This window comes from Cryptomeria japonica, chromosome 10, assembly GCF_030272615.1.
Source record: "Cryptomeria japonica chromosome 10, Sugi_1.0, whole genome shotgun sequence".
NCBI classification, from domain to species: domain Eukaryota; kingdom Viridiplantae; phylum Streptophyta; class Pinopsida; order Cupressales; family Cupressaceae; genus Cryptomeria; species Cryptomeria japonica.
In genome coordinates this window covers 922850687-923139044 of record NC_081414.1, presented here as the reverse complement: position 1 = coordinate 923139044, position 288358 = coordinate 922850687, and the positions used below count along the sequence as shown (strand labels likewise).

General features: G+C 37.2%; 1 protein-coding gene across 1 annotated transcript; it reads right to left on the bottom strand.

The window, feature by feature from the left end:
- Positions 1-143492: 143492 nt before the first annotated feature.
- On the bottom strand, positions 143493-144772 carry LOC131038347 (uncharacterized). Its single transcript, XM_057970732.2, has one exon. It carries the CDS (start codon positions 144560-144562, stop codon positions 143684-143686), a length of 879 nt encoding a protein of 292 aa, XP_057826715.1. The 5' UTR covers positions 144563-144772; the 3' UTR covers positions 143493-143683.
- Between the last annotated feature and the right edge of the window lie 143586 nt (positions 144773-288358).

The window sequence follows — 288358 nt, the reverse complement described above, 5'->3', positions numbered from 1 at the left end:
ATGCAGATCTGAATGTCTCCTTCATGTGGCTCCATTGTCCTTCTTTCTCCTTCAAATAGCTTTGTTTTGTAGATCTCACCTTCAAGTGCATGAGTATAATGTGAAAGCAAGATTGTCAAGACGATAGCGCAAGAATACTAGAAGCGTGATTGATTCGACCAGGGATCAAGGACCTTGATTGAAGAAATTCATCCAATTTATAGATAAATTGGAGAAAAAACAAGATTAGCATGAATTAGATTCAAATGGAAATTGCAAATCAAGAATGACAAACATGACAAATTATGACAAATTTGCACTTTCTATGCAAAATTGATTGATTGATAATTTTGACAAAATTATGACAAATTTCTATGTCAAAATTGATTGATTGTCAATTATGACAAATTATGACAAATTTGCTATGTCATTCCCATGAAATTAGGAGAAAATTAGGAGAGAATTGAAATTAGATGAATTAGAAATCAGGAGAAATTAGTAAATTGGAAAATTAGGTAAATTAATTAATAATTTTTCATTCTTTAATTAATTCACAAAAAGAGAGAAGAATTAGTTAGCCAATTAAATAAATATTTAATTGTGACAAGAAGACTTAGGATAAATAAATAAATTATTTAACCTAGAGGGAAAATGACAAACAAGGTTAAATGAATAAATCATCAAACCTTAGAAGATGAATTAGAAATGCATGGATGACAATTAGGTCTTGACAAAAGATAATTGATGTCGATTCAATTTGATCATGACTAACAAAGGACCAATGCTGATAAATGATTTGATTGATAAATGTGCCAATTGATGAGGAACAATGACAAATTGATCCAAATTGACATGATTGAGAAGGACAACGATCAATGACAAATCGATTGCCAAAATGACAAGATTGAAAAGAGAACAATGATCGATGACAAATCGATCGCAAAACGACAAGATTGAAAATGACAACGATCGATGAGAAATCTATCGCAAAATGATAAGATTGATAAGAGACAAAACCCTAATTCCATCATCGATTAGGATTGATGATGTCCAAAATCAAATTGAATTGACGATGTCAAAATATGCCAAATGAGCACGCACATTGATGCGACAGGATAAGATCGACCAAAGTCATGACTGAAGATTGTTATCGATAAGACCAAATTTGAAAGTGAGACAAATGAAGAATGCAGAAGAAGGACTCGATGCTCGCAAATGATAAAGACCAAGTGCGCAACATAGGAGAAATGTTAATGCGATGCAAAAACCCTAAAATAAGGAAATGCACAAATGTTAAAGTATGACTCCGCAAGCGTTGGCCATTTTTAGACGTCTACATTTTGTCCCTCTTTGAGACAATGCGATTTTAAGCGTTGTTTCAAAGAACAATAATGAAAATGCCCCAAACAATAACAATGACATATGCATGCCCCCTCGAGGAATTGGTCGGAAATATCCAGAAAAGAGGCCAATTGATCAATAAGAATGATAGAAAATGATAGGATCAAACGGACTACCAAGACTGACGGAAGAAATGTTAGTAAGTAGAAATTAGATAGAGGACAGTTAGAGATGAAGGAAAAATTGTTTTCACATATTCACATAAGTGAGAACCTTTATTTATTGTAGCAAAGCGGATGCAGAGCATCATGGCATTGAAGGCCAGAGCTGGAATGCAACCCCTTTTGCAAAAGACAGACACATCGTACACAATGAATGAGTGAAGCATCCTAGGGTGCCTACATCAAGGGTCGAGGTATGTGCGGCGCTCACAAAGAGAACGTACTTATCTCAGACACCCAATGATACAGTTGCCCTAGTTTGTAACAAACATTCCACAAACAGCAAACATAACAAAAAAGAGACCATGAACCATCCCGGTCACTCTAAATCACTTAGTGACATCATCAAGCAACATAGGAACATGATCGAAGATAAATCAATAAATGATAAGACTCGCTAATTTCAACAAGTCAAACAAACATCTTGATCTTCATTGTCAAAAGTTGAAAGTGTTGATAGGACGATCATGCTGTCTGGTTTCAGGACATGCGGTACCCCGTCTAAGACAGGACACAGTCCAGTTTCGAGCATACCACACCCTATATAAGACCCATGCTAGTAGTGACAATGACAAATCATATTGATGCTGACGTTCGATTGAGAAGACAATTGTGATCAGTTTGAATGTCTGGTTTGATTGAAAAAGTTCATTTGTTAAGGCGTGATTTGTAGTAAAGTGTAGTGTTGGATTGTGTGTCGTTGGAGGGATGCTCAGTGATTTGTCTATGCACAGGGGGGATATTTTTGTTTTGTTTTTCGAGTTTTACAATTTTTTTTGTGTTCATTTTTTCAGGACTTTATATGATTTTTAGGGATTTTTTTTTCAGGATAGTATTTGATTTTTAGAGATTTTTTAAGGACATTATTTGATTTTTTTGGATTATTTCAAGACATTTTTCAATTTTTTTGAATTTTTTCAGGGCATTTTTCAATTTTTTTTTTTTGAATTATTTCAAGACATTTTTCAATTTTTTTGAATTATTTTAGGAAGTTTTTCAATTTTTTTGAATTATTTCAGGACAAGGGGAACGCACCCAATGCGCATTTGAAAGACATATGTACAAGAAACCGAAGTATGCAAGACAATGATGTTGACCAATCCCAAGCCTGGAACAGAACATTGGGTCAAGACAAAGATAGACATGATAAATCGGCCGAGAGAAAAGATAGCTAGAGGTCATGATAGATGACGGAGCAATGATCTCATTACGCATAGCGCCTGTTTGCCAAGTTTTCACTAGAGGGTGAATCATTTTTCTTTACTTTTTTTCTCTTTTTCTCTTTTTTTTTTTTTTTTTTTTGGTTTTATCTTTTTGTGTGGTGGAAAAAGCGAGACTAGGTTAATCATGCCCTAATCCTACCTTTTGACACACATTACGGAATACGAAAGAGCCTAGAGATATTGCACAATTGGCTACTTCTTTTGGTGAAAGAGAGAGCCACGGGATATCTATTAGGATTTCTATTCCCTTGTTGAAATTGTAAGATCAAGTAATGCAAGTTCAAACCCTAATCCCAAAATGCAAGTATGAACTAATAACAAGATTGCAGAATTGAGATTAAACAATGAACAGCTGTAAATACAAGGATGAAATAAGAATGCAGATGTGTATCCGGAGTCAAAATCGGACTGAAAATGTTCGGGACGGGGGCGCGGGCGCCACTGTCCTGAAAACTGCACTGGAAACTGTTGTTCTGCACTCTGGAACACTGTCGGAAAGCTGTCTGCAAACTGTCTGTCCGGAGGACCAGGGCGCCCAGTGCCTCTGTCCCAGGGACCAAGGCGCCCAGTGCCCCTGTCCTGGCAGGACCAGGGCGCCCAGCGCTCCTGTCCCAGTCTTCTGCTCTGCAATTTGATACAGAGTGCTGTCTCGACCTTCTTTCTCCGGATCTGTATCCCGCGGCGTCGTCTGAATCCCGAAACCTGCAGTGATATCTGGAAAAGGGTGTATGGGCGGCTATATAGGGTTTTACCTTAGTCAAACCCCCGTTTCGGTGATTTCCACCTCCACGAATAGCCAAGTTGTTTTGTAAAATGTATTGTGTGTGCAGACCTAGTGTGTGTGCAAGGTCCTAAAATGCAAGAAAGCAAACTAGAGCAACCTCGAAAGTAAACCCTAATTGCTTGTAAATGATAACGTAAATGCTCTAAATCAAGATGCAAAGTGATATAAAGCATGAATAAATGATGTATTCAAGCTTATGTAAAGACATGAAAACAACATGAAATCATACCCAACCCTCAAGGGAGGAGTACAAGCCAATCTTCAATCGGTAATCTCCTATTGTTCTTCAATGTCTTCCAAGCCCTAAGTGGATTAATGAATTTGATAGATGCTTGATAGAAAGATGTTGTAAGGTGTTGAAGTCTTCAAAGATTTTCCCTTTCGCTGCATATGAAGTTCCTGGAAACAAAAAATCTGATCCCCTCAAATGAGGAAAGAGAGCTTTTATGTATGAAACCCTAGGTCGTAAATTCGTATTTTGACCGACCTAGAGATTGAATATCCCGCCAATTTCTTGGGGTTAAGCTTTATTTTATGATTGGATCGTGCTCCTAAAATTTCAGGAAAAATGTCCGGGACCATGTTGCACTCCGGGCGCCATGGTCCTGACAACTTTTCACCAAATTTTCAGGGCCGTCGGATATGATGATTTTAGAGAGAATCCCGAAGTTACAGGTGATTTTGAGATGTTTTGACCCCGAAACCAAGCCCCCAAGTTTGAAATAGGACTTAATTAGGGTTTTTGATTAAGTGGTGTATTGGAGGAATAAAATGTGAAGGGCGCGCTTTAGTGAAAAGGGCCCAATTTTATGATGTAGGGAATGATGAAATAGGACCTTAGACCTAATTAATTTGATTAATTAAGTGCTTAAGGAGAAATGCAATGCAGAATGTAAAATGCACTAAGGCGGATGCTAAACTAGGTGTGAAATTGTACCACCCTAGCAAGTGCGTACAATTTACGATGCTACATTTAGCCCCCACTTTAGCGGTCATATGAGTACTACGTGCATATGCAAGCTAAAGTACAGAAAAGTAAACATTATTTGAAAAAGGATATATCCATAAGTTGTCAGACGAAGCCCCCAGCGGTATCTGCAGTACACAGTTAGGAACCGCACCCTACAAAACACACGTTAGATCACAAAATCACCTAATGCTTACTAGGGAAAGTGATGAAATCTGTGAGTAGCTATATGCCCCCCCTTGTTTCGACTTGCTTATTAGGGAGGTGAAACAGGGTAGCATGTTTACTTGCGACAAATTGTGTAAGAGAGTATTGATGAGGGGTGTTCACTAAATAGGCTTCATCAAAGCACTTTTTGGAACATCCCGAGAGTAGGGGAAGGAAAATATGATTCCAACGCAACAAACGGTTCAAAAATCGCATCTCCCAAACTCAAGTTATGATAAAATGAATGACAGAGGAGAATTAGGGTTTCAAAAAGTAAGAATAAGCAAACGAGAGTATATACCTCGAAAGTGACACTTGTATTCATCACTTTGTTGATTTCAGAATACTATTCAGTGCAGCGGAGCCCACATAGCCATCATCATGCCTTCACGACGACCGGAGCATCCCACGAGGATCGAGATCCTGCGCCAGGCCGTGATCGACGACGAGCCACTGGACGAGGTGAGTTGACTGAATGTTTGACTTTTGATTCTTTCACATTTTGACTTTTTTGTGATCTTATGTGGGCCTTGAAGGTTGACCGGGGCCCACCCAGGGCGCCATGGTCCCTGTGGGGCGCCCTGGTCCCCCCAGGGCGCCATGGTCCCTGACAGGGCGCCATGGTCCCCAATCAGGGCCTGGCAAGGGGTTACAAGGCTAGCATACAATGTATGATAGTTTGCATTAGCGTTCTTGATGATCGAGTACTGATTACAGTCATGTTTTGATGTTGCAGGGTCTCCCGTACATGAGAGAGCATACAGCGGGACATATTCTTCGCACTTTGCGAGATCAGATTCCGCGGTTGACTCAGTCAGAGAGAGACACACTATCGATTGTGGGATTGTGGTCTGTGATTCTCATGCCAGCCATTCGATTTCATCCTGCGATGCTGATGGCCTTGATGGAGTGATGGGATCCTGACACATGCACTTTTCACCTTCCAGTAGGAGAGCTGACAGTCACACTCAAGGATGTATACCGTATACTTCATCTTCCTATCAGAGGAGCGACAGTTACATACGCGACCGATCGATCAGCGGAGGATCATCAGAGAGAGCAGATGTATTGCATAGGGAGAGTCATGTCGAGCGAGACGAGAGGTCGCATCATGGTCAGCTGGCTCTTACATCCTATAGGGGAGGTACCCCTTCTGAGATGCCTTATGATAGCCATCATAGCACTAGCAGTCTGCCCTAATGGGCGAGGCACGCACATGCATGGGGGTCTCACATGGTGTATCAGAGCGATGGAGAGACACAGGAGAGTGTATGCTTGGGGTCGGAGTATGCTTGCGCATCTCTATCACGACCTTGAGGAGTATGTATTCGGACAGGGGTTCAGTTTGATGACATGCACACTTCTGCAGGTGTGGATTTTAGAGCACTTCACATGCACCAGGCCTGTCGGCTTTCCGCTGAGTACAGCGAGCGAGTGACCTAGGGTGTTCGCTTATCCACTTACCAGCGAGTGGAGATTTGGAGATTTGTTATATTGGAGAGTGATTTTTGACAGACTGACATCCGAGGTGATAGTGTGGAGACCTTACCTACAGATGCACAGATGGGATGGTATGGAGAGACAGTTAGCATGCCTACAGAGGAACCGCCTACTGTGAGGATGATATGCACACATCATAGTCCCTTTCTACTTCGACCGAGTACGGAGGCAGTTCAGGCTAGAGCAATGTGTTCCAGCCGATGTGCCCATCTATACTCGACACTCACGGGTCCTTCCCAGACCTAGAGCAGTAGCGAGACCGACGGTAGATGACATTGAGACTACAGACTTAGAGGGATCTGATCAGGATGTATTCACTGACTACTCTGCAGAGCCTGGAGCACGGTGCAGGTACGTCTCATGGTTTATGAGATCATATCCAGGTCCTATCTTTTCACCAGATCATCCGACAGGCTATCCAGGCCCATGGAGACATGGAGACATGGAGACCAAGACGAGGACCAGGGATCCAGGTCAGAGGAGCCAAAGGAGGGAGAGGATCATGAGGAGGTGGGAGATCCTGATCCACCTACAGGCAATCTGTCTAGTGCCGAGGAGGAGGAGGAGGAGGATACAGATAGAGAGGAGGATGAGGGAGATGCAGGTGATGATGCGAATGAGGATGAGGATGACGAGGAGGAGGATAGAGATGATGAGGAGGAATCGGATGCAGCTTCCCACCATTCAGGAGACAATACCATAGCTCTGGATCCACCTCTTATTCCCCAACAGGGGGAACATGACGTGATACAGAGACCTGTTCCTAGTACCGTCCAGCCTACACCCATTGTGCACAGATTATTCGAGCGAGGGGAGCCTAGCGGTGCCCAGGCATAGATGGTACCATATCATGATCCCTATTGGCGTGAGGGAGATCCATGTATAGTAGTTTTATATTGATTGATTAATGTTTTGATGATATAGAATGGTACTAACAAAAAAAAATCTATTCTACTGCCATAGCTAATGTGCAGGAGTGGCATTCCCTGATTCAGCAGGCAATGACAGACATTTCCATGATAGCACAGATCCCCAGTTCCTCACAGATTGCCTATAGGCCTCAGGGGAATGCGGGTCGGCATGAGGACTTGTTTTCCCCATTCCGAGTACAGGTAGATATATGGAGGGAGAGAGAGAGAGTCTTATCAGAGGACGTCCAGCGGGCACAGCAGAGAGAGAGAGTCCTATCAGAGGACCTCCAGCAGGCGCGGCGAGATCTAGCAGCAGCTCAGGCCGAGGCTACCACCTATCGTGCGATCCTTATGGATAGGGATCGCAGGAGTTCCTCTCGGAGTCACTCACGATCTGTATCGCGCTACACACCCATGGGTCCACCTTCACGGCCAGATCAGGAGGGAACGTCCAGTCAACACTCTCCAGCCACTAGCCCTAGGGATAGGAGATGATTTTATGATGTAAAAGAGAGGTCACATTTTGGATATACAGTGACCTGTTTTTGTATACGATCCACATATATATATATACATGCTTCTCTTTGTCTCAAATGTGTTATCTTTAATGCTTAAAACAATGTATATTTTGTTTTGATTAAATCTAATTCATTTGGTAAATGTACATGTATGTTCAGAATTTAATTTCTATGTGATTGATTTCTCAATGCTCCATGATTAAATTGATACATGTGTGACTTAATTAAATATTTAATCAAGTACTACATTGATGATAAGGAAGACATATGCATTAAGTCTAAGAATCATATAACTAATGTGATTTAATTCTGAATTTAAACACAACATGATACGATTCTACTTAACACATAAAGACACTGTATAATATGCTAGCATAATAGGAATGTAAATCTTTTACAATTTACATAAATGAATTCAAGACAAACTATAAAGTAAGAAGACACGCTTGTCAGGAACGAAGCAATATAGATTAAACAACATAATATTTAATTCTATTTTGCTTTAATTAAGAGATACTAACATATTATCCAATGTTGAAGAATTGAAAAGGAAGATAGATGAAGAATGAAGAATTAAGCATAATATCTACGCAAGTGCATAGCATTAATAGGTTCTTTAAGAGGCGTACCATCTACATCCGCTATTTTGTAAGCACCTGATCCATAATTCTCAATAACGATATATGGTCCAAGCCAATTAGGACTAAATTTTCCCTTTTCTGCAGGTAAGGCATTCACATTGCGCTGATTCTCATAAAGGACTAAGTCGCCTACTAAAAAGGAACGTTGAATGACCTTATCATTATAGCTTCGTTGTAGAGTTTTGTGATACACTTGAATATGCTCAAGAGCGTTTATACGTTGTTCATCAAGCATCTCAAGCTGTTGAAGTCGTTGTTCTCTATAAGAGTCATCATCTACTATACCTTTGAGAGAAACCCTAAGTGATGGAATCTCTAATTCTAAGGGCATAATAGCGTCAGCACCATAAACAAGATTATAAGGAGTAGTTCCCATAGCAATTCGTACACTCATTCGGTAAGCCCAAAGAGCATAGATCAGCTGGTTACTCCAATCCTTACCATGCTTATTCACGGTTTTGCGAAGAATTTGTTCAATTATCTTATTGGATGATTCAGCTTGGCCATTTGATTGAGGATAGTAAGGTGTAGAAAATCGATGTTTGATATGATACTTCTCAAGGAATTTCTTCACGTCCTTGTTCTTAAATGATGTCCCATTATCTGAGATTATAGTGGAAGGTATCCCGAATCGAGAAATAATGTTTTCTAGAAGAAATTGACAAATCACTTCAGTAGTAGTAGAGCGAAGGGGAATAGCTTCTACCCACTTTGTAAAGTAATCTGTTGCGGTTATAATGAAGGTGTGTCCTTGAGATGAAGGAGGAGAGATTTTTCCAATAAGATCCAAACCCCATGCGGAGAAAGGCCAAGAAGCTACTTGAGAACGGAGTTCTTGGGCAGGAGCATGAATCAGATTATTGTGTTGTTGACATTGATGACATTTTTTAACAAATGAAAAGGAATCCTTCTGCATAGTTTGCCAATAGTATCCCATACGAAGCAATCTATGAACCAAGGATTTGCCCCCAAAATGCCCCCCACAGGCACCTGAATGTGCCTCTTCAAGAGCAACAGGGATTTCTGACTTGTTAAGACAACAAAGGAGAAGACCATCATAACCCCTTCGGTATAGGACATTAGAAAGAATGATATACCTAGCAGACAGCTTGTGGATTCTAGCCCTAGTATTTCTATTAGCGGAATCAAGAAAGGTACCATCAGTCAAATATCTTACGATATGCGAGTACCATTCGTCTGAGTCTACAAAGTCACAACATGTTACCTGGCTAGAATCATCTACAATAGCTGGAGAAATAAGGTTGTGAATAATGAATTTAAGATCAACCACAGGGTCCTCTAAAGATACCAGAGAAGCCACACATGCCATTGCATCCGCATGTCGATTATCTTTTCGAGGAACGGGTTCCATAGTATAAGAATCAAAATTTTGTAATAAAGAGACAGCAAGGTCTTTATATTGTGATAATTTGTCTTGTTTTGCTTGATATATTCTTGTTACTTGTCTTATAATCAATTGCGAATCTCCATAGATATGTATGTGTTTTATATTCAGAGCTAAGGCTGCTTTTATTCCCACTATAAGAGCCTCATACTCAGCAATGTTCTTGGTACACAGGAAATTTAGACAATATGATAAAGGAATGGACTTCTTTGTAGGAGAAATCAGAACAACACCTGCCCCCGATCCCATACGACACTTAGAGCCATCAAAGTATAACTCCCAAGTTTCATCTTTCTCTATAGAAAGAATGAAGTCGTCAGGAAAGGACTCAGGGTTAGGGAAGGAGAAAGGTGAAGGGGCCTCAACTAAGTGATCGGTCAACGCTTGTCCTTTAATTGCTCTTTGTGAAACAAATTTAAGGTCAAATTCAGTTAACATCATAACCCACTTAGCTAGACGTCCTGATAAATCAGTTTTAGAGAAAAGATGCTTCAAAGGATCAAACTTTACCATGACATGGACTTCTGAATTCAAAAGATAATGTCTCAATTTCTGAGTCACAAATACCAAGGCCAAGCATTGTCTTTCTATCATAGAATATCGGGTCTCATAATCGAGTAAGGTACGACTTATGTAATAAACCAGACATTCCTTACCATCTTTATCATGTTGTGCCAACAAGGCTGCGAGAGCATGAGAGGAAGCAGCTGTATACAGAAGGAAGGGTTTAGAAGGTTCAGCAGGTTGAAGAATAGGAGGACTAGCCAAATACACTTTTAAATCTTCAAATGCTTGCTGACAATCCTCATTCCATTGAAAAGTGATATCCTTTTTAAGAAGTTGAGTAAAAGGAAAGGTACGATCCGCAAGCTGAGACACGAACCTACGAATAGCTTGAATCTTTCCTTGTAAGCTTTTAAGTTGAGACACATTTCTAGGAGGTGGCATGTTGACAATAGCATCTATTTTCTTAGTATCCACCTCAATCCCACGATGCGAAACTATGAACCCTAATAGTTTTCCACTATCCACACCAAAAACGCATTTTCGGGGATTCAAGTGCATGTGATATTTACGAATTCTTTCAAAGATTTGACGAAGGATTTTAACATGATCCATGCGAAGAAAGGATTTGGCCAAAATATCATCAACATAATCCTCTAAAATCTTATGCATATAATCATGAAAGATAAGGGTCATCGCTCGTTGATAAGTCGCACCGGCGTTTTTAAGTCCAAAAGGCATCATTATCCAACAAAACGTACCCCAAGGAGTGGTGAAAGCATTTTTGAATTGATCTTGAGGGTTAATAAAAATTTGATTGTAGCCCGAAAAACCATCCATGAAGGATAACAAGGCATGTCCTGCCGTAGAATCAACTATCATGTCAATGTTTGGAAGAGGGAAATCATCTTTTAAAGAAGCTTTATTCAAATCTCGAAAGTCAGTACACATTCTTATTTTGTTATCTGGTTTAGCCACAGCGACAATATTTGAAATCCATGGGGAATAGTCAATAGGGCAGATAAATCCAGCCTCCAATAATTTTTCAATCTCAGCCTTAACAAGCAGAGCCACCTTAGGATTCATTTTTCGAATCTTTTGTTTCACGAGCTTAGCATCAGGAACTAAGACAATATTATGAGTAACAATCTTAGGATCTATACCAGGCATGTCAGAATATGTCCAAGCAAAGATCTCAGGGAATTCATGCAATAGTTCTTCATATTGTTTCTGTTCCTCTGCATCCAAACATTTTCCAATTTTAATAACTTTCTCTTTATTGCAAAGATCTATCTTAACATCAGTGGTATCACTTATGAGAAGATTACTTTATTGAGGAGTGTCCTTTAACTAAGGGAATTCTTTCACAATCTCATCATTATCAATCTCTTTTCCAAAATAGGCTTCGGTGTTCAAACAATAAGGGAGTCCCCTATTGTGATGATAACGAGGAAGAGTGTCATAGGCTCCCAAGAACTCAGCTAAAGCATCATCGGTAGGGAAGATATCCAAAGCACAGTCACCCAAAGGATCCCCATCAATATACTCAGGGTGCTGCATTGATAGAGATGTAGAAATAGCATTAACACTAATGCATGGTCTTTTAGAAGCTTTAGTACGTCTGCAAGGATTATAGCCAAGTCCAAAGGCATAATTGTGAAAATTAGTCTCTAGAGGAACTCTTATCCCTTGTTCATGAGCACCAAAACCTTTTCCATGATACCCATGCTTAGCAAAAATGCGAAAACCACGACCATAATGATCAGCCATTTCAGGAAGAGAAGGTGGTTTTTCATAAGACAAAGAATCAAACTCTTCATAATTATAGATGTGAGGAGAAGAAGTTTGAGAAGCGGCCACAAAATTATTACTCATAGATTCAGGTAAGGTTGATTGATTTTTAGCTTCTTCTTTCTTTTCAACTTTATGATTTTCAGCTTCTTCCTTCTTTTCAATTTTAATTTCTCTAGAAGGAACCTTATATTCACCTACAAAAGTAGGGTTAAAATCAAGAGATCCCCAATCATCCTCTACGAGAACCTTCTCAAGATCAAAATCCTTTTTATGTGTAGTTTCAAGTCGAGAAGGATCCTCTTCAGGAGCTCCAGACTCATCCAAAGAATTCCGATCATCGGAAAGTGAGGATTCATCGATAGGTTTCTTGTTTAAAGAGTCATCACTAGACGAGGATGGCTTAGAAGAACTCCCTTTGGAAGTAGATGTTTGTAGACAAGCTTGAAAATTAGTATCACCCATCAAAGTGTATGTCTTATTGTTATAAATGAATTTAACTTGTCTATGCAATGTAGAGGGGACAGCTTGCATGCTGTGAATCCAAGGCCTCCCTAATAACAAGTTATATGTTAAATTTCCCGGCATAACATGGATAGGAGTAGGCAAAGTAATAGGTCCCACTATGAGAGGTAAGATGATGATACCTAATGAAGTCTTAGCTACATTGTCAAAGCCACGAATGGGACGAGAGTCAGGCTCAATAACCACAATCATCAAAACTCATCTTGGGTAAACACAATTTGAGCTTTAGGATTCATCACAGAGTTAACAAAAGATGCTATATTACTAGATGTATTCAGTGGAGGAACATTCAAATCTTTCAAGGCATCTTGTAACATTCCATGATAAGCGGAAGAAGTTTGAATCAAATCCCAAAGGGATATCTTAGCAGGGGTAGCTTTAAGTTGTTCTATGAGATCATATTCCTTACCCATAACTTGCGAAATACGGGGAGCTTGAGGAAGAATTGGTTGAGGATTAGGAAGGGAAACTGGAATAACAGGAGGAGGATTAGGTTGCCTATTATTTCTAGTATGATAAGTATGGGCAACCGCATGATAACTCTCTCTAGTTATTTGTTTAGCATAACTGTAAGGACTTATAGGTTTTCTTCCTTGCACGGTGATGATTGGTTTATTCGGGGTACGAAAGGAATCATGATCACACCTTCCTTGGACAGTAAGGAGAGGTGATTTAAGAACTTGAAAGGTGGGAGAAGGATAAGCACCTTGGACTTCAAAGAGAGGCTTATTATGTTCATTCAAGTTTATCATGTTAACCAATTTAGAGGCCTTGTTCTTGTTTAAAGATTTCGATAAAGCCACAAAGTCATCAAGAGCATCATCCAACAAAGCATGATCATATCGGTTAAAAGGTTTGTCTTTTGATTCAAAAGGAGACATCTCCTCATAGAGGGGATTATTGAAAACAACCATGTTACTAGATTCAGGGGAAGAGTTGATAGGAATGTATCCTTGAGAGGAATCATTCGACTTATTTTTCTCATCACACCTAAATGGCATAGTAACAAGGTTTATGAGTTTTTGGTAAAATGAAGGTTTGGCATCTTTAGGGTTTAAAAACTCATCTAAAGCTTCATCTAATTCGTCTTGGCTATACTCATAATAATCATCAAAAGCATGAACATTTTGCAAATAAAAATCTGACATTTTGAAAAGATTGCATAAAATTTAAACACACAATGCAAAGAAACACACTTTTTTTTTTTTCTCTTTAATGAAAATGAAATGAAAACACACTAAATCTAGATCTAGATCTAACAAATGTAATGCAAGAGGAAGCAATGATAGATTCACGTCAGGTTCACCAAAATGTGTGGTGGAAAAAGTGAGACTAGGTTAATCATGCCCTAATCCTACCTTTTGACACACATTACGGAATACGAAAGAGCCTAGAGATATCGCACAATTGGCTACTTCTTTTGGTGAAAGAGAGAGCCATGGGATATCTATTAGGATTTCTATTCCCTTGTTGAAATTGTAAGATCAAGTAATGCAAGTTCAAACCCTAATCCCAAAATGCAAGTATGAACTAATAACAAGATTGCAGAATTGAGATTAAACAATGAACACCTGTAAATACAAGGATGAAATAAGAATGCAGATGTGTACCCAGAGTCAAAATCGGACTGAAAATGTTCGGGACGGGGGCGCGGGCGCCACTGTCCTGAAAACTGCACCGGAAACTGTTGTTCTGCACTCTGGAACACTGTCGAAAAGCTGTCTACAAAGTATCTGTCTGGAGGACCAGGGCGCCCAGCGCCTCTGTCCCAGGGACCAGGGTGCCCAGCGCCCCTGTCCTGGCAGGACCAGGGCACCCAGCGCTCCTGTCCCAGTCTTCTACTCTGCAATTTGATACAGAGTGCTGTCTTGACCTTCTTTCTCCGGATCTGTATCCCGCGGCGTCGTCTGAATCCCGAAACCTGCAGTGATATCTGGAAAAGGGTGTATGGGCGGCTATATAGGGTTTTGCCTTAGTCAAACCCCCGCTTCGGTGATTTCCACCTCCACGAATAGCCAAGTTGTTTTGTAAAATGTATTGTGTGTGCAGACCTAGTGTGTGTGCAAGGTCCTAAAATGCAAGAAAGCAAACTAGAGCAACCTCGAAAGTAAACCCTAATTGCTTGTAAATGATAACGTAAATGCTCTAAATCAAGATGCAAAGTGATCTAAAGCATGAATAAATGATGTATTGAAGCTTATGTAAAGACATGAAAACAACATGAAATCATACCCAATCCTCAAGGGAGGAGTACAAGCCAATCTTTAGTCGGTAATCTCCTATTGTTCTTCAATGTCTTCCAAGCCCTAAGTGGATGAATGAATTTGATAGATGCTTGATAGAAAGATGTTGTAAGGTGTTGAAGTCTTCAAAGATCTTCCCTTTCGCTGCATATGAAGTTCCTGGAAACAAAAAATCTGATCCCCTCAAATGAGGAAAGAGAGCTTTTATGTATGAAACCCTAGGTCGTAAATTCGTATTTTGGCCGACCTAGAGATTGAATATCCCGCCAATTTCTTGGGGTTAAGCTTTATTTTATGATTGGATCGCGCTCCTAAAATTTTGGGGAAAATGTCCGGGACCATGTTGCACTCCGGGCGCCATGGTCCCGACAACTTTTCACCAAATTTTCAGGGCCATTGGATATGATGATTTTAGAGAGAATCCCGAAGTTACAGGTGATTTCGAGATGTTTTGACCCCGAAACCAAGCCCCCAAGTTTGAAATAGGACTTAATTAGGGTTTTTGATTAAGTGGTGTATTGGAGGAATAAAATGCGAAGGGGGCGCTTTAGTGAAAAGGGCCCAATTTTATGATGTAGGGAATGATGAAATAGGACCTTAGACCTAATTAATTTGATTAATTAAGTGCTTAAGGAGAAATGCAATGCAGAATGTAAAATGCACTAAGGCGGGTGCTAAACTAGGTGTGAAATTGTACCACCCTATCAAGTGCGTACAATTTACGACGCTACACTTTTTTGCTTTTTATTTTATTTTTTTGTATTTTGCGTTTTTTTTATTTTTTTGTATTTTTTTCAGGATCATACTTGAAGAAGTGTTGATAGAAAATTATGCCCAGTACTTGCGAAGGTGCATGTTATTGACAGGATCAGACAAAGGTTCACCTTCTGGAGTGGCGAGCTGATATGCCCCCGAGCCATAGGCTGCATTCACTATGAAAGGCCCAACCCAATTAGGTTCAAACTTGCCTTTGATGATGTCAGTAGACTGTGCATTCTTAGGATTTTCCTTTAAAACTAGATCTCCCACTTCGAAGTGTCGCCCTTTGACCTTCTTATTATAAGAGCGACAGAGATGGTTTTGATATGCTTGCAAATGTGTCAGGGCTGTCTGATGTTTCTCATCTAACATCTCAAGCTGATGCAACCGAGAGACTCTGTGCATCTCATCATCAATCAGATGTTGCAAGGAAACATGCAAGGAAGGAATCTCCACTTCCAAGGGTGAAATGGCTTCCACACCATACACCAAGGAATAAGGTGTTGCGCCAATAGGTGTGTGGATAGAAGTGCGATAGGCCCATAGTGTTGGATTCAACTGTACATGCCAATATCGACCAGCGTCATTGACAACCTTTTTCAGGATCTTGATAATGGTTTTATTTGATGCTTCGGCTTGACCATTACCCTGTGGATAGTATGGACTGGAGAAATGGTGTTGGATATGAAAATTTTCACAAAGTTCCTTGACATCTTTATTCTTGAAGGGATGACCATTATTTGTGACTATGGCAAGGGGAACCCCATATCTGCATATGATATAATTCAATAGGAATTTTGAAATTTGCACACCAATGATATAGGTCATGGGGATAGCCTCGATCCATTTTGTAAAATACTTTGTGGCTGTAATGATAAACTTGTGTCCATTTGCAGATGTCGGGTGAATCTTGCCAATAAGATCCAATCCCCATTGAGAAAAGGGCCACGGAGATATGATAGAATGAAGCTCTTGGGCTAGTGCATGAATGTAATTTCCATGGATCTGGCATTTGTAGCACTTCTTAACAAAATCGTGAACATCTTTTTCCAGAGTGGGCCAATAATACCCAGCACGAATCAACTTTTTAGCTAAGCTCAGACCATTGAAATGGCCCCCACATATACCATCGTGAACCTCATGTAAAGCCATTTGTGTTTCATTAGAATCCAAACACCTAAGAAGGGTATGGTCAAAGGAATGATGGTAAAGGGTGTCGGCAATGATGACATATTTGGCTGTCTGTCGGATGAAGGCTCGGCGTTGGTTAGCGGAAAGGTTAGGTGATAAGGTTTGGGATTTAAAATATTGATATAAATCATTGTACCATGGGGAGTTAGGACCAACAAGAATGTACTTCACATCTGCTGTCGAAATGTCAAAAGAAGGGACTAGCAACTGTTCAACCAAAAATTCACATTTGTCCATATTGTGGGGCATATTCAACATGGAAGCAATTGTAGCCATCGCATCTACCGACTTGTTTTACATTCTTGGAACTTGACTGAAATGGATAGCCGTGAATTTTGTCTTGAAGAAATCTACCATATGCTTATAGGGAATAAGCTTTTCATCTTTTGTTTCGTAGTCATCATTCACTTGTCGGATGACTAATTGAGAATCTCCATAGACTTGTAAATGCGTGATGTTCCAGTGGATCGCTACTCGGAGTCCTGTGACCAGTGCTTCATACTCTGCAATGTTATTGGTACAATGAAAAGTGATTCTATAGGACTTGGGAATAGCATCACCTTGAGGGGTGACAAACAAGATGCCTGCTCCGGACCTGAACTTAGTATGGGATCCATCAAAGTATAACTTCCATTCATTAGAAGATGTGAGAGCAAAGACTGATTCATCTGGAAAATTGGTCAACATGGGATGATCATCATAAATTGGAGCCTCTGCAAGTTGATCTGCTATGACTTCTCCTTTTATCGCCTTTCGCTCCATATACTCAATATCAAATTCACTGAGGATCATAACCCACTTTGCTAGGTGACCCATCAAAGCTGCTCTGCTAAGCAAGTATTTTAGGGGATCAATTTTTGCAACCAGCAATGTTTGGTGATTTAACATATAGTGTCGGATTTTCTATGTTGCAAAGACCACTACTAAGCATGTCCATTCAATAGTTGAATAATTCAACTCATAGCCTACTAGTGTCCGGCTGATATAATAAATAGCTCGCTCTTTGCCATTCTCATCCTGTTGGGCCAAGAGAACTCCTAGTGCCGTTTCAGTTGCAGAAATATACAATATAAATGGCTTTCCTTCTATAGGAGGCATTAGAATAGGCGGCGACAACAAATAGTCTTTGAGAGCTTGAAAGGCTGATTGACATTGCGCAGTCCATTTAAAAGCGACACCTTTATCCAATAGATGCTGGAATGGATGACATTTGTTGGCCAACTGAGCTATAAACCGACGGATTGACTGGAGCTTTCCTTGCAGACTACGTAGTTGATGGAGATTAGAAGGAGGAGGCATGTCCATTATTTCTTTAACCTTGGCTGGGTCAACTTCAATGCCTCTATGAGAAACAATGTACCCTAGTAATTTTCTAGTTGTGACACCAAAGACACACTTCTTTGGATTGAGTCTGAGCTTGTAGGTCTCCATTCGGTCAAAGATTGGGCCCAAGATGGCTAAATGACTATCTCTTGTGACAAATTTGCATAATAAGTCATCAACATAGTCCTCCATCAAAGTATGCATGAAATCATGGAAAATTGTCGTCATCGCTCTTTGATATGTTGCGCCTGCATTTTTAAGACCGAAGGGCATCACATTCCAATAGTAGGTACCCCAAGCACACATGAATGCAGTCTTATGTTGGTCTTCATGAGCAATGCAAATTTGGTTATAGCCGGAGAAACCATCCATCAATGAGAGCATCTCATATCCAGCAGTCATGTCAACTATGATGTCGATATTTGGCAGTGGAAAATCATCTTTAGGGCATGCTTTATTGAGATCCCTAAAATCTGTATAGATTATGATGCCCTTAGTTACTTTGCTAACTGGTACCAAATTTGAAATCCAGTCTGCATAATCGATGGGTCTAATAAAGCCCACATCCAGTAATTTTTTCAGTTCTACCTTGACCAAAAGAGCCACCTGGGGATGCATCTTTCTGAGTTTTTGTTTGACAGGCTTGGCATCTGCTTTTAATGGCAAGTGATGAAGAACTAATTCTGGATCGAGGCCAGGCATATCTGCATAGGACCATGCAAAGCTGATCTTCTTCTCAAGAAAGAAATTAACAAAATCTATCTTTTCCTATTTTGATAGAGAAGCAGCAAAATGAATGACCTTAGGGTTGTCAGGTGTACCCAAATTGATTTCTTTGGTCATTTCCACAAGCAATGTTGATTTATCTTGACTTGATAGGGGTATGTCCACTCTTCCACCTTTGGGCGCCTCAGAGAGGTTTTCACCGGCAGGTACGTCTTTTATTTTTACTTTTGTATGATCAAAGAGTGCCTTACGGTTTTCACTCAAAGACCTATTCTTTTGATTTTGTATTTTTTCTTTTCTTTTTTCATTTTGATGACTGGAAGATGGAGTTGACTCCCCAAAATATGTTGTGGAATCCAGATCAATAGCAAATCCTGCCTTATGATCACCTTGTGGTATGCCTTCCCGTAGTCCAAGGAACTCTGCAATTGCTTCGTCATTTTGAAAATAGTCCAATGTGAGTGGTTCTTGTTGGTCATATTGGATAAGCTAGGGATAGACAAGGGGCATGTCATCATTGGTTTTAAGGAGAGAGAGGACTGAGATGGTAAAGATGTAAACATCTGTGGTATCACTGTCTGAACTACTTGTATCTGATTCGGAGCTTGGATCCCAGAATGACTCTATCCAAGCATTAGGACATGTTTTAGGAAGAAGAGTTATTTCATGTTTGTCTTCCATAAGCAAATTATCAAGGTCAAGGAAAATATTGTCAAGGGCGTAGGAGCTAGAAGAAAAAGAACTCCACTCCCATTCATTGGAATCAGTTTCGGGTCAGGTATCCTCAGGTGTTATTTCATCATCAGAGTTACACCCTTTTCCACATGTGGTCACTTTGTTAGATGAGGATCCAATTTGCAATGATACAAAACCTAACCCTAAAGTTGGAGGTCGCATCTTGGGTATAACAGGTTCTAGCCTTCCGTTCTTGTTCAAGCCTAAGCCACTGCAGCCGTCATATCCTTTCTTTTGCAGCATAGTAAATCCTTTGCCGTACTGTTCCACTGGCAACTTGACAGGTGGGATCTTAGTTGGATCCTTATAAAGCCAATCTATGACATCATCATCTAAAGTTTCTTTGTCAAGTTCACCCCATCGTCTAAATGTAGTGGGGTGCTGATACTGAATGACTACCTTAGGTTCCTTTTGCAACAAATATGGTTTGCCATATGATTTTGGAGATATTGGTAAATTCTCGATGAGGAATGTTTGATCCATTGAATATTCTCCACATCCTTGGTCCTGTATCTTCAATTTTCCTTTGACAGCATCTAACAATTCATTAGGATCCACATAACTATGTGATTTGGCCTCTCTATTAACAGGGACTTGCTGTTGAGGGGTATCCTTTAAAGTAGCACAAAATTGAAATGGATTAGGATCTCCTGGAATTGTTATCTCAGTTCCATTGTAAGGATATTTTAAACATTGATGATAGGTGGATGGAACTGCTTTCATTGCATGGATCCATGGACAGCCAAGAATCATATTGTAAGGGAGATCAAGGTCTAAGACCTGCAAGAAAGTGTTTTCTGTCATTGGACTGACTCTGATAGGTAAGGTAATTATCCCTTTAGATGGGCACTCAGCATCATCATATGCTTTGATTGTTATTCTTCTAGAAGCATCAATGTCATTTTCTGTATAACCAAGGCCAATGACCACTCTCAAGGTACAAATATTAAGACCCGCTCCGCCATCTATCAAGACTCGTCGGATTTTGCAATTATGGACAAAGACTTCAAGGTGTAAAGGATCATTATGAGGGAGCTTATTAGGTGAGATATCATTATCAGAAAATGTGACATTTTGGGAAATAGCTAGATGTCCAATTTGGGCTTGAAACTGGTCAACATCAATGTCTGTCGGGATAGTGGACTCAATTAAAGCTTTATCTAGGACTGCACGATGCATGGGGGACATTTTCAACAACTCAAGGATTGATATTTGTGCAAGTGTCTTTCCTAGATGATCCAAGAGATTATACTGACTTGCAGGAGTTGGTTTGGGGGGAGCTGCAGGAGCTCCTTTCAGGACTATTTTGGATCGACGAGTGGTGAGTGCGCAAGAAGGATCTTGTCCCTTTATTCTTAGGGTGGAAACATACTCATTTGACATTTGAAAACAATTGATGACATTATTATAACCAGTATTTGCATATTTTGTTGTTTGGGTAGAGTTTGAAGAAGATGCTTTACCCTTGTCATGATCAAGTAAAGGAGTTTTGAAAATGGTATGATCAGTGTTAGAGGTCACGTTGGGTGGATCTACCTCAATTACTCCTTTCTCTAAAAAGTCTTGAATCATATGTTTCAATTGAAAACATGACGCTATTTTATGTCCTTTTGACCGATGGTACTCATAGTATGCATTATCATTCCACCAATGCAGTTTTACCACTGGTTCTGCCTTGATATCTGGTAGCTTAATAAATTTTGCTTGTATTGATTGTTTCATTACTGACTCAATAGGCTCTCCCAATGGCGTAAAATGTCGAGGAGGCCCATCCCTCGATTGGAAAGGTTTGTGTTGCTGGTTTTGTTGCTAGCCTTGTTGTTGATTATATTGTTGAGTGTATTATTGAGTATGTTGTTGGTATTGCGGTTGTTGAGTAACATTGCTCACTGGTGTTTGATTTTGTTCCATAGTTGACATATTAGGAACACTCAATTTTTTTATTGTGAATGGGGGCTGATTTGCATTCACCGCTCTTCCATCAACAACTCCATCATTAGTGACATTCTTGTTTTTATACCAAAATCTATTTCTGTCCCCTGAATTGTTTGTGTTGTCACTGTCTTTGTTAAGCTTAATGATTCCCTTGGCTACAAGAGCAGTTTCAATGTTCATCCCTTTCTTAATGAGTTTCTCTATAGTACTGGGACTTTTCAATTTTAGTTCATACATCATTTCTAGGACCAAATTTTGGATAAACAGATTCCCTTGTTGTTCTTCAGGTATATCTAGGGAAGAACGACTATACAAGCTTCGCCATCATTGCAAGAAAGTCACTAACGGCTCACCTTGCTTTTGCTTGGTGCTGCATAAATCTGACATGGTCACGTCACTGTTGATGTTGAATGTGAAGTGAGATATAAACTTTTGAGCCAATTCAGACCAAGTCTTTATATTTCCTGGCAAATGCGAATACCAATCCATGGCTTGTCCTGTGAGACTTCGTGCAAATAAGTGCATTAAATATGTTTCCTCATAACTTACTTCAGTACATGCCGCAAAAAATGCTCGAATGTGATCTTTTGGATTGCCATTCCCTTTATATTTCTCAAAATTAGGTGCCTCAAAATGTTTAGGGAATGGAGGCATGTATAAGCTCTTGTCAAATGGATTAGGACATAAATCTTGATCTGTATACAACTTCTTTGTTCCTTTAGTTTCTAATGCGTCAACTTGTCATTGCAATTTCTCAAGTTGTTGCGCAATTGTATCAGATTTTGGAGGTCCATCATTAATCCCGGTGGGTACTCTTTGTCGATACATCATGTTTCCGATCAGTTGTTGATGCTCTGAAATGGCCATTTTTGGTGTCTCCAGCATATAATGTTCTTGGTACATCTCTTGTTGTTGTGGTTGTGTCATGCCTTGATATTGACTTTGTTGTTGTGCATCCTGTAGCCTAGGTTGATATTGCAATTGAGGGTGTTGTTGATATTTCACAGGCGCCAATTGCGGTTGTGAAGTATGATAGCTTGTTTGTCTTGGCACATATTGAGGCACATGTTGTTGTTGATGCTGACGAATCGGAATTTGCTGACTTTGTGCCAATTGTTGTCGCGGTGTAAATCCCATCATTTGCAAAAAAATTTGTTTGGGTGGTTTTTGTTGTTTCTCCTTAAGATGGGGTATGGCACTTGCATTAACTTGCTATGTTGTTTGTCCAATCCATTGTGATGATTGCAAGTTGCATTAACTTGTAATGGGGCAGAAGGCGCTGCAATTGGTTGTTGAATGCAATATTGTTGTTGATTATTGCTTGGTTGCACATTCGATTGTACCTTTTGTGTATTACTCAATTGTTGCAACAATTGTTGTTGATGCAAACCACTATTCGTAGCTCTTTGTGTCGCCATTATCGAAGGATCTGTCGCAATAGTGTTTGGCAAATATATTGAGCTTAACGGGACATAAGAACTTTGTTGCCTCGTGGAATTGTTTTGGACATTGGTGATATCAGGCATTCTAGTCGTGAAGCTTTCTTGCATCTTAGATTTGGATCCAATTTTATGCATGTAAGGAACCACTTCTTGTTGAGGGATAGTTGTCAATATTTGTGTGGTCTTCATTTGATCTTGTGTTATATGTGTTGTGTTGAATAATGGATTATTTATTGTCTCAAATGATGACTTTTGAGGAATAGTCACTGTCAATGCCTTTGAAGCATGTTTACTCATCAAGGTAGGTTGAGTTTCTTGTTGCATATTTTCTTCATTTGGATGCAAAGAGAAACTTAACAGCTCACTGCCTTGTTGTTTTTGCACATTGATTTGCTCACTTGAGGAGGTCACATTACTCATCATGTTAAGATATTTTTGTGGGAACATCTTAAAGACCTTGTTCAAGAATTTATCCATCTTTTTTGTCAACTTTGGATCTTGAAGGAACATATCAACATCATCAGAAGCATCAGAATCTGATGAAGAATCTAGTTGGACATTTGGATTCATTTCTTATTGAATGCCTTGATCTGAACCAAATCCTTGTGAAAGGGTTTGTTCCTCATGTAATGTTTGAATTTCATGTTGCAGGTTTGGTTGATTCCAATCGAAAGGTGCATTTCCTCTTGGAGTTGTTGGAACACTCCCATGTCTTGGTTTCATAGGTACAAACACTGGTTCATATAATGGAGGTGGTCCAAGTTGAACCATTCCATATGGTGGTAATGATGTGTTTGATGAACCTTCAATTTGTACTATTTGACTAGTTTGAAATTGTGAATTTGATATGTTGTCAATGGGTTGATATGTTGGTTTGCCCATCTTCTTAGATTTTGACCTTGTTTCAACAGGCATGTCACTATGCAAATGCAATATTTTTGGAATTTTTCAAAAATAATCTATGATATGCAACTAAATGCAAACTAAATAGATGAAAATGCAATCTATGGCAAGAATGCAATCTATGTTTTTGGTTGTTTTTAAATATTTTGACAAACTTTTTGGAATACAAATCTAAAAGAGACCCTTAGGAAATTGAAATGATGTCTAGACCTCAAAGGACAAAGGACCAAGTGACAAAAGGGCAAAATGACAATGTCTCCCCTATATGCTTGGATACTAAGCTAGGTTTGACCAAATGACAATAATTACATAAAGAGAAAAGGTTCGATAAGGTCTAGGCTTCCTAACAATGACTTAGGGTTTATCAAAGATTTGGATTACTCAAGTATGACAAAACCTAGTTTTGACACTATATGCAAAGGGACAATTACTATGCAAATAACCCCAATATGATATGATAATGACCTAAACTTAATGAAGAGACCTAGGGTATGCAAATGTGAATGTATGAAAATGGTATTACTCTAATGCAAGAGGACACATGCAAATGGGTGACCCTTATTGATATGCAAAGGAGTATGACCTAGATGAAACCTAACCTTGGTACTTGACAATGACTTTGCAAAATGCAAACCTAGGATGAACCTAAATCTAAGTGACATGAATGTTGAGACAAGATTTTGAAAAATATTTGACAACCATGTTTGAAGATGTTTTGAACTTTGTTGAATGAAATACTCTTGGGTTTAACCTTTTTTTGAATCAATTTGTCTTGTTTTTGAAATGAGATGCAATTCAACTTTTGACAAGCAAAGAAGACAAGATATTTCAACTTAGAATCAAGACAATCATGCTCATTCACACATTTCTTATGGTAGGCAAGGAAATTAGGTACTTGAGAGGTAGACTCGTTATGGGATTCAAGGAGAATACATAGATGCTTGACCCCACGGGCTCCCCTCCACGACACTCACTTCTCAGGGTAGCCAAGCATTAGTCCCCAGGGCGAACTCAGTATCTCTTCCAAGTATCCGAACTTGTCCTTCTCAAGCAACTAGAAGGATTTTTGGCCTCTAAATACAAGGTGTTTAGTAAGGATTTTTGTTAAGCATTACTCCTTGGTGTCACACAAGCATGATTGAGACATTAAGCCCACCAAGATACCAAACAAATGTAGTCGCGTAAGCACGATTTAGACCTTGAGGTCCTACTTAGATGTTGATATGAGAAAGAGTTCAAGGGTCATCACTTCCCAAGTAACTGCAATTCCCATGTAACCCTTCCTTCAAAGCTTTCGCCCATCAGGTATTTGTTTATAGTGAGTTAGAATGTCAAGGTATTCTAGCCGTACTCACTTTGGGTCATTCCCTTCTCACGATTGTCACTTGCTTGCAAAAGCAAATGGTCAGGAAGGCAGGCCCTCTAAAGGTGACACACAATCAAAAACATCAGCATGGTATCAAAGATCTAGATTTCTGATCACCCTAAGAAGGATGAGAGCATACTCTCCTACTCCAATGTCAAAACTCAACAATCAAAGCAAACATACATTCATTCCATCCTATTTAGAAATAATGCTAGGTGCCTAAATATTAATTACAAACACAAAGTTTAGTTGTAGTCCAAGGCAACCTCCAAAACTATCGAACCTACATAAAATGTGTTAGTAGTTTCATTTGTTGTCTTTGTCATGTGTATGCCAAGGTGTTGCACAAAGAATCAGTACCAAAAAACCAAAAAGCAGAAACAGCATGCAAAACAGAACAATTTGCAAGTAAAAAACACTGCTTTTTACCACTGTTTCTGTCCCTACACAGGCGCAGAATGTCTCACACAGGTGCAAAATGCTTGACACAGGCATAGATTGTCCTTGACACAGGCGTAGAATGCTTGACACAGGCACAGAAGTTCCCAGAAAACCCTGCATTACCCTGTTTCTTGGGTTTTTAACCTGCAAATCAACTCAAAAGCACTCAAAAACATAGTTAAGTGGTTAGTTCACGTCAGGTTCACCAATTAATGTAGCTAGAAAATCGGAAATCATCAAAGCAAATATTATTAGTCATAGCTCAATCACGAAAGCTCAAATGCAATGATCAATCCTAATTACATCCAATAAAGACATGAAAACAAAACATTCAAGATTAAAAACTTAAGCAAACCAAATGCAGATCTGAATGTCTCCTTCATGTGGCTCCATTGTCCTTCTTTCTCCTTCAAATAGCTTTGTTTTGTAGATCTCACCTTCAAGTGCATGAGTATAATGTGAAAGCAAGATTGTCAAGACGATAGCACAAGAATACTAGAAGCGTGATTGATTCGACCAGGGATCAAGGACCTTGATTGAAGAAATTCATCCAATTTATAGACAAATTGGAGAAAAGACAAGATTAGCATGAATTAGATTCAAATGGAAATTGCAAACCAAGAATGACAAACATGACAAATTTGCACTTTCTATGCAAAATTGATTGATTGATAATTTTGACAAAATTATGACAAATTTCTATGTCAAAATTGATTGATTGTCAATTATGACAAATTATGACAAATTTGCTATGTCATTCCCATGAAATTAGGAGAAAATTAGGAGAGAATTGAAATTAGATGAATTAGAAATCAGGAGAAATTAGTAAATTGGAAAATTAGGTAAATTAATTAATAATTTTTCATTCTTTAATTAATTCACAAAAAGAGAGAAGAATTAGTTAGCCAATTAAATGAATATTTAATTGTGACAAGAAGACTTAGGATAAATAAATAAATTATTTAACCTAGAGGGAAAATGACAAACAAGGTTAAATGAATAAATCATCAAACCTTAGAAGATGAATTAGAAATGCATGGATGACAATTAGGTCTTGACAAAAGATAATTGATGTCGATTCGATTTGATCATGACTAACAAAGGACCAATGCTGATAAATGATTTGATTGATAAATGTGCCAATTGATGATGAACAATGACAAATTGATCCAAATTGACATGATTGAGAAGGACGACGATCGATGACAAATCGATTGCCAAAATGACAAGATTGAAAAGAGAACAATGATCGATGACAAATCGATCGCAAAATGACAAGATTGAAAATGACAATGATCGACGAGAAATCTATCGCAAAATGATAAGATTGATAAGAGGACAAAACCCTAATTCCATCATCGATTAGGATTGATGATGTCAAAATATGCCAAATGAGCACGCACATTGATGCGACAGGATAAGATCGACCAAAGTCATGACTGAAGATTGTTATCGATAAGACCAAATTTGAAAGCGAGACAAATGAAGAATGCAGAAGAAGGACTCGATGCTTGCAAATGATAAAGACCAAGTGCGCAACATAGGAGAAATGTTAATGCGACGCAAAAACCCTAAAATAAGGCAATGCACAAATGTTAAAGTATGACTCCACAAGCGTTGGCCATTTTTAGACATCTGCAGGGGCATAATATTTTTTTTGTTTTCTACTTGTAGGAATGATCCCAATGATCTGGAAACATCTAAATTAGTTGGGTGTCTATGATAAGAGCCTTCACAACAAGGTGAAATCGCCTCACATACCTCGACTCCGCTTATTTGTATGCTACAGGGAGGTCCATATCATTTCTGATCACCCTAAGAAGGATGAGAGCATCAAACAAATATTTAATTGTGACAAGAAGACTTAGGATAAATAAATAAATTATTTAACCTAGAGGGAAAATGACAAACAAGGTTAAATGAATAAATCATCAAACCTTAGAAGATGAATTAGAAATGCAAGGATGACAATTAGGTCTTGACAAAAGATAATTGATGTCGATTCAATTTGATCATGACTAACAAAGGACCAATGCTGATAAATGATTTGATTGATAAATGTGCCAATTGATGAGGAACAATGACAAATTGATCCAAATTGACATGATTGAGAAGGACGATGATCGATGACAAATCGATTGCCAAAATGACAAGATTGAAAAGAGAACAACGATCGATGACAAATCGATCGCAAAACGACAAGATTGAAAATGACAACAATCAACGAGAAATCTATCGCAAAATGATAAGATTGATAAGAGGACAAAACCCTAATTCCATCATTGATTAGGATTGACGATGTCCAAAATGAAATCGAATTGACGATGTCAAAATATGCCAAATGAGCATGCACATTGATGCGATAGGATAAGATCGACCAAAATCATGACTAAAGATTGTTATCGATAAGACCAAATTCGAAAGCGAGACAAATGAAGAATGCAGAAGAAGGACTCGATGCTCACAAATGATAAAGACCAAGTGTGCAACATAGGAGAAATGTTAATGCAACGCAAAAACCCTAAAATAAGGCAATGCGCAAATGTTAAAGTATGACTCCGCAAGCGTTGACCATTTTTAGATGTCTACAGGGGCATAATATTTTTTTTGTTTTCTGCTTGTAGGAATGATCCCAATGATCTGGAAACATCTAAATTAGTTGGGTGTCTATGATAAGAGCCTTCACAACAAGGTGAAATCGCCTCACATACCTCGACTCCGCTTATTTGTATGCTACAGGGAGGTCCATATCATTTCTTTGTTTGTTTTGAGAGAATTTCTTTATGATGCAATTCAGGTCCCTGCGAAATCTATCCAAGGATATGAATGAAAAAATGGTCATTGCGGACAAGATAATACATATTACACATTGAAAAAGAAAGGAACTCTAACTTTCTTGTTGTGTTCGTTATGCTCGGTGATGAATCTTAAGCATTTTAAATTCAGTGACTAGGTTTAGGTTGCATTTTGCATATCATTCTACATTTTTGTGAATTTAGAGTGATTTTGGTATGGTAATAATCTCTTTATCTTCTGAATGAGAGCTGAAAGCGTCATCATTTCTTACGCTAAGTGGTCTATTTATCATCATTTATTCGATCGATTACTTGTGTTTTGAGATGTTTTAGCTGCATACATAACATTTAATCATACATTTCATTATTCACTCATCTGCATTCATCTTATTGCATAGAAAAATGAAAAAATTGCATTATTCATTACTTAGTTGCACATTCATTTATTTGCATATGGAAAGAAACAAAAATAGACATCTATAATCATTTGCATTACATTCATTCATATTGAAAAGAAATGCATACATATAGAATAAAGCATATAAAAGACATCTCATAAACAAATCAGCACAAGTACGATGAAGTCAAATCAGATCTCGTATATATATCATGTCAAGTCTAAGAGTACAAAATGATGTCGAATGACATATACAAACTCCCATCAGAGCAAGAATCATATAGGCTACAAAAAAATGGGTGTGTCTACAAAAAAATATCTGAGACAACAAAAAGAATATCTAGCTCTGGGTCTCTCCCTCATCACCTGGTGGAGGAGGAGCCTAGTGACCGTGATCCTGTCGAGGTGCCCGAGCTCCCTCTGAGCATGCCATATACTGTGAATAGGGGATCACCTGTTGTGCTACTGGAACTGCCACGCTATATGCTGCAACATAGTAGGCTACCCTATTGTTCTGATGCAAAACCTCCTACTGGAGGGTGTCTCGCTCTGCTCTCATCGCCTCGACCTGATGATCACGCTCTTCTCTCAGCTTCGTAAGCTGACGATCTCACTCTGCCAGCTGAGTCTAAGCCACTATCAACTGTGACTGCAGCTCTACAAGACGTGCTCTCATCGATCACCCTACGTCTGTCCCCTGCTCTCTCGCAGGCTTTCCACCTCCAGTACCACCCTGCTCATCCCTCCACTACCGGACTTGTCTCAAATCTTCTTGCTCCTCCTCAGCTCTACCCAATCTCACTCTTACTCTCCCAAGGGATCTGCCCTCACCCCTCTGTTGTCCACCCTCAACTGGAACCCTGCTGCTACTAGCACCAGGATCACTACCTGTCCGCCTCGGAGCCTTGACTCTCTGTCCCTATCCCTATCTCTGGCCCTACCTCTGACTGTGTCCTGGCACGGGAGCATCATCCTCAATATCCTCTATGTGAGGCGCCTACTCACCTGGATCTGTAAACCTAGGAAAAGGATGCTACTGGAACCACTCTTTGTATTGGGGTAATACCCCCGCATCCGCAACATCGTCCATATAGTCCCATCTGAGGCATTGTAGACCATTCAGCTCCTGCATGGCCAAGGCATAAGACAACCGTGGAGACCATCCTTGTCTCTCCTCATCCACATAACGTGCATAAGTTGTATACTCCTGGGATATCCCTTGAGGCTGGCCATACTGCCTCATCACTCGAGAAACAACAAATCGCTCAACAATAGTTTGTGATCTCCCAATAAGTGGGTGCGTGACAAAAATGTCCCTGTGAACCAACCACCAGTCGTCCCATGGCTCTAAGCCCATGCATAGTCTCCATACTATGGCTATCAAATCATCTAACTATCGCTGCCAAAAATTTGTCTTGCCCAGATGGGGTTGTGTAATATAACCAACATACCTATATATAATTGGTTGCCCAAGCTCTCTACTATCATCTACTATCGGCTGACAAACGGGAAGATGCTCCCAAGCCCAAACCTATAAAATATATACAGTTGTGGCCATGCTCCTACCATCTCTATATAGAATCTCATGCATCTCGTGATACATGTGAGCCAACAAGCAAGAACCTCAGCCAAGCCTCTGAGGGGTCTCCATCAATATAATCAGCATCCTACCCCAACCACACTGGAAACCCTGCTGCCCTCTATCTGGCATCAGAAAATAGCCGAAGAAGCCTGCTAGAACACATGCCAGAGGAAACTCCTCGCTATATTTTCTCATCAATAGGTCCCAACTAATGGAACGAGTCAAAATGTCAAGATCCCTGAAGACATGCCTCACTGCCTGTAATCCTGGGAGGTGTCCTGAATCATAATCCACCTTATCCCCGGCAAAAGCGATACGGATGATCCTGTATACATCCTCAGGAGTGATAGTCAACTCCCCCATCGACAAATGAAACATGTTATGCTCTGAATGGAAACGCTCTACCAATGTCATGAGCATACCGTAATTCACACGGATATCTGGTAAACCAAGAAGATGAGTCAAACCACATAAATCAACCTGAGCCTGCTCAACCTCAGATAAATGTTGTACTAATGCCATGGTAGGAGGATAAACGCATCTGAAAAGCACAGGAGATAATCGAACCTGCAAAAACCCAACAACGAAGCATCAGAAAAATTTCCAAATAAGTCTACAGAAGAAGTAAAACATCATGACAATCCAACTAAGTCAAATGCAAAATCAAAATTTCATGTTTAGACCTTCAAAAATGCTCACTATTTCCTGAATGACAAAACACAAAAGGGTGGAATCTCGTACGAGTCAGGATTGACCATCGTACGATAAAACAACCCCAGATGACAATTTATTGGACTCCGCATGACAAAATGGTCTTTTATAGACCTGTTGTACGAAACAAGGGTAGGGCTCAAAAGATGATTCTAATGGCCTTAAACGACAAAAGAAAATTTAACAGTTACTCGTATGAGACAAGATCCTTCCTCCCACGATAAAATGTGAAACCCAACCCCAAACATGCCAAAAACTTGAAAAATGAACCAAAAAATTCAAAATTGAAAAAATAAAGAGGCTTTAGATCGATCACTTACCGTTGGCTCATAGTTTCGAGGTCAATTATAACATCTCTAGCGCTTGAATCAATGCTAACGAGTAGGGACCACCATTTTCTTCGTAGAAGGCTTTTTGAATTTTTAAACTTGGAGGGTTAAAATGATTTGAAAATGACACTTGTCCCATATATAGCCAAAACCCTAATTTTTCAACTTGCTCCGATGGACATGAAAATTGTACCCGTAGCTAATTTGACCATCTTGATTCCATTTTCGAGATCGAAATCAAAATTCAACATCATTTTGTTAGTCAATTTCACAATTTGGACCACTTAGCACTCTTTTTATCAAATGCTCATTCTTTCTTCAAATTGCGCTCAATTTCAACGCTGAATATCAATTTCAATTCTACACAACAACTTTGCGCTCAATTTATTATCAATCAATGCCAAATATTCAAAAAAAAATCCTTAGGATCAATTTGTGCTCAAATAACTTATTATCGCCAACAATTGTCTATCATGTACCCTCGTTATCTTTCAATTTCTCTCCCAAGGGGGCATACTCACGACCTTATGACTTCATATCTCACAAGTTGAGAAAAATTTTCAAATATTCATCAAAAGTCGAGCAAAAATATTTTCAACTAAAGAAAATCAATTCTTATTTGCTAAGGGGCATCTCAGCTTCATCGCTTCACATCAAGTTGAGATCTCTCGATCATCTGAATCGAATCAATCGCTAGGGGCATATCAGTTTCAACACTTCAAATCAAGATGATATTTGTCTTTTTCTGAATCAGTCTCTTAACGTTAATCAGTTTCATCACTTTACATCAAGCTAATTATTTTTTTTAACTCAATCAAAAGTTTAAAGAGTATCTTTGATCATACGCTCAATCTAAGCAGGTGTTCAGTATTCGTTTCTTGATCAAGCTGGATAGTTTATCTTCATCATGTCTTGATCAATCAAGTTCAAGATCGATTTTTATCATCACTCACTGTGTCTAGATCAATCAAGTTCTAGATCAGTAAGATCTGCTTCTTGATCAATCAAGTTCAAGTTCGGTATCTTTTGTTTTCTATCGTTCCTAAGTTCAATCAAGTTCGGGAACAATATCACTTTAATTAGACATCATTCAGCTTTGTTTCTACGAATCAAGCTAAAAACCTTGCTCTTCATCTAGTTCATGATCAATCAAGTTCAGAACTGGCATCTCCTAGACATCACACATTCTTTGAACCAACGCGTTGCTCACACATTAATTCAAAGAGGGGCAAATGTAATACTCTAAAAATGGTCATCTAAACCATGAGCCCCTAATCTTGACAACATCACCAAGGTCCTAACCAAAGGCAATTAAATCAACCTTGAGCACATTATTAATTCTTCAATTATCAAATATCACATGGCAATCAATTACTCAATATTAATTAAATATTCATAAAATTAATTGAATCATTTCCAAGAATATCATTTTGATCAATTATCCTATTTTAATTTATTAAATATCTTTTCATATTTAATTAATTAATAAATTTGTCATTTAATCATGCAAAAGGAATTAATTTATTACAAAAGAGGAATTAATTACAAAAGCAAGAGTTGAATCGAAATTAAACAAAAAGAACTGAATTGAGAGAGAAATCAAACTTGAGATATTATTTCTTTTTCTAAATTTAGAGCTTAAAATCAGAAAAGCAATTAAATTGAATTATTGAATTATTCTCTAAAATTAGAACTCAAAGCTTTTCAGAAAAAGAAGTTCAATTGCATTGAAAAGACTCTTTTTTGAATAAATAAAAGAATTATCTATTTTTATCACAAATGCATGGAATTAATTTATTATTATTTCCAATGCAACTTGGACTTCTTATTTGAATGCATTTCAATTAAACTATAATTGGAATCTATCTCAAGGTTAACTGAACCTTATTTCTCAATTATTTTCAATTATTCCTAAATTGAGCTTTTTCTCTTGTAATTCTCTATAAATTCAGCTTTCAGATCTCATTCCAATTTACCCCAGAGATTTTTAAGAACAAACTTGGAGATTATTATCACGCTAATTTTGCTCTGGAGTCATTGAAGATAATTGTTCTTTTTAGATTATTTGCATCCATTATTGCTTAAATCCATATTGGTTGAATCTGTTATTTCTTTGAATTATTCATCCATCTTGCATCCATATAATTAATATCATATAGATTAAATCCTTCGTCTTGGTGTAGTCTAGTCATTAATCTGAGAGCAATCTTATACTCGCATCTTTTAGAAGGCAATTAGTCGCTTTGTTATGGTTTATTATTGATTGATTATTATTTACTAACCATACATGTAATGACTTAATTGAAGTGTTGTGCTTGCAACTACAAACCCTTTTTCACACACAAGCACACTCATCACCTGAGAGAAAGAAAGAGAGGCTCATTTCCACAATGAAGAAGAAAAAAAAGAGATAATTTTCCACAAATGCACTTTTGCAACTACAAGATCTATAGATACCTTTGACTCAATGCTTATGGTGGTTAACACATGAAAGCTCACTTTACTCAATACTTTTCACCAACTCAACATCAACCATCAAAAATTCAAGAAGATAGATCCTATTTCATACACCTTCAACACATTTTACTTTCTTTCACACACACATAATCTCTCATATCATCCTCACCTATGCAAAATCTCCCAAGGTCGGTTAAGCGACTTAACAGAATACAATTAAAATTAGGTCAGTATTAAACACTCTTATGATGGAAAAGAATGTAAAGTGGATCACAAATCATCTTAATTAGGACCAAAATAATAATCAAACACTTTATACAATAGTCAATAATCATCAAAGAAACAATATGAAGTGTAAACACCTAAGGTTGGCCAAACCTAGAGTAAAACACCATCAAACTTGAAAATCATGCTTCTAAAGCCCAAGAACACATTCCAACTAAATAGAATGAAGCTAAGAACATTAATAACGTAACTCTAAAAATGCAATGCCAGAAACCATAACGTGGAGAAATGAAGATGATGTATTTCATACGAAAACACTATCAAACACCCTCAAGCATACTGGTAAACACTACCTCCTCATGACATCAATCTTAATCACCAAATCTAGAATATATCATCTCCAAACATAGCTTAACAACTACACAAAGAACTCAACATCACTTAAATACCAATCAGTCACTAATGACAACAAAAGCTTGTTGACATCAATAACAAAATATAAATAGCTCGTTCTGATCAACCTTACAACAAGATGAAACCCTAGAATTAGAATATGGAAGTACACAAGGATGGGAATATGCTTGACCAATTCTTGTAAAGAGGCTCAAGAAAAACATTAGGGTTTATATTCTTTTATTGTTATTAGAAATTAACTTGAGTTGACTTGTGAATGCAAGGTGACTATGATCTTAAATAAGGAGGTCTAAACAGGTGAACTAGTGGAATGACTTGATATAGTTATAGAATCTACAAGATATTTACAGAAATAGAGAAGAAATTTAGAGGTGCACTTGTGCCTGTAATTTGACTTGAATTTGACAAACAAGATCATCCTGAATACCCTTGTCCTATGATGAATTTCTACATAAAAACCTAGATCCAAAATTCTGAGACATGGAATTGGGACCTTGCTAGGTATGAGGCTATTCTAGGAGGATAATGGTACCTAGAATTCCCTTTGTTGTTCCCCAAAAGTGATAACCCAAGTATACCTGCAATCCTTCTATGAAATGGCCAATTTCAGTCTATGAAACACATCAGGGCTTGGACAACATAACATAGGACCCTAATTGATCCTCCTGCACTTCAGGTTCTGCTAGACCTAGGGGGGGACACCCTTTGATGCTTTGAATACAACAATTACAAACACATAACTGCATCAACACTAAGCAAATAGATCATTTCACAAGCTCACCAAATCTAGAAACACACTGTAGATTGGCTAGATCTGTATAAATCAAAAATGAAAATAGGGCTTCAAATGAGAAGAACACACCCCTAAACATAAAGGGAAATAGATTTGTCTTTGATTTGTTTGATCTGAAAACATCCCCAAACTTGCAAGACCAGTGCCTTATCCAAGGGCAACAGAGTCATATATCAAACTGTAAATGAAAGCATGTACTGCAAATCCACCTTCATCATTAAATATCCCTGCATTAATGCCTTACAAAATTGCATTACTCAGCTCCCTCACAAAATCATTAGATCCGAAAATATATATCCCATTATCTATGATCTATTACAGAATTTAAATTCTTCCTTGAAGAATGCCTCCAAACAACCACAACAATTTCCTTGAAATTGACAAACTTCAGCCTCCTTGAGGCTTCAATTTATAACAAAGAGATACACATTCAGAGACAAATTATGTGTGAATTTGTGCATGCCTTACATACACAAGAACCTGCAGCAAAACATCCACAGCAAGAATCAAACTCTATTCTCTAGAAAAGGACATTGCCCTATACAATTTTGAAAAGAGCTCAGAATTGGAAGCCATGAAAATATGGAGCCCTTCTCCAAATTTCTAGAACCCCTACAAAATGAGAAGAATTGGGAATAAGAAGGAGATGAAAGAAAATCAAATCTGCAACTGAAATTGCCAAGTATCTCCTCTCTAACTGAATTTCACTCCCGTAGAAATTTCTCCTAAAATATCCCACATTTGTCAAAATTAACTATTTGACCGGATTCCTCATTCCGAGAGCTTTTCGGCGATATATAACACTTCATATTTTGAGCAAAAATGGAGCCCTGAGCGAAATAATTCCTCAACATGTGCACATCATTTAAATTTTTGAATTTTTAATATAGTCTGCACTATATAATAAACATGATTTTAATTTTAATTTTTTGTTCCCATTTGGCCTGACGCCTTGCCACATGGTGGGACCTGATTGGTCGATGGGGTCCACTGGGCGCCACCTGGGATGACACCTCATCACTCCGCCACGTGTCCGCTTGCTTATCGTCCACCTAGGTGCACCTCTGTGCCACATCATCGCCACCTCACTGGGGCCCGCCTGCTGGACTGCTGACTGGACCTGCCACTTGTGCGCCACCTGGCTTTTGCCATTTCATGGCATTTATCTGGCGTGCATCTCCACTCCACGAAACCGCACAGGCCGTCGATCTGCTCCAAACCTACTCGACCTTTACCATGCTGTATTTTTGCCATTTCGTGTTTCGCTATTTCACTGACTTTAACTCACGAGCAAATTTCCTTCGTGAAACAGCATGGATTGTCCAATCTCCTAAAACATGCACGATCTTTACCTTTTTCATCATTTTGCAGGGTGTAACTCAGGTGCATCTTCGGCCCACGAAATCACACGCTTCCTCAAATTCTCTGCAACCTGCTCACTGGTTAAGCCGACCCTTCTCTGCAAAATTTGCCTGTTTGCCTTGGGAAACATGCCTGCATGGGGTCCACTTGGTCGCCACTCAGTCACCTCCTCTGTGGCCTCGGGATCCATGCCTGCATGTGGGCCCACCTTGGGCACCCATAGGCACCATCCGTCAAAAGCCCAGAGGCTTTGACATTATAGTTGGGTGTGAATTTGCTTATAAACATTAAAATAGACCATTTCCCAGTCAATGTGGGATATTATGTTTTGCCTATAGCTGCATTTTGAAGCTTTCCTCCTGGGTTTTAATGGCAATAAATGCATGTGTTGAAACTTAATTTTGTTGCCTCCTACACTACACCACATAGGGAACTTGGATCAATACCTGTTGTTGCACTCGCTTGAAACTTCCAATACCTTTTTCATCCAACACAAGTGTTGTTGCTTGCATTCGCTGCAGGTTATAACACCTTCTACTTGCCAATTGACAATGCTAAAAGCCATTAAAAATTGAATTGACTTTATACCTCACGGCAGGACATGGAGGACGCTGGAATTGAAACTGGAAGTCTACGAACTTTTCTATTTGCCATTGCCCAAAGTCAAAAACCATACAGGAGCTCACGGCAGAGAGGATTAAAGCAATAGTCATAGTTTTCCTTTAAAAAAAAAAAAAAAACCATTGCATTTGTTTGAATGCTTCTACTGTTGTCTACAAACTCCAATGTCTAACCTGCACCAGAGAAGATCACAGCCAAGAGGATGAAAAGGAATGTGAGAGGAGGAGGACATTGTTGCTCTAGTTTTGCTGCCTCTAAAACTCCACGCAAGGAGTCAACTGTTGTTTGCATTCCTTTCCCCTTTCTTAGCCATGCCACGTGAGGGAGAATGCTGGGGTTTTCAACCATCTGCTAGAGCTTCATGTGGGGGGATGCTATGCTGGCATTTACCTCAAAGTTTATGCAGCTCCAAACATGCCCACGCTGCCTCTTCTGTTGCTTGAGAAAATTTTTGCATCCTACAAACTTCCAACGCCTGGACATCACCACAGAAAATCACAGCCAAGGGAGGAGAGGATAGCATTGTTACATTTGCAAGTTTCATTATGTTTCATTCGATGATGCCCTCTCTAGCTTCAACGCAAGGGAGTCTTTGGCTGTGGAATTTGGTTATACACCATTTGCATTTTACAAAATTCAATGTGCCCAATCTGCCACGTGAGTGAATTGGGATGTTTGGTAATTACCACTATTTTCCCCTTTGTCAGCATCCTCCCTTCACAATCATCACTGCCTTTATGGCCATCCAAACAAAAGGGGAAAGATGCTTGATCAAATTGCATTTAGTCCATGTTTCAATTACCTTCACACTACTCTGTCAATGACATTAATGGCCATGAGGCTACAACAACTTCATCCAATGTTTGTGATGCCAAAGATGTTGCTCCTCTCTTGGCTACTCTGGAAATATTGACATCCTTTTACCCAATTTTCAAAACCATAAAGCTTCATAAAATCCTCTCAATTATATTCCCACATAATGAAACAAAATCGTCTCTTAATAAAACAATTGCCAACAAAACAATGCACGAGCATGAGCCAGGTTGGGCCCCAAAGTGGGTCCGACTAAAAAAAAATTCGTTTTCATGCAACTGACTTCTGAAAAGCTTCAGGAACCTTACCCATACCTCTGGAAATGATCAACATCATTTTTGGATCATCAGACTACATTTTGCAACTTTCTGGCACTTACGCCACATTTTCGCATTTAATCGCAAAGACGTATTTTTCAAACCTGTCAAAACACCTTTCTGGAGCTCGCCATCTAACACGCGTGTACTCTAATATACAAGCATGAAATCTACCAAACGGTTTCTCAATATGAGTCCCGAGTGAAGAGATATTAATTGGCGAAAATGGCCAACTGGCTTTGTCGACACTACGGACCTGACGAAGTCAATGTTCTGGCAACACATGATGCCTTTCTCAAAAATATCAAACGACCTCCGTAGGCCCTCAAATTTGAAACATAGGTACCTTAAAGTACATATTGAAACTTAGAATTCTCAGTTAGATCACCAGACTGACAGGATGCAAATGGTGCACTCATGAAAATGGCTACATTAACTGATATAACACTGAAAGTACGAAAGATTGAAAATGATGGCTAAATGAACCCTTTTGAAAACTGATCAAACGGATTGATCGAGGCTTGAAATTTGAAACGTAGCTCCTCATTTATACTAACATTATCTCGGAACAAACATTATGGCATGACGCTTACTAAGGAAACTTTTACACTTATGCGAAACAGGGCTCCGACTAGCTATCAAAACAGGGACTTGCCAAAACACACAAACTGGAAATGGATTTGACTTCAAAAATTGAGCAAATGGATTCGTCAAGACTTGAAATTTTGTAGGATGACTCACATTTATGCATACAATTGAATCCATTTTTAATTTCTCCATGACGATCAACAGGGAAAAAGATGTAATTGCTCAAAGTAGGCTACTCAATAAAAGCTGCATTTGTGCCTAAAATGCACTTTCAGCTCACCCCTCAAACTGGGTACCTCATAAACTTATCCAAATTGAATTCTGAAAGTTGCACATCACTTAATAGGCCAAATGAAAGGTGTGGGACATGAATCCTAAGCCTTACCCTCTGAAAATCAACCGGCTCCATTTTGCCCTCTCGCAAACTAGGCCCTTCAAATTGACTCATTTAGGTGCCTTTCTGACATACAGAGCAAAATTTTGAAATAGGCCTATAAAATTGACTCAGTTTTAAATAGTCCCAATAGTGGCTTTGACTGGGGATGGTTGATTGCAAGATCAACACAAGAATCCAGATATCTTTGGTTAAGCAGACCACCCGAAAATGGATCATTCTTCTCTTCTCATCTCACTTCAAAAAATAGGGCTTCCTTATTTTACCCAAACAGCAGGGCATTTTATTGAAAACCACACAACTGAAGCAAAGCAACTATAAAAAAGATACAAACAAACTGACAACTGATTACAAACTGCTCAAACAATCTTCAGTATTTACCCATGTCAAAAATTTGATTCTCATCACTTAATACCATGATCCAAACAAAGGCACCTTTCAATAACAATTGAGCATAACTTTTAAAATCCACCTCTTTTGTCTCATCACTGTAGCAACCAGTGTGCTTACCTTTGGTCTGATTCTGAACTTTGTAATCACAAGTAAAATCATGAGATAAATCACAATAGAGGCCTTCCCACAAGCTGCAATACACTTCACTATCCCAATCAATTCTACCATTTGCAAATACATCATGTTGAATCTCAAAAATAAAACATTCATTCTCAACATTGCAATTCCTATCAACACTCACCTTGTTATCATTTAAATTCATAGAATGAGGGGCATTACTAATCAACTGATGCAAACAAGGAACATAAATGTTACAACCCGGATGTGATACTTCACTATGTTGATCACACTCTATACTCTCCTTGTTTATCAAACTCAAAACTTTTGCATTCTCAATATCCCATTCATGGAAAAGAATGCATACCTCCGGCTGAAGCAAATCCTCAACTAAGTCTTCCTCATTCAGGCTTACATCTACCTGAAACACTTCCATTTGTGGTCTTAAATAATCATCACACAACCCATGCCTCTTGTCTTCATCATGAAGTAATTTTTTACAACACATGCTACTGTTGTTCGGAATGACATCAGCATTACAAATTTGTTCCGCACAAGGGGAAACTTCATCATTCTCATCAATGAAATTAGCACCATGGATATTTGTATCAAAAGCAAAGAACTCCAAATCTGGTTCAAGCATACTATCAACATTCACATCCTCATCATGGTACTTGAAATTCTGAAAGCATTCAAATGTGGGTTCATTTAAATCTGAAAATAGAACATTATCAGCACTGTCACATACATTCTTATCTTCAAAAACACTTTCGTTTTCAGATTCATAACTAAGGTACATAACTTGGTCTTCCATTATATCATCTTCACAAGATGAATAATAAGAATTCTCATAACCACTTTCAGCTGCATGACTGGTATTCATTTGCTGATCAAAAGAAAGTGAAACACTTGTGCCAAGATCATTCTCATTCTGAAATTGATCTTCATTGTTCATTTGCATACCTTCAAGGTGCTGTGAATAGAACTCATTGTCCTCATAATCAGCAACACCACTCCATTCTGAAACACATTCATCACTGGGTATACTTGCACTGAACACATTATCAGCATCATTCACATTTTCATTTTCAGATTTATCACTTAACCAAAATCTGATTTTCATCATATTGCACAACTTCACTTACATAATCAACAACATTTGGTGATCCTTTAGTATTTGGTATTTGAACATCAAATACATCAGTAACATTTGAAGATCGATGGCCATCATTACCATAATTTTCATTATTGTTAACCTTAGGAGATGCATGGTTAACTTGATAATTTGCAGTCACATTAACCGGCATACAAATCAAATGGTACATATCCCTTGTATATATCAATCTCCATATCAGCATTATCACAACATTGCACACTAATCATTCCATCATCACTGTGAGAGGAGACCGGCATTAACAGCAGAGGTTCTTGACTCTCATTTAAATCTGAAACACATGCATCAACAAAACTTTTCAGAACTGCAAAGCTTGATGCACCTAGACAAGGAATGATTGGTTGAGCTTCACATGGTATTTCACCATTGAAGGCATTTTGATAAGAAACTACAGCAGACACAGATCTCTTGGCTATCCCAAATTTCAAATTATTTTCGATGTCCCTAGCTGTGTTAAAAGCATCATACAAGGTTTTAGGTTCTTTGTTTCTCAATAGGAAACCCATCTTCTTACCAAAAGCACTCATATAAATATCCAGACATACCATATCATCAAACTTATACTTTCTGGAATTTTAGTCAATGCTTGTGAAAATCTGATGTTAAATGTGGGTACCAATTCATCTTCCCTGATTTGTATATAAGTGAATTCTTTCAACAAGTCATAATCACTCACCTTCTCATCGAATTGATCCATGAAATCTGAAATCAATTCTTCCCATGAGGTAATAGAATTCACTGGCAAAAAAGAAAACCAATCTCTTGCATCTTCTTTCAATGACTGAACAAACAATTTCATGCATATATCTTCCTGATAAATTTCAAATTCTCCTATCAAATCTGAAACTCTTTTCACGTGTTGACATGCTAATTCTGATTTTTTCCCACTGAATATAGGAAAATACTTTCTGATTTCTGTAGGTATGGGATTTGGGTAACCCAGAATACCTTCAAAGTTTAGAGCAGCATAATACTTCATAATGAAACTTTTCCTATTATACGGTTGTGACACTTCACCAGGCATGGCTCTATGTGGAAATACACGAGGTTGAAAAACTTCACTGCTCATTTTTTCCTACTCCCACAAATGATTATATAACTTTGGATAAAAACTTCAAGCAAGTATCCTTATTCTAATCTATTCATAACATTGCTTGACATAAGGTTTTCCAAATTTGCATACTACGGAAGATAACATACACTGAATATTTAGCAGCACAAATATACAAATCAATTTTGTGATTCCTCTTTCCCTCTAGACTAGTGTTGTTCACTTAATGGAAAAACTACATTACACATTCAGAATTTCAGAACAAACATCTTTGCATTTGAAACCTCTGAAAATACCTAGAGATTTTTAGTTGTAAGACTTGTAGATCTGGAGATTTACTACACACTTTAGAACTGTCTTTTACATCAGAGTCGCCACCTCTTGCATAGAGGATATTTTGAACAGCAGAATGCCATCCAACACTTATTTAATTCTTTGTTTATCTTTCAATCTTGCTGCAATCAACACTCTTCCAAGCTATTTAACACTGGTATAAACCACAGAGTCGCCACCCAATAAGGAATTGGGGAGAAGTTCGTATCCAACTGCAAGAGCTTCTTACAACTTTGAACAAATACAATTTACTGTTACCTTTCATAAAAAATAGCATGAAACTTATGGATACTTGCAGATCCAAAACAAGGAACATTGTCTTCGCCATAAAATCAATTTACACTTTGTGCATACACAATGGACAGACTGGTTGGATATGAAATTGACAAGACTAGGAACACATTCAACCTCTAACCATATCAATCAAACATTTATATCCATTTGATTCCCCAGCAGAGTCACCATTTTTGTTGCTCACCAAAAGTGATAACCCAAGTATACCTGCAATCCTTCTATGAAATGGCCAATTTCAGTCTATGAAACACATCAAGGCTTGGACAACATAACATAGGACCCTAATTGATCCTCCTGCACTTCAGGTTCTACTAGACCTAGGGGGGGACACCCTTTGATGCTTTGAATACAACAATTACAAACACATAACTGCATCAACACTAAGCAAATAGATCATTTCACAAGCTCACCAAATCTAGAAACACACTGTAGATTGGCTAGATCTGTATAAATCATAAATGAAAATAGAGCTTGGAATGAGAAGAACACACCCCTAAACATAAAGGGAAATAGATTTGTCTTTGATTTGTTTGATCTGAAAACGTCCCCAAACTTGCAAGACCAGTGCCTTATCCAAGGGCAACAGAGTCATATATCAAACTGTAAATGAAAGCATGTACTGCAAATCCACCTTCATCATTAAATATCCCTGCATTAATGCCTTACAAAATTGCATTACTCAGCTCCCTCACAAAATCATCAGATCTGAAAATATATATCCCATTATCTATGATCTATTACAGAATTTAAATTCTTCCTTGAAGAATGCCTGCAAACAACCACAACAATTTCCTCGAAATTGACAAACTTCAGCCTCCTTGAGGCTTCAACTTATAACAAAGAGATACACATTCAGAGACAAATTTTGTGTGAATTTGTGCATGCCTTACATACACAAGAACCTGTAGCAAAACATCTACAGCAAGAATCAAACTCTATTCTCTGGAAAATGACATTGCCCTGTACAATTTTGAAAAGAACTCAAAATTGGAAGCCATGAAAATATGGAGCCCTTCTCCAAATTTCTGGAACCCCTACAAAATGAGATGAAATGGGAATAAGAAGGAGAGGGAAGAAAATCAAATCTGCAACTGAAATTGCCAAGTATCTCCTCTCTAACTGAATTTCACTCCCATAGAAACTACTCCCAAACTATCCCACATTTGTCAAAATTAATTGCTTGACCGAATTCCTCATTCCGAGAGCTTTTCGACAATATATAACACTTCATATTTTGAGCAAAAATGGAGCCCTGAGCGAATTAATTCCTCAACATGTGCACATCACTTAAATTTTTGAATTTTCAATATAGTCTACACTATATAATAAACATGATTTTAATTTTAATTATTTGCTCCCATTTGGCCTGATGCCTTGCCACGTCGTGGGACCTGATTGGTCGATGGGGTCCACTAGGTGCCACCTGAGATGACACCTCGTCACTCCACCACGTGTCCGCTTCTTGTCATCCACCTAGGTGCCACCTCTACACCACATCATCACCACCTCATCGAGGCCCACCTGCTGGACCGCTGACTGCACCTGCCACTTGTGTACCACCTGGCTTTCGCCATTTCGCGGCCTTTATCCGGCATGCATCTCCACTCCATGAAACCGCACAGGCCATCGATCTACTCCAAACTTGTTCGACCTTTACCATGCTGCATTTTCGCCATTTCACGTTTCGCTGTTTTGCGGACCTTAACTCGCGAACAACTTTCCTTTGCGAAACAGCGTGGATCATCCGATCTCGCGAAACATGCACGATCTTTACCTTTTTTGCCATTTCACAGGGTGTAACTCGCGTGCATCTTCGGCCCGCGAAATCACGTGCTTCGTCGAATCCTCTGCAACCTACTCACTGGTTAAGCTGACCCTTCTCTACAAAATTTGCCGGTTTGACTCGAGAAGTGTGTCTGTGTGGGGTCCACCTAGCCACCGCTCAGTCACCTCCTCCATGGCCTCGGGATCCATGCCAGCGCATGGACCCACCTTGGGCGCCCATAGGCACCGTCCGTCAAAAGCCCAGAGGCTTTCACATTATAGTTGGGTGTGAATTTTCTTATAAACATTAAAATAGACCATTTCCCAGTCAATGTGGGATATTATGTTTTGCCTGTAGCTGCATTTTGAAGCTTTCCTCCTGGGTTTTAATGGTGATAAATGCTTGTGCTGAAACTTAATTTTGTTGCCTCCTACACTACGCCACAGAGGGAACTTGGATCTATACCTGTTGTTGCACTCACTTGAAACTTCCAATACCTTTTTCACCCAACACAGGGGCTGCTTCTTGCATTCGCTGGAGGTTATAACACCTTCTACTTGCCAATTGACAATGCTAAAAGCCACTAATAATTGAATACTTTATACCTCACAGTAGGACATGGAGGATGCTGGAATTGAAATTGGAAGTCTGCGAACTTTTCTATTTGTCATTGCCCATAGTCAAAGACCATACAAGAGCTCACGGTAGAGAGGATTAAAGCAATAGTCATAGTTTCCCTTTTTTTTTAAAAAAAAAACCATTGCATTTGTTTGAATGCTTCTACTGTTGTCTACAAACTCCAATGCCTAACCTGCACCAAAGAAGATCATAGCCAAGAGGATGAAAAGGCACGTGAGAGGAGGAGGACACTGTTGTTCTGGTTTTTCTGCCTCTAAAACTCCACGCAAGGAGTCAACTGTTGTTTGCATTCCATTACCCTTTCTTAGCCATGCCACATGAGGGAGAATGCTGGGGTTTTCAACCATCTGCTAGAGCTTCACGTGGGGGGATGCTATGCTAGCATTTACCTCAAAGTTTATGCAGCTCCAAACATGCCCACGCTACCTCTTCTGTTGCTTGAGAAAATTTCTGCATCCTACAAACTTCCAACACCTGGCCATCACCACAGAAAATCACAGCCAAGGGAGGAGAGGATAGCATTGTTACATTTGCAAGTTTCATTATGTTTCATTCGATGATGCCCTCTCTAACTTCAACACAGGGGAGTCTTTGGCCATGGGATTTGGTTATACACCATTTGCATTTCACAAAATTCAATGTGCCCAATCTGCCACATGAGGGAATTGGGATGTTTGGTACTTACCATTGTTTTCCCCTTTGTCAGCATCCTCCCTTCACAATCATCACTGCCTTTATGGCCATCCACACAAAAGGGGAAAGATGCTTGATCAAATTTCATTTATTCCATGTTTCAATTACCTTCACACTACTCTGTCAATGACATTAATGGCCATGAGGCTACAAGGACTTCATCCAATGTTTGTGATGCCAAAGATGTTGCTCCTCTCTTGGTTGCTCTGGATATATTGACATCCTTTTACCCAATTTTCAAAACCATAAAGCTTCATAAAAGCCTCTCAATTATATTTCCACATAACGAAACAAAATCGCCTCTTAATAAAACAATTGCCAACAAAACAATGCACGAGCATGAGCCAGGTCGGACCCCAAAGTGGGTCCGACTAAAAAAAATTTTGTTTTCATGCAACTGACTTCTGAAAAGCTTCAGGAACCTTACCCATACCTCTGGAAATGATCGACATCATTTTTGGATCATCAGATTGCATTTTGCAACTTTCTGGCACTTACGCCATGTTTTTGCGTTTAATCGCGAAGACGTATTTTTCAAACCTATCAAAACACCTTTCTGGAGCTCGCCATCTGACACGCGTGTACTCTGATATACAAGCATGAAATCTACCAAACAGTTTCTCAATACGAGTCCTGAGTGAAGAGATATTAATCGGCGAAAATGGCCAACTGGTTTTGTCGACACTACAGACCTGACGAAGTCAATGTTCTGGCAACACATGACGCCTTTCTCAAAAATATCAAACGACCTCCGTAGGCCCTCAAATTTGAAACATAGGTACCTTAAATTACATATTGAAACTTAGAATTCTCATTTCAATCACCAGACTGATAGGATGCAAATGGTGTGCTCATGAAAATGGCTACATTAACTGATATTACATTGAAAGTACGGAAGACTGAAAATGATGGCTAAATGAACCCTTTTGAAAACTGATCAAACGGATTGACAGAGGCTTGAAGTTTGAAACGTAGCTCCTCATTTATATTGATATTAGCCTGGAACAAACATTATGGCATGACACTTACTGAGGCAAATTTTACACTTATGCGAAACAGGGCTCTGACTAGCTGTCGAAATAGGGACTTGCCAAAACACACAAACTGCAAATGGATTTGACTTCAAAAACTGAGCAAATGGATTCGTCAAGACTTGAAATTTTGTAGGCTAACTCACATTTATGCATACAATTGAATCCATTTTGAATTTCTCCATGACGATCAATAGGGCAAAAGATGTAATCGCTCAAAGTAGGCTACTCAATAAAAACTGCATTTGTGCCTAAAATGCACTTTTAGCTCACCCTGGGTACCTCATAAACTTATCCAAATTGAATTATGAAAGTTGCACATCACTGAATAGGCCAAGTTAAAGGTGTGGGACATGAATCCTGAGCCTTACCCTCTGAAAATCAACTGGCTCCATTTTGCCCTCTCGCAAACTAGGCCCTTCAAACTGACTCATTTAGGTGCCTTTCTGACATACAGAGCAAAATTTTGAAATAGGCCTATAAACTTGACTTAGTTTTAAATAGTTGCAACACCCTTGTCTAGGGTTTTCTAGTTTAAAATTGTAGTGATGACGTATCTTTGTATGCTAAGTGTCTTTTGAATTTTCCATCGCTGTCAAAAACTTATAGCTGCACCTGTAAGATATAAAAGGGATATGGTTATGGCTATATGGGGTTTTTCCTTAGTAAAACCCCTATTTTGGTGTTTTCTATCTCCACTGCATTGTGTTGGATATTGCTCCTACTAGGATATGTTATTGTAATTGATGTCAACATATTCCTATGTTTCGGTGTTGTAGATAATTTTTTTGGTGATATGGTGATTGCAGAGAGTTGATCTGGTTGTTTTATCTGTTTGATATGCTAAATCAACTAGAGATACTTGACAAAATTTTATTCCATGATGCTATGTGATGAATTGGCCGAGTTAAGGATTCTGGTATGGATACTGGTTTTTAGTGTTAAGTGTTGCAATGTTCTGGTGTTTGATCCGTTGTGCTCCAGTATGATCATATCTTGTATTGCAGATTTGAGAGTGTTTGGGATGCTAGTGTGTATCTTCATTTCAAATGGTTCATGATTTGGTGCTCCCAAATCTATCTTTCTTATCCAATTAGATGTTGTTAAGTGTTCTTGAGTGTTAGCATACTGATTGATGAAGATTTGAATAAGTGTGTTGGAAACAACAAGAAGGAAAACTGAGAGGGGGGTGAATCAGTTTTCACCAGTTTAGATCAATTAAGCATAATCTCAGATCTAATCAACTGCAGCAAAAAGAAAGATAACAGTAATATCAACAACACACTGTTACAAGTGTGGTTGTCGTTGCACAAAAAGATAGACCTATAAATTCTCGATACAACCACTAGATTTATAGAATCCACAAGAAGTAGTTAAGCCATGTCACAAACCTGAGCGTTGTGTTGCACATTACAAGGACACACACCTTGCAACAATCCCCCCCCCCCACAATGCAAGTGAGGGGTTTCAACCTGTGACCAAGCTCTGATACCACTTGTTAAAAGTTTGGTTGTCATTGCACCAAAAGATCGACCTATCAATGCCCGAGCATTGTGTTGCACATTACAAGGAGACAAAGTATGCACACCTTGCAAAACACACATAAAACCAATATTTTTTACACTGAAAATATAGTTAAGGGAAAAACCATAGTGGGAACCTACCCACAATATGATAATTCTTTGCAGTAGTATGTGTAAATATTGCAATGGAGAATTAACATGCATTCAGGCAAACTGCCTAGAGCTCACTGCTAGAATTACAATAACCCATAAGGCTCCAACCCTTAGGTAAGGTTAACTACCTTACAAAAAGATTCAAACTACAATTCAAAAAGAATGAACTACAAAGATAGCATCTGCTAATGCCTGATGATAGTTTCAATTAAGCTCAAATGTTTGTACTTCACCAATCTCTGCTCAACACACCACACCAAAAGATGAATTCACTTATTCTTGCATAAAAATCTTTGATAATGCAAATTTAACACCTATCACCTAAATTACATTAATATTACACCTATTTATATATATCACCAACCTTGACTACAAGGTCAGCCAAACCCATAACACTTAATTACAAAATTATATCACACAATACATAAATCAACCATCGGACCAATTTAATGCCATAGAAAACATAGCATGGACCCAAATCAACTCATCAAACATGCATCATCACTGGAAATCTCACAAAGATCAATTGCAACACGTTACACCACCAAGAATACTACATAATATGAATAATGTCACCAGACCATGAAGATCATCAATAACTCACACAATAATCAATGCAGACCACCAGAACAAATAGGAGATGATTAGGAAACACCAACAAGCACATTAGAACCATCCACAATAGCTGCACCAATACCACTTATGCAAATCTTCATCGATCAACATGCTAACATTCAACAACACTCAACAACAGCAACTCACATAGGAAAAATAGATTCTAGAGCATCAAATCACAAGCCATTTGAAACGAAGATACACACGAACATCCAAAAAATTCTCCCAAATCTGCAACACAAGATATGATCATACCAGAGCTAACCAGATAAAAAACTAGACTCTACCAGCCACTGAGCAGAAAGACCAAAACCACAAATGCAATCACCGTATCACTGAAACAATTCTCTACAAAACATAGGAATATGTTGAAATCAATGACAATAATATATCCTAGTAGCAACAATGTCCAAAAATCTCCCCCTTTAGCATTGATTGAAATATATAAATGTGAAAAACAATCAATGCAAAGGAATATATCAACATCAGCAAAATCCAACAGGATCACCATAAGATCATGCACACGAATCTCCAAAGATAAAATAGCTTTTCACATGATTCTTTCCCCCTTTGACAACAATGCCAAAGATATAAAAAATTTAAGCTTCTCTCCCCACTAGAAAGAAAAATATCTCCCTTAGAATAAATTCACTGCTCTGAAATAACTCACTAACTACTCCAGCTAAGTAGCAGTATCAACTCATCAACCTAAATAAAGAGATACGACTGTAAAGTTCATTGAATTTATGTATCTCAATGGACCTAGTTCTCATCAGGAGGGGCAAAGACCCCTAATTTATCTCTCAAATAATCAAATGTATCTGTAGGCAAAGTCTTAGTAAAAATATCAGCAATCTGATCTTTTGTAGATACATACTCTAGTTTTACTTATTCATCACTAACTTTCTCCCTCAAAAAATGATACTTAATTGATATATGCTTAGTTTTAGAATACAGTAATGGATTCTTGGAAATATTTATAACACTTAAATTATCACAGTAAATAACAATAGGTTCATCATACACAACTCTAATTTATTTCAGTATCTATTTCATCCAAACTACTTGAGTACAATTTGTAGCAACTGCAATGTATTCAACATCAATAGTAGATAAAGATATAGAATCTTGTTTCAAGCTTTCCCATGACACCAATTTCTTCCCCAAAAATATATCTCCACCGGTAGTGCTCTTCTGGTCATCTAAAACACCTCCCCAATGAACATCAGTATAGGCACAAGGTATAAAATCATCATTCTTCAGATGCCACAACCCATAATCAATAGTTCCCTTCAAGTATTTGAAAACTCTTTTAATAGCAACAACATGAGTCTATTTAGGATCAGCTTGAAATCTGACACAAAGACACACAATATGCATAAAATCTGGTCTAGTCTGAGTCAGGTACAATAGTCCACTAGCCATATATATATACAAGGTTTGATTCAAAGATTCACTATTCTTAGATAACTTGCATCCAGTCACCATCGGAGTTCCAACAGGTTTAGTACCAGCTAACCCAAATTTCTTCAACAATTGCTTCATATACTTAGATTGAGAAATGAAAATACCTTTACCGGTCTAAGTAATTTGCAATGTTAAGAAGAATATCATCTCACCTATCATAGACATCTCAAATTCTTTTTCCATATCATCAACAAACTTCATACTCAAATCATCATTTCCTCCAAAAATAATGTCATCCACAAATACTTCAACAATCAAAATATTATCATTCTCAACCTTAAAGTATAAGTTACTATCAGTAGTACCTTTACAAAATCCCAACTTCATCAAATACGTATCTAATCTTGCATACCAAGCTCTAGGTGCTTGCTTCAGTCCATACAATGCTTTCTTCAATCTGCATACCATGTATCCATCTAATAAAGAAAATCCTTCTAGTTTCTCAATGTAGACTTCCTCCTCAAGATCACCATTCAAAAAGGTTGACTTGACATCCATCTGATAAACCTTGAAATTCTTATAAGAAGCATATGCAAGCAAGAATCTAACAAATTCAATTCTAGAAACAGGAGAAAAAGTTTCTTCATAATCAATACCTTCCATTTGAGAGTATCCCTTACATACCAACCTTGCTTTGTTTTTTACCACTTCATAGGCTTCATTATGTTTATTCCAAAACACCCATTTAGTTCCCATCACATTTTTGTCTTTAGGTCTCAGAACAAGCTCCCAAGTGTTATTCTTTTCAATTTGATTCAACTCCTCCTCCATAGCTTTTATCCAATTCTCATCCTTACATGCTTCAACAACATCTTTAGGCTCAATCTTAGAAATTAGACATATCTCCTCAGCAGCAAGTCTTCTCCTAGTCATCACACCCATGTTCTTATTACCAATAATTTGATTCTCAAAGTGATTCATTTTTACATACCTCAGAGTCTTCGAATTATTCTGATTCTCAGGCTCTTGAAGTCCTTCATTGACAACACCAATATACTTGGCTACGGGTAAGTATGCAAACCGGTACAAGAGAAAAGAGGCTAAGTGATGTGCTCCTACCTGATGAAGATGAGCATATGGTGGATTGATATGTTTGGTGACCGATAAAGGTGTTCCATGGGCAGAGCTACCAAGTACAAGCTTGAAGGTTGACCGGTTAGGGTATAACCGACAGGGTTAGTGAACCGGTAGATGAATTCGGTCGTGTGTTGGTCAATGATAGAGTCTAAACCAACATGGTGACCAAGCCAAGGTGCATGCTGACAATGATGACTCGTAGGACATAGGTGTCATGCATGTTATGGTCGATGAAGTGTGAGTTGGTGAGGTAGTTTCTGACTAAGTTTGCATTTATGGTAGACCCCGAAAATCATGGGTGAGTTGCAGAGGTTTGCGGCTTGATGCAGACTGAAGAACTAAGTGATTCACTGATTGATGCAGGTGGTGCAGGTGTTGATCGGATTTGGTGAAGAGGACCACGAACTCATTCTTCATGGTTGACAAGTGCAGGATGAAAAAGTTGTTGTATTTGCTAAAAATAGCAAAAGTGTTTAGGAAGTAGTGTGATTGGAGGTGATAGATGATTGGTGGTAGGTTGACTATCTCAAAGAAGAGATCTGATCCGATTTGATATTCCTCATAGTTGATGAAGGAACCCTAGTGCACCAAAGGTTTGAATGTTGGTCATGGTGGTAAAACTCAAGTATAAATATGTCGACTAAAGACCGAAGAATATTGATGTTGCAGGTTGGATATTTGAGATCAAAGAGTGAAAGTGCAGTAGAGAGCCAACCAGTCAAAGAGTTCATCAAAGATCAAGGTGACTGAGTGCTTGAGAAAGAATCAGTAAGAAGAGATAAATTGGCAATGGTAAGGAAACTGATAGACTATCATTGAGCTTGACAGTGGGGTGATCTGGTAGTGTTCCAACTAGTAAGAAGGTTGCAAAGAGGGAAGTAGTGAAGTATGAGTGGTTGAGGAGATCCAGCAAGACAAGATCAAAGCAGTTCTTTATTGGTAAGCTAAGAACTAGTAAAGATCAGAGTGAAGAGGACTGGTGGTGGTTAGCAATAGTGTGTTCGAGTGAGCAAAGAACTGATAGAGAGAAGAGTTCTGGTAGAGAAGAGGTAGAGGATGAACCGGTAAGGTTGCAACAGACAAAAGAGATTGCAGAGGTTACAAAACTCATTTGTAACAGAGAGATTACCTTTGTTTTAAAATATGTTATTGTAATCACTGCGTTGGAGCTCAGTGCAAGGGTTGGTGCCCTAAATCAGGGGTTGGTGCTCCTTGGGTTGGTGCACTAAAGTAGGGGTGGTGCTCCTTGGGTTGGTGCCTTAAATTTTGTAACCATTGTTTTATTGTGAGGCTGGATTGGAGTAGTAGAATCCAGTAGCATTTCTCACTGAGGTTTTTCCCATGTTGATTTTTCCTCGTACATCCAATGCTATGTGATATTCCTTTTGTGTGTGGTTGCATTTGTGTTATCATCCCCTTTCTCACCAATATGTTTACTTTGTGATTAGATCTTCCAACCGATACACATACTTAGGATTAAAAGGTTAAAGTTTGGAAACCATTGATTCACCCCCCTATCAGTGGTATCTTGTGTTCAACAATTGGTTTTTGGCATTTTAGAGGAATTGATTATGTGTTGCATTGATGTTTGTCATTGATTTCAACACTGGCTGCTTTGGTTGTTTACTGGTATCTAGTTGCACCCAATAGGATGATTGGTTTCTTGTTGGTAATATCATATTGATCCGGTATGCTCTAGTATGCTTTGGTCTATGGAATTGGTTTGGATTGGCTATTCATGTTTTCTTGATGTGTATCACATTTAGTTGGTTCGGTATTTGATGATCTGGAAGCTATCACTTCTTCTAGTAAGCCTTTTGGTTACCGGTGAGGGTTTCACCGACAGAGCTTTGTTGAAGATCTTTTGATATTATGCATAAGTGGTGTTGGTGTGGCTTCTAGTAGGGATTCAGGATGCTGATGGTTATCATGTTCGTGTTCCAGTTGTTCGTGGTGTTTCATTTGGTTTATGGTGACCTATTATAGGTGCAGTGGTTATTCTTCTAGATTATGGACCAGTTTTTGTAACATGTTCGAGGATGTTCCTGATGCGTTACCAACGGGATTTAAGGACTGGTTTACATTGTTTTTGGCCTAAGTCGACTTGGTTGATCATTTAATTATGGGCTTAAGTTATGAATTTATTGTAATATCTTTTAGGTGGTCGACCTAATTGTGTAGGTCTTAGGTTGGTATAAATATGTGTAAGATCTCTTTGTAGACCATAGGAGATCATGTAAGGTGTGGGATTATGCGAATAATGTTGTAATCATTCATGTAGAGGATTTGGTCAATCATAGGTGATCGAGGTGGGTTTGTGGAAGAGGTTTTAGACCTTCGATATTGAACTTAACTGGAACTATACTCGAGCATGAGAGATGCTATACTTGAAGTTCAATCTTCATTATGGATTGTTGTCTGATGTTTTATGTACTCAGTGAGACTCCTTTTATGATGAGCAGTGTGCTCTAGGTTGTTCACCTTCCTGCATGTGCAGGCCCCTTATTGTAATATTTATTCATCTAATCAGTGGATAGATATTGTGTTTCTCCAATCCCATCGTGTTTTTTCCTCTTTGAGGTTTTCCACATATAAATCTATGGTGTTATGGTGTTTATCTTTGTGGTTGTGTTATTGCTTATTGTTATCTGCTGTTATATTTACCGGTTTCTGAGTTGTTGTATTAATAAGGTTAAATTTCTTCATTCCAGTAGAATATCGATTCACCCCACCCCCCTCTGTGTTCTTGAATCCCAACAATTGGTATCAGAGTCTGGTGCCTTGGAGTAAGTCTAACAACTTGAGGAAGATCATGTATCCAGAATCTATGGAGATAAGTTTAAGGAAGGAACTTCAAGTAGCTCTTGAAGAATATGATGTTGAAAGATTGAGGAACATGAAGATGCAAGATGAGTTGAGATCTACGAAGGAATTCATTTTTACTCTACAGGAGAGGTTGTCATCTACCCAAGATAAAAGGAAGGAACTTTTACAAAATCTGGATGATGAAGAGAAGGATGCCCTTAAGGAACAATGTCAGAAGCTGAGTAAGGAGACTATTGTCATGAGGAATGAAATGTAAGCCCTAACTATGAGGATGTATAAGGAGATTGAAGACCAGAAGAAGAATGAATAAAATCTTTCTATATCTCTGAAAGACAAATTTGAGGAATGCATTAGGTTGGTTCATGAGAATGATGTGTTGAGAACTAAATTGGTGTTGTCACAGAACAATGAGAAAGAATTGGAAAGAATGGTAACAATCCTAAGAGATGATATGATTATTGCAAATGAATACAAATATAAGTTCAAGGTTATTTCTACTAAGCTTGATGAATTATTGAAGGATTAGAGGGACATTGGAGATACTAGAGGTCGTGGATTTGAGCACGAAGAAAGCTCTGGTACTGCAAATGAAGATCAGAAGGTCAACCGGAATCTGAGGTCACCGGTAAGGCAGCTCAATGCACATAAATTTAATGGTAGATTCTTTGTTTGTAATAAATTTGGTCATATGGCTAGGCATTGTAGAAATAGAGCAAATCAAAATAATAATGCAGTTCCTAGTCAATGTTCAAATTGTAAGAAGTATGGTCACAGGATAGAAGATTGTAGAATGAATGTGAAATACCATGCATGTGGAAATTTTGGACACATGGCTATTCAATTCAGGTCAAGGAATGGTCAAGGTTACAGTAAAGCAATTTAGAAGAAAAATGTCACTTGTTATGCATGCAAAAAAGTGGGACATATTGCTAAATTTTGTAGAAGCAAGAACCCACCATCAGGAAGTTATAAAGCTAATGAGAAGGGAAATCATAAGGTTGATAACACTCAGAAGGAGCATAAGAAGAAGTGGGTTATGAAGTCTAAGGCTCAACCAAAAGAATCAATTGCCTTATATGTTCATTTGGTTGAAGGATATAACCCGATTACTCAACCGACAGAGAAGAATGTTCCTGCACCAGTAGGAAACTCATCTAGCAACCAAGGCATTCACCTTAGGGGGAGGCAAATTGATGACAGATCTTGCGATGCCCCTGGTAGTGGTCTAAAAGCCTATTTCAGATCTTTGGAAGTTAGTTTGAAGGTTAACCAACAAAGATTTGTTGGATCTTGGATCTTGGATATAGTTTGGTTTACTGATTGCATATAATTCTAGAGAGTGCTAATGTCAAGGTGGATGAGAAGAATGGAAGTCAAATCAGAATTTATGAGCAAGAATGGGTAGTGTAAATGATCACAATTGAACTGGTAACACCTTTTACCAGAATAGAATGTTGAACCACTTACTCCGACAATATCAGAAAATTCTACAGTAACTGAATATCAAGAAAGAGGAACAAAGAATCATAAGACCCTGTTGTTCTCAAATTCTGATTTCCCAAATCCCTTCTATAAGAAAATTCAAAGCCTCTGTCACATATGGAGAAGAAAACAAGAAAATAGAACTACAGAATAACATATAACAAGGTTTCTACAAAACCTTCTACACTTTAAGCTTATCCTAAGCTTAGGTGGGTATACCTCTTGTGAATACCTTCACAATTCAACACAAGATCCACAGTAAAACCAGTGCTTAAAAACCTATGAACCTCATCACCTCAATAAAACTAAAACATTTAAGAAAACTTGTGCTCATTTTATTCTTGATCCCAAGAAAGATAGAAAGAATTCCACAACTGATATCAATGCCTTATCCAGGCTACAAAGTCACCCAAATCAAACAAGAGTTCCAAATTTGAACATTCTCATACATTTCATCACTTCGGCTATCTTTAACCCTATACATTCCTAACATATATATAAGTTCTTTCCCTTTAAACTAAAACCATTTATCAAATTCAAAGCAACAAACAATTGATTTACTGACAGAGATATTTCACGCATATTTAATTCCTCTCATGAAGAGAAAAGCCAGAAACGTATCTATAAGATTGCCTTACAATCCATATTCAATCGAATAACCCTAAATTATTCAAATGAAACTAGGAAACTAATGAATGCACACCAGAAGACAACAAAGATTTAGGCCCGAAAAGCTTTGATCTGTATATTCATATTCATTTTGAAAATCTTACATAACTCAAGGTAATTTCTGAAAGAACCAGAAAACCCTAGATATATTTCAGAAGAGTTTCTTTACAAATTCTTGTGATGATCTATCCTTAAGTCCTAGTATCCATTTATAATAATATGGATGCAAAAAAATCTTTGAACTTTCCTAAGAATAGTTTGTTACAATTGCAATTTTCTTCAAAAAGAAGTTACAAGTTGTTTTCAATCCTAGTGGCTTTTAAGTTTGTTATTCCGCTGGAGGATCTTCTTGAACCTCCACTTCTTGCACCGTGTATTTTATTTTCCACCCTTGGAACACATCATCACTAGGCCAAGAGAAATTAAGAATTTTCTTCTTCAATTTATCCAACCTTTTCCATGTGTTTCTTATTTTCTTAACCTCTAACTCCAAAAAAACATAATGTGACTTTATCTTCTCAATTTCTTCAATTGTTCAGATAAATAAAGATGTGTCATCTGTATTGATGACTTCATTTATCCTCTGGGACAAGTTATCTCCTATATCATCAAGCCACACCTATTTATCCTTCAACTGATTTGGACTAACAAAACCCCCAGGAAATAGTTCAAACTTTTGTTCAGTATATTCCTTCCTGTACAAGTTAGCCTTTCTCTCTACACCATCTCTTCCTTATGCTAACTTAGTCATTCCTTTTACTAACTCACAAGTGGATTTGATGTTTCCATTAGCCTCTGCCTCTTCATAAGATGAACACATAAGTTCCAACTCCACTTCCCTAGGCATCCACTTATTCAAAATTGTCTCCAGAGTAGCCTTATCTTCTTTCAAATCAGTCAATATGCTCACAATTCTTTTCATAAAAATGTACACAATGAAAGCTCGATTGTGTCAGCAAACTTCAAAATTGTGCCTCTGACCTTTTCTTCATATTTACTTGCAAACAAGGCCTGAGCCTGTTTTAAATTTTCCATTTCATCTTGTATGGTTTCAGTTGCTTAAAAACTAGAGGACATAGGAGAAGGGGGAAATTCAATGATGGGACTGGTGGGTGGAGGTCTTGCTGGAGAAGAGGCAATCATTAGGGTAGAAGATTCACCTCTCTGGTATTGCCCTACCAATTGACTCTTTAATTTGGATATTATACTATCCCTGGTGCCTATCTCCCATTTGGCCTCATTATAAGCCTTTAAAATTGTCTCTAGTTTCACCTAGAGATCAACCTTCTCCTTAGCTTCCTTCTCAGCTACTGCCACACTGAATTTTGTTGTTTCTATAACTGTGCTAGCAGCTTCTACCACCCCTGTGTCCTACACTCTCTTCACAATCATACCTCCAAGGTAGATGGACTCTAAAGTGTCCTTCCTTCTTCTACTCTCATCCCTCCTTGGGGACCACATGACCAAAGCAGCATTGTCCTTGTTGAATGTCACTCCTTCCAAGGGCTTGGTTTCTTTCCTTACTACTTCAAGCACTAAGGTATCTACTATCTCCCACTTAGGAAGAATTAGCACACCAAATTTTGCTACCATTTCTCTCCCCTGCTTAGGAGTAATGGTTTTGAACTCTGCCATCATTTCTTGTTTCACTTCCTCCTCCACTGTATTTGCATCTTTGTGGGGCTACTCATTCTTCCTCTTCTCACATATTGCTTTGAATTGTTCAATATATTGCCTCCAAACAAATTGCATAAAAGATCCCATTGTAACAAAATTATTATCAGCCAGAAACTCTTCACTTGCATGTTTGATGGCAGGGTCTAACTCTTTTCATTTAAACTCATATGTAGACAAGTTCATTTCAGCACTTGGTGGCTCTTCAGGAATTCCTTCTTGTGTTTCCTCATAAGTGTAGGAAATCTCCCCAAGACTTCCTAACTGTAATAATTTCTCATCCATTGCATGTTCATCTCCCACATGGATTGGGGATTGGGATGGAGAATATAAAGGTTCACCTGTTTGCACCTCTTTTCCCACCCTTTTCCTTTTAGGGGAATCTTGGATGTTAATGACATCTTCTATTGCTATTCTCCCTTTTGAAGTAGAGGGCTAACTATTTACTGGCACTAACACACTATATTTTGGCCTCTTGTGCATCACATACTCACCATGAGGGATGGCCTTAGCAAAGGCAGGCTTTGCTAGAACTAGCTTAGCCTTTTCAGGATCATTTCTCATTATAACTTCCCTCTTCTCCTTCAAGGTTTGCATTAAATCTTCAAAATATAGTATCAAGAATTTAGCCTTCTCCTCAAAGGGAGTAAAACTAGACAAAGGGTCATAACTGCTATCAAATTGGTGGATAAAATTAGGAGCCCTTTTGTATGCTATCCATTTCTCTTTTCTCAAATCCTGTTCACCTAGATTGAATTCATTTTTTATCATATCCTCAGGAAAATGGAACTGATGTGCTCTACCTTTACATACAGTTTTTTCCTGAACATGCCATTAAAGAAATCTTCAGGGTCAGCAAACCTTGACACTGCAGTAGACAACCTGTAGGGTTGAAAGAAATCATCAAAATGTTTCCAACCACCTTTGGTGATTACAAATTGATGTGCCATGGTGACAATTGGGAAAATGGTCCCTTTCTCCCTATTTGTTAATTATGCCTCTTGCACACCCCCGATTTGCCTCAGGACCTCCACAATTCCTATCTTCAATGGGACTTGATAGGGGAGCAAATATGGAGTTCCTCTAAAACCATAAACTCCAAACACAATAGATACAGGGTACAAGTATATATCACCCCAATTATGAACAACCTTGATATCTTCAGTGAATTCCTTAGGCCTAAGGAACTCTAAGAGAGCTTTGGGGATCCTAGGGTTTTGTGAGCACAAGAGGATCCTAATCCTGGATGCAAAACATCTATCAAACTTTAAGTAACTTGCATCCTCTCTGTCCCAAGACAAAATTGTGCTCCACAATTGAATAGGCGTCTCCTCACCATCCTTCTCCTTAACCAGGTCCTTTTTCTTAGCAAAATAATCAACACCTTTGAATAAAAACATATGCATAAGAAAATAATACCACCCAAAAGGTCTGTCTACCTTAGCATTTTTTATCCCTATCAGCCCTACATGAATTGCATCAGTGAGATTGTTGGCATTTTTTATGTTTATGTTGTGATTGTCATTGATGAACACACACTTGCTTTGAGATCACTTTTTGTATGTATAAGTTATTCTCAATCGGTATTTGTTCCAAACCGGTATTGCATTATAGTCTATAGGCTATCGGTGTTTTGCAGAAAGTGTTTACCAATCTCAAGCAGTATGGAGACCTCAAGCGGTTCGAGGATCTCAAGCGGAGTGAAGAAATTGAAGCAACAGTTATCATTTTCTCAGTCTTCATTTTTGGACAACCGGTAATCAGTTTAATGTTTGAACCGGTATTAGTCTGTGATGAGGTACCAACCGGTAATCGGTAAAATTGTATGAATCGATAATACTCTGTGATGAGTTACCATCCACTGACACTTTGACGGTGATTTGTGTCATGTTATCAAATGTGTCTAGATGCAATGAACCTAGGAACTTGCAATATAATCCTATTGGACCAACATGAAATTAGATTCCTTTTTTAAGGACATCATGTCTAGGGTTTTAAGTGTGGTGGTTGTTAGGGTTTTTGGTGGTTAATGAGTTTTTGTATGTGTGATCTTAGGAGAGAAGATCAAGTTTGTGTGTTGTAACAGAGTGTGGATTTACTGAAGACTGAAGTAATGCTGAAATGCATTAGCAATGAGCTATCATGGATCTAACCAAGTAGACTGTGCTATTTGCTAGATCATTCACTTGCTGATTACTCACATCTTTGACAAGTCGAAAACCCTTAACAGGGTAGGCCCAGAAAATCCTTTGTAAATCCTCTAACAAGGTGGTTCACATCTGTGGATCTGAAATCCTCTCACAAGGTAGTCTTTAATCGGACTTATCTCCTAACAGAGATTGAGATTCCTAACAGGATCTATTCTGGTGAAGAACATTGTATGACCTTAACCGGTCTAGTTACTATTCTACAGATAGTTACTTGTGATTTTCATCTCACCGTGGTTTTTCCCATTTGGGTTTCCATGTCAAAATCTCTTGTGTTATGGTGATTGTGCTTCTGTGGGTGAATGCCTTATTTGTTGTTTGGTTTGCATTTGTGTTAACTGGTTTGTTAGTAAAACTGTTATACCGATTTTCTGTTAAACTGTTTAAGTGTTTAAGTTCAGTATTTTTTGGTATACTAATTCACCCCCCCCCCCCCCCCCGTCTTAGTATTCATCAATTGGTATCAGAGCAAGATTTTCTATAAGTTTAACCACTTGGAAAGAGATATGGGGGAGTACATTCTGAGGGAACTTACTCATCAGCTCACTCAGTCTGAGAAAGCCTATGATGAACTCAAAGTCAAGTATAAGGCCTCTGTGGAAAAAAGGAGCGAGCATGCTGAGAAACTGATGGAGCTAACTGAAAACAGTTCCTCTGATGAAGTGGACATGGATGCCCTAGTTGAAGAAGTTGAAAAACTAAATGAGTCTAATGCCAACCTAAGAAGGGAATTGGAAGGACTAACTATCAATATGTGTCAAGAGCTTGAGAACCGGAGGAAAGCTGAAGATCTAATAAAAGACAAAGATCATGAGATCTCCAAGCTGAAGCAAGAAATCAGTGCACTTACCGCTCATCTCCAAGAAAGAAAAGTGGAAAAAGAGGAAATGCAAGGTGAACTAAACTTGGCTATTTCTGAGAATACAACCTTGAGGGAGTCCAATGCTGCTATTACCAAAGAACTCACTGAGTCAAAGGAAATACTTGCCAAATTCAATAAGAGCATTGTTAAGTTAGAACAAAAGCTTGAATTAGCAAAAATGGTAAAGAATACCACTGGACTTGGTTTCTCTAAGTATGAAGAAGGTGAGACCTCTAGAGAAAAAGATGTAGCATCAAAGAAACAACCGACATCAAAGTATAAAGGTAAGAAAAAGTTCAAACCTGTTTTCTTTAATTGTCTCAAGGAAGGACACACTGCAAATGTATGGAGAAACAAGGCTTACAACATTTTTCCTTACTTACACCATATGGTGTCCTAATGGGTCATAGTGTGTCATAAGGTGGCAAGATGAACCATTATTACAATATAAAAAGAAATGTCAATATTGCTTACAAAAATTTGACACCTAAGGGGTCATAGGACACAATATGACCCATTCCCCCTCCCTCTCTCTCTCCCCCCTCCCTCCCTCCCTCTCCCCTAATATCTCTCTCTCCCCCCCCCTCTCTCTCTCCCCCACTCCCCCCTCTCCCCCTTCCTCTCCCTAATATCATATACTGATATATTTATAAATTAATATATTGTCTATTAATATATTATATATTAATATATTAATAAATAATAGATTAATTATGTGCAAATTTAGTTATTGAATTTTATTATTAAAATCGGATATCCGATTTCTGTTGTACAAATTTGAAATTTGAAATTTGGCTCGAGTTTGCTTTTGGATTTGGCTTGGAAGTGACCAGCCTAGAAAGTCAACTGAAAAAACATTTTTTTTCAGTATTCCTTTATTTTCCAGACTTTACATTGGTGGCTAACTGTTTTTATAGCCAAAATTGATAAAAATGAAAAGGGTTTTTTAAGGACATTTTCATCTTTCCAACAATATAAGGCATGTCGTATTTTGATTTTAATAAATTATTATTATTTATCTTCTAATTGAATTCTAACAAAAGTCCTAATTGATAGACTAATTGAAAAACACTCATAACTTTCAAACAGTATAGGGAAAAAAAAAATTAATTGAATTTCATAAGGTTTTGACCAAGTTAAGGTGGTCGGACGTAGGAGTTTCTGAATTTCTGAAAAGTTGTAGTAAAAAATTCATAAATAATTATTTACTTTATAAAAAATTATAAAAAAATATGTGTCACATCCGGACATGAGTCTAATACTTATATTATAAATCCTATAAAAAAATATTATGATTTTATTGTGATTAGGGTGGTCAGACATACGCCTACTTCTTATCTTTTTCCTAAAATTTTAGTACCACTGCATTGAAATTTGAAATTTTCATCAAATAGGATTTTTTTTAATCCAAAAAACAACTAGTGGCTTAGAAACTACATTCAATTTTCTATAGAAACTCTTCTTATTTTAAAAATAATGTACATAACTTATTCAAATTTTCATGTCAAGTTGCATAACTCTAATTTTCTGAAATTTCATTGCCACTTAAGGGCCTCTTTTGACAAACCATGATCCTGCACATACCCATATAATAAAATATTTCCATTCACTAATATATAATAACGTATTATGGAGTACAATGATTGACATGTTGATTGATTATTCTATAATGCCCTCTCTACCAACCTTCTTAGCCTTTGCCATCCCCCTGTTCATCCCATAGAGAATGTTGCGTTAACTACCAAGATTAATGTTCCTTACATAAGAAATTAATACCCTAAGTCTTGGAACATCTATTCTGAGCTCCTTGGTTCAGTATTCTCTCTCAATCGCAATCGGGTAGAATGCACCATCAAGATAGTTGTGGGAGATGAGATTCTTTAGACCTCATCCCCAAGGCTCCTCTTTCTCTCATGGCTCATGTCATGCTTTCTTTCAAATATCATGGACCTGCTTCAATCGTATGGAATGTATGTTAGCTGGCGGTGGAGTATGTGAAGGATTCCCTCATCCTAGCTACTACATTCCATAATTCAATTAAAGATTATAATCTTCATTCTATTTTTGTTGAGGTTGGTGGTCTTTTCAAACACTCTGATCTAAACAAGAAGATAGGCTTTCTTAGGTCCTACATTGCCATGAAATGAGCTCTCTTTGAACATGATGAGAGGGTGCTCCTCAAGACACTAAGAGCTCACAAAGCAAAATTGGGTGATGCTTTATGAAACAAATGCATCCATGTCTACTAGGTTGTCATCCTTCTCCTCAACCATAGAAACCACTCACTCTATCGTTGTCAATTCTCTACCACAATGGAGATTGAAGATGGTGCTTCTAATGTGCAAGATTAACTTCTCCAACTATGTCTTCAATTGGTTTTAGGCTCTACTAGTTCAACATTATGTTTTATATGGCTTACTAGTTCGGTCTCTATAATTTTGCTCATATTTTATTCAGATAGTGTATCTTTGTGTTCATACTCAGCAAAAATCGCTATCACATACTTGTATCTATTTGTGTCCCTTAGCAGAAATTTTTTTCTCTACCCTCTCCATATACTATGATTATGGGTTTTGTATAGTTGTAACTTATCCTTTTTTGTTAATATAATTATAGGCCTAAGACCTTTTTTTTTTTTTTAAAAAGACTTGTTGATTGATACTCTATGTTGTGGTTGTGTGTGTTCCTTTGATCATATATGCTTTTGTGATAGTTTTCGACTAGAATTCTTTTGATCATATATATTTCTACTAGAATTCAAGAATGGAATGTGCAAAATCTATGGGAGAAAAGGTGAACTGATTGTAACCGACAAACAGACAAAAGGTAACTTGTTTCACCTAAATCCTAAAGTCAACAATTGTTTAATTGCTATAGTAGAAGATAGTTGGCTTTGGCATCAGAGATTTTGTCATGTAAATTTTGATAACATTGTTAAAGTCAGTAAGTCCGAATCGGTAAGAGGTTTGCCTCAGTTGGACAAGCCAATGAATGCTCTGTGTAAGGAATGTCAGTTAGGGAAGATGACATCCTCAACTTTTAAGAGCAAATATTTCTCAGCAGAACATTTGCTAGATTTGGTTCATACAGACCTTTGTGGACCAATAAGGACTGGGAGTATTCAAGGTGATTGGTATTTTATGATATTCACTAATGATTGCTCAAGAATGATGTGGGTCACATTCTTGAAGGAAAAAACAAAATCCTTTAGTAAGTTTAAGGCATTTAGGGCCTTAGCTGAAAAGGAGAGTGGTAAGAAGATAAAGTGCTTAAGAACTTATCAAGGTGGTCAATTTACTTCAGAGGAATTCACTAGATACTGTGAAGACAATGGAATTAAGATGCAGCTTTATGCACCTAGAACACCATAGAAGAATGGTATTGCAGAGAGGAAAAATCGGTCAATTGTTGAAGCTGCTAGAACTATGCTAATACAAGGAGGTGTTGCTAAGACTTTCTGGAGAGAATTTGTCAGCACAGCTGTCTACACAATGAACCGGATATTGGTTAAAAGAGGTAAGGATAAAACTCCTTATGAATACCGGTATGGTAGGTTGCCTAATGGATGATAAAGGGGATAAATATTTGATATACCTTATACATTATCTAATCATCACCTTATCCAAATCTCCTTGGGTCTCTCTAAATGTGACCATACTCTGCCACCTATAGTTGAAACTTTCATTCTAAATACAAGACTTTTGGAGGATGAGGACCTTAGATGTGCCATAGGATTTATCAGAGTCTTCAATAAGGTTTGTAATTTCTCTCTCTCATGTTGTGAGAGATGGAATCTAAATATTAGGAGTTGGAAGAATCTATGCCAAACTGTGGGTAAGAAGAAGGCTAAGGATTACAGGAAATCTGAATTACACTGGCAAGAGGCTCTATCCAAGGCAGAATCTTAACTTCAAGCTAACCTTGAGGATGAGAAGCTCAGCCATAACTTAGTCTGCACCAAGGATAAGCTGAGAAAGATTCAAAATGTCAAGGTAATGGGGTGGAAAACTAGGGCCAAAGTCAAATGGCTTGATGCAGGTGATAAGGGCTCTAGGTTCTTTTTTCGGTTGCTTAAAATAAAGGATGCCAAAGACAGAATATACGGCATATGGGAGGATAATAGAAGTGTCACAGACCCTCAAGATATTCTTAACTAGGGGAAAGGACCCAGTAGTTGAGCATGTTCCAATTGTTGTGAGGGTTGTTGATACCTTTTGTTCCAAAAATTGAACAAATAAAACCTATTGTTTGAAACAAAAAATATCAATTTTTGTTAGGAAATGTACCCACAGTTGTTAAGAAATGTACCAATAGTTGTTAAGAAATGTACTAATATTGTAAAAAGTAACCAATCAGGTGATGCCACATCGGCTGCACAACTATTGGGGTCTCTAATGCACGCCTATTGGTCTCACTTTTTTTTGGGGCTGTTTTGGACACCTTGGCAAAAAGCATGCTGATGTGGCATCATATTTGATGATGTGGCCCTGAAACCTTAGTTATAAGCAGGGGACTTGCCAAGTAAGCTGCTGTAAAAAAATCGGAGTGATTCGAAATTTCCAAGTAGGATTTTGAGAAGCGTGAAGTTAGGGTGCACGACTACTGGGTCCTTTCCCCTATTTTGCCTAGTTTTATAAATCTCTTTTTATGTCTAAAACTTTGGGGGAAGATCAAGTTAAAGCTAGAGACATTATTAAGAATTTGGTCCTAAGGAAATTGGGGGAAGATGATTGTTTTCACCTAGGGAAACCTATATCCAAGGAAGAAATAGAATGGGATATCTCCTCCCTAAGTAATGACAAGTACCCAAGACCGGATGGCTTTCCAATGTCATTTTATAAGGCCAATGTTAATGATGGTCCTGAAAAGCACTGAGAGGGGGGGGGGGTTGAATCAGTGACACCAAAATTCTCACAACTTTAAACACTAACCGGTAGATGAACTTAACCAAGTATTTGAACAAAATACATGTAATCCAAAATGAAATAACAGCATCCACATAAAGTAGAACATCCACCATAACACAAGTGTTTATACGTGGAAAACCCAAACAGGTAAAAACCATGGTGAGATGGAACTCACAAGTTAACTATCTGCAATAATAGATAACTGACCGGTTAAGGTCTTACAAAGTGCTCTGCTAGGAGCAAATCTTATTAGATATCCCAAGCTTGATTAGAATCTTATACCCTATTAAGAGTAACCTTGCTGGAGGATTTTAGAATCCAAACTAATGGATCACCTTGTTAGAGGATTTGTAGAATGAATCTTGTTAGAGCTTACCCAGTTAGGGGATTTGATATTGTTGTAATAATTAGAAAACAACAAGAAGGGTTTGATCTATTCTAAGTAGCACAAGACTTTCTTGATCAGATCATTCTAAGTACATTCAACACTGCTCTTCATCTAAACACTTATATCTCTTCAACAAAAGATTTCACTTTTTATGCATATCAGTATTCGCATAAATCTCCTCTTCTATATCATCTCTCTCTTTTGTTAAATGATTCACTAAGATGTCTTTAAATAGACATACAAATCTTATGTCATCCATAGGAACATGATTTCCTAGGTGCAGTGTATCTAAACAATTAAACATAACTCATCACAAAAATGACTGCCAAACAAACGGTGTTGGTAACTCATCACAAAAATGGATACCGGTTAGAACAATCAATACCGGTTGGAACAAAATATGTGATTCATTGTCCTCGAATCTTCCACTTGATCTTCATCTTCATCTTTATCTTCATTTTGATGCCGACTTAATATAACCATAGGTTATCTCTTAGGCACATACCAGTTGACACAGAGTACCGGTTAGAGATAGACCTTAAACATACCGGTTAACAGTGTAAATCAATGAAGTTACACCGGTAGTCAATGTAATCATATGTGTGTGAGAGTGTTTCATCAATGACAACAAGTGATGAATACATAATAATCATCATCAAGCCAACAATCTCCCCCTTTGGCATTGATGGCAACACTTAGAAAAATTTGAGTAATACAATACCGCTAAGTGTGCATACACAACGTATATACATATGTACTCATACTCCCCTTTTGTTTAATGCAATGCTCCCCCTTAATGCATGCATAAATACAGAATTTTCAAAAACACACATACATATTATTACTCCCCCTTTGACAACAATGCCAAAATGATAAAGTAAAATATATACATATATATAGAAAATCTGTATCAAAGTGTTCAGCATATATTACAATTTAAAAAAAGTTCATGCATTGGCTAGTCTCATAAAAATATTATTTAAATTCTACTTCATCTGGGATAAAGCATTTTCCCATGATTCTAATATGTTAGTAGTAAACTCAAATGTAGACATCAGTTGGGAATGGAATTCTTCCATTGAGTCTAGCATGCAGGTTTCAAGAGTAGCAAGAATAGCTTCTGCATTGGAGTAGGCTCTCTAAAGAATGTCGACCTGTGAGGTGAGCTGACATTTGAGATCTCTTAGAGATCGAAATCTCTTAGCCTTCTCATTATCATTCATGTTCAATCTGTCATGCAAATCATCTATAGACCGGTTAAAGGCGTGAATGGAGTCCTATAGTGGGACATATGCCTTGCATAACCTTTCTATTTCCTACTTGGTTTCAACTTGATTCTTAGAAATATTAGAATAAAAGAAAGTAACATTGGAGGTAGAGGCAAGATACTTCCCTCCATATTCAATAGCTTTCTTCGATAGACTTCCATTATGAGATAAAGCCATTTTACCACTTTCAATATTCTTAGCCAGTTTATCTCCATATGCCTTTGTGTGGCTCTTCTCAGCAGACATTTGAGCAGCATCTTCAAGTGATTTGATTTGATTAGATGCATCTGCAACTAACTGACCAAGTTTGCTGATAGGGGTAGGAAGATGTGCAACAGATGTTTCCAGTAGTAAACCAAACAAAATTTCTACTGCATTCTGGATTGTCTCTGCTTCAATCCTTTGCTCTTTCAGTCGCTTCTTGTGTGCTCAAGATTGCATAACATTAGCAACCTTCATCATTTCTGATGCACTCAAGGTATTCATATCAGTAGGTCCTGAGATACTTAGAGAGTCTTCATCATCATCATCAAGAAGTTCTTGCTTCGCTAGTTCAGGGAGTACACTCTTAACGATGGCTCTTTCTGTGTTCTTCTTTGTTGTATCTTCAGTTTGCTGAGTGATAGCTTCCTTAGTAGACTCCTTTTGAGTAGTCTCAATGACCGATGGAGATTGGGGTTTCTCCAGTTGTTCAGTTGTTGGTTCATTGTCCACTTTTAGTTGATTACCCGGTTGATCAACTGATGTAACCTGTACTTCAGTGATTGTAGGAGGATCCATATCTGGTGCAGTAATGTCTCCAGATAGGTCTATTGTGTCCTAAACATCTTCATCAACAAGAATAATGGAATCATCCTTCTTCTTGGTTGGATAGACTTCGTCAGCTTGAACAATTCCTCTTCATCCATTTCCGGTCGAGGAACATCGTCTGTAGTATCATCCTTATTGCTAGAGTGGATGACTTCTTCCCTTTTTTTGATTATACGGGCTAGCTGATGTGTCTCAGACTCAACAACTGGCCTTTTTGCATTAAGAAGCTTCAGTCCTCATATTTTAGAATCAAAATATGATTTGTATTCCTCAGTTAAAGCACTAATTCCATCCGATGATAGATTGGGAAAATACTGTACAAATATGTCATCAATAATCTTCTTTTCTAATTGAATTGCTTCCTCCCATTTATCTAACAAAGTATTATACAAAGAGATTGAAATATATTTCTCCAAATCATGTGGAAATATATTGTAGTGACCCAAATAAGTTAATACATGCTGGATTACTTGCTTATGCTCATCTTCAGTAAAAGAATCATAATGTTCTTTGACATTGTCAAACCTATTTCTTCCTAATGACTTCATTGTCCTCTCAAAGACTGTGTCAAGTTTGTAGGTAGAAATATCTATAGGTGTAGTTGCCTTTGGCGCTACCTTTACCTTCTTAGGTGTTCTGTTGGTTTCTTTTTCCTTCTTTGGTTCTTCTTCAAAATTTGTACCCTCAGACTCTGGTTACAAAATCAGTTTCCTATTTCTCTTCTTTGGTGCACTCTCCTTCTTTTCATATACTTTAGGTGTTGGTGCATTCTTGGTTAGGACACTCTGAGTCACCCTTGTGGTCTTTTTCACAGGAGACTTTTCATTAGATTTCTTTTGCTTTCCTTTCACTTTAGCTACTGGTGTAGTACCGGTTTCAGTTGGTGTAACTTGGACTGCCATAATGTCCAATTTTGCCTTCTTTTTATCTTTAGGCAATGCTAACAGGGTATTAGCATAGTTGACCAAGAAATCATGATTGACCTCGTAGCTCATATCTTCCATCTCTTCTTCTCTAGGTTTAATTGCTTGCATCAAGCAAAAATCAGTGGTAACCATGAAGATTGTGTCTTTTGCAAAGTGTTTTACCACATCTTCTGGTAGCCTCATTCTCATGCTCATCTTTTTCTAGAATTCATTAAAATACATGTTCGTGGCATCTGAAAAGGTATTCTTCATAGCCTTAATGTTGTTCTTGATCTATGCATTGACCGGTTGTTCCTTGGAGCATTCAATATCTCCAATACCCGGTAGGAAGTTCTGAAAATAGAAAAATAACCCGGCTAACAGCTGACCATATTTGAACTTTTGTGTATTGTCCTTCTTAATAGATTTCAAATTTTAAAATAATTGGTCTCTGATAGCTTCACAAATATCATATTTTGCATTATCAAAAATCGTTCTATGTGTTGTGTGAATTGCTGCAGATGGAACATTGTTAAGTCTACTGGAGTAGAATACACGGTAGCCTATCACCATTGCTGCAAGTTTCACCACAGGGTCTCTAATAGTGTTGATAGAGAAAGCATGCTTATCAGATGTAGCGGTTAGCTTGAAGACAATGTCCTTTGAAATTCTTCTTAGCATAGGAATTTCACTGGTTGAGCAATAACTCGTTACAGCCCTAATAGCCTCCTTAGTTATTGTATGGATCCTTTTTTAATACATATCCTCTCTATGGACTCAACTCAAGATGATTCTTATGTGTTCATCCTCAAAATATTTGAGAAAATATGCGGCATTATGAAACCCTTTTTCAAAAACCCTAGCATATTTTGCTTCAATTTTTCCATTCTTATCACAAAGTGATTTCAGATGAGTATAGATGTGTAGAGTTCCTAAATCTTCTATTTTTCAATCTATATAGCTGGATAAGTCACCTTTGACCACAACACCACTCGGGACTTGTGATAATGCATTATAAGACATAATTTCATCTGCCTTTAGAGCTTCCTCAGGCTCAGCAGTGATCATCAACCTCTCTACAGACTTAGAAATAGATGCCATTCTTGATAAACAAGTTTCGAAGCGATATACATGAAATACCTTGTATCTTGCACGTCGCTTTGTTTCTCGGTTGAAATATTCAAATGCACACCCATTCGCCTCTCTGCAACTTTCGATTCAACTTCATTTCTCTAATCACAAAGCAATTCACCAATTTACACCAAGACAATCTTGTTCTACTCTGCAATCGCTTCAAATTTCTTTTTCGAAAGAGTTAGGGTAAAAATGATAAAGTAAAACTTGTTTTTATCCATTTACCAACCGCAATAAATGCTCACACTTTTAGGTTACAAACCCTAATTTTTATTTACCACTTAAGTGAAATACCGGTTGATAACACGTCAACAAAATGTCACCAAAATTCAAAATTCAAAAATTCTTTCTCGCTCATTTTACAAAGGGGTTCGGAAATGTTTTGTCATTAAGCTCCCCTTAGCCATGTTAGACAGGCTTAAGTCAACCGTGTTGGATTCTCTTTACTGAGTGAAGGAATAGTTTCTTCTTGAGGCGAGTCATCGCCTTTCTTTTTCCAAATCTGATTCATATCTTCTCTGGTTTCCTCAACATCAACTTTCTATTTGCCTTTCTGATCCTTAAAGGAGTTGACCAGTCTATTATTTCTTGATCTGCAAAACTTTGCCAAGTGCCCTGGTTTGTTGCAGTGGTAACAGACCATACCAGATGATCTCCAAGGTCCTGCATTTCCTCTTCATGTACTTCTTCTACAGTCCATGGCAACATGACCAAGGTTATTACAAAAGGTGCAAACAACATTTGTTTCCTTTTCCATTTCTAATGGACTAAACTAGTTGCCATAGGATCTTTGCCAGTTCCGGTTTACCCTAGTTATCAAAATTCTTTATCCAGTCACCATTTGGTCTAGGATGCATGTGTGGTACAAGATTGTTTCATCCATATCTACACTCAATATGTCTATGCCCATACATTCCACATGTGTAGCAATGACCTTCAAACTTTCTAGACACATGCCTAGCATTAGTATTGTAATTTGCATTTCTGTTAGGTTTATTTCTACAAACATTTGCAGTATGACCAGGCTTGTGACAAACAAAATAGACAGGTTTTAAACCTTCTTACCGGTAGTCTTATTGACTTTAGAAGCAGTTTTGTTCTTTGTACCATAGGATTCACCCTTTTCAGTTGTATGAAAACCAAGTCCAAAGATATCGCCCTTCATTCTCTATGATTGAATTTGTTCTTCTAGCATGGTAGAACTTTTGATGAACTTCTCCAATTTTTCATTGGCTTCAATAAGCTTTTTGAAAAGATCTTCATTATGCTTAGATAGGTTCTCTTTCAGAGACAATGCCAACTCAAGATCTAGCTTTAGGTTCTCCTTTTGTTTTGTTTCAGCAATCAAGTCTTCATGTATAGTATCTTTTTCCTCTTTCATCTTTATGATTTCTTGATCTCTTACCTTGATTAGATCTTCAGCAGCTCTTCTGGCTTCCAGTTCCTGACTCATGCAAATAGTGAGACCTTCTAGTTCTCTTCTTAGATTCAGTTTCTCACCATTCACCTTTTCAACTTCATCAGCTAAAGCTTCAATATTGGCTTCATCTGAAGAACTATTATCAGATATTTCTGGTAGTTTTTCAGATAGCTCTCTACTTTTGGCTTGAGAGACTTTCAGTTTGCCCCTAAGGGATTCAATTTCATTTCTGCTAGCTTCTAGTTCTCTAACCATCTCTAAGTAGCTTTTGTCCCCCGTGGTAGTTTCAAGATTCCCTTCTAAGTGGTTAGACTTCAAATAAGTTAGGCTCTGATACCAATTGATGGTCTTGAAAAGAACTGAGAGGGGGGGTGAATCAGTGACACGAAAATTCTCACAACTTTAAACACTAACCGGTAGATGAACTTAACCAAGTATTTGAACAAAATACATGCAATCCAAAATGAAATAACAGCATCCACATAAAGTAGAACATCCACCATAACACAAGTGTTTATACGTGGAAAACCCAAATAGGTAAGAACCACGGTGAGATGGAACTCACAAGTTAACTATCTACAGTAATAGATAACTGATCAGTTAAGGTCTTACAAAGTGCCTTGCTAGGAGTGAATCTTATTAGAGATTCCGAGCTTGATTAGAAGCTTATACCCTGTTAAGAGTACTACCCTGATAAGAGTAACCTTGCTGGAGGATTTTAGAATCCAAACTAATGGATCACCTTGTTAGAGGATTTGTACAATGAAGCTTGTTAGAGCTTACCCGGTTAGGGGATTTGATTTTGTTGTAATGATTAGAAAACAACAAGAAGGGTTTGATCTGTTCTAAGTAGCACAAGACTTGCTTGATAAGATCATTCTAAGTACATTCAACATTGCTCTTCATCTAAACACTTATATCTCTTCAACAAAAGATTTCACTTTTTATGCATATCAGTATTCGCATAAATCTCCTCTTCCATATTAGTTCTCTCTTTTGTAAAATGATTCACTAAGATCTCTTTAAATAGACATACAAATCTTATGTTGGCCATAGGAACATGATTTCCTAGGTGCAGTGTATCTAGACAATTAAACATAACTCATCACAAAAATGACTGCCAAACAAATGGTGTTGGTAACTCATCACAAAAATGGATACCGGTTAGAACAGTCAATACCAGTTGGAACAAAATATGTGAACCGTTGTCCTGGAATCTTTCACTTGATCTTCATCTTCATCTTTATCTTCATTTTGATGCTGACTTAATATAGCCACAAGTTATCTCTTAGGCACATACCGGTTGACATAGAGTATCGGTTAGAGATAGACCTTAAACATACTAATTAACAATGTAAATCAATGAAGTTACACCAGTAGTCAATGTAATCATATGTGTGTGAGAGTGTTTCATCAATGACAACAAGTGATGAATACATGATAATCATCATCAAGCCAACAATTAATTGGATTGTTAATGATCTGCTAGAACTATATATGGTAGTCATTGATCTAGAGGTACCCTTGGTAGGGATATCAATCAAGGCCTCATCAAGCTCATTCCAAAGGATGGTGATAGAACACTTATCAGGAATTGGCACCCAATTTCCCTCCTAAATGTCTCATATAAGATTTTGGCCAAGGTTGTGGCTGGAAGATTGGAGGAGATTCTTCCTAAAATAATCAGCCCTGCCCAAACAGAATTTGTGAAGGGCAGATACATCTTAGAAAATCTTGTCACCTATTGGGAATCATTTCACTACGCAAATTCTTGAGGGCAAAATAGTGCTATGCTATTAATTGATTTTGAGAAGGCATTTGATAGGATTGAGTGGGATTTTATACTACAAATGCTTCACAATTTGGGCTTCCCAAAGTCATATTACAGATTGGTTCATACTTTACTGTGTGATGCTAATGTAAAGATTGCGGTGAATGGCATGAGGTTAGACAGTTTCTCACTATCTAGGTCTATCAGGCAAGGTTGTCCTCTTGCCCTTGCTCTGTATGTTATTTTTGTTGATGCTCTACATTATCTAGTTAAAAATAATAATCTCACCCCCAAGGTCAAAGGAATATGTCTACCCAATAAGGAAGAAGTGAGCAATGTGCAATTCGCTGATAATACTACAATTTTGATGTCCCTAGAAGAGAATAACTTGACTGCTTTGTTGGAAAACATCAGTATTTTTTGCATGGCTTCTGGTAGTAAGGTGGCTCTCCAAAAATCTTGTTTGTTGGGTTGGAACCATTCCCCCCCAACATGGTTGTCTAGGTTCTCAATGAAATGAGGCAGCCCAAATTAAATAGTTAGATTCTTGGGTATCCCCTTTTCAGTATCCCCTAATTTAAAAGAAATGTGGGAGTGGATTAGAAATAAAATTGATAAGAAACTCTCTAAATGGAATAGGAACTTCCTCTCATTGGTCAGTAGGTATCAAGCCTGCCAGAAGATTCTCTCCTCATATAATATATACTTCTCCTCTATGTGGCTCTAATGCAACTATCAATTCAATCACATCCAGAAGAAAATTAGATTTTTTTTGTGGTCTAATGGAAAGAGAAATCAGAAACAACATCCTATTAAATGGGGATGGTTTGTCTTAAACAAAGAGATTGGAGGGATGGGCCTAAAAGACCTCAGAACCCAAGGGATTGTCTTGGCCTCCATGTGGATTTGTAGGGCAGTTTGTGGAAATGAACCTTGGAAAGTACTATTAAGGTAGAACATCTTGATGTCGGCCCCGAAGAGGGCTAAGAAGTGGAAAAATCTCCCCTTTTGTGATTTAATTGGAGGTAAGTTTGAATTCTCCCCTAGTGGCTCTATGATCTTCAAATCCTTATGGAAAGCTTGGGAAATGGTGACTCAATTCATTAGAAACAATGATTGTTTTAAAGATAATAATCGTATCAGTGCCAATAGATCCATCTGGTGGAATTTGTTTCATAAGGACAAGCCTCTTGCCCTACTTCAAGGCTTCTCTTCTCTAAAATGGCATAGCAGTGGTATAAGAACCTTTTTTGATGTGTTCCATAATGGTTCCTTGATCTCTTGGGATGATTTATCTTGCAAGTTTAATGAGCCTCCCTCCCAATTCAGAACTTATGTACTTTTGAAAGATGTTCTCTCCCCTTGGACCTCCTTGCCTCCTTTCTCCCTAAACCCCTCTTGCCCCTCCTCCTTTGGTTGTCTTGATAGTACCCCCCTTCTTTGCATCAAGGCTAAAACTATCTATAATTCCCTTATGGACTCTTCCTCTATTGTTGAACATCTTAATGTTGTGTGGAACTTGGAATGGAATAAGGTGTAGTGGGACAATGCTCTCAATAGGAGGTGGGTTGGGCCCTCTAAACCCAAAAAGAAGTTTTTTGCTTGGAGGTTGTTAAATAGGCTCCCCCTAAAAGATTCTAATGGAAATGTGACCCTTTGCCAAACTTTTCACCTTCCTGAATCTGGCTAGCATGTTTTCTTTGACTGTCTATTTGCCAAAGAAGTTTGGAATCTGTTTGGCTTTAATTTTGAGAGGGTTAATGTAGCCTGCATTAATGGTGTCCTAGGTTTCATTAAGGGATGTAAGAAATCTGCTAACTCCTTTTGGTCTTTTTTTTCTTTGGAAATTTTATGGTTGATGTGGAAGTTTTGAAATGATGAAGTTTTTAATGGTAGGAGTAAAAATCTTACTGAGTCTCTGAGGAGACTCATTTTGCATCTTGTTTCTTTGCGGATTTCGGTGGTTATAAAATTGGATGAAGGAAAATATGATAAATGGTTGGATGATGTTACCATTTTTGTTCACATCAAAGAGATATCTCATAGGTTCACATGGGAGCGAGGTGATCACCAGAAGACCTCGTTTGAGCAGATCCTGATGAAGTTCATCCACCATCTTGAGGCACCGCAGGCTAGAGAGGATTTGATCAATCGAGAGGAGGAACAGTTTCAGGGGAGGGTCTCTCACCCTCACAAGGAGCATATTTTTGGATGGTATGGTGGAAGTCTGGATGGAGGGAGACCGAGGTTGTACTGCTTGGATTCCGCCTGTAGGAGTCAACTGTCATCCTGAGGGTGACATTATTTTCAGCTAGCTAGTGGATGATCCTTTTTTTTGTCCTTTTTTGCCATTAGTATTTTGGTTAGCAGTGATGTAATACTTGCCTATATTGACTATCTTGTTTGTAGTTGGTTATATCTCTTGTTTTATCTAACTCTAGACATGCCCGACCTCTTTGGGCTTGATATGTAACTCTTTGTTTGGACTCCTTTATATTTAATTAAAAAAATGATGTTTACAATACAATCTCACAGCACAACTCTTTGTAGGATTCTTCACACAACAATGGAATTTTGGAATGATTTCAATATCATAATGATACATACAAAAAAAATCACTAAAATGTCATACAATCACACCCCAAAATGGTTTATGTTTATAAAGAACCAAGATGGATGCCTAAGACTATTACATGTCATCATTCTTTTGATTGCATGCATTAAAATATAAAGATGAACATCCAAGGCACCTATCTTATCTTACATTTACAAACTACAACTAATATTAACATGCAAGGCATTTACATTCATGCAGGAGGTCCCACTTGACATGCAATGCACCTACGACTTGCAAGATAATAGTTATGACTCTTACACTATCATATAAGTTGTCATAGTGTTTTTGATTAAGGGAAAACAGGTTTTGATGGCCCCTGAAACCCATTACAACATTAGATCAAAAGATAGCCATTAAAGCACAATGAAAAAGCAAGAGACAGCAAACATAGAAAAGATAGTTGACCAGCAAACAAAAATGAGTTGCCATAGTGTTGTTATAATTTGTCATAGCAATTTTCATAGTTCAACTCTTACAACTTATGGCATATATTAGCGATTTAGCCTACATTGGGGTCCACAAAGTGGGACACCTATTTCCAAAAAATTAGGATGCACGTCATCCTAATCAACTACCCTATAAGTTTCCACCTCACAAAAGTAGGTTCCACAATCTAACATCATAGATTTGACATAAAATAAATACATAGACATAAATTAAATCAATACACTGAAGTGTAGGACTTGTGAAGGTTGATATCACTAGCATAAGGTACTCTAGTCATGTCCTCCATCTCATTAAGAGATTGTGAGCAATCCTCCATAGATAATTTCATCCTTTCTAAAATAGGAATGACCAAGGATCTCCAAGCCACCACAATGAATCTCCCCAACAATTTCACATACTTACTCTATCGCATTTTATCTATATTCCCAAAATGTACCTAGTAGCCTCTATGTCTTTCATTTTGAACTATGTTGAAAGTTGCGACTTCAAATCAAAAATTGTACTTCTACCATTTTCAAAAAAAAATCATATCATCAACATGTATTGCAACAATGAGAATGTGATTAGCATTAGTCTTATAATAAATACAATGACTAGATTTTGATCTCAAAAATACCAAGCTCAACACAAATGCGTCAAACTATTGGTACCACATTATAGGAGGTTGTTGTAAACCATACAGAGACTCCTTCAACTTGCAAATCAAATGGTATTTACCTTTTACAATGTAATTCTCTAGGTGTGACGTAGATTTCTTCATCTAAGTCATTATGAAGTAATTTTTCTTTCACATCCATCTACTCAACTTCTAAATCAAAAGCTACAACAAGTGATAATATAAATTGAATGGATGTTAGCTTGGCCATATAAGAGAATATCTCACCATAATCAATTCCCCCCATTTGTAAATACCCTTTCAAAACTTACCATGTTTAATGCCAAAAATTTTATTAAACACCAATTTAAAACTAATGGGTTTACGTCTTTCAAGAAAAGGTACCATATCCAATGTATTATTATTATTTAATACAACCATCTCTTCATCCATGGATTTCATCTAGAGATCTTAAACACTCATACATGTAGCCTCCTTTACAATCATTGGCTCATCAATGTTAACAATCAAAACAAAAATACAATTAGAATCCAACAATGAATAACCAAATCTTTCAAGTTGTCTCCTAACTCACATGGACCTCCTCAAGGGTTGAGGTTGAGGTTGAGGTTGAGGTTCTTCTTCTTATTCTAAAATTTCAAAGCTATTAGAGCTTTCCTTATCATCAAATCCAACAAGTGTTCTCAATTTATTTTCAATCAAAGTGGGTAGAACATGAACCACATCCTTTTATTTCAATTTTTTCTCTATTTGCAATTTAATAGAGGAAGGTTTCATCTCTTTATAAATGACACTTTTTGATATAAAAAACCCATCTCAACCACTAAATCCCAAAGCTTGTACCCTTTAACACCAACACAATGACTGATGAGGATACACTTAACTACCTTATTCTCTAAATTTAAACTCTTCTTATTGAGCACATGTGCATATAACTGACAACCAAATACTCAGATGTATTCATAAGAGATTTTTTCCCAACCACACCTCCATGGGTGTCTTCTCAACAAGAACTAATGATAAAAATCTATTAACTAGACAACAAGCAATGTCAATAGTTTTAGTCCAAAACTTATGTTCAATGTCGCCTCCACTTAGCATACACATAGCCCTCTCCCTCAATGTCTTGCTCATCCTCTCCATAGATTCATTCTACTAAAGGGTGTATGGAATTGTCTTATGCCTCTCAATTTACTACTCTTTGCAAAACTTGTCAAAATCTACCAAACAAAACACACCACCATTATTTGTCCTCAAACATTTAATCTTCTTGTCACTTTGTTTTTCAACAAAGACTTTAAACTCCTTAAACCAACTAAAAACGTCATATTTACTCTTGAGGAAAAAAACAAATGTCATTCTATTGTAGTCATCAGAAGTTATATAAATCATATATATCTAGAAACCAAAAGAACATCAACTAGATCAAACACATCAGAATGAATTAAATCTAACAACCCAAAAGATTTGTGAGAATTAGAGTAAATTTTAACATGATTTTTCTTTCTATAAACACAACGTTCACAAAATTCAAACTCGACATTACAATCATCAAGCCCCTCAATGACGCATTTACTTTTCATATCTCTAAAACCATTCTCACCAATATGGCTATGTCATTGGTTCCATAAAATTGTCTTTTTAGCTAGAAGTTTCATCTCCAAAGAATGAGCACTCTTAGGTACCCAAAAAGAAAGACTATGGGAAGTAGATGCAATAGATTTATTCATTGGTTGTTCTAACAATGAGGATGAAGAATCTAAAGCTCTTTTCTTTGGCTTGTCAAAAAAACTATTACATTAAATAGTGCATGCACCTAAATTAAATTGAGTTCTTACCCAAACACCATAGCTCTTATTGTCATCTTGTGTCCCCCATTTTATAAAATTACTTGCACACCTACATCATTCAACTTGCTCATTGAATAAACGTTCTACATCAAACTAAAGATATATAGTTCACCATCAATCCCCTTCATCCTACTATCAGAGAATCAAATCTTGACTCTTCCACAGCCAACAATACTAAGACAAGAGTCGTCACCCAAGTACACCTTCCCACTATCAAATTCCTCATACTTGGAGAACAAAATCCTATGCAAGGTTATGAGAAAAGATGGAACAAATTTATTAAGCCATTCATCTTTAGATGCATCGGTTGACAAGGTTGTGACAAAGGCTTCATTTTCATATTGAGAGGATTTGTTTGAATCAGAAATTAGGGCATTCTTCTTGTTTTCCTTCTTTTTCTCCTCCTTACATTCTTTGTGAAAATGACAAGTTTTGTCATAGTTTCAACACTTCACCTTGGACTTTGCAAGAGACTTAATCACTCACAAGATTTGGATCTTGACTTTTTTTGCTTCTTTTCCCTACCTTTCTCCTTCAATATACCATGAAGAAAAAGGGACTCATTAGCCATTTTGAAATATATTTTTTTTCTCTTCAAAATTTAACAATGTAATCAGTTCATCCATCTTGAATGTGGTACCGATACTTTCAATGCCCATAACAAGGTGATCCCATGAATATAGAAACAAACAAAAAAATTCATGCAACAATCTGCATCCTCCATTTTCACACCAATAAAACACAACTAGACAACGATCATATTATCAGTTGCAAGTCCTCCTTCCATCCTCAAAGAATACATTTTTTTTTCTTAGGAATAACTATTTACCACAGATTTAACCTAATAAATTTTACCAAGCTTCTTCCATATGTTTGTCACAGTCTTTTGTTCATGAACAGTCAACACAAATGAGTCTACCAAATATAGTCTTATCAAATCCTTGGCTTTCAATCCATCAACTCCCATTCTTCTTGACTTATTATGGTAGGTTTAACACTAGAAATTGCAACACATAGATCATTTTCTATAAGCATATCATCCACTTTAATCTTACACAACTCAAAATTACCACCACTAAATTTTTCCATCTCGGTCCTTTTGGATGTGCTTGCCATCTTTTTTCCGCAACAAGGTTACAAAATACTCTGCAACAAGTTCCCACTCAAAATAAGATCAGTGCAAAGAATCCTTAAACCAAAAATGGGACCAAAATTGGCTTGGCTCTTATACCAATTGGAAGGAAGTAAAGTAAGCAAAAACTTTTTACACCAGTCTAATGAGGGAATGCAATTTTTTTCTTCGAACCCTTAATAGTTACACTATCAGATGCACATCCAGATAACTTATTAAACATGAAAATAAGAAATAAAACTATAACACAAGATTTATGTGGGAAAAAATATTTCCAAAGAAAAAACTTACACTCCAAAAGTACAACTTAATGTATTATATGTAAAATCATGTTTACAATACAATCGCAAAGCAGGACTATTTATAGGATTCTTCAAAAAATGACAAGATTCTAGACTGATTCAAATAGCATAATGATACTTGGCAAAAATATTTAAAATCTCATACAATTACTCTTATTTGGTTCATATTTATAGAATACCAAGATGGATACCTTGTTGAGACATGGACCAGCTAGGAGACAAAACCAGGACCTTCCATACATTGTTGGAGTTCTCTACCACTGAGCTATTGGCCCCTCTTGGACCAGTCCATCGTCGGTCTGGGTGTGGCTTATTTCCAACACCAACACCCCCCCTTAATCCACACCTCTCGTGTGCTTGGGGTTGTTGGCTTGATGATGATTGAAATGATTAAACTTCATCATATGTTGTCATTGAGGAAACACATACACACACATATGTTCATATTGTCTACTGGTATGACTTCAAAGTTGTTCATATTACAACTGATATACTAGAAGTTTATATCTAATTGGTACATGGTGACAACCGGTATATGCATGGAGACAACCAGTGATTATACTTACCTCGGCATCAACATGAAGATCCAACAGAGATTATCAAAGGAGCATCAAAGGATAAATGATTTATATGTTTAACTCCAACCGGTGTTGATTGTTCCAACCGGTATTCATTGATATGTGATGAGTTATCACTAGTCATGATGAGTTATCCTTACCGACAAGTTTTGGCGGTATTTTTGTGATGAGTTATGATTGTTTGACCAGATACACTGCACCTAGGTAATTGTGATATGATTTCTAGAAGCCGACATGAAATCTAAATGTCTATATATTGACATCTCAATGAATTATTTTGTATAAGTGAAGGAGATATGTTATGTGCAAAGGCAAAAGTGTTAAGTTGTAGAGTGTGTTGGTAATGAAGTGTTGAGTGCGCAAGAGAGGATCTATCCAAGCAAGTTGTGTTATTACTAGATCACACTACCTGTTGTTTTCTAATCATTGCAATAGTCAAATCCCCTAACCAGGTAAGCTCTAACAAGCTTCAATGTACTAATCCTCTAACCAGGTGATCCATTAGTTTGTATTCAGAAATCCTCCACTGAGGTTACTCCTTACAGGGTACTACCTTTTACAAGTGTATGTGGGAAAAGCGGTTCAGTGAAACTCAATATGTGAAAATATTTCAAAGGACTTTTCCACACACCCATGGGACTTCTTGGTGCAAGTTATGGAGTCATGAGGAATGAATCAACTTCCCAAGGTGAGTTTCATGGTTCTCTATCTCACAAGGTCCCTCAAGCCAATGTCTTTGCTCTCAGATCACTGAGCAAAGTGACTTAGGGATGACAAATGCAAGAACGAGGGATGCTTTAGATTGATTTTAACATGAATGCATCCTATTTATGCATGATTCTACAAATGAGTTAAACTAGATTATAAGATGACAAGGTTAGTAGCAATACTATCCTAACATGATATACTAGTTATATGATTTAAGCTAATGATGATAGAAATACTCTAAAATGCTTATTAGATTAATTCCTATTAAAAAGAGAGGCTAGATGTATGCTAAAATTGAGTATAAGTGTGATACTAAAAGCTTGGATTCTCAAAATGGGGGAATGAGGGCTCTATTTATAGAGGAAACAGGGCAATGGATGGTCAGGATTGAAGGATCTAATCAAGGGTCGGGATTGAAAGTTATCAATCTATGTTTAAAATTTCCACCAATGAAATGGTGACAATTGTCAACATAATTTTTCTTGAGAGGAGAGGTAAGAAGCATTAAATACTTGAGAAGACCTCATGGTTACCTTAGAAGGTAAGGGTTAAGGTTAGGTTAGGGTTATCCAATGGATAAAGCTTTTACCCAAGGGGCAAACTCTTGTGCAAAGATTAAAGGGATAACCATGGTCAAAGAAATGAATGCTTGATGAGACCCATGGGTTAGATGAGGGTTAAGTTAGGCAAAAAGTCTCTAACCATGCCACTAAGGGTTAGTTAACCATTAATGGTTTGAGGACTTTGGGTACAAATTTGTAAGAGTCCTTCCAAATTTGGGGGTATTCAACAAGTTAGCTTGTTGAAGGCATAAAGGCTTTAATGCCTTTTGAAGACTTTACTCCAAATTTGAGAAGTGACCTCCTCAAATTTAGGGAAAAGGGATAATTGATGGGTTTAGGTTAATTGATTAGGATTAGATGGGTTCTAGAAGAATTTAGGAAGATGGTTAGGATGCAAGTGGGAGATGTAAGAAAATGCAAGTGGGTGAGGAATAATAGGACTTAATTAAAATAAATTGCTTTATTTCAATTTGGTTGCAAGTTGGGGATTTAAATAACTTAGATTTATTTAATTGGGGTAGACTATTTAATTAAATGTAAATTTAATTAAAAAGTAGAGAGAAGGGATTTAATTAAATAAAATGATTTATTCAATTAAAACATATAAAAGGGGTTGAGTGAATTTAAATAAATAAATTGAATAATTTATTTAATTAAATAGAAGAATGTGGGTGATTTAATTAAATTAGATCTAACTAAATAGAGGAATGAGAATAAAATGAACATCAAATATTCATTTAGGAATATGGTCATTTTTATACGTCTACATTTTGCCCCTCTTTGAAGTGACATGTGTGCACATGTTGATTCAAAGAAAAATGATGCGTTGTCCAAATTTGATTATGATCAGTGTGATGTCGTGTCGAGATGTTCATGTCGTGCCCCAGATTTGATAAATGATGTTGATAATGCCCCCTCAGGAGATGAATCAAAAATTTGAAAATTTGGTTTGAGTTGATAATTTTGATTGCATTTTAAAATTTTGTTTATGTTGAATCCGTTAATTTGATTCATCTCCCGATAATGATGTTTGTTAGGGTTAGAATAGAGATCACGAGCAATTTATGTGCTTTCCCACGCAACCCTAATGTTCATTTACCCTATAAAAAGGTAAAAAGTGATTTATTTTATCTCATTTGTGCTTGACTGGCTTAGCTCCTGGAGTAATGGACAAGTGATGCATGATTAACTGTGGATCAATCTCGGCTGCATATGACCAAGCAAAGTTGATTTGCTTTTCTTTGAAAATTTTGACAAACTCTAATCTTTCTTCCTCTTTCAGAGATTCTGCTAGATGTATGTTTTTGGTTGCTTCTGTTGTACCAATGTTGATTGATTTAGTAGGCTCAATCAATATGGGTGATCGCTCCTAATAATGTTTGGGAAGAGTGTCAAGTCTCCCATCTTTAGGTGCCTTAAAAAGGTTTTCACCCTCATATGTGTCCTTTATTTTTACTTTTTTGTGATCTATTGCTGTCATTGACTGGTTTTCAGCAGTAGATCCTTTATTTTGTTCATTTTTGCGACTAAGAGACTTGGCACTCCCCTAATTGCAGATGTTGTTACTTTGTTCACTGGTAGAGTTTTTTTCTCGGTTGATGGTACACAAGTAATGGATAATGGATTCATCATTTGGGAAAATTGGTATTTCATGATTTTTAGGTCCGTCCTAGTCTATGAGGACAGGAAAGATAAGTGGTAAAGATTCATTAGGTGGATCCAGTTCAGCTGTTGTAAGTGTCAGGATGGAGGTATCATCGTGGTTGGTCAGGATTTTAAATAAGTTAATGATTTTGTTGAGGTCTTCGATGGAATCATCTTCCATGTAGACTTGCTTGTAATGTCGTTGCTCGTTTTCCTTGGCGCCATAGATATTATGTTGACCAAATTCAAGTAGTCTAGGCTCTGTGCCTTGTTCTTCTTGAGAAATGGGTGTATTTCAGCAATATCTTCAGTAACATTGGAACAAATTCCCCATTCATATTCATTTGAATCAGTCTCAGAGGTATTATCCCAGATTCTTGCAGTGTTGTGGACTGGTATGTATAGGGTGAAAACAAATCTTTGATGATTGATATGAGCCTGATAGTTTTCTCTGATTCTATATCAGATCCTGCTTCTACTCTTTGCATTTTATCATTTACTGTCTCTCCTCAGGGAGTAATGATGTTATGAGGAGGTGATTCTTCTTTCTTTGAAACTGGTTCTTGAATATGATGTACTTCTGCACAAGGTGCTTCTGCCTTTTGATTGACTGACTTCTCTTGATGTTTCTTTTTTTCTTGGTATTCACGTTCCTTGCGTATTGTTTCTGTTGATGCAAATAGTGCCTCCTGCCATGAGTCCTCCTTGTATTTCTTCTTTGCCTTCCACTAAGGTTTTTGGTATGTGTTTGGTGTCTTTCTTGGTGGTAGAATGTGTTCATAGCCCAATCCTGTTTTGTTTTTACAAAATTGTGAAGGATGATCTAATGGTTCTGTGACGCCTTCCTGATGCTTGTCGATAGGTCCTTTGCCATTGTATCCCATTTGTTGTATGATCAAGTAGCCTTTTCCATACATGTGTGTTGGTATAGCTACTTCCATGGTAGATGCTTTGTCTTCTTCCTCATCCTTGTATAGCCAACTAAGGATGTTTTTTTCCTCTGATTCACGTGCTAGAGTGCCTAGTTGGATAAATTTGCCATCAAACTTGGTGATGGGTTGTGTTGCTTGATGTGTTGATGCAGTAGGTAATCCATGAGATTTAGGTGATGCTGGTAAGTTGGCTAAACACAAGGGTTCTAAAGAGTATTCTCCCATGCCTTACTCTTTGATTTTCATTTTCTGCTTGAAATCCATAGATAGTGGTTTAGACTTTTCTTGCTGGAGATTTGGTGTTGAGGAACTTTGTTTTTCTCTATTATGTGGAGCCAAGTTGTCTTGGGCTGCCCCCATAGCATTACAGTGTTGAAAAGGGTTATGATCTATTGATATAGAAATCTCATGTCCATTGTAGGGGAACTTAACACACTGGTGATAAGTAGAAGGTATTGCTTGCATTTCATGTATCCAAGGTCGACTCAATAAGATATTATATGTGAGGTCTATGTCTAAGACTTGGCACATAGTGTCCTTTTGTATTGGTCTGACTTGACTTGGCAACATCAATGTTCCTTTGGATTATCTTTCTTCATCATCATATGCTTTGATAGTGATCTTTTTGCGTGGATCAATAGATTGCTCAGAGAAGCCTAATGCACAGATAAGTTTCAATGTACAGATATTGAGTCTAGCTCCTCCATCTATTAATACTCTTTTGACTCAATGCTTGTAAACAAAGACTTCGATGTGGAGTGGAGTATTGTGAGGATGGCTTAATGAGATATTATCATGCTCAGAAACGGTAAGGTTATGAGGCCCTGTCATGTGAGCTACCATGGCTTGGAATTTATTAGCATCTAGATCTTGAGGTACATTTGTTTCCAATAGTGCTTGTTCCAAGATGTCTTTGTGCTTTGGGGAAAGTTTTAGCAACTCCAATATGGATATTTAAGCAAGAGTTTTGCGCAATTGACTAACTAGATCATATTTCATTTTGGGTAGGGTGTTGGTTGTTAACGTATGTCCCTTCAAGACATATTTTTGAGCTATGGCGGTTACATTAATGGATCCATGTTCACGCTTGTCTTTGATTGTAATGACGTTTACGTGATTGTCCTCAGCTGATATATGATTGATGGTGTTATTGTATATGTGATTGATACGAGCTCCGCATGTATCGTTTAAGGTTGAAGCTCCATCCTTGTTGTAGTTTGGAAGAGGATTCTTAAAGGATCCATGGTCACCATTTGTCTTGAGACCATCGATTGTTAAATCGCCTCTATCAATCATGTCTTGAACAACGTTTTTTAGTCTCATGCAATCATTTGTTTGATGACCTTTGTTTCGATGAAAATCACAAAAGTGTGAGTCATTCCACCAGGGTGGTTTGATTTGTGGTTCAAAGTTGTTGATTGTTGGTAAGGAGATAATTTTGTTTGCCAGGAGTTCTCTAAATGTTGACTCCAATGATTGCCCTAATAGTGTGTAGATGCATTTTGGAAAGTTGTTGGTGTTACCTCATGAGTTCGTATTAGTTCCGCAATTGGTGTTATTGCTTTGGGTATTGTTCGTGTTGGTTGTGTTGAGATGATCTTGATTGGTATTTGGTGCGTAAGCGTTAGTACCTTGGTTAGCACCTATTGGATTCTTTGTAGCTCGAGGATTTCCTAATAAAGCCAACACTGGTTGATTGGATTTCATATCATTAGGATCGTTTCCTCCTTCATTTCCGGTGTTTTTGTTTCAGTTCCAGAACCTAGATTTGTCTAAGTTGTTGTTGTTTTGGTTATTGTAATTAGAGTTGGATGAATTTGTCCCTTCTTTGAAGAATTTCAATGTTCCTTTCTTGACACATGCCTCCTCTACTTGGATGCCATTTTCAATCATTTTGGCAAAAGATGGTATGTGTAGACACCTAAAATTGTCCAATCTAATTAAATAAATATTTTATTTATTTAATTATCTAAGCTTAATTCTTCTATTAATTAAATAAATCTTTATTTATTTAATTAATTCATTTATCCTCTTCTAGCCTTATTTCTCATTTAAATAAATACATTTATTTATTTAAATTATCATTTTCCTAAATTAAATAAATATTTATTTATTTAATTATCCTACTTCTTCTATTAATTAAATAAATCTTTATTTATTTAATTAATTCATTAACCTTTTCTACCCATGACACATGTCATTCATCTCTTAATTCATACACTACCTACCCCTTTTATTATTTTATTATTTCTTTTACCTACCCTCTAATCCTAGCCGACCTCCTTTTTACACCTCTCAATCTTATCCCTCCATTTCATATTGTGTCTTCTATTTAAGGAGATGCCTTCTTCATTATCAAACCCTAATCACTCATCCTAATGATCTTTCATGCAACTTGCTACACTACGATCCTACTTGCAACCACATTCCGTTCTTTGTTGAGCTCTTGTGCATATAAAAATCTGAGAGCAAATATATATCAAGCAAGATCAATGGAGATAGGAAGAATGGAGATCCAAACCCTATTGGACATGTGATGGTATAATCTTTGTGATTTCATTTGATTTGCATTGTCTTAGGTAATCTTCATATGTTATGGTGGATCTTTGTTGTTGTTAGGCTAGGGTTTGGTGGTTGAATTCATTTAGCCTTTCAATATTGTTATTATTGTTATCCATTTTCACCATAAACATTTTGGTACGCCCCGTGGGACATGGATTTTTCTTAGATCTATGTCTTTTGCAGATTTTTCTAACCCTATATTGCTATTTTGTAAAACAATTTGGAGAATAACCTTGTGCAGCTAGGGTTTTGGACACAAAATCAAGATCTTGGAGAGATTCAATCATATCTCACAAACGGCTAGGAAATTTTGTACCAAATTTTTTTTGCAAGTTGAAGAAAGTATCAGGAGCTCTCAAGCCAAAATTCAGAATTTTTGGAGCACATTTTCATTTTCTATGAATTTTTTATGATTTTTCATAAAAAATTAATTTTGAGAGCAAATGAGAGAATTTTTTGGATTTTCTTATATTTTTGGAAATCTCTCATAATTATACATAGGATCTATTCTTTGTGATTTTAATTTTGATGCAAAATATTTCCCTAAAAATCGGATCTTTAAAACTTAAGGTTTTTCATTATTTTAATCAGATCTCACAAACCGTTTTGAATTTTGACATAAAATTTTTTGTGCAGGTCAGGAAACATATCAGAAAGATCTAGTAAAAATTTCATATTTTTTGGATCTATTTTGCAATTTTGTATGAATTTTTTATGATTTTTCATAAAAAATTAATTTTGAGAGAAAATTAGCGAATTTTTTAGATTTTCTTACATTTTTGGAAATCTCTCTGATTATACACAGGATCTATTCTTTTTTATTTTAAATTTGATGCAAAATCATTCCTCAAAAATTAGATCTTTGAAAATTAGGGTTTTGCATTATTTTACTCATATCTCACAAACTGCTTGGATTTGTTCCAGAAAATTTTTTGTGCAAGTTTGGAAGACTATCAAGACTCTACAGTAAAAATTTCAGATTTTTTGGATCAATTTTGCATTTTATATGAATTTTTTATGATTTTTCATTAAAAAATTAATTTTTGGAGCAAATTAGCAAATTTTTTGGATTTTCTTACATTTCTGGAAATCTCTTGAAATTTTATAGGTGGTCTTTTTTTATGATGAATCAGATCTTTGAATTGGTCAACAAAACGCATTATTGAAGGCCCCTATTTCACAAAGTCTTTGGATCTAAAATTTACCTAACTTGTGTGCTTGCAGGAAGGGGTGATTATTTCAAACAATCCAAACTACTAATAAATCTTTGTTGCAGATCCTTGGCAAGGGTTTTTGGATTTTTATTGTGTGCCTTGTTTTCATAGACTAGCAAACACTTCAATTGGTGCACTAAAATTGAATCATTGTCTTTTGTGTCTTGAGCAATAGGCTCTTTTTGTTCAATCTTTAGAGGGTCTGTCTTCCCGTGTGGTCATTAGGACTACTAGTGAGAAGAGAATGACCCAAGTGGTAGCGAGGAAAACCCACCTCTTCTGAACCACTATAATCAAATGTATTCATGGTGAAAACTATGGATAACGTGTGCTGATTAGTTCATACCGACACTATGTCTCCCCATAAACCCGTTTGATCAAATTTATTTGATCATTTGTAGGGCGTAACCCCTACCGGCTGGGAGCCTTCTGTATTTACAGAGCTGAAAGTGCCGCATGTATGGCCACACGAGCGGATGCCCTTACTAGCACCTTTTTGTTTTAGAAGCCCAAATCCTTCTAGTTGTTGGGGCAGGAGGTCGGACCTCTGGTAGCGGCGCACACACATATGGTTCTTAGTAGAGATCCAAAGTTCGCCATGGGGAGTTTTCATGGGGACTGATGCTTGGTTGACTCGAGAAGTGAGTGCCGAGGGTGGAGCCAGTGAGGTCAAGCATCTAAGTATCCGCTCTGAATAGCATAGCCTCGGGGGTAAAACCTCATGTGGGATCAACAACTATTGTCTTGGCCAGCCATAAGAATTGTGCTTGACTTATTTTAAACATTCAAAACATTCAAAACCAAACAACAAAACATTGTGTCTTTTGTGTTTTCAAGTGTATGCAAAACATTTTTACATCAAACAACACACTTTTCTTGGAGAGTCTAAACACTTGCAAACATTGAGTCCTCATCAACATTGTGTCCTCTTGTCACGAAAAACAGTCAAACATTCAGATTTGGTCACAACTTCACAAATTGGAAAAATTTTACAGTCAAGCAAACAAGAACAATCAGTTTCAGAATTCTTGAGCTTCCTAGGTTGTTTCTCCATGTTTTCATCTAGCATTCAACCTGTCTTTGGGTCTCACACAGCCCATCATTGCTTTACATCTCTCATTACATTCACAATTGTCTAAACTTGAGTCAAAAGGTCACTTGCTTGTCCTCATCATACTTTGTCAACACACTACATACAACTACACTTTGCTAAGTGGTCTCTCATCAAGGTTTCTTACCTTTGGGTCTCATTTGGTCTTACTTAGAGTCAAGGTCAACTTACCTCATCAAGAGAAACTATCCTCTCTTTGGAAGTCACACCTACTCTACTACATACATACTTGGTCTTACACTTTGAACATTACAAGTACACTTCAGACTCATTTACATTTCATCCAACTCTTGGTCTTTCATACTTTTTCCATTTTTCATCTAGTCTCACACATCTTGGTCAATACCTAGTTCATGGTTGAAACCCGTCTTCAAAAATCTAGGAGAGAAACTAAAGAGGCTCAAGAGTCCGCAAACATGAGTTCTTATTAGTATGACAATGAGATCTTTTTCAATTCTGATCATACTACATTACCTGACATGGATGCCTATAGAAACAATCCAAATGTTGAGAACATGGACACTATAAACAACAATGCTACACAAAATGACAATGTGGACAACTTTTCAGTACATTCAGCAGATGTGGAAGAATCCATTATGAATCCCCATTTCAATCGATTTTTTGAAGAAATAATGAGGAGAGATAGACAATACTTCTTACACATGATGGCACAAAGTGGAGCCAAGATACCTCATGATTTTGACATGTCTCAAATAATGGAACATAGACCTTTGCAACAACCGCACTCCAATATGGATCAAAGGAGACCTAATAGTGGAGGAAATAGAGGACCACATATGGTACCTGAATCACCATCAGATTTGCTTCAAAAACCAGAGGTCCCACATACACATGGTCAAACATATGATACTTACCTTCGCAGACCATTATGGAAGTCTTATGCAGACAAATATGCTCAATCACATATCAATGCTAAGGATCAACCACCAAAGCAATGGGATATTCCAAGGCATGCTCAAAATTTGGACACAAGGAAACCTCATGTCAAATTTGGGGGCAACACAATGGAATATGACATGCCTGTAGAATATGGTATACATGCACAAAATAGATATGGTGTTCCTCAACATGAATCTATACCAAGTGGTCCATATATGCAACATCATTACAGACCTCCTCCATATGAACATGTGTATGATCAATATCATCCATATATGCAACATGCACCTCCTCCAATGGGTACCTCAAACATAGGATATGGTCCAAGAAGTCGATCTCCACCTAAGAGCAATTTGGAGCAACAAATCAGGGACTTACAAAAGAAAATGGAGGACATAAATACACCGAAGCCAACATACACAATGAGAGACATATGTCCTTATCCATTTGACAAGAGCATTCCAATGCCTCCTTTTCCTACACACTTTGTGACGCCTAAATTTGATAAGTATAGAGGAAAAGGGGATCCTAAGGCACACATAAGACAATTTTTCACAGCTTGCATTGAGGTAGCAGCAGAAGAGACATATTTGATGAGATTATTCCCACAAAGCTTAGGTGATCAAGCTATGGAATGGTTCTCCCAACTTCCACCTGGTATTAAGTCATGGGGTGACCTAGCAGAAGCATTTATTCAACATTTCTCCTACAATATAGAGACAGACATATCAGTCACTACTTTGTGCAACACCAAGCAAAAAGAGGGAGAATCTTTTGCATCATTTTTACAAAGATGGAGAAATCTAGCCAGCAGATGCTCTTGTGAGATTCCACAAAAACAAATGGTAGAGATGTTCACCCAAAATGTTAACAAAGAGATTGGTTATGACTTAAGGAAAGCTTGTTTGTCTACCTTCAAGGACGTTATCGAAAAAGGCTTAGCAACAGAAAAGGTCCTAATTGAACAAGGAGTCGTTAAAATATTCAAGGAAAACAAAGATGACTTTAAAGGAAAAGACAAGCCAAGATTTTGGAATAAAAACAAGAACACAATCAATGATGGTGTTGTTGATGCCAACACAGTGCGACCCAAATTCATTTTTTCTGGACCAAGTTCTACAAACAATCAAGTGAATACTCAAACAACTTCTAGATCACGAAGGAAGTATACCCCATTGGGAGAACCACTTGAGTCAGTTTTCAAGAAGCTTGTGGCAAACAAGGTAATCACAGTTCCAGATTTTCCTCCATATGAACCAAAGGTTAAGCCGAATTGGTGGAATGATGATGAGTATTGTGAATTTCATAAGAGCAAGGGTCACAAGATGAGAAATTTTCATCGACTGAAGAACATCGTACAAGATCTCATTGATAGAGGTGACATTGAGATTAAGGGACACTCATCCAATCAAGAACATGAGATGTTTAAGGAACCATTCCCAAAACATGACAAGGGAAAAGCTAAAGCCACAGATGACCAAGCCAACTATACTAGAGCACCTTACAACTATGATTCAACTATCAATAATATCTCGATGGACAATTACGTCTCTACTATTATCATCAAGGACAAAGCATCTGAGAATTCTACTCAGAGACCCAGGATTGTCCTAAAAGGTGTTGGATCTTCTTTCGAACCTACCTCTGAATGTCATGTCACAACTCGTCGAGGTAAAATCACTTTGCAAGGTTCTCCAGCTAAAAACACCACCACTTCATCAACCAAACCTGAGTATGACCTTGTAGAACAGTTAGGGAAGACACCCGCGCTCATTTCAATCCTTGAACTATTACGCATATCTCCCGCACATAAAGCCATTCTTGATAAAATCTTGAGAGATACTGTTGTTCCTACTGATCTAAACATGGACCAATTTCAAGCCATGGTGGGATACCTTTCCATTCCACACTCCCTTACATTCACGGAAGCCAATGACGCCTCTGTAAGTCAGCCACATAATGCACCACTACACATTGAAGCCTTCATACACAAACATCGAATAAAACGAGTCCTGATAGATGGAGGAGCAGGTCTGAACATTTGTACATTGAGCACTATTAAACAATTGGGATATTCCGACAAAGCTGTGAATTCTACAAACAAAATCACCATCAAGGCATATGATGATGAAGAGCGTTCATCCAAGGGCACAGTCACCTTACCTCTCAGAGTTGGGCCAGTTACAAAGGATGTGGTTTGTCAAATCCTTGATCTAGATCTCACATACAACATACTCTTGGGACGTCCATGGATTCATGAGATGAGCGCAGTCCCATCTACATATCATCGATGTATCAAGTTTCCACACAATGGAGTTGAAGTGACCATCAAAGCAGATCCAAATCCATTCATATATTGCAACAATCTGCAACCTCAATCAGAAATAACAATCCCAGTCAATCGCGAAGCTGTTCCTTCATCAGCGTATGTGGATCCTGAATCCTTAAAAGCTTCTACATCCAAACAAGCAGAGCTCAAAGACAAGTTCAAGAATAAAGACATGGGATGTGGTGAGTATATCTTTCATGTTGATCAACTCCCACTGTCTCCTAAGACATTCAGTCAACATGAACAATCTACAAACAATTTGCAATGCCAAGGAATTGGGTATGAACCACCTAGTGTTGTGGCTACTAAGTCTGAATGCAAATCTCCTCTAGTGGTGCAAGCACCTCTTGATATCAATAGTCCTAAGAGTGGTTCCAGCGAAGAATCTATTGAGCATATCTCTAGCCCTCTTGATAACTCACATAGCTTTACCATGTCATCTACTCATTCCATTTCCACTCCACTTCCAGACTTGGATCAACAAGAATTACAAAAGCCCTTACTCATTGGGGATGAAAAATCAAGCTTTGAAAAGAAAAATCTAAAAGTCAAAACTAAAGAAAAGTCCTTTAGTCCAAATCAAAATCAAAAGCTATTGGACTCTCCAAAAATTAAAGTCAAGGATAAGAATCCTATGAAGCAAAAAGAGCAAGAGTTGATCTCCCCTAATATCAAAATAACTGGGGGAAAAAGTTCTAAAATTTTACGTCAAAAAGCATACTTGTTGATCCTAAGTCTCCATTATGCTATCCTACTTTCACTTCTTTTCACAATCATAGGCCTTCATAACTCTTCCACTTGTTCCACACATCCATCCCCTTCTAGGGATACATCATGGACCTTTAATGGAGCTTACTCAAAGGACTTTGTTATTAGGGATGCCCAAACTTCTTCAGGTGACACACATATGGGCCTACGTAGTCCACACACTAGTAATTATATCTCAGTTCCTTCATCAAGGAAGACAAACACTCAAGCTACACATCATTCAATCAAGGAACAATTCAGTTACAATCACAAGGTTAAGCCTCATACATTTGAGGTGGGTGACTTAGTTCTCAGAGAAAATCCTAAAAATCAACAAGACAGAGAGAAGAAGGGCAAGTTCGAACCAAACTGGCTTGGTCCCTACATTATTACAGCAGCATATGGATCGGGTGCATATCAACTCTCAACTTCAAAAGGTGAACCTTTGGAGGATCCTATCAATAGCATGCACCTTCGCAGGTTCTACACATAGCTCTTCAGAATATCCAAAAAATTCAAAAATACAAAAAAAATTATAAAACAAAAAAATCGTTACTTGGTGAAAACCTGGCAAACAGGCGCCTTGTGACACAAAAAACATTGAAAAATTGAAAAAAGTAAAGAGAAATAATTTCGTCCAATGGTGAAAACCACTTTGGTGGCGCCCTGGGCAAGTACCATGGTGAAAACTGGGTCACCAGCGCCATGTGTAGAGACATTGCTCCTCCCTCCTTCAGGATTCTCTTCATCATTTCACTTTGCACACACTCACAACCTATTCGTTCATAATAAACTTACCCATTCCCATCATGGCTTGTTATTGATCTACCCAAGATTGGTTAGCCATTCATAATAAACCTCCCTTTTCACATCCCTTTCCATCCATAATAAATCAGATTCTATCTATGGCTAAGGCAAAATCCTACGTCTAGTAATGGGTGTGGAACTGAGAACATCACATGTTTTGAGGAGTACAGTTTCTTCTAGCTTTCTTCAGTCTATTCGCGCACAATCCGCAATAAAGCAACATCTGCATCACAGATCCGCAATAAAGTTTCATCTTCTCCACAATAAAGTATCAGTTTCATGGATTCAGTTAGTTTTAGATGAGACACAGCAGCAACAATGGGCTTCAACAAATCAAATATTTCAACAGACTCAGACAACATTATGGTTCAATGCTATCTATCCTTTCTGTGAAAGTGAACATCTTGACCACAATCAAATAAGACTTATACAAGTGACAAGAGACACTAAACTTGAGGACTACAGTGGATGTTGGTGTCGAGTCTTGGTTTTCTTTTGATTTCATCTTTTTTGGTGACATGTCTTTTAGCTTTTCCAGGATGTCTCTGACTAGAGATTCTATCTCCAGGATGTCTTTGACTAGAAAGGCGAGGATGGGGTATCGTCACCTATTTTGTTTGTTGTTTGTGGATTGTCTCTTAGTAATGCTATGGCTTGTCCAAGGATATGAGGACACTGTGCGTCTAGTCTGAACTGGGGCATTCCTTGTTTGTGACTGTCTTATCTCCATGCAAATGGGTACAATGACTTTCTGGGTCAAACATATGCCTCGATTGTCATAACCTACTTGCCATAATAAAGCTCAATGATGATAACGCACAAGAAGCTCTTTCACTTTCATATCTTCTGTCTTCCATCCCCCTTTCTTGATTGACTTCCATCATCCTTCTCGAGTCCGCGTAGCCTGCTATCACATGACTGAGTATAATGACACACCAAAAACATTTGCATTTCATGTAGTTGCACCTATATTACCACATATAAGCATTTCATACATACATATAGATATCACAACTGCATCACATCCTGCACACAACACCTATTAGCACAATTTACATTTGCATTATCATATTCATCTGCATTACTTACATTCACATTTGCATCATGCATACACATATAAAACATAAACGAACAAAAAAAAAAAATATTGCATTGCATCATATACATATTTGCATCCATATCATAAGCATCACATAAGAACATCTCATCACATAGGTACACATGCATATAGCTGCCACAAAGATGAATCATCTCATATATATATAAAGTGTCATGATACAATGATGTCAAAATCATATGGCTACAATCACCTGCAAGTGTCTACATCATTATACAAAATGGTACAAAACTGATACAGAGGAACTCACTGATCACTCCTGCCAACACTATTGGTAGTGCTAATCCTATCCATGTCATGGTATCCCATGCCATGTGTCCCACCCTCATCTCCAATCTTGGATCCTAGAACACTCATCTAATGGCATCCCTGTCTTCGTCTCGATCGTACGGAATCAGCTCCCCATCAATCAGTATCCACATAATCCTATATACATCCTCCAGGGTGACTGTCATCTCACCCATCGGTAAATGGAACATGCACGTCTCAGAGTGCCATCTCTCAGCAAGCGCAGTCAGCAAACCCATGTTTGCCCGAAACTTAGGCACATATAGTACATGTCTCAAGCCCATCTCCTTGATGGCAGCTCGGTCCCCAAGTGTCAACTCAGGTCACAACCTCTGCGTTGACAGGAATCTCTCCCGTGACTCCAGCATTAGCAAATACTCCTGCAGTCAAACAAATCAATCATGTCAGTCATAGTGGCATTCACTGTTTATCACAAAATGCTACTCGCTATCTAAATGCATATGGCTATCTACCCTAGTGACACTCATTGTTCATCACAAAGTGTTGTTATTTATCCTAGTGGTACTCACTATTCATCACAAAGTACTACGTGTGTGACACTCCCTGTTCATCACAAAGTGTTACTCACATTTGCACTCCCTGTTCATCACAAAGTGCTGCTCATATTTCAGTACTCCCTGTTCATCACAAAGTACTCTATCTTGGTACTCACTGTTCATCACAAAGTGCCTTGATCTATCCTAGTCTTCCTAGAGGACCTGCTTGAGTGTATCCTCTCAGCAAGCTTATCCAATCGACAGCGTATGTTCATCACAGAACTGCCGATTTGACCTAGAAGATGCAAATTCATACTTTTCAAATGCAAACGCGCTTTCCTGACATAAATGTGCATTTATTACATTACCTAGTATGCATTAATGACAACAATAAATGCATCAAAGTACAAGGAGGTTTTGTGGTACTCACTGGCTCTCCTACCTCTACTGGCCTCTGGAATCGGCGAATGCGGTCAAATCTATGAACCAAAGCCATCGCTGCTGACTGTTGCTGCTCTATTTTCGCTCTACACTCTGCTCTCGTGGATGTGTAGATGGCAATGAGGATGTATTTTCCCCCGTGGTCTATCTTATAGACTACCCCTAGCCTTCATTTCCCGAGACAGTCTTCTTTATCCCATGACTTTGTCACTTTATCCGGTTAGTCCATTCTAGCCTCTCTTTCTTATCAAGAGATTGTCTGCAATCTTTTCAGACATTTTCATCCAATCTCTCGAGGGGGCATATCATTCCCATTCTGGGGCAACTCTGTATCAGTTCATCTTATCTTCTTTGAAACAACGCGACAAGCCGCATTGTCTCAAAGAGGGGCAAAATGTAGACACCTAAAATTGTCCAGTCTAATTAAATAAATATTTTATTTATTTAATTATCTAAGCTTAATTCTTCTATTAATTAAATAAATCTTTATTTATTTAATTAATTCATTTATCCTCTTCTAGCCTTATTTCTCATTTAAATAAATACATTTATTTATTTAAATTATCATTTTCCTAAATTAAATAAATATTTATTTATTTAATTATCCTACTTCTTCTATTAATTAAATAAATCTTTATTTATTTAATTAATTCATTAACCTTTTCTACCCATGACACATGTCATTCATCTCTTAATTCATACACTACCTACCCCTTTCATTATTTTATTATTTCCTTTACCTACCCTCTAATCCTAGCCGACCTCCTTTTTACACCTCTTAATCTTATCCCTCCATTTCATATTGTGTCTTCTATTTAAGGAGATGCCTTCTTCATTATCAAACCCTAATCACTCATGCTAATGATCTTTCATGCAACTTGCTACACTACGATCCTACTTGCAACCACAATCCGTTCTTTGTTGAGCTCTTGTGCATATAAAAATCTGAGAGCAAATATATATCAAGCAAGATCAATGGAGATAGGAAGAATGAAGATCCAAACCCTATTGGACATGTGATGGTATAATCTTTGTGATTTTGTTTTATTTACATTGTCTTAGGTAATCTTCATATGTTATGGTGGATCTTTATTGATTGTTAGGCTAGGGTTTTGTGGTTGGATTCATTTAGCCTTTCAATATTATTATTATTGTTATCCATTTTCACCATACACAGTATGCATTGGAGTTTGAGTCTGTAAATCATCTTGCTATTTAAATTGTCGATGAAAATTTCCATCTTTTCCTTTTCAGGCACATCTCGAGGATATCTAAGACCATCTATCGCCAACGTTGAAGGAACGCCATGAATGTTTCATTGCTCTTTTGTTTGGTATTGCAGACATCTAGCATGGTAATGGCATGTTGAATGTTGTAGGAATATTGAGTTATGAATTTGTTGACTAACTCATCAAAGGATCTGACAAGAGGTGTGATTTTGGATAACCATTCCATCGTTTGTCCTCCCAATCTTCTTGGGAATAATCTCATTAAATAGGTGTCATCATGAGCAAATCCTAGGCTCATGGTGCAGAATTCTCGGACATGATCATGGGGATCACTTTTCCCATCATATTTGTCAAATTTGGGAACGTCTGAATTTGGGGGAAAAGGTACCATGTTTAACCACCTGTCAAAAGGATAAGGACAAATTTCATTCAAGGTATACCGTACTATTGTCCCTTGTTGCATGCCTTGCATTTGTCTTTGCAACATTTGCATTTGTTGAGTAAGAGCAATCAAAGGCACATTATTTTTTCGAGGGAAGAGTTCTTCCCTTGCATTGTTTCTAGTTTGGAATGGTGTGTGTAGTGGTATGTTTTTCTCAGGGATGTTTTGCTCGGGTAAATTCTGCTCAGGTAAGTTTTGCTCAAGTATGTTTTTCTCACAGTCACGTAATTCCTCCTCTAATTCCTCCTCTCTTTGTCGTTCTTGATAAGCATAATGTTGAGACCTTGTTCTAAATATGTTAGTATCGAAGTCTTCAGGGAGTTTAATTCCTTTGCTTGTGAGCATGAGTAGGTATTTTTCCTTGTCATTTTCCATGAGTCTTTCCACAAATTTTTAAAATGAAGCGCTTTCTTGACACTCTTGGAGGAGTTCTTCAGAAATTTCAGTGTCTTCTAGATTTGGACATTCGAAAGGATTAGATAATCTTCAATCCATGTTGGACTCTGGTTGTGTTTCGTTTTGTTTGTTTCATTGAGAGCGAGTAACAACTGGCATCTAGTAGAAACTTTTTGTGACAAAGGGAACGAACTCCTCTTCGATGTTTTACTCAAGGGTTGGTAGTTCAAATCGAGGTATATTGTAAGTGATGCACACTTCAGGGAAGAAAGTTGGATTGATTTTTCCTTCTTGATTCAGGCATTGACTGAATACTGATTTTTGACAAAATGCTCTACTCCTCAATGGTTCCTTGTCAAAATCATTTGTTTTGTCTTGAAGATACAAGCACATATGATGGAGGAATGTTCGATGAGATTTAAAGAGTTAGCGATTGATGTATAAAAAACTATTCCGTTTGGCAAGTTTCAAAGAACTAGGTTGGTGTTTCCTTAACTTAGTGTTATGATAAATACTCTTTCTTCTCAGAATATGAGGATTAGTCATGCACAAGTTATCAATGGTTTCCTTCGATTTGTTTTGGATTGAAGATATCTTGTTTGGGAACTTAACTTTTACTTTATCAAAAGAAGGTTTAGATGCCCCCTCATGACAGAGCGCGTCAAATGATATGGAATAAGAGCTTTCCCGATATGGAAACTCAATTTGATAACTTGGAGTTTAAAACAAGTATGTTTTTGGATAAAAATCCGTTTGATTGAAGGACCTTTTGATACGTGTGATGATGTTTCCCGATTTTGATAGGAGAGATGTGCTTTATCTCTTGACTAGTTTTTGGATTTGGACAACTTTGTTTTACGGAGAACTTGCTTTTTGGAGTAGTTTTGATACTTTGATTTGGATTTTTTGTTTGATGAAGTTCAAGCCGAGGAAAGAAGGCTTCCTAAACTATTTTTAGATTTTTGAAAAATAGCTTTTGTTTTGCCCCCTGTTTTCTCAGTTTCTACTATGCACTAAGCCAGAAACCCAATGCGCTACTAAATTTCCTCAAAGCGCTAGAGAACAGACTCCACGCGCTAAGCTGCCCTTTGTGACACGCTAACTGGATGGTTTAAATTTGCTTTGATCTGAAAGGTTAGGTGCTAATATGGTCTTCTAATGCGCTAACTTTTGGTCTCAATGCGCTAATTCTAGATCTCTAAGCGCTATGTTGTTGCTTCAACGCGCCAGAATGTTTCCAGAAAGCGCTAAGTTTAAACTGCTAATTTTGGATTTGATGATGCGCTAAAGTTCAGAATGAATGCGCTAAGTTGAAGCTTTTAAGCACTAAAATATGGTTTCCAAGCGCTAAGATGTTGTTCTTACGTGCTAAATTGCCCTGGTAGTTTGACTTGGTGGTTTTCTGTAAATTTTGAAGTTTGTTTTCAATGATGGTGGATGATTTTTTATGAAAGCAAGACACAAAAGAGATAACCATTTTCTATGTTCAAATCCCCAGTGTTTTAACAGATTGCGATACAACAAAATACACTTCAACTAGACTCTTTATTCAAGGGTCATAAGTAATACCATAGCCCACTAGTCTCGATACTCTATCAGCTCAAACAACCTTGTCACCCCTAGGGGATGCTCATTTTTTTGCCTTTTGCTAGAAATTAACCCAAAGTGAATTGCTTCACAATTGAGTAGTTATCTTGGGAGATATATGGTGAGCGATCTTGGGGGCGGATTCTTCCCCACCCTTGCACTATGATATTACAAATATTTGGATACTGACTCGACTCAAAGTTTCTAATGCTAAAGTTTGTAATCAGGCTTCCCGTTTGACCGTCAGTGATAAACTCCCTTAGGAGGCTTCCCAACCTTTAAAACAAAGGCTTTACGTATCTCAAGGATACTGGGGGAAAGCTAATCGTTGTGTGCAACCATTGAAAAGGACTTTCGTCACTTTCCACTTTTGATTATAGTGGGTTGGAACAATTAGCGTCAAAGTCGTTTCCCACTTAGGTCGTTCCCCTCACACCGGCCAAAAATGGCTTTAAGATTTTTTCAACTACTCGAGAGGGCAAGCCTGCTAAAGGATTTAATGCAATAAACACTGAAAGCGTAAGAATGGTTTGGCTTTTTGATCACCCAGTTAAGGGGAGAGCATATTCTTTCCACTTTCATAGCAAAGAAAACAAGTGTTCTTTTTAACCTTTTATTGCAATGATTTGGTAAAATCTATATGGAGATGTTCCTCCACAAAAACATGGTGTTCCTTTTATTTCCTCGAATCAATGATTATCTAATCTAGGAAAAGAACCTGATCAACAAAGCAAAACTTCGATGTTTGGTCAACAAAAGAAATCGATTAAAGGGAAAGAATTTCCTTCTTTAACTTGAAAAATTTAAACAAGTGTGGTTCTTTTTCCTTGCAAAAATTGAAATTTGATCCTTTTAAACACCAAAGGATGGTGAGTTTGTTTTTAACGCCTTTTGCAAAATGAAAGATTGTCTTGTTCTTTTTAGCAACCCAAAAGGAATTTTTTTCTCCTATGAAAGCAAGAAAGATTTTGATTGTGGTTCTTTTTAGGTACCCAAATGAGGTGTGAGTTCAATTTTACCTTTAAACAAGAATTAAAATACTTCAAATTTTTAACTAACTTGGCTAAGTTAGTAAAAAAATTCAAACTATTGTAACTCTTAAAATAAAAATGAGATCCACCCTACAAGAAACTGTTAAAAATCCTGCAAAATATCAATTAAAACAGTTAGAAAAACATTGGCTTTGTGGACTTATATAAGTCTAAATTTAATCTCAGTTACAAATTAATTTTTTTTTTGCCTTACGTCTGTGATGCGCTATAGAAAAGATTGTATGCGCTACAGGATAACTGGGATGCGCTATCACAAAGACCGGAAGCGATGTATTGTTTTCTGAATACGTTGTTCTGTTAAGTTCTCGCACCGAGACCTACAAGAAAAATGTTAAAAATTCTATGCGCTAAGAGATGGTTTTAACGTGCTAGGAAATGAGTCCCACGCGCTGAACAGTGTACTCGATGCGCTAGAATGTTAACCAGATGCGCTAAGGGATGTTCCCAATGCATTGATTTGTCTTTCTCACATACCTACAAAGATGGTTAGATTCAAAAACCGATATGATTTATGGGGTTATGCCCCACAGTGGGCGCCAGAAATGTATGCGAGAAAAGCGGTTCAGTGAAACTCAATATGTGAAAATATTTCAAAGGAATTTTCCACACACCCATGGGACTTCTTGGTGTAAGTTATGGAGTCATGAGAAATGACTCAACTTCCCAAGGTGGGTTCCATGGTTCTCTATCTCACAAGGTCCCTCAAGCCAATGCCTTTGCTCTCAGATCACTGAGCAAAGTGACTTCGGGATGATGAATGCAAGAATGAGGGATACTTTAGATTGATTTTAACATGAATGCATCTTATTTACGCATGATTCTACAAATGAGCTAAACTATATTATAAGATGACAAGGTTAGTAGAAATACTATCTGTAGTCACACAAATCTGTCCAGCTTAATTAAATAAATATTCGCTATTTATTTGATTAAAAATCCACTAGCCATGAGTTAATTAAATTAATATTTAAATTAATTTATTCCCAAACATTCTTCTATTAATTAAATAAATTATTCAATTTATCTTAATTAATTCATTAAATCAAATTCCAATCAATTAAATAAATAAAATCTATTTATTTAATTAAAATCCCCTATTCCTCTTTTAAATAAATTAAATAAAAATATTTATTTAAATCATTATCCCCCCCCACTTGCATTCCTAAATCCCCTTCTAGATTCTTCTAACCCCTTCCTAATTAGCCTAATCCATCCCCTAATTATTGTCACATTCCTAAGCAAAATGGAGTCACTTCTCAAAGACTTCAAAAAGTCTTTGAAAAGCATTTAATGCTTTGTGTGTTCAACAAATTAACCCCCAAAGTCTTCCAAGACCACTAATGGCTCTTACATGACCATTTATGGCTCTTACATAACCATTTATGGTTATTTCAAACTTGTCTCCCTAAACATTTATTGTTTTGACCATATTTATCCTTTTCACATTTGCACAAGAGTTTATCCATTGGATAAAAGTTTTATTCTTTGAATAAAGAGTTTATTCATTCAACTAACCTTGACTTTAACTCCCAAGGTCATATCAAGCATTTAATGTTTATTCCCTCCCCTCTCAACCTATCTCACATTGACACTTGTCATCCTAGGATTGGGTTGAAAGCCCTCACATGGATTTGAAATCATTCAATCCTGACCCTTGTTGAGATTACTCAATCTCAACCATCCATTGCTCCATTTTCCCTATAAATAGAGCCCATTTCTTCATAATCCAAATCCTGAAAACTTGTATGCATTTAACCTATAGGCATTTTAGACAGCATTTAATATAGCAAACTCATGTATTGTCATTTTGGTTAAAATAAATCATTTTAGCATCAATAGCTTAATATTAGCTTTTCATTTTACATTTGAAGCACAATACTAAAATCTCAACCCTCCATAAGCATCCATAGTGCAAAAAGCTGCTGAGAGCTACCCTATTTTGGAACTTGGAGAGGAGAGGAACAAGGGAGAAGGAGCTAAGAGCATGTTAGGAGGTATTTGGAGATGTCTCATCATATTTGTCTCTTTAGTTAAATATGCTTTCATGTTTTTATTATCTCTCTTGATATGCCTGTTTAGATTAGTTTTTGATTGACTAACACTAACGATTTTCTGGTTTCTTGTGTTGTTTGTCATTTGCTAACCTTGTCCATTTCGCAGTGCATCATTTGGTGAACTTGATGGGCATATCGAACTAGCATTCGAACCCCTACAGGTGCAACTCCTTATTCATTGGTCTATGGTGCAGAAAATATCTTACCTATTGAGGTTGAGATACCATCATTATGGGTTTCCTTGCATAATCTCATCGATGACGAAGCCTACAGAGTCTCACGTCTTCAGGACTTAGAGTTACTTGATGAGAAGCGACAAGCTGCATACAACCATCTCAAAGCCTATCAACAGCGCATGAGCAGAAGCTACAATCACCGAGTTAGACCTCGTACATTTGAGGTAGGTGATCTTGTTCTACGACAGAATCCTCGCAACCAACCAAACAGAGAACATCAGGGCAAGTTTGAATCAAACTGGTTGGGCCCATATGTTGTCACTGCCGTCTTCAGGTCCGGGGCATATCAGTTGGCTACATCAGAAGGAGAACTGCTCGCAGATCCAATCAACAGCATGCACCTCAAATGGTTTTATACCTGAGCTATACAAAGCATCAGGCTCCCCTACATACCAGAAAATATCAAAAACATTCAGAAAAATGTCCTGAAGAAATACAAAAACATTCAAAAAAAAATACAGAACAATCATGCATCCAAACGGTGAACAACCACTCCGGTGGCACCTTGGGTAAGTGCGATGGTGAAAACCTGGCAAATAGGCGCCACTCGTAAAAACATCCATCCATCCAAACCATGGCTTGTTATTTAATCTGCAATACAGAGATAGTACTTCATGCGTCTTGCATCCCACTTTTTCATAGTCATGTCTAAACTTGGGGGCAATACCTTTAAATCTAGTTGATGGAAGTGGATTCTACATTACTGGTGATTCATTGGCAAAAACATTCAAAACTGTCTCACAAAATCCAAAAACATTCAAAAATGTCTCACAAAATCCAAAAACATTCAAAAATGACTCACAAAAATCCAAAAACATTCAAAAACAATACAAAGTCCAAAAACATCGAAAAACCATCGAAAATCAAACAAAAACATGGCAACACCTTGTACATACTCATCCGCACATATACAAAACAAACATTGACATAATACTCACACGATGACCATTTACCAATCAAACCACACAATCAACATCAACAAATCGGAAATTGTCTTTCAAACAAGGATGCATCCTTCCTTACCAAAACAAAGACAAAAAGTAACATTTTCTTTGACAAGAAAATTATGTTAAGCTATCAAATACTTGGTTGATTTGTGAGTACAATCGTTCGTTTATCTGTATCGGGATCTTTCAGCATTGTTTTGTATCGTTTGCGCATTATTTCCGATGAAGTTCTGGGGCATGTACTAATGGTGTCTACATGGGAAGTTCACCAAGCTACGTGATCTTATGCCAAATGCAGTCATAGATCGTTACGGCTTGCTGACTACAGCATATACCTCGACCATATGGGCATGAACCATTACCAAAGATCCTTATTCTTTATTCTTTATGTATATACTATTTGTTTGCAGAAACATTGCTCTTCCTCTGGTTCCTCCCCCCCTCATCCAATTTGGATAAAGGTTTTATCTCTTAAGTACGGTATGCACTTGTCTCAGGATATGATCAACCTAAGATCAAGGAGGACGATCCAAGTCATGCATGAACGGAGATAATCCTTGTCTGTTCCGCAAGCAATACTCTGGTCGACTTGACCCTTATATCAAGTCGTTTGTATTAACTTGCTATATAAAATCCATGTAAGGAATACTCAGGTCATCTTGAATCATTATGTCAAGATGCTTGTATTCTCTTCCAACATTTCAAAGCTCAATGATGAAAATAGAGCACTATGGATCGTCATTTCCATCTCATCTGTTTATATCTTGGATTCCATTACATATCACCCATCCATTCATTCATTCATATGTAGGCTTTATATGCAAAAGTGACCATTAAAGCTGGTATTGGATACAATCACAACCGAGTACTCTGATACATCATCAATGCATCATGCAAAGTCTCAAAAACCTTGCATTCCTCATGGTCATATCATCATTGCATTTAGTTGCATCTTGCATTAAGTACATTCATGTCATTTTTTTTTAACTTAACATTGCATATAGTTCATTTTTGACATTAGTTTTCATTAATCATTTGCATCATTGCATCAATCATAAATAATTAGATTCATTCGTGGGATCAAATTGTCTTCGATTGTATTAAGCCATTTACTATGCATTCATTTAGTGTCAGTTATCCATTATCATTTTATTATCCTTTATCATTTATCGTTTCATACATTCATTTATCCATTCATTAGTGAAAAAGTGCATTCATTCACCCATTTATTTAAGTATCTTATTATGCTCATTTTAGGATTCATTCACATTGCATTCATTATCCTCTTTTTAATTGCATTAAAGTACAATTATTCAAACCATAAGTTATAGTATCATCACATTATCATTCTTACTTAAATCATATTTAAGCGTTTAGAATCATAAATCCATTTGTTTCCAAACATTGGTGCATACCATTTTATATATATCCATTATACATATGCATTCATTTAAACATTATCATATAAATATTTGTACTCCACATTTTGTTTATCCATATTACATTCATCTAAAAACATCTAGATGCATATCCATACATAAACATCATTCATTCAACCATTGCATTAACATCATCACATCAATCATCTCATCATTATATTGCAATAGGAAACACCAAAATCCTGTTCATAAATCATCATAAGCATACATCATCATCATGGCATTACATACATAAAGCATTACATCAAAAATCAAAAACAAATCATACATATATAAGCATGCATTCATATGTCAATATCCCACATCATAAATCATCATAAAAATACATGCATAAAAGAAACATCTCATCAAATGCATACTTATACACAAATCCATCTAAGCAATAACTCATCATCCTGCATAAACATCCATACATAATCAACTGCATATCATCAAAATATGGGATCTCATATATATCATCTCATATATCAGAGTACAATGAAGTCTACAAAATCGGCTACCAAGAGCCATCCAAGATACAGTCCAAAAAATAAACAATGATACGATACATATATGCAAAAATGCTCTCTCAAATGCCACTCTGGTCAGATGTTGTACCACCACCACCATCGCCACCTACTCCACCACTGGTGCCTGCACCACCTGATCCATCTCTCTGTGGAGGCCTCATCGAACCCCCACTCACTCCTGCATCCCCTGATCTCTCCCTCCGCAAAGGACCCATCACACCCCCACTACTCTGCACCCTCTGCGATCGCTCTGATCTAGCCTGCCGCATCTGAGAATAGCTAAGAGCTCGCTGACTAACTGGCACCACCTGCTCATATAAACCCCATCAGTAGTCTATCTCCGCCTGTGCTCCTACTCCGACCCGGACTCTCTCCTGCAGCTCTGCCAATCTCTCCACTGCACTATCCCTCTCCTGCAACACCACCGCCAGCTCTGATTCCCATGCAAATAGTTGCACATCCCTAGCTACCACCTCCGCCTCCAAATCCTCTATTCGGGTCTGCAAACGTACTATCATGTGATCTCGCAGATCTCCAGTGGCCCATATCGGCCTCACCTATACCACCCTCTCCCGTAGCTCCCTCCCCTCTGTCCATCGGGATCTCCCTCTCCATCCCCCTCCCACTCAGCCGAACTCCTCCCTGTATCAATGGTCCCTGTGATATCTGTAGAGGCAGTCCACCTCTCCCTCTCCGCTGACTCCGCATCCCCAATCCACCACCTCCTCCTCCTCCACCACCTCCTCCTCCATCTCCTCCTCCCCCTGCCCTCGGTCCTCGACCTCCTGCCCTCCGTCCTCGACCTCCTGCCCTCCTCCGTCTCCGTCCCCTCTCATCCTCAAAATCCGGGATCGGCTCTGCTAGATCAGATATCCGTAAGATCGAGTGTGTTGCCCGGTACTGCGTGTACTCATCTGACACTCCTACATCCACGACCCTCGATCGTATGTCCCACAGCCTCGCCTGCAGTGTCCAGAACTCTGCCAATGCCTGATCATACGGTAGCACTGGCCCTCATGTGTACCTCTCCCGAATAACCCGAGCATACTCTCCTGATCCACTGAACAGTCCCTACTGCCGTCCAAACTGCCTCATCACTCTCCCAGGCACATGTCTCTCCACATGGTACGAGGTCCTCCCAATGAGGAATCGAGTCATAAACACATATGGCAGTGCCTCTGCATCATCATCCCATGGCTCACACTCCAGGTATGGACGCCATATAACTGCATCCAGATCGTCCAAAGCCCGCCACCACTACTCTAACTTCCCCAGGTGGGGCTGACTCATCATGCCGCTATACATGAACATATACGACTGGTCTACTATGCGGAATCTCAGACTCACTGGTCAAGTCACTGGTAGGTGCTCCCAGGCCCAAATATGCAGCAGCGTCATGCCCACTACTAAGGAACCCCTCTCTCGACAAACCACCTCATGGAGCTCCTGGTACAGGTGCGCCAGCATGCACGGCCCCCACGCAAATCGGGTCCCCTCAGTCATCATCATCTCGATCACCTACCCCCACCCCACGGCCAAACCATGTGATCGCCTGTCTGGACAAAGAAGTCCTCCCACGATACCTGATAAAACTGCTAGAAGAGGCTCATATAACGCCGCTATCTCCTCCCAGGCAATGGAGCCATCATCAATGAACATGTCCTCATCAAAAATCCTCTGAACTGCAAGGGTCCCCCAGAATCTGTCATATCTAACCAGCTCCCCCTGAATCAGAATCCGCAGGATGCGCCACACATCCTCTAGGGTCACTGTCATCTCCCCCTGTGCTAGATGGAAGGTGCATGTCTCGCTGTGCCACCGCTCTGCTAATGTTGTGATCAATCCGTGATTCATACGAATCACGGGCATGTGCATCACCTCATATAGTCCAGTCTCGGCAATGCAATCAATCTCCGCCTCTGTCAATCGATCCCGCAACCCCTGTGTCGCAGGATGTCGCTCGCGTAACTGCAACACGCCTAGCTCCTCCTGCACATGGATATTCATCAATCACCATCAGTTGTTTTGTTTTCAAACTTTCTTAAGTTTAAATCTAGACTATCAACATATACTTTGATCAAGTATCTTCGGGTCTCAACAGGTAAGCAATCATGGCAACCTAGACTTCGACGGGCATTTATCCTACAAATGACTTAAGTCTCATCAGGCTGCTATGGTTCAAAACAACTCCCACTTCACATCGCCATCCATCCATCATTGGCATCGGGAGATTTTCTTCATCCAAACTGGGGCATCTCTTTATCCTAAAGCAAAAGCACTATTTTACCAGCAAAAGTGTTAGTTTCCCAACAATAGCGCTACAACCCTAACAAAAGTGCTCAATAAGCTATCCCATAGTGCTCAAACTACAAATGCGCTAAAACAAATACACAGTAGCGCTACTTAAAAGCAATAGCACTCAATAGCGCTTATTAATCAATAGCGCCTAAACTTGCATGTAATAGCGCTAAAACATTGCAAAAGCGCTCAAACAAAGGGGCAATAGCGCCATTGCGGCACCATAGCGCTAGTTAATTGAACAAAAGCGTCAAAACCATAGTTCCAGCGCTCTTGCTCTGACTCAACTTGGACTCAACTAAAAACGTATCAACAATGCATAAAAATTAAAATTTCAAATTTGCATACCACTGGTCCATAGTCGTCTGGGCACTGGAACCGTCAGACTTGCTCAAATCTGTGCTCTACAATGGGTATCAGCATCCTGACTGCTGCTCGCTCCTCCAAAATGTCCCTATCAGAGCTCTGGTTTCACACTGGTCGCGGTCACAAATGATCCTGTTTTCACCCCTTTCACCCCATTTATACCCTTCGCCGTCACCGTAACTTCCCCCTGCTCACCGCCGTGGTCCCCGTGAACTTCTCGAGCCCCCCATTTCTCCCTTTTTCCCTCGATTTCTTCTATTTTTCACTCGTATGGCTAACTTTTTCTCTTCTAACACCCTGCCAATTTTCATTCTTTTTCGAGAGATCGCCCGATTTTTCAAAAAAATTGGGCCCATCTCTCGAAGGGGCATACCACCCATTAAATTTACATTTTATGGGGCATTTCTTCACACCAGTTTTTCTTTGAAACGACGCGATAAACCACACCGTCTCAAAGAGGGGCAAATGTAGTCACACAAATCTGTCCAACTTAATTAAATAAATATTCGCTATTTATTTGATTAAAAATCTACTAGCATTCAGTTAATTAAATTAATATTTAAATTAATTTATTCCCAAACATTCTTCTATTAATTAAATAAATTATTCAATTTATTTTAATTTATTTATTAAATCAAATTCCAATCAATTAAATAAATAAAATCTATTTATTTAATTAAAATCCCATATTCCTCTTTTAAATAAATTAAATAAAAATATTTATTTAAATCATTATCCCCCCCCACTTGCATTTTCCTACAAATGCAACTTGCACACATTTATTGGAATAAATGAATTTTTAGTTTAATAAAATCCTATTATCCCTCACCCACCAAATCCAATTGCATTCCTAAATCCCCTTCTAGATTTTTCTAACCCCTTCCTAATTAACCTAATCCATCCCCTAATTATTGTCACATTCCTAAGCAAAATGGAGTCACTTCTCAAAGACTTCAAAAAGTCTTTGAAAAGCATTTAATGCTTTGTGTGTTCAACAAATTAACCTCCAAAGTCTTCCAAGACCACTAATGGCTCTTACATGACCATTTATGGCTCTTACATAACCATTTATGGTTATTTCAAACTTGTCTCCCCAAACATTTATTGTTTTGACCATATTTATCCTTTTCACATTTGCACAAGAGTTTATCCATTGGATAAAAGCTTTATTCTTTGAATAAAGAGTTTATTCATTCAACTAACCTTGACTTTAACTCTCAAGGTCATATCAAGCATTTAATGTTTATTCCCTCCCTTCTCAACCTATCTCACATTGACACTTGTCATCTTGGGATTGGATTGAAAGCCCTCACATGGATTTGAAATCATTCAATCCTGACCCTTGTTGAGATTACTCAATCTCAACCATCCATTGCTCCATTTTCCCTATAAATAGAGCTCATTTCTTCATAATCCAAATCCTGAAAACTTGTATGCATTTAACCTATAGGCATTTTAGAGAGCATTTAATATAGCAAACTCATGTATTGTCATTTTGGTTAAAATAAATCATTTTAGCGTCAATAGCTTAATATTAGCTTTTCATTTTACATTTGAAGCACAATACTAAAATCTCAATCCTCCATAAGCATCCATAGTGCAAAAAGCTGCTGAGAGCTACACTATTTTGGAACTTGGAGAGGAGAGGAACAAGGGAGAAGGAGCTAAGAGCATGTTAGGAGGTATTTGGAGATACCTCATCATATTTGCCTCTTTAGTTAAATATGCTTTCATGTTTTTAGTATCTCTCTTGATATGCCTGTTTAGATTAGTTTTTGATTGACTAACACTAACGATTTTCTAGTTTCTTGTGTTGTTTGTCATTTGCTAACCTTGTCCATTTCGTAATGCATCACTATCCTAACATGATATACTAGTTATATGATTTAAGCTAATGATGATAGAAATACTCTAAAATGCTTATTAGATTAATTCCTATTACAAAGAGAGGCTAGATGTATGCTAAAATTGAGTATAAGTATGATACTAAAAGCTTGGATTCTCAAAATGGAGGAATGAGGGCTCTATTTATAGAAGAAACAGGGCAATGGATGGCAGGATTGAAGAATCTAATCAAGGGTCAGGATTGAAAGTTATCAATCCATGTTTACAATTTCCACCAGTGAAATTGTGACAATTGTCAACATAAGATTGCTTGAGAGGAGAGGTAAGAAGCATTAAATGTTTGAGAAGACCTCATGGTTACCTTAGAAAGTAAGAGTTAAGGTTAGGTTAGCGTTATCCAATGGATAAAGCTTTTACCCAAGGGGTAAACTCTTGTGCAAAGGTTAAAGGGATAACCATGGTCAAAGCAATGAATGCTTGATGAGACCCCTGGGTTAAATGAGAGTTAAGTTAGGCAAAAAGTCTCTAACCATCCCACTAAGGGTTAGTTAACAATTAATGGTTTGAAGACTTTGGGGACAAATTTGTAAGAGTCCTTCCAAATTTGGGGGTATTCAATAAGTTAGCTTGTTGAAGGCATAAAGGCTTTAATGCCTTTTGAAGATTTTACTCCAAATTTGAGAAGTGACCTCAAATTTAGGGAAAGGGGATAATTGATGGGTTTAGGTTAATTGATTAGGATTAGATGGGTTCTAGAAGAATTTAGGAAGATGGTTAGGATGCAAGTGGGAGATGTAGGAAAATGCAAGTGGGTGAGGAATAATAGGATTTAATTAAAATAAATTGTTTTATTTCAATTTCGTTGCAAGTTGGGGATTTAAATAATTTAGATTTATTTAATTGGGGTAGACTATTTAATTAAATGTAAACTTAATTAAAAAGTAGAGAGAAGGGATTTAATTAAATAGAATGATTTATTCAATTAAATGATATAAAAGGGGTTGAGTGAATTTAAATAAATAAATTGAATAATTTATTTAATTAAATAGAAGAATGTGGGTGATTTAATTAAATTAGATTTAACTAAATAGAAGAATGAGAATAAAATGAACATTAAATATTCATTTAGGAATATGGTCATTTTTATACGTCTACAACAGGGTATAGCTTTTAACTAAGCTTTGGGATCTTTAACAAGATTCGTTCCTAGCAGAGCACTTTGTAGACCTTTTCCAGTCAGTTATCTATTACTGCAGATAGTTAACTTGTGAGTCCCATCTCACCGTGGTTTTTACCTATTTGGGTTTTTCACATATAAGCACTTATGTTATGGTGAATGTTATACAAGTCCATCAATTGGTATCAAAGTCTAACTTCTTTAAAGCCTAATCGCCTGAAAGGAAACCCTAAAGCTACCATGGGGGATATGAGCTACTTTGAAATGGCTAGAGAGCTTGAGGCTAGTAGGAATGAGCTTGAAACCCTAAGGGTCAAACTGAAAGCTTCTCAAGTCAAAAGAAGAGGGCTAACTGAACAACTGTTAGAAATATCTGATAATAGTTCTTCAGATGAATCCAATTATGATGCTTTAGCTGAGGAAATTGATAAACTAAACAGTGAAAAGATGAATTTGAAGAGAGAACTAGAAGGTCTTACTATCCGCATGAGTCGGAAACTGGAAGCCAGGAGAACTGTTGAAGATCTCATCAAGGAAAGAGATCATGAGATTGCCAAGATCAAGCGGGAGAATGTTACCTTGCATGAGCATTTGAATGCAGAGAGAGAAGAAAAAGAGAACTTACAGCTAGATCTTGAATTAGCATCATCTCTGAGAGAGAACCTGTCAAAACACAATGAAGATCTCACCAAACAGCTCACAAAAGCAAATGGGAATTTTGAAAAGTTCAACAGAAGTTCTACCTTGCTTGAAGAACAAATTCAATCACAAAGAATGAATGGCGATACCTCTGGACTTGGTTTTCACACATCTGTAAAAGGAGAATCCTCCAGTACCAAGAGCAACACTCAAAAGAATAACTTGGCTCCTAAGGACAAAAAGACTACCGGTAAGGTCTTTAAACCTGTTTGTTTTGTTTGCCATAAACCTGGTCACACTACAAATATTTGTAGAAACAAACCTAATGAAAATGCAAGCTACAATACAAATTCTAGGTATGTGTCCAAGAAATTTGAAGGTCATTGCTTCACATGCAAAATATATGGACATAGATCAGTTGAATGCAGATATGGAGCAAACAATCTAGTACCGCATATGCATCCAAGACCAAATGACAACTAGATGAGAAACTATGATAACTGGGTCTACATGAACTGGCAAAGACCCTACGGCAACCGGTTCAGTCCATTTGAGATGGAAAAGGTAAGAAATGTCATTTGCACCATCTGTAACAACTTTGGTCATGTGGCTATGAATTGCAGAAGAAGAACTGGGAGAGGCGATGCAGGACCTTGGAGAACATCTGGTATGGCCTGCTATCACTGTCATAAACCGGAACACTTGGCAAAATTTTGTAGATCCAAAAAGAGCAAACCGGTCAATCCTTCTAAAGATCGGAAAGGCAAGCAGAAGGTCAATATTGAAGAAACCATAGAAAAAATGAATCGAATATGGAAGAAGAAAAGTGATGATTCACCTGGAGAAGAAATTATTCCTTCACCCAGTGAAGAGAATCCTGCACCGGTGAACTAAACCTTTTCAATATGGCTAAGGGGAACTTAACAGTAAATCCACTTCCAGACCCCTTGACATGAATGATTGGTAAGAAAAATTGAATGCATGAAAATTTGATAACTTTCTAACAATCGGTTATCAACCGGTTTTACATCTGTCCAAATTGTATGTAGTATTAAGCGGTGTAATTAGGGTTTGTAACCCTAACGGACGAGCATTTAATGCAGTAGGTGAAAAGGATAAAAGCGAGTTTTCACTTTGTTATTTTTACCCTAACGCATACGAGAAAGATTTTTGAGCACTTGCAAAGCTAAGAAAGGATTGTTAGCTAATTTTAGTCGAACTTGCATCATGATTTGAGTGATCAAGCCGATTTGGAGGTTGGTGAAGACTAAACTGGTGTGTACTTGAGTATTCAACCAGTAAACGAGGCAGAGTGCGTGAAATAAGGTATTTATTTGAAAAATCCTGCTTCGAATCCGGTTTAACTAAAATGGCATCATCTTCTAAACCAGTAGAGAATTTGATGATTACATCTGAACCTATGGAAGCTGTAAAAGCAGAACGAATTGTGTCATATAATGCCTTATCACAAATTCCTAGTGGTGTCATAGTGAGAGGAGATTTGTCCAACTACATTGATTGCAAAATTGAGGATTTAGGATCATTGTCTATATATTCTCAGTTGAAATCCCTTCGCAATGAAAACAGAAAGATTCAACCAGAATATATTAGGGTTTACGAGAAAGGTTTTCATAATGCAGCATACTTTCTTGAAGATTTTGAAGAACACATTTGAATTCTTCTGAGTCGTGTTCATGGGGAAAACATGTATTTAGAAAGGACTCATACTATAACCAAGGAAGCTATTCAAGTTGTAACTGGTTTTTACTCAACCGATGAAGTACCTAAGCTGAGGTGTATTTCAAAAGAGACAGTAAACACTCTAATCGGATCAACACCTGATAGGTGTGTTTTTTCTATCAATAACATCAGGCACCCAGTGGTAAAGTTGGCAGCTATGGTTATAGGCTACTAGGTATTCTATTCTAGCAGATTAAATAGTGTTCCATTAGCAGTGGTGCATACTGCTTACAAGATGATATCTGAAAATGCTAATTATGACCTATGTGAGGCCATAAGGAGCCAATTATTGTTGAATCTTCGGTCTATCAAGAAGGATAGCAGTCTAAAGTTTAAATTTGGACAGTTGTTGATTGGTCTATTTTTTTATTTTCATAATTTCCTATCGGGAATAGGTGATCTTGAATGGTCTAAGGATCTATCGGTATCTGCCCAGATTAAGAACAGCATCAAAGCTATGAAAAACACCTTCTCTGCTGCCATGAATAAATATTTCAATGAATTCCATAAGAAAATGAGTATGAGAGTAAGACTGCCTGAGAATGTGGTAAAACACTTCGCTAAGGACATTATTTTCATAGTTACCACTGATTTGTGTTTAATGGAGGCTATTGAGCCTAGAGAAGAAGAAATGGAAGATATGAGTTATGAGGTCAACTATGACTTATTGATCGGTTATGCCAATAACCTGTTGGCATCTCCAGTAGACAAAAAGAAGGATAGATTGGATATTGTTCAAGTACATACTGCAACAACTGAAACCAGTATTGTTCCATCCATAAGTGGTAAAGGTAAAGGTAAGGAGAAGAAAGCTAAGCAATCACCTCCGGTAATAAAAAGTACAAGAGTCACACGAAGTGTCCAAACCAAAAAGGAATCGATACCTAAAGTATATGCAAAGAAGGAGACTGCATCAAAGAAAAGAGGTTGGAAATCAATTCTCCAAGCAGAATCTAAAGGAACTGATACTAAAGAGCAACCCAAGAAAATGAAAGCAACCGGTAGAGCAGCTAAGCAAGTAAAGGAAGTGCCAAAGGCAATTGTGCCTTTTGATATCTCAACTTACAAGCCTGAGACTACCTTTGATTGGACAATGAAGACATTAGCAAGAAACAGATTTGATAATGTCAAAGATCATTTTGATTCATTCAACGAAGATGAAAAGGAACAAATTATTCAACAGGTAATCAATTATTTGTGCCATTATAATAGATTACCTCATGATCTTGAAAAGGATATCTCTAATTCCTTGTATACTATTATTTTGAATAAATGGGAGGAAGCAATAAAGAAAGAAAAAAAAATCATAGATGATGTATTTGTACAATATTTTCTTGAGTTGTCAAAGGATGAGCTGAATGAATTGGTTGATAAGTACAAAGTTCGTTTTGCTTATAAAACCAGAAGATTGAAGTTGATTAGTGGGAAGGTGCAACGTGTTGAGACTGACACTCATCAGATTGCTCGTAATATCAAACACATGGAAGATCTTATACATTCCTCTACAGATGGGCAAGATACTATTGATCGACCTGAAATGGATGAGGAAGAAATTGTACAAATTGATGTTGTCTATCCTATCAAGAAGAAGGATGACACTATTGTCCAACGAGTCATACTTGTTGATGAGATTGAGGATGCTATAGATCTATCTGGAGACATTACTGCACTAGATATGCAGCAACCTGAAATCACTGAATCACAGGTTATTTCATTTGAGAAACTGGCATCTCAACCAAGAGTGGATATTCCACCAGTCAAGGAACCACCAGTGAAACCCTAACTGCCATCGGTTTCACGGGACGTTCAAAAAGAATCCATTGAAAAAGTCGATACACAGATTTCTGAGCAGCAAACAGAGAAAGAACAAGAGAAAGAGGAGATTGTTAAGGTAACATCTTCTGAACCGATAACATCATTAGTTTTATAGCAGACTATTGAAGATGATGATGACTCATTAGGCATCTCAAGGCCTATAATTTTTGATAATATGAGTACATCTGAAATGTTGAAGATTGCAATTGTCATGCAATCTAGGGCACATAAGAAGAGACTTAAAGAACAGAGAATGGAAGTTGAAACCATTCAGAATGCAGTAGATATTCTGAGAAGTCTACTACCGGAAACTGCTACAGGGCATTTGACAACACCTATTAGCAAACTTGGTCAATTAGTTGTTGATGCATCTAACCAAATTAAGTCCCTATAAGAAGCAGTGCAATCATATGTTGAGAAGAGTTATAGGAAGAAGCGTGGAGAGCACCTTATGAAAGAGATTGATATAGGAAAAATTGCTCTCTCTTAATAAAGATTTATTAAGGAAAGTTATTGAACAAGGAGGGAAATATCTTGCCTCTACTTCTAATGTTTCATTCTTTTATTCTGATATCAATACCAGGCAAACTGAAACAGAGCAAGAGATAGAGAAGATATGCAATGCATATGTACCACTTCAAGACTCTATTTTTGCTTTTAGCAAAGCTATGGATGATTTGCAAAATAGGTTAGATACCTATGATCTTGAAAAAGCAAAAAGACTTTGGTCACTTAAGGAATTGAAAAGTCTACTCACATCCCAAGTGGACATACTGCAAAGAGCCTACAAGAATGCAAAAGCTATTTTGGCTACTCCAGAAACCTGTACACTTGATTCAATGGAAGAGTTTCATACTCAGATTATGTCTACACTTGAGTTCACTGAGAACGTGTGAACATGCTTTATCTCAGATGAAAAGAAACTTTAATGCTATTTTTATGAGACTAGCAATGCATGAATTTTGATTCAATTTTTCAAGTTTTTGTATATGTAAAACATTTTGATACAAACAAAGAAACTTTAATGCTATTTTTATGAGACTAGCAATGCATGAATCTTGATTCAGTTTTTTCAAGTTTTTGTATATGTAAAACATTTTGATACAAACAAATATATATATATATATATATATATATATATATATATATATATATATATATTGTTTTTCAATTTGGCATTGTTGTCAAAGGGGGAGTAGAAATATGTATGTGTGTTGAAAATTTTGTATGATGTATGTTGTAAGGGGGAGTATATGTATATGTGTATAAAAAAAATTTGTAAGCACACTTAGTGGTATTACTGTAAAAAAAAATTAAGTGTTGCCATCAATGACAAAGGGGGAGATTGTTGGCTTGATGATGATTGTAATGATTAAACTTCATCATATGTTGTCATTGATGAAACACATACACACACATATGTTCATAATGTCTACCGGTGTGGCTTCATTTTTTTTATATTACAACTGGTATATTAGAAGTTTATATCTAACTGGTACATGGTGACAACCGGTATATGCATGGAGACAACCAGTGATTATACTTACCTCGGCATCAACATGAAGATCCAGTGGAAATTATCAAAGGAGCATCAAAGGATAAATGGTTTATATGTTTAACTCCAACTGGTGTTGATTGTTCCAACTGGTATTCATTGATTATGTGATGAGTTATCACTAGTCCTGATGAGTTATCCTTACCGACAAGTTTTGGCGATATTTTAGTGATGAGTTATGATTGTTTGACCAGATACACTGCACCTAGTTAATTGTGGTATGATTTCTAGAGGCCGACATGAAATCTAATGTCTATATATTGACATCACAATGAATTATTTTGTATGAGTGAAGGAGATATGTTATGTGCAAAGGCAGAAGTGTTAAGTTGCAAAGTATGTTGGTAATGAAGTGTTGAGTGCGCAAAAGAGGATCTATCCAAGCAAGTTGTGATATTACTAGATCACACTACCTGTTGTTTTCTAATCATTGCAACAGTCATATCCCCTAACTAGGTGATCCATTAGTTTGGATTCAGAAATCCTCCACTGAGGTTACTCCTTACAGGCTACTACCTTTTACAGGGTATAGCTTTTAACTAAGCTTTGGGATCTATAACAGGATTCGCTCCTAGCAGAGCACTTTGTAGACCTTAACCGGTCAATTATCTATTACTGCATATAGTTAACTTGTGAGTCCCATCTCACCGTGGTTTTTACCTATTTAGGTTTTCCATGTATAAACACTTGTGTTATAGTGAAATCAGGGGCTCCTAGCCTGGACCTAGCTTTGATACCATGTTTAGACGTGGACCAACTAGGACACAAACCTAGGACCTTCCATACGTTGTTGGAGTGCTCTACCACTGAGCTATTGGCCTCTCTTGGACCAGTCCATCTTCGGTCCAGGTGTGACTTATTTCCAACATCAACACACCTAAAACTATCACATGTCATCATTCTCTTCACTACATGCATGAAAAATTGAAGATGAACATGCAAGGCACCTATCCAATCCTACATATGCAAAATGTAACCAATCTTAACATGCAAGGCATCTACATGCATGCAAGACATCCCACTTGACATGCAATGTGCCTACCAGATGCAAGACTATCACCCGCCTCATTTCCACTATTCATGAATCTCATGTTGTCATAAAAGTTGTTATAGTGCTAGAATAATACATCATAGTAGCTATCATAGTTCAACTCTTACAACTTATGACACATACCACCAATTTATTCTACAATGGGGTCCACAAAGTTGGATGCTTATTTCCACCAAATTAAAATACATATCATCCTAGTTATCTACTATATAGATTGCTACCTCACTAAAGTGGGTCCCACAAAGTGACATTATAGGTTGACAATAAAATAATAGACCAAGTAATAGACCAATGATAAATCATAATTCTATAATCTACATAATACATATCCCTTGTTGCAAACTTTTTGCATCTTCACAATCAAAGCCACAAACAAGGATTATCTTGTTGCATACATGGACTTGTTTAGTATACAAGGATTGCCATAGATAAAGTTGGCATGTTATAGTCAGTGTACTGTTGAATACAATTTAAGTCATAGTAGCCATGAAATGTCATTTTCATAATACAAAAATGTGTTCGTCATGCACAAACAATTCATAGAACAATCATAACTATTAGTATTCTAACTATGAACAAATTGGAACATAACCATTTATCTTTTTACTTTATAATTCCTCTGTGTTCATGAGCTTGACAACAAAACATGCAATCTTGAAAGCTTCAAGAAAACTTTGATAAAAAATCCCTCACTTGAAAATACACAATAGTTACCGAGAAACAAGCAAATATCATGACTACTTCATCACCCAAGACCTATCTTAAATCATGTTTACAATAGAATCTCAAAGAACAACTTTTTATAGGATTCTTCAAAAAATGACAAAATTCTAGAGTGATTCCAACACCATAATGATACTTGAAAAAAATATTTAAAATGTCATACAATTATTCCAAAATGGTTCATATTTATAGAGCACTAAGGTGAACACTTAAAAATATCAAATAATATCACATGTCATCATCCTCTTCATTGCATGCATGAAAAGTTGAAGATGGATATGCAAGGCACCTATCTTATCCTACATATGCAAAATGCAACCAATCTTAACATGCAAGGCATTTGGATGCATGCAAGAGGTCCCACTTGACATGTAATGCACATATCACATGCAAGATAGTCACTTGCCTCATTTCCACTACTTGTGACTCTTATTCTCTCATACAAGTTGTCATAGTGCTAAAATAATTCATCATAGTAGTTGTCATAATTTAACTCTTACAACTTATGACACGTCACCAATTTATTCAACAATGATGTCCAAAAAATGGGATGCCTATTTCCACCAAATTAGAATACATGTCATCCTAATCACCTACCATATAAGTTGCCACCTCACTAAAGTAGGTCCCACAAAGTGATATCATTGGTTTGACAATAAAATAATAGACTAGTGATGAATCATAATCATAAAATCTACAAAATATATATCCTCTATAACAAATTTTTGCATCTTCACAATATAACAAATTTTTGCATCTTCACAATCAAAGCCACAAGCGAGGATTATCTTGTTTCATACATGGAGAATTTGTTTAGTATATAACAATTGCCATAGACGAAGTTGGCATGATATAGTCATTATATTGTTGAGTACAATTTAAGTCATAGTTTGCCATGAAAGGCCATTTTCATAATGCAAAAATATATCAATCATGCCCTGCACACATCTATTAATATTCTAACTATGGTCAAACTAGAACATAACCATTTATCTTTTTACTTAATAGATCATCTTTGTTAATGAGCTTGACAACAAAACATGCAATCTTAAAAGCTTCAAGAAAACTTTAATAACGAATCCCCCACTTGAAAATACACACTAGTCATTCAGACAAGCAAATATCATGACTGCATCATTATCCAAGACCTATTTTAGATGCCAGTACATGACTTGTGATGTTTGGATGAGTGATTCAAGCTCCTCTAAGCTATAAACTTATATTTTTAGTTTTGATATTTGTTTTGATGCCAAGAATTTCACAATCCATGAAATTTTTATACATTTGACAATATTTTAAATATTAAATTTGCATATTTAAAAATGTGGTTTCCTTCAACAAAAAATTAAAATTCATTTTTATACTCGTGATCAATGTATACATGTGTACATGCTCAAAGTAGCTTTCTATTTGAATAGTTTATTGTCTTTAAAGGTGCATGAAACAAGTTTTGATTCCTTAAAAATGTCTATATTTCAAATCCCAAACACATCTAAGTCTTGTAACACTAACTTTTAATGTAAGTTAACTTTGATAAACAATCATGATTTATATGAGTTACACTTATAGTTTTCTATTATTTGTTTAAAATAAGAATGTTGTGGTGAAATTTAATTTTTAGAAATCTTGTTCATCGTATCATTTTAAAATTTGTGTAACTAGGCCCATGGGCCTAGTTGGGTTCAAACCAACCAATTTGAGGACCCTGTGAAATGGGAAAGACCGTTGGAGGGTTGGTTGAAAGCAAATTTTGGCGGGGCCTCTAAAGGCAACACAAGACCTTCGAGGGCAAGAGTTATAGTTTGGAATTGGAAAGGGGATACTTTGGCCATTGGAGCCAAGAGGTTGGGAAATGGCGCTAGGAAAGTGCACCTAGAAGGTGACTCTTTAATTATCATCCTTGCTTTAATGAAGAAAGGTTTATATGCATGGCACTTACAAAGGTGGATCCATAATATCCTAGAGGAGTTGGAAAATTTTGAAGAAGTCCAATTAAGCCACATTAAACGTGTTGGCAATGCTGAAGCAGATGCTCTTTCCAAGTGGGCTCTCCTATTTACGGAAGTGGGTGATTTCAGGTGGGAGGATTTTCGTAATGTCAAACTGGAGGTGGAAGCAGACATTCTTATTAATAGCATCGCGAACGAAGTGTACGATGTTAGAAGTTAGGGAAAGGATGGCAATACTTGAGTGTTACGCGGAGTCTTGGTTGTGATGCCTTTATCATTGAGTAAGCATTTATTTAATTTTCATTATCTTTGAAGTATTGGTATGAAGGCTTTTTATCAAAAATCAGTTCTCTGTGAAGTTCGTGTACGCCATTTCGCTTTGTAGGGTTACAGTCCTGAAGCACATATGGAGGCCAATTTCTCTCTGAGAAGTAGGAGACGGATTTTTGCTTTTTTTTGGAGACATTAACTTTGGCTAGCTTCAAAAGTTGTTCAAATTTCATGATGAATTGCTTGCACAGAGCATAGCATATGTGGTTGAGAGGGCTTTTAGCCAGCTCAAATTTCGTTTTAAAACCAGAATGGATATTTATGCCCTTATTATGGCTTAGGGGTTGGAATTGGGGGAGGAAATGGTAATGGTGAAAAAAGTTATGCAAACGATCATTCACGAGGACTACCTAATAGGTCTGGATTCCTTTTTGGAATTGGGCGGAACCGGGAGTGGGTTTTGATGCCCACGAGGGTGTAGAGGACGAAGTGCAGGGTGGCAATGTGGATTTATTCCCATTTCTGAGGTGGGTGAAAGGCATGTGCAGATATCACCACTCTCAAGAGGCCAGAAGGGGTGGGAACGCCCTCAAACTGTATGTGGAAATCAAAGACATGGAAGATGTCATTGCGCAAGTGAAGGCGGAAGCGAAGCAGGAGCCGACATGAATACTACGGCCAAGGTCGGTAAGGTCGTCAAAGAGCAATGGAGCCAGGGTGGTGAGAGGCAATCGTCGAAGGAAAGCTCAGTGAGTTGTTGTTTTCTACTTTTACGGGCAAGGTGCCCTGTTTTGTATGGTGGTTTTCTAGTCCGATTTTAATATCTATAGATGTTACTAGTTGGTTGTTTCAGGCCATTTTGGTGGGGTGGTTTTTTTATTACAGTTTTAGATTTTTGGATTCCATGTTTGGACAAACTTTACTATGTGAACATTATTTTGAATTTCAATAAAATATAAATTATTACCGAGCAAAAAAAAAGAAAATTGTGTAACTAATTTCTAGATTAATCAAATCACATATTTATGATTAAAACTGAATTTAATAGCAAATGTTATATAGAATATTTAAAAATAGAATAAAATATCCTATGTTTTTTATTAAGGAAAAACAAGTTTTTAAGGGACCAGAAACCCTTTACAAGATAGGTTTTAGAAGGAACTGCAACCCGAACCGAAAAATAAACTTGAAAGACCACTCAAAGAAACAGAACACAAAAGAGATTTGACCCAACTAATCAAAAGAAGGGGAACAACATTAACCCCCACCAAAAATCTACAGGCTGCAAAAAACCAGCAGCCCTAACCCAACCAGGAAGGATCAAGAATTTGACCTACCCTTATGGTATCAAAGGGTCATATCAAAAGAGGACTGGGACAATTTAGATTTTTTACTTTTAACAGTAATCCATCCCTCCTCAACCCTAGCAGCAGCCTTTTGCCAAGAGAATGGGTCCAGAATAGAGGACCTACCCTCATCAGGAGGAACAGAGCCAGCACCCAGAGAGGCAGAGACAGCAACAACAATCTGAGATGCATGAGGGTCATCCATCGAAGAGGAAGATCCATCATTTTTCAAACGATCACTCGGGATGCCATCGTAGGCATCCACACATTCTTGAGGCTAGGCAACACCAGAAACAAGAGGCGTACCCTCAATCTAAGGAACCTGTGCCACCACCTGGGAGAAGCTTTTTTTTTTAACAAAATAGTGTTCAGAGGATGCACCCTTCCACCAAGAAGCAGATCTTTTTTTCTTTTTATCTGTTTCACACCCTGCAGCAACATGTCCAGTCTGAAGCACTTTCGACATCTAAAGGGGATACCTTCAAAGTCGAATGGTTGGACCCAAGATCCCAAGGAAGATTCAATCTCTAACTCAGCTGGAAGCCCTTTAGAGACATCAATGTTAACCAAAATACGAGCATAAGTAGAATGATAAATTTGGTAAGATTCCTTATCAATCATTAGGAATTTGCCTAAAGCCTCCCCCACTTCCTCTAGTAGAGAGTCCGTCCATAGATGAAGGGAAAGGTTAGGGAGCCTAACCCAAATAGGAATCTCGTTAAATAAATCAATAGATGGGTTAAAGCCTGAGAACCAAGGTTTAACCATCAAAACATATTTGTCCTCCCAGCTGAAAGGATTAATCCCTAAGATTTTCGATCTGTCCTCTGCATATTCAAATTTAGCAATGAAAAAAACGCTTAGTTGAAGGAAAAATGTTAACTGAACCTTTTATGATCGGTTCCCAGCTTTGGGAAATCCAAGTGTGCAGCTAAGGCTTGGCCAAAAACCCCGAAACCTGCATATCAGATCATGAGCTTCGAACACAGAGGAAGTGTGGATGATCTCCATATCAATATCAACAGACACCTTGAAAACCAAAGGTTTGCAAACAGAAACAGCCACAGGCCCCAAGCCACGGATACCCCGGTCAGCAGCAGAGGGCGCTGGATGCACCATATCACCATCCATAGAGGAAACCCCCGCAAAGCTCCCATTCATAGCACCAAGCAAAGTCTCACCAGCCGCACCAGGGGACTGGACGGAATCACCAGCCGACCTAAGGGTAGATGGCTTCGCTGCAACGAACGTCCTTAGGGCAGCGGCGGCGGCGGCTGAAGACGCAGACGACCTTAGGGCGACAGACGGCATTGCGACACGCAGGTAATTTGCATGCACTATCAAGATAGTGTGTTGTTAATTATAAAATATCCTATGTTATTATAGGATTTGGATTAAATATCTTTAATTATGATTCAATGTGATTTAAATAGATCTAGGATTATGGTTTAACATTATTTCTTCAAAAAAACTTACGAAGTAAAAGACATTAAGAATGATCTAGCATTTGAAAACAAACTTGTTAATCCAATTTTGTTTATAATTAGACATTTATTTTTGTATAGCATATATTATATACTCGTACTCATTATTGTGTGTGAGTGTAACTTTTTAAAAAGGGCTTAATGTCGAAAATGGTGTAGCTCGAAATAGGTCGCAACCTTTATAAACAAACAATCAGAATTTTATTTTATTTTTAAAAAATCAACTTTACAAAAGATTAAATTCTTAACATTATTTTTTTCTTTTTCATAATCAGCTCGTGTTTATGAATAATTTTATATAATTTGATAGTATATGAAATTTATGGATATAGATGTCTTTTAGAGAAAAACAAATTATTATTTTTTATTTATAAAATTATAAATGTTATTTCAAATGTGTATAGTTGTTTGGATATAATGAATTTTTTTAAAACGTTATTGCATGCTCTACTATCATCACATTCTATAATCCATCATCAAAACATAAAAAAATACAACATGAAGAAGAAAAATGAACTTTCTCAATTTCTATTATTTAATGTATTTTAGAATTATTGTTGACAGATTTAATTCTAGTATTTTTATTTTTAACTTTGCGATGCTTTATTAAATGGCAAACCTACCAACAAGCTATCTTTCTTCTAGAATAACTTTCCAACAAGCTATTTTCCTTCTAGAATAGGGGAAAGGACCCAGTAGTCGTGCACCCTAACTTCACGCTTCTCAAAATCCTACTTGGAAATTTCGAATCACTCCGATTTTTTTACAGCAGCTTACTTGGCAAGTCCCCTGCTTATAACTAAGGTTTCAGGGCCACATCATCAAATATGATGCCACATCAGCATGCTTTTTGCCAAGGTGTCCAAAACAGCCCCAAAAAAAAGTGAGACCAATAGGCGTGCAAAAGAGACCCCAATAGTTGTGCAGCCGATGTGGCATCACCTGATTGGTTACTTTTTACAATATTAGTACATTTCTTAACAACTATTGGTACATTTCCTAACAACTGTTGGTACATTTCCTAACAAAAATTGATATTTTTTGTTTCAAACAATAGGTTTTATTTGTTCAATTTTTGGAACAAAAGGTATCAACAACCCTCACAACAATTGGAACATGCTCAACTACTGGGTCCTTTCCCCTAACTTTCCTCAGAATTTTTTAAGGTAAAGCTCCCTCGTGTAATCAATCTTTAATCTTTTATTAAGATATTCTTTTAATCATAAAGCAAGAAAAGTAAGAATGACATAATAATATAAATTGAGAAAGATGGAATTCAACAAATAGCATACGGTCACTTTTTAGAATAATAATAACACGAAAATAGGCATGGATTCGATTCAAAATAATAAATTGGCACACAAACCAGTTTACTATATTAAAATTAATTTAAAAAATAAAAGATTGTATGATAATAACTAATTCAGGAACATTTAACATTGCAGAATAGTTATCACTCACATGAGAATGATACACAAAATGTGTTGGTTTACGTTTTATCATCTATCAAACATTAGAATAAGATACCCGAAGGTATTATATCCTCTCCTGAAAAATCATAGTTGATTCCAATGTCTATATGTGCCAACAAGCGAATTTAGTGGGATAGCTACTTGGGTAGTGTAAAATGAAAATCTCAAGGGGGACTTATGTTTACGAATGTCTTTCAATCTTCTCGACTTAGATGGATTTATCAATTTTAGGCTCTTTCTCTTTTTTCGGATTTTTCGGGATTTAGACTTTCAAAAAGGGAAAAAAGAGATAGGGTTAAGAAAGCTGATCTAAACCTACAAATTCTAGAGACAATATTAACTAGGTGTTCTCGGGAAACCGCACTTTGCTTCGCCACACTAAGGACAACTACACAAAGCGGGTGCAATCTTCAACAGGTTGTGCTTGTGATCGAAGTTTTGGCATACACAAGGGATAGGCTCAGACTAACTTTGCACAGTGATATGGAAATCATCCATTCACCAAAAGTATGAGCAGAGATACACCGTTAATCAATACTCATCAAATCCTTCATTCAATTCTAACAACTTTGAAAGCAAATCTAAATTAACTTCTAACTAATGTGTTGAGGAAATTGAAACCAAGCTAATCACTCAAATAACAGAGATTACAAAGCCTTAAGAGAAAGCGCACATGCAATGTATTATTTGAAAAAATGACCTTCACGCAACAATATATCAAAAACCTCACGCTCGCCAAATGAGAGGAGGTAACCTTATATAGTTTTCCAGAAAATAATGAACGGTCGAGATCAAACAGTGATCAAGGGCCTAGATTGAAAGCTACAAACCCTATTTAGGGTTTCCCAAAACTAACTACCATTCAGCCAATGAGAAAATTACATTTGGAGACACTTGTCCTTCTTGCTAAATATGAACCATCAATGAAAATAGAAGGTTGTTGCATTGTGAAGTGTGCCCTCCTAGAAGCTTCTGGATAAGTCGAGTTCATTGAACCTGGACATGCTGACTTGGAACAATCTGATTGGTTGGAAGATGACGAGGCGCCACCTCAACGTGTTGGATATCTTCCTTGAATTCTCCAATTTGTATCAAGAAATTGTCCAAGTATGGAAATTTGATTCTTCTTGTCACCATCTGGTTCTAATTGGGAGCTTGTCTTTAATTCTTCAGAAGATAAAATCCTTCAAGTTAGAAATTCTTTTGAATATTTACACCAAGTCTAAGAACTTTTCTTTCTTGATGCCTTGAGATTCTTTCAGGTGCCTTAATTCGGAGAAGAATTCCTCTAGGCCTTCATCATAATAGCTCTTCCCAAACTTAGCCAAATTTTGGCCATCTTTATGCTCAAACGAACCTCGCTTGTGGACTTGTCTTCAACTCTGAATTTGGCCTAAAACTCCATTTGTGTTTTCTACGATGATCCCGCCTTCAACTGCCAATTTATGTTGCACGGGAGGAGGGTAAAAGGCTCTGGATAACTCCTCACAAATATGAATTGATATGATCGAAAGTTTCGCTATCCAGACATTCATCGCGTTCAACCATCATCCAAAACCTACAAAACCAAAAGCAAATAAATTAGAATCCTCATTTTGAGCATAAACTTTGAAGGTTTGATGGCAAAGTGTGTTCTGATTCTCCACTTCCTCAACACTTTTAGCTTTCAACAAGCTACAAACACTTGGGAATTTTAGAAACCCTTGAAAACCCATTCTGATTTGAAGGTTTGGGGGTGAAATTTGTCTTTGACTACTCTAAAAATGAACAACTTAGTCCCAAAATATGTGAAAAGAATGTTGAAATGAGATTCAAATCCTGGAAAATGTGTGAAAATCAGACCAAGTCCCTGAAAACTCAATCCAAAATTTGAAAATCAGGTTGAAAACTCAATAAATCTTCCTTGAATACCCCTGTCACCTTCAGAATCTCAAAATAAATATGTGAATTTTCTCTTCAAAAGAGTCAAGAATCTCCTTCAATCTGCGTGCAAACTAGTGGTAAATGGTTGAAAATCTCAAACTTATACTTGGAATCACCCTTAAAATCTTCTTTCAACCTGCAAAACTCTTAAAACTTCTCTCAAAATGTTCTTTACCTGCAGAAAACATCTCTTAATTGCTCTCAACTTGATCAAGAAATTCGAACCTCGTGTAAAAATGAGAGAGTGAATGAAATATTTGTACGAGGGTTCAAATTTATAATTAGAAACTCAAAAAATCTCTTCAAAACTTGTTTCTAATCCTTCCCTAGTCTTTTGAATCTGCAGAGAATGTTTCTAATTTTGTCTTTAGTTTGCAAATTGAACTCAATCTTCCATATTCTTCTTTTCAAAACTTTCCAAATTTGCACTCAGTTCAAACTTGGATGATAGATTCTACTGACATCATCTTCTTGTCTTCCATTTTAGCAAATATCTTACTTGGGCGAACTTATTTCAAGTTAGGGAACTAAACAATGCACCACACTCCAGCATAGGGTGGACTTTAGAAGATTGGTGGAACAAGACAAGGTACCATACTTCATATTCATTCATACTTAACCAAAATCTGATCATTTCATCTTGAACTTGAACTCCTCTTCAGCTTAACATCTCATCTTCAAACCTGGTCTTACCATGATCTGATCATTTTCAAGGCATACTTTGGAGTTTGTTTGATCTTTCATCAGTGGGGTGGACTTCAACCAACTCATGACACCACACTTGTTCATCTTTTAGGGCAGAGTTTAAAGAATTTAAGGCACTACACAATCATCTTCATTAATACTTCCAAGGGCGAACTTTGAGAAGGTTTTAGAAACCTTGGAGAGCAGACTTCATCAGGTTCATGCCACATTGCTTGGGCGGACTTTGGAGGGCGGACTTTACTGATATTGAGCTCCATGAAGGCGGACTTTATGATGTTTAGGAACTTTATGCAGGTTAGGCAGACTTCCTTAACTCCAAGAACCAAGGAGGGCAGACTTTGTTCATCTCTATTGCCATCACCTTCAAGGCAGACTTTGTTCCTCTTATGCACCATATTCCTTGACCAAGGGCGGACTTGAATGGCTTTTCTCCTTCTTGCACATGGCAGACTTTGTGAGTCTTGTTCTCCATCATGGGGCAGACTTTCCTTGCCTTATGCACTTGGTCTTTGTAGGAGGGCGGACTTTCTCACACCACTTACCATCTCCTTAGGCGGACTTTGTGAGACTTATGCACTTTTTACTTGCTTCTTATCTCACCTAGGGTGAACTTTGGAGGGGTTGATGACACTTTGCCTCAAGATTACTTCCTTGCACCATGGCTATGACCTCCAAACACTTAGAAACTTCCTTCAACTTTGACAAGGCAGACCTTTTGGAGTTAGGCACCCTCACTCATCACCTTGGAGGGCGGACTTTTTCATGTTCACACACCACTTTGCTTGGGCGGACTTTCTCAAACATGTGCACTTTGGATGGCTTGAGATACCATTGCACTTGCACCTTGGGCGAACTTTGTGAGTCTCCCTCTTGCATATGGCGGACTTTGAGAGTGTCATTTTCATCATGGGCGGACTTTTTCATGCTTACACACCACTTTGCTTGGGCGGACTTTTTCAAACATGTTCACTTTGGAGGGCGGACTTTTTGGCTCATGCTCTTGACCTTCAAACCTTCCTCGAGGCGAACTTTTTGTGAGTCTCCATCATGGGCGGACATTGTAGGAACCATGGATGGCAGACTTTATTGGCCTCCTTGCACCATCTCTATCATCCATAGGGCAAACTTTTGTCTCTTCTCCATGGCGGACTTTTGAGACTTCCTTGCACCTTCTCCATCATGGGGCAGACTTTGTGAGACTTATGCACCTTCACCTTGGTCGAACTTTTTCAAAAATGTTCTAATATGCTTGGGCAGACTTTGCTCTCTTTATGGAACCAAGGGGAGCGGACTTCATGAAGATCATGGCCATGCTTCCCTTCCATGAGGGCGGACTTTGAGAAGCCCCTGTCATTTATTCACCACCAAACATGCTTAGCAAGACTTAGAGAAATACTCAAAATTTAATAACTTCTTCAATTTTAGCCAGATTAACACGATATTTGAAAACCACACTCAGGTAACCCATCCAAATCATCATGACCCCTAAAAAGTAGGAACTTAGCTTTTTGAGTCAAAACTTGAAAGTTTTCAATCATGATCGATGCAGATCAGTGGTGCTAGTGCAAACCCTAGGTCCCCACTCCAAAAAAAAGCAGAAAGCAAACATCCCTAAAAAATAGGGAAAACTTTCTAAAAATAGCCATCCCAGGGATTGAGCTAAAAATGCCAAAAATGAAACTTCCTAAAAAATAGGAAAAAACAAAAAAAGCAAACTTTTCAAAAATAGAAAGTTGTCTGAATTCGCTCAAATCAATTGCGTTCTTCATCCTTTGACCTTTTTGGGCACTTTGACGGTGTCTAGACAATGTTATCACTTAGCTAGCAAAAACTGACTTTCCATCCTTAAGACTCAAACCGTTCAAAACTAACAAACTTGGCAATACTAAAGCAGAAGGCCACGGGACACTAACAAAAACCCTAGAAAGCAGGAAAAAGGGAGGATCCCCATTTGCAATGGGGTGATGTGTGAAATAGGTCACAACAAGTAGTAGACATACTTCCAACATTCTTTTTATTCAAAATGTTAAATGATTGTAGAGTTTAGAGATTCCCAACTACTCCCATAACAGAAAGCTACCAAAACATTTTTTCCCCTAACAAATTTAACTCTCCAAAAAAATATCTTTTTTTGTCCATCTGTTTACATATATAATGTTTTGGAAAGTAACTAAAACTGTTCAAAAACAAATGCTCAAGAAACTTAACAAAATTTCCCACAAAATTTAGGGGACTATAATAGTTCAACAAAGCCTTTTTTTAAAACAATTAAAGAAGCTTAAACATCTTGTTGGTGTGGCACAATATCATAATCAGTGTGATCTTTGCTTTTTGAAGGTGATTGAGGTGTTTGTGCAACATTCTTTGTTTTGAACGCTCTATATGCTTTGATAACATGTCCCAACACATTATGCTTCGGAATGATGGTATCGTCAGTACATAATCTCCATAATGCTCTATTATCACCAATGTATTCTAACTCAGTCCAATGAGTAGGGTAACGACTGCTACCTTGGGTGAGCAAGGCACTAATAACACTTAATTTCTCCATATTTTCTACACAAAATGTTTGCTTGCTAAACAATTCCTCAACCTTCACTTTAAAACTATCAATGCTATTTTGAACGTCTGTGGTCTGCAAGCACACTAGATCACTTAAGTAGATAGACAAAAGGTCATTTTGAACATTAATCTTCCTTTGATTACGCTTCTTTAATAGATTTTCAATTTTCGTACATATTTTATCTAAGAGCAGATATCTTCCACTTTGTACTCCTTTTCCATACAATGCACATGTTATCATTCACATAAGCTAAAATTTGTTCATTAACCAATTTGTCCATGCCCAAGTCAATCATCACTTTAAGATGCTTATCTATTCTTAAACAGTTTGCTTCTTGCTTTGAAGCCTCGATGTCATCATCAATCTCTTTCCATGTGACTTAAATGCCATCATGTATTTTCTTGATCTCTATTATGAATTTTAATGCTTTACTTACAGCTCCACCAATCCAATCTTCAACCGTTTGGCCATAAGATTTATATTTTTGAATTCTTTCAATAACTTCCTTGCCCTTGACTAAACTTGGGTCAATAGATTTTAAACAATTTGTCAAAGAGTAACCAATTTCTTAAGTCTAATATTTGACTTCTTGAACTTTCCATTTCTTTCTACTAACCTTGTAGCTGACACTTGGAAATTATAAACATCACTGTCTCTAGAAGGAGATCCCAAATTCACCTTAGTAATATTGAAATCATTTGCAATGGCCTCATTGACACCCTTTTGTGCGGAGGGATGGGCAATTTCCACCTACAAACTTCTTGAGACGATGTCTAACTTAACCTTGAAGTAGTTTTCAATTTTTTGGGTTGGGGAGTCCATTGCAACAAATCAGTAACATCTTTCTCTGGGATACTCAAGTCCATAACCTTTCTCTTCTTTGAGAGTGCTTGTTGCAACCATGAAAGTGGAGTGGCAAGAGGGGCGTTTTAAGGATTTTCAGAAGTTCCAAGAGTAAAACAAAGAGATTTGTCAACGAGAGGAGTGTAGAAAGGTTCAAATATCAAGAGCTGATGGAGGGGAAGTATGGGATGCATAAGGAGGTGATGGATTCTGAGTGAAATGAAAGGATAAATATGAGTCGCTCTCTTGTGAAGAGGATGACGATACATCAACTACTTTCCCTTCCACAACCTCTTCTTGAACCACTTCTAAGGTGTTTTCTTTCCCTTTCCTTTTTCTTGCACAATATCCCTGCCACAAGTCCTTTCTTGATTTTTCTTGGTGTTTCTTCATATCCATCTCCACCACCTGAAGCTTGTAAAATTGAAACAAAAGATGTTGCACTAGAAGGGGAAGAGTGCACCTAACTTGTTTCTCCTTGTTCTATGATACTTGCCGTTTTGTCACTTGTGGATCAGATTTCCCTGCAGTCCTTTTTATTCACTCCTTTGTTCTTTTAAAAACCACCATTGTTCGTCCTTGTATATTTTCAATTTCTTTGTTATTCCAATCAAACAGCTAGTGGGCAACATTTGTATTTGATTTGAATATATAGGATCTATGATGTCTGATTCATCATCTTTTAAAATCTGGATATTCCAATCCAAACAAAACATCACAACCTGTCTTTAGTGAGAATCTCATCCAATTTCTTCTCCTTACCTAAAATTTATCACTGCAGTTGGCCCAATAATCTTCCAATTCAGGCACATGATCAAAATCAAGTCCTAGTTGCAAATTATTTTTAACAAAATCTTTACTGTCAAAAAAGGACTGAAATTCAAAGAATTGTTAAGTATATTTTGCAACATCCCTTTCAATGTTCAAGGCATCAATAGATGATCTACATTTATGAAACGACAAACCAATGGAAAACTAACTCCAGATTTCATCCTCTCCTTACATTTTAAATTCTGGATGTTACAATCCAAACAAAACATTACAACCTATCTTAATGACAATTTCATTAAATTTCTTCCCCTTTCCTCGAAATTCATCACTGCAGTTGGCCCTATAATCTTCCAATTCAGGTACATGATAAAAATCAAGTCCTCGTTGCAAATTATTTTTGACAAAATCTTTACTGTCAAAAGAGGATTGAATTCAAAGAACTGGAAAGCATATTTTGCAACATCCCTTTCTATGTTCAAGGCATCAAAAGATGATCCACATTTATGAAAAGACAAACCAATTGGAAAACTAACTCCAGATTTCTTCCTCTCCTTGCATCTCTTGTTCAGTTCACTTATCTGACTACAAACTTCAATCAAGACAAATCCATCATTGGCATACTTGGGTAATTTGCATGGAAAGCCATCGTACCCCCTAATCCTGATGTTAAGTAAATCTTTGGAACTGAATGAAGTAACTTCCATGAGTATTGACTAATTGAGTTGCCTCTGGAGATAACCTGATGTCGGCCTATAATTCTTGAGTAACTAACATAGTGAATGCATCATTTACCTTTCAAAATGTCTTGTAACTATTTTCCGATTGAAGATAAGGGTAAATTCATAAATCTGAGCCTTTGCATCTAAATTCCCAACAAGATGCAATCCTAGCCAAACTCTCATGCTAGCGATAGCATAGAAAAGATAAGATGACATTACAAGCTTTCATAATACGGGAAAGTGGTCAGCTGCCTATTAAGTTTTTCGCTGATAACATTAGCCCAGTCTATGTATTGATTTCTATGATAGATGGTAAGAATGAAAAATTACCTCCACACTTCAAAGTTACATTCATCTTCGTTACCAAATAATCTATGTAAGAGCACTATAATGTTAACTATCTTGTTTACGAAATGCAACTCGTGTAAGTTTTTAGGCAAGTGGGATTTTCCCTTCTTTGGGACCATCAAACCCCTGTTTTGCTAGTCTTTTGACAATGACCTTTTTTCCTGCAAAATGTTTTGATTAGTAAGCACGGGAAGGGCCCCAACCCATTACAGAGCTGTCATCAAGGCAAAAAAAGTGAGTCTTACAAGAGGTGAGATTGAGCAAATGAAAGGGATTTTTTCTGCAAAATGTTGATAAGAACTAGTGACATCCAGATCTGCAAATTCCTCCCTTTCAAGCAATTTGTGTAATTTGTGCAAGGAAACTCTGTCTACCTTAGTGATGGTTCGGTTATCATTGGTCTTCACCTCTTCAGATTAATGATCATAATGATTTATGCATTAGGGGCACTACACTGCCACAGGAAATCCAACCAATTGTAACAGACCACTTTCAACTAATTTTTGCGTGATTGGGGATCCATCTTCTTTATTCATTCTTTCCCATAAATTCCTTAAATCTATGTGAGCTAATATTGAGTCTACAATCTCCAATTATTCACTTTCCAAGCCCAACAAACTCATGTCCCAAATATTTGTATATCATTGTTGCCAAGATGAAATTACAAAAAATTGAATGTGTATCTTCAAACACTATCCCAAATATATCCGAAGAAATTTTGACTTGCAGAAAGCAATACTGAATTTTACAATTGTTTGTTAGCAGATTTGTCTTCCCACAATAATTGTAAGAATGACTCAATTTACCCAGCATGAAAAACAAATGAGAAATTAACAGTTGGAGAGATTGCTAATTGAATCAACAATCTTCCTCTGAATTTTAGAGGTACAGATCCCTCGTATGATAAGTTTGGGTTCTTGGTGGGTATGCTTTTAACCAGAACGCAAGAAAGGTGACTAACATCTAGGCATCACTACGCTGCAGATGTGATTATGAATTTAGAATCAAAGGGAAACAAAGATAAATAACACAAAGTTCACCAACTCAATACCCACAAAAGAAGATTAATAAAATAAGCAGCAGTTCTTTTTAGATGATACGAATATTTCAAGAAAGTTCTTAAAACACACTCGTGATCTGATATAACAGATGAAAATACTTGGGAGTAATCAAAAATCACAAAGGATAATGATGATAGAAAAGAAATACAAATGAACACAAAGTTTCAAAAGATTTCTTTTATTCCTTCGACAAAATCAACGAGTTGAAAGACTTTATGTTTCTGTACAAAAGATCATGCTTCCAAAAAGAACAGCACTGCTATCTCCCTCTTTCACAGAAAACTAAATAACAGAACCCGTTCCAAAAATTACTTCTGATGAAGTCTCACTCATGTATCAAAGTACAAGGGGGATCAAAAAATTTGGACCCTTCCATACTCTGTTAATTACATATTTAAAGACTATCCAATAAGCCTTTTCATTTTCTGCAACTGCGTCTTTCTTTTAAAAGACAAAAAAAAAATAGCCCTTTCACTTTCACGTAAAATTGCTGCTCTAAAAATGATTTAAAACCATAGAAACGAGACTCAAACTCGGCGCGGACTTGGCAAGGCTGACCCAACTCGGGACTCGGCAAAAAATCAAGAGGACTCGGCAAAAAAAACAATTTCTAGTGACTTCTGCCTAGAGTGAGTCCTGGAGAGTCACAAGTCCCTGAGACTCGACTAGGTTCACTCGGCTCGGGACTCGCCAAGACTCGGAGTCCTGGAACTATGCTTAAAACATTTCAAAATATTTTAAATTATTGCACACAAACTATAGAGAAATTGATTAACTTTAATTTCTCCTGTGGCTATTTTAGAGTGATTTCGTTGCGGGTTAACCGGGCATCCTGGGGCCACGAAAATTTGTGAACAGTTACGATAATTAAAATAAAACATGGGTTTATTATCCAAATTTTACCAGCTCACAAAATTAAAGTTCTTCCTTTGTAAACTGGCCCTGCCAACCATATCGCTCCATAGAGAAAGTATTAAAATAACATATCATATGAGCTCATACGATCGCCAAATTAAAACTAGAGGCATTTGAGGCCAAAATATCAAGTGGGTGCCTTCAAATTTATATAATTCGCAATTTTTTCGAGACGCATTTTCTGACCTTGGAACCATTGAAGTCGGCAAATCGAGAATTTTTGGAACTCAGGAACACTTGAACCACTGAAGTCAGCAAATCGGGAATTTTTGGAACTCAAGAACACTGGAACCATTGAAGTCGGTAAATCGGGAATTTTTGGAACTCAAGAACACTGGAACCATTGAAGTCGGCAAATAAAGAATTTTTGGAACTCAGGAACACTGGAACCATTGAAGTCGGCAAATCGGGAATTTTTGGAACTCTAGAACACTGGAACCATTGAAGTTGGCAAATCGGGAATTTTTGGAACTTTGGAACCCGAAAACTTAACAAAGGCCGACTTTGAGCTTAAGACTTAGTAAAAATTATGGGAAGGATTTTGCAAATAAAGGACATAATGTGGAAAAGGCCTAAACTCAAAATAGAAGACAAAAATTTCAAATTTTGAGGTAACAACAATTACTCATGAAATTGCCTAATCCTCAAATGAAAACCACCCACAAGCTGCAATAGAAAAAATTTATGTACCTTTTTGTACTTGACTGACTATTCCTTCCATGAAAGCTTGAAATTCTCCTGGAAATACCTTCTGATGGCATGCTAACCCTGCACTTCGCTCTCGCCTATTCTCCAAAGATTGTTGGCAAAAATTGCTTAATTTGGTCAATAAATTTCACTTTATAGGCAAACAACTAATGTCCTCGAGAATATCTTGATGGTGAATTAAATGCTATAGGCATGAGCTTTTGTTTCTTTCTAACATGTGTCATTTGATTTTCCCTTGTCAACAATTCAAATGGCTCTGAGAACCTGGTCAACACCCAACATAGGTTTAAAAACTTAATTTTAAAGTTGTTCCTATTGTTTTTCAATCAACACTTGTTGGATTCATCAATCGACACTTAGATTATAAGAACTCACTCACTTCTCACCATGAGTTTTGAAACCACCTACTCTTTTCAATAGTATCTTACAACACCTTCACTCTTCAAAATGGTCCATCATTTGTCTTCACGCCTCAATTTCAACAATCTTCGAGCTCAAGATGGTTCGTCAAACTTTGCCAACTTCTGATGGATTTATGTAAAACCTCTTTGACATTCGAACTTCTTTTGAAAACTTTTACTTTCTCCAAAAGCAACTTTACTCTAACCAAATGATGGACAACAACTTTCCAATATTCAAGTTATTACAAGGGTCCTTGAAATTTTAGGGGATTGAAACAAACTTGCAACTTGGACAAAAACTAACCTAGACTTAGATATAACTTTGAATGAGACACGTCACAACAAGAATTCAAAAGTTTTGACAAAATTTGTCAGCTTCCAACAAGATTAGGAAAATCTGTGCGAGAGCCAAGACAGTTATGACAACTTCTCAAACGACTGAAACAAATTAAAACTTGAAAGTTTCTCAAGCAATAGAAACAATTGATTGCTAATGAGTAAATTTAAGACCGGATAACTTGCATTGGGAATTAAAAACTCAGAAACAAAAACCTAAGGCAATAAGAATTAAATCAAAATAAACCATAGACCAACAGATTTTTTAATATAAAGATCTAAGTTTAATTTGTACGACAAATTGAAATTAAACTTGAACATTTAGATTCAAATTTTGCATTTCATTTTGTTTGTTTTCAATTATAGAATTATACAAATTAAAGCAGAAAATTCATATCTATTAACAAAATTTTTAGGAAAAAAATTTTAAAATCTAAAATTGAAAATTCATACACAATTGGTAATTTAATTTTAAGATTTAAAAACGCGTAGATTCTAATTTAAATTTTCATTTCCTTGTTCATTAAAGAAACTTTTTTTTAAAATTAATAAGGTCGGGAGCATATCTATCCTTTTCTTCAGAAATGAAGGTAACAGCAAAACCCTTGAGACCTGCTCTTTCAGTTTTCCCTAGCTTGTAGATATAATCTTCAAAGTAATCGGATGCATCAAATATTACAAGCTTGAGTTTTTTAACATCTAAACCCTCTTGCTGCAACATTAGTAGCAATTAGCAAATTACACACATTTCTCTTAACTTCTGAAATAGTAGATTCACAGTCTGTCTGGTCCTTAGCTCCATGAAGAGAAAGGCCTAAATAGCCATGTCTGAGCAATTCCTTTTAACCTTTTTATACCACTCACTGAGGAGTTCCAAAGTCTCAGAAACCTCTCACCTTCAGGATGCACCTCAATGGACTGTGCAATACCCTTGTTAATAACGATATGGTCACCAATAGATGTTCCACCAAGTTTCCGGGATGATGACAAGGGATGGATGAGCCGTTTCTGCTATAGATCCAACCCATTTGGGGTGTACTTCCTAGACCAAGCAGGAACTAATAGAAGCCAGCAGCTATATGCAGTCATCCGATGTAAAACAGTTCTTCCCAAATCATGCATTATTTCCACTGTGTCATAATCTGCATTTTTTATTTCAATATGTGTGTGGACAGAATATATTTCAACATTTCTTTGAAGTCTGAATGCATTATGGTAAACAATAATAAAATTTTGACAAGGATTATAATTTAAATCAATAGGAATTTAATTAAGGATTTATTCTTTGACTATTATGTAATTGATGATAGGTTTTTATCAAGGAAACAACTTTTATGGTTTACTATTTAAATATAGATGTTTTGAGGATATAATGGGAAATAAATAAATATGTTTTATCTGGACAAACCCAACTCCAAATTTTGTCCAGACTCCAAATTTATTTATTTTTGCAAGATTCAGCAAACTGACTATGTATGCTGTCTCTGACAAATTGGAGGATGTTTGGAGATGTAGCATATGTGAGAAAAATGATGAAAGCCAAAAATGTTACCAAGGGTTTGGAAGCAGTTGGATCCAGATAAAGATCAGAACACATTGGTTTTTCACAGATGATAAATCTGAAGCAGAGACTGACAAGATCCCATGTCAAGTTGGAGGAAATGACTAGACAGCTGGGCAATTTCAGTTATGTGCCCCATACGAGCTTTGTGCTTCATGATGCTCACAAGGAACAAAAGGAAAGCTCCCTCCTTCTCATAGTCAGAAGTTGGCAATTGCTTTCGGTCTTACCAGTACACTGCTTGGTAAGCCTCTTAGATTAATGAGAAACATTTACATATGTAGTGATTGCCATACAGCTACAAAGTTAAATAATGAAGTTCCTGTCTGAGAAATTATTTTGAGGGATGCCAATTGTTTCCATCATTTGAATTTTTAAGGATGGATTTTCCTCCCTTGTGGAGTAATGGTGACTAAACAAAACAATAGTGTATGTAGGCTTCAATAATGTCAACCATAAGAAAATGCTAACTGTGTCAACAGGTGTCTATGCAATGGAAGTTTTGGATGACAAGCTATGGGAATGGCATAGTCAATGGTGACATGACATCATAATCAGCCTGATGACAAAAGAGCTTCCACACACAACTATTTCAAACTGTTTGTATCTCTGGCACCTGATCACAATCTTTTGAACATATGTCCTGTTTGTCATGTTTTGTGTATGTTTGCATTCAATTGATGTAAATGGGCTGCGGAGAGATCACACACGTGTGCTATGAATATGAGTAGAATGGGGACTTCATATAAATTCCCAAAGATCTTTAGATATTGAAGGAATGCGTAATACTAATTATAAGAAGTAATTTATCAATCACATTGGTGGGCAGGGATTGTAAATTTAGGCAATTAGACATATGTTATAACATAACTTTATTTGGCAAGTAACAATTTGGTCATGTGGTTGGAAATTGAGGATTACAAAATTTGAATGGTATTTATAAACGCTAAAGTGAAAAAGTTCTGTAGTTCCCTTATGCTTAAAGTCGTACTTGTTACCTTTCACCTTTTAAACCTGAACCATATTGTTGGAATAGGTGTAGTTATGTGTCCTCTCTTCGCTTCTCAAATCAGAGCTCCATGGTTTCTATAACTGTACAGAAATTAATGTTCCAACTAAAGTAGCACTTGAAATCTGATGTAGAAGCATCAGATGCTTACTATTGAATTAACAAGAATCATTTGACATTTGAATTAAGCGGTTATAATGTCTACGGGGTTCACACACCTAGCTGGCAGCAATATAAATGATTTCATGAATTGGAGCAGCTGGTTAGTGATTCCTATTCATTTTTCTGGTATTGACTGTGTGTAATAAATTCTCTGGTATCTCTTTTAAAGGAGTTGTGGTAACTATCTTTGGCAATGGTTATTTTGATCTTGATCATTGGCAACACCTGTCCATGGTGGCTTGTAATGGAGGCAAATTTTCTTATCATAGAGTCCTCCACCTTATTTAGAGGAGGCAAAAAATCTATTCTCTGGGCAGCAAAAGAAGAAGGAGAAAAGCCAAACGGTAATGAAGAGTAAAATGAGAGTGTTTTAGGGAAGATAAGGAAAGCAACTCGTGGGAAGATTGCAATTTTTTGAGCAGTCACAGCTATATTCTGGTAAAGCCGTGGTTCTGTAGGAAGCAGTTTGAAGTTCCAGTTTCGCTGTTTGAAGCCATGGGTTTGTAATACGGCATTTTAGTTTTATGTTAATCATTTATAATCTTATGTCCTGGTAGGAGTTGAAAAGTAAGGAAAGTTTTCTGGTGTAGGATTGTTGGAAGAGATAATGCAATAACAGAGTAGTGTCAAATCTTTCTCTGTAAAGTAGCAGTTAGTGATAAGCTACGACTGTTTTCAGCCTGAGAGTTTTGTTTTGGGAACTCTTGAATTTCAGTTTGAGTCATACATATAATGTTATCCTGTAGTGTTTTGTTCTATAAATGCTGTCAAACATTGTTGTTTCTTGTAATATCAGAATATTGGGGAGGATTTAATCATTTAAACTATTCAGGTTGTTTATATTGGTTACAGAGATATGTAATAAAGTCGTGGTTCTTTCCTTCTATCTAATTATCAAACATTCACTTATGCCCTGTTATGCTGCTTGGATCATCAGCCCTTTATTGGGTCCATGATCACGGTCTGCATCAAAATCATCCTTACAACAACATATAACAATTTCAAAAAAATATTAAGACTTTTAAAATTTTAAACATTCATGTACTTAAGGTAAAGTGGAGCAAAACACCTATCAAAAATGTGTTTACTTGTTTAAAGATCATTTCTATGATACTTGATGCAGGGCTATAACCGTTTCTTTTCAGTCTTATTTTTGGGATTCATCCTTTATTTTGGGACGGCAGCTTCCTTCAAACATTACATTCTTTGTGTCCCTAGTCTTCACTGTTTTTGGAAGGCGACTCCTACCTTGAAGACGTGTCAGGAAATTTAAATTTTCCTTTATCCATTTTTTATTTTGGCAGAGGTGGGGAATTAAGAGCTAGAAAACGTTCTATAGAGTTGTCAATCCTTTTCCTTGAAAGGCACACAAATTTTTGGGTGAAAAAGGGGGTGATCGCTGAGTTTTGGGGATAGAATGTGAAAGAGAATTCTGCTATATGTAGAAGCATTAGGTGGTTAAGCTTAATTAAGAGTGGCATGTAAGATTTCTTGGTTCTGAGTTGTCAAAATTAAGTTTTTGTTTGTTGCTGAAAGTGTTTGAGTCTGTAGAAGAGTCGTTCTTATCAGTTTTAGGCTTGTAGTTGTGCGGTTGTTGCTGATGAACTTTTCATGTCTTGAGTAGCAGTCAGTATGTAAGCCAAAAACAGGCCAGGGCAAGTGAATATGTAATGGTGATATCTGGTAATAAAAATCAATTATTTTATTCAGAAATTAATATACTCGGTTGAAATTTATCAGTTGAATTCTTGTTTGTAGGCTGCCTGAGCCAATCGCCCTTCTTGAGTCTGGTCTACATCATACTTTAGGATTAGAATAAATTTTCCAAGGCTTGTTTGATTGCATGGGCTAAAGTTTATTAGAACTAGGTAATGCTTGTTGACACATAGTTTGGGCTTCAATGTAGCATCCTTGCATACAAAGCTAATGAATGAGGCAATAAATTTCATCAAAAAGTAACGTTCAAAAAACTGCAAATCTGATAGAAATGTGTTTCAAATCCATTTCCTTTGGCTTTAGATTCAAAATATCTTTTTTTTAACCAATGAAAACTTGGATTTGGCGAGATAAAGACGAGCTCTTGAGAAATAGAATTTCAAAGATGCATTAAAGCTGAGAAAATCCATTCATGAATTGAAATAAGACAAACCGTTCACAAAATAAATTTCTAAGTTACATTGGAAACTAAAACAGACATCTAGATAGAAATGAATGTGTTTATTGTTAACACTAATGAGTAGCAAACATCTAAGCTATGGAACAATGTCGATTTGTTTTTTTGGAATGAGTAACGAACATTTTATGTCCCTATTTCAATTACGCTTTGCAAGTTTTTATGTTAAGTGCAAAATTTAACTAAAAAGAATTAAAAAATTCAACAGTTATAAAACCTAGTATTTAATGTTGAGGTATACTCAATAAAAAAACTCCTTAGTATTACATATTAATGGAAAAATAATTTAGTCTAACAATATTAGGATTTAATTAGAGATGTAAATGACCCTATCAGATGGCCAATGATAAAAACATCAAGCAAAACTGAGTGTCCAACAATTCAAAAAGGGTGTGAGCAACTAAGAAAATACTCTTAACAAAGCAGATGCTGCTACTGTTGACCAGGAGGTTGCTGCTGCTGCTGCTGCTGACCTGGAGGAGGAGGAGGCGGCATTCCGGGGCGAGGCGGCATAGGCCCGCCATACATTGGTGGGGCGCCCGGCGGAGGCGGCATGCCGGGTCTGGGAGGGGCAGCTCCAGGAGGTGGAGGCATACCAGGCCTGGGAGGGCCACTGCCCATTGGCGGAGGCGGTCCTCTCATCATCTGAGGCGGAGGACCCATCGGCCGCTGTCCAAACTGTGGCGGTGGCATCATGGGCGGGGGACCGCCGGGGCGCGGAGGGCCTCCATACTGCGGAGGAGGGCCACCTGGAGGAGGGCGCATCATGGGAGGAGGTCCCCCCGGCTGCGAAGAGAACGGCGGCGGGGGTCGCATCTGCCCGGTCGGATAGGTCATGGGCGGGGCGGAGACCTGGGGCATAGGCGGCCTGGAGATTTGGGGCTGCATCATCCCGGGTGCCGGCCCACCCACGCCGCGCACTGGCCCTGAAAGTCCCGGCTGGGCTTGAATCAAAGGGGCAGTAGGTATTCCCCGTCCGGCAGCCCGTCCTATACCCGGACCGGCCGGTGCTCCCGCCGTTGGCTTTGCTCGCGATTCGTCAGGCGGAGGAGGGCCCTCGACGGTCATCGATACGACCTCCTCGCCGCGCAGAAGAATGAGGCCCAGTGTTCGCCTCTCCTCCCTTTCTTCCTTTTTCTCTGCACCTTTCTTGGGCGGGAGCTTCCTGAACTCCTCGCAGTCACCGAGTACGAGATTCATGTGGCGATCGAAGGCCATGAATTTGCCCACCAGCTGACGGCCGTCTTGTATCGTCACCCGCATTCTGTAGTTAATGAACTGAAGCATTTTCGAACTTCTAGACATCGACATTGTGGCTCCTCTGCTGTGAAACGTTCCAGAGAATGGAAATGCGATCCCTGCAACCAAAACTTGATACGCCTTAAACCCTTCGTGGGCCGGATTTGTAGGGTCCGAAACAATAGATTATGAGAGGTGGATGTATTGCTTTTTATTCGCTGCGTCGGGCGAAAGCTCTATGGGGAGTAAAGTAGCAGAGTTTAAGTTGCGGGTATGTTGTGTTTGAGATAAATAGTTGGGTGGGTCTTGACTTGGTTTTTATTTAGTTGAGCGTTGGCTAGTTCTTTTAGTTAGGATTTGAATAAAGGTGGGTGTGGTAACTTTTTTATTGTAATGGGGACTGAGATAATTGATTATATAAGTGTAGTTAATTGTGGATTATGAGTTGGAGGGAGTATATTGCCATGTGAAAATGTCTTTCAAATATTTATTTCATTTAGATCTTAGATGCATTAGTCAATCAGCCAATACCCTTTTGGGCAGAGCAAAAGGGGTTAAAGGCAGGAAAAGTCATAAACAGATCAGAGAAGAAAAAGCCTCAGAGAAAGGTATCGTTAGCATTCTGGAATACATGAAGAACTCCAAGGGAGGCAGCGCCTCCCTTGGACAGAAATGAGGATCTCATCTTGGAATGTCAGGGGCTTAACAGCCCCTGACAAAAGACGCTTGGTCAAAAGATCTTTGGCCAAGCTAGAGTCTGAAATGATCTTACTTCAGGAAACCAAATTGAATGGTCATAAGATGGCCGAATTCATAAAATTTTGCAATAAGTGGGAAGGAATATTTCAAGACGCTAGAGGATCTGCTAGAGGACTTGGAATTATGTGGAACTCTAAGGTTTTTGAGGTGATCCCATTAGAGTCCAACGAGTTTTGGATGGCATGCAACATTATATACAAACCAGGAGGTTTTGGATTTCCCCTGTTTAATATATATGGGCCAATTAAGACAGATGAAAAGCTAAGAGTATGGATAGAGATATATGAGCAATTGCAGCTCTTAGAAATGCATAAGGTAGTCTTGGTTGGGGACTTCAATGCAATTTTAGATATTGACGACAAGGAAGGAGGGCTGAGGAAGAGCACTAGAGTAATGGAAGACTTCAGAGAGTTCATTTCGAACTATCAAGTGGTGGATGTTATTCCAAAGAATGGTAAGTTCACCTGGACCAATAGAAGGCTTAACTTTTCAAAAATCTCTCAAAGATTAGATCTCTTTTTTGTGGGGGAATGGTGGATTAATGGTAGCTTCTCCATTGACACTAAAATCATCCCGCAAGCTGGATCAGATCATCTCCCGGTTACTTTGTCAATTAATCATGAGGCACATAAGAACATAAATTACTTCAAACTTCAGAGCATGTGGTGGAGTGACCCTAAATTCATTGATCTACTCAAAACATGGTGGCTAGAAAGCAACTCTTTTTCGGGCTCCCCTAACTTCTGTTTTGTAAAGAGAATTCAATATATCAAAAACAACATTAAACTCTGGAACAAATCCTCATTCAAGAATATATTCTCTGAAAAAATTAGAATTGAGGAAGAATTGGAAAAAATCAACAACCAAGTCATGCTAGTTGGGATGGTCAGGGAAGACTACTTGAAAGAAAAATTCCTCAAGGAATAGTATGCGAAACTGCTAAGAAGAGAAGAAGTATATTGGCGAGATAAGTCAAGAGCATTATGGGTTGCTGAGGGAGACCGTAACACTAACTTTTTCCATGCAACTTCAAAAGTCAAAAGAAACAAAAATAAAATTACTGCTATCTTAGATGGTGGAGGCATTTTGAGAAGCACTAAGGCTGAGTTAGAGCATGTCACACTCGACCATTTTGTTAAATTATTGGGCAATTTCCGTCAGGTAGGCGATATGTCAGATAACAGGGTCCCTGAATTTATGCACAAGTTGGTAAGTGTGGAGGACGCTAAACTGCTCTGTGAACCATACTCCCTAGAAGAAGTCAAAAGGGCCACTTTCGAACTTCATCCTCACAAGGCACCAGGCCCGGACGGTATGACTACTGAGTTTTATCAGAAGTGTTGGGACTTTCTAGGATATGATATCTGGTTGGTTGTAGAAGAATTCGAGAACAAAGGGAAATTTGTAAGAGAGATGAACAATACAGTCATTGCTTTAATTCCCAAAAAACAGGAATGCACTTCAATGCACGATTTTAGGCCCATATCGTTATGCAATATCATATACAAAATCATCTCGAAAGCAATGGCCAACAGACTGAAGAAACTCTTACCTCACCTCATCTCAGAAAATCAGAATGCGTTCAGCCCCGGAAGAGAGCTAGCGGACAGCATTATTTTAGTGTCTGAAATCATGCACTCCATCCATAAAGAGAAATCAAAAGGTATGATCATTAAACTTGATGTTGCAAAAGCTTACAATAAGGTAGTTTGGCAATTCTTGATTAAGGTTCTTAGTTGTTATGGTTTTCCAAAGGAATGGATAGACTGTGTTAGTTTTTGCATCTCCACGGTTAGCTTTTCAGTGCTTGTCAATGGTGCGGTTTGTGGCTTCTTCAAAGCTACCAATGGATTGAGGCGATGGGACCCTTTATCTCCGGCCCTCTTTGTTCTCATGGCAGAAGTCCTTAGCAATCTAATCAAAACCAAGCAATATGTCTATCATTGGAAAGGTATACAAGTTCATAGATTGATAGAGCCCATTACCCATTGGCGGATGACACTATTTTGTTTGGTGAAGCAACAATGAAAGAAGCCAAAGGAATTAGAGAGGTATTAGAGGAATACTCGAAGTTGTCAGGCCAGGTAATGAATATGGATAAGTCACAGATTTTCTTTTTTAACGCAGAAAGATTGTTACAGAACCGCATTTCGCAATTGCTTGGATTAAAAACTACTAATCTGCCCCTCAAATATCTTGGGATCAGAATTAACATGGGTTGTAGGCAATCACATATTTGGGAGGATGTACTTAATTCTTGTAAGACTAAATCGGAGCAATGGAAGAATAGATGGCTTACTCAAGTCGGATGGCTTTTAATGATTAAATCAGTGCTATCAGCGGTTCCAATCTATAGTATGCAATGCTTTCAAATGCTCAGTTTGGTGGGAGCGAAATTAGATGGGTTTCTAAAAAAGTTTGTTTGGGATAGGGCCAAGGATCATAAGAAGATACCTTTGATTAACTGGGATACAATGTGCATGCGGAAAGAGGATGGAGGTGTAGGGTTGAGAAAAATGAGTATGCAAAATTTGGCACTTGGAGCGAAGTTGTCTTGGAAAATGTACAAATGCCCCAATAAATTATGGTGTAGGATCTTTCAGAAAAAGTATTTGGACTCAGACGACTCAGAACGTATCTTCACAATTGCAAACACAGCCAGGGGCTCTCCCACTTGGAATTTTCTTTGGGACAACGGGGCATATTAACGAATCACATTTCTTGGAAGATTGGCAATGGTAATAGGGCCAAGTTCTGGCGAGATTCATGGGAGGGGGAGTTGCCGCTATCAAAGTGCTTCGAAGATCAGGATTGGGTCAACACCATCGAAGCCATTTTTGGAACGCAAGTTGGCAACTATTTTGAGAGTACTGAGCCTCATGGTATGAGAACTTGGAAAAGGGTAAATATTGGCAGTACGCAATTGTGCCAAAAACTCAAAGAATTACTTAACAGCAGATCAATATTAGCGTTAGATGAAGAGGACAGCTTATTCTGGTGTGCAGCAAAGTCAGGGGAGTACAGTGTTAGGCTGGGCTATGAAATCCAAAGGCATAAAATCCTCAATCCGGACTGGCCCAGTAAGTTATGCTGGAACAAATGGGTACTGCCCAAAGCAGGGGCATTCTTATGGGTTGCGTTGAATGGGAGGATACTCACTGGTGATAGGCTAAAAATAATAGGTATACAAGGGCCAAGCTGGTGTGTGTTATGTAACAATGGGGAAGAAACAGTGGACCATCTACCTTTCAATTGCAGATTTGCTTAGAGATGTTGGGATTGGTTCCTTGGAACGGTTAGCCTATTTACAGCCAAAAGCATGACTCTAAAAGACTTCCTTGTTGCATGGCCTAGATCTAGTCAGTCACAATGGGGCATCCTATGGCAGATTGGTCCAGCAATGATTGTTTGCTATATCTGGAAAGAGAGAAATAAACGAATATTCAAAGAATTGGCCAAGCCAATAGAAATAGTCATGGACAATCTTAAGACAAGCATAGAAGAAGTCATTTGTGGTAAGTCAAGAAATGTCAGAAAATTCAAATTCAATGATTGGGACATGGAAATGGAAAGGAATTGGTCTTTCAAAAATGCTTTATTCCATCATCCCAAGAAAAGAATCAATAGGAAAGAGGTCAGATGGGAGAAGCCGCATAGAAATTGGGTTAAACTTAACTTTGATGGGGCCTGCAGAGGTAATCTGAGACAGGCTGGTTTTGGAGTAGTCATTCGAAATGAGGAAGGGAATATGGTGAGTGATACGTATGGCCATATTAGTTGCGCTACCAACAATGAAGCAGAAATAAGAACCCTTGAGGCTGGGCTTGTTCTCTACAAAGAGAAAGGTTTAACTAATGTTCAGATTGAAGGAGATTCTCAGATAATTATAAATGGGGTGACTACCAGTAGGTTACTTAATTGGAAACTCGCTAAATGGTTGCCTCGGATTCAATTATTACTCCAAGCAATTGAGCCATATGAAATATCACATATTCACGGGGAGGAAAATCGAGTAGCAGACCTATTAGCAAATTTAGGAGTCAATTCACAGGCTGCAGAAGTGACAGTTGATTCCAAGACACTAAGTTCAGAGATTATGGACCTGTGCAAAAAAGACCTATCGATAAAGAAATGCGACAAAGTGGGATGATGACCCTTGAACTAGGCCTACGGTTGAAGGACAGATGATAGAATTATTGCACCGAGAACAGGCCAACCCCTCGAAAGATGTAGCGACAACAGCCTGATTTACAAAGGATAGGCAGATGTGATGGATTGGCAGATTCTTGCAGACTGTGGGATCTAGATTAGGTTGGAAGAATATTCTAGAGTTTGTAAGTCTTTTTATTGGCCTTTGCAAGAGCCAGATGCATGGTTAAGTAAGGCACTTTAAAGGTATCCACATCTTGGATAGTGCCCGGGCAGGACTGAGACTTAACCATGGCCTACTTTGGTAACATTGGATGCATGAATTGTGAAGAAACATTAGATATGCAGCTTCACAGCTTATCTGTCACCGAGGCCTATGTTTATGATACGATCAAAGGACTAGTGGGGATCACACTTAACTTTGATCGGCACTAGTGCGATGCCATGGTTTATGAAGCTGTGCTCATGCCATTGGTCGACATCATTGAGTGCAGGGAAAGAGCAATGGAGATCTTAAGTGGTTTCATCAAGCCTGTCAACAGTCACAACATTGTAGATTCCATCCTAAGTCTGCCAGAGAATGAATGGATTAGCATTCTCAAGACTTATTTCTAGTTGAGTTACTTCTTGCCATCGGACTCTGAAGAAGAAGAAGAAGAGGAGAGTGATAATGACGAGGGCAATGAATTAGATGCCAGTGAGAGAAGTAGGGCAGAGCACAGATGAGAATATTTAGGGAAAATGTGTGGGAGGTGTTTAGGTGCGTTGTGCAGAACGGGAACATGGCCCCTTTTCGTAGAGTAACTAACTCAGAAACATGGTGGTTCTCAGCTGGAGCCACTGCGAGTGTAATCAGCATCGGAGAATATGCTAGGGTGATCATGCAGACCCTAAATGGGGATCAGTAAGAGGCATAACCAAGTATGCCTTGTCTATGTCTGTCATCCTGTAGATAGTTTTACTCACTGCAGATAGTAGTGTGTGTATGGACTTGCCAGTAGGCAGTGAAATCTCCTGTAATAGTTTCTTTATGCAATACAAGGGTGTTATCCCCGTACTGATAGCTCTTACCATTAAAAAAATAATATATATATATATATATATATGTATATATATGTATGTATATGTATATATGTATATATATGTATATACATATATAGATATATACATACATATATACATATATACATATATATATATACATATACATATATACATATATATATATACATATACATATATATATATATGCATATATATATATGCATATATATATACATATATATATATGTATATTTTTATAGAAATATGTTCAGTAGATTTATGCTTAGGGCATTGATAGAAATAATGCTATAATCTCGTCTTTAGAGAGATTTCATCTCGATACCCATGGTCTTTTTTTCGAGTGGTTCTTCGTTCTTTTATTTGTTTAAGTCAAGTTTGCAGAGATCAATCCATGTGTCACACCCACGCATTTTCTATCCAAAAGGTTTCCTCAACCTCTCTATAAAGATGCACAAGCCCAACACATGATAGCCTCGTGCGATGCTCATAAAAGTTTTGGTTTTCAAAGCACTCACAATAGAAGGAGACATGTGTTGGCACTGCAAAGTTTTGAGAGAAGAAAAGAAGGAAGACTCTAAAAAGCCTCACCAATGCACTACATGTCTAAAGTGGGGAATTTTAAAAGGGAAGGCAAATGAGCCTATGGTGCAAGTAAAGGATGCCACTTGTTAGCAAGGCGAAACCCTGGAGATTTTTTAAGCTTGTGAATGGATCAAAGGCACCCTATTGGTTGTTTGGCAAGCGGACAGGCACCAAAACATGTTGCGTGGCAACACTAGTGAATTGAAAAGAGAAAAGCCCATGTCAAAGCAGTTGCAACATAACAAATGGACAATCCAGGTTGCATCCATGTTGTGCACATAAAATACGAAAATCATTGGCCCAAGGTGATTGCAATGATCTCCATGATGGCAATCAACACACATATTCAGGAGCATGTTCAGTTACAAGTATCGTCTCCAGTCAAAAAGGATTACTCTATTTGAGCCCGCGGGCATGATGTAATTAGGGTTTTTTGTTCACCATTCTTGTTTTTTACGAGAACAATTGGAAAATAGTAGCGATTACCTTAGACCTTTGCATTATTTGATCATTTTCTTAATAGAAATAAAACACAGTGGAATATGCCAAGTTTGCCTAGCTCTATGGCTTTTATCTTTGTTTAATGTTTTGTTGCAATGCCCTGTATCATTCAAGATGGGTATAAGTGTGAGATTTTGCCAAGATTGAGAGGCAATGGAAAACACAAATAAGAGAGACAAAATAGATGATAGGAATAAATTGTATTCTATCAAGATGCAAAATATGATCAATTGGATCATTACAAGATATAGATTGATTGCTCGTACAAACATTGTAGATGAGCCTACTTATATAGGAAAGGCTTAGGGATATGTGAGCACACAAACATGACATGTGGCTCAATAAGAAACAAGGGTAGGTAGGAAATAAGTGTGGGTAGGTAGGAGAAATAATATAATATTCCACATGAGGTGGAATGTAACAACAAGATAAGATCAACACCATAAAAGGTGGAAATTCTCCTACACACACTATCCCAATGTGGCACAAACACCCAAGTGTCTCATACCCAAACTACTATTAAATGCATGTACCTAAGTAAACTTAAGTATAGTGTAATAATATCCATGATGAATAGTTATTTACACCAACACCCCCCCTTAAGTGCAACTTAGGGGAATGCACTAAGGTCTATAATGCAACTAAGCAATGCAAGATGGGTTCCGACTATGAGGCCATGTTAGGTACCCATGTACAAATGCAAATGTAATCTCCCATAAATGAAGAAAGAGAGAAAAACCCAATGGGAAAAAACCCTCCCCCAAAAGAGAGATGATGAAAGCACACAATGCTCTCAATGATGAATGAGAAGAACAAAAAATATGTCCCCCCCATAAGAGAGAAGAGAGACCATGAAGCCCCCCCTCAATGTCGAATCTCCTGCAAGGATGGTCCAATGATGTTGACCAAAATACCTCCCCATAAGGAAGAAAGAGAGCCTATGTTGCACCAATAATGTCAAAGTGTAACAAAACCAGGTACCAATGTCGATGACGATGAATCACTCGCTGCAACAAAAAGAAGATCAGGCATGGAGACAACCTGCTTTGAGCATCATCTAGATACTCGTAAATGACAAAAATACTGGTACAATCCAAGTCTCATGGGAGCCATGCACAAATGTGTACAATCTACTTCTCCACCGGAGCCATACACAAAGCCTCACAAGATATTCCTAATCTAAGTGTACAAGAGGATTACATCAAATAGTAAAAAAAAACAAGATACAAAGAGGTGTGGCACTTTATGATAGTGTGAGTACAACATTGCTCAAGCAAGAGCATACAACATGATAGTGTAAATCTGGAAACATGAAGATGATACCACCAAGAAGCCCTGTAGAATACTGCAGAAAAAGACGCCTCTGATTGGGATGTGGCCAAGAGATATAAAGGAGCAAATCAATCCCCCCCCCTTGACTGTCGATTGGAAGCACTGCAAGACAAGATTGAAGTGACAAGAAAAAAAGTGCTCCCAATTTTGACTTATTAAATGAAAACAAAAAAAGTCCCCCCTCCTTTTTAAAACAAAATTTTGATTTTTGATTTTTTTAATTTTCCAAAAAATTAATAAACGAAAAATAAATAAAAAATTCAAACTTGTACTTGCAAGTTTGTACAGCGGGTTGGGAGGGGAGATTTTTTCAACTTGGGGTGATGGAGGCCAATTTTGACGAATTGACAATTAATCTTGGGGTTTTTGGGCCTTTTGAGCACAACGGCAATGACGGATTTGGCCAAAAATGCTCCAAAATGCAAACCCCAAATTTCTCTCAATTGGCAAACCAATGGCACTCTAATGGCTCTGATACCATGTGAGATATGGACCAGCCCTGATACAATGTGAGATTTTGCCAAGATCTAGAGGCAATGGAAAGCACAAATAAGAGAGACAAAATAGATGATAGGAATAAACTGTATTCTATCAAGATGCAAAATATGATCAATTGGATCTGTAGTCACATAAATCTGTCCATTTTAATTAAATGAATATTTTGTATTTATTTAATTAAATATCCACTAGCCATCAGTTAATTAAATTAATATTTAATTTATTCATCTTCAAATCATTCTCCTATTAATTAAATAAATTATTCAATTTATTTTAATTAATTCATTAAACCAAATTCACAATCAATTAAATGAATAAATTCTATTTATTCAATTTAATCATCTTTCCTCTTTTAAATAAATTAAATAAAACATTTATTTCCCCCACTTGCATTTTCCTACATCTCCCACTTGCCCTTCCTAAATTATTCTAGAACCTATCTAATCCTAATCAATTAGCCTAATCCATCCCCTAATTATTGTCACATTCCTAAGCAACTTGGAGTCACTTCTCAAAGACTTCAAAGTCTTTGAAAAGCATTTAATGCTTTGTGTGTTCAACAATTTAACCTCTAAAGTCTTCTAGACCACTTATGGCTCTTACATGACCATTTATGGTTAACCCCTAACTCAACCCTCATGTGACTCATGTGTCTCCTCAAGCATTTATTTCTTTTACCATGGTTATCCCTTTAACCCTTGCACAAGAGTTTATCCATTGGATAAAAGCTTTATTCTTTGAATAAAGAATTTATTCACTCAACCCAACTTTGACCTTAACTCTCAAGTTAACTCTCAGGTCATGTCAAGCATTTAATGCTTATTCCCTCTCCTCTCAACCTATCTCACATTGACACTTGTCATCCTGGGATTGGGTTGAAAGTCCTCACATGGATTGAATATCATTCAATCCTAACTCTTGTTGAGATTACTCAATCTCAACCATCTATTGCTCCATTTTTCCTGTAAATAGAGCTCATTTCTTCATAATCCAGATCCTGAAAAACTTGTATGCATTTAATCTGTAGTGAATTCTAGAAAGCATTTAGCATTTACATTTACTCTTTTGGATTAAAATCAACACTAGACTATATAATAATCTCATTTTCTAGCTTGTTCATACTTGCATAGCATTTAGAGTAATCATCTACAATCTTGAACCTCCATAAGCATCCATAGTGCAAAAAGATGCTGAGAGCTACACTAATTTGGAACTTGGAGAGGAGAGGAACAAGGAAGGAGAAGCTACCAGCATGGTAGAGAGCATATTGAGAACTTTAGTTACTTTTTGCAGATTCCTTAAGCTTTCTTTTTGTTTAGTAGTATCTTTCTTGATATGCTTGCTTAGGATAGTTTTTAATTGGTGAATTTTAACACTAACATCTAACAATTGATTTCTTTTGTTTCTTGTTTTGTGTTTGTTTATCCTAACTAACATTGTCCATTTTGCAGAGCATCATTTGGTGAACCCAACGTGAATCCAACACAGGATTTTTCTACAAACTACTAATTTTTTTGTCTAATTGCCACACAGGTCGTGCTTCGACGCTTTTGTTCACACTTTAGCGCTATTGTCATTTAGCAGTATAACGCTTTTGTTTCTACAATAGCGCTATTGTCCAAAGTTCAACACTTATGTTTATAGTCTAGCGCTTTTGTCTTTTTATTAACGCTTTTGTTTAGATTTTAGCGCTTTTGACCTTCTGCATTAATATCCTTCTTTAGCGCTTTTGTCTATACTTTCACACATTTGTGTTAAGTAGCACTTCTGTTTTCACACAGAGTAGCGCTATTGTAACAGAACGTTGTAAAAGACAGACCTTGTAAACAATAAAATTTTCTTTAGGCTTGTGGGAGCCCACCATGTTTTTAGATTTTTCTAACTATTTGTTTCATGTGCAGGTTTTAAAATAACCTCTTTTTGTACTAAAACACTTCTTTTGGTGCTTTAAAAATCACAAAAACAATCTTTATTTCTTGCAAGTTAGGCTTCAAACTTCTTTTGGTGCTCTAAAAATCACAAAACAAATTTGCTTTCATTGCAAGTTAGGGATACACTCCATTTTGGTGCTTAAAACAAGACAACACAAATTTTATTTCTTGCATCAAAAACTTAAAAATCACAATCCACACTTCAATTTTTGTGCAAGTAAAAAGAACGATCAACTTGTTTCAATTTTGCAAAATGATTTTACTTCACACAAACGTGTTTTTCATTCAGTTGACCAGGATTTCATTTTCCTAGTTTACTCAAACATATTGCCTTTGAAGTTAAAAAGAACATTATGGTTGTTGTAGCAACATCTCCTAATAGTTAGATCACATTGCAATGAAAATCAGTTAAAAAGAACAAGTGTTTTTCGTGATTGGCACTTGTGCAAAGTTTGTCAAGTGGTCCTACTTCTAACACACACTATCCTCTCCCTTGGCTCTTGTGGTCCTAGGTGCAAGAGAAAAGTGTTTGTAACACTCAAGTTTCTATTTTTAAGAGAGGCCTACCAAGAGACACATCACTCTTGGGAATGACCTCGTGCGGTAAATCCTTCAAGCCGCTATAGAAATCAAGTGAGAGCGAAAGTTGTAGCCTTGGGTATAGTTGTTCCTCTAGTGTAACTTGTCAAAAGGACAAATTGGCCCCACCACAAGTTACAAGGCTCTTAAGTGAGTCACTGCAGAATGAACTTATGTCCAAAAAATCGAACATTACTAAACACCTTTAAGTAGTAGCTCACCTGTTCTATTGATTGAGGATATTTGTGATACAATTAAGTGCAAGAGCATAGATGGTTTTGCTCCCAAGATACTCACCATACATATTTCCTTGAGTAGAAACATAGCTTTTTGAAAAGTCACTTGTGGCTTGATGAAAGTGATGACTCCCCCATCATAGGGATCATCTATTTGTTATGCTCGTGCAAGACTTATTATATCACATCCTTACCTGCCATGACGAGATTCATAAAGTATGTAGTACCAAAGTCGAAGAAATATCAAGATGTGGGCTGAAATTATCACAACTGGCCATTTGACCTTAGGGATAAAGAGTGTTTGAAGTGTTTTCGTTTTAGTCAGGACCAAGTACAAATTGAGCTGACTTCAGGCTTTCGAAAAAACACCTAAAATACATTTAAAGGAAAGGGTCATACAAAGTTCAAAAGATTGGGTTGATCTAGACCCACACTTATCTGTGCCTTTTGAGGCAACATTCTTGTGTTTGTGTGCTTGCTTTGTTTTCTTGTCAAAGAAAAACCAAAAATCCAAAATCCAAAACAAGTATTCATCCAACACAAACATTTTTCAAAAACCAAAAGATCAAAAACAAAGAGCAAAAGAAAAGTATCAAACTATATGACCATTCTTCAGATCTTCAGAAAGAAGAATCTTAATCAACACATCAACTTGAAGAGAAGACCATTGAGCTCAAAGGCTTTAATCAAAAGGAGGAAATTCTTCTATCTTAATAGACAAATCTTTGTCTCTCATAGAGCCTTCTTACCTCACATGCATCTTTATCTTCAAGGGAAATCAAACGAATTTGATCAAGAGTCATTGAACCGTAGAGCTTTTACACAATATCGAGCTTTGAGTTATCACAAAAACAAAGGAGGCAAGATCAATCCTGACTTCTTTCCAGACATTTGCATCACATATAACATAGCTCGGGAAGAACCACCAACTGCCGAAAGAGAAGAGGAATAATTTGTCCCATATGTGACACAAAGCTTTTATTGAAGTTAAACATTTCATCCATTATCATATTCATATCTCATCAAATCCATTCCAACTCTCAAAAACATCAAAAGGTTTTTGTCCTAAGTTCTATTTCGATATTGCTTGAATCAAACACAAAACAAATCACTTTTAGATTGTCTCTACATCTCAGATAAACTCATCCTAGGAGGCATTTCTACGCAGGTTAAAACTAGTCTATGAGTGCATCCTCTCATCACTAGGTAGTTAAGTTTGTAACACATCTCAGATTCCTCTAAACCTTATCACATCACACTTTGTCAAACACAACAAGCAATTCAAGAAAGAACTTTGGTAACATCTACCTTTAGTGCTAGGGATCCATATGCAAAACATTCCACCAAATATCCATCTTTCATTCCATCAACAACTCATCATCATTTTCATCAAACTTCAACAAAAACTTATAAACAAAATGGCTCATACCAGATCAAGATCTAGACAACAAGAAATTGAAGAGGAAGAGGAAGAAAATATCAACAAGTTCCATGAAGCCCTTGGAGGAAATATAAATGATGAAAATCTAGGCACTCCTACTCCGATGGCAATAGAAAGGGCACAACACAAGCCTCTCTTTAATAGACTTTTTGGTGAAATACCCAGGAGCAATGCCGATGCTCACTTTTTAAGACTTGCTCAAGAGGGGGCTAAACTACCCTCTGAATTTGATGTTGCACAACTAAGACAAGCATCAGAATGCCAAAGTCGTAATGAGGATGAAAGAGGTCGAGAACATATCAGATACAACCTTCATCAAGGTAATCCCCCACTTCCTCCTCCTCCAAATGAAATAGAAATGTTGCGGCAACAAGTTGAGAATCTCGCCCAACAACTTCATAGTGGTGTGAAAACTAATTAGTTTTCACTTAATAACATTTGTCCCTATCCCTTCGATAGGAATCTTCATATGCCACCTTTTCCGCAAGGGTTTGAAACACCCAAGTTTGAAAAGTACCAAGGAAAAGGATATCCTCGTGATCATGTTAGAGAATTCCATTCAGCTTGCCTCGAAGTGGCATACGAGGATACATACCTAATGCGAATTTTTCCCCAAAGCTTGGGAGGAACAACCACATCATGGTTTTCCCGATTACCAGGTGGCATTAGGACATTTGAAGAACACATCCAGAAATTTCTGGCACATTACTCACACAACATTGAACGTGATATCACCATGGCTGATCTATGTAACACTAAACAAAAACCAGGTGAGCTATTTTTAGTCTTTCTACAACAATGGCATCAAATGTCCAACAGACGTTCTCTTCAGTTACCTGAACAAAAACTATTGGAAATATTTATTTCCAACTTAAATGATGAAATGGAATTTCACCTAGATGTAAAAGACACAGACTCTTTCAATGACATGATCACTAAAGGCTTAAAATGTGAGCGGGCCCTCATCAAGAAAGGACTTATCAAAATCTACAATGAACCAAAGGAGGGCCCTCGCCCACGCTTCAATAGTGACAAGCCTAGCTTTTGGAACAAAAACAAAAATGTCGTCAACGAAGGGGTTGTGGATGCAAGAACTATCTAAAGTGCACAACCTGTGGTTCGATTTGCAGGACAGAACCCCCCACCCAAGAATAACACAGTAGCTCCTCCAAATCAAGGCCGCACCACATCTCAAGATGAACCCAGACAGCGTCAGCAAAATTTTAAACCAAAGTGAACATACACTCCCTTAGGGGAACCCATCGAAACAGTGTTACGTCAACTAGTTTCTCAAAATCTGGTGACCTTACCCAAAACATCAAATTATGAACCTCAAGTCAAACCTTCATGGTGGAGGGATACTGAGCATTGCGACTTCCATCAAGGGAAAGGACATAAGACAAGCAATTGTCACAGATTGAAAGATCTTATTCAGGATCTTATTGACCGAGATGAAATCGAAATCGAAATCGAAGGACATGACCCAAAGACAACAAACAATGATCATCTCATGTTTAAAAATCCACTTCCATCACATGATCAAAGGGGTCCTTCCATTTCAGGGAGAAACACAAATACCACTGATTATACGCAAGCCGCATATAATTACACTGTGAATCACCTATACGATGCCAATGAACAGATTGCAACTATAACCATAAAAAATCCCAGCTCCACTTGCAATGTTGTTACACGTCGCAACAATATTACCATAAAAGTAGCTCCACAAGGCACCCCATCTATCCCAAAGTAGTATAACCTTGTGGACCCGTTAGACAAAATGCCCGCACTAATATCTATCTTAGAGCTATTGCGCCTATCCCCATCTCATAAAACAATCTTGGATCAATCTCTCCAAGAGGCGTCAGTGCCTGTAAACCTCAACATAGATCAATTCCAAGCCATGGTGGGAATTCTGCAATCATCACCATGTCTCACTTTCTCTGAAAGTGACAACACATCCTTCCAGCAACCTCACAATGCCTCACTCCATATTGAAGGGTTTATCAACCAACATAGGATCAAGCGAGTCTTGATTGATAATGGAGCAGGCTTGAATATCTGTACTCTACAATTAGTCACAGATTTGGGATATGCAATTGAATCAGTGGATCCCCGCAAGAAGATCACTATCAAAGCCTATGATGATGCAGAGTGTTCATCCAAAGAAGCTATAGTGCTAGCAATCTGAGTGGGCCCTGTGGTGAAACACATCCTCTGTCAAGTTTTGGACCTTCCTTTGCCATATAATTTGTTGTTAGGAAGACCTTGGATACACACCATGCAAGTCATCCCATCCACCTACCATCAGTGTATCAAGTTCCCGCATAATGGTGTAGAAATCACAATCCTAGGCGATGCAAACCCCTTTGCATATTGTCATAATATCAGTCATCAACCAGAGATTATCATTCCCAACAATAGAGAAGCCATCTCCTCCACATCATATGTAAGTCCAGCCTCTCTTTCCAGTTCAAACACTATTATACCCAAGCAAGAGAAGCTCAAGATGAAGATAGCAGAGGAAGGTCCTGGGGAGTACAATTTGAGCCAACTATTTTGTGTTGGACAAATGCCCACTTCTCCTATAACACATGGAAAACCTCAACGGTTACTTCAATAACCACTGATCAAGCCAGCATGTACTTTGACACCATTCATCCTTGGAAAGAGTCAAGAAGAAGAAACCAGAGATGAAGACTTAGCAGAATGGATCTATAAAGATCCTATCACCACAGACATTCTACAAGCTAAGCTTCCCACAGATCAATATGGAAAAGGCCTTCTCATTATGCAAAGAATGGGATATGATGGTCAAAGTGCTTTAGGGCATTGTAAGCAAGGAAGACATGAACTGCTGCTGCCGGAATTAAAGCCCAAGGATAATACAAGACTAGGCTTTCAAAAGGAGATCCTTCCTAAGCTCAGATTCAAAGGAAAACCTAGCCAACCACTATATCAGCCTATTACAAAGAGGTCACCTTTGATTATAAAAGCAGCATCAAACACCATGGCAATTGCCCCATTGAGGCTAAAAATCCCAAAAAAACCATCTGCAACACCAATCATCTCGCCAATCAAACCAGCAACCCCATTAGCAGCAGCAACTATATCAGAACCCACAACGGTATCTACGACATCAGCAGTTCTAGCAGAAGCAGCAGAGTCCACACTACCAATACTCCTCGTATCAGATTCATTGATCCCCATAATCCTTCCTACAACACCGATCATTTCATCTACAAAGGTACATCAAACGATCACACCTGCAGTATTTAACTCAAAGGATATCCCAGTATGGTACAATAACCGGTTACTGGAAAGTGACTCAGAAACTGACTCACATGAGTGGGAATTTGATTCCATATAGCTTAATACTTCAGATGAGGAAGACACATCACCACCTCCACCTCGCAAAGACATTCCTGTTTACGGAGAAGCATAGATAAAGACCTCTTGGGTTCCTGAGCTGGAAACTTCTTCCACATACCCTACGTCACATCCTACGCCTGATTCTGACAGGGAGAGTACCATCAACGACCTTCACCACAATGTCTTAAACCTCACTGACACATCTAATGAACTTAACCTAATCGATGAAGTAATGCCCATTATCTATCCTGAACTCATTGAATGGAACCAACCTGTAAAGCGGAAAAATTGAACCCTAGTCGTTCTCCCCTCCCCAACTCTAAGGAGAGAGAAGGGAGAGTCACTAGGGTTGATGGTTTTCACTTAGGGGAGACTTTACATTCAAAAGAGGGGTTGAAACCCACAAGATCCAATCCCACACAATGCAAGATTGGATTCTAAATGGGTTTCAAGGGTTGTGACATCAAGGATACCCTCTTTTGTAAAGAATGTAGAAAGATTGAACTAGGAATGCATGTAAAGTAGGAAAGATTCGCTTATAAAAAGAGATAGGGATACGGGATGAAGCTGCGGACCTGGAATTAGCAGTAAAATGTCGAGACGGTGCTGTTCTGCAAATTTGAGCGAAAGTTGACGGGACGATGGCGCCCGACGTGCACACGGTCCTCCGAAAAATCTGCGAAACGAAGGGGGATCTGTTCGTCTCTGCACAAGGATTCCATATCTTCAATTATAGTCGCGTACCTGCAACCTACACATAGAAAAGAGAGGATGATTGGGGGGTTAGGGATGAGGGGTTTGCCTTTAGGTCAAACCCCGGTTTTGGAATTAACCAAGAAATGAGAATGTTGTAAGTGTAAATGTTTGTAATGTAAACAAGTATTGATACCTTGTTGTAAGAATGTTTGTATTCTTACATGCGAAGGTGTAATGTATGTAGTATGTTGTATGTTGTATGTGATCTCCTCTTCAATGGTTGAATCCTTGTCTTGAATGCAACACTTAGCCTTGAATGGAGACTTAGAATGCTCAATTGCTTGAAGGAATGCTTGAATGCTTGAATGTTTGAATGTTTGAATATCGCTTTCGCGTCTTGCTCACATATGTCCTTCCTTCCCCAAATGGGAGAGGAAATGTAGTTTATATATTTGTCAATTAGGGCTGATAGACTGATTTTCCTGACCTTAGGCCGACCAGGAAACATTATTTTCCAATTTGTAAACTTAAAGACCCGAAGCCCCATAAGAGACTGGGCCCAAAATAGGGCCAGGGACCAGGGCGCTGGGCGCCATGGTCCTGGGGGACCAGGGCATTGGGCGCCCTAGTCTAGAAGGACCAGGGCACTGGGCACCATGGTCCCACCTCCCGGGACAGCAGGGTGCAAGGAGGATCAGGCCAGGGTGCTGAAAAATGCAGTTTTTGATGTCATGAACAAGTTTCGGGGTCTCCATTCAGGTTCCGTGTTGCATCGCCATCGTGAAGACCCAAATGCAGTCGAAATTGCAAGTGTCACAATTTTAGGATGCTACATTTAGCCCCCACTTTAGCGGGAGTATAAGCGTATGCTCATACTTCCAGTAAAGTACAAGGAAACAACATTGAAAAACTTTCACCACGTCAAGGAGGCAAGATACACCGAGCCCCCAGTGGACTAAGGATCTTACGACTTCGATTGACAAAGTAAAAGGGAAGATCATGAGGGAGAACCATGACTGTCAGTAGTAAGGTTCCCTCACTATGAGTCATGCAAGAAAGATATCAAAAATTTTCAAGGCAAAGCTAAATTTGTCAAGAAATTTTCAAGTATCTTGAAAAGATATGAACGGGATGTATGCCCCCCTATGTTAAAGCGATCGCACACGCCTCACCGGGGGTGATTGCTTTAAGGTAGTGATACATATAAGAAATGAGAAAGGAGCACGTTATCGCAAGGATTTAGCCCCCAAGTGTGAGATAAGCCCAAGGATAATAGACACAAAACACAAAGCATGACGTGACTTCGCTTTCCTCGGGGTCAGTATGTTGTATGATAATTCATGTATATCATATGTATGTATGCATAATTGTTCTTCATTCCCCAATCAAGGAAGGTCACCTAGAAGAAGGGAACACATGTGTCTTTTGAGTCAACATGAGAGAGACCAAAAGAGATCTCAATGTTTTGCATCGTCCTCAAGTAGACAACACTAAGGACAACAAATAGAAGAATGGGAATAACACATAGAAGAAGTAACAAAAGAGATCAAGAGAGGAGGAGAGAGTCTGCTATGCTAATGAAACTAGTCTAGCACGTCATCTACCCCCCGATCTTGCTGATCAATATTTCGGGAAGGTAGGAAACACGCTAGAGGAAGAACATCCAACACAACAGATGGAGCTATCACAAGATCCAAACAAGGGCTATGTTCATATCCCAAGCCACGGTGTTCTTGTCTAGGAGCTAGGATAAGTGCTTTAGAAAATTCGTTAGATAGATGGTTATCAACATCAACATATTCATACTCACTATCAGAATGAATAGGAGTAACATTTTCATCATGAATAACATTTTCATCTATATCATCATCAAGATTTATAAAAATAGGATCTTTAACTCGCACAGGATCAAGACCATCATGCATCTTATGTTTAGGAGATTTTGGCTCAATCGTCAGCTGAGGAGAAAATGGAATAATATTAGTTGAAGGTGTTTTTGGGGATTGCAAAGTTTGAGAAGCAGCTGCCTGAGCTCTAAGACGACGCTTTCGTCCGCGTTCATGTGCAGAACTATTTCGTCTAGTCTTAGTAGGAAGTTGCGAAGATTGAGGAGGAGGAATGTTCTCATCCTTATCACTTGGGTGTTTAGGTTGTGGTCTCTTAGGTTGAACAATAGGAGAAGAGGAAGGTCTCTTCTCTCCATAAGAGGAAGGAGGAGGAACTGCTCCATATAAGGGAGGAATATTCGGTTTAGGAAGGAGACCAAGTCCATCATGACGAGGAGGTATAGGTCCACTTTTAGGAAGTTTATTAGTCATAGGCATAGTCACATCCATAGGGATGGGTTGGGAATCTTCTTAAGAAAAGACATTAGTTTTATCTTTCAAAGGAAGAACTTCCTTCTCAAGAACGATAGGAATGTCAAGTTTGGGTGTTCTAGGTTCACTTAGAGATAGGATCATGTCTTTTTTCCACTTTTGATAAGATTTGAAAAGATGATCACTTCGCGGAGGAAGAGATTGGAATTGTTTAGGCCAAAAGTAATCAATAGGAACGCTAGAAGTTCTTTTAGCTGGTTTAAAGAGACTATGATTGACAGTAACAACTTCACCATTGTGGGGAAATTTCAAACACTTGTGAATAGGAGAAGCAATAGCTTTCATGGAAGATAGCCAAAGATAGCCTAGCTTCACACAAAATTGTTCACATGATGGAATAATAGCAAAGTCCACATCAAGGGATTTGTTATGGACCTCAATAGGTAATGTAATAGAACCAATTGCAGGAGAAGAAAATGCATCAAATAGTTTCACAACCACATTTGTTTCATCATAGATCACTTGATTCAATTGCAAAGTAAAAAAAAATTCTTCAGTAATGATATTAACCATACAAGAAGGATCAATAAGCACTCCACGGCAAGGTGTATTCTTGACTTTTGCAACTATATATAAAGGACCATCAGGTGCCCTGATAGTTTCACTGGAATCAAAGGTGATGGAAGGTTCTTTAGGGATTTTCTGCTGCTCTACAAAGTTAATCACATTCAGAGTCATGGACACAAGATCATCAGGTGAGACAGAGGAATCAGTAGTATCAATCGCATTAGAGGTATGAGAAGGCAATGGATCAGTAAAAATCTTAAGATTTTGGTTAGGAGGAGCTACAGATGTGTTGCCTTTATCATTCACACTAGAAATAGAGATAGTATTATTATCAATCAAATCTTGAATTTTACCCTTTAAAGCAAAACATTTTTCAGTATCATGCCCAAGATGATGATGAAATTGACAAAAAGATTTGTTATCAAAATAGGGTGAATTAATCTTTGCAGGGTCTATTTGCCTTATAGGAGGAAGAGTAAGCACATTTTGTTCCAATAACTTATTCATAATACTATGCAATGATTCATTCAAAGGAGTAAACTTTCTTTCTTTCTTGAAAAACTTAGAAATAGGAGGCACACCTGATGCCGCATTCACATTGTTGTTGATGATGTTTTCATTGAATTTAATGGACTCTCTATTCGGTTTAAACTTCCCAAATGGTTGTTGACTACTATCACCCTTATCACTCGGAGCCATAGGATTTGCTTGTTCCATTTGACTCACAGTCAGTTGATAATTGTGAAGAGTTGCGCACAACTGTTGGAAAGAAGTAAACTCAAAAAACAGGAGTTTTTCTCTAATATCTTTTTGTAAATTAGAAATAAAGATTCTTTGAATATCATTGTCAGGCATTGGAAAAGAAATTTGAGCATACAAATGCTTATATCTACCAATGAAATCAGTCACTTTTTCTTTAACACCTTGTTTACAATGCATTAAATCAATCAAAGTAGCTTTAGGACTTATATTGTTTTGAAATTGTTGAATAAAAGCATTTGCAAGTTGTTCGAAAGAAGTAATAGAATAAGAAGGCAACGAGCAATACCATTGTAGGGCTTTATCTCTTAATGTTCTAGTAAACAGTTTTGCAAGCAACCTTTGGTCATAAGCAAAATCAGTGCATATTGTTTGAAAGGTCTTAACATGTGTTAGAGGATCACCCTTACCATTATAGAGCTCCAAATGCTGAATTTCAACATGTTTAGGGGGGATAGCTCGAACAATGTCAAGAGAAAGTGGGCTCGCAACATCAAATGTGGGCACACTAAACTTAGATTGATTCATAGAGGCAATTTGTTGCTGTAAAGAAGAGACAGTTTTTGCAAGATTGTTAATGGTCGCTTCAGTCGAAGAGTTCATATTAGATGTGTTAGATTGTGATGGAGGTGTTATGTTATTGAAAGAAGGTAGAGAGTAAGGTGGTGGGACACTATGATAGTTAGTCATAGGAGATGATTGGAAAGGAGGAACACTACAAGGAGGAATGGAAGGGTTAAATGAATTGCCCCCTTGTGTCATGTTTATTTGTGGAGATGTAATAGGAACACTCATTGAAGGAATGAATGAAGAAGTTGGATTGAATGAAGGAAGAGGGTTGATTGAAGAAGAACGATTGCCCCCATGACTGGTGATCATAGGAGGAATGTCTTGTATTGAAGTAGTCATTATGTTTGATGTAAAAGTAGGTATACTAGCAATAGGAGTTGTTAAAGGAATAGAATGATTAACTTGAGTAGGAGGTTGTGTATAACCTAAGGTTTCAGCACAACTCTTCATAGGCATCACATTCAAATCCACAATGTGTGCAATACCACGCAAAATATCAATTCCATTCTTATCACTTTGAACCATACGTTTTAGACCCTCAATTAAAGGAAGAGCTTGACTATCGGGGTATTCTTGAGACATCCATTGTCGAAAATCATCAAATTGGTTATCCAATTTTGAAAGTTGTTCTACAGAAACCTCATGGAGAGCTTCTTCATCATTAAGAGGATTAGAGGAATTACCCATGTCCTTGTTAAAAAGGCCATTCAAATTAGGTTCCATCTCCTCAGTAATTAAACCTTGGAAAGACTTAATTCTAAGGCTCCATCTAACGGGAATAGTGTAAGTAGGACTTATTGTTGTAAAACTCATGCACTAAAGAGAGAGAGAAGATTTTGAATTTTAGAGGTCGCAAATTTCAATAAAATCAACCAATCTCCTAGATTTAAGCTGTTAAATGCAATCAGGACAATCTCCTGAAATTTCGGAAAAAATGTCCGGGACCGTGGCGAACAGAGTGCACACGGTCCTCGCAACTTTTTTTGAAATTTTCAGGGATGAAAGTTATGATGATTTTAAAGCTAATTTGAAAAAATTGAGTGATTTTACGATCTGTAGATAGGCCAAATTAAAGTTGCAATCTCAAAATTGAACCCTACCAAGATTGTTGAAAAATGTAAAATTTGAATTTTGAAAAAGAGGGGGAAACTAAAATTTTGAATTTTATGATTTTAGAGGGAATGCTGAAAGCAATGCAAGTTTTGAAATTTAAAAATTGACTCAATTTCATGCAAAATTCGAATTTGAAAGCGGAAATCAGAGTTGCTGCAATTAAAAACTTAATTTCAAAAGTCACAAACTGCAAAAATTTGAATAAAGTACTGAAATTTCGAATGAATGCCAACACACTTTTCAGATTTAGGACTGTAAGAAACACAATTTTGATATGAATTTCAATTTCAACAGTTTTTGAATGATTAGAAGCCTCAATCCAAGCAATCGCTAGACCAACTTTGACTTTAATTTTGAAAGTGTTAAAATTGATAAAATCAGCCAAAATTCTGGATTTTAGCAAAAAAATACAGTAAGATCTAGCTCCCGAAATTTCGAAAAAAATGTCGGGGATGATGGCGCTCGGGGTACACACGGTCCTCGCAACTTTTTTCCAAATTTTCAAGGATGAAAGATATTGTGATTTTATTGCGGAATCCAAAGTTATAGCCGATTTGGAGGTGTTTTGATTAGTGAAATTATTAGTCAAAGGTTGAATCAAGAAGGTCTTAAAAATTAGGGTTTTGACATTTAACCACTTAATTTTCAGAATTAAAGCACAATTATGAATTGACAATTTGCAATAGAAGGGTAGATCTGAAACAAGCATTAACAATTAAACATTTCACAAGCTTAATTAAAAAGAAAATTTTAGGGTTTTTATGCAATTAACCTCTAAAGTTTGCAAAAGATCAAACATGGAAATGTAATTAGGGAAGCAAATTTTTCAGATCTAACCATGAATAATCAGAATGAGGATGTTCACGTCAGGTTCACCAAAATGTAAAGCGGAAAAATCGAACCCTAGTTGTTCTCCCCTCCCCAACTCCAAGGAGAGAGAAGGGAGAGTCACTAGGGTTGATGGTTTTCACTTAGGGGAGACTTTACATTCAAAAGAGGGGTTGAAACCCACAAGATCCAATCCCACGCAATGCAAGATTGGATTCTAAATGGGTTTCAAGGGTTGTGACATCAAGGATACCCTCTTTTGTAAAGAATGTAGAAAGATTGAACTAGGAATGCATGTAAAGTAGGAAAGATTCGCTTATAAACAGAGATAGGGATACGGGATGAAGCTGCGGACCTGGAATTAGCAGTAAAATGTTGAGACGGTGCTGTTTTGCAAATTTGAGCGAAAGTTGATAGGACGATGGCGCCCGGCGTGCACACGGTCCTCCGAAAAATCTGCGAAACGAAGGGGGATCTGTTCGTCTTTGCACAAGGATTCCAGATCTTCAATTACAGCTGCGTACCTGCAACCTACACACAGAAAAGAGAGGATGATTGGGGGGTTAGGGATGAGGGGTTTGCCTTTAGGTCAAACCCCGGTTTTGGAATTAACCAAGAAATGAGAATGTTGTAAGTGTAAATGTTTGTAATGTAAACAAGTACTGATACCTTGTTGTAAGAATGTTTGTATTCTTACATGCGAAGGTGTAATGTATGTAGTATGTTGTATGTTGTATGTGATCTCCTCTTCAATGGTTGAATCCTTGTCTTGAATGCAACACTTAGCCTTGAATGGAGACTTAGAATGCTCAATTGCTTGAAGGAATGCTTGAATGCTTGAATGTTTGAATGTTTGAATGTTTGAATGTTTGAATATCGCTTCCGCGTCTTGCTCACATATGTCCTTCCTTCCCCAAATGGGAGAGGAAATGTAGTTTATATATTTGTCAATTAGGGCTGATAGACTGATTTTCCCAACCTTAGGCCGACCAGGAAACATTATTTTCCAATTTGCAAACTTAAAGACCTGAGGCCCCATAAGAGACCAGGCCCAAAATAGGGCCAGGGACCAGGGCGCTGGGCGCCATGGTCCCACCTCTTGGGACAGCAGGGTGCAAGGAGGATCAGGCCAGGGTGCTGAAAAATGCAGTTTTTGATGTCATGAACAAGTTTCGGGGTCTCCATTCAGGTTCCGTGTTGCATCGCCATCGTGAAGACCCAAATGCAGTCGAAATTGCAAGTGTCACAATTTTAGGATGCTACACAACCTAATCCCCCATGTCTTGACCTTTTCCAAAACGATGAGGTGATCATTGACTTTTTGGAACTACGGGATAACATACCAAGCAGGGATCACAAAGCTAGATTTTCCATTGAAGTTAATAGCGCAACATACTTCGGGGCAGATGCCAAACCTTTTAGCTGCAAAAATATAACAATAAAACATGGATCTTCCAGTGAAAACCACACTGTGGCACAGTTTGATCTCACAAAAGTAAAAAGAAAGAGTGTATCCAATGGTGAAAACCTCTTTGAGGCGCCGGAGGATGAAAGGTTTGACATTCTCCCTTCTAGTACGCAATAGGAATGATCAACAATTCTCATCAAGGAAACCAAAGAATACAACTTGGGGACTCTTGAAACTCCTCACCACATACATCTGGCATCTCTTTTAACTCGAGAGGAACAACCTAAGTTTGTAGAATTCTTCCAAAAGTGCTAGATTAACTTTGCATGGTCATATGCTGACATGCCTAGGCTTGATCCGGATTTAGTCATGCATCACCTCACTGTCGCAAAAGGAGCCAAACCTGTCAAGCAGAAGCTTCGCAAGATGCATCCTCAGATTGCAGTACTAGTCAAAGCAGAACTTAAGAAACTCCTAGATGTTGGTTTTATTAGACCAATTGATTATGCAGATTAGATATCCAATATTGTGCCTATCGGCAAACCAAATGGGGGCATCTGTATCTATACTGACTTCAGAGATCTAAACAAAGCATGTCCTAAAGATGACTTCCCCCTACCAAATATTGACATAATAGTGGACCTAACAGCAGGACATTCCATGCTTTCACTCATGGATGGCTTTTCAGGGTACAACCAGATAAAGATCGCACTAGAGGATCAACATAAGACGACCTTCACATGTCCCTGGGGAACATACTACTAGAATGTAATGCCTTTTGGTCTAAAGAATGCAGTAGCGACCTATCAATGAGCAATGACCACCATCTTCCATGACATGATGCATACCATAATGGAAGATTATGTTGATGACTTACTGGCAAAATCACTCACAAGAGAAGGTCATCTGGAAATATTAGAGAAAATCTTTGATAGACTGGAACAATATCATGTGCGACTCAACCCAAAGAAGTGTTGTTAGGTCCAACAATGAAAGCTAATGTACTGAGAGGGGAGGGGTGAATCAGTACTTCAAAACTTTTCTTTAAAAACAATCTTACTGATAAACATAAACTATATATAGTTGATCTCATAATATATAAAGCCAAAACACAATCATAAAAATTACATCCATACAAATTTCACTCCATAATACAAAGATTTTGGTTACACAGAAACCCTTGGTTAGAGAGAAAAACTGCGGTGGAGATGGCACCCACAACTTCACTACTGCAATAATAAAGGTTGCTCGATTAGAGCTACATGTTTAGCTATTTCTGATAGCTTACCCTATTAGGAGTATCAAGATATTTGGATCTACCTTGCTAAAGGATTTTACAAACACTTTTACAAAATGTTGTACCTGGTTAAAGGCTTTACAATTTATAGACCTTGTTAGAGTCTTTTACCCTGTTAAAGGTTTCTAACACAACTCAAAATAATTCAATCAAAATCTTTTACAAAATATCTACAACTTTATATCCAAAATGTTATAGCATACTCTATGTGCTCAATATGAAATTACCATGCTCATAGCATACCTCGGTAATTGATAGATCAACTCGGTGACCTCTTCTGTATTCTTTGTCCCTTAAACTATTTTCTGAAAATCTTCTTGGTGACCTCTGAATACCTTTGTTCAATCATCACATCTTATCTTTTCACAAGATTTTTATCTTCAACTCACCATCTTTTTTTTCTCTCTTAGATACTCAAATCACTCTGTATATAGATCTCTAGGCGGTGATCTTGTTCATACATCGATTATACAAACATGTTCTATCGAATAGGAACTATTAAGATCTAACCTTGTGAAGACGCAATCCCTTCATACCTTTATTGATTAATTGGAAGTAGATGCACCTAACTCGGTAGGTAAGGTGTTTTCTTCATTATTTGATCCATTTTCCTTCTTTTTCCAGATTTTCTGTAATTTGATTCTTATCTCTTTAGTATCTCCTCTAGGTTGATCTTTGCAATCTTTAGCCAAGTGTCCAACTTTATGACAATGAAAGCATGCCATTCCAGGATTTCTCCATGATCTCGGATTGTTCATTCCAAACCTTATCATACAGTTTGCACTTATATGTCCATACCTTCCACAACAATCACACCATATTCTTGTATTATAATCCCATGGTATTGCAGTATATTGTCGATTGAGATCTGTGTTAGTTTGGTAGCTTTTATCATTTGTTCGGTGTGGAGACCACATGTAGTTTTTCTTCTTAAACCAACACTTCTCAGTATTGTGTCCATATCTATTGCAATTTTTGCGAAATCCCTTGAATTTTGCCTTCTGATAATTGCTAATAGACTTTGTCCTACATTGTTTATATGTGTGACCATATTCATTGCAATTGTAACAATAACTATCAGACCTGGTGACATTCGGTAGCTTACCTTTTTTGATTCGACACATGTTGGCAGTATGTCCTTGTTTTCCACAGTAGTTGCAAATAGGCTTGTTATATTTCAACTTATCTTTGTTTCCAACCTTCTTTGATGATTCTCCTTTCTTGATGGTGTTGATTCCTTTGTCAGTAGAGTTGTTTCTTTTGTAACCGAGTTCGACAAATTTGTTGGGTGATCTTGTGTTTAGTTGCTCATCCAACATTCTTGATGCTTCATAACTTTTCTTCAGTGTTTCTTTTGACTTCTTTTCTACTTCAAGTTCATCAGTCAGTCTTGATAATTCAAGTTTCAATGCTTGGTTCTCATTTTCTTTCAGAGTTGCTTCATGATGTGCATGACCCAATTGATCAGATAGATTATGTTGAATTCCAGTCATCCTTGTGATTTCATCATTCTTTTCAGATACCAATGCTTCTAGCTGTTGTTTTTCTCTTTCTATACCTTTTATGTTATCTTCAATTGTTCTCAATGCATCAAGATTTTTAGTCATCTGTGTGCTGAAATATTCATGTTCCCTTCTCATTGCTTTAAGTTGATCATTCAGTGCTTTGTTCTTTTCTTTCAATTCTATAATCATTTCTACAGACTCTTCTGATATGCTGTTCTCAGATGATGTTTCAATTTGTTCCACCAACTCTTGTGAGTCCTGTAAATCATCAGACAATCTTCTTCTTACTTTCAGTGATTTTTGCATTTGTCTCTGCATGTCTGCAATCACTTGATTAGCATGATCCAATTCTTCTTGAAGATTCATAATTCTGCATGATTGTTTATAGCCTTCCATTGATGGGATCTTTCTCTTTAGGTTGTAAAACCCTTTTCCAAGAGTATGGCTCTGATACCAATTGTTAGGTCCAACAATGAAAGCTAATGTACTGAGAGGGGAGGGGTGAATCAGTACTTCAAAAATTTTCTTTAAAAACAATCTTACTGATAAACATAAACTGTATATAGTTGATCTCATAATATATAAAGCCAATACACAATCATAGAAATTACATCCATACACATTTCACTCCATAACACAAAGATTTTGGTTACGCAAAAACTCTTGGTTAGAAAGAAAAACTGTGGTGGGGATGGCACCCACAACTTCACTACTGCAATAATAAATGTTGCTTGGTTAGAGCTACATGTTTAGCTATTTCTGATAGCTTACCCTGTTAGGAGTATCAAGATCTTTGGATCTACCTTACTAAAGGATTTTACAAACACTTTTACAAAATGTTGTACCTGGTTAAAGGCTTTACAATTTATAGACCTTGTTAGATTCTTTTACCCTGTTAAAGGTTTCTAACACAACTCAAAATAATTCAATCAAAATCTTTTACAAAATATCTACAACTTTACATCCGAAATGTTATAGCAGACTCTATGTGCTCAATATGAAATTACCATGCTCATAGCATAACTCGGTAATTGATAGATCAACTTGGTGACCTCTTCTGTATTCTCTATCCCTTAAACTGTTTTCTGAAAATCTTCTTGGTGACCTCTGAATACCTTTGTTCAATCATCACATCTTATCTTTTCACAAGATTTTTATCTTCAACTCACCATCTTTTTTTTCTCTCTCTTAGATACTCAAATCACTCTATATATAGATCTCTAGGGCGGCGATCTTGTTCATACATCGATTATACAAACACGTTTTATCGAATGAATAAACATAGAAAGTGCAATTCCCTATGAAATAACGGTTCCTTGCTCTCGAATCTTGTAACACGTTTCCACATATGTGTCCAGGTTCATTGAATCTAGTAACACGTTTCCACTCGGTTCAGATTAACTCGATGTACCTTCTTTGCTACTCGGTGGACATAGGAAATTTACTCGATAGACAGCTCCGGTATATATCATCTCAGTGACTAGCCTTTCTTCTGTAACCGACACCCTTAGAGCTTACTGACTGAATATTTCTATAGTATTAACCAACTAGGGTATATAGGATGACTTTGAACATAAAACTAATGACAACTTAGTAAATAGTAACAAGTGTGTCTTTGAAGTAACCTCAGGGAAACTTCTAGGATACATTGTCTCAAGCAAAGGCATTGAGGTCAACCTAACAAAAGTCAAGGCAATCATGGACATTGCACCTCCCAACAATATCAATCAGCTAAGAACATTACAAGGGCGACTTCAATCCATCTGAAGATTCATTGCACAACTAGCAAATAAGTGTCACCCATTTACATACTTGTTACACAAGAACATCCGCTTTCAATGGGATACCAGATGCCAACAAGCATTCCAGATGCTTAAAGACTATCTCATGAAGACACCATTACTGATCCCACCAGATCCAAGTAGACCTTTACTATTCTATATATCAGCAACAAGTACAACATTGGGTGTACTATTGGCACAACATAATACAGAAGGGAAAGAGCGCGTTGTTTACTACATCTCTTGCACGCTGGTTGGCTATGAACTCAATTACACAACTATTGAGCGAGCTTGCCTAGCAGTAATCCTGGTAGCCACTAAACTGAGGCACTATCTATTGACACATAAAGTACAATTCATCACAAAGATTGATCCACTCAAATACTTACTCAGTAAAGCAGCTTTGGCAGGCCGCTTGGCCAAATGGGTGATGATTCTAAGTGAATTTGACATCAAGTATGTAGACTGAAAAGCTATTAAGGGTCAAGTCATTGCAGATCAGTTGGCCGATGCACCACTCATCGATGATCATCCTCTCATTTCCAATTTTCCAGATGAAGAGATATTCATGATCACATTAGCACAACCATGGAGACTGTACTTTGATGGTTCATACACTAGGCATGGCTCGGGGGCAGGCATTCTATTTATCACACCTCAAGGTGACAACATCCCGAAGTCTTACAGGTTCACATTTCCATGCACAAACAACATAGCAGAGTATGAGGCCTTGATCACAGGACTCATGCTAGCCATACAATGGAAGTTACAAGAACTCCAAGTATATGGCGACTCTCAACTGGTCATTCGACAAGCAACAAATGAATATCAAACCAAGGATGACAAACTCATGTCGTACAAACAAATGGTGGACAAATTAAAGGCATCATTTACTACTATCACCTTTGAGCAGATACCAAGAGATCAGAATCAAGCTGCTGACACTATGGCTACTATTGCATCTCTTCTAGATCTTCCGCAAAATTCAACATGCTACGAGTTCTTGGTAGAACAACTTTGGATTCCCGCTTATGATATCCCCGAATTCGAGATGATATGTCGCCTTATCGGTTCTGAATCCCCATGGTACGGTGAGTTCTACACCTACCTCTGTGATCACACACTTCCTCTTAACCAACGTAAAACCTTCATTCACCAAACCGCTCGATATACCATTATTGTTGAAACCCTATACCGACGCAGTCTTGATGGTACTCTCCTTCGATGTTTGGAACAAGATGAGATAACAAAGGCCTTGGAAGAGGTACATGAAGGAATTTGTGGAACTCATGCAAGCGGTCTGTCACTAGCCAAGAACCTCCTGCGCACTGGATACTATTGGCCATCTATGGAAAAAGACTCCTACTACTTTGTCAAAAAGTGTAAGAAATGCCAAGTTCATGGAGACCTGATACATGCACCCACACAAGAATTGCAACCAATCACAACACCATGGCCTTTTTGTCAATAGGGCCTTGACCTTGTGGGTAAAATCCATCCATCTTCATCCAACGACCACAAATTCATTATTACCACTACCGAATACTTCACAAAGTGGATCGAAGCTGTTCCACTTACCCAAGTCATCAACAAGTAGATCACCTCATTTATCCTTAATTACATCATCTGTCGATATGGTGTACCCATGTCCATCATCACAGATAATGGTCTTTTTTTCAAAAATCAGGATGTTTGTGAGCTCTGTGAGAAGTGTGGAGGGGAAAAAGTGACACTAAGCAAACATGCCCTAATCTCACTTTCAATCACACAGTTGTGGAATACGAAAGAGCCTAGAGGTATCACACAATTGGCTACTTCTTTTTGTAGAAGAGAGAGCCACGAGCTACCTATTAGGATTTCTATTCCTTTGTTGCAAATGATAGATAAAATGATGCAAGTTCAACTACTAGCCCTAGAGTGCAAGTATGAACTAGTAACAAGATTGCAAGATTGAGATTAAGTGATGAAAAGCTGTAAACAAAAGGATAAAAGGAGAATGCAGATGTGTACCTGGGGTTAAAATCTAAGTGGAAATGTTCGGGACAGGGGCGCGGGCGCCACTGTCCTGATTCTGCTCTTGAAACTGCTATTTTACAACTTGGAAAACTGTCGGAAATGCTGTCTGACAGAAGGACCAGGGCACCCAGCACCCCTGTCCCAGGGACCAGGGCGCCTAGCACCCCTGTCCTGGCAGGACCAGGGTGCCCCATGCCCCTGTCCTAGTCTTTTGCACTGAAATTTGGTGTGAAGTTCAGTCTCTGTCTGCTTCCGTCGGATCTGTAACTTACTGTGTCGTCCGAATCCTGAAACCTGCACTTATATCTGAAAAGGTATGGTGGGCGGCTATATAGGGTTTTGCCTTAGTCAAACCCTTGCTTTGGTGGTTTCCACCTCCACAAATAGCCAACTTGTATTGTAAAAGTAGTGTGTGCAGACCTTGTGTGCGTGCAAGATCCTAAAATGCAAGTAAGCAAACTAGAGCAACCTAGAAAGTAAACCCTAATTGCTTGTACATGATAATGTAAGTGCTCCAAATCAAGATGAAAAGTGATCTAAAGCATGAATACAAATTATATGATGAAGCTTATGCAAAGACATGAAAACAACATGAAATCATACCCAACCCCAAGGGAGGGGTACAAGCCAATCTTCAGTCGGTGATCCCTTATTATTCTTCAATGCCTTCAAACCCCTAAATGGATGAATGAAATTGATAGATGCTTGATGGATGGATGTTGAATGTTGTTGAAGTCTTCAAAGATCTGCTCTTTCGCTGCATAGAAGGTCCTTGGAACCAAAATTCGGATCCTTTCAAATGAAGAAAGAGAGCCTTTATATATGAAACCCTAGGTCTTAATTTCAACTTTTGGCCGACCTAGAGATTGAATCTCCCACCAATTTCTTCGGGTTAAGCTTTATTTTATGATTGGATCGCGCTCCTAAAATTTTGGGAAAAATGTCCGGGACCGTTTGCACTCCGGGTGCCATGGTCCCGACAACTTTTCACCAAATTTTCAGGGCCGTCGGATATGATGATTTTAGAGAGAATCCCGAAGTTACAGGTGATTTCGAGATGTTTTGACCCCCGAAATCAAGCCCCCAAGTTCAAAATAGGACCTAATTAGGGTTTTTGATTAAATGATGTATTGGAGGAATAAAATGAAAGGGGCACACTTTAATGAAAAGGACCCAACTTTATGATATGGGAGATGATAAAATAGAACCTTAGACCTAATTAATTTAATTAATTAAGTGCTAAAGGGGAAATGCAATGCAAAATGAAAAATGCGCCAAGGCGGGTGCTAAACTAGGTGTGAAATTGTACCACCCTAGCAAGTGTGTACAATTTACGTTGCTACATTTAGCCCCCACTTTAGCGGTCATATGAACACTACGTGCATATGCAAGCTAAAGTACATAAAAGTAAACATTATTTGAAAAAGGATATATCCATAAGTTGTCAGATGAAGCCCCCAGCAGCATCTGCAGTACTCAGTTAAGAACAACAACCTATAAAACCACATGTTAGATCACAAAATCACCTAATGCTTACTAAGGAAGGTGATGAAAATTCGAGGGTAGCTATATGCCCCCCCCTGTTTTGGCTTGCTAATTTTAGTGAGTTGAAACAGGGTATCATGTTTACCACTTCGAATTGTTAAAGAATATTGATGACAAATGCTCACAAGAAGATTTGATATGAGATCAAAAACTAATGGAGAATCATTTGGTAAGAAAGAGGACTAAATCTCAATTCCAACACAACAAAGAGTGTGAGGATTTGAGAGTTCTCTAACACAAAATGGAAACAAAATTCAAAGAGAAGAAAAGAAAGGAAAAAAGCATGAATACACACATTGGTGATCCATGAAAAGAATTGTGAGAGAGAAAACATGGACTTCTCACCCCTAGATCTTGTCTAGGTGATCCATGGGAAAAAGGACATGGAAAACTAGCCCCCAGAGTCTGTCTAGGTGATCCATGTAAGGGAGGAGAGTGAGAAAGTCTAGCCTTATGCTGCTAGTTCCACTCAACCTCGTGCATGTGTGTGTAAGGGAGGTTAGAAGCACCTCATAGGAGTCTATGCCTGAGTATGCTAAAACCTGTATATGTATAGTACAAAAGCATGACATCTCGCTCTAAGAGTCTGTGCTCTGGTTCCAAGAATAATCACCTTGCATAAAAGAAAAATGGAGACATCTCGCTCTAAGAGTTTGTGCTCTAGTTCTGAGAATGACCCACTGCTCAAAAAGTGTAATGTCATAAGCTAAGTAGAACAAGGATACCTACCTTCACCACAAAAGAAGATACCCCAGAAATGCAACAATGTCATAGATCCAAGCAAGAGAGTTTTGCACTCTTTAAGCAAGGATAAGATAGTTGAAAAGGGATATCTTGTAATATGTGTAAAGGAGATCCTTAGAGGAGAAGAGATCTTTGTACAAAAGACACCTATCCCCGAGAGGACAAATATAACATCTTCTAGAATAAGACAAAGAAGAGAATAAGAATGCAATACTTCCTTCTTTTGCGAGGTGAAAGTGATTCTTAATGAAGGATGACACTCTTTTTAACCCAATTGGGAGAGTGAATTCATTATGGATGTATTTTACCAAGTGCAAAAGAGGTTGTAGTCAAGGACTTACACCTCTTGTAAGAGAGAATCCTTGAACAAACAACAACAAATGCATACAAGGAATAACATCAAGTAACAAAGTTCACACCATCCACGAAATAGGAAAAAGTGGATCCTTAGAAAAAAAATAAGGAAAGATCATTGCCTCCCAAGGATAAGGACAATGAGAAGGACTTACACAATCTTCTAGGGAGAAATTTAGACATAAGCAAAATTTACTACATACTCACATGAGTTCATGCAAGCAAGACATTAGTGTATGTAAAATGCTCCTCACAAGAAGTGGGTAAGGTAAGAAAGAGAATACACATCTTCTCCCATATCTAGGAAAAGAGGATTCTAAAGAAAAGATGATCAATATTTCCACATTATTACCCCATAGGAACAAGAGATAACATAGAAAAATTAGGCTATTATGTTGCTTCAAAAATATGATTGCACTTGAAATTGTACCATCATGAATGACAATGAGCCCCCAGTAAATGAGCTACCAATGTCACATAATGATGAGCAACATAATAGCCATTAATGTTATTTAAAGACATGATAGACTAAATGAGGTATTTGAATATGACATGCTAAATCATCAACTATAAGTGAGATCAAAAACATGTATAAAGTGGTAAAAATTGAAGAAGAAAAGTCACAAGAAATCTTAGAAGAGGGATGAGTGTAATTTATTAGAGCCTTATCCCTGGAGGAAAGGACTTTATGATGAATAGGAGATAAAGATTCATAATTGGATTTAGAAATTTGAGGGGAGTCATAAAGAGATTTGTTCATCACCAAGATTTCCTTATGAGGGGAATGAGAGTTGATAGAAGTAGAAGATGATTTAGTTGAAGTGAGATAATCATCACTACTAAATATAGCATTTACATTGAGAGATGGTCTTTTAGATGCTTTGGTGGGCTTAGAAAGATTATATCCAAGTCCAAATGAATATTCATGCATGTTATGTTCTAAAGGAACTTTAATTCCTTGCTCATTTGTGCCACAACCACTTCCACTATAGCCACTCTTAGCCAAAATATGAAAACCATGGCCATAAAGATTAGCCATTTCAAAAAGAGAAGGTGGTTTTTCATAAGACAAAGAATCAAATTCTTCAGAATTAGAGGTGTGAGGAGAAGAAGTTTGAGAAGCGGCCACAAAATTATTGCTCATAGGTTCAAGTAAGACTGATTGATCTCTAGTTTCTTCCTTATTTTTAACTTTAAGCTCTCTAGGAGGAACCCTATACTCACCTACAAAGGTGGGATTGAAATCAAGAGATCCCCAATCGTCTTCTGTGAGGACCTTCTCAGGATCAAAAGCCTTTTCATGTGTAGATTCAAGTTGAGAAGAATCTTCTTCAGGAACTTCAGACTCATCCAAAGAATTTTGATTATTAGAGGGTGATGATTCATCCATAGGTATCTTGTTTAATGAGTCATCACTAGAAGAGGAAGGCTTAGAAGAACTCCCTTTGGAAGTAGATGTTTGCAAACAAGCTTGAAAATTAGTATCACCTATCAAGGTATATGTCTTATTATTATAAATAAATTTAACTTGTCTATGCAATGTAGAGGGGACGGCTTGCATACTGTGAATCCAAGGTCTCCCTAATAACAAGTTGTATGTTAGATTTCCCAACATAACATGGATAGGAGTAGGTAAAGTAATAGGTCCCACTATGATGGGTAAGGTGATAATACCTAATGAAGACTTAGCCACATTATCAAAGCCTCGAATGGGACAAGAGTCAGGCTCAATAAGGGATGTATCCGCATTCATCTTATGCAATAGATTAATGCTACACACATTAAGGCCAGAGCCATTATCTACCAGTGTTCGTCTTATAGCAGTGTCATTTATGATAACCACAATCATCAAGGGATCATATTGATGTTGAATTTCACTAGTAGGCAATTCATCTTGAGTAAACACAATTTGAGCTTTAGGATTCATCACAGAGTTAACCAAAGATACTATATTACTAGATGTATTAGGTGGAGGAACATTCAAATCTTTCAAGGCATCTTGTAACATTTCATGATGAGCAGAAGAAGTTTGGATCAAATCCTAAAGGGATATCTTAGCAGGGGTAGCCTTAAGTTGTTCTATGAGATCATAGTCCTTACTAAGCATTTGTGAAATGCGAGGAGCTTGAGGAAGAATAGGTTGGGAAGGAGGAAGTGAAGTTGGGCTAACTGGAGGAGGATTAGGTTGACTATTGTTTCTTGTGTTATAAGTATGGGCAACCGCATGATAACTCTCTCTAGTCAGCTGCTTAGCATACTCATAAGGGCTCTTAGTAGAATAACCTCCTTGCACAGTAATAATAGGTTTCTTAGGAGTGCAAAAAGAATCATCAGCATAACCACCTTGGACCACTAAGATAGGCTTATTTAAAGGTTGAGAATTTTGAGAAGGACAGGCACCTTGGACAGTGAAGAGAGGTTTGTTAGGTGTTTCATTCACACGTATCAAATTAATTGAGGATGGTTTAGAGGAATGAACAAAAGTGTTGGAAGAATTATTGATAGTCTTCTCTTGCACTAAAATCTTATCACAGATTAAATCAATTCTAGGAGAGAGACAAGGGGTAGGCATTGATGTTCCAGTAGGAAGAGTAATACTAGGAAAGGTCATATCATCCTCTATCATCAAAGGATCTACATGGGGAATAAACTCTCTAGGAGAAGGATCAACATTACTCTCTAAAGTCTCACTTTTGAGAGGGAGATCTTTGAAAGAGATGTTAACCATCTTGCTTTGAAGTAGGGTTTCCTTCTGAGTAGAACCAAGTTGAGGAGAGGGAGATGCTTTATTTTTAGAGGGAGAATAATTGAGATTCAAGGAAGGAGAGAAACTATCAAGGGAGTTTTCAATCTTGATTTCATCCCCTTTGGCTAGGGGTAGAGAATAATCTATACCTTCTTCTAATGGTTCATCCCAAATAGTGAAGTGGTTGAAAGGAATGCTTGAAGTATTGTCAATTTCGGGAGAGGAGATAACATTGTTTATTAATTACTCATCCTTAGGAGGGAGAACATCAATAGATGTGTTAAACTCATCCTCTTTCCTCAAAATATGTTCAATATGATCTTTAGGGGAGAGAGAATTAAGGAAATTGCTTATTATTTCATCTTCTTTCTCTAAGGGATGCTTATGGGTAAGACCAACTTTAGGAGAAGGGTAAGCATTTATCATTAATTCATCATCTCTAGTGGGAATTTTGTTGGAAAAGGAAATGCCATCACTAGGAAATGTAGGGATAATGTCATCTTCTCGCACAAAAGGATCCTCATGAAGGGAGCATTTTTTAGGAGCCACAAAGTCATCAAGGGCATCATCCAACAAAGCATGATCATATCTATTAAAAGGTTTATCTTTTGATTCAAAAGGAGATATCTCTTCATAGAGGGGATCATTGAAAACAACCATGTTACTAGATTTAGTGGAAGAGTTGATAGGAATGTACCCTTGAGAGGAATCATTCGACTTATCTTTTTCATCACAACGAAATGGCATAGTAACAATGTTTATGAGTTTTTGGTAAAATGAAGGTTTGGTATCTTTAGGGTTCAAAAACTCATCTAAAGCTTCATCTAACTCATAATCAACATAATTGCATACATCATCACAAATATGAACATCTTGCAAATAAAAATCTGACATTTTGAAATAAAAATTGCATAAAACTTAAACACACAATGCAAAGAAACAAAACACACTCTTTCTTTTCCTTCTTTTTTTTTTCTTCTTTTATGAAACTTAAATGAAACATGCTAAATCTAGATTTAGATCTAAAAAATGTAATGCAAGAGAAAGCAATAATAAGGTTCACGTCGGGTTCACCAAAATGTGGAGGGGAAAAAGTGACACTAAGCAAACATGCCCTAATCTCACTTTCAATCACACACTTGTGGAATAAGAAAGAGCCTAGAGGTATCACACAATTGGCTACTTCTTTTTGTAGAAGAGAGAGCCACGGGCTACCTATTAGGATTTCTATTCCTTTGTTGCAAATGATAGATAAAATGATGCAAGTTCAACTACTAGCCCTAGAGTGCAAGTATGAACTAGTAACAAGATTGCAAGATTGAGATTAAGTGATGAAAAGATGTAAACACAAGGATAAAAGGAGAATGCAGATGTGTACCTGGGGTTAAAATCTGAGTGGAAATGTTTGGGACAGGGGCGCGGGCGCCACTATCCTGATTCTGCTCCTGAAACTGCTATTTTACAACTTGGAAAACTGTCGGAAATGCTGTCTGACAGAAGGACCAGGGCGCCCAGCGCCCCTATCCCAGGGACCAGGGTGCCTAATGCCCCTATCCTGGTAGGACCAGGGTGCCCCACGCCCCTGTCCTGGTCTTTTGCACTGAAATTTGGTGTGAAGTTCAGTCTCTGTCTGCTTCCGTCAGATCTGTAACTTACGGCGTCGTCCGAATCCCGAAACCTGCACTTATATCTGAAAAGGTATGGTGGGCGGCTATATAGGGTTTTGCCTTAGTCAAACCCCCGCTTTGGTGGTTTCCACCTCCACGAATAGCCAAGTTGTATTGTAAAAGTAGTGTGTGAAGACCTTGTGTGCGTGCAAGATCCTAAAATGCAAGTAAGCAAACTAGAGCAACCTAGAAAGTAAACCCTAATTGCTTGTACATGATAATGTAAGTGCTCAAAATCAAGATGAAAAGTGATCTAAAGCATGAATACAAATGATATGATGAAGCTTATGCAAAGACATGAAAACAACATGAAATCATACCCAACCCCAAGGGAGGGGTACAAGCCAATCTTCAGTCGGTGATCCCTTATTGTTCTTCAATGCCTTCAAAGCCCTAAATGGATGAATGAAATTGATAGATGCTTGATGGATGGATGTTGAATGTTGTTGAAGTCTTCAAAGATCTGCTCTTTCGCTACATAGAAGGTCCTTGGAACCAAAATTCGGATCCTTTCAAATGAAGAAAGAGAGCCTTTATATATGAAACCCTAGGTCTTAATTTCAACTTTTGGCCGACCTAGAGATTGAATCTCCCGCCAATTTCTTGGGGTTAAGCTTTATTTTATGATTGGATCACGCTCCTAAAATTTCGGGAAAAATGTCCAGGACCGTGTGCACTCCAGGCGCCATGGTCCTGACAACTTTTCACCAAATTTTCAGGGCTGTCGGATATGATGATTTTAGAGAGAATCCCGAAGTTACAGGTGATTTCGAGATGTTTTGACCCCCGAAATCAAGCCCTCAAGTTCAAAATAGGACCTAATTAGGGTTTTTGATTAAATGATGTATTGGAGGAATAAAATGAAAGGGGCACACTTTAATGAAAATGACCCAACTTTATGATATGGGAGATGATAAAATAGAACCTTAGACCTAATTAATTTAATTAATTAAGTGCTAAAGGGGAAATGCAATGCAAAATGAAAAATGTGCCAAGGCGGGTGCTAAACTAGGTGTGAAATTGTACCACCCTAGCAAGTGCGTACAATTTACGACGCTACAAGAAGTTTCATATCCAACACCGCTTTTCCACTCCCTATTACCCACAAGGCAATGGTCAAGCCGAAGCATCAAACAAAAACATATTAAGAATCATAAAGAAGACAGTCAATGATGGCGGTCACGATTGGCATGTTCAATTGAATCCAGCACTATGGGCATACCGCACTAGCATCCGAACCCCTACAGGCGCAACTCCCTACTCACTGGTCTATGGAGCAGAGACTATTTTACCTATTGAAGTCGAGATACCATCTCTACGGGTTTCCTTGCACAATCTCATAGATGATGAAGCATACAGAGTATCTCGTCTCCAAGATTTAGAGCTACTTAATGAGAAACAACAAGCTGCATACAATCACCTCAAAGCCTATCAGCAGCGCATGAGTAGAAGCTATAATCATCGAGTTCGACCTCGTACATTTGAGGTAGGTGATCTTGTTCTTCGAGAGAATCCTCGTAACCAACCAAATCGAGAACATCAGGGAAAGTTTGAATCAAATTGGTTGGGTCCATATATTATTACTATTGTATTTGGGTCTGGGGCATATCAATTGGCTATGTCCAAAGGAGAACCACTCACAGATCCGATCAACATCATGCAGCTCAAACGGTTTTATACATAAGCTACACAAAGCATCAGGCTCCCATACATATTGACAAAATACCAAAAACATTCAGATAAATGACCTGAAGAGAATACAAAAACCATCAAAATAGTAAAGAAAAATCATGTATCCAAACGGTGAACAACCACTCCGATGGCACCTTGGGTAAGTACGATAGTGAAAACCTAGCAAACAGGTGCCACTCATAAAGGCTATGGCTCCATTGTCTTTTAGGCTTGTTGCGATCACATTCATTTTATACACTCATCCATCCATCCAAACCATAGCTTGTTATTGATTTGCAATCAAGGATAGTACTTCACACGTCTCGCATCCCGCTTTTTCATAGTCATGTCTAAACTAAGGGCAATACCCTTAATCTAGATTGATGGAACTGGATTCTACATTATTTTGTGATTCATTGAGTTCTACATTGAAAACAATCCTCAAAATACCAAAAACATTGAAAACTATCTCGCAAAATCCAAAAACATTGGAAAACTTGTCCCAGAAAATACAAAAACATTCAAAACTATCTCACAAAAATCCAAAAACATCAAAAATCAATCAAAAACATGGCCACGCCTTGTACATACGTTTTTCAAAGCAGATACCAAGCAAATATTGTGAAAAACTCAAATGATGAACACTTATCACATTAACCAAAACAATCAACATCAACGCATCCACTGTCTAAACAAGGATGCATCCTTCCTTACCAAAAACAAAGACAAAATGATATTTTCTTTGACAAGAAAATCCTGTTTAAGCTATCAAATACTTGGTTGATTTGTGGGTTATTTATTCCTATCAGGTTCCTACAGCATTGTTTGTGTATCTTCTGTGAATTATTCCGATGAAGTACTGGGGCATGTACTAATGGTGTCTACGTGGGAAGTTCACTAAGCTACATGATCATAGGCAAAATACAGTCATAGATCACTACGGCTTGCTGACTACAATGTATAACTCAATCATATGAGCATGAATCATTATCAAGGATCCATATTCTTTATTCTTTATATATGTTGTTTTCCTACAGATACGATGCTCCATCTTTTGTTCCTACTACCTCATCCAAACTCGATGATGGTTTATCTCTGATTACGGTATGAACTTGTCTCAGGATATGATCGGCAAAAGATCAAGGAGGATGTTCCAAGTCATGCATGAAAGGAGATAATCCTTGTCTATTCCGCAAGCAATACTCTGGTCAACTTGATCCATTATATCAAGTTGCTTGTATCAACTTGCTATATCAAAATTCATGTAAGAACTATTCAGGTCATCTTGAATCATTATGTCAAGTTGATTATATTTTCTTACAACATTTTAAAAGCTCAATGATGAAAATAAAGCACTATGGATTGTCATTCCATCTCATCTGTTTATATTGCATTCTGTTCCACATCGCCCATCCATTTACTCATTCATTATTCATATGCGTGGTTTTATCGGCAAGTGTGAACAAAGTTAATGTGAGCAATTATGTGAAAATTGAGCTAGTCTTGGATACAATCATGACAAAGTACTCTGATACATCATCAGTGCATCATGCAAAGTCTAAACAACCTTGCATTCATCTATCATGATCATATAATCATTATTGCATTTAGTTGCATTTACGTCAAAGTGCATTTCATATCATTTAGATGCATAAAGTTATATATAGTTCATTATCATTTATTGACATTAGTCTTATTATATCATTTTCATCATTGCATAATCATGACATTTAGATTCATTCATATGATACAAATGTCCTTGATTGTATTATCTATTACTATACATTCATTTAATATCATTTACAACTCATCATTTATCGTTGCATGCATCTATTTATCTATTTGTTAGTTAAGTGAATTAATTTATCCATTTAGTATATATTTATACTCATTCAATTAATTTCATTTAGGATTCATTGCCAACATGCATTCATTCTACTTTTTAAATTGCATTAAGGTGTAGTTATTCATGAGTTGCATTATCATTTGCATTATCATTTCACTTCATCATATTTTCTGACGTTTAGAATCGTAATAAAATCATTTGTCTCAAACATTGGTTCATACATTATCCATATGCATTCATTTAGAAATCATTATTTAAAAACATTTGTACTTTACATTTGTTTATCCATATTGCACTCATCTAACAAACATCTAAATGCATTTACATATATAAATCATTCATTTACCACATTAAATCCTAAAAACATTGCATATCATTATCTCATTGTCTCATCAAAATCCCAACGTACCATCATAATCATCATTTTATTATGCATACATAATCATCATGGCATTACATACATAAGGCATTCCATCATCAACACATCATGCACACATATATAAACCTGCATATACATGTTAGCATCACATCATACAATATGCATATAGACATCATGTAGGCATAAATCATCATAAAAAACATGCATATAAGAATCATCTCATAAAAACACATACATATAGCAAGTACAACTATTCATCTAAAGCATAAATCATAAAATCATCATCCTGCATAAGCATCCATACATGTCATCAAAATGCACATCAGCACAAACATATGGGATCTCCTCATATATCATATCATATCGCCAAAAATATACATGTATCAGAGTACAATGAAGTCCCAATATCGGCTACCAAAGAGCCATCCAAGACATAGTCCAAAATGACAATATAAATACATGCATACAAAATTCTCTCTCAAATGCCACTCTGACCAGATGCTGCACACCCATCTCTACCTGCTCCCCCACTAGTCCCTGCACCACCTGATCTATCTCTCTGTGGAGGACCCATCACACCACCACTGCTCTGCATCCTCTGAGACCGCTCTGATCTCGCCCGTCGCATCTTGGAATAGCTCAGTGCTCGCTGACTAGCTGGCACCACCTGCTCGTATAACCCCCGCCAATACTCTATCTCTGCCCTTGCCCATCGAATCTCCCTCATCACCTCCTTAGTAGGACCTTGTGCTCCTACTCCAACCCAGACTCTCTCTTGTAGCTCTGCTAATCTCTCCACTGCATCATCCCTCTCTCACAACACCATAGTCAGCTCCGACTCTCCTGCAAATAGCTGCACATCTCTAGCTGCCACCTCTACCTGCAAATCCTCTATGCGAGTCTGCAAATATCCTATCATACGATCCCGTAGATCTCCACTCGTGGCTCCCTCCCCCATATCCATAGGTGCCTCCCTAGTGGCTCCCTCTCCAGTGGCTCCCTCCTTTGTATCCATAGGTGCCTGTCCCTCACCTACATCCCTACCACCTAATCTCATACCTCCCTACATCAACAGTCCTTGAGATAGCCGCAATGGCTGCCCACCTCTCCCTCTCCACTGTAATCGACCACCATCCCCACCACCACCATCTCCATCACCCCCATCCCCTCTCCCTCATCCTCCTACTACTCCGCGACCTCCCCCTCCTCCTCCTCCTCCATCCCCACCACCACCACCACCATCTCCATCACCCCCATCCCCTCTCCCTCATCCTCCTACTACTTTGTGACCTCCTCTCCTCTTCCGTCTCTGTCCCCTCTCCTCCTCAAAATATGGTATCGGCTCTGCCAGATCTGATATCCGAGGAATCGGATGAACCACAATATACTGCGTATACTCCTTTAACACACCTGCATCTACCATCCTCGACCTCATATGCCATGGTCTCACCTGTAGTGTGCAGAACTCTGCCAATGCCTGATCATAGGGTAGCACTGGCCCCCATAAGTACCTCTCTTAGACCACCCTGGCATACTCTCCTGAACCACTAGGCAATCCCTGCCTCCACCCAAACTGTCTCAACACCCAGCCCGAAAGCTATCTCTCCACATTGTAGGTTGTCCTACCAATGAGGAATCGAGTCATAAAAACATATGGCAATGCCTCCACATCATCCTCCCATGGCTCACACTCAATGTACGACCTCCAGATCACTGTGTCCAAGTCATCTAGTGCCCACCGCCACCACTCTAACTTCCCCAGGTGGGACTGACTCATCATACCACCATACATATATACATATGGCTGGTCCACTGCCTGAAATCTCAGACTAACTAGTCGAGTCACTGGTAAGTGCTCCCACGCCCAAATATGCAGCAGGGCGATCCCTACTGCCAAGGAGCCCCTCCCTCGGTATACTACATCATGAAGCTCATGATATAAGTGTGATAGCATGCACGGTCCCCATGCGAACTAGGTCCCCTTTGTAATCATCTTCTCGATCACCTAACCCCAACCAACGACCAGTCCATGCGATCGTCGATCTGGGCACAGTAGTCCCCCAACAATACCTGATAATATTGCTGGAAGCGGCTCATACAACACGACTATGTCCTCCTAAGCTATCGATCCATCATCAATGTAGACATCCTCCTCAAAAAATCTATGCACAGCTAGGGTCCCACACACTCGGTCATAGCTCACCAGCTCTCCTCAAATAGGAATGTACAGGATGCACCATACATCCTCCAATGTAACTGTAATCTCTCCCTGTGCTAAGTGAAACATGCATGTCTCACTATGCTATCGCTCTGCCAATGCTGTAATCAAACTATGATTCATCTGAATCACAGGCATATGCATCGCATCGTACAGGCCTGTCGCTGTAATGCAATCCACCTCGACCTTTGTCAACCAATCACGCAACACTTGTGTGGTGGGATGCCTCTCGCGCAACTGTAAGACACGAAGATCCTCCTACACAAGTGCATCAACCATCATCATCAGTTGTTTTGTTTCAAACTTTCTTAAGTTTAAACCTAGACCATTAACAGATACTTTGATCAAGTATCTTCGAGTCTCAACAGGTAAGCAATCATGGCACACCTAGACTTCAACATGCATTTATCCTAATGACCTAAGTCTCATCAGGACTGCTATGTTTCAAAACAACTCTCACCTCATCTCTCCATCCATCCATCATTAGCATCGGGAGATTCTTTTTCAAAACACTCTGGGGCATCTTTTTTCCTATACAAAAAGCACTCACTAAACTAGGCAATAGCGCTCAAACAACAATAGCGCTATACTGACTCTACCATAGTGCTACTTAATTTCAAAAGCGCTAATTAAACTACTCAATAGTGCTAATAACGCAAAAGCACTATTCTAACTACACACAAGCGCTACTTAGAAGCAAAAGCGCTTAATTGACTGAGCAATAGTGCTCAAAACCCAAAAGCACTCAAACAACTATACAATAGCGCCACTATTGACAAGAGTGCTAAAATCACTACTCAATAGCGCCATTGCGACACAAAAGCGCTACTTTATTTAACAAAAGAGTCAAAACAAAGTTCTAGTGCTATTGTCTCGACTCAACTTGGACCTAGCTAAAACATATTAAAAATGCACAAAAATAAAAAATTCAAATTCACATACCGGTGGTCCGTAGTTGTCTGGCCGCTGGAATCGACAGATGCACTCTAATCGGTGCTCTACTATGGGAACCGACATCCTGACTGTTGCTTGCTCCTCAAAAAAGTCAAAACCAGAGCTCGGATTTCACTATGGCCGCAAATACAAATGAGCCTGTTTTCACCCCTTTCTCCCCATATAAACCCTTTGTCGTAACTTTAATTTTCCCCTGCTCACCGCCGTGGTCCCCATAAACTTCCCGAGCCTCCCTTTCTTCATTTTTTATCCGATTTCTTCTATTTTTCATCAGTGTTGCTAAAATCTTCTATTCTACCACCTTGCCAATTTTCATTCTTTTTCGAAAGATCGCCCGATTTTTTGAAAATTTTTGACTCATCTCTCGAGGGGGCATACCACCCATTAAATTAATATTTTATGGGGCATTTCTTCACACCTATGTTTTTTTCTTTGAAACAACGCGATAAACTGCACTGTTTCAAAGAGGGGCAAATGTAGTCATATAAATCTGTCCATTTTAATTAAATGAATATTCCATATTTATTTAATTAAATATCCACTAGCCATCAGTTAATTAAATTAATATTTAATTAATTCATCTTCAAATCATTCTCCTATTAATTAAATAAATTATTCAATTTATTTTAATTAATTCATTAAACCAAATTCACAATCAATTAAATGAATAAATTCTATTTATTCAATTTAATCCTCTCTCCTCTTTTAAATAAATTAAATAAAACATTTATTTAAAAACATTTATTTCCCCCCACTTGCATTTTCCTACATCTACCACTTGCCCTTCCTAAATTATTCTAGAACCTATCTAATCCTAATCAATTAGCCTAATCCATCCCCTAATTATTGTCACATTCCTAAGCAACTTGGAGTCACTTCTCAAAGACTTCAAAGTCTTTGAAAAGCATTTAATGCTTTGTGTGCTCAACAATTTAACCTCTAAAATCTTTTAGACCACTTATGGCTCTTACATGACCATTTATGGTTAACCTCTAACTCAACCCTCATGTGACTCATGTGTCTCCTCAAGCATTTATTGCTTTGACCATGGTTATCCCTTTAACCCTTGCACAAGAGTTTATCCATTGGATAAAAGCTTTATTCTTTGAATAAAGAATTTATTCACTCAACCTAACCTTGACCTTAACTCTCAAGTTAACTCTCAGGTCATGTCAAGCATTTAATGCTTATTCCCTCTCCTCTCAACCTATCTCACATTGACACTTGTCATCCTGGGATTGGGTTGAAAGTCCTCACATGGATTGAATATCATTCAATCCTGACCCTTGTTGAGATTACTCAATCTCAACCATCCATTGCTCCATTTTTCCTATAAATAGAGCTCATTTCTTCATAATCCAGATCCTGAAAACTTGTATGCATTTAATCTATAGTGAATTCTAGAGAGCATTTAGCATTTACATTTACTCTTTTGGATTAAAATCAACACTAAACTAGATAATAATCTCATTTTCTAGTTTGTTCATACTTGCATAGCATTTAGAGTAATCATCTACAATCTTGAACCTCCATAAACATCCACAGTGCAAAAAGCTGCTGAGAGCTACACTAATTTGGAACTTGGAGAGGAGAGGAACAAGGAGAAGCTACCAACATGGTAGAGAGCATATTGAGAAGTTTAGTTACTTTTTGTAGATTCCTTAAGCTTTCTTTTTGTTTAGTAGTATCTTTCTTGATATGCTTGCTTAGGATAGTTTTTAATTGGTGATTTCTAACACTAACATCTAACAATTGATTTCTTTTGTTTCTTGTTTTGTGTTTGTTTATCCTAACTAACATTGTCCATTTTGCAGAGCATCAGGATCATTACAAGATATAGATTGATTGCCCGTACAAACAATGTAGATGAGCCTTCTTATATAGGCAAGGCTTAGGGATATGTGAGCACACAAACATGACATGTGGCTCAATAAGAAACAAGGGTAGGTAGGAAATAGGTGTGGGCAGGTAGGAGAAATAATATAATATTCCACATGAGGTGGAATGTAACAACAAGATAAGATCAACACCATAAAAGGTGGAAATTCACCTACACACACTATCCCAATGTGGCACAGACACCCAAGTGTCTCATACCCAAACTACTATTAAATGCATGTACCTAAGTAAACTTAAGTATAGTGTAATAATATCCATGATGAATAATTATTTACACCAACAATAAGGACCGATAATTAATAATTTATAGTGTAAATTTTTGGATTATAGACCATGACAAGTAATCTTTTATTTTCTGGAATGATCAATGGCTGGGAATTAGATTATGCCATTTGGTGAGAAAAATTCATGAACGGTTAGTTGTTAAGAGAAATAATGGAAACATCTAAGTTTCAGTGTGCCTTGGTGGATGCTTCTCAAGCAAAGATTTGAATGTTGTGCTTTGTGTTTGTTTGACCTTATGTGTCTTGTTCTCTTTCCAACAATGAAGAGTCTATGATATTTTGTGCTCTGCTTTTGAAGGTGTTTATTTCTATTTATTTCTAAGGAAGGGATTTAAAGTGTTGTAGAAGATTTGCATTGGCACATCACCTTAGTATAGTCGATTTGTGTGTAATTCTCTCTTCTCTTTCCACCCCACCTTTAAAAAAAATCAAAGACTCGACTTCTAAAATCCTGGAGGTTGTTTCATAGACCACAAACGTCCCACATATGTGAAACTTCTAGACTACACTCTTTAAGCATAAGCTTTAGGGGTAAACATTAGGTTCTTTTTAGAAATGTTTTATTTATGAATATATAAATTTTAATTTTTTGTTGAGAATTGTTATTTTCTATCTATATGGTTTACTTTAGAATTATTTTATTTCATCTTTATTGTTTACTTTTAAAAGTAATTATAGATTTCATATTCAACAAAAAAGTATATGTAGAAGCAATTACATCTTCCTTTGCAATGGGGATGTTGAAGAGTTATAGAGGATTAATTAGGATTTTTTATTATTATTTTTGGATTGATTGTTCATTCACTTGCATTAATTTTATATATTGTTAAATAATTATAATTTAGCCTCTTGAGTTATAGCATTCTTGAAATTGGAGCTTAGTTGTCCTTCTTAAAGTGTATTTTGTTGGTCATTTTTTATAGAAGATTTCTAAGAGAAATTCATAATAATTGTGTGCATGAAATTTGTGTCAATGTTTGATTGATTTAGCAATAAAACCAAACAAACACTAAAATAAGGCATGATAAATCAAAGCAACATAGAATTTTACCAGCTTGCACTATGTTAGATTTGTCATTATGTAGATTTGCCCAATACAATCAGTTGGATGTATGCACACTAATGATTTTGGCAACACAATGGTGCTCCAAAATGAACGAGAGATAAAAATAGCTAGTGTTGTATTATATAGATTGAGGGCAAGATTGAATGGATGGTTGAGATTGTGAGATGGAGACCAAGGGTGGGGATTATTTGGTCCTCTTGCCTCATGAGATGATGCTAAGTGGCACCATGAGGTGAGAGGAGAAGATGAAAGGTACTTGATAAGACCCATGGGAATCAAACAAATTTATTTATGAAAACAGAGGAAAGGAGAGAAGAATAAAAAAAATAAAATTGGTACTTCAAAAAGAAATACCTATGTGCCGAGGTACATGGGATCTTCTCCAAAAGGAGTGCATTTAAGATTTGATTGTAGGGGTTGAGATTGTGTGGAATTGTTGAATATTATTGTAGCAGTTGTGGTTGTGTTGTTGCCATTAATGTCAACCCTCAATATTGCGTTGTCATTAATGTCTCACGAGCAGTTTTGTATTGAGATGTTACCAAAGCTATGATGAAGTCTATGGTTGGATGTCAACACTCAGCTTGGTGTTGATGTCTATACTCAGTGTCTTGTGGTGTAGTTTATGCTTGTACTTGTATGATGATTCTTATGACAATGATGATGTGTTGAAGAACACTGATGGTGTTGAAGTTCATGATTATTGTCAATAGAGATGTTATCATGATGATATATGATCCAGGAGGATCTTCCCACAATCGATCTGAATTGACGATTTCAAAAAATTGATGATGTTGCGAGTTTATGGAAAGTCTTTCATGTTGTAGAGCTCGTCAAGAGCTTTCTGATGCATTTTGAATAGACTTAATTGGACACCATATGCAAAAGTTATGGTCTTCGAAAGATGAGGGAAAGACATGGGTGTATTAACACGTGGCTCAACCAAAAAATAACATGGCATGGTTAAAGGTTGAAAAATGGCACAATACAAATTCAACATGTGGCAACAAGTAGACCAAGAAAATATGACCACATGGATCAATCAGAAGATGCCATGTGGATCATTCAAAAATTAACACATGACAAGTCAACTTGCAAGAATGGTAAGTGAGATGAATATTACCTAGGAGTTGCGATGTTGTGTTGAGTCACCCCATGGGCTAGGGTTCCTTCTTCCCCTGGTCATGCGGCCTGAAGTTGGGCGACTGTGGCGAATGGAGGTAGGTCTCGAACTCGACTAGTGTGGAGGCTACTAGCGGTTCTGCGGCGTCGTGAAACCAACATCGTTTAGATACTCGGTTTGATGGCTTGTGTCAGGGTTTTGGTTTTCAAACCCGCTCTTGGCCCATTTCTAAGAATGACAGGTGGGAGGGGGGAAGCATTGGGAGGGAGTTGATCCAGAGGGTTTCCCATTTTCCATTGGGAGTTGTGTCCCATGGAATGGGTAACCTGGCCCTTGCTGCTATGGCTTTGGTCCCCACAACCATTTCTACTTCTGTTTTATTGTTGGAGGAGGTTGAGAAGGAAGTTGAACATAATGAAGTGGTGTTTTTAGAGTTAGGGCTTATTGGGCGCTTCATAGGCAGATGGCCGAGTCTTGGAGATTTACACAAATGGATCTCAGTTAATTGGGAACCCTTGGTGGAGGATTATGTTCAGATTTACCCACATGCTTGTGGCTTTTCGTTGTGGTTTTCCAAAGTGTGGTAGACAAAAACAAAGTCCTTGGTGGTGGTCATTGGAGTTGGGAGGACAAACACGTGTTGATGCTGAAATCGTGGCATCCGACTTTCAACCCTGAATTGGAGTCCTTCGATCAGACTCCTCTTTGGATCAGACTTCCAAACCTTCCAATGCAGTATTGGTTTGACTCTTGTTTTGAAGCTGTCAGGAACTCCTTAGGTACATTTTTAATGGCAGATGAAGACTCTTTAAATCTGTTGCATACTACTTTCAGTCATTTGTTGGTTGTGGTGGATGTTACCATGGGCCTCCCTTCTAAAATTTCTATTACATCCTCCAAAGGGAGTTGGCTTCAGTCTGTAGATTATGAAGGGATTCCTTTCAGATGTAGGCGATGTTTTAAGACGGGGCATATTGTTGATTCTTGTACTAGGCTTAGGATGAAGTGTTCAACATCTTGGTGGAAAGAGGTTACTCCACATTTTTATATGGTGGATAAGGTGGTAGGCGATCCATCCCCCCTCCCCCCCAAATCATGGGGGATCTTTCCAGTGATAAGGGTTTGGACCCAACAATTAATATGCAAAGGGTGGTCGATGGTTTGGGGTGTGCAAATAATGAAGGTTCTCTTTTGGTTGGCTGCTCTACATAGGGTGGCTGTGTGTCCGAGCAGAAGATGGAGGGTGAAGTCATGGCTGAACAGAAGTTGGAGAATGGGTCCGTTTCTCAAGGAGATTGTTTTATAGGTTTTAGGGAGGAGCACCATGCTCTTCAAAAAGTGGATAGTGCTAGGATCCAAAATTTGAAGTTGTTGGAGAATGCTCAAGCGGATGGATGGATTGAGGTGAAACGAAAGAAAGGTAAGAAGGGTTTGGTTGGGAGTATATGTATTTCCCTTCCGCTGGAGGGTGGAGGTGTTCCTAGGGAGGTGGCTCCCTAATTGTAGCCACCACTGGTTCGGGCCAGTTTGAATCCCGGATCTATTAATAAAATAATCTTATTATCGACAAAAAAAAAAAGAATGGTAAGTGGGATTTTAACTCAAAATCTATCCATCATAAATAAATGGTCCTACCATTATCCCATGTGCTTCACACATGAATGAAAAAGAATTAAAAGAAAATAAAGGATAATGTTGCATTTAATAAAAAGTTTATTTGGTGGGATTTGATCCCAAGACCTACCCCACCAAATCCCCACATTTTAATCATTTTTCCATGCAATTGGAAATGAGTATTAATGAGAGAAGATTTTATTTGAATTGGAAATAAAGTCTAAATAAGATTTCTCACATGGGGTTTGAAAAAGTATGCTTTTTTTGGACCCACATGAAGACTTGAACCCACAACCTCCATGGGATAAGGCTTATCTTTATCCATTGCACCACATGTTTTAGATGTGTTTGGAAAAAGAAAAGATATGCATTTAAAATGAAATCTTCTAGATAAAGAAAAATTTAATGTTAAAGGAAGGCTAGAACTTGCAAGCTTGCCTATATAAAGGCAAAGTGTTATCATTTCTCCACAAGCCTGTTTTGATAATAGAGAAGCTCCCAAAATTGGTTATTGTAAGCAATTTTGGAGAGTTAAAGGTTTTTTAACTTTTATTTATTTATTTTTTATGTAGGAGGAATTTGGAGGAACTCTTAGTGAGTTCATATCTTCCCACAGAATCTAGAAGATTAGTTCTGCAGGTTTTTAAATTGCTTTTGATGTTAAAGGCAATTTTATGTAATTTTCATCAATGTTAATGGATCGGTTGCGGACTTGAAGCGGACCCGAAGACGTAGCCCATCAGGGGTGAACTCCATTATCAACTTGCAATATATGGTTTGTGATTATTTATAGTTCTTTTCAAATTTTTATCATTTTAATTACTTATTGAATGGTGTTAATTCAATAAAGTAGTTGTGAAAAAAAGAATAATGACATTTAAATTATTGGAATTCAAATTAGTGTGAAAAGCTTGTTTTTAACCACTACTTTTGGATCAATATCATATTAAGACAAGGATTAGAAGTATTGAGATTAGGATTTAAAGTATTAAGATGAGGATTAGAAGTATTAAGATGAGGATTAGAAGTAGGGTGATGGTCTTGTGCATGCTACAAGCTATTGTTTTATATTCTTTGTTGCTCCTGAGTGAGCAAATGGTGCTACAATGATATTTTGGTCTCTATAGGATTGGTGAAGTGTGAAAATGCAAGAAAGTGTTTTGAAGAATATCTAGGAGAATGCTTTGCATTCCTCTATGCTTACAAATATGGTCTTTCTATTTGGAAGCTAGCTTGTATGTGTTGTGGGCATTGCAATCCTATCTTTTTAGGTCTATGCTACTGCAGCAAATGTTTTTGGTAAATATAGTATGTTGGTAGTTTGGTTTCTTATCAAGGGTAGTCCAAAAAATGCTCCACATTTCTTTGTGGCTTGGTGGACATGCTTAAATTGCATGGGTAGTGTCTCAGTTCAGATTGCAAGTGATGAAATGTACCACAAGTGTGTTTTACAATGTTCTATCTCATGACTATGTTCTTAGGCCTTCCAGGTTTAAAGAACTTTGTATCTATTTGGTTGTGCTAGCTTGTTTTGGCATGAGCGTATGGGAGAAATATATGGAGATGTTGTTGAATGTTCAAGGAGTGCCTCTATGTGGTCCACATGATAGTGGTTGATCTTTTGGGTGTCACATATTATATGGAGTTGGTTTTTTAGATAATTTGTGGTTGTTTGATAAATAAGGCCTATTCTCTTGCTTGAGCTATGCATTTGGGGGTCCGTGTTACCATTGGAGGTAGTGATGAGGTGTCTTTGGGCCCTGTTATGTCTTGATGTGAATCACATTGTGTAAAATCATTTGAAAGTTGTGTTTTTTGGCCAACTGGTAAAGTGTTACACATGTCATATGCATGTTACCTTACTTCTGACTTCAGAGGATGTGCTCCATCAAGTTTGATTTTTGAGGTTGCATACAAATATGTGATAAGTTTTTTTAAGGTTCATTGTATCTCTTGGTTTGGATTGTTTTCGCTGCAAATATGTTTTGAGACTGACTTCTTGGGATCAATACTTGTCTCTTGTTTTGGTTGACCTAATTTGAGTTTTCTTTACTTATGGGGGACATATATAGAAGATCAAATCAATTGAAAGTGTGTCGATTGTGAGATACAAAGTAAATGAAGCAGTAAATGTGTGTGGTGGAATTTTTGAAGTTGCATTGCTTAATGGTTTCTCGAGACAATAAGTCAAGGGTAGCTACATTCTAAGGAGATTGTTAGAAGCTCTGGGTTGCTTTGTAATTCAAATTATTATGTATCATGCTTTGAGATGGTGAATCTTTCAGAAGGTCCTTGTATCTTGCTCGGAGTTAGTAAATTTTTGTAGCAAGTCGTTCTAGGAGCAGTGTGCTTCCTTAGGCAATGAGCCTTAAAACAAAATTGTAATCTTGTTCATATATTGTGAGACTCCTCACTATTGTTATCCCCTTGTTATATTTTCAACGTAAATTTGGTGGTTCTCATGTGCATTGGTGTTCATTGTTTTATCTTTCATTGTTCTTTATGTATTTAATATTTTTGAAATTGAGTTGTGCTAAAGGGTTGAAGCTTTGAGGATATCGATTCACCCCCCTCTTAATATCTATGTGTGTTTGATAGAAATTTGAAGTGGGTCACAATAAGGATTATGGAATGTGCAAATGATTTGAGAGATATTAGGGGGGTAATAGGAAAAGTTGAAGGATGTGACTGCTGCTTCAATTTTTGAAATTTTCATTTTTCTCACCTTAAGCCTAAAATCTGAGTTCATATGTCACTCTTCGCCTTAACGCATTCACTTAGCATTGCCAAGTCTTGTTTATAGTTGGGTTTTCTTCAAACCTTTGTACCTAGTTAGCAAGCAGACATGTCCCTGAACCCTTCATTTGAGTTCAAAAGTTCAATAATTCCCCAACCATCTCCCTTCTTAAAATGTTGTTGGTCTTCATGATGTATTGAATTCTTATAGTTGGTCAATCGAGAAATTTTGGAACCTACGTATTATTCGTTAAGCCTAGTTCAACAGTTCAACAGTTCAACATTTTGTTGATTGCCTGACTCAAATACATTTTCGGCTCTCGAGGCATTGTCTTTTCATGGCATTAGCCAGTTCAGTTCATTCATGACCAACAGATGATAAAATACATGAGAAGTGTGTTAGCACAATTTTCAAGAGAAGTTGCAGTACCTTAGCTGCCAAAATTAAATGTATTTAATTTATTAATCCTTGAAAATGACTACCATCTTTCTAACTTATTTTTCATCCCGAATACGCAACAACAAGAGCTCTAAGTTTTTCACATAGTGAAGGAGGTTGTAGAGAAGCAAAGAGGTGGATGAGAATCAATTTATCCCATCTCTTTACCCTCACCTCTTAGGGTGTCCCTTTCAAGCAAGTTATCTTGAAGGCCTTGAATGTTCCTCATGCAGTCCTGTGCAATGCATTTCCCTTAAGCTTGTACAAACTTACTTGTTGAATTCTAGTGTTGTAGAATTCTTCTGGTGGATTGATTATTATGCTTGAGATTCAGGTCCCTTTGATATCAACAAAAATAGAACATGATCTTGATGACATAAAAAAAGTGGAAGTACGTTATCCGTTTTATAATTATTTTGACTTCTTATCTCTACCCATATTTTTAATACCTTTTACACCTCCAAAATAGAGTTCTTAGTTATGTAATTAGGTCCTCTTGCTCATCTTGCCAGACCATATTTAGTTGAAGGATTGGAAAGATATCTTTGTGAGGTAACACCAGTTCTAGTTCATAACAAACAAACAATTTGTTAAAATCACCATGTGAGAGTATTTAATATTAGTCCCCAACAAAGTCACCAAAAATCTGTTGGTTAACAAATTTGCCACTTAGCTCTATTTTCTCACACCTAAACAAATGGCAATTGAAACCATCAGTTGAGTTGAATGTAATGATATTTTACAACAGCTCTTTACTTATTTTAAAAGGAACAATTGCCTTATATAAAACATAATAAATAAAAACCATGCATGCTTATAACTAGAAAGTAGGGGACATAGCTTTTAAAGAAATCCTAAAAAGGGAAAATTGACTAAATTTAGGATGAGATAGAATACAAAGATTCTATACTGAACAATCAAATCACAACAACCTTTAATTTAACAACTGTTATAATATCCATTCAAAGATGAATTATTCATAAGACATAGTCAAATATAAAATTTTAATTACTTCTAAAAACAATAAGAAATTATCTAAATAGAGATGCATTCCACATAAGAAGAATAAACCATTAGATCATCATAACTCAAAGTTTACGACTCTCGAGAATTCATTCAGATAAGGTTTATTAATCGCTCCTTCAATAATTACATTACATCCTCCTTTTTAATTTTCTTTAAAAAAAAAAAATCCCACACTCTTCTTTATAGCTAGGTTTAATAACTATCATTAGAGGTAATGACTTTTTGAGGACAGTTCTTACACAGATAGTTAAACAAGACTTCGAGAAAAATGACTCTTGCAAAGCCATGCCACATTCTTCTCTAAATATCTTGGGGGGGGGGAGGGTCTTACTCATTTACATTTTTCATTCAAATACATAACAAGCGTATATAGGAGTTTGGTCTCCTGCATTATAGGAAACTCTTAAAACAACTCCCTGAATATATTGAGATGTTTCAATGATTCAACACATATGTACCACTAATACCATAACCTATTTGTAGACAATTAAATTTGGCTAATCAATTTAATCAAATTTAATTCCCTTAGCATCCTATCCTATTTGACTAAATTAATTCAATTAATGAAGTCACTCCCCATTAGCCAATTAATTAATCCCCCAATCCTATTCGTCCAATTAATTAATATAATTAATTAATGATCCCTCTCCAATCCCTTTTATTAATTAATTCTTAATTAATTAATCTCCCAAATCCCTGTCTTCTAATTAATTAATCTCCCAAACCCCTTTCTTCTAACCCTTGTCGTAACCCTGGGGTTCCAACTAATCATATTCTTCTAATTAATTAACCTAGTGGATGCAACATCTCGAAAGAAACAATTTGGCTTGTATTGGGGGAAATTTCGGGGTTAATTAGGTGGTCATACATGTGGTGGCTAGCTCATTCAAAAGATATCCCAACATGTAGAACACAGGATTTTACGCATCTACCACACAAGCACCAAGGGATTTTGACTTTCGGCAAGACCGTAGAGGTATTTGCAAGGCGATATTGAGGGAAACCATTGGTATGACAGTATTATCAGTTGATTTATAGCTTTTGCTAAAATCACAAATATTTATATAGCAGACCGAAAGAAAATACCATTTGGGTCATTCTCCCCTCACCCAGCCTTATAGGCTACTTAGGGGGACAAGCTCTCCTACTTAGAAATTAAAAATCGAGCGTCACTAACACTTTTCTCTTGCACTGATGACCATGAGAGCCAGAGGGAGAGGATAGTGTGTGTTAGCAGTAGGTTCACTCTATAGATGCACAAACGGGAAATACACGAAAGACATAGCGTTTATTTCCTTATTTGAATTGAAGTGTGCCTAAATACTCATAAAACACAACATGTCCATTTCCTTAATTGAATTGAAGTGTGCCTAAATACTCATAAAACACAACATGTCCATTTTATTAATTGAATTGAAGTGTTCCTAAATACTCATAAGACACAAGATGCGAAGATTGAAATGCAATAAAGGAAATGAAACGATTTTGTTTTAACGAAGCCCCTTTTTTCCTTAGTGAACCTACAACAAATGATTAATATTGAAAGCGTAGGGGTCTTCTTATCACTCGATTTGCTACACAAACGTTAGTGAGATCATCCAACAACATACAAGTTAGCTGATTAGTAGAAAAATGGCATTTTGGAAAATCATATAAATGATAATGAGCGAACCCGCTACAACACAGTGCAAACCCGTTGTTTCTGGTTGTGTTCCCGTTGTTTCAGTTAGCGAACCCATTGTTTCAGTTTGTGTTCCCGTTGTTTCAATTAGCGAACCCATTGTTTCGGGTGCATTCCCATTGTTTCAGTTAGCAAACCCGTTGTTTTAGGTGTGTTCTCGCTATTTCAGTTAGCGAACCTGTTATTTCAATTAGTGAACCTGTTGTTTCAATTGCGTTCCCATAGTTTCAGTTAGTGAACCCATTGTTTTAGTTAGTGAACCCATTATTTTAGTGTGTTCCCATTGTTTCAGTTAGCAAACCTATTGTTTCAGGTGCGTTCTCATTGTTTCAGGTTTCGTTCCCGTTGTTTCAGGTTGCAATCCCGCCACTATGCTGAAAAATGCCAAAAAGCATTTACAAATTCTCAAAACTTAAAATGGATATTTATACCTTCTGTATATAAATGATAACGCATTCTTGTCACTTTGTGTTGCGAACCTGCTACTTCAGGACACAATCCCGCCATTTCGTGAAATCTCAGGATCGATAAAATAGACTTCTGCCTAGGCGGAAATCTGCTTATATCTCCACTTTTTTGCCTACAAGTGCTTAAAATCTGTCAAAAAATGCACTTAAACAACAAAAAACATTAAAAATGACCTGTGAAGTGCGTTCCATCGAGCGTGCCAAAAAATGTGTGAGGGAAAATGTGCGAGCTAAACTAAACAATTGAAATAACGAAGAAAACAACCAAACAAGCCATTAAACTCAAATACCTCAAGATAGAAATGACAAAACCAAAAAGGAGAACAAAATGATAATAACACAAATGACGATTCTCACTTTAATTTGAGTATTTCTTGATTTGATGTAAGCTCATGACGTCAACGGATGTTCAATTATGCTCCATGATGGTAGATGCGAATGATGATGGATGATTTGGTGAAAAATGCGATGTGAGTAATGATTCCAGCAGTGTAACAGTGCATTGACATGAAGATGGGATTAATGGCCTAAAAATGGAAAGATTAAATAGGCAAGACGAGGAAGGGAAGGGGAGGTGAAGAGGAGACACTTGTCCTCAAAAGGGACAAGTGGTTCAACTAGAAAGGAAAGGAGTGACATGTGTCCCTAAGGACACAGATAGATATCCATTTTGGGAAAGCCACCCAAAATAAGATATCTTCTCCAAAATTAGGGAAGTTGGTTAGTATGTGCACATATGGAGGTCAGGAGGGATAGGATAGGGTTGGTTGGGAGGTTTGGAGGGTGACGATGTTGGGGGAGGTTATGATAAAAAATGTGAGGTAAAATGTGCAAGCTAAACTAAACGATTGTAATAAGGAAGAAAAAAACCAAACAAGCCATTAAACTCAAACACCTCAACACATAAATGACAAAACTAAAATGGAGAAAAAAATGATAATAAAGCAAACAACGATTCCTACTTTAATTTGAGTATTTCTCAATTTGATGTGTGCTCATGATGTCAATGGATGTTCAATTATTCTCCATGATGTTAGATTCGAATTATGATGGATGATTTGGTGAAAACACGATGTGAGTAATGATTCTAGTAGCGTAACGGTGCATTGGCATGAAAATGGGATCAAATGGTCTAGAAATGGAGGGATTAAATAGGCAATATGAGGAAGGGAAGGGGAGGTGAATAAGAGACACTTGTCCTTTCAACTAGAAAGGAAAGGGGTGAGATTTTTGGGAAAAGCCACCCAAAATAGGATATTTTCCCTAAAAGGAGGGAAAGTGGTTAGGATGCACACATATGGAGGTTAGGAGGGATAGGATAGGGTTGGTTAGGAGGTTTGGAGGGTGACTAGGTTGGGGGAGGTTAGGATAGATAGGGTTGGTTGGAACCCTAGGGTTAAGACAAGGGTTAGATTAGATGGGGGGTTAAAAGTAGGAGCCATGTGCTCAAATAGGATTTGATTTTAATTAATTAAAATAATTAATTAATACATGGACTTTGGAAGAAGGTAATTTGATTAATTAAAATAATTAATTAAAAGGGGGCAGGGAATTAGTTAACTAGGTTGATTAATTGGAAGAATACGATGAGAGATTAATTAATTAGGAATTAATTAATCGGAAGAAAGGGGTTTGGGAGATTAATTAATTAGAAGATAGGGATTTGGGAAATTAATTAATTAATAAAAGGGATTGGAGAGGGATCATTAATTAATTAGGTTAATTAAGTGGAAGAATAGGATTGGGGGATTAATTAATTCAAGGGATTGATTAATTAATTGGCTAATGGGGTGTGGCTTCATTAATTAAATTAATTTATCCAAATAGGATAGGATGCTAAGGGAATTAAATTTGATTACATTGATTAGCCAAATTTAAGTGTCTACATTTTTCCCCTCTTCGCAGTGGCGCTAGAATAGCGTCAGTGAGAAGACAAAAAGACACTTGCGAGGGAAGAAAAAAAAGAAGGGGGAGCGAGAAAATGTCCCAGGCAGATGAAGGAATGGGTAGGGATGCCCCCTCGAGAGGGTGTACGGGAAAAAAGGAACCAGACGACGTCTCAGAAGAAACATTGCCCCAATGGATAGTATAGAAGGAAAGAAGCAGAACGAGAAGGGGAGAAAAATGCAAATGCAATGGATGAAATGATCATGGAGCATGAGCTCTCACGAAATAGGATGCCATGTACTGAGCACTTATTTTGATTTAGCATTGTATGTGAGTCACCAAGGTATAAGGAACCAAGGTGGAATTTCATGGCCAATGCATGGACTGACACAAATAAATAGACACACAGGCTAATCTAGCACCACACAGAGTTATAGAGACCCTGCAGGCAACAGTGCTAGAAGAACCCCAAGCAGAAGATATGCCCCAATGTAACATGAGATAACAAAGACCTCATGAGGGAACAACAAAGGGAGACATCAAAAAGACACGCCAAGCAAAAATAAAAGCAACAAGATTACATCCTGAGCCATGTTAGTTCTAGTGCACCATGAAATAAAGGATCGTGGTGACCAAGAGGAAAAATGACCTGAGGAGCTTAAAAAGATAAACACATATAAAAAACAAGCAAAGCCAACACGAGGACCTCAAATATCTTTTGCCAAAAGCATAACCGATTGGATGAGGATTTGATGATGTCTGACTTGAGGAAGGATACATCCTTCGCAAACTGACGATGAGTGTTGTTGATATGAGAAGGATATATCATGAAACAACAATAGGATAAAAGATTGATGATGTGATGACAAAAGGGATCTAATATGATCATGATGACAAAGATGCTCTAGGATGATTGATGAAGATTTAGCTGATAGGATATGATCTCAAAGGACACGACCAATGGATGCCTATGTACAACGACACCTATATACAAGATGTACAAGAGATACAAATGATGGAGGGAGACCTAGGGATAGGCATGATTTTGCCACACTCAAGAGGAAAAGCGATGAGAGATTGATGACGATAATTGGGAAGGATTCATCCCGATGATGATAAGAAGACTATGATCGAGGCTTGTAGCAAGGCTGGGAACAAGACCAAGGATGCAATTGGATGATTTGATTGGTGCCTAACCTTGGATAGTGGAGGAAAATGGATAAGATTCACAAGCAATGGTAGATTGCATGAAGGAGATAGATTGATAGGATGGATGGAATTGGATTGCATGGGGGTAGCCTAGAGCTAGATACCAATGACAAGGGATGCAAGGGGTGATGGAATAATATGAGAGGAGGGATGAAAGGATGGAGGATATGATGAAAAGGATTGGATATGATGGATATGGATGTGGCTAGGAGATGAAAGGATGAGGGATGAAGGGATGGAGGAACTGGGAGGTCCAAGGATAAGTGGATGGAAGACAAGGTGATAGGTGGATGGGGATCATGAAGAAAGGCAAAAGGATTACATGGAATGGAGGAAATATGGGTGGATATGAAGGCGAATGGAGGAAAAGTTTGATGGGGAAATGAAGACCAAGAGATATGTCCAAAGCATGTATACATGGTGGCCTTTTCTTGTTAATCAAGATCCAAAGGAGGATGGAGAAAGTGAATTGGATTGGATATGATGGGTATGGTAGGTAGATGGAGATGGAGGAGGAAATGGCTAGATGGCCTGAAGAACTTGCCCCCAAGTGTGGAGAGAAAAAGGATGAGGGGAATTATGCATGACGCCTGTTTGTCAAGTTTTCATCACGATACTTGTCCAAGGTGCCTATTTGCCAAGTTTTCACCATTGGACAAAAAAAAATTCTCTTGACTTTTTTTTTCGGGGGGGATTTTTTTTTTTAATTTGTTTGGAATTTTCTGATTTTTGGGAGGAAACTCATGGATGGAGATGGACGAGGATAAATGGATTTGGAAGATAAGATGGATGGAGAACTCAAGAATCAAGTTTCATATAAATGGATTAGGAAGGAGTGGATTATGCAAAGGATTGGATTAGATTTTTTTGATGGGAAATGTATGTGGTGTAAGGGATATGGTTGTGGCAAGTGTTCATATGGGATGAAGGAAAGTGATTGTGATGGGGGAATGTTGTCAAGACCAACATTAACATATTTTGTGGAGGAAGTGGGATAAGTGGAGGGGAGATGGATGTAGTATGTGGATAGGATGGATGAATTGTGATAGGGAGCTTTGGGACATAGGGACCCAAAATAGATTTAGGAGATTGAGGGGGAGAATATTTAGCTGATAGACTAGCAACTTTGGATGCCATTGGGGATTTTTCTTTTGGATGCACTACTTCTTTTTGCTTTGGGATCCATATTGTTTTTGCTTTTTCTTTGGTGGGCCTTTGCGGATTGAGATTCATTGCATTTTTGTATCATATTTTGCTTTATGGAAGCATGTCTCTTTGAGTGGACATGGCCATCTTTATAATGTTGTGGATGTATAACTTTATGCATTTTTTATTTGGCATCCAAATTGCTGCGAGTAGCATTGGAAGGAGTGTGTGAACATGGAGGAGATGGAGGGAATATGGGTGAAGTGATGGAGGTAGGATGTTGGATGGAATGTGAGGACATGTGCCTTTGTTGATCCTGACTAGGAATGAAAGGAATGGGATGTTTATGATGGATGATGGAGATAGTGGATTTGTGTTTGGAGGAATGAGTAGGAAAATATGAAGGATGGGATTTTGGGATATAATGGCCCAAAATGGATTTTTCATGTGGGAAATGTATGAAGGTGGATTTTACGATATAGGGACCCAAAATGGATTTAGAGGATGAAGGAGGAAGATGAATGGTTGTTTTAGATTTATATGATGGAGGAGGGGGGACAGTCATAAATGATTTGGAGGAATGTTGGGGAGATGCAATGGTGTGTTTGGAAGTATACTTGGATTTTGCATTAGTTGTACCAACATTTTTTGATGAAGTGCCTTGGGATATGTAACCGAGACCATGAGATCCTGGATGTGCTTTGACATGGATGGGATCCAAAATACCTTTCTCATGTAGGCCTGATCCTTTTCCTTGATAGTTCATTTTTTTGAGCGTTTTATCTAAAGTAGGATACTTGTTCTCTGGGTATCAAGATGCGAGTCCTTTATCAGATGGAGGAAAATGGGTAGTGCATATGAGATGTTCTTCTACTATGAATGAACTCCCATGTATGAATGTAAGTGAACCAAGGGAATAGAGTGATGGTGGTGGGATGATTTGGATAGGAGGAAATGGACGATCAAAGAGGTGGAGTATATGGGATGGGAGAATCTTGACTTAGAAGAGGAAATGGTAGGGGATCTTGCGATGGAGTAGATGGAGTAGTAGGATCTTGACTTGGATGAAGGGATGATAATGGATCTTGAGATGGAGGAGATGGAATGGTAGGATCTTGACTTGGATCAATAATTTTTTCAACATTCTATGGAACAAGGTCTTGGCATGAGGGGATTGGTATGGATGGTGTGACGAGGGGTGAGTGGATAGAATATTTAGATTGGATGGAAGGAATGATGGAAGGTTAAATGACTTGGGTGCATGGACTGGATGGAAGGATGGGAAGTTATCCAACTGGGATAGATGGAGTAGATGGAAGGATGGGTGATTCTTCAATTAGGATACATTGACTGGATGGAAGGATGGGGAGATCCTCAACTGGGGGAGATGGAGTAGATGGAAGGATGAGGAGTTCCTCAACTAAGATAGATGGGGTGGATGGAAGGATGGGAAGATCATCAGATTGAGTTTGAACGGTGGTAGGAGTAGGTGATAGGTATTGTGCGTGGAAGATCTCAATGGATGAAAGGTTTTCAATGGTGTTAGGAAATGGGAGAGGAATGATAGGTGCGGGGGTTGGAAGTGAAGTTGGTGGGTGGAGATAAGATGGGGTGAATGAAGGTAGACTAAGGTAGGATTAAGTGGATGGTAAGTTGAGATACGATCGGGGAGTGCGACTCGTGCCACTTTCCAATTCATGAATTTTTATCACAACAATGGATGAAGGTGGTGCCTGTAGATAACTAAATTGCAGTTATGAAACAACAAGTTGGGATGCTACTTGAGGTTGATGTTGTGGAGCACTGAAAGTTTGTGGCACTGATTAGACGGTTGGGGGCACATATGATAATGGCATTGTGTAATTCATGCCACCAGTCATAACTTGTGTGACAAATGATGTCGGATTAGGATTAGATGAAGGATTGAGATAGGATGGAAGATTAAAATTCGATGGAGAATTTAGATAAGATAGAGCATTAGAACTGGATGGAGAAGTGAGATAAGATGGGAGATTAAAACTAGATGGAGGACTATGATTAGGGATTGTGTAATGAATTGATGGATTGGATTAGGGATGTAAGCGAAAGCAAATTAAGGATGACTAAACCCATCAAAATAAGATTGTGATATGACTTGAACATATATCTCATCGGGCTGATCAACCATACCCTCGTCATCATCGAAATAGGGTGAAGTGGAAGAAAATGAGGGTCGACCACACTCATCATAGTAGAATTGAGACATGCCTTGAAAATCCGTCTCATCAAGTTGATCAACAATACCCTCATCATCATTGGCATAGGGTGAAGTGGAAGAAAATGAGGGATGAACAAACTCATCATAATAAAATTGCAACATGACTATTAGTTGATGAGTTGGGAAGATGAAAGATGAAGATGGATGATAGATCAAAACTCAGAATGAGACGAGAACTGACTTGGAGGAATTTGGGAAGAGGATGAAGGTTTGATGTTTAATTGACGAACTAGGAAGAAGGCAATGATGATGGAAACTAGGAGATGAGATACGATGATGAATGATGATGGTGACGACCCAAGAATCAAGATGATGACAACTAGAGTGATGACTACCAACTAAGATGATAAAAGTGACCATGCAAGTCGAGATCTTCGTGTCTTTAGAAATTCGAAGCTTGGCATTCCCAAGAAGTGTGTGTCGAGGGTGGAGCCAGTTCTACCAAGCTTCTATCTATCTGGTTGGATGTGGTATACTAGGCTAGGGGACTCAACAAGTACTTTCATTTGACTATCCTAGGAAGTACATGATTGTTCATGCTTTTATCATATTCACGTGCTTTTTGTGTTTGTGTCACAATAATCCTTTGCCAAAATTAGTCTAATTCGTCGAACACATCACATTTCACACAATCCTAGTTGTTGTTGTTGTCCTGTAGTGGGTTCACTTCCTGTTATAGGGAGAATGCCTCTATCTGAAGCTAGATTGACATACTTACCATAGTCACTATCATTTGAACTCTCATGGATTTTCTTTGAAAACTCATGGGTTTTCTCTCTACTCTGGTGGGTTTACTGTCAGTCTCACTTGTCATTTAAGGTCTTTTCACATTTTAGTAGATTGCTCCCTATTCTAGCAGGTTTGCACCCTGAAATAGCGGGTTTTCTTTTTATAGTGTCGGTTACCATGTTCCAACGGGTTTGCACCCTGAAAGAATGGGTTATAATTTTAGTGTTGTTATGTTGTTCAAGCATTTTTTAGTCAGTTTAAAGTATGTCAGTCTTGTTCTAGCGGTTTTGCACCTTGTTCTAGTAGGTTCGTTCATTGTTTTGGTGGGTTTTTGGCCTATTATAGCAAGTTTACTTTATATTATCCCAATTTGTCATTTTAGTCTCGTTATGCTGCCAAAATCCGTCCAATGAGTTTTCTTCATAGTCTGGCGAGCTTACCTTGTTCCCACGATCCAGTTTGCATTTGCTTGAGTTGTCATTGTCGTCCATCTCAGTTTGTGTTTACATTTTCTAGTATCCTCATTGCTTGCATGATTGCATCGCTGCCATCACTTTTAGCTTATGTCATTATTATCATCTACTAGGTTCTCGACTTGCATGGTCACTTTTATCATCTCAGTTGGTAGTCATCACTATAGTTGTCATCATCTTGATTCTTGCATCATCACCATCATCATCCATCATCATATCTCATCTCCTAATTTGTGTCATCATTGCCTTCTTCCTAGGTCACAATCGAACATCAAACCTTCATCCTCTTCCCAAATTCCTCCAAGTTAGTCCTTGTCTCATTATGGAGCTTTGATCTATCATCCATCTTCATCTTTCATCTTCCCAACTCATCAACTAATAGTCATGTTGCAATTTTATTATGATGAGTTTGTTCATCCCTCATTTTCTTCCACTTCACCCTATGTTGATGATGACAAGGGTATGGTTGATCAACTTTATGAGATGAATATCCAAGGCATGTCTCAATTCTAATATGATGAGTGTGGTCACCCCTTATTTTCTTCCACTTCACCCTATGTCGATGATGACGAGGGTATGGTTGATCAACCCGATGAGATAGATGTGAAAGTCATGTCACAATCTTATTATGATATGTTTGGTCATCCTTCATTTGCTTCCGCTTACATCCCTAATCCAAATCCATCAATTCATTACATAATCCCTAATCATAGTCCTCCATCTTATCTAAATTCTCCTATCTTATCTCACTTCTCCATCCAGTTCTAATCCTCCATCTTATCAAAATTCTCCATCTAGTTCTAATCTCCCATCTTATCTCACTTCTCCATCTAGTTCTAATCCTCCATCTTGTCTAAATTCTCCATCCAATTTTAATCTTCCATCCCATCTCAATCCTTCATCTAATCCTAACCCGCCATCATTTTTCGCACAAGTTATTACTGGGGGCATGAATTACACAATACCATTATCATCTGTGCCCCCACCCATCCAAGTAGTGCCACAAGTTGTTAGTGCTCCACAACATCAACCTCAAGTAGAATCACAACCTATTGTTTCACAACCATGACTTAGTTATCTACAGGCACCGCCTTCATCAATTATGGTGATGAACATACATGAATTGGCAAGTGGCACGAGTCGCACTCCCCGATCAAATCTCAACTTACCATCCACTTCATGCTACCTTAGTCTACCTTCATTCACCCCATCTTATCTCCACCCAACAACTTCACTTACAACCATCACACCTATCATTCCTCTCCCATTTCCTAACACCGTTGAAAACCTTTCATCCATTGAGATCGTCCACCCACAATACCCATCACCTACTCCTACTATCATTCAAACTCAATCTGATGATTCTCCCATCCTTCCATCCACCCCATCTATCTTAGTTGAGGAAGTCCTCATCCTTCCATCTACTCCATTTCCCCTAGTTGAGGAGCTCCCCATCCTTCCATCTAGTCAATTTATCCCAATTGAAGAATCTCTCATCCTTCCATCTACTCCATCTATCCCAGCTGGAGAACTTCCCATCCTTCCATCCAATCCATCCACCCAAGTCATTGAACATTTCATCATTCATTCCATCCAATCTGAAGATTCTACCCACTCACCCCTCATCACCATCCATACCAATCCTCTCATGCCAAGACCTTGTTCTAGAACGTGTTGAAAAAAATATTGATCCAAGTCAAGATCCTACCATTCCATCTCCTCCATCTCAAGATCCCTTATCATCCCTTCATCCAAGTCAAGATCCTACTAGTCCATCTACTCCATCAAAATATCCCCTACCATTTCCTCTTCCAAGTCAAGATCCTCCTATCCCATATACTGCACCTCTTGATCCTCCATTTCCTCTTCCAAGTCAAGATCCCCTTGTCCCATATACTCCACCTCTTGATCCTCCATTTCCTCCTATCCAAACTATCCCACCACCATCACTCTATCGCCTTGGTTCACTTACATTCGTACATGGAAGTTCATTTGTAGTAGAAGAACATCTCTTATGCACTACCCATTTTCCTCCATCTGATAAAGGACTTGAATCTTGTTACCGTAATACTTTGTTCAAGCTTTACTAGAATTTTAACGGTGACTTGTGAATACAAATGGTTTTCACTTCCTGCATCACTGTTAATATTGGTGGCCTGTTTTCGATTTCAAGCATCACATTACCAAAAAATGGTTTAAGGGTTTTCAATTTCACTATTAATGTTTGAGGTTTTTAAGGGTTGAATGGTTTCAAACCCTTTCAATGTAACTGGTTGAGGGTTTCATATTCACTCTGTGCATAGTTTTTTTACACTATTCATGTTGAAGGGTTTCCACATCCATAATATATCCACACAGGGGTTTACATTGGAATATTCATGTTGGGTTTACTTGTTCCCATCCTTGCATTGTCAATAGCACCCATCATGTATAAGGGTTTCGGGGTTTTGTTAGTCCGCGCTTGTATTATCTCTTTTTCGTGTTCTTTAAAATTTTCCCCTTTGCAATTTTTTCTTGAACTGAACCTCTCACTTGAACCGTTCCAAGGTTCAAGGTTCAAGTTCACGTGTGGTATGTGGTATAACAACTTTGTTTTAAATAAGGTGCTAAAGGTCTTGGTGGTCATAGTTCATTGAACTTGAACCGTGAACCTTTAGAGTGGTTCAAGGTTCAAGGTTCAACATGTTAAAGCAAGTCTTGTGTAAGTCATGTTTTATAATGGGTAAGCTTAGGCATGTTCATGTGTTTTGCACTAATGTTGTTTTGAACTTGAACCTTTGAACTTCTTTTTGAAGGGTTCAAGGTTCAAGGTTCAAAGTTCGAGGATTGATGACTTTGGAGATAAAGTGAACAAGTGTCGGCATATAGGGAATATTCTGGATTTAAAAGATGAACCTCGAGAAAATGAATTTGTGATGAAAATCTGTACTTGGGAATAATCATTCCAAGTAATCATTTCAAGTAAAGGATATGGAGGAGAAAAGACTTGTTATTAATAAACTGTTAGAATTTAATCTTTTTGGCACGATTTGGCATAGATGAGTATGCAATTTTCAAATCATGACGAATCGTGCGACCGATATTTTAGGCCAGTCCCTAAGATCTATTTTATTTAAAACAAGTTACTTGCCTTTATTATTTGCCCAATTTGGTAAGTAGAAGATTAGCGCAGATGACATTTCTTGCTCCCGACTCTATGAATTCTTAGTTCTGCATGAAAGGTGAGTGCAAGTTCTTCCTCTTTTCTAGCTGGTTTTCATAAATTGAAAGTGTTATTTGATACTTTAGTCAGTTCAGTCAATTCTTCCTGTTGTGCATTTTCTGATTGTAAAGCTAAAATAAGACCAAAAGTACCCCAAATAGACCAGAGGTCTTGGTTAGTTAGTTCCCTGCCTAACATAGGAGATACTTTTCTGTCGTCAGTAGACTTAGAGGAATTACATGAAAGAGTGCGAAATTCTACTAGTTCTCCTTTGATGCAAAAAATTTAAGATAGTGGGTTGGTAGAAGCTGCAACATTTCCTCCAGCTGTGTCATGTCCAGAAGTAGTTTTGGAATGTATGAACATATATGATCCTGTAGAGAGGTGTATAAGAGATATAGAGGGTAAGGTTTTGCTTGCAATTAGTCGGGAGGTCATTTCTGCTGTAATGAAAATACTAGAGAAGGAGCAATATGAGGACTAGACGGTATGCAAGTCGCAAGGACTTTTCTCTAAGAAGAAGTCATGTTATAGGAGTGTCATTGCAAGAAATTGGTTATTGAAATTTCAAAAGGGGGGTTCAAGACTGCCAAGCCCATTAACCCGAGAGCATCTGATTCAGGAAGTAAGGGACATAGTTATTTTATTACATAGAATGAAAGGAAATCATATAGCCTTTTATTGGGAGGATTGGATGTATTTCTTTATTCAGGTCATTTTTGGCGAAAAGAGATACATAGATTGGGCAAAGTTAATTGCAGAAAGAATGCATGAGGGTTTAAGTTGTTTTGGAAACAAAAATTTCCATATGTCCTCTTACCTCATATATTGTTTAGCCTGCACTTGTCAATGGGTAGGTTTGTATCATGAAACTTGGCATAATGATATGAGGATATATGAATATCACCCGTATTTGCAAAAACACAGGGTCACTGAAAATTATTACAAGGTTCATAATATTTTCTTGGGTAGGTTAGTATTTGAGTTGAAAGGAGATATTCATAAGAGGTTGACTAAGGAAGCTATGCAATTTATAAATATATATGGAAGCTTTTATATTCAGTTCTCCAGGTTCACTTATTTGAGGGTTGGGGGTTTTGAAGGAGAACCCTACAAATTGCCAAGATATGTCTTTGATAGGCAAGTGTTAATTGAAGTTTGCAAGCAAATTGCTCATATAGATAAGAAATATGGGGAAGAACACCAAACATGGGTTTCCTTTCCCATTGAACTAACACATTACACTTGTAACAGTGTCTCAGATGCTTTGAATTTGGAATTAGAGTTCAAAAGGTTCAACTTTTAGTTGTATTTTCCCTGCATTGAGTTTGATACTAAAGGATTTGTGATGACACACTTTGCATTCAGGGAGAATTTTTGACATGTACTTGATCTAGAAGAGTTTTGGGCGGATTGTGTGGATGAGTATGAAGTCTGAAAAAGAGCTCACCTGAGAATTATAGTGCATCAAATTAGGGATTATGGCCTAAAGATAAACACTGCAAATATTGTGGATGATGAAAATGATTTACTTTATCCCCAATTTATTGATGATAGGCAGCAAGGAGTAATACCAGAGATTGTCTAGAAAAAAGATGAGGAAGAACATATTCAAACCAGGACAATCTTGGTCATTCAAAGAACAAAGAAGTGGCTTAAAAAGCGAAGACTGAGCAGAAGCTCAAGTAAAGATTCAACCTCACCCACTGAGGTCTTGGTATCTAATTCTCTTGTCCCATCTTATGCTGCAGGTTCACAGAAACAGGGAAAAGGAGGACAAAGAACAAAGACAATGCAAATCAAAGAGGAGACAACTTCTGTTAGAGTCATGTTACTACTTATCGAATTGCCATTAGTTTCATATCCAAAGTCATACTATATTCTAGTCGGTTAGTATTACCGAATCATGCAGTCGGTACACACAAAGAAGTCGGTATGAACAGTCTAGTCGGTTATTGAAGAAAGCAGTCACAGAACACAATATTCATTCTGGACATGCACATGAAAACGTGTTACAAGATCGAGGCACATCTAACCATTTTTGCATTGGAAATTGCACTATGAGATTATGTATGATTACAAGGCCAATCTAACCTATGAGATATTTTGTTTAGTTATTCATTCGAAGAATCTTTTTGTAATATTGAAGCAATGAATTGGATCACCGCTGTAAGAGATCTATATATACAACATGATTCTAGGGTTAGATATATATGGTATGAGATGCAATGAGATAGTAGTTTGTATACATGAAGGAAGACTATTATAGAGACACAGAGAGGTCATCGAGAAGGTTATCAGTGAACAGTCAAAGAATAGAGTAAACAGAAGGGTTTACCAAGTTTAATTATGGGTTACCGAGGTATGCTACAAGCTAGGCAATCTTATTCAGAGCACATAGAATCTGCTTTAGCATTTCAGATGTAAAGTTGCAGATATTTGTAATGATTATATTGTAATATTTTGAAGTTGTAAGAGAAACCTTTAACCGGGTAAAAGACTCTAACCAAGTCTATAAATTGTAAATCCTTTAACCAGGTGCTACACTTATACAGTGTTGTAAAAATCCTTTAGTAGGGTAGATCTAACTGATCTTAATACTCCTAACAGGGTAAGCTATCAGAAATAGCTAAATGTAGCTCTAACCAAGCATTCTTTATTATTGTAGTAGTGAAGTTGTGGGTGCCATCCCCACTGCAGTTTTTCTCTCTAACCTAGAGTTTCTGCATGACCAAAATATATGTGTTATGGAGTGAATCATGTATGATTGTTATCTGTTGATTATAGTTTTATTTTATGTTACTGCACTATTCTGTTTATGCATAACAGTAAGGTTATTACTAAAGAAAAGTTTTGAAGTACTGATTCACCCCTCCCCTCTCAGTACATTAGCTTTCTATATTGGGCCTAACAAGTCACTCGCTCCAGAACAAGGGGCAAAAGACAATCCTTGCCTATTGATACTATGGTGGTTGACCTTGAGATGGATACCAACTCAATTGATCCAATCAAAGAAAAACAAGGCCTGACTGATGAGGGTAATAATCAACAAGAACAGGAAGCCTTAAATGAAGCTACTACTATGGTAGTAAGGGATGGAAAGGAAATTGGAACTGATCGAGATAAGTCTCAAGTTCCTTCAGGACCAGTATGGTTAGAAAACATGTGAAGAAGCAAGAAGAGAAACATTGGTCCAACCTCAATTCCAATATAAGACATGGTGAGTAAATGTGTGGGAAAAACTCCTAAAGTGAAGAAGTAAAAAACTATGTCAAAAAATGATTTTGATGCAGATAGTGGAGAACTGGATCGTGGAGATTGCATGTCCATTAACAAATGAAAAGACCAAAAATCCTACAGCTCAGGACTTTGCTGTTGAAAAGATAAACATTGGAATTGCTTCTTGAGCCACAAACGTTCTTCACCTTGAGGCTTCAACAAAGAAGATCATAACTAGGACCTGGAAAGACGAGAAAGATAAGCATCAAATGAAAGAGATATTATAGAGGATGACAAAGTATATTGAGGCAATCAATGATCTGAACCCTTAACCTTTGTCACAAATTCTAATGTCCTTTGATCCTAAGTCCCCTACGAATTAGAAGACTCTGGAACAAATACATAAATGCAGGTTGATCACATATGATGGAGTGGTTAGAAAGAATTTAGAAGTCTGGTGCAGAATACTTTGTTAATTTAAGCAGAGTATATGATGGGGCGATACAAGTGATGAAGGAGTTGGAAGTTGAAATCATCAATTGGAAAAATGAGGAAGCTAAATGGGTGTCAAAAGCTTCACAGATGCGAGAAGTGCAAAATTATGGGGTAATGAAGTTTCTTGCTGAAAAACCTGTGGCAGGCTTGGATGATAGTATTTTGTATGTGTGCCAGAGGAACATTGAATGGAGAAATTCTCTGATAAAATAAGCTCATGAGGACTTCACGAAATCAATAAATCAACTCGCAAAATTAGTTACCTCCATGAGAAATGAACTCATGTGCATTGGGATAAAATGTCTGAAAGATGATTGAAGAACCCTTGAGATGATTGAGGCTATAACATAATCATTTAAGGGAAAAATCAATTATGTGAAATAAGATAAGGGTTTAGTTCCAAATGACTTAAGTGTGATTGCTAAGATTGAATCACTCCTATTTTTATGCATCAGACATCTGGATAGTCACTCTGACAAAGTTGAATAGGTTCACAGGGAAAAAGAGGTCTGGAAGCAATGAATGGCACACGTGGGATTACCTCATAAAACAATCATTCAACACTTTGACATTGCTCATGCGGATTGGAAGAAAGAAGCAATTACCAGAACTTCATAATAATATTTTTCGTTGATGATAGATCCTTTTCACTTGTTAGTTGCAAAAACAATTTTATTTTTATACTGGTTTCACTGACTTTGCGGGGCGGAAATTGTTTGCTTTCCATGTTTCTTGTTATAACCGTTGGCTAGGTTGTGGCTATATAACTATATTTTTGAGACTCTAGAAAGGTCCGAAAAATGGTGATTTTTTGAGCATCAAACAATATATATATTTTTTTAATTCCTTGGAACTGGATTGACTGATTTATGAATAAAAATGATCATGGTGTGCAGTCTTTGAATCTGTGTGTTTAAAGATTGGCGATCTTTCTTAGAAAATCTGCTATGTGCACGATACCATTATTCTTATCAGTCAATTCTATGTTTTATAGAATTCATTGTTATGATTACTTGTTAGCAGATTCATTGTGGATTGAGTTGTGCTGATCCCCCTTACCCTGTGAGGCATGAGAGAGTATCGATCAGAATCAATACTACTTTGTAACTGCTTTGCTTTGAATTTATGGAATGAACCCATGTGAGAAACAGAGTCTGTGAGCTCTTATTTAATCTTTAGAATTTTCTCTCTATTTTATGTTAATGTCATTCTTTTGTGTTGATAGATGAATGCTAAAACCTTTCTATGCTTTCTGGTTATAAGCATCTTCATTTCAAATATTTTCTGTGTAGAATTCATTGCAAATCATATGAGGAGTTGCCCTCTAATGTAGAGGATGGATTTTGATTAGTTCATCCAACTGTTGGTTTATTTGTGTCCTTTCATTAAGAGGCGTGCAAAAGTCATATTATCATTTAGAGAAAACTGTTGAGACATGAACCAACTAGGACTCGAACCTAGGACCTTCCATACACTGCTGGAGTGCTCTACCACTAAGCTATTGGCCCCCCTTGGACCAGTCCATCATCAGTCCAGGTGTGGCTTATTTACAACACCAACACCCCCCCTTAAGCCACACCTCTCATGTGCTTGGGGCTCCTATCCTGGACCTAGCTCTGATACCATGTTGAGACATGAACCAACTAGGACTCAAACCTAGGACCTTCCATAGGTTGTTGGAGTGTTCTACCATTAAGCTACTGGCCCCTCTTGGTGTTAGGTCCAATATGGAAAGCTAATGTACTGAGAGGGGAGGGGTGAATCAGTACTTCAAAACTTTTCTTCAATAATAACTTCACTGAAAAACATAAACTGAATACTGCAGAAACATAATATAAAGCTAAAACATATAAATAACATTCATACATGTTTCACTCCATAACACATATATTTTGGTTACGCAGAAACTCTTTGTTAGAGAGAAAAACTGTGGTGGGGATGGCACCCACAACTTCACTACTGTAATAATAAAGGTTGCTCAGTTAGAGCTACATGTTTAGCTATTTCTGATAGCTTACCCTGTTAGGAGTATCAAGATCTTTAGATCTACCTTGCTAAAGGATTTTACAACACTTATACTAAATGTTGTACCTGGTTAAAGGCTTTACAACTTATAGACTTTGTTAGAGTCTTTTACCCTGTTAAAGGTTTCTCTTACAACTCAAAATAATACAATCAAAATCTTTACAAAATATCTGCAACTTCACATCTGAAATGTTATAGTAGATTCTATGTGCTCAATATGAAATTACCTTGCTCATAGCATACCTCAGTAATTGATAAATCAACTCGGTAAACCCTTATGTTTACTCTGTTCCTTAACTATTCTCTGAAATCTTTCTTAGTGACCTTTGAATATCTCTGTCAGTCATAACAATCACAACACATTGTGCTTTCTCATGATTTTGCCTTTCAACTTATCTATCACACATGTCTTGCTTCATACATTTTGATCCTCTTTTCATGCTATATAAATAGATCTCTTATGATGATGATCTATTCATTCTTCGATCTTACAAACATGAATCATCAAACCATACAAATTATTTCATTGGATATATGTCCTCAAAATCATATAAAATCTTAAGGTGCAATTTCCTATGTGATAATGGTTCCCTGTTCCTCGATCTTGTACCAAGTTTCCACATATGTGTCCAGGTTCAATGAATCTGGTAACATGTTTCACTCGGTTCATATTAACTCGGTATACCATCTTTGTTGCTCGGTAAACATAGAACGTTACTCGGTAGACAACTTGGTGTATACTAAACTCTGTGACTTATTTCTTCTATAACCAACTGCTTTAGTGCTTACCGACTGAGTATTTCAGTAGTATTAACCGACTAGAGTATATAGGATGACTTTGGACATAAAACTAATGACAACTTAGTAAATAGTAACACTTGGACCAGTCCATCATCGGTCCGGGTGTGGCTTATTTCCAACACCAACACCCCCCACTTAAGCCACACCTCTCATGTGTTTGGGGCTCCTAGCCTAGACCTGGCTCTGATACCATGTTGAGACATGAACCAACTAGGACTCGAACCTAGGACCTTCCATAGGCTGTTGGAGTGCTCTACTATTGAGCTACTGGCCCCTCTTGGACCAGTCCATCATCGGTCCGGGTGTGGCTTATTTCCAACACCAACCAACCCCCTTAAGCCACACCTCTCATGTGCTTGGGGCTCCTAGCCTGGACCTGGCTCTGATACCATGTTGAGACATGAACCAATTAGGACTCGAACCTAGGACCTTCCATATGCTATTGGAGTGCTCTACCACTGAGCTACTAGCCCCTCTTGGACCAGTCCATCGTCGGTCTAGGTGTGGCGTATTTCCAACACCAACACCCCCTCTTAGGCCACACCTCTCATGTGCTTGGGGCTCCTATCCTGGACCTGGCTCTGATACTATGTTGAGACATGAACCAAATAGGACTCAAACCTAGGACCTTCCATACGCTGCTGGAGTGCTCTACCACTGAGCTACGACCCCCTCTTGGACCAGTCCATCGTCGGTTCGGGTGTGGCTTATTTCCAACACCAACAAAAAAAAATATTATAATTTCAAGAAAGGGACAAATTTGTTAACCAACAGGTTTCAAATTCAATGTTTCACTGTCAATGTATAAGGGTTCACAATTTCACCCTCATATTTGGATTCCTAGTTTCCATTTCGAGCATCGCATTTCTTTAATGGTTTAAGGGTTTTCAATTTCACCTGCATTGTTTGAGGGTTTACAGGGTTGAATGGTTTCAAACCCTTTCAATGTAACTGGTTGAGGGTTTCTTTTTTACTCTATGTATAGTTCATTACAATGTTAATGTTTAAGGGTTTCCACAACATGTTAAGGTTTTTGAAGTTTCTAATTTGAAGTAGGTCTTGAATGGAGAGAACACACTCACATCAAGTGGTTGCAGCTTGTGAGAGGTGTAAGTAAAAAATGTGAGCAAGTCTATACCTATCATCCTTGCCTCTTGGATGGTTGTTAGTGCAACATGGCTACCAATATGGTCGTCAAATATTAGCAAGTGCTTTATTGGTGGGTGATACACCCCTTGAAACAAAGCACTTGAAGTGGTGCAACCAATTAATGAATAGTTCCTTGGTCATCCCCGCATGTTTTTGTGCTACCATGTAAGCACTTGGTTCGCATTTGATGATGTAATTTTGTAAGTTCTTCTTGCTTTTGAACAAATAGAAGCCTAGAATGCTTTGCCTAGAAGCGTTAACACAACAAAGAATGGTAATCCATTCATGACTCTTCAGAAGTATGTGAGACACATTTTGGCTTCCTTTCCTAGAAAGCACCCTCATAACCCCATTTTTTCCAGCCATAACACCAGTTTTGTCAAGGTTCCATATACGAGAAAGACCATATGGATTAGTGGCATATGCTTTTGACAATGTTTCATAAAAAGAAGACACATATGCTGGTCTCAGACTCAGTGCCCTATCTTTGTCGAGGCCTTTAGCGATCTGCAAGCTAAGTTCTTGATGTCAGGCCATGAAACTAGACCACCATGACTTCCCAGGCATGCCATCCTTGAAAGGGGTTGGTCTACTCTCACAAATATGAGATACAACTACCATCAAGTTAATGATCTCGAGGCCATGACCAACTGTAGCCATCTCTTGGCACCATTGAACAATCTGTTCTTCTTCTTCAATGGTGAGGATTTTTGGTGGACCTTTATTGGACATGGTTGTGAGACCACCCAACCATTTTGACAATGTTGTAGTTGGGATGCCTCATTTCTTTGATGCATACCTTATGGACATGTCATTATCCTCAACATTATGGAGTGCACCTTCCATTTCAATTGTCGACCACAAATTCTATTGCATCATAAATTTTGTTGCAGTTGAAGGTGGAGTACATACCTCCACCATGGGCGAGATAGGTTGTTGATCGTGATCCTCCACTATCAGGGGTATAGGGTTTGGATTGTGGGGTTTTTGGCTCCACAGGGAACTTGACTCCTCTTTTACATGAAGGTCACCTCATTGATGCTCTTTTCTTTGCACTGCAAGGAGACATCTTGTCTGCCTTCATCATCTGCACATAATAACAACATGTATGGTAGTTGTCCAATCATTTAAATTATGCAGATTTATAGCAACTATACACTAGACAACTGGTATATAGTATGAAATTTTGTACTGTGAGATGGAACCAACTAACCATGTGATGTTGTAGACAGATACCTATTGATCAATACTAACAGTGATGCTTGTTATGAAAGTGAGGTGAATTTTCATATTGAATGACAACAGAGTGCAAGATGACAGTGATGCTTGGACAATAGGACTATGGTTCCCTTTTATGAAACTTAATATTTTGTCTAGAGTTAGGTCTGCAACTATTTATTTGTTTAGTGTATTCGATACTTCTATAGTAGGGGTTTAAAATAGTAATTATATAAAAATGTGACACTTATTATGCTAGGGATTCAAGGTCAAAACCTTTGGGGTCAACTAGATGTGGTGGTGTACCTGATTGTATAGTCGGGAAGGGTTATTAGGCTTACAATTAGGTTGACTGTATACTTTGGTAAAAATCCATGATGGGATTTGTTCATTGACTATTGTACAAAGCTTCGATTGCCATGATATATTTTCAGAGCATTGTCGAACTTCGAGACCATAGTTTTCTAAGAAATATGTATTGATATAGTTGGTTTGCCATGATTCAAGCCTAAGCTTGAATAATTTTAAATAGAAACAAGATCTTGTGGGGAAGACAAGATCATCACAGGGGTATGGACAAACAAAGAGTCGGTGAACAATATGAGCATGCTTCACAATCCACTCTTGTTGTGCTCAAATGTGTGGAAATGGGATGCGAACTAGCCATTTTGTAGGTGGAATTGCTGAATGGGATGGGGGATAAGATTCACGGAGATATTTTAGGATTTCATAATCTGCATCATTTGGAGAGGGGGTTGCAATAATACCTTGACTTGTTAGTGTGTGATGGGCCTTGAAATAAATTTTAGCCTATTGTTTTCATAATTTTTTATAATCTGATAGTGTTGATTTGTGTTTGACATTTCCACACTCTGTTGTGTCCATGTGCGTTGTCTGGAATGTATCATTCTAACCTGTGCATAGTCATCTGCACCATGGTTTAGATTAAAAATATATCATGTGACCTCAAAACATTACTTTACAATACAACAATGAGTGGTTATTTACAAATAGGGACATGATAGTAAGCATGAGGGTGGCGATGAAAGGATAATGAGGATGAAATATTTTGAGTAATTCAAACAGTGAGAGTATATAATCAGAAACAAAAAGAAATATATTATATGAAATTGTGTATTTACATACATATATGTATATACAGGTATGCACATATCTGTATATACATACATGTACATGATTTTATATACACTTGTATTTCCAAAATTTATACATATTCACTTCCATATTTGTATATACAAAGTAAAATGTGTTTTGGTTTACTATTTGTTTCATTGTCTGAAATGGCCTGAAGGGTGTCATTCTAAACCACTTTAATGGATTCAGTGTTTGATTAAATGTTTCAATTTTCTTGGTGAATGGTTTAAGAATTAGTGTTAGAGGGATCGTGAATTTTAAATTTTAAGGCACTATACATTATATTTGAAACTGTATATACAGATGCGTATATAAATGTATGTATGTTTTGAATCACAGTTTGATGCACTGCTTGTATGATAGTGTTAAAAAGTAAGGGTTTAAGTGTTTCAATTTCCTTGGTGGAGGCTTTCATTTTCACTTTTTCTTGGATTCAAAAGAACAGTTTTAATGTTTCAAGGACAAACTTGAAGACATACATAAATGTACATACATACATGTATGTACACACACACTTAAATGTAAAGACAAATATGTAATTATGTATGCACATACATACATGTATGTACACACACACTTAAATGTAAAGACAAATATGTAATTATGTATGCACATACATGTATGTAAACAAGTTCACACACACACACACACACACACCATATACATATAGATACCTAAAATTGTCCTGTCTAATTAAATAAATATTTTATTTATTTAATTATTCTATTAATTAAATAAATCTTTATTTATTTAATTAATTCATTAATCCTCTTCTAATCCTTTCTCATTTAAATAAATACTTTTATTTATTTAAATTGTCCTTTTTCTAAATTAAATAAATACTTTTATTTATTTAATTGATCTTACTTCTTTTATTAATTAAATAGATATTTATTATTTAATTAATTCATTAGCCTTTTCTACCCATGACACATGTCATTCATCTCTTAATTCTTCTCTTACCTACCCCCTTTATCATTTAATTATTTCCTCTACCTACCCTTTAATCCTAGCCGACCATTTATCTTTACACCTCTTAATCTTATCCTTCCATTTCTTATAGTGTTCTCTATGTAAGAGGATGTTTCCTTCATTACCAACCCTAATTACCTAATCGTCTAATCAATCTTATGCAATCAAGCCTTCTTGCGATCAAGCTATCAACCACATTTCTGTTCTTTGTTGAGCTCTTGTGTACACATAAAATCCGAGAGCAAATATATCAAACAAGATCAATGGAGATAGGAAGAAATGGAGATTGAAACCCTACTAGACATGTGAATGGTATACTTTATTTTATTTTGTTGATTTGCATGATCTTAGGTATCTTCATTTGTGTATGGTGGATCCTCTTCATTGTTAGGCTAGGGTTTTTATGGTTAGATCTTTGTTAGTCTTTCAATATTATTGTTTTCATCATCAATTTTCACCGCATACATTTTGGCATGCTTGGTGAGACTCTTGTCCCTTTTATTTTGATATCTTGTTTGTAGATTTGTGTTTTTGAGAGTTGCAGGTTCGACATTGCGACGATTCTATGTTTTTTCGCATCTGCGACAAATATAATCGCGTCTGTGGTTTCTTTCCATGTCTATGATAGTTCTACTTGTGTTTCTGATTTTGGTACTTGATTGAAGATCATAGTTCTCAAAATCGCATCTGCAACCTGTCTAACCACGTTTTTTATTTCTTTTTGCGTCTGTATCCTCTGTTTTCGCATTTGCATTTTGCATGACATTTTGTTGTTTTGCAGGATAGTTTTTTTTTGAAATTGCGATTGTGGTTGGTGGAATCGTGCTTCTATTCATAAATCGCGTGTGTGCATCTTGTTGCCATGTTTGCATTTTTTTATTGTTTTGCAAGTCTCAGATTTAGAAATCATGTTTTTGTTCTGTCTTTTTGCGTTTGTGTTCTATAATCATGTTTGTGTCTAGTATAGCCATGTCTGTGATTTTTTAGTTTTTTTTTTCATTTACGGTTTTCATATTTTGGTTTTTGGCCTAACCTCTTTTAATCACACTAACAAAGTGGTGCAATTGTTTGAAAAGGAGAAAAATGTCTTGTCGAAGGCCCCTATTTCATAGTCATTTGGGATTTCTAAACAATTAACTAACTTGTGTGCTTCTAGGAAGGGTATCATTTCAAAAACTACTAACAAGTTTGCTGCAAAAAAATTGGCAAAGAGTTTGATTTTGAAATTGCTTGCTTTGTCTTCTTTAGTATAGCAAACACTTCAATTGGTACTCTAAAATTAACAAGTGTCTTTTGTGTCTTGAGCAATAGGCTCTTTTTTTTGTTTTATCTTTTAGAGGGCTTGCCTCTCAAGTAGCCCATAAGGCCAAGTGAGAGGGAACAACCCAAGTGGTAACAGGCTAAAGCAAAGCTCTTCCAAGCCACTATAAATAAAAGTGTTTGTGACAAAAGTTGCAAGCAACGGGTGTTACATGTTGCTATAATGATGTTATGACTCCCCATAAACCCTATAGAGTGTAACCTCTATAGGTTGGGAGGCCTTCCATTTAACAGAGCGTAACATGTTGCTGATTATAGCCACTCGAACGAATGCCCTTACTAGACACCTTTTTGTGTTAGAAGCTAAAAACCTTCTAGTTGCTAGTACAAGAGGTTGGACCTCTGATGTCATCTCACATTCTTATGGTTCTTAGTAGATATACAAAGTTTACCATGGGGATTTTTTGTGGGGACTGGTGCTTGGCTGCCCCAAAGAAGTGAGTGTCATGGAGGGGAGCCAGTGGGGTCAAGCATCTAAGTATTCACTCTGAATAAGCGTAGTTGGGAAACCAAGTGAGATCCAACAACTATTGTCCTGGCCAGCCTTAAGATTTGTGCTTGTCTTCATTCATCAAAGAATTAATCAAATATTTTAAACTAAAACGCACTATCATTTTGGACAAAAACACTTTCAGACATTGAGTCTTCACTGTTTTGTTGTGTTTTCTTGCCACTAAAAGTCAAAACATTGAGATTTAGTCACATTCAACAACTTTACAATTGGATAAAATTGCAAAACATTTTCACAACTGCATCTGTGTTAGTTTAAATTGCGTCTATGTTTGGAAATCGCGTCTGTGCAGAGTAGAATCACGTCTCGGTATCAAGGAAATATACTATAACATTTATTAGAGAAAAAATGTAAAATTGCATTTGTGTTGTCAGAAATTGCGTGTGTGTTGGGAAACCATGTTTGTGTAGAGCAGAATTGTGTTTGTGACCTTCAAGCTAAAAATTGTCACTATCACCAGAAAATGTGTCTGTGTCTATTGTAACTGTGTATGGGAATAGAATCACGTCTGGGTTTGCTAAAACTACGTTTGTATTCACAATTGTGAAATTACAGAAAATTGTCAAGAGAGAAAAAGGACTTAAGTTTTTAGACTTGAAGAGCTTCTAAGGCTACTTCCTATAAGGCTTCATTTTTCAGTCAACCTATCTTGGTCACACATACAACCATTTTACTTCACTTGCATTTCCCTTATACATTTCTTTCCAAACTTGAGTCAAAAGGTTACCTTGCTTTTCCTCATCACACTTTGCAAACATACTACAACATAACACTAGGTGATTCCCGTATCAAGATATATCATCTTAGGGTCTCATTTGGTCTTCTTGGGTAAAGGTCAACTTACCTCATCAAGAGATCCATCATCTCTTTGGAAGCCACACCTAACTCTCAAACATACATATTTTGGTCTTACACTCTTGGACATTACAAGTTTGCCCTAGATTCATCTACATTTCATACACCTCTTGGTCTTCCATAGTCTTTGTATCTTCATCTTACCTTCATTTTGGTCAAGAATTTAGTCCATGGTTGAAACCCATTCACAAAGGTCTAAAAGGGAAGCCAAAGAAGCTTTAAGGTCTTTAAACATGAGTACCTATGAGTTTGATGGCAATGAATTTTACAATCCATTTGACAATCACATTAATATACCAGACAATGACAATGAAAATGACAACAATAATGGAAATAATGATGATAATGACAATGTATTTGTGGATTCTACAGAAGTTGAGGAAACTATTATGGATCCCCATTTTAATAATTTGGTTCAAGATATCATGAAAAGGGATAGACAATATTTCTTCCAAATCATGGCATAAAGTGGAACAAGATTACCCCATGATTTTGACATGTCACAAATTTTAGAGGATGATCCAAATCAATCAAATCAAGCTAATGCAAGGCTTATGAGGCTTAATAATGGTCTTAATAGGAGAGAGTGTCTCGTACTTGAGTAACCTTCCTCCCTATTTCAAAAACCAGAAATTCCAAACACATACACTCATTCTCATGCCAGTTACGATAGAACCTCTCATGAACAACCCCGTAGTCATCCTTTCCCATGGAGAAGAACTACCACTACACATGACTATGATAATACCCAAGACCATACCAATGCATACAATTACACTCAAGTGAACATGCAAAATCATGACACGAGGAGACCCTTTGTCAGATTTGGGGGCAATACTCAAGATCACTCTTATGATACATCCTATCCTCATGGTCATGACATGTATCATCCTAGACCTAGTGCTCCTCAAAACAATACCATACCAAGTGGTCCATATTCAAGCTACAACTATGTCCCTCCTCCATATGAATACATCTATGATCAATACCATCCATATATGCATTATATCCCTCCTCCTCCACCCGGTGGCTTAGGCATGGGACTAGCTCAAATAGAAAAGACACCACCCAAAAATGACTTGCAACAACAAATCAAGGATTTACAAAAGCAAATGGCGGATGTGAATACACCAAATAAACAATATAAAATGAAAGATATATGTCCTTACCCATTTGATAGAAGCATTCCAATGCCTCTATTTCCTCCACATTTTGTGACACCAAAGTTTGAGAAGTACAAAGGCAAAGGGGATCCTAAGGCACACATAAGACAGTTTTTCACAGCTTGCATTGAAGTAGAAGGAGAAGAAACATACTTGATGAGATTGTTCCCACAAAGTTTAGGTGAACAAGCTATGGAATGGTTCTCCCAACTTCCATGGGGCAAGTACTCCTGCATTCAATCAAACCAATCATGTCAATCTGAGTGGTACTCATGTCTATCACATAGTGCTACTTCTATCCTAGCGCTTATGTCTATAACATGGCACTGCATCCTAGTGTATATGTTCATCACATTGCACTTGATCCTATTTAGAGGCCTTGCTTGAGTGTATCCTCTCAACAACCTATCCAATTGACAACGTATGTCTATCACAAAATCGTCAATTCTAGCCTATCTCTCAGTTTGTCTCCCTAGAGCACCTACTTCAGTGTATCCTCTCAACAACTTATCCAACTGACAACTTCTTGGCACAGACGCATCATAATCTACAATAGAAGTGATTACAAGCATATACGTGACCATACCTAGCGTAGATGCACTTATCCTACCTAGATGCACGTGACACTGACCTAGATTCGCTTGCAGTACAAAAAATTGATTTTGCATTTTTTCTAATCTACCCTAAAGTGCATTAATGACAATAATAAATAAAAAAATGTACAAAGAGGCTTCACGGTACTTACTGGCTCACCCATGTCGTTTGGTCTCTAATATCGCTAGACTCAATCAAACCTGTGAACTCTATCCATCTCTACTAACTGCTCTAACTGCTCTAAGCTCTCTCTCTCTCTGCACTCTAAAGTCTTAGGTGTGTGGATGCAAATGAGGATGTTTTTCCTTCTACCCTATCATATAGGTTACTTAACCCTAGTCTCTCGTGTCATATTTTCTTCCCCGTGTTAGTCCTTTCTAGCATTCTTCTCTTATCGAGAGATTGTTTGCGATATTTTCAAACATTTTCATCCAATCTCTCAAGGGGGCATATAATTCCCGTCATGGGGAAACTTTGTATTAGTTTTATCTTATCTCCTTTGAGCCAACACGACAAGCTGCATTGTCTCAAAGAGGGGCAAAATGTAGACGCCTAAAATTGTCCTGTCTAATTAAATAAATATTTTATTTATTTAATTGTTTTATCCTAATTATTCTATTAATTAAATAAATCTTTATTTATTTAGTTAATTCACTAATCCTCTTCTAAGCATGTCTCATTTAAATAAATACTTTTATTTATTTAAATTGTCCTTTTCCTAAATTAAATAAATACTTTTATTTATTTAATTGATCCCACTTCCTCTATTAATTAAATAGATCTTTATTTATTTAATTAATTCATTAGCCTTTTCTATCCATGACATATGTCATTCATCTCTTACCTACCCCCTTTATCATTTAATTATTTCCTCTACCTACCTTTAATCCTAGCCGACCATTTATCTTTACACCTCTTAATATTATCCCTCCATTTCTTACAATGTTCTCTATATAATAGGATACTTTCCTTCATTTTCAACCCTAATTACCTAACCGTCTAATCAATCTTACGCAATCGAGCCTTCTTGTGATCAAGCTATCAACCACATTTTCGTTCTTTGTTGAGCTCTTGTGCACATGTAAAATTTGAGGGCAAATGTATCCAACAAGATCAATGGAGATAGGAAGAAATGGAGATTGAAACCCTACTAGACATGTGAATGGTATATTTTGTTTTATTTTATTGATTTTCATGATCTTAGGTATCTTCATTTGTGTATGGTGGATCCTTTTCATTGTTAGGCTAGGGTTTTTGTGGTTGGATCTTTGTTAGTCTTTCAATACTATTGTTTTCATCATCCATTTTCACCGTACATACACACATACATACATACATACATACATACATACATGCATACATACATACATACATACATATATGTGTGTGTGTGTGTGTGTGTATACACATACACATACACATACACATGTATGCATGTATTTTATATATACATATATGTATTCTATGTTTTGTATATGCATATAACACATGTAGACACATAAATTTGTCTATTAATTAAATAAATATTTATTATTTATTTTAATGTACTAATATTCCTCTATTAATTGAATAAATTTGTCTATTAATTAAATTAATATTTATTATTTATTTTAATGTACCAATATTCCTCTATTATTTATGTTTTGTAATTACATTCAATTAATTAATTCAACCCACATCTTGCTACTTTAATTAAATAAATTACATAATTTCATTTAAATTAAAAATGCCTATCTATAACCCAATTATTAAATAAATCTAATTTATTTAATTTCCATCATTCCTCTCATTTAAATAAATTTAACATTTATTTAAAAACACAAATCAAATTCCCCTTTTTAAATAAATCAATATTTATTTCAAATCCCACCCCACTTGCATTTTCCTACAAATGCAAGTTGCACAAATAAATAGATTTTATTTCTAAATAAAATCCTATTTTCTCTCACCCAACAAATCCACTTACATATCTAACTCTTCTTCTAGACTCTTCTAACCCCTTCTAATTAGCCTAATCCACCTCTCTAATCATTTGCACATCCCTTAAGAAAGGTCACTTCTCAAAACAACTCAAAAATCTTCAATAACCATTAAAGGCTTTGTGTCTCCAACAAGATAACCTCTAAAGTCCTCTAAAACCATTAAAGGCTCTTACATGACCATAAATGGTTAACTCAAACTCAACCTTTGGTTAGAGACTTTCTCTCTAACTCAACCATCCTTTAACTCATTGGTCTCTTCAAGCATTCATTGTTTTGACCATGGTTATCCCTTTTACTCTTGCACAAGAGTTTATCCCTTGGGTAATAGATTTATCCAATAACCCAACTCATATGAGGTTATCCTCATGTCTCCTTAGGCATTAAATGCTCCTTCCCTCTCCTCTCAAACCATCTCATGTTGACACTTGTCATCATGGGATTGGGTCAAAAGCCATCACATGGATCCTAAACCAATCAATCTTGACCCTTCACAAGCTCACTCAATCTTAGCCATTCAATCAATATTTTTCCCTATAAAAGGACCTCATTCCTCAAGCAAAAAAAAAGGCATTAGAGAGCATTAGAGCATTGTTATTATACTGAAATTTACATAGACATTAGGAGCTTTCTCATAGCAACCCTTTTACACTTGCATAGCATTTGTTTATTATCTACAACCATCTTGAATCTCTATATGGCATCCATGGATAGTGCTAAACGCTGAGAGCTACACTCATTTGGGACTTGGAGAGGGGAGAAACAAGGAAGAAGCATCAAAAGGCATCATGGAAGCATCTTAGGGAGATTTCTCTTCCTTCTCTTTTATCTTGCTTTACTTACATGATTTTTAATCTTTCTTGATATGTTTGGAATGGTTTTAGTTATTTGTCTTGGTTTTATGGTTACTAACATTTGAACTTTGTTTTTGCCTTGTCCCCATTTCCTCAACATCAACATATATACACCCAACAGACTTTTACTTAGCCAAGTGAGGGTATAAATTCACAAAGAAAGCCTATTTATAAACATAAACAATGTTAGCACCCAATATTTTGATTAAGGGTAGCCAACTCAACTGTCTACTTGGACAACGGTCAAAGGTGGTAGCCACGTGGACCCTCAAAGGTAGGGTGTGCACATTTTGGCTTCTCTCCCCTACAAGAAGCAACCAAGCAATTGTGTACGCATGGGAATTACAACGGGACACTATTACTTGCTTCGTAAATGATAAAGATTAAGTGAGGGAATAATCCCATAAATCATGATAAATACAAAGTCCTTTTATCAATTACAATGTGTATGACAATTAATTCCATGTAGTAGTGGGATGAGGTGGTGTTTGAAAAATGGAAATGGGAAGTGTGCATTGAGTCGAAAGAGATACAATATATTTTGGTTGCTGCCATTTAGCGAAAACATTTAAGTCACCATTAAATTTATCTTTTGGTAGAGTTTAAAGGGGTGAAGAAGGCATTTCGTGGATAATATTGTATGTTTCTCCTTCTTTGTAGTGGACGGGTGGTTGTTGGGAAGTTGTGCAAGAAATTATGGAAGCCACATTTAGCCTTTACACAAAGAAGCAGCAACTGGCTTTTCTCAATAACATATCTGACAAGAGGTTGAAATCCATATTCAAGTACCATGAGGAGAAGTCTTTTGTTAGAGTATTCAGGTATTTACTTGATTAATTAAACAATATTTGTTTAATTATTTAAGTTCCCTTTATCTCTTTTACACTTAAGCTAACTTTAGGTGCATAATAATTAATTATTTTATTAATTATTATGTGCAAGCCTAGGTTTTCCTTTTTAGGGTTTCTTGACCTATTATAGGTTGAGTTCTTTCATTGTATTGTAAGGATTATCACATTAGACATTTTTGTGAATATCGAGCTCTCATATTTTTGAGCATATTTTCTGTGTATTTGTTTTATCTGTTATTTGCTTCCTTGCTTCTCCTTGTAACAGGTTTTTCAGCTTGCAGAGATCATTTGGGCTCCTTTGGTGTTGTATTTTCTCAACTCCAATATGGTATCAAAGCTTCAAATCTGCAGCTATCTGTTCTTGTTTTGAGAATTTTTGCATTGGAAACAGATCTGGGGTTTCAGGAAGTTTTTTGTATGTACTTAGGGATAGGCTTTTTTCTGAGAACTTTGGGCCTAAACAGACCTCATCATTGTGCTCAGAAGGCCCGAAAACCCTTATAATCATATAAAACTTGCCTAGTTTTGGCTCCTGAGCCTCTGGGAGTATTTTTCTCCAAATCTAGACCGTACGACCTTGGCACTCAAATCGAGAAAAAATTCAATTTTTTTTTTTGCCTTTTTACGACATGCAGGCTGAAAGATTTTTGTTTAAAAAAATTCATTGGAAAAATCAAAAATAAAAAAGGCGAAAGGTTTTTTTGTTTTTTGTTTTTGGGGGGTTCCCCACGGTACACAACGTACCGTGCGGCCCCCTAACGTTGCCGCAGTCCTGCCTTGGCCTCGGGCCCCGCACCGCCTTCCTCTGGCACTCTGGTTTTTGGCCCCGTCGGCCTCCCTGTGGCCCTCACCACCGGCATCCCATTGCGGCCCTGGTTTTCGGCCCCGCTGGCCATTGCAACTCCCCTAGCTACTGAAGCTCCCCGGCCCCCGCCGCCCATGCCGGTCTCCTTGTGGCCCCGCCGACCTTCTCACCTATGGCCCCTACCGCTGCTACAACCCCCGACCCACTGTCGCTCCGCCACGCTACCTCCCTACGTTGCTAGTGCCCACTGAATACCATGACTCCTCCGTTGGTAACCGCCCTGCCACCAGGGCACCACCCAGCCACCACCACTGCGCCGCCCACTGGCCACCTCTGCTCACCCCTACCACCAGACTACCCCTTCCTCTTGTTTTGAAGGGGGGTTTGGTTTTTTGGCCATATCTTGGGCATACAAAGTCATTTTTTTAAAAGAGAATAGGCGTCAGAAAGCTAGTTCTGAGATGGACCTCGTGATGTTGTAATTTTTTTCCAATTTTTCTGTTTGACTATGTTTTTTTCCAGTCAAAGTGGGGTCTCTTTTTTGCACTCTGGGAGCCGTAGAATGAGCATCTAAACTCCGTTTTTCGAAAAATTTATATTTTTGGAAAGAATGTGCTGTGTAATTTCTAGCCATATGGGTTTTATTTCCAGATTTTGCTCCAGGAATATTTTCTTCAATTTTTTGCTTTTTCAGCACTCTGTGGATATCTTGGTTATTTCAAGTCCTGGGATCTCTTCTCTGAGTAGGATGTCTCTATTTTGGTTCTCCTTTTTATTTCTAGTCTTCTTATCATTGTAGCATTGTATTTATATAAACACAATAAGATAAAGTGCCATCATGCATTGTTTACTTGGGATCTTGCACGTCTTGAGCCTTTTTGTACATGCACTACTTATAAAGTGCCATGGGGGGGTTCATGTTTGCCTTTGTTTGCCATCTACCTTTGTCACGTGAGTGTTCCTTCCACAACATTTACCTCATGTTGTGTGTCAAGTGAGTGTTCCTTCCACGACACTATGTACTTTCTCTGCGCCTTCGATGTTCCTAGTTCTTTGTCGTGCAATTCTTGTTGGTTGTTCTTTTCAGTGTACCTATCCCTCTCCCTTTTTTAGCATTATGGGGAGGTTTGTCCTGTTGGTTCTAATGCTTCTGTGGTTCGATTGACCAGCTCTTTAGGCTTTGGTGTTTTCATGCCATTTGTATCTTCGATTTCAGTTGTTTGCCTTGTTTGCCTTCTGATTCGAGTAGTGTCATTTAAGGGCACTCATACATATTACAGTCTTCTCTACCTGGTCATATTCTATTCCAGTGGAGGTTCTTCAGATCAACAGTTATTCTTCGATAGTGTTTGTAGGTTCTTCATGCTTCACTGGTGTTCTTTTCCATCTCTTTTTGGAGTAGAGTTTTTTCCCACGTGGTTTTCTCTATTTCTCCAGTTCATAGAGATTTCATTGTATTTGGGTACCTGATCATGCCTTGTTGCTGGGACCCATCTTTCATGCTTTCAGTAGATGTTCTATGTTTTAGCTTCTCCCTAAGTCTAGCTTAAGGGGGGGTGTTAGAGTATTCAGGTATTTACTTGATTAATTAAACAATATTTGTTTAATTATTTAAGTTCCCTTTATCTCTTTTACACTTAAGCTAACTTTAGGTGCATAATAATTAATTCTTTTATAAGTTATTATGTGCAAGCCTAGGTTTCATTTTTAGGGTTTCTTGACCTATTAAAGGTTGAGTTCTTTCATTGTATTATAAGGATTATCACATTACACATTTTTGTGAATATTGAGCTCTCATCTTTTTGAGCATATTTTCTGTGTATTTGTTTTATCTGTTACTTGCTTCCTTGCTTCTCCTTGTAACAGTTTTTTCAGCTTGCAGAGATCATTTGGGCTCCTGTGGTGTTGTATTTTCTCAACTCCAATAAATTTTATTGCTTTGAAGGTGTTTCTTGGGGATTTATTCATGCAAACATAACACAAGTATTGCACAAATGTGGATATCATTAGTATGGTGGCTACATGGGGGCTGGAGATTGGGAAGAGGTTGGACAAGGTAGAGTGGTTGGCACAAGCATGCATGGGGGAGGAATGGCTTGATGGCCTCTAGGGTTTTATCCTCATGACAATCCTAGGTATTGTTTTTTATCTTCAAAATGGGGCCAACGATAGTGGAGTTACTACCCTCTTCCCCTTTATTAGATGGAGAATTAAGGAGGATCGGGAGACAAGGAGGGCAGAAGCGATCGTGGGGTGGATATTGTTGGAACAATTTCTAAGTGAGAAAGAGTCGGGCCCTAATGGGAACCGAACATAGGCGGTGGGAGGTCCAGGTGGACAAGATGGTGAAGAGAAGTGACCACTCCAGCCAAAATACAGTTTGTGAGACTTTTAGGTGAATGGTCCCATGGGGGTCCTGAAGAATTGAAGGTGTGTGGGCATATGATGATAGTTTTTTCCACGTTTTTTGGTAAAATAATTTGTAATAGTATATTTTGTAAACATAAATGTAATAGTTCATTTGAACAAAGTTGACTGTGAAAGTGAATGGACAAAATGATTTTTTATATTGTCAATAAAGAATGATTTTGAACATGTAGGTCAGTAACAAAATTAATACCTGGAAAACAAATTGTGTCTTCTTACTCCTTTGTCTTGTTGGTCAATCTCCTTTGCTTGGTGTGTCTATTTTCTCCTCTTCAATGCTTGTTGTGTCTTTCTCTTGTTGCAATTCTTGTTGTGTCTTTCTTTGTGAGTGCAATGAGATGAGACCTTGTCTTTTTTATACAAACATGTATTTGTGGTGGTGCCATCTTTAATGTTTGTACTGTTTCCAATTTGAAATTTGAATCTCCATAAAATTTGCAAAGGCAATTCATTTAAGCCTTACTTGATTGATTTTGTATGGAATATGGTGGCCTTAAACAATTCTTGTCATGGATGTAGGTGGGAGTGGTTGTGACATGACCAGTATGTGCGCGATGAAGTGATCACAATGTGATTGTTTGAGCTGGACAAATGGGATGGAAGGTTGGCAACTATGTTAATGTTGTCACATTTCATGGCGCACACATGGACCTACACATCTGTTTAGGTTCTATTTGATGGGCCACTTTTGGGTCCATGTGTGTGCGGATGGCAATATGATGATGTTATTTCTGTTCATTTAGTCGGTGTCAGGGTCTTTAAACGTTTAATATTTTCCATGGTTATGCTTTTATAAAGACACTTAATTTTGAAAATTCGGCCTACTTTTTGGCACATTGGATTGTGCACGTGGGCAATCGTGGTCATTTTATTGGCAGTCCAACTTGTTTGACCGATTACATTTGAGCTCTATATTTAATATTTAAATATATAATGGAAACACTTTGTTACTAAAATATGTTGCATTTTTAGTGGGTGGTTTATTGATTTGAATATATGTATATTTTGGGGTTGGCTATGACACATTTTGGCTGGTTAGGCGCTCAACCGCGGGCCCCAAACAACGCACAAACTAAATCATGTTCTGGACCCCGCCCACGTATTGGTTCCTCTCCCCTAGAGGAGTTTAATCTCCTACATTATAGGAAACTCCTAAAACAACTCCCTAAATATATTGAGTTATTTCAATAATTCAACACATACGTACTACTAATACCATAACCTATTTTATAAACCATGTAATATAATAATATTATTAAGTTGTTTCTCAACAAACCTAAGTTAATGATGTAATAAGCATAACACCTATTTGAACACCAATTCCCAACAGAAGGAACATTGATGATTATAGAGGTGTTGGACAATTTTTACAAGAAGAGCAATCAACCCAACTTCCTAGACTAGTAAGGCGCAGAGAAAGGAGATTCCTTGTTATAGCTATTTTGGGGAATCTAGTTCATAGAAGAAATCAAGATCCACCTTGAGACCAATAAAATAATCAACTAAAACCTCTCGTAGATAATTAGAGGAAGGTTGGCAACTTTGTATTCTTTCGTTGATTTAAAAGTTGGCTTCTAAAAGTTACCCTAGAAGTGACCATAAGAAAAGGCATTTTGGATCCAATTTTTTATTTTGCTCCACTCCGTAAAATTTTCTACATTTCCACCCATTAGGAAAACTAAATCTCTAAGTGAACCTTGAAATCTCTACCTAGCCAATCTTGCCAAGCATTGTTTCTGTATGCGGGAAAAGCGGGTCGATAGAACTCAATATGTGAAAAACGGAGCTCTAGGGAGCCTTGCTCACACACCCACATGACTTCTTGGTGCAAGCTATGGAGTCATGAAGGATGGCTCAGCTTCCCAAGGTTGGTTCCATGGTTCTCTATCTTGCACGGTCCCTCAAACCAATGTTTTTGCTCTCAGATCACTGAGCAAAATGGTTTAGGGATGACAAATGCAAGAACGAGGGATGCTTTTATTGATTTTAAGATGAGATGCATCCTAAGCTATGCATGATCCTATAAATGCAATAAACTAGTTATAAGATGACAAGGTTAGTAAACCAGACTATCCTAGCATACTATATTAGTCTATGATTTAAGCTAAATGATAAGGAACATACTCTAAATTTGCATATTTAGATTAATTCCTATTTAAAAGAGAAGCTAAATGATGAGCATATATGAAATATGAAAGCTTGAATGGATTTTAGTATAAGTGTGATGCTAAAGACTTGGATGATGAAAATGGAGGAATGAAAGCTCTATTTATAGCAAAAATAGGGCAATGGATGGCCAGGATTGAAAGATTTAATCATGGGTTGAGTTTGAAAGTTGGGAATCCATGTTTGCAATTGGCACCAATGAAATGGTGACAATTGTCAACATAAGGTTGGTTGAGAGGAGATGTAAGAAGCATTAAATGCTTGAGAAGACCTCATGGTTACCCTAGGGGTTAAGGGTTAAGGTTAAGTTAGGGTTATCCATTGGATAAAGCTTTTACCCAAAGGATAAACTCTTGTGCAAAGGTTAAAGAGATAACTATGGTCAAAGCAATGAATGCTTGATGAGACCCTTGGGTTAGATGGAGGTTAAGTTAGACAAAAAGTCTCTAACCATGTAAGAGGGTTGAGTTAATCATTAATGGCTTGGAAGACTTTGGAGGTTCGAGAAGTGACTTCGCTTTGTTTAGGGATGTGACAATATTTAGGAGATGGGTTAGGCTAATTGAGAAGTGTTTAGAAGAATCTAGAAGAAGGTTAGAAAGGGGTTTAGAAGGCAAGTGGGAGATGTAGGAAAATGCAAGTGGGCGAGGGAAAATAGAATTTATTAAAATAAATTGCTTTATTTTAATTTGGTTGCAAGTTGGGAAATTGAATAAATTAGATATATTCAATTTGGGGTGGACTATTAATTAAATGTAAATTTAATTAAAAGTAGCTAGGAAGGGGTTTAATTAAATATATTGATTTATTCAATTAAATGATGCGAAAGGGGTCTTACGAATTTAACTAAATAAATTGAATAATTTACTTAATTAAATAGAGGAATGCAAGTAATTCAATTAAATTAGATTTAACTAAATAGATGAATGAACATAAATTATTCATTTGGGAATATGGTCATTTTTATACATCTACATTTTGCTCCTCTTTGAAGTGACGTGTGTGCACATGTTGATTCAAAGAAAATTTGTCAGATATGCTGTCAAAATTTGATTGATATGATGTTGTGGATATGAAAAATTGATTTGATATGAAAAGTCGATATGATGTTGTGGATATGAAAAATTGATTTGATATAAAAAAAATCGATATGATGCCCCAGATATGAAGAATTGTTTTGATATGAAAAGTTGATATGAGACTGATGTCGATATGAAATTGATATGAAATTGATGTCGATATTTGATATGATAATGCCCCCTCGGGAGATCGTTCATGCACACAAGGCATGAATGATCTCTCGAAAGAAGAAGAATGTTGTTTGAAAGATAGAAGAGTGGATAGTGATGGCATGCATGGGTTTGATAAGATTGATTAGATTGATTGGAATGAGAGCAAGTTTGGTTTCAGGTATGACACCTCCTATATAAGACATGGATGATCGAGCATCTGGTTTCAGGAATGATACTGCCTGTATAAGACATGGATGATCGAGCATCTGGTTTCAGGAATGAGACCACCTATATAACACATGGATGATCAAGTGTTTGGTTTCAGGAACGATATATCCTATATAAGAGCTGATCAAAACATCTAGTTTCAGGAATGATATATCCTATATAAGAGCTGATCAAAACATTTGGTTTCAGGAATGATATATCCTATATAAGAACTGATCATAACATCTAGTTTCAGGAAAGATACATCCTGTATAAGACATGATAGAACATAGTTTGGAAGAATGATGAAGATAGTTTGGAAGAATGATGAAGATATGAAAGTGAAGAAAGATTCCATGATGATGCGATAGATATGCATGCGAGGGATGCAATGATGAATGATGAATGATATTTTGAAAATGAGATTCATGATATGATATGCAACCAATTGTAAAATGATATGCAACTAATTGTAAAATGATATGCAACTAATTGTTTTTGAGCATCCTTATTCTGCATTGGTCATCCCTAGATAGCCACATGTTGTTTGCTTTCTTTGTAGGTATCATCATTGAGCATTGATTTGTTTGGGATATAATGAAAATTTATACAAGCATAATGGTAATATTGAACCATGATGACCTGAGAAAAATTTACATGATGTTTGATTTTGCAAGATAGCACAAGCGTCAAGGTATAATTGAACCAGGATGACCAGAGTACGAATTGCGTATAAATAGACAAGAGTTAACCTTCGTCCCATACAAATTCGAAATGTCCTCAGCGATATGCCACCTGATTGCTTCATAGAAAAAATTTGCATGATACAAGACTTCATTCACAAATAGAAGACAAATAAAACATCACATTCCTTCCTTGCTTCTCTAGTCGTAAGACATCTTGGAGGTGCTCAGGAGATATGATAAGAAAAAATTAACAACCATAAGTAATCATGCATGCTATTGGAAATGTATTCTTGTCAAATAAATCATCTTGCAAATAGAATTTTGCTTAGTTGAAATCAGTTCAAGTCCATGATGTCTAGCCTTCTTGCATTGGCGTTTGTCATTTGTTGGTTGTTTGATCCTTGTTGTCTTGCTACGTGTTTAGTCTGATGTTGAAAATCTTGAAGGCGAAAGGCCCCCAACGAGGTCAGAATTTTGCCCTTGTTGTTGATACTACTTTGATATGGATATGTACGTTGATCACCAAGCCATGGTGGTATATGATTTGGATAGCTAATTCAGATAAATCAAGGAGAGTGACTACGCTAAGTATGTCCAGGATCGATAAGCATTTTGTGAATTTCTGGTGATGTCTCAGATGGGTGGATATGATATGTACAATATGATTTATGAAACATGTACTACCATCAATTGATAAAGGTAAGGCTAACTATAATAAAATCCAGCAGTCATATTGATCTATGTCATTGTTTTGATTTGTTCGATGATTGATAGAAATGTCTGGTTTCAAAGAGTGAGTACCCCGTATAAGACCGATCTGTCTGGTTTCGAGTGTACCTATCCCTGTATAAGACATGTTGATCTTGATATTGATAGATGGATTGATTATCAAGACTCGATGATTTATAGGAATATCTGGTTTCAAAGAGTGAGTACCCCGTATAAGACCGATCTGTTTGGTTTCGAGTGTACCTATCCTTGTATAAGACATGTTTGATGTTGATGTTTATTTCGAGTAATGAATTAATTAATAAGACATGTGATCAGTTTGATTGCAGACTTCAAGATTTTTCCTGTTGTTGAATTGATTTGATGGATGGGTCATGCTTTCATGTTTTGATTTTGTCGATTTTTTTATTTTTAGTTTTTTGATATTTTGATTTTTTTTTATATTTTTGATATTTTGATTTTTTTGAGTTTTTTGGATATTTTGATTTTTTTTGAGTTTTTTTGGATATTTTGATTTTTTTGAGTTTTTTGGATATTTTGATTTTTTTGAGTTTGTGGATTAGAAGAAAGATGTATTTGGTTGCCCCAATGTATAGAAAGACGAGGAATATTATGAATGGATGTTTGAACCATTGAGGTGGAAATGGATTTTTTGTCCATAGTTTTGATCAAGACCAATGATGGAAAAGGGGATATGGATAAGGTGAAGCAAGATTGTAGATAGCACTGGATGATGGAAGCAATGAATAGATAGGATAGATAGTATGGATAAGAGGATATGGATTAGAGGATATGGATAAGGTGAAGCAATATCGTAGATAGCACTAGATGGTAGAAGATATGAATAGATAGGATAGATAGTATGGATAAAGTGAAGCAAGATTGTAGAAATAATTGGATGATAGAAGATATGAATAGATAGGATAAGGGATATGGATTAGAGGATATGGATGAGGTGAAGCAAGATTATAGATAATGATGAAGTTAGATAGGGTAATGGATATTAGAGGAAGGATAATGGGAGATATGGTAAGAAGAATAGAGTGGATGAACTTTTCCCCCAAGCATAGAGGTTTCCATTTGCAAAGAGGTGATATGTAAGATTGTCACAACATTTAGCATCATCTGAATAAGTGTTCTCAAACTTTTCAAAGATAGAGACCCAACCCACACTTAGAACCTCTAGAAATTTCAACTGAACATTTCTTGCAACTAGGAAGTAGACTCAAAAGGGAAGAAGAATCCCAAACTGGATCAAGGTACTTAGTCTTTGATTACCCATGTGTGTGCAAGTGGGTTCATTCTGGCTCATATGATCATTGTAATCTTTAGAATCCAACATGGCTAGCTACACGAGTCGCCCTGATTTCAAAAGCATCCTAGATAGAGCCTCGCTGCTAGCGAGCGTCCATAGCCCCGACGAGGTTATCACTGTAATCTCACAAATATTGCTCCATTGCCTGCTAGGCATCCATAGCCCCGATGGAGTTACTTGCATGTTCCCATAGCCAATCATTTTGCATTTCATTGCATTTTGCTTTTCTTGATATTCATTTTCTTGCTCATACTTTTGATATTTCTTTTTTCTCTTTATTTTTCTTGCATTGGCTTGTAAGTGATGAAACTTACATGGGTCTGATAATTATAGTGGTGCTGAAGCAAGATTTTAGATTTTTCACTAGCCATGTCTTGAATTTAAGAGATCACAATGATTTAGAACAATCAATTAAGTGTATGAGATATAGTAATCAAAATATGTCAGTACCAAGGTATGATAAGTGGTTCTTTTCTAGATTGAGTGTGTATCCCAACCAAAGAAAATGTTAAAGAGGAACAACCTCGGATTCAGAAGTGTTTCATGAATAGATATCTAGAAAAAGGACTAAACATTAGATTCGAGCATGGGCAAGTATGTGACAAAATGACACAAACACCTATCTCATAGATGAAAGATTTATGTAAAGGATTGAATGAAAGGGATGGAAGGATAGAAAAGAGGTGTTGGATAATAGATAGAATGTTTGAATATTTGTGCAAGGATAGAGGGAAATGTTTTTAGGATGAGTGTTGGTACTTGAGAAGGGATGAAGAGATGGAGGAAAATTGAATGTTGGGATATAAGGACCCAAAATAGATAAAGAAAATGATAGAAGAATAGTTTTGGAAAGATATTTAGATAGAGGGTTGAAAGAAGTTCAAAGAAGTGCTCCTTTGTTGATCTTGATTATGGATCATTTGAGGTGATAGATTAGTGGATGGATGAAGGTAAGGACCCAAGATGGACGGAAGGGATGGAGAGTTTGATTGTGGAATGAAAAGACCTAAGATAGATTTGGAGGATGAAGAGATTGACTTTGGAATGAGAGGACCTAAGATAGATTTGGAGGATGAAGAGATTGACTTTGGAATGAAAGGACCTAAGATAGATTTGGAGGATGAAAGGATTCCTTGATCTTGATCTTGACTTGGAGTAGGATCATTTGAGTTTGTGCTTTCCTCTTGATTTGAAATTATATTAGTGTAGGAGATGGAAGGGATATCATGCTCTTTCTTAGGAGGTGGATATTGAATGGGACTCTACTCTTGAGATGAAAGGGGATCATCATGGATGGAATACCAAAATTTTAGGGGATCATCATAAGATTCTTGATAGGTGGGATCTTGATAAAAAATGGGATTAGACTGGAGAGCCATGATATCTTCATCTTGATTTAGGCTACGAGTCATTTCCTTTGACTGAGTTTCTTTTTTCTCGGTTTGATAATGAATGGTCATATGAATGATCAAAGTTGATGTTTTTGATAGGTTGACTTAGAAAAATTTACTCCTGTTGATAAGGGTCCTAGGACTAGGTTGTCTCTTCTTTAACTTAGTTTTGTGATGAAGATTTGCTCTTCTCAAAATATGAGGAGTGGTCATACACGAATGATCAATGGTTTTCTTCGATGTTTGGATTGAGATACTTCGTTTGGAAACTTAAGTCTACTTTTATCAAATGAAGGTTTAGATGCCCCCTCACGACAAAGTGTGTCAAATGATATGGATAAAGTCTCCCGATATGGAAACTTGATTTGACAACTTAAGGTTTAAACTTGGTATGTTGTTTCATAGAATCCTTTAGATGATGGACCTTTTGATCAAGGTGATGATAATACATGATTTTGATAGGATAAAGTCTTATCTTTAGCTAGTTTTGGATTTGACAACTTTTGTTCTAAGACTGACTTGTTTGATTTGTAAATGATTTCTCTAGTGTTTTGAATTGATTTCTTGTGATTGCGTTTGATATTGGACCTGAAAGGATACTCAAGAAGTTTGAAATTTTTTTCTAGAAAGGCTTGTTTTGCTCTCTGGTTTTCTGATTTTTACCATGCGCTAAGCCAGAGACTAGATGCGCTAAAGAAAATTCTCAACGCGTTAGAGAAAAGACTCCACGTGCTATGCTGCCCCCTGATACGTGCTAACTAGTTTATTTTTCTTTTGCCTTGATTCAAAAAGGTCATGCGCCAATATGGGCCGCCAATGTGCTAACTGTTAAATCCTACGCGCTAAAGTTTGGCTTCCATGCGCTAAGCTGATGCTTCAACGTGCTAAACTGTTTTCAAAACGCGCTACTTGAAACTGTTAGAATTGGATTTCTATGAAGCGCTAATGTCAAGACTTAATGTGCTAAGATGAAGTTCTAATGTGCTAAAAGATGGCCCCCACATGCTAAGAAGTTGCTCTCATGCGCTAAACTGCCCTGATATATTTTGACTTGGTTGTTTTTTTGTGATTTTTGGAATTTTTAACACTTGTGATTTTGATGGATGATTTCTTTTTGGATACTCAAGCTTACTAAGTCGAATAGATAAACTCTTGATCACTTGGTTTGGTATTCCCCTAATCTTGTTGGATGAAAGTCTTTCCTAAAGATAGTTGAAATGTTGATAACCATCTCAAAAGATGCTTTGTTGGATTTGGAAATCTTCTCCACTTTATGATTCTTCCTTGTTTGAACTGACTTTTGAGTTTGATTGTTGGATACTTTGCAAGATATTTTAACATTTGTGACAAGAATACATAGCACACATGAAGACAATGATCATCCTAATACTAAACATTGAGTGTATATTCTTTTGAGGATGTGTTAAAATCATTGATGTTATCACTGGTTTGATTTACAACAAAAGACACATCAGATAGACTCTTTATTCAAACGTCATTGACAATATCATAGCCCACTAGTCTCGATACTCCGTCAGCTCAAATAGCCTTGTCACCCCCTAGAGGGCGCCCATTTTTTTTGCCTTTTGTCAGAAACTAACTCAAAGTGAATTGTTTCACAATTGAGTAGCTAGCTTGGGAGATATATGGTGAGTAATCTTGGGGGCGGATTCTCCCCCACCCTTGCACTATGATATTGCCAATGTTTGGCGACTGACTCGGTTCAAAGTTTCTAATGCTAAGGTTCTTAATCAGGCTTCCTGTTTGGCCGTCAATGATAAACTCCCTCAGGAGGCTTCCCAACCTTTAGAACAAAGGCTTTACGTATCGCAAGGATACTGGGGGAAGGCTAATCGCTGCACGCAACCATTGAAAAGGACTTTTGTCACTTTCCACTTTTGATTATAGTGGGTTGGAACACCGACCATAAATGGCTTTAAGAGTTGATTCTAGCTCCTCGGGAAGGCAGGCCTGCTAAAGGTTGTATAATGTTTGAAGTACAAAAAGCTTTAAGAGTGGTCTAGATTTTTGATCACCCAGTTAAGGGGAGGGCATATACCTTCCACTTTCAAGACAAGGCAAACAATCTTCTTTTTAGCCTTCAAGACAAAGATTTGCTAACTTCTACTTGGAGATGTTGCTCCAACAAGCATGATGCTCTTTTTAACCTTTCATAGCAAAGTGTGTATTTCCAAAAACTTTTGAAAAATAAACATGGTCAACAAAGTAAATCGTGATGTTGGTCAACAAAATTAAAGTCGATAGGGGAAAGTTTTCCCTCTTTGTTTTGTATAAAATGAAGATGAGGTTCTTTTTCCTTTTGCAATGAATTGAGATTGATCCTTTTAGGCACCAAAGGAAGGTGAAGTTTGTTTTAACCTTACTGAAAGTAAATTTGCTTGTTCTCTTTAGAGCTTCCAAAATGAAGTTTTTCTCCTATGAAAGCAAGAAATTTTCTGATTTGTGGTTCTTTTTATAGCCCAAAAGAAGTGAGTTCAATTTTAAGAAGAAAAGAAGTTCAAATTTTTTAAACTAACTTAACTAAGTTAGTAAAAACTCTAACTATCTTTATAACCTTAAGGCTAAGCTCCTGTCTGCAACAAAACTGTTAGAACCTTGCAAAATAACAAGTGAAAGACGTTAGATAACTGGTGGACTTCAACAAGTCTAATTTTTACCCTCGGTTACAGATTTTAATTTTCTGATTTCTGTTTGTCTATGATGCGCTACATGACAAACTGTACGCGCTACAAGATAACAGTGATGCGCTAAAAGAAATCAGTGATGCGCTATACTATTTTCGAGATGCACTACTCGTTGTTCTGGAGGCACTGCTCTGTTTTTCTCCCACGTCGAGACCTACAGGAAAAGGTTAGTATTATGATGCGCTAAGGAAAAGACTTTACGCGCTAGATGATGGACCCAATGCGTTGAACAGTAAACTAGATGTGCTAGGCTATTGACCAGATGCGCTAGGGAATGTTTCCCATGCACTGATTCTTGTTTCCTGCGGACCTGAAAAAGTGGTAATATTCATAAACCGATTTGATATATGGGGTGATGCCCCACGGTGGGCACCAGAAATGTATGCAAGAAAAGCGGGTCGATAGAACTCAATATGTGAAAAACGGAGCTCTAGGGAGCCTTGCTCACACACCCACAAGACTTCTTGGTGCAAGCTATGGTGTCATGAAGGATGGCTCAGCTTCCCAAGGTTGGTTCCATGGTTCTCTATCTTGCATAGTCCCTTAAACCAATGTTTTTGCTCTTAGATCACTAAGCAAATGGTTTAGGGATAACAAATGCAAGAATGAGGGATGCTTTTGTTGATTTTAAGATGAGATGCATCCTAAGCTATGCATGATCCTATAAATGCAATAAACTAGTTATAAGATGACAAGGTTAGTAAACCAAACTATCCTAGCATACTATATTAGTCTATGATTTAAGTTAAATGATAAGGAACATACTCTAAATTTGCATATTTATATTAATTCCTATTTAAAAGAGAAGCTAAATGATGAGCATATATAAAATATGAAAGTTTGAATGGATTTTAGTATAAGTGTGATGCTAAAGACTTGGATGATGAAAATGGAGGAATGAAAGCTCTATTTATAGCAAAAATAGGGCAATGGATGGCCAGGATTGAAAGATTTAATCAAGGGTTGAGTTTGAAAGTTGGGAATCCATGTTTGCAATTGGCACCAATGAAATGGTGACAATTGTCAACATAAGGTTGGTTGAGAGGAGATGTAAGAAGCATTAAATGCTTGAGAAGACCTCATGGTTACCCTAGGGGTTAAGGGTTAAGGTTAAGTTAGGGTTATCCATTGGATAAAGCTTTTACCCAAAGGATAAACTCTTGTGCAAAGGTTAAAGAGATAACTATGGTCAAAGCAATGAATGCTTGATGAGACCCTTGGGTTAGATGGAGGTTAATTTAGGCAAAAAGTCTCTAACCATGTACGAGGGTTGAGTTAACCATTAATGGTTTGGAAGACTTTGGAGGTTTGAGAAGTGACTTCCCTTTGTTTAGGGATGTGACAATATTTAGGAGATGGGTTAGGCTAATTGAGAAGTGTTTAGAAGAATCTAGAAGAAGGTTAGAAAGGGGTTTAGGAGGCAAGTGGGAGATGTAGGAAAATGCAAGTGGGTGAGGGAAAATAGAATTTATTAAAATAAATTGCTTTATTTTAATTTGGTTGCAAGTTGGGAAATTGAATAAATTAGATATATTCAATTTGGGGTGGACTATTAATTAAATGTGAATTTAATTAAAAGTAGCTAGGAAGGGGTTTAATTAAATATATTGATTTATTCAATTAAATGACGTGAAAGGGGTCTTATGAATTTAACTAAATAAATTGAATAATTTCTTAATTAAATAGAGGAATGCAAGTAATTTTATTAAATTAGATTTAACTAAATAGATGAATGAACATAAAATATTCATTTGGGAATATGGTCATTTTTATACGTCTACAGTTTCTATTAGGGATTATCCTGCCCTTACAAGTCAATTTTCTCACTACCAATCCTATCAATATGGCCCTACCCATTCCTTGGGGAGCTGCAACCAGACCTCTCAATTTACGGGCACAGTTACACGATTTACCTAGAGGCTTAGGAAAAATAATACCCAAATTCAAAGGAGATGGGAAGGTTACTCTCGAAGAACATATTAATGCTTTCTTTGTAGTATGCTCAATTTTAGGGGTTCAACATGAAGACGTTGTTAGATTATTTGTGGAATCCATCATTGATGACGTAATTGAATGGTTTTATCATCTACCTAATGCAATAATTAATACTTGGGCCACTATGAGAACTAAGTTTGAAGATAGATTTAAGTTTGTTGAGAATGAGGATACTCTAATTGTGCAATTATCTTTGATGAAGAAAGAAGTACATGAGCACATGCGTGAGTTTGTGTCAAAGTTCAACAAGGTAGCCAATTGAATCCAAAATAACCTAAGACCTAGGGATCCTCTTCAAAATGGTTTTTTATTAGTGCACTCCCTCCAAATGTTAGTTTTCCTATTAAGAGAGAAGGTGTCATTGATTTAGCAGTAGCTCAAGCGTTGGCTATTTTAGTATAAGATGATTTGATAATGTCTAAAAGGTGGGAAAAAGAATTACAAACCAATGAAGCTCAAGCAACCAGTTCTATGGATCCAGTGATTCAAAGATTGGCTAAAAATAAAAGATAGATGCTTCAAGGTTCCTATCAATCATCATATCAGGAAATGTCAAGAAGTGACTATGGTCAACAAGAGACTTACCCTAAGAAATTATCTCTAATTGAACCTACATAAAGATTAGTTGTAGAAGCTCCTCCCTTGGCAAGCAAGGAAAACCACATGGCCTGTAACTTTCATGTAATGACAGATCATGATGGCTCATCTTATCCTAAAATGACAAGGTTTATGCAAATGATCTCAACAAATAATCAACAAGATGAATATCAAGAAGAGGAAGATCTCTCACAAGGCATTGATATTACAATAAATTTCCTTGAATACAAGTCTGATTTTGAAAAGGAGGAAGATATATATACCTAGATAGATAATTCCAATTGTGTCGTATTTGCCAAAGGACAATACACTCAAAGAAAGGAAAAGGATTTTGAATGATAGAGCGTTCACATTTAAGCCAGTCCAAAATTCATCCTATCAAAGGGTGATGCATGGAATCATAGAGACAAAGAGTCAAAAGCAATCAAAATTACCTTTGGCAAGGTATCTCCCAACTCTTTTTCCCATAAAATCCTTTCATCTTTTGATGTTGTGGAATTATGCAAAATATTGAAATCCAAACCTCTCAAGTTAAGTATCATAAACTCAACCTCACCAAATTAAATAGGCTTGTTAGGTTTATTAAAGAGGAACCTTTACCCTCTCCTTTAAACGTACGCCAAAGTGTTTGATGAAAGCCCTGACACCTTTGAGACATGAAAATACTCAAGGTCTCATTTTACTTCTTCTAATCCCAAATGCCCTTCTATAAAGCTAGATCCTTTCTTCATATCTCTATGTATGAATGGGCATAGATTGACCAACTTATGAGCTTCTAATAATATTCTGCATGCTCAAGTAGACAAAGCCCTATGTTTAACAATCACTTCATCTCATAGAAAATTAAACTCCATGGATTCTTTCGAGGTAGGTCAATCTTAGGCTAGATTAAAGATGCTCAAGCTATTTTAGCCCTATTCCCTTAAAGGAGATTAAATCTCACCATCTTAGTGGTTGATGTCCCTACAAGCTACATGATGTTGTTAAGTTGGGGTTTTTGCAAAGACGTAGTAGGAGATATTCAAATGGACTGGACTTATGCTACCATACCTATAGATAGAAAAAAGGTTCACCTAGAGCTATAACCCAAAGCAAAATTCATAGTATTGAAATATGGAGACCCAAGGTCTAAGATTATGTATGTTGATATAGGCCCTAGTGCTTATATGTTCACTTTTTTTGCCAAAAAGAGTACCAATGTAGTAGATTTTGGTTTATCAAACAAGTTGTGGACCTTAGAGTTCAATGGCAACTACCCCTCTTTTGGATCCTAAATCAGGAACCTTTACTTTTGATATTAGTAAAGAAGACCAACTGGTAGATATAATTTTTGATAAAGCTACGGAGGGGCTTTTGAATCGTAGCTCAAGTCTGGAGGCTTTTGTCTTTGATGATATTGTTGCCATGATTGATGAAGTTAATATAAAAGAAATAAAAGAATCAAACCCTTGTATTCAGGCTAAATATATACCATTCAAGTTTCTTGATGAAAAAGATAGAAGGAAAGAGCCACAAGAGAAGTTAGTGTATCCTTCTACTTTCAAAAATTTCCTTCTCGAAGGAGACGTTATGCAAGCTCAAATGGTTTCATTTCAATTCCCTATTGTTGGTAATGTTGGTTTAATAAAAGAAGTATATGTAAGTGAAGATAAAACTGAAGAATCTAATGATTAACTAATGGAGTCCAATGAAAGTATGGGTAAATTGCCTTTTTTATTTACTTGTATCCCTAGTGATGATTTATTTGATACGAGAGATGAAGAAATTATTACATTCAGACTGGATCCTATGTTTTTAGAATGTTGTATTCCAAAATCAGGGCAAATGTATGCATATCTTGGGATTGCCTCAACTTTCCCTTAGCAGAAAGGATGTTCGCTTCTTGATACTTTCTTTGCATTTACTATAGTTGTGGCAGATAAAGAACCAGATTATTTCATAAATATTGCATATGGAGTCGTTAAAGAAGTGACGTATAATGGAAAGTTGTTGTTTGAGTTTGAATATGCACCAGAAAGGTCCCTACACCTCGTCAGTCTAAAATTGGGCATTGAAGCGATCACATTATGGCATTTATGTTCAATCTCACATTTTATATATAGTCAACTATTTCATAGAGGATCATAATTTTCTCAGCCTATTGATGGGTTCATCGAAAATATATGAACACCTTTGGAGGTGGGACCTACTTGCCATGATGTTTTGGCTGGTTTGATTGATGTTGTACACAATTTCCCCATCCTCTTGATTTTATTTTAACTCTGTTGCCCAATACATAAGGCCAAGTGTTCTAGATTTTTTGCATCTTGTTCATTCATTGCCCCCCTCAGAACTCAAGTTGTTGTCTCAATTTTTGAAATTTACATTTTTCTCGCCTTAAGCTTAAAATTTGAGTTCATATGTCACTATTCGCCTCGATGCCTTCACTTAGCATTGCCAAGTCTTGTTTACACTTGAGTTTTTTTTGAACCTTTGTACCTAGTCGAATGAGCACACGATACCATCAAGATGTTATGGAACAACACACTAGAATATGCTTATTCACAATACCAATATTGCATTGATCTATATCATAAAAATAATGTATGCCACTTTCTCATCATTAGGCTATATTTTCACATATTGAATTAACTTTCAATATAATCCATGAAATAATCTTTATTTCATCAAATATGAAGTCCGTGAGTAATAAGCCAAATATGAAATACAATTGCCATAGTTATGGGAAGATATATATTTGCCACTTAATATCATTTCACCTAATCACAAACTCTTAACCTATTATTATTCCTAATGGTTAATTTAAAGTCTCTCTCCAATATTAAAAGGAATAATATTTAACATAGAAACATACCTCTCCTTTTGATTTAGCCATTTGCATTGACTAATAGAAAAGATCGATTCTCCTTGATTTGGCAATCCATAATCCAACTCAGGAATACCTCGTATGCAATCACCAAAATTCTATGCCGCCCTCAATGTCATAATAAAATCATTCCCAACTTATTTAATTCAAAACTTCAATATATACCTTTATCCCTTTATTTTTGAACAATAAATGTATCCTTCTGAAAGTTTATTCTAAAATTATAACAATACCTCCGATAAATATTTATTTTTCAAATCCCTTTTGAAATTCCACTTTGAAGAAGGTTTCACAAATTTTTCCATTAATTCCCAAATTTAAACTTTGTCACAAATTCACGCATTCATGGAGATTGGGTTTTCGTACAATCTGCTAGAATCAAGGATTTTTTGTCCTCAAATATTTTGAAAAAATAATTTCTTGGATGATCCCCTCTCCTCTGAAAAGGCTTCCTTTTAAAAATCATTTGAGCAACTGCTCATTGGTAGTCGAAAAAGTTCCAATAATAAACATTTCAAATTATAAAGTGACTTAATTGATATATTAATTCTTAAATATAAAATAACTTTATAATAATTAATTAAATATTAATTTTCTTAACAAAACTTAAGACAATAATAATTTTATTATTTTTATGTTGGCAAAAATGGGACATTAGAGAGAGAGGTCCCCCAGGACAACTTTTGGGACAATCTAACTGTCAATGAAGACATTGATTGTTTGTTGCTTCTTCATCTTGTAAGACATCCCTGACCGTCCAACCGTTCATAAAATGTTGTTGGTCTTCATGATGTAATAGTAGATCAATCAAGAAATTTTGAAACCTGTGTATTCTTCGGTAGGCTTGGTTTAGAAGTTCAACATTTTTTTGACCACCTAACTTAAAGTGTTTTCGACTCTCGAGGCACTATCTTTTCATGACATTAGCTAGTTTAGTTCATTCATGACCAATAAATGATAAAATACATGAGAAGCATGTTAGCACAATTTTCAAAACAAGTTGCAATAACTTAGCTGCCAAAATTAAATGCATTTAATCTCTTAATCCTTGAAAATGACCGCCATCTTTCTAACTTCTTTTTCATCTCGAATACGCAACAACAAGAGCTCTAAGTTTTTTGCATCACATAGGAGGTTGTAGAGAAGCAAAGATGTAGGTGAGAATTAATTTATCCCATTTCTTTACCCTCACCTCTTAGGGTGTCCCTTTCAGGCAAGTTATCTTGAAGGCCTTGAATGTTCCTCACATGGTCTCGTGCAATGTATTTCCCCCGAGATTGTACAAACTCACTCAATGTTGTGGAATTCTTTTGGTTGATTGATTATTATGCTCAAAATTCTGGTGCTTTTGATATCACCAAGAGTAGAATATGATCTTGATGGCATGAAAAATGTAAATGAGGAAGACACATGCTTCCCCTTGGATATTTGGAGAGGAATTTGACATAGCTTTGCAAGAGTCATTTTTTTAAAGTTTTGTTTAAATATATTTGTAACAACTGTCCTCAAGAAGTCGTTACCTCTGATGATAGTTATTAAACCTATCTATAAATAATAATGTGGGCTTCTTTTCCAAAAAGAAAAGAAAAAGAAAAAGGAGGATGTAAAGTAATTATTGAAGGAGCAATTATGAAAATTATTAGAATGGATTTTTGAGAGTCGTAAACTTTGAGTTACGATGATCTCTTTATTCTTCTTATGTGGAATGCATCTCTATTTAGATAATTTTTTATAGTTTTCACAAGTAATTAGAATTTGATATTTGAGTATCTATTATGAATAATTGATCTTTGAATGGATATTATAACAGTCATCAAATTAGACGTTGTTGTGATTTGATTGTTTAGTATATAATCTTTCTACTTTATCTCATCCTAAATTTACTCATTTTTTCCCTTTTTAAGTTTTTTGCTTAAAATATATGCCTTTCCCCTACTTGTTGGTTAAAAGCATGCATGGTTTGCATTTATTTTGTTTTATAGAAGGTAGTTGTGCCTTGTAGAATATTTAGAGAGCAAGTGTAAAATATCATTCCATTTTACTCAACCAATGGTTTCAATTTCCATTTGTTTGGGCGTGAGAAAATAGAGTTAAGTGGCAAATTTGTTAACTAATGGTGACAAGTGAAGAAAATTAAAACATAGCACTTGGAAGAAAATGATTAGATTAGGGAAGATGCTCTAGTCATTCAAATGAGTGATTAGGACGAAAAATGATGAGAGTTAGGAGAGGATGCAAATGCCCCCTTAAGAGGACATATAGGTTCAAGAGAACACATGTATTCTCTTAAAATGAATAATCATGGTAGATGTGCTATAGATGTGGTATCCTAGGATTATGATATTGATGGTGATGGATGTAAAGATGAAAATGATTAATGAATATACTATAAAGTTTACATTATGAAAGATGAAACTAAATAGTAATGAAGTGATAAGGATGAATGAAAGAAAAGTTGATTGGGATCAAGCAAAAGATAAGGGGATAGAAGAAGCATAAATGATTAAGTGGGGATGAGGATAGGTAGATGGGGGATAAAAAGATAAGATGAATGGTTTAGAAACATGCAGGATAGTGGTGGGGGAATGTTGAGCATCATATGATAACTTCCATGTAGTTAATACTCAAAATTTTAACATAAGATACTAGATGCACCAAAGTATGAGAAATCAAGATGATCGTGTATCACATGCATAAGACTAACACAATAAACAACAATATTAGTCCAACATCTTAAAAAGTTGTAGGGAACTTTGGTGGGTGCAATGTTGGAAAACCACAAACAAAAGAAATGCCCAATATAACATGATGCCACAAGTACCTTGTGAGAACAATGCAAGACAAACAAAGAAGACAAAGAACATGAAAATCCAGATTGTGCCCTTAGTTTTACCATTCAAAACATACCTTGATATAAAGGATTGTGGTGACCATGAGTAGGTAAAAATAGGAAGCTCAAGATAAAGATAAGCCAAGACCCCAAAGCACCAAATAAATAACAAGCATCTAGAGTACCTTTTCCCATAGGGACAATGATGGATGAGGTTGATGCAGCTTTATTGAAGGAATAATATATCCTACTAAGAACTACAACTACAACTAGCACAAAGATGGGACCTAAGGACACATATGTATAAATGAGCCTAGGTAATAGCAAAGGATGAACAATATTTACATAATGCAATTTACAAGAGGTACAAGAGATGCAAGGGGTTGGGATTGTGGATGACGATGGTGTTATAACCTAGTGGATTGATGCAGATGTTTTATTATTATGAATTAATTCTAGATATTTTTTACAAGTTATTGTTGGTATTTTGGTATGGTTTTGTCATTGATGTCAACACCTACTAAACTCTTATCAACTCTGGCACTTTGGAGAATCAACAACATTCACCGGCAAGCAAAGTGACTCATGCACAGTCACTAGTATCTGGTACACCGGCAAGATATAATGATCATCGACACTTGGAATGATATGGAAAACACTTGGTAATATTGAAGACATCGTTTGGACATCTTGTCCTAGAGTTTTGTTCATTGGTATATTCATATTTGCATATTTGCTGTTACTGGTAAATAGGTCTAGGGTTACACTGGCAGGTTTATCTTTTCCAGATCAGCATGGCACGCTATGGAGATGATTAATTGTTGTTGTAAATGCATTAAGCCGACATGTTCAATCAGTTATTGCATCAGATATTATATTGTTTGTAAAATGCTTTATTGTAATATCTTGTAGAGCCAACCTACTAAAATTGGTCTTAGGTTATGGTATAAATGTAAGATCTTATTTGTAAGATCAAATGTGGAATGCGAAAAAGGATTGTGTGAGGGTATATGCAAGAATAAGCAGAGCTATACACGCAGACATCATTTGAAGATTGAAGGAGGGTTTTTGTGAAGACAATCAGAACTACACCGGTACTGAATCCAGCATATGAAGATGTTATTTTGTGCAGTACATTCTTATTGGATTTAACCATCCAATTGTAGTCAGTGTGACTCCCATTTTGTGATTGAGCAGTGAGCTCTAGGCGGTTGGCCTTTCTGCATGTGCAGACCCCATTTATGTACACTTACTATCTGCAGTAGTATCACCTGATTGTGGGTAAGGTTTCCCACCGTGGTTTTTCCCCTTACAGGGTTTCCACATACAAATATTGGTGTTATGTGTTGTGGATGACTTTGTGTTTATGTTTCATGCACTAATCCTTACCGATATAGCAATTAACTGTTAAAACTATCTACCGACATATTTAATTGGTTCATCGGTATTAAGCATTAAGTTGGTTAAGTTGTTTTTGGTTTGAATTTATTTGACAGCTGATTCATCCCCCCCTTTCCGGGACCTAACAATTATTATGTGTATCATGAAATTTGATATTTTTTTGTAACCTCCAAATAGTTGTAATAAGCCAACAAATAAAATTAATTCTATTTATTACGCTGAAGGCGTTATTATTTAAAATGAAGCGACCTAAGTGAACACATCTATGTCTAGCAAGGCATCAAGATCAATGCAAGACGATTGGAGATATCTTGACTGTTCATTTTTTTGGCATTTTTTATGTTAATTTTTTTGGTATGATGATTGTTTTCCCTTGCTAGTTTAACCCATCACTTTTTCCTTCTCGACATTGTTAGCAACACAAATACACCTCCCGACATATAATTTATATATTGTACGATAATTTTATTTTTTATATAACCAGTGGCCAACTATGAACAATCAATCAACCAAACAAAGAAAACTGTTAGATATTAAAATTGAAATATTATTGTAATATTTTCTCAATCTCAAGTAACACTATTTGAAGTAAAAAACTCATCTCCATTATTTTGATGTGATTTTAAATTTAAAAAAAATTAATATTAAGTAAATAAGTTAGAAAGAAATTTTGAATAGTTTTTTAAAAGCATGAAATTTTACAAATATATTGTGAGAAGTATATTTTTTAATTTGGGAAATGATTTATTTTAATTTTTTTTGGACTTTTTATTTTTTAAAATAATAAATATAAGATATATGTTTTAAAAAATTAAATTTTTTATTTTAATTTATTTTAATTTTATAAGTGATATTAAAACATATATATATATATATATATATATATATATATATATATATATATATATATATATATATATATATATATATATATATATATTATATCAATATTCAACTTATATATATATGTGAGAGAATTTACATTTTACTTATTACATTGTTCCATCATAGGAATTATTATTATAATTATAGCAAATTACTACCTTAGGGGTAGCTCCCTTCCATTGATTTAAAAAAAAATTACATTGTTCCATCACAGGAAGATTCCATCAGAATACAAATAGCTTCAAGGACCTCTTGAAGACATACAATCTGAGTTGAAGACAAAGCTTCAATATTGAAGCATCCAAGAAAAGCAAATGTATCCATTCTATTCTCTTGCATCACAACCATAATAACTTTCAGCAATTGGCTTTCCTTCCATGCTTTGATGCATCTTGCATCTCCAGTGAGGCCAAACTTTGGCTCCATATAAGTGTCATTAACTACCTTATGGTTGCCCCTGTTTGCTCCCTATTTCTTGTTGTGCGTAGCTCATTATAATTGTTTTCAGTGTTGTGAGTGTGGACTTTAACTCACCCACGGTGGCACAAACACATAATCGGGCAGTGCAATGAGATCCTCCTCCTTCCTGGAGCTTGTCACAGAGCCTGCCATTGTCAATAAAATTTCCATATTTTTTACTCACAAAGAATGCCCTCTGTATGCGGGAAAAACGGGTCAATAGAACTCAAAATGTGAAAAACGGAGCTCTATGGAGCCTTGCTCACACACCCACAGGACTTCTTGGTGCAAGCTATGGAATAATGAAGTATCACTCAGCTTCCCAAGGTTGGTCCCATGGTTCTCTATCTTACACGGTCCCTCAAACCAATGTTTTTGCTCTCAGATCACTGAGCAAAATGGTTTAGGGATGGCAAATGCAAGAACGAGGGATGCTTTTGATAGATTTTAGAATGAAATGCATCCTAAGCTATGCATGATCTTAAAATGCAATAAACTAGATTATAAGATGACAAGGTTAGTATAAATACTATCCTAACATGATATATTAGAAATGATTGAGCTAAATGATAAAGAAAGTATTCTAAACATGCATATTTAGACTAATTCCTAGTTAAAAGAGAGGCTAAAACGATGAGCATATATGGAATGAAAGCTTGAATGTATTTGAGCATAAGTATGATACTAAAAACTTGGATTCTTTTCATTTTTTAAAATGGAGGAATGAGAGCTCTATTTATAACAAAAACAGGGCAATGGATGGTCAGGTTTGAAAGAGTTGATCAAAGGTTGAATTTGAAAGTTGGGAATCCATGTTTACAATTTGCACCAATGAAATGGTGACAAGTGTGAACATAGGGTTGGGTTGAGAGAAGGGGTTGGAGGCATTAAATGCCTGAGAAGACCTTATGGTTATCTAGAGATAAGGGTTAAGCTTAAGTTAGGCTTACCCATTGGATTAAGACTTAATCCAAGGATAAACCCTTGTGCAAATGATTAAGAGATAATCATGGTCAAAGCATTAAAGGCTTGATGAGACCCTTGGGTTGGATGAAGGTTAAGTTAGGCAAAAAGTCTCTAACCATGTAAGAGGGTTGAATTAACCATTAATGGTTTGGGAGACTTTGGGGATATTAAGTGGTTGAAGATTTGAAGCCTTTAATGGTTATCAAAGACTTTAAGGTTTTGAGAAGTGACCTCCCCTTGCTTAGGGATGTGACAAAGTTTAGAAGATGGGTTAGGCTAATTAGAAACGATTAGAAGAGTCTAGAAGAAATTAGGAAGGGGTTTAGGAAGCAAGTGGGAAATGTAGGAGAATGCAAGTGGATGGAGGGATAATAGGATTTAATTGAATTTAATGAATTTCATTCAATTTGGTTGCAATTAAATAAATTAGATTTATTTAATTTAGGATAACTATTTAATTAAATTTGAATTTAATTAAAAGTGGATAGGGGGGATTTAATTGAATAAAATGATTTATTCATTAAATGGTTATAGTGAATTTAATTGAGTAATTTTCTTAATTAAATAGAGGAATGTGGATAATTTAATTAAATTGGATTTAATTAAATAGAGAAATGAACATAAAATATTCATTTAGAAATATGATCATTTTTATACGTCTACACCCTCCAATAGTGATTCGAGCAACTTTATGATGGAAACCAAATTATGTCAAGTCTAGGGGTGGTCTATATACCTATGTGCAGATATTTCCAAACAGAGATTGGTTGTCCCATCCTATCTCAGATAAAGCATTAGAGGCGTCTGAATCACCTCCACAAACATCTGCATTCGAAAATCCTGCCCAAGTCGTCGCATTTTTGACAATATTGATGGGTAATTTTGATCAATGGCCTTGTTATATAGGAAATCAACATCCTTGTTTACCTCACAGTAAACATTTCGAATGGTGTAGTCCCCAATTTCAGCTAAAAGCATCCAAAAACTCTCGAGCCAAATATTTGACTTCCAGCTCGAGGCAAAATTCATTATTACTGCTCGTACCACATTTAACGAGTCACCTTCAATGTATATATTTTTAAGGTTCTTATCCCTGCACATCTTAAGGCCGCCAAAGAGGGTCGTAAATTCAACATTGTTATTCGATCCATCAAGCAATTTCACATAGCCACCCCCAAAAAATGATCTGCGCTCATTTTTGATAACGAAACTGACACCAAATGGATTGGGATTACCCCTTGAGGCCCCATGGAAGTTTAGTTTCAAACGACCCTTTCGCGAGAGAGGCCATCTTACTTATGTTAGACACTTATTATTCCTTATGTCACTATCCTTTGGGGGAATCAAATGGAGCCAACATTTAATCATCTATTCATTCCAACTGAAGACTTTATCAACTCGCCTTTCTGCTAATTTTGTGTTTAAATGTTCACTGATACCTATTTCAATCTTGTGTAATAGTGTTTCCAAAGAGGATTCTTTGTTGTTAGAAACGCGATCATTTCTTTCCCTATAGATGCCATATAACCATAGAAGGGATTTCAAGCCATAGACTTCTCAACATTTCTCCTTTGTGATTAATCGACCACCCTTAAAATCGATCTTTCACAGTATTTGACAACGCGCTTGACCACCCGAGCTTCTCCAGAAAGTAATTCCAACATCACTGGGCATAGTGGCATTGAACAAATAAGTGATCTAGATTCTCCTCATGCTAACAACGTAGAGGATAATGAAACCAACCCAAATAATCCATCTTCTATAGTCGCTACCCTAACAAAATCTTGTCTTGTACAACTAGCTAGGTGAAAGCGCCTGCCTTCGGGAGGGTGAAAGCAGTCCAACACAAATCATGTTGCCATGTGAAATGTTCGAGTTCTTGGACTTTTAATTTGTATCTCAACCAAGTAAAATAACTACCAGATTTTGTCATGCACTGGATAATTTGATCTTCCTCCTCTCCAATAATTACATGGCACTAATTTAACTCCTTTACGAGGGTGTCCTTCGATGCTTCATCCACCATGTGAAAGCTTTTCCATTTTTGTGCTGAAACTATTGTCTTGCTCGAGATCAATATAATTGGTGACCTTATCTCCATACACTCTTAACAACCAATTCTCTTGCTTGGGCTAAACCGAGAAACTCAGAAAGAGGTCCAAGTCCATTCCACGAGTCAAACTAGAAGTTTGCCTTTCGACCATTTCCTATCTTCGATGAAATATGCTCTTCGACCATTTCCTATCTTCAATGAAATATGCTGTATGACTAGGTCTTGATATTTCTTCATAAAATTCCAAATGGCCAAGTCATCAGGTGGATTTGTGAATGTGAGAATTCAGTATTCTCATACATGTATTTGTATCTCAAAATTTTGCTCCATAGGACCTCTAGTTCTCTAAACACACACCAAATGAGTTTCGCACGTAATGAAATGCCAACCCCCTCTAGCCACCTTCCAGGGTCTCTTGACCTTGTCCCATGCCAATAGGGAACCTCATGTCTCTCATTGACACCATCCTACAAAAATTAGTGCTGAAGGTTTATGATTTCTTCCTCTTTTTTTTTTTTTTTTTTTTTTGTGATCTCCATCACAGAAAGTAAGTAAATGGGGATGGTCAATAACACCGATTTGATCATCATTAATTTGCCAGCTAGTGTTAACCACCTTCCTTTTCATTTTTTTTGTCTTCTTGCCAATCTTTTCTATTGTTTCGTTCCAAAGTTTATTCTACAGTTCCATTAAAAAGAAAGGAACACCCAAGTATGTTGAAAGAATCTTCTCGATCTTGAAACCTAGTACAATTGAAATCCTCCTTTGCATCACTACCCTTGTATTAAAGAAAATGATACTAGATTTTTCTTTATTTATATTTTGGTTGGAGACCACACAATAGTCATTCAACAGAAGTTTGATGTTTCTTGCCTCCATGATATTAGATTGGCCATATAATAGTACATGTCACAAACAAAAAGTTATTGGGAGAAGGGAGGTAAAGAGGGAATAGCTCTGATGCCACACCATTACTTGTTTGTCACTGATGAGCTGATCTTTCTACTCAGAGTGTCGGCAATAAGCACAAATAGAAAGGGAGATAAAGGGTCCCCCTAGTGTAGGCTTGTTGCTCCTTGGAAATATCCACATGGGGACCCATTTATCATCACTGATATACAACCGAAGAGCCATTCAACCCATTTATTAGAGAAGCCAAATTTATTGAAAAGTAAAATAAGAAAATGCCATTATACATGACCATATGCTTTGCTTATATCAAGTTTAAGAATCATAACTATATTAGTGTAAGGAAACTTGTAGCTAACTTTATGACAATTTTTGCATAACCCAATTTAGATTTTAATCAAATCAACACATAGAATTCCGATGCAAAGAATAGACAACATACCCATCAAACATGACATGAGATATATCCTGGGAAAACCCTCATGAGGGAAAAACCCAACCTCCAAAAGCATCACCCACCATGTATTATCAGCAATGCAACCATTACAATACAACCATGGAAAGCCTTTGAAATGAGCCATCCAACAAGCACTCCATGTGACTAAGCATGTAACCACACATCCCATGTCATGCTTTCTTCCTTCACAAATGCTAACCTCTAACCTTAACAACTACCCTTGTGGTGATTTTATAAACACAAGCTCCCACAAAACCACCAAGTGGTATTACATCAAAACCATGTGCAAATACCATGGGCTACCTACCCCCTCGACCCCACATCTAATATTGGATACTTTATTAAATTAATTTCTGCAATATTAAATAAATACAATATAATATATCTCAATGTTACAATACGACTCATCAAGTGGTCCCAAGAATATTCCCAAGGAATCTCTACATGTTACACGTCAACGAGAAACTCACATAATAAATAAATATTACAATTACAAACATTATTATGCAAAGTGTACAACACCTATTTTCCCAACAATTAGGTTGCTCTCTTTGATTGTGTGCATGATTTCATGGGTAGTGATAACTCCATCCAAAATGTTCCTACCAGGAATGAAGCTGATTTGTTCAATGGAGATCAATTTTGGTAGCAGTTATTTTAACTTGTTCGCCATCACTTTTGTATCTTATATATTATGTTGCAAAGGGAGATCTAGGACAAAAGTCTACAAAGGATTCAATATCTCGTTTCTTAGGTATTAGAGCAATGTTTGTGTTGTTCATTTCTCTCAAAATCACTCTCTTCTTCCTTGATTCATCCATCACCCCCAAAATGTTCATCATCATAAAAGCCAAACATTTTTGAAATACAAACATTGTGAATCCATCTAGGCCTAAAGCCTTATCTACCCCAAGTTTAAATGTGGCCAACTTTACTTCTTCAAGTGATATTGATGATGTAAGGAAAATATTATCCTCCTCATTCTCTATTCCTAGAATATCATCTATGAAAGCACAATTAATTTGTTCTACCTTTCCTTCTCCCCCCGTAAGAGCTTTAAAAAAATATACCCCTTCAATCTCCACTTCCTCTTTATTTGTGAGCAATCTCCCATTTGAGTCCAAAATTTTGTTCACTCTACTCTAATTTCATCTAACTTTGGTGGATTTATGGAAAAATTTATATTTTTGTCACTTTATTCAACCAATATTCTCGAAATTCAGTCTGGGACATTCCATTATGTATGACAAATTCTCTTAGTTTCTCCAATTCTCCTTCTAGTCTTTCTTTCTCATAAAAATGTTTTGGAAGACATTCTTATTCCATTCTCCAAGTTTGGCTTTGAGTGTCTGCAGTCTTTTATAGAACATAAACATGTTTGTTTCTTTGATACATCTCGATGTGCACCACCAACTTTCCATTGTATCAACTAGCCTAGGCCAACACAACTACATTGTCTCAAATATAAATTGGCATCTGGTAGGTCGAGATTCTTCCCAAAGAGTTAGTTCTACTAGGAAAAAGATCAAAGATTGGATTCACCTTTACTGTAGTGCTTGGTTGTATATTTGTATTGGCCTATGAATAAAAAATTAGAAATCTATCAATTCTTTATGCGATATTTGACAAACCCTTTCTCCAGTTCATCCATGTGTATATCCTGTTCGTGGGAATTACATCAGTCAACCCACAATTTCTTACAAAATTTTCAAAATCCTTTTGTGATTTCCCTTTTCTTCCATGAACATCTCTTTTATTGGTTGGGTATAAATTGAAATCACCACCCAAAATCACCTTTCATCATGTTGTTAGAGGTCTGCTTGTATTGTTTCCCATAACTCCAATTTTTCTTTTTTCCTCACTAGGCCATGGACATTGTACATAATGAATTCTAATTTATATGATATACTATAAACAACCACCTTCATCCAATGTTGCTCCAAATTTATTACTTGGACAATTACCCTGTTTGGTCTCCACATAATGCACAATCCCCCAGAAGCACCAATTGCGTTTGTGGCTTCACCCAACCATCCTTTATAGAGTGTAACAAAATTAGTTGCTTCCCCCTTTGACATTTTAGTCTCCTATAATAAATTTTGATCAAATCAATTTTTCTAAATAGTTCTTGATCATACACTGTTAGTTAGGGGCATTTAGGCCCCTAACATTCTATGTTTTGTATCTTCATTCTTGTTCAAGGGAGGAATTTCCTTCCTCGGATTGCAACATATAGGTTCTAATTAAGGTTTTCTCATGGAGCAAACCATCCTCTGCCCTTTTTTTGTTATTGGTCTTCCTACTCATTTTGGGTCTTGAGGCACCACAATTAATCGATTTTACGGCAGATTGGCTAATTATTATTTTTTCCATTATACTTAATTCATCCTCGTTATGTGAATTTTCCATTGATTAGATGCTTGCACAGGCATCATGGTCCTTTCCCAACAATGTATCCTTGTCCCTTAAAGACATTGTTGGTAAACAGATCTATCACTTTGAAATGTTCTACTATGTGCCCAATGGAGGAGTGACAAAGAAAAGGTTCCCAATAGTTGGATAGATCGTTCTTTGGATATGATCTTCCTCTGTGTTTGAGAGGGGCAACTCCCTTGTACGGTAGGGGTATTTGTATTTTCGAATAAAGTTACTTTGAAAAGAAAAAGGGGAACCTAACTATAAATGAACTTAGAAGAAATCTACACAACAAACATACAATTGTTATTAAGATTTCATTGATTTCTAACCTCATCACTATCAATTCTAGACCACGCATAAGAAGGTAGTGAAATGAAGCATTGAAATTTGCATGACACCTATATACCTCAAAGATACCAAAGAAGTTTATAATGTCATATGACCATTGTCTTCATGAAACTGGGAAAGTAATTTACAAACTTTTTATTTCAATATGACATGATAATTACATAACATTGAGCAAATGAATACTTGACAATCATGGAAACACTTCTAATTTGCTTTGTATTCAAAAGATGGAGTTATACAATCCAAAAAATTTAGCTGTCCCAAAACTCACAAAGTCCCTTAACAATCTATCTTTCCACTATTTATAATATCTTATGAGTAACTACCTCATAACCAACTTCAATCCTGGGTTAATAACTAACTCTTTTCTGTGCAAATTACAATGAGTTAATAACTTAAACATTTATGTGCACAAAAATTCAACTTTCTAAACTTTGACTCCATGAGATGGAAAATCTTAATTTATATCAATAAGACTAAAAATTAATATTTGAGAGTAACTAATCAAAACACAACAAAAGAGAATATACAAAGATGAAAGCATGATATTAATTCTCAATATCATGTAGAAGCATGTCGGATGATTACTTGATCCTACTGAACTGGTGTTTTGGTGTAATGACATCTCTATGAGGCATTATGTCAAACATTTACCACGTACTTGGAAGAATTCTGAAGCCTTTTTACCAAATCTATTATGAGCGTATCCTTCAGTCATTGCTAGCTGTGAAATGGTGTCATCTAGAGCCATCTTTCAAATGGTTTGCATGTTGTCTATGATTCCACATTTTCAATTTATGCATGAATATCGACCAATATAATTGTTGCCACATCTAAGACCATATACTAAAGGAGATGAGTAAGTCAGTGTGGCTAATCTACCGATAAAAGCATCAATTCAAGAGGGATTCTAATAGCACATTCAACTAGATCCATCGACCGACACTCTTAAGAGTTTTTAGTGACCTTGAACAAGCACATCTGAAGCATCTCCTCAATGCAATTCAATCTCAAGCTAGTTTTCTCCTCAATCCTCATGGTTAAAACAACTCAAGTGGAGCCCGAACCCAAGCCACCTCAATCAAATTTTCATTACATCCTGTGAAAAAGGTTAGGAATTCTCCAAAACTGAGCATTTCTAACCTTTACATATAACTAATAAAGCAGGTCCACACAAGGTTAGAGATGCTCTATTTTGGAGCAATCCTAACCTCTTCTTTTTTAGGTTATAAACTTGGGTTAGGAATGCTTGAAAACAGAGCATTCTTAACCTTAATCTCTCAAAGGTTATGATTTTGACTTTTGGAGCCATTAACCATGAAGTGGGAGGAAAGGAGATGAAAGGTATTTTTAAATAAAATTTCCCCTGAAATTATCATAATAAGAAATATATAGAAACCAATTTAAAATATTAAATTATTTTTGAAAAATAATTTAAATATTTCCCATTAAAATTTAATACCCAAATTTAGGAAAAACGACCATAACTTTTAAATGGTAAGGAGTTAGGCTCTAAAATTTGAAACATGCTTTCAAGGTGGGACAATGAGAATATACCATCATTTGATCCTCATGAGGAAACCTAGGGTGAGGGATTTTAATTTTTTTAAGACGAGGGACATCAATATTTAAAAATTTAAAATATCGCAAACTGTGAACTGGGTTCAGACAAAAATTGGTCATATGGCATAAAATGATGCTTAGGACATGTTCACAAAGCAATTTCCATCAATTCCTTGTAAATTTTGAAACTCATCCATTTTTCACATTTTGACTGGTATATTTATGATTGACCATAATGTAGATTGAGAATGACAACCTTGGATCACATGGTCACTCATTTTGCAGAGACACATATTTGAGTCTTCATACAACATTAGGACCAATTCAAAGTTCAAATTTTGGGTATTTCAAATGTGGGGCAATAGACATCAAATTAGCTTCTCGCATCATTGGCCTTACTGAGGTAGTGAAAACTTTCTCCTCTTATTTTCATCTTGACCTTTCGTCTCCCTTTCATCATTGGAATTGCTTGCGAGTCGGGGGGATTATTCCTTTTTCTCTATACTATAGTATTTCATGACCTTTCATCTTCCAATCATCCAGTGTGTCTACTATCATAGGCAAAGGCTCCACCATGACTTGAGTACCTTTGTCCTCTTCAAGATTTATGTTGCTGTTTTTTTTACATCCATTTCGTTCTTGGTGGAACTTTACAGTTTTCTCCATTATGATTTCTCCTTCTGCACCTTGTGCAAAATAACTTTTCTTCTTCCATTTTGACCATTTGTTTCTAGTTCTTGATCATTGTTTTTAAATTTATTGCTTTCAATATTGGAAGTATCGAAAACACCAGTATTTGAAAATAGCGAATCATGTCAATATCCCCCATGTCAATTTCTAGTGTTTTGCCAAATAAATCCCCAATCTTTTACAAACTTTCCATACACCAAAAGTCAAAGGGAATGTTTTATAATCAAATCCATTATGGTTTGTTTCCAAGGTTTAGAAGTAAAAAATTGGAACCTATCTTTGTGAAAGGATGTAGCTATTCTCCATTAACCAATATATCATTTTGGTCTACTTCATTTTTAAAATCTTTTGTGAAAAATTGTTTTGCCATGAAATATATTTCTTGAGTTTTTCCAATTCTTCTTAGCCAATTGCTTGATTTCTTCCCTTCTTTTATGCTTCCCAGTTACTCGATCAATAATAATAGTTTCTTTGAGGCAAAAATATCCCCATCTAATATCTTTGACAAATCTATCTTTGTATCTTCTCTCTCGAGTTCAGTTTGTTTAGGATTTCCAAATTGGCTTCATAAACCTACCTATGTTTTACACCTCTCTACGCCATTGATCCTCTTGGATGAGATTTGGTATAAAAATTAAAATTTTAGCTTTAATATATTTTTATACCAAAGGAATACCCTATATGAAGTTTTCCACTCACTTTGTGAAAACAACGCTTCAAATTTGAGGATAAGGATGGAAGACTAAATAATTAATCACAACCACATACTTCAATTTCTATTAATTTTAAAAAAAATATTTTTTATGATAAAAAATTAAAAAATTAAAAAATACATATTTAAATATTATTAATTAAAAAAAAAGTTCATAAAGGAAAAAATCTAATAAGAATATTTTTTCAATATTATTTATTTTATAAAGATATTCTATCTTGTTTTCTAACTTTCTAAAAAAGAAAAAGAAAAAGAAAAAGAAAAAGTATGAAAATAAATATATTATTAAGTTTCTAGAAAGAAAAAATAATATTAAAAACAAAATTAGCTTTATTCTAATTCATGTTTTCCTTTCTTTTTAATGATTAATTTTAATTATGTGTAAAATTTATTTTAGTTATTTATATCTTTTTATGAAATTAGAAATAATAATTAAAAATTATTAAAATCAATTTAATTTATAATTATTTGTCTTATCAAAATGTTAGTTATTGTAGAATAATCATATTTAGGAATAAATAAATAAAATTATTACTATTTTCTCTTATGAGAATATTTTTAATGTTACCTTCTTTTATGAGATATTCTATTTTTTAATTTATTTTAATTCTCCTACATTTTTTTTTCAAGATTATTTATTTATTAAGTTAAAATTTAATTATTTATGTCTTCTTATGGAATTACAAATAATAATTAAAAGATATTAGAATTAATCTAACTTGTATTTTTGTCTTATTAAAATTCTGTTTATTGTATTGTAATTAAATATTTGAAATTTCCTTTAATTTATATAATAAAATAAATTCCATCTTAAAACCTAAATCAAACACTTAGAACAAGAGAGCAAGAGAGAGCAACTAACTATTGATTAGTCATTTCATACCAATAATTTATAGATAGTTGTGTCTTTGAAGAGTTATACTAAGGATAACATGTCATTTGATTATTATCTCCATCTATATCTCTCTCTGGGCTATCTATATCTCCTTACCTCTCCTTGTATCTCTCTCTTTGCCCCTCTCTCATTCCCACTATATCTATTTCACTATCTCTCCCTCTCTCCATCTTGCTCCCTCTTTTTATATATCTCTACTTCTATGTCCTCTTTCTCCCTCTCTCCCTCAATATATCTATTTATATATTTCCCTCCCTCTGTATATATCTCTACATCTCTTTCACTCACAAACATTCCATATTTCTCCTTCCCCATCTCTATCTTTATATCTCTCTCACTCACACATTACATACTCCCTATTTCCCCATATCCCTTGCTATCTCTATCTCTATCTCTACCTCTATCTCTATCTTTATCTCTATCTCTATCTCTATCTCTATATCTCTATCTCTAGATCTTATACACTCCTCTTCCTTCATCTCTCCTACTCTCTCTCTATATCCCTCTCTACCTCTTCACATATCACTTCCTATATCTTATCTTTCTATCCCCCCTCTCTCATTGTTGCCCTCTTTATATCTCTATGTCTCCCTCTCCCCCTTTCTATCTCCTTACATCTCTTCCTCTCTCTCACCACCTTTATATTTTACAAGCTCTCTCTCTCTCTCTCTCTCTCTCTCTCTCTCTCTCCATATCCTTTTATCCCTATAAATCCATCCCTCCCTCTTTCTATCTTATCTCTCCCTCTCTTCCTCTCTCCCCATCACTCCCTCTTTTTATATCTCTCTATTTCTACTCTTTCTAATGTGTACGTAACTTATGTACACTCCCTATTTCTCCCTTCTCGTCTCTATCAATTTTATCTCTCTATTTTCCCCACTCTCTATCACTCTCCCTCTTTCTAAGGTCTAAATGCTTTTGTCTATTACTTTTCTTTGTCGCCTTATTTCTCTCTCTTGCCCCCTCTATCTCTATCTCCATACATCTATATCCCCCTTTGAATTTATATATCATTATCTCCACCTCTCTCTCTCTCTCTCTCTCTCTCTCTCTCTCTCTCTCTCTCTCTCTCTTCCCCTCCTCTCTGTTTCTTCCCATCTCTCCCTTCCTCATTCACTCCCTATTCCCCTATCTATCTCTTTATCTCTATGTGTCTCTCTTTCTCTTTTGATATATGTGCATATCTCCCTCTATCTCCCACTATTTCTCTCCCTCTTTCCATCTCTATTTGTCTATCCCTAGATCTCTTTATTTGTTAATCTCTTTATCTCTCTCCCTCTCCCCCACTCTTTATATGTCCTTGGATATCTATCTCTCACTCTATCTCACCATATATTTATATGTATCTCTCCCTCTTCCATTATAGATCTCTATATCTCTTGCTCTATATCCCCTTATCTTTTGATCTTTCTAACTCCCTCTACCTCTCTCTATCTCTCTATCTATTTTCCCTCTTCCTCTCTCACTCTATCTTCATCTATACCTATGTCTTCGCCACTCTCCCCTATATCTCTAGACATGCCTCCTTTTATCCATCCATCTCTCTCCTTCCCTCTATCTCCTCCCTCTTTTTAGACCTCTATATATCTATATCTCTTTTCCTCTCTATATCTATCTCTCCCTATCACTTCTTTCTATTGGATTATGACAATAATAAAACAATAAAACAAGGAAAAAAACAAGAAAACAAATCATATCTTAGTTTTTTAGAAAGAAAAAAGTTTTATCTTTTCAAAGGAAATTTTTAATTTTTTTAAAAGAATAAAACAAGTAAGATTGTTATCTTAAAGATATTATTTATATCTTGATTGCCTTGAAGGCAAAGTAAGAGTTGAGAATTGTAGATTGCAAGAGCAAATTTGAATTGTAGATTGCAAGAGTTATTGTTGTGTATGGTGAAAAGTGATAATGGAAACAACAATATTAAGAGACTAAATGAATTCAACCACAAAACCCTAGCCTAACAACAACAAAGATCCTCCATAACATATGAAGATTACCTAAGATAATTCAAATCAACAAAATCACAAAGATTATACCATCACATGTCCACTAGGGTTTGAATCTCCATTCTTCCTATCTCCATTGATCTTGCTTGATATATTTGCTCTCAGATTTTATGTGTGCACAAGAGTTCAACAAAGAATGAAAATGTGGTTGATAGCTTGATCGCAAAAGGGCTTGATTGCATAAGATTGATAAAAAATGTTTGGGAGGATTGATAATGAAAGAAGCATCCTCTTATATAGAAGAAACTGTAGGAAAATGGAGGGATAAGATTAAGAGGTGTAAAAGATAGATGGTCGGCTAGGATTAAAGGGGAGGTAGAAGAAATAAGAAAATAATAAGAGGGTAGGTAGTGTAGGAATTAAGATATGAATGACATGTGTCATAGGTAGAAAAAGCTAATGAATTAATTAAATAAGTAAATATTTATTCAATTAATAGAAGAAGTGGGATCAATTAAATAAATAAAATATTTATTTAATTTAGAAAAAGGCTTAGAAGAGGATTAATGAATTAATTAAATAAATAAAGATTTATTTAATTAATAGAAGAATTAGGCTTAAATAATTAAATAAATAAAAATATTTATTTAATTAGACATGACAATTTTAGGTGTCTACATTTTGCCCCTCTTTGAGACAATGCAGCTTGTCGCGTTGGCTCAAAGAAGATAAGATAAATTGATACAAAGTTGCCCCAATATGGGAATGCTATGCCCCATTGAGAGATTGGATGAAAATGTTTGAAAAAATCGCAAACAATCTATCGATAAGAAAGAAAGGCTAGAAAGAACTGACAAGATAGGATAGAGTGATAGAGTCACGAGATAAATAAGATTGACACGAGAGACTAGGGCTAGGGTAGTCTATAAGATAGACTATGAGGGAAAACATCCTCATTGTCATCCACACACCTAAGAGATCAGAGTGCAAAGAGAGCAGAGAGCAGTTAGCAACAATGGCTTTGGTGCATAGATTCGATCGCGCTCGCTGATATCAGAGGCCAGCAGATGCAGGAGAGCCAGTGAGTACCACAAAACCTCCTTGTACCTTGTTGCATTAATTATTGTCATAAATGCATGTTAGGTAGGTCAATAAATGCATATTAGGTATGTCTTAGAAATTGTCAAGCGGGGCAAAAGATATTAAGGCGCATTTGCATTGGTGCCAAGCGTGTCTGTTAGACACATCTACGTTGAGTGTAACCGCGTCTATGATTCAAAAAGCGTTATGTCAAATGCGAGTGCGTTTATGAAATGCGAGCGTGTCTGTGCAGGGCAGGTGAATTTGTGCAGGACAGAGCCACTTCTATGTAATCCAGGCGCGTCTATGAAATGCAAGAATGCCTGTGGAGCATATAAGTGCGTTTACATCTTCAAGGTCGAATCAATAGTTCTGTGATAAACATATGTTGTCGATTGGATAAGCTGTTGAGAGGATACACTCAAACAAGTCCTCTAAGGAAGACTAGGATAATAGATAGGGCTAGGATTGGCAATTCTGTGATAGAACATACGTTGCCAATCAGGAAACTACTCAAGAGGATACACTCAAGAAGAGGCCCTAGGATAGGATAAAGTGAGACACTGGGACTACCATAGAAATTGATAATTTTGTTATAGAACATACATTGTCAATTGGATTAGGCTGAAATTGACAATTTTGTGATAAAACATACGTTGTCAATTGGATAAGCTACTCAAGAGGATACACTCAAGTAGGTGCCCTATAAGATAAGATAAAAGCAACACTTTGTGATGAACAGGGAGTACTACTAGGATAGAGTGCCTTATGATAGATATAAGCGCTAGGATAAAAAAAAGTAGCACTTTGTGATGAACAAGGAGTACTATGAGGATTGACACGGCTGATTTGCTTGATTGCAGGAGTACCTACCTATGCTGGAGTCACGGGAGAGATACCCTTCGACTCAAGGATTAAGACTAGAGTTTACATTGGAGGATAGAGCAGCAATTGAGGCCATGGGATTATGATATATTATGTATATGCCTGAGTTTCGGGCGAACATGGGGTTGCTGACTGCATTAGCTGAGAGATGGCATTCAGAGACATGCACATTTCATTTACCAATGGGTGAGATGACAGTCACCTTGGAGGATGTGTACAAGATACTGCAGATACTGATCGATGGGGAGTTGGTTCCTTACGATCGAGAGGGAGATAGAGAGGCATTGAGACAAGTATTCCAGGATCTCAGACTGGAGATGAGGGCAGGACATGTGGAGATAGCTGAGGAACAATGAGCGGAAGAGAGATTAGGCTATTCAGCACTACATAGAGGCTGAAGTAGCACTGAGGGCAGGCAGGTAGGCAGCACAAGACACTGGGGTTGGATATGCCTATGTTCTACGAGCAGGGGAGGAGATAACCTACTAGAGAGACATATATTATGGCATTGTGCCACCAGATCAGCAGGCTAGGAGCTTTTGAAGACCATCATGGACTACGACAACCACTAGAGGGAGACACAGGATACAGGCGTCTAGTGGTGGGGTCATGGGTCCTCGACCACCACCAAATAGAGGGAGCAGGAGAGACGATCCTGGGGCGGGGACTTCTAGGGATCAAACTCCATCGAGGCCAGCTGGCTTCGAGGGAGGGAGTTCATCATAGCCTTAGAGAGCTCTCTATGTATCAGTTTTTGTACCATTTTTGTATTATGATGTAGACACCTTTGGGTGATTTTTGTAGCCATATGTATTTTGACATCATTGTATCATGATACTTGTGATTTTTGAGATATATATATGAGATGATTCATCCTTGCGGCAGCTATATGCATGTGTACTGTAGTGTCCTAAAATTGCGACACTTGCAATTTCGATCGCATTTGGGTCTTCACGATGGCGGCGCAACACGGAACCTGAATGGAGACCCCGAAACCTGTTTATGACACCAAAAACTGCATTTTTCAGCACCCTGGCCTGATCCTCCTTGCACCCTGCTATCTCGGGAGGTGGGACCAGAGCGCCCAGCGCCCTGGTCCTTCAGGACTAGGGCGCCCAGCGCCCTGGTCCCCCAGGACCATGGCGCCCAGCGCCCTGGTCCCTGGCCCTATTTTGGGCCCGGTCTCCTATGGGACTTCGGGTCTTTTTGTTTGCAAATTGGAAAATAACATTTCCTGGTCGGCCTAAGGTCGGGAAAATCAGTCTATCAACCCTAATTGGCAAGTATAAAAACTACATTTCCTCTCCCATTTGAAGGAGGAAGGACAGATGTGTACAAGACGTGGAAACGATACTCAAACATTCAAGCATTCAAGCATTCAAAAATTCCTTCAAGCAATTGATCATTCTAAGTCTCCATTCAAGGCTAAGTGTTGCATTCAAGACAAGGATTCAACCATTGAAGAGGAGATCACATGCTACAACATACAACATACAACATACAACATACAACATACAACAACATCTATACCTTCGCATATAAGGATACAAACATCCTTACAACAAGGTACTAGTACTTGTTTTACATTACAGTCATTTACATTTACAGCATTTCCCATTTCTTGGTTAATTCCAAAACCGGGGTTTGACCTAAGGGCAAACCCCTAATCCCTAACCCCCCAATCATCTTCACTTTTCTGTGTGTAGGTTGCAGGTACGCGGCTGAAATTGAAGATCTGGAATCCTTGTGCAGAGACGAACAGATCCCCCTTCGTTTCGCGGATTTTTCGGAGGACCGTGTGCACGCCAGGCGCCATCGTCCCGTCAACTTTTGCTCAAATTTGCAGGACAGCGCCGTCTCGACATTTTACTGCTAATTCCAGGTCCGTAGCTTCATATCATATCCCTATCTTAGTTTATAAGCGAATCTTTCTCACTTTCCATGTATTCCTAGCTTAATCATTCTATCTACATTCTTTACAAAAGAGGGTAGCCTTGCTGTCTTAACCCTTGAAACTCATATAGAATCCAATCTTGCATTGCGTGGGATTGGATCTTGTGGGTTTCAACCCCTCTTTTGAATGTAAAGTCTCTCCTAAGTGAAAACCATCAACCCTAGTGAATCTCCCTTCTCTCTCCTTGGAGTTGGGGAGGGGAGAACAACTAAGGTTCGATTTTTCTGCTTTACATGTACCTATGTGATGTTGCTTCTATGTGATGCATGTTTCTATGTAATGCTTATGAGATGGATGCAAATATGTACACAATGAAATGCAATATATTTTTGTTCCTTTTTTTTTTAATATGTTATGCAAATGTGAATGTATGAAATGCAGATGAATATGATAATGCAAATAACTATTTACATGATGAGAATGTAAAATATGCTAACATGTGTTGTGTGTAGGATATGGTGCAATTGTGATATCTATATGTATGTATGAAATGCAGATGAATATGATAATGCAAATAACTATTTACATGATGAGAATGTAAAATGTGCTAACATGTGTTGTGTGCAGGATACGATGCAATTGTGATATCTATATGAAATGCTAATATGTGGTAATACAGGTGCAAACTACATGAAATGCAAATATTTTTGGCATGTCATTATACTTAGTCATGTGATAGCAAGCTACACGAACTCAGGAAGGACGATGGAGGTCAATCAAGAAAGGGGGATGGAAGATAGAAGATATGGAAGTGAAAGAGCGTCTTGTGCTTTATCATCATTGAGCTTTATTATGGCAAATAGGTTATGACAATCCAGATATAGGTTTGACCCAAAAGGTCATTGTACCCATTTGCATGGAGATCAGGTAGTTGCAAACAAAGAATGCCCCAGTTCATACTAGACTCACAGTTTCCTCATATCCTTGGACAAGTCATATAATTACTAAGAGACAATCCATAGACAACAAAACAAAAGGTGAACATATCCTATCCTCACCTTTCTAGTCAAAGACATCCTGGGGATAGAATCTCTAGTCAGAGACATCCCAGAAAAGCTAAAAGACATGTCACCAAAAGATAAAATCAAAAGAAAACCAAGACTCGACACCAACATCCACTATAGTCCTCACATTTAGTGTCTCTTGTCACTTGTATAAGTCTATTTGATTGTGGTCACAATGTTTACTTTTAGAAAAATGATAGATAGCACTGAACCATAATGTTGTCTGATTCTGCTGAAAGATTTGATTTATTGAAAGCCCATTGTTGATTGTTTGTGTCTCATATGAAATTGACTAAATCCATGAAAATGATACTTTATTGTGGAGAAGATGAATTTTATTGCGGATCTGTGATGCAAGTGATCTATTATTGCGGATTGTGCGCAGATAGACTGAAGAAAACTAGAAGAAATTGTACTCCTCAGAACGTGTGATGCTCTTAGGTCCACACCCATCACTAGACTTAGGATTTTCCTTAGCCACATATATGAGTTGATTTATTATTGATGAAAAGGTTGTGAGTGTGTGCAAAGTGAAAGGATGATATTGAATCCTGATGGAGGGAGTAGCAATGTCTCTACACATGGTGTCGGTTGTCGTGCCTGTGAAGTGTGATACTTGCAACTGCAACACAAACACTCAATAGACTATTACAAGCATGGTTAGCAAATTAAAAGCAAATGAAAGATGAACCATGACAAAGAAACCTATCACCTCCTAAGAAATGCAAGTATGGATTTTCTCTAAGATCTGGGTAAGCAATCCCAGTGACTTGACTACACCTAGACAGAGGATTTGAAATGATAATGATATGCAAACTAGATGAGATTGATTATACTAGATTGATCCAAGAGTCTAATTAAGCTAATGATATGTATTATTAAGCTATGATGATGATGATGCGATTAAGCTAGAAAAGAGATTAATTAAGCTACATGATTCAACAGTTATGGTAGAAAATGATCAAATTAAGCTAGATCTAAGATGCAATTGCCTATAATAACAATGCTCAAATGATATGCTGAAATGGATATGGCTATAGTAACAATGTCTAAATTGATAATGAGATGGGATCCTTTGTGCTCCAAAATGGGGGATATTTATAGGATTTCCAAGGCCAGGGGTGAGGTGGCAGGAATAAACGTTCAAGATTAAGTCTAAAGATATCAAGGGTGAAATTGGAGGAGGTTGGAGAAGAGGTTGGAGGAAGGGACACTTGTCATCTCTATGGTGACAAGTGTCAAGGAGCCTTTCTCATAAGAGGGCAAGAGTCCAAGAGAGGAGACATGTGGCCAAAGTGCCATGTGTCTCAAGGGAAGAATATCAACACCATAGGAGGTTAGGATAAGGAGGTTAGAATGTGCAAGATAGGATAGGGTTAGGCAAACCCAAGGCTAGGTTGAATGGGTTAGGTTAGAGGGATGGTTAGGTTAGGTGGTTAGAAGTTAGGAGGCATGTGGATAATTTGAATTTAAATCAAATAATAGGAAAAGACTAATTAATTTTCAACAACTCATAAATTGATTTGTTTTAATTAATTAGGGGATTAGAAGAATTGATTAAATGGGGGGAGGATTAATTAATTTGAATTAATTAATCAAAGGGAACTATTGAAATGAACCTATTAAATAAATCCTTAGATTTATTAATAAGTAGATGAAAGGGAGAATTTAATCAAATTGCTTATGAATTCAATTAAATTAGGAAGGGGGATTAATTAAATAATTGCTTATTTAATTAATTATCTTCAGACCTTTTTTATGTGTATACACCGATAACCCGATTTTCACCATGGTACTTGCCTAGGGCGCCACCAAAGTGGTTTTCACCGTTGGACGAATTTATTTCTCTTTACTTTTTTGATTTTCTAAAAAAAAATTGTGTCACAAGGCACCTATTTGCCAGGTTTTCATCGAGTCATGATTTTTTATTTTTTAAGATTTTTTATTTTTTATTATTTTTAAATTTTTTTTTGTATTTTTGAATTAGGATATTATGAAGAGCTATGTGTAAAACTTGCGAAGGTGCATGTTGTTGATTGGATCTTCCAAAGGTTCTCCATCTTTGGTTGAAAGTTGATATGCACCTAATCCATAGACTATTGTGATGATATAAGGACCAAGCCAATTGGGCTCAAATTTTCCTTTCTTCTCTTGGTCCTGTTGATTTCTAGGATTTTCTCTGAGAACTAGGTCACCCACCTCGAATGTGCGAGGCTTTACCTTATGATTGTAGCTGCATTGTTCCTTGACTGAATGATGTGTAGCTCCATTGATTGTCTTCCTTGATAAAGGAACTAAGATATAATTACTAGCGTGTGGACTACACACGCCTGTATGTGTGTCACCTAAAGAAGTTTGGGCATCCCTAATAACAAAGTCCCTCGAGGAAGCTCCATAAAGGTCCATGATGTATCGTCAGAAGGGAATGGATGTGCAAAACAAGTGGATGAGTTATGAAGGCTTATGAATGTGAAAAGAAGTGAAAGTAGGATGGCATGATGGAGACTTAGAATCAACAAGTATGCTTTTTGACTTAAAATTGTAGAACTTTTGCCCCCAGTTATTTTGGTATTATGGGAGATCATCTCTTGCTCTTTTTCTTTCATAGGATTTTTATCCCCTTGATTTTTTCAAATTCCAATAGCTTTTGATTTTGATTTGGACTAAAGGCCTTTTCTTTATTTTTGACTTTTAGATTTTTCTTTTCAAAGCCTGATTTTTGATCCCCAATTAGTAAGGGCTTTTGTAATTCTTGTTGATCCAAGTCTGGGAGAGGAGTGGAAATGGAATGAGAGGATGAAATTGTAAGGCTCTATGAGTTCTCAAGAGGGTTGTGATACGCTCAATAGATTCTTCGCTAGAACCCCTCTTAGGACAATTGATATAAAGAGTTGCTTGCACCACTAGAGGAGATTTGCATTCAGACTTAGTAGCCACAACACTAGGTGGTTCACACCCAATTCCTTAGCATTTCAAATTGTTTGTAGGTTGTTCCTGTCGACTAAATGTCCTAGACAATAGTGGGAGTTGTCAACATGAAAGATACACTCACCACATCCCATGTCTTTAATCTTGAACTTTTCTTTGATATCTGTTTGTTTGGATGTAGAAGCTTTCAAGGATTTTGGATCAACATATGTTGATGAAGGAACAACCTCTCGATTGACTGGGATTATTATTTTTGATCCAGGTCACAAATTGTTGCAATATATGAATGGGTTTGGATCAGCTTTGATGGTCACTTCAACTCCATTGTGTGGGAACTTGATACATCGATGATATGTTGAGGGAACAACTCTCATTTCATGAATCAATGGGCATCCCAAGAGTATGTTTTATGTGAGATCTAGATCAAGGACTTTACAAACCACATGCTTCATAATTGGCCCAACTCTGAGAGGTAAAGTGACTGTGCCTTTAGATGAACGCTCTTCGTCATCATATGCATTGATGGTAATTTTGTTTGTAGCATCCACAACTTTTTCAGAATATCCCAATTGCTTAAGAGTATTCAATGTACATATATTGAGACCAACTCCTCCATCTATTAGGACTCATTTTATTCGATGTTTGTGTAGGAAAGCTTCATTGTGTAAAGGTGCATTATGTGGTTGGCTTACGGAAGTGTCGTCACCTTCAGTGAATGTAAGAGAATGTGGAATGGAAAGGTATCCCGCCATGGCTTGAAACTTGTCCATGTTTAGATCAGTGGGTATAGAGGTTTCTCTTAGGACTTTATCAAGTATGGCTTTATGCGAAGGAGAGATACGCAACAATCCTAGGATTGAGATAAGCATGGGTATCTTCCCTAATTGTTCTACTTGGTCGTACTCAGGTTTGGTCAACGAGGAAATGGTGGTTTTAGTTGGAGCACCTTTCAAGGTGAACTTACCTCGATGAGTTGTGACATTACATTCGGAGGTAGATTCAGAAGAAGGTCCAATGCCTTTTAAGACAACTTTGGCTCTTTGAGTATAACTTTCAGGCATTTTGTCCTTTATGATAATAGTAGAAATGTAGTTGTCTATCGAAATGTGGTTAATAGTTGAATCATAATCATAGGACACTTTGGTATAGTTAGCTTTCTCATCTGTGGCTTTGGATTTTCCCTTGTCATGTTTAGGGAATGGTTCCTTAAACATCTCGTATTCTTGATTAGATGTATGTCCTTCAATCTCAATGTCACCTCTATCAATAAGATCCTGAATAATGTTCTTCAAGCGATGGCAATTTCCTATTGTATGTCCCTTTCTCTTGTGATATTCGCAATACTCATCATCATTCCACCAATTTGGTTTGACTTTTGGCTCATATGGAGGATTGTCTGGAATTGTTATTATCTTGTTTGCCACTAGCTTCCTAAAAGTTGACTCAAGTGGTTCTCCCAATGGGGTGTATTTCCTTCGTGGTTTTGGAGTTCCTTGAGTATTTACTTGGTTGCTTATAGAAGAACTTGATCTTGAAAGAATGATTTTTGGTCTCACTGTGTTAGCATGAACAATGCCATCATTTACTGTGTTCTTGATCTTGTTCCAAAATCATGGCTTATCTTTTCCTTTAAAATCCTCTTGATTTTCTTTGAATATCTTGATGATTCCTTGCTCAATTAAGACCTTCTCCATTGCTAAGTCTTTCACAATGACATCCTTGAAAGTGGAAAAACAAGCTTTCCTCAAGTCATAACCAATTTATCTGTTGAAATTTTGTGTAAACATCTCTACCATTTATTTTTGTGGAATTTCACAAGAGCACCTACTGGCTAAATTCCTCCATCTTTGTAAGAATGATGAAAAATGACTCCCCATATTTTTGTTTGGTATTGCACAAAGTGGCAACTGATATATATGTCTTTATGTTATATAAGAAATGTTGGATAAAAGCTTCTGCTAGATCACCCCATGACTTAATTCCAAGTGGAAGTTGGGAGAACCATTCCATAGCTTGATCACCTAAGCTTTGTGGAAACAATCTCATCAAGTATGTTTCTTCTGCTGCTACCTCAAATGAAAGCTATGAAAAATTGTCTTATGTGTGCCTTAGGGTCTCATTTGCCTCTGTATTTATCAAACTTTGGTGTTACAAAGTGTGTAGGAAATGGAGGCATTGGAATGCTTTTATCAAATGGATAGGGACATATATCTCTCATTGTGTAAGTTGGTTTTGGTGTATTGATGTCCTCCATCTTCTTTTGTAAGTCCTTTATCTATTGTTCCAAATTGTTTTTGGGTGGAGACCGACTTCTTGGACCATATCCCATGCCTAAGCCATTGGGTGGAGGAGGAGGCTACTACATATATGGATGGTATTGATCGTAAACATGCTCATATGGAGCGGGTCTATAATGATAATGCGTGTAGTGACCACTTGATATAGGGTCATAAGGCATATCATGAGTTTTCTCTTGTGTATTGCCCCCAAATTTAACACGGGGTTTTCTTGTGTCCAAATTTTGAGCATGCCTCTGAATATCCAATTGCTTTTGAGGTTGGTCCTTAACATTGGTATGCGATTAAGTGTATTTATCCACATAAGATTTCCATAAAGGTCTACATAGATAGAGTTGTTCATGAGATATTCTTTCGTGAGTATCGTAAGCTTGACCATGTGTATTTGGGACCTCATGTTTTTGAAACAAGGATGATGGTGACTCAGGCACGAAATGTGGTCCTATATTACCTCCACTATTAGGTCTCCTTTGATCCATGCTGAGTTGACTTTCTTGAATAGGTCGATTTTTAACTATTTGGGACATATCAAAATCATGAGGTATCTTAGCTCCACTTTGTGCCATCACTTGTAGGAAATATTATCTATCTCTTCAACCAATCTATTAAAATGGGGATTCATGATAGTTTCCTCCACCTCTGCTGAGTGTACTGACATGTTGTCCACATTGTCATTTTGTGCATCGTTGTTGTTTATGTCATCCATGTTCTCAACATTCTGAATGTTTCTATAGATGTCCATGTTAGGTAATGTGGTATGATTAGAATTAAAAAAGATATTGTTGTCGTACTCATAGCCACTCATGTTTGCAGACTCTTGAGTCTCTTTAGCTTCCCTCCCATATTTTTGGGAATGGGTTTCAACCATGAACTAGGGCTTGACCAAGATGTGTGAGACTTAGATGAAAAATGGAAAGAATATGGAAGACCAAGAATTGGATGGAATGTAAATGAATCTGAAGTGTACTTGCAATGTCCAAAGTGTAAGACCAAGTATGTATGTAGTAGAGTAGGTGTGGCTTCCAAAGAGATGATAGATCTCTTGATGAGGTAAGTTGATCTTGACTCTAAGTAAGACCAAATGAGACCCAAAGGTGATAGACCTTGATGAGGGACCACTTAACAAAATTTTGTTGTATATATTGTGTTGACAAAGCAAGATGAGGACAAGCAAGTGACCTTTTGACTCAAGTTTAGACAAATGTGAATGTAATGCAAGGCGTAAAGCAATGATGGACTTTGTGAGACCCAAAAATAGGCTGAATTGTAGATGAAAACCCCAAGAAATAACCTAGGAAGCTCAATGATTTTGAAACTGATTGCTCTTGTTTGCTGGACTATAAATTTTTCCAATACTGAACATAGACATGCCTGTATACTTCACAGATGCGGTTCCTCAACAGAGAATTGACTAGATACTACATAGACGCATTTTTGAGAATCTTGTGAATGCAGTTTGCTATGATGACACAGACATGTTTATGTCCTACACAAACAAGATTACAGTACATAGACACTTTTATAAAACCTGAGTGCAATTTTCCCAGTTTGTGAAGTTGTTGTTGTGACCAAATCTGAATTTATGACCATTTTTCCTGACAAGAGGACACAATGTTGATGAGAACTCTATGTTTATAGGTGTTTAGACTCAAAATGACTCAAAAAAAAGTGTGTTGTTTGATGTAAAAATGTTTTGCATACACTCGAAGACACAAAAGACACAATGTTTTGATGTTTGGTCTTGAATGTTTGAACCTTTAAAAGAAGACAAGCACAATTCCTATGGTTGACTAGGATAATAGTTGTTGATCCCACATGGAGTATCCCCATAGGCTACGCTATTCAAAGAGGATACTTAGGTCCTTGACCCCACTGGCTCCACCCTCGACACTCACTTCTCCGGGGCAGCCAAGCACTAGTCCCCACGAAAACTCCTTGTGGTGAACTTTGTATCTCTACTAAGAACCGTATGTGTGTAGGCCGCTCCAGAAGTCTAACCTCCTGCCCCAAGAACTAGAAGGATTTTGACTTTCTAAAACAAAAAGGTGCTAGTAAGGGCATTCTCTCGTGTGGCCATACATGCAACACTTTCAGCTCTGTAAATACAGAAGGCTCCCAGCCAGTAGGGGTTACGCCCTACTATTGATCAAATAAATTTGATCAAACGGGTTTATGGGGAGACATAGTGTCGGTATGAACTAATCAACACACGTTACCCATGAATTTCACCATGGATATAATTATTTATAGTGGTTCGGAAGAGGGGGGTATTGCCTCGCTACCACTTTAGTCATTCCCTCCTCACTAGTAGTCCTAATGACCACACGGGGAGGCAAGCCCTCTAAAGATGAAACACAAAAGAGCCTATTGCTCAAGACACAAAAGACACTGGTTCAATTTTAGTGCACCAATTAAAGTGTTTGCTAGACTAAGAAGATAAAGCAAGCAATTTTAAAATCAAATCTTTGTCAAAGTTCCTGCACCAAGATTATTATTAGTTTTGAAATAATACCCCTCCTACAAGTACACAAGTTAGGTAAATTTTAGATCCAAAAGACTTTGTGAAATAGGGGTCTTCGACAAGACGTTTTTGTGATAGATTCAAAGATCTGATTTTTCACAAGTTCTTTTGTATCATAAAAAAACACACCACCTGTAAAATTTCAAGACATTTCCAGAAATGTAAGAAAATCCAAAAAAACCTCTAATTTGCTTCAAAAATTAATTTTTTTATGAAAAATCATAAAAAAATTCATAGAAAATGCAAAATTGATCCAAAAAATCTGAATTTGTTACTGGAGACTCTTGATAGCCTTCCAAACCTGCATAAATTTTTTTTAAAAAAATTCCAAGCAGTTTATGAGATATGATCAAAATAATAAAAAACCCTAATTTTTAAAGATCCGATTTTTTTATGAAATATTTGCATCAAAATTAAAATCACAAAGAACAGATCTTGTGTATAATTTTGAGAATTTTCCAAAACTGTAAACAAATCCAAAAAAATCGTTGATTTACTCTCAAAATTATTTTTTTATGAAAATGAATAAAAAATTTGTAGAAAATTCAAATATGCTTCAAAAAAATTGTTTTTTTACTAAGCACTTCTGATACTGTTCTTGACCTGTGAAAATTGTTTTATGCCAAAATTTCAAGTCCTTTATAAGATCTGATCAAAACCATGCAAAACCCTAATTTTTAAAAATCCGATTTTTCATGAAATATTTTGCACCCAAATTTAAATCACAAAAAATAGACCCCCTATAGAATTCTGAGAACTTTCCAAAAATGTAAAAAAATCCAAAAAAAAAATCACTAATTTGCTCTCAAAATTATTTTTTTATGAAAAATCATAAAAAATTCATAGAAAATGCAAATTTGCTCCAAAAATTCTGAATTTTGGCTTGAGAGCTCTTGATACTGTCCTCAACTTGCCAACAAAATTTGGTACAAAATTTCAATCCATTTATGAAATCACGTTAGATCTCTCCAAGATCTTAATCTTGTGTCCAAAACCCTAGCTGCACAAGGTTATTCTCCAGATTGTTCTACAAAACATCAATGTAGGGTTAGAAAAACCTGCAAAAAACATAGATCTAACAAAATCAATGTCCCACCGGGCGTGCCAAAACGTGTATGGTGAAAAATGGATGATGGAACAACAATATTGAAAGACTAAAATAGATTCAACCACAAAACCCTAGCCTCACAACAACAAAGATCCTCCATAACATATGAAGATTACCTAAGACAATTCAAATCAACAAAATCACAAAGATTATACCATCACATGTCCACTAGGGTTTGAATCTCCATTCTTCCTATCTCCATTGATCTTGCTTGATATATTTGCTCTCAAATTTTATGTGTGCACAAGAGCTCAACAAAGAACGGAAATGTGGTTGATAGCTTGATTGCAAAAGGGTCTAATTGCATAAGATTGATAAAAAAATGCTTGGGAGGATTGATAATGAAAGAAGCATCCTCTTATATAGAAGACACTATAAGAAAATTGAGGGATAAGATTAAGAGGCATAAAAGATAGATGGTCGGCTAAGATTAAAGGGTAGGTAGAAGAAATAAGAAAATAATAAGAGGGTAAGTAGTGTAGGAATTAAGAGATGAATGACATGTGTCATAGGTAGAAAAGGCTAATGAATTAATTAAATAAATAAAGATTTATTCAATTAATAGAAGAAGTGGGATCGATTAAATAAATTAAATATTTATTTAATTTCAAAAAAAGGATAATTTAAATAAATAAAAGTATTTATTTAAATGAAAAAAGGCTTAGAAGAGGATTAATGAATTAATTAAATAAATAAAGATTTATTTAATTAATAGAAGAATTAGGCTTAAATAATAGGACAATTTTAGGTGTCTACAATTGTAAGTTTGATGTTATTGTAAATTGCAAGAGCAATTATGATAGGAGCAGCTATGAATCTTGTAATTGTTTTCTCTGAGCAATAAAATTACTGATACCTTGCCTTGTGGATGTTTCCTTGGTGTTTTATCAAGGTTTTACCACGTAAATTGGATTCTTATGTGTTGTTTTGTTTTTCATTTAATTCTCTGTATTATTTTTTTGCAACTAATTTGTGCTTCAATATTTTAATCTTTTAGGTTTATGCTTCCACTTCTATAACAAGCGGTATCAGAGTGATTATTTTTGCAGTGACTGTATTAGGATTTGGTGTTGATTTTTGTAACATCAAATGGTGAAGGTTTTGAATGCAAGGTTAGAAGTGGAGAAATTTAATGGAAGGAATAACTTTGAGCTATGGAAGCTTAAGATGCATGATTTGTTAGTGCAACAGGGATTGCACAAGGCATTGGTAGGAAAGTCAAAGAAACCTACAGATATGTCTGATGAAGATTGGGAAGATTTGGATATGTGAGCTCTTAGCACAATTTGGTTGTGTTTGGTAGATGAGGTTCTTTTCAATATTGATGGAGAGGTAACAACAACAAGCTTCTGGAGCAACATGGAGAGTCTTTACATGACAAAATCCTTGACGAATCAAATTTACTTGAAGAGGCAACTGTATAGTTTGCGAATGAGGGAAGGTATACAAATTTATAATCATTAAAATGTTTTTAATACTCTTATTTGTCAATTAACTCTAGTATGGGTGTAGAAATCAAAGAGGAAGACAAGGCGATTACACTATTGTGTTCGTTGCCTGAATCCTAGAATCACTTAGTCACTTCTATTAGCTTTAGCACAACTGACACCCTTGCATTTGATTTTTTTGTGGGGGATTTATTATCTGAAGAGGTGCAGAGGATGTCTAATACACAAATCTCTATACCAGAAGCAATGGTGGCTAGAGGACAATCCATAGAAAAAGGTAAAAAGGGTAGAGGAAGATGTTGTAGTAAATCAGGGCATCTCAAGAAAGATTGTTGGAAGTGGAAAGAAGATAATAATGAATCAAAAAATGAAACAAATTTGTTGAGACGAGTTCAGGTATGGCTGATGAAGTTTTGTATGTTTGTGATATCTTACAAAATCATGAGGGATGGTTGTTTGATTATGGTGCTTATAATCACATATGTCTACATAGGAGTTGGTTTTCTACTTACCAACCTATTGATAGTGTTGTTCTTATGGGAAATAATACTTCTTGTAAGACAGTTGGGATTGGAAGCATTAAAATTAAAATATTTGATGGTGTTGTAAAGATGTTAACAGGGTAAGGCATGTAGTAGAACTAAAAAAGAATTTAGTTTCTCTGGGAGTTTTGGATTCTGATGGTTATTGTAGACGTATAAAAATGGCCATATTCCTAAATGAATATTTTATGTTCATTTCTCTATTTAATTAAATCCAATTTAATTAAATTACCCACATTCCTCTATTTAATTAAGTAAATTACTCAATTAAATTCAGTATACCCATTTAATGAATAAATCATTTTATTCAATTAAAATCTCTTCTATCCACTTTTAATTAAATTCAAATTTAATTAAATAGTTATCCTAAATTGAATAAATCTAATTTATTTAATTTCCCCAAATTACAACCAAATTGAATTAAATTAACTTTATTTCAATTAAATCCTATTATCCCTCCATCCACTTGCATTTTCCTACATCTCCCACTTGCTTCCTAAAACCCCTTCCTAATTTCTTCTAGACCCTTCTAATCACTTCTAAATTAACCTAACCCATCTTCTAAACTTTGTCACATCCCTAAACAAAGGGAAGTCACTTCTCAAACCCTTAAAGTCTTTGATAACCATTAAAGGCTTCAAGTCTTCAACCACTTAATTTTCCAAAGTCTCCCAAACCATTAATGGTTAATTCAACCCTCTTACATGGTTAGAGACTTTTTACCTAACTTAACCTTCATCCAACCCAAGGGTCTCTTCAAGCATTCATTACTTTGACCATGGTTATTCCTTAATCATTTGCACAAGAGTTTATCCTTGGATTAACTCTTAATCCAATGGGTAATCTTAACTTAGGCTTGACCCTTACCCTCTAGATAACCATAAGGTCTTCTCAGACATTTAATGCCTCCAACCCCTTCTCTCAACCCAACCCTATGTTGACACTTGTCACCATTTCATTGGTGCAAATTGCAAACATGGATTCCCAACTTTCAAACTCAACCCTTGATCAACTCTTTCAATCCTGACCATCCATTGCCCTATTTTTGCTATAAATAGAGCTCTCATTCCTCCATTTTCATCATCCAAGTTTGTAGTATTATACTTATACTCAAATACATTCAAGCTTTCATTTCATATATGCTCATCATTTAGCCTCTCTTTTAACTAGGAATTAGTCTAAATATGCATGTTTAGAATACTTTCTTTATCATTTAGCTCAATCATAGACTAATATATCATGTTAGGATAGTATTTATACTAACCTTGTCATCTTATAGTTAGTTTATTGCATTTCTAGAATCATGCATAGCTTAGGATGCATCTCATATTAAAACCAACAAAAAGCATCCCTCGTTCTTGCATTTGCCATCCCTAAACCATTTTTTTCAGTGATCTGAGAGCAAAAAAATTGGTTTGAGGGACCATGTAAGATAGAGAACCATGGGACCAACCTTGGGAAGCTAAGTGATACTTCATTACTCCATAGCTTGCACCAAGAAGTCCTGTGAGTGTGTGAGCAAGGCTCCCTAGAGCTTCGTTTTTTGCATTTTGAGTTCTATCAACCCGCTTTTCCCGCATACATTTCTGGCACCCACCATGGGGCCTGAACCCACGTATCTAATCGGTTTTGAAATATATCCACTTTTGTAGGCACGCAAAAAAAAATGAATTAGCGCATTGAGTTAACTATTTAGCGCATCCGGTTAACAGCCTAGCACATTCGGTTCACTGTTCAGCGCGTGGAGTCCGTAATCTAGTGCTTCAAGTCCATTTATTAGCACATAAGATTATTAATTTTTCCTGTAGGTTTCGGCACGGGGAAAAACAGAGCAGCGTCTTGGGTGCACAGAGTAGCGCATCCCCAGGACAGTATAGCGCATCACTGGCTTATTTTAGCGCATTACTGTGATTTTGTAGCGTGTACAGTTTGTTTTGTAGCGCATCATAGACCGAAATAAGAAAAACAATTATTGTAACCGAGAGTTCGAAATTAGACTTGTAGAAGTCCCCCGAGGTAGCTAACTGGTTATTTTGCAGGTCTCTGACAACTTCATTGCAGATAGGAGCTTCATCTTTGGATTAAGATAGTTAGATTTTTACTAACTTATCTAGGTTAGTTTACAATTTGATTTTCTTTTCTTAAAATTGAACTCACCTTGTTTTGGGGGCTATAAAAAGAACCACTATCAAAAATTTTCTTGCTTTCATAGGAGAAAACCTGCATTTTGGGCTCTAAAAAGAACAACATAAAAATTTTCTTTTTGCAAAAGTAGAGCTATAAAAAGAACCTCACCATCCTTTGGTGCATAAAAAGATTCACTTTTAAAATTTTGCAAAGGAAAGAACCTCACCTCAAAAAGCTTTGTTGCAATTAAAGAGGGAAGTTATTCCCGTTTTGTTTATCGATTTTTATTTGTTGACCAAATCGAACCTTTTGCTTTGTTGACTTGGTTATTTCCTTAGATTAAATAATCATTGCTTTGAGGAAGTAAAATTAACACCATGCTTTTCTTGGAGCAACATCTCCCAGTAGAGGTTAGAAAATCACTAAATTGAAGGTTTAAAAAGAATTTTTGATTGCCTTGAATCGAAAGAGGAAGGTATATGCTCTCCCCTT

What these genes read in the sequence shown, in the direction of transcription:
- LOC131038347 (XM_057970732.2), bottom strand. Translation starts at nt 144,562, where the DNA reads ATGTCGATGTCTAGAAGTTCGAAAATGCTTCAGTTCATTAACTACAGA.